The 288,358-nt window shown below is 40.2% G+C and overlaps 1 protein-coding gene across 4 annotated transcripts; it reads left to right on the plus strand.

Moving 5' to 3' along the window:
* The first annotated feature begins 8,022 nt into the window (after positions 1-8,022).
* On the plus strand, positions 8,023-205,873 carry PPP3CA (protein phosphatase 3 catalytic subunit alpha). Of its 4 annotated transcripts, XM_074905517.1 has the most exons (15): positions 8,023-8,656; positions 91,951-92,151; positions 145,818-145,942; positions 155,588-155,699; positions 156,987-157,132; positions 159,372-159,511; positions 170,040-170,117; positions 171,938-172,032; positions 181,726-181,851; positions 184,538-184,612; positions 189,509-189,535; positions 193,408-193,492; positions 198,004-198,101; positions 200,794-200,823; positions 204,117-205,873. In XM_074905517.1, the coding sequence occupies exons 1-15, from the start codon at positions 8,599-8,601 to the stop codon at positions 204,308-204,310; spliced, it is 1,590 nt and encodes a 529-aa protein (XP_074761618.1). In that variant the 5' UTR covers positions 8,023-8,598; the 3' UTR covers positions 204,311-205,873. The 4 variants fall into 4 exon arrangements, with proteins under 4 accessions (XP_074761618.1, XP_074761619.1, XP_074761617.1 ...); XM_074905518.1 differs by lacking the exon at positions 189,509-189,535 and having other exon boundaries at positions 193,411-193,492; XM_074905516.1 differs by lacking the exon at positions 189,509-189,535 and having other exon boundaries at positions 8,024-8,656.
* The last annotated feature ends 82,485 nt before the right edge of the window (positions 205,874-288,358 follow it).

Raw genomic sequence — 288,358 nt, forward strand, 5'->3', positions numbered from 1 at the left:
ATGATCTTGGCCTGGCCTCGGCACAAGGGTTATTTTCACCCGAAATGAACTACTGAGGGGCTGACAACATCCTTTGGAAGACAACCAGCAAGAAGTCATTACTCTTGGGATAGCTGTGAACTCCAGGAGAGTTAGAGAAATATTTCCTTCTTAGGCAGAAAGCAGTGTCATATAAAGCAACTAGCACAAGTGCCAGGCTTATTGGCAGTGCTCAGATAGCAAGAATAACCGAAAAATATTTACTTACACTCAATAAACAACATCTTCATAGTTTTGAATAATGTTAATATCTGTTCCTTGCTTATGGTTTAAATTATTTTCACAAACCATTAAAGTCAAGATGATGAAATTGCCCCATCCGGTAGAGCACATCTATTTATAGAATGGATGTGCCCTGTACCAATAAGGATCTTTTAAAAGGAAAATATATTATCTGAGTGCTTTTCAACTGCATTCTCCAGTCCTGTGCACTTGATTGTCATCATCTAGAGCCATACCAGCCTCTGGGTAGCACTTTTTTAGCAATTCAGAAGATTTATGTGTCTGTTGCTGTGCTGAATGCCATTCTTTGAGTAAGCACTGAGCGCTGAAACATTTTTTTTGAGGAGTGAGGGAGGAGGAGGAAAGATTAAAGCAGCTCATGTGCTTCTTACATAAAACTTGAGAAGCTGAAAAGTGATTTGATTAAAATATGATTGAAAGGATGTTCTGTGGCATGCCTGAGGCTGATGGTTTTAAATGACATAGGTACATGGGGGAGAAGGAGGGAGCTTGCTTGTTGATATTTCTGTTGTATTTTTAAGGGTATTAATACCTAATCTTGCAAGCTGTCCTGCAGGAAAGCCCTGTGGGACTAGTAGGCCACTGCTACAGTCAAGGAGTCCCTTTGCAGCATTTGGTTAAAATGGCAGCCCTGAATTTGCATCCTTGGTTGAGAATGTTTGTGTCAATTAGAAACCTGGCTCTGCCTTACATTAGGGCTGCTTTTCATCACTCCGGGAATATAAAATGGATTTTAAGTGAGTGTAAGTGTAACTTATAACCATTATAAAGCAGCTTTGCATCTTACAGAGTTTAAAGCCTTGGGATAAGTGAGAATCTGGATTCCCAATGTATAAATTATGGCCAGCCTGACTGAAAATTAATTGAAGATTTTTATATTTTGTAATGCTACCACTAAACCAACTTGAGCAAGTTAGTTACATTTAATTCAATATAACAACTGTATTCATTAGAGCTCCTTAAACTGTATGGTAACCTCCAGGTTTCTGTGTTTTGCTTTGTAAATATTTGGGAATTTTACAGACACACATTCAGAGATCAGGTTGTTCTGTCCTTTTTTTTCATTCCAAAGTTCCTAGGAAAAGACATAGCAGAGGAGGTCAGTATGGAAAAAACATTCTAGTCCATTGTTCCTTTTCATATTCACTATGTTTCTTTAAATAATACATCACAAGACACTTTATATTCTGAGAGTTTTTGGCAAATGAATTAAAGTTTTCAGTGTTTGTTCCTTGGGTATTAACTTATTGTGATTAATTATATCACCCCTAACACCAGTTATGGTCTGTTTGTTACCACTGAGCCCTCAGTTGGCACTGATGGCATTTGAATAAATCATTTACTCCAGGATGTGTTCCATGCATGTTACCTTTAAAGTAGCAGGGATTTAATCTATACTGTTTTCTGGCCATAAAGGCAGCAAAAATAAATAATAAATCAGGGCATCTTTATGAAAAAAAATAAGGCTCTACTCTTGCAAAAACAATTATGCACGTTCCTCTTTGTTCTTGTGTCTCTGACAACAGCATTGCTCCTGAAAAAGGAGACAGAAAAGCATCCTGGGTATTAAACATACTGAGTATCACGTCTTACTTCAGGATCTCTTCAGCTGCTCCTGCCATTAGTAGTTTTTAATAACACACCAGAGTTAAATTAGCTATATATTAGATACTTATAATACAAAATGAACATCTACTTGTTATTTTGCTGTTTCCATTTCCTTCAAATACTGTTCCTTTCTTTCTAAACAGGCATTGGTCTGTCATGACATTTGCTACTGCAAGAACATCTTAAAAAAGCTTTCCTTCCATTCCTTTCTTAATTTATATTTTCTGGAAGATTTTTATATTTGCTGGGATAACATCCTAAGGCCCGTTGCGAAATCTGTATTCTGTAGACTCCCATTAAAAGCAATGTCTAATTAAGAACCAAAGCCTGCAGGATGAACTCTCTGGGAGAAAATGACTAATTCTTGATAGCAGGACTGTGGTTTAAAGCTGTTGCCAGCATCTTGAGAACAGTTCGATGCTGGAAGCTGCTCCCGAGGGCCCTTTCTTTCATTTTTCACGAAGTCCTGGCATAGACGAAGCAGAGGAGGTAGATGCTCCTGTCACTCTGCGGAGAGGCTCGGGGATGTGCACACCAGCAGGGGGAGATGAGGGGATGTCTTTCCACCTCTGGGAACCTTGGCACTGTTGCCTGCCTTCAGAATCGTCTATTTCTTCTACACTAAGGCATTTCTACTGCACAAACTAGCAGTGCTTAATTAGAGCTATAATTTTAAGCACATTTAGGCAAATCGGTGCAGTCTCTACTGGATACATAAGTTGAATTAAATCTGCTGCTTGCACCAGTAAATTCATAGGGACAAGCTACTCCTGCAGGTCAAGTTTTAAACTGATGCACATTTATTCACTGTTAGGCTATGCCTGGGCTACTGGCCCTGCATCTGGATGCAATAGGGCAACTGGGACTGTGGCCCAGCTGTGCAGGAGTTAAGGTTTGGCTAATTTCCTCTAATAGCAGATGTGTCAGGCAACTCCACCAGTTGCTCTTGGCAGTCTGCAATGCCATTTGGCTGTAGCTTTGCTTCTGACTCTCTTGCTTTTCGTTCTTGTTTGCTTAGTCTTGATCCCTGGTTACTGTCTCCTTTGTGTTGTGCTCCTACACCTCACCTTGTTCCAGCCCTGACTTATAATAGGGACTCTTTGGTTTTCAAACTTCTGGCTCTATGACATTCTGACTGTGCTCTTCAGTTTGGCATGACTCTTTGCATCTCTGGTGTCTTGATTTATTCTTATGCTGGCTTCAGTACTTGTCTCCAAACTTAATTCTAACCTGGTCTTCACCTTTGGGCTTACTAGAGTAGCCTGATGAAAGTACATGCCTCTTAAGAAATCTGAAACTGCAGCAGAGGAAACTTGCATTAGCTTGCTTCTCAGCAGTATTGGAAAAGGGACAGATGTGGGAGTCCCTTGCATGATTTCTTTTGAGTCTGCATGCTGCTAGGGATTACAGGCATGACTTCTGGTTCAGTTTTGCACCAGAGGCTTAATCTGAATGCAAATATTCATTTGCAGCCTTAGAAGACCAGTTATGCTTCTTTTGTATTGAAACCTGTTGTAAGCAGGCCAGTTTTGGCAGGGGGTATAACTATTTCCAGGGTTCAAGGTTATTTTCTTCCACTTGTGTTCTTTTCTTTTACTATCTGTTGACTTTTCAAATGTCAGTCAAGCTCTGTATAATTGCTCATGGCACCATTTGTTACTGTGTTCCATGTTGATTCAGCATCTTGGAATCTGGAGCTAACCTGCTTTTCCTCTCCAGTATTCTGGATGCCATTGCTTGCATTTTATTCCAACACAATTCATTTCGGTATCATCCGTTCTATGACTCTGTGTAGAATTATCTATTTTGCTTTGCTTTATAAACCAGGCACAGTATCACTAACAGTGTGTATAAATTCTGCTAAAAGCTTCAGGACTAAATCCAGAAACTGTATAAACATCTGAGCCAAAAGCCTGACAGATGTATGGAAGGGGAATACATGCAAAGCTCCAGAGAGGCTGACAGTGCAACAGGTTAAATGCCCACAGTGGATGCATGAAGACCATGTGTGGGGAAAAGAGAGGATACATTTGGTGATGGATTATGTGGCTATGTTTTGCCATCTGAACTTCCCATCCCTTTGCAAACATAACCAGAAAACGTTTGGATGATACAAAGAATTGTTACCTGCTACAGGCCCTTTATCTAGCTCCCTCTTGTGTACTGAGGTAGAAGAAGAGTGGGAAACCAGTTGTCAAGAGAATGGTCAGGCAATGCCCCTTGATGGAGATCTAATTGTCTAGGTGCTGTACACTGAGGTGAATTTCCTCTCTTGGATATGATGGAACCAAACAGCATGTGAAGTACTGATAAATTGTATCTGCTTTCGAAGGCTAGTGTGCAGCACTTACTATGAAATTTATTTTGGTCAGATGCAGACAAACATAGTTCTATTGGAAGTTTTAGGTGCTTGTATAATAGTCAGTGCAGTGTGCAGGGGCTGTAACAGAACACTGATTCCACTGTGGAGCATCTCCTGAAGACGCACTGTCAACACAGACTAGTACGTAGTGGTTTTAATCTTGTAGACAACTGTGTTATAGAGGTGATGGCCCAGGCAATAGCCTTAGATACACAGATGTTAAGAATTCCCATTACTTTTTATATTGAAGGGAAGTAAACAAACAATTACAAGTCTGTCTTAAAAGCAAAATCAGGAAAACAATCAGATAAGGCAGCACAAATATCCAGACTAACCTTGTTGCACATATTTTCCAATGCAGCATTCACAGTACTCGAGAACACTCTCTAACTCCCCTTTACTTCCAAGATACTGTCAAACTTGCATTTATTACATGTGAAGCCAGAACTTCCAGGGGCTAAAAGCTAATGTGTGAAGGACAGACTCCCTGTAGCTAGAACAGTTTTTCTCTAATAATAATGATTAAAATTTTAAATGCTATCTTTTACAATCAATAGTGTAAAACAGTATCTTAATTGGTTGAGTCAGTGTGCAACATATGGTTACATTTGTAGAAGATAATCTTCATCTTGCTGTTGAAATAAAGTCCAGGCAACTCGATTGCTAATTTTTCATGGGACCTATGACAAATTTTGGAATGCGTTAGTCTGTATGTCTTTATGAAACTCTGGCTTAAAATTACTGCCTTCTCATTGTATGGGCATTTATTCCTCCTTCCACCTTACCTGGATGCTGCTGCTTTCTGAAGCTGCTGTGTGCTTAAAAGAATTGTCATGTCTCAGCTAAAATGGAAAAGAATCACTCATCTGAGGCAAAGAGGTGGGGACTGACTTATTTCAGACTTGAAAAAATTCTCTCTCCCCTGGCTCTCACAGATGTTGTCTCCGAAATCTGTGATCAGAAGTGAATACTCTTCAGAAGATCAGAGCCTCCAATGTATCATGCTGGGCTTCTAGTCTACTAAGGGATGAAATGACTAACGATGCTACTAGAGATTGGTGATACAAGAGGTCAAGTGGTTAGAGTTTTCCTAGAATCCATGGCCTGTGTTCTTTCCATTCAAAGATGTGATCTTCATGGTCTCCTCCTATTGTTGTACGAGAAAAAGGAATCTAATAGGACTCTGATCCCATGAAAAAGAAATCCGTCTATGGTAAAGGAGATCTTTGTGAGAAAAAACTAAAGGACCACCTGTGTAGATGGAGGAAAAAGGACAGATTTCAGTAATAAGGAATAGTTTTACAACCTTTACTACTAACATAGATCTGAAATACAGAATTTTTCTCCTCTGTTATCATTATGGGAGAACAAAAATGATGTTCGGTGATTTCTCTGTCTTCCTTTCCCTCCCTCACAGCAAAGATGAGGCTTTTGCAAATGCTCCTGAAACAAGTCATGGGGTTAGGATTGCACCACACCATGACAGAGTAGTCATGAGGTCTTATACTTGTGATCTGAATCTTGGCTGTATCATACCTTGCAGAAGTGGTATGATACGTGGTATTTGGCAGTGGTACTCACGTTTGTCTTATGACAGCTTGTTTGAAAACTCTTCTTTAGAAGAAATTACCTGAAATGGGAATTCTACCTTGGAAAGGAAGGCTAAATGCATTCAACAGATGGATAATCAAGACCCTCCACAAGATAAAATGAACGAACTTAGCGTGAATGGCATAATTGAAAGCTTAGAAGCAAAGGAAAACTGTTTATAAAAAAGTTGTTGATAGCTTTCAGAATTAATATAAACATGCAGGAGCTGTGACACTAAATGTCTTTATATAGCAGCAACAACAATCATACTTTCTTGTTAAAAAATCAGAGCTGAAGTCTTGTCCCGTGACTAATGGGGGAGCGAGTGTAAGCTGGAGAGACCCAGAGTCTCTGTTACTGCAGCCTATCAAGAAGAATCCAGATGACTCATGCAAACAGCCCGCAGTCACAGAAGAACGGATCCAAACTGGTCCTCCGCGTCTCATGAAGCTGTGGCCCACAAGGTGTAGGCAATACCTGAATTGACTGGCCGTACTGCATTCCTAACATGCTGCTTCTCCTTCTGTGTCCAAGCACCGAGTGCCGCTAAGCAGCGCTCCCCAGCAGTGGGGATGAAGATGTAGGGTTTCTTCTGCCCAGATTCTTCCATGCATTTGGTGCTTCATGAACTATGCCTAACATATGGGGAGCCTTCTGCAGACTTGTCATGGGCTTCAGGATTTGTTTGGGCATATATAAAATGCCCTTGCTAGAGCGGTAGCTCCGTTTCTTTTTCTTGTGTTACCATCACGATAGGAATCTCAGATGGCAACTTCATTACTCAGCGAGTTTGTGCTCGTGGGACAAAAGGATGGTCCCACCACATGGAGCTCACCACGGTTGTCGGAACAAGCTGAGAACTCATGCTGTTGTACTGAATGTCAGTTACATACAATGTCTTCCCGTGTTCGTGAAAATACCACAAGGACAGCCAACAAAATGTCCCCTAAAAATGTCAGGAAAATCAAGGCAGAGAACATGTGTCATAACTGCCATCTCCTTTTCTTTGTGGCTTTCTAAGCAATAGTATCTGCTAAGCAAGCAACTTGTACATCACCCTGGAGGGAAATGGGAAGCTGGGTTAGGTGTCTGTTGATTCTTGGCTCATCTACACATAAGTTATTCAACAACTCTGTAAACATCCCTCTTCCAGAATAGGTGTGCCCTATTTTCCTCTTTAATTAAAACTCACAGTGTTAAACTAAACCGGAACAGCTCAGCCTTATTCTGGAAATTAGTCATGAAATTAGTCAGGAATAGCTCCTCCTGAACATCTACATGTATAAACAAGCCATAAACAACATTTATGTCGTCTGGAGCCATGGGGGACACTGTCACAAATGTAAATTACGTTCCAGTCCCCCAGAAACATGAGGAGTTGTGGTTTTCCAACCGGGGACAACGAACACTTTTACACCCCGTGTTTGAGCATTGCGTTTGTCCTCGCTGGGGCAGTCTGAGCAGACGGCGAGGCAGGACGGGCCCCAGCAGCAAGGCCGAGCCCTGCAACCCGCGCCAGCCCGCCCCGCAAGTTGACCTGCGCCAGGTGCGCCGAGCACGGGGCACGCCTGGGGAGATGGGCGTATTTTTACTTTTATCTGTAACGGAGAGTCTCGTCCCGGGGGGATGGATTAGCAAACCCCCAGACTGGAGGACGTCACGCAAGCCGTTTCCCTTCCGCGCAGGCCGGCCCCGGCTGTGCCTGTGCCTGCGCGTGACCGCGCCGGGGACGCCTCCCCGGGGGCCGGCACCCCCTTGGGGCAGGCACCCCCCCGGGGTGGGCGGCTGGAGCCGCCGATGCTCGGCGGCTGCCCGCGCCCCCCCGCACCGGCGCGGGCGGGCCCGGCACGCAGGCGCGGCCCCCGGGCGCGGTTCCCCGGCGTGCGGCTGCCGCCGTGAGCGAGTGACAAGAGGCGGCCGCTCCCGCGGCCACACGCGGGCTCCTCCGCCCCGCCTGCGGCCCCTCCACGCCCACCGAGCCGCGGCCCCACGGCGGAGCGCGGCGCGCCATGGCCCCGCCGGTCCCCACGGCGCGGGTGGGCGCAGGCGGCGCACCTGGGCGGGGCTACCTGACAGTGATTGGCAGCTCGGCGGCAGCCAATGGCGGCGCGGGGAAGCGGGAGCCGGGAGGGCGGGGCCGGGCGGCGCGGAGCGGGGGGGGAGGGGGGCTGCGCCGCGGAGCGTGTGCAGCGCCGCGGGGCCGCGGCCGGTGTCGGTGCGAGTGAGGGGAGAGACCCTGCGGGGGGCGGGGGAGACGGGTCCGGATCCCGGTCCGGTGCGGCGGCCGGTGGCGGCGGGAGGAGCCGGAGCAGCCGGCGGCGCGCCGCGGAGGAAGGAAGCGCAGGGCTGGCCGCTGCGTGTGCAACCTGGCTGTTCCTGCTGTCCGCGTCCACTCGCGGCTTTTCCTGCCGGCGCTGCCTGACAGCCGCCCGCCGCGGGTGTTGTCGCCGGGGGCTTTGGCGGGGGGGGGGGAAGAGCCAGCCGTCCTAACCGACCCGGAGGCGTGATTGAAAGCGAGCAATAATTAACTGGAGGAGGAAGAGGAGGAGGAGGAGGACGGGGACGGGGGTGGAGGAAGACGAAGGAGGAAGGCACCGCGCGGCAGAGCCCAGCCGAGCCAGCGAGCGGCGGCGGGACGCGGCAACTTCGGCCGCAGCGGAGAAGCCGGAGCCCTGACCGCAGCGGCGGCCGCCGCCTCAGCCCGCGCCTGCCCTGCCCGAGGGGGGAGAGCCCCGCCGCCTCCCCGGCCGCCGGACATGTCGGAGCATAAGGCCGTTGATCCCAAGTTATCGACGACGGACAGGGTGGTCAAAGGTGGGTGCTGCGACCCCCGCACCCCCCCCCCCCTTCCCTTCCCCGCCGCCCTTTCGGCCGGGTTGTCCCGCCGTGGCCCCGGCTGGGGTCGCGTCTGCCCACCCCTTCCCCGCCCCGGGCAGGTACCGCGGGGCTGCCGGCGGCACCGCCGCTGGAAGCGTCAGGCTCGGCCCGGGGACTTGCGCCGGGCCCCGGTGGAGGGTTTGCGTTTTCCCTCGCCTGCCCGCCCGGCGCTACATTGCAGCATTTCCCCCCCTTCCCCCCCCCCGCCGCCTCCCCCTCTCCGCCTTGAAGGCGCTGCACAGGGCTGGCGTGAGAGAGAGGGGGAGCCCCAGCTTCCTCGCCCGCCCCAGTGCCTGGGGGAGAGGGGGGCAGGGCTCGGCCCCCTCCCCCAGCCCGCCTGCTCCTCCGGGCATCCCCCCTTTCCTCCTCCTCCTCCTCCGGACTGCGCTCCCCAGAGCCCCCCCCGCAGGCTGCGCCGCCGCTTGTCACTGCCGTTCGGCTCCCCGCATGCAGCAAGGATGTCTGGAAACCTCCCCGCGCCGACAGCCGGGGCTCCGCTCTCCCCAAACCACCCCCCCGCTCCTGCAGGGCCGCCCCCGCGGCACCCGCGGCGGGGATGCCGGGCGGGGGTGAGGGGCCGTGGGCGCAGGGGGGCGATGGGCCGCGGGCGCTGTGGGAGGCGGCGAAGGCAGCTTCTTCCTCCTCCTCCTCCTCCTCCTCCTCCTCCATCGCCGTCTCTTACTGACGGCCCGGCCTGCGTGGATGTGAAGTTATCCAGCAGGCGTACCGTGTCCGTGCACCCGCGTGTGCGTACAGATGTGCGTGGGGGTGCTCGGCGCAAACACCTATCGGCTCCATGATTTTTGCTCGGTTTCGAAGGTATGCGTGTGCTGCGAGCCTCGGCCATATAAACAAACGAGGGTTTGGATGAACAACACATTGTGCCCTGCAGTACAGACCAAGATCTTATTTACCGGGGCAGTGCCTGATATAAATTGCACACGTGCGTTTCTCGGTACGTGCGGAGTGCGTGTGTATTTAGGCGTTTGGTGTTTCGGTTTGGTTGGTTTCGTGTTCCCCCTCCCACCCCCGGCCGCACAGCTGGGTGCACTTGGATACAGGGTATTCCATCTGGTTAGGTTCTAACCCCTGCACCCGTACAGGTAGTGGTGGAGAGCACAGGTCCTAGATGCAGTATCCATCCTTCCAGAACCCAGGAGTCTGGAAACTGAAATGGCCTGGGAATACATACACTTTTGTATTTACATGAGTGTACGCCAAAACTAAACACTCAACCTAAATATTATTTGGAAAGGCATATTATTTATATTTTTGTGTTTATATTTACACTAACCTTCTCATGCCTTTTCCCCCTCTTAATTTTTTTTTCCCTCCAAATGAAATTGTAGATCTTCAGATGTTGCAACAAACGTAATTACTAGCAGGATAAATATTTTTTTAAAATTACTTGAATTCACCTTTATCTTCTAATATCCGGAATATTTACTGCTTGTTTAAGTAGTCAGTCTGTTATATCACACTAAGAGTAGGCTTTAGAAGCCTGGAATGTTTAGCTGATGCTTGTCTTCTGTAGAAACAACAAATGACCATCCCATTGGGAAGACTTTTTCGTGATTATGGGATGCCTAACTTTTTTTTCTTTTTAAAATCTGCCTTGGTCGTAACACATGACCAAATGTCCTGATCTTCTCTGTGACAGAACTTCCTTTGGCTTAAGTTGATGTTCATCATGAATAGGAATTACGTCTGTATTTACGAAACCCTCAATGGTTTCAGTACTTCTCAATCTATTTTGTCCGTAATCGCTTTTTGCATTTTTCACACATGTAGTATCTCAAACATCTGAATTTACCATTTCTAAGAAAACTTGGAAGTATGTATGGTTCCATGTTTTTATAGTGCGACTAAAACAGAAATCAACTTTTAGCTGAGTTAAACTATTGAATAAAAAGAACAGAACATACGTGCTGCTTAGGTGTCCATCTCACCTGGTAAATGTTGTCTCACAGTGTCAGTGCTTCGTTGGAAGATTTAACTGGTTTAGTCCTTTATTAAATATTGAAATCTCTTTAAAGTTTTAAATTAGCATCCAAAGAGAGTAGTACACAGTAAACTGATTCATAATAGGATCATTCTTTGCTGTATCATAGGCACTTCACACTGCCTTCATATACACTGTAAGGAAACTGAGTAAGAAAATAATTGGTGGTAGTAATAGAGACAGGAAAATATTATTTTGTTGTTTCTTTCCTATAGGACATGATTTGTACCTTCTGGAGATGAACAACTGAAATAGGCTTGCAGTGTTAAATGGATAAGGAATAATTAAAAAAAAATAAAAAGGCATCTTGTAAACACTATGCAAGTAGTTGGAGAGCCTTGGTATTTTAGAGAGAAAAAACAGATAATCTGATGTTAGTGGGATATAACCTGTGAAAACAGCTTTTTATTTTTTAAAGTTAGAGTATCATATGAAAGCTTACTTGGAAAGGCAATGTCTTTACCCTCTGGATGTAGGCTCTGGTTTAAACTCTTCTCTTTCCTTGTGTGGGGTTTTTTGCTTGTTTTTATTGAGTTTGGTGGTTTTTTTTAAACCCTTTCTGTTTGCTGGTGTGTGACAGGAGAGGTCTCCTCCTAACAACAATTCTGGGCTGACTGGTGAAAATCCTGGCTGGGCATGTTATGTAATGGCGAGGTGGGTTTGGAGAGGTTATGGTTCTGGCAGCTTCATGCAGACTGCTTGTGGCTGAGGGCTGACTCTTTGGGGAGTTGCTGTGGGATTTTTGTTTTCTCACGCTTAAAAAACTCAAATATACTGAGAAGTGGGGTATTTCCATAGGTGAGGACTTAATCTCGAACTCATTTTGCTTTGTGTTGAATTGCCTGAACTGTTCTTAGTGATTTGAATCAAAAATGAAACGTGCTTTTGGAGAAGGGGAAAAAGCCTTAGGAGACCCTAGTGCTTATAAGGTCCTGGTCTTCTCCAACCTTTGTTATGCAGCTAATGCACAATTACATTTGGTGGTTGGAGTGAAATTTTTGGATCTGATACTGTTGTGCAATGAGCAGTGTATAAAAGAAATTCAAGTCTGTGTATTTTTAAGTTTTCAGAAGCAAACTAACTTACGTTGAAGTTGGCAAAAGTCTGTTCTGTGGAGCTAAAGGAAAAGTGTGTGAATCCAGAGGATGCAGTTACGGTTTGAGAAGTACTTTTTTTGATTTACTCTTGTGCTCTCCTTGAGATGGTACGTATGTTACGTTGCAAATTAGATAATTCACCTTTGCTCTCTGGATTTTGTGATCCTGTGAAGGAGCAATACTTTGGTTTGTTGGCTGCAAATACAATAAATAACCTGTACATTCAGAAGCTTGCAGAATCAAGGCTCAGGACCACATACTGTTGCAGTAGATGCTGACTTGACATATGTATTAATTGAAATTTCTTCCTTTTTGGTAAGAGGTATGATGCAGTCTTCAGCTGGTCAGAGCTGTCTTTAAGTTCTTGTTCCTTCGGGACTGAGAAAGCTACTCGTTATACACGCTGCTTTTAACTCCTGGGACTTGACAGCCAGTGTGGGCTTGGTTGTTCTTGTGAAGGTAGGAATACCTGTCCAGGAAAAACTGGATTGAGGATACTAGCTCATTCCTCATGGGTCACATAACAGCTGTCTGATGTCAACAGCTTTTGGTCACTACTGACATTAGTAAGATTTGAACCCCACTGACCTGGAGGGAAAAATCTGTGTATCGTGTTACTTGACCTCTTCAAAATATTCAGTGTTGCATTACTGCCTTCTAGAAATACTGATCTAAAGCAGAGTAATCCTAAATAAAAACTGAAAGTGAACTGGAGTGGTCATACAAAGAAGTAAAGTCAGTATTTCTTGGAAATCTTGCTCTTCGCTAGGTACAACGATTGTTTTGATTCTTCTGGGCAGGTCAGATGGTTATGCACGTTTTGAGTGGTTTTGTTTTTTCTCATTTTCTTTCTTTTTTTTTTTTTTCCTTTCCTTTCTTTGAAGGAAAATGGAGTTTTAAGGAAATCCTTTCATCTTGGCTGTTTAGATGGGCTCCTGCCATGGCTTGTGAACCTTGGTGTTGGCAATCTCCTTTTTCCTCTGTGCGTTGCATATGGAGGTATACACAGTTATATCAACAATTGACAATACCCAAAAAAACTAGGTCTCTGCTGTCCCTGGATTTTAAACTGTGTCATTGTTAATGGTCTTCTAATGTTCAGGCTGTTGGCTGTTTGTAATATAATATGAATGCCAGCTCATGATCAGTATGTCAGCCATCAGTGTTAATTTCAGATTTGTGAAAGGTGAAATGCTGTCAATAATGGGAATTAGCAATGAAGTTTAGAGTTTCCATTAGTCCAGGGAGACTTGTGTGTACTTGCCAAAGGCTTTTGCTCCAGGCTGGAATCCAGTATTGGTGTATTGCAGAAGCCTGTCTCGGTCTTGGTCTGAATCAAGTGCAATTTTTCCAGCATAGATGTATTCTGCAAGTGCTGGGCTGCCCTTCTGTGGGTTTGGTTTTTTTTTTTTTTGAGTAACTGTGTGATGACCTGAATGTCAGTTGCATTGGTGAAATTGATATATGTTTTGATGTAAATTTGAGTGTTAGGAAATGTATTATAAGGATCAGTGTTACTGGGATAGTTATAGCTGTCTAATGACAGTAAATGGCTATGTGCCCCTCTTCTGAGGGTGCTGAAGATTCAGAATCTGCCTGATTCTCATAAGGGAAAGGAAGGAGTTGCTCTGGCATAGGAAAGCTGGCTCTATTTTTCTGGAATGTGCTTGCTTGCTCTGAGGAAGCCTGCATCTGGGTTTAAGGAGTGTTATTTAACTAGAGAATCCATGTTCAGCTCTTGTCAGAAAGGTGGCACTGGTACAGCTGGGCATTATCTGATCTCCTCCATCCACTTTTACCTTCATTTGAAGGAATGGGTGTTCCTCCACCTCAGCTTTGGTAAGTCTGTAATTGCAGATTCCCTGGTACCTTGGTGAAGCAAGCGATATGAGATGCAGCTGAGAGCAGAAAACAACTCAATATACTTGCATAGGCTTATGGTTACTTAAGAAAAAAAAAAATAGGTTGGCTTGTTATTTTCTTATATGTAACTACTTTGTTCTTATCTCATGGTCAAAACTAAGTTAATACTTGTAAGACCAGTGGGTTCTGTCAGTTGGATGCTGCTTGGATACTGCAGTCTTTGTGTATTTTACACTGTGTAAACCTGTATATATGTGTGACGGGTATGTGACACTTCTAAAGGATTGTGAATGTAGTAATGAGAAACTGAAACAAAACTAAAGTACTGTGCTTGACAGTTATGCTTGTGTAATAAAGCTGATGATTTATTTTGATTTGTGAACTCACGGAACCTCTTAGTCATTAAGATCATTTTGTAAATAAGCCCTTTAGCAAAACAAGTCTTTTGCTCTATGGGTGTAGGGGAAGAATTGTGCTCACACTGAAGGGTGCCTTTCTTGTGTAGTTCTTGCTGTACTGCATAGGTGGGAGGCTTTTCTCATGGTCTATATTATGAGAGTGGCTCACTGAGTGTGCTGTCTCAGACTGATATGAGGTGAGGGATGAAGTTGCTTTTGTTTCTCTGGCTAAAGCAGTCTTCTGTTACCTGATCTTTTTGGCTGAGCCTATCAAGAGAGCTGGTGCTTTTGATACCACTGGTGGTGGTGAGAAACTTGAAAGAGAAGTTCATGATGGATGTTATCAGCATTTAACTTAATCGGAAAATATGAGACAGTTGAGGTCATTTTCCATAGAGGGATGTTGTACGGAACAGTTGTTTCCTCTCTGCTCTCCATTCCCAAATTGAATGGTATCTACTTCCATTGCATGCATCCCACTTAAAGATGATAAGTATTGCATGGTTATTCTTGCTTTTCTATGCAGGTTGTGGCAGGGAGATCAAATGCAAAATATATTTGCCTTTGATTACGTAACTTGATATTTTAAACTATTTTTTGTAGCTCCATGACTTCCAGAACTTGTCACATTCTTTCCTGTCTGGTATTCTGAAGGGATTTTCTGTCAAAAGTAATTTTGGGTAATGTCAATAAATAAGTACCTGTAGCTTGGATACTCCAAACTCATCTTGGTTTTCAGCTTACTCTATTTTGCTGAGTGGCTCCTACTTAAAGTACAAAAGCAGGACTATAATTTAAATTCAGTACTTCATTTTAAATATGAATGTTAATTCACCCAAGGCTTCCCAGTAACGTTGAAGCAGCATGTAGTGGGGTAGTTCCCTCTTTGGACCTTTAAAGAATGTGGAGAAAAGTACTTCCTTAAGAGTATTTTAAGATACAGAGATACTGTTTAACACTTCTCAAGCGTGCCATAAAAGAAGCCACAAGTTTCTGAAGTAAAAGCCACTTCAAATCATCTTCATGAAAAGGTGCCTTCTTATATTCTTTTGTATGTGGTTTCACAAGTCAAATGCAAGTTACTATTGCATAATGGTTTTTCAGCTGAACACTTAAATAACTTCCTGTTCTGATTATCAGTCATTTACCTTGACTTTCTCCCATAAAAGATCATTTTATGGCTACTCAATCAATAATGGTGGAAAGTATCATCCCAGTTCTGAAAAATATATAGCTTATGTGCAGCCTAGTTCATGTAAGTGCGTGGCTCATTGAGTGATCTGTCACTCAGGTTGTAGATTAAGATGTGTTATTGCTGAAGGTTGTACCCCAGGTACATTCTTGTTGTTTTCCTTCAATTATTGAATGAAGGGAGAGATAGAAGTGTGTGTGTGGAGAAACAGGGAGACAATAAGTGCTATGATGGTAAATTTTTCGTTTGAAGATAAAAACCTGAACTACTTATTCCTACCCTACTTACTCCTCTACCAGAAAGCCACTACTGTTGAAATAACACCTCCAGAGTAGTACCTCCTTGACAGTCATTTACGTGCATTTTAAAGTGACTATGATATCTATATTTATAAGCGAAGTTAGTCATGTTAACGTTGACATGGCAACGCTGCTGTATGAGGAGAACATGACTGTCTTATCTAAGATTGAATTAGGATGTCAACACAATCTCCAACTAATTTCCAACTAATACCATTTATGTTTGGAGCTGGAGAGGGAAGGAGCAGAGTGGAAGGTCACTAGAGTTCAAAAATGGTGTTTTTAGTTAGAATTTCTGGGTGTCTGGGGGTTGGATGTGCTTAACGTGTAGATGAATGACATTATGTCCTTTTAGGGTGTACTTAATGAAGTTTTTGAAAAAAATTTAGTTTGAGGATTATCTACCACTCAGACTTCTTTCTACTTAGAAATAAATAAAGCTGTGCTGTACTCCTGTTGCAGTTTCCTTTTGGTTTTGGTGAGTTGGCTTTGTGTTTCAATATGTCCTTTCTTTTCCTGTCTATTCCTTTCCTACAAACTTTTTTCTCCCTATTGTTCTCATACTTACTGTTGAGTATGTTGAGCAGTGTAAGTGCTGCCTTGTAGTTGTGATTTGGGTGTGAGTACCTAATGCAAGAGATTGACTGAACATGGTGTCTTTCCTTTGGTGCATCTATAGGCATTTGAAGGTGCCTGGGGAAGCATGTGAGAATAGGGGAAGTATATTCTGCCCCTTCCTCAGGCTTCTGTTGTAATTCTGCAGCCAGCTGCTGACTCTAGCTTTCTTTTCAGTGAATATCCACTATCAGTGTGCTGCTCAAGCTCTACCCAACTTGTCACAGAAGGATGTCTCTACTTTGCAGTTCAGCTGCTGCTTGCAGGTTGCTTAGCAGTAATGTTAAAAACTCACAGCGTGACTGTTAGTTTTAACTTGTGTAGTTTGCAAAAATCTCTGAGGGCTAGCATAGACAGTGGTGTGTTTTCATTAACTTGGAGAGACAGTATAAGCACTCGTGCTTTGGTGTCTTTGCAATCAGACACAGAAGTTATTATAGCTAGCAACAGAAGGCTGGATTTGGTGAAGTTGGTAATACTTGATAAAAACCCCTGAAGCTCATCACAGATGAGTGAGCTTTAAAACCTCCAGCTTAAACTTTAAGCATAAAAGGTGCAGAACCTAGTCTGTGTAGAGATTCTGCAAAATCTTTATGGTAAAGAAAGAAAACTATGCTAAAATGTGGTTGTGTTAAGTCTTCCAATACTAATAGCTATTTTTTCATCTTTCAGGTAGGCACATATGACAATAAAATAATTGAAGTCTCCTGCATTACAGGACTTTCAAAATTGAGAAGTGCTGTAATGGGATTAAACATGTACTGATGGAGACAGGTATTGGTATAACAATACGAGTATTCTACACCATATTGTTTTTCTACATCCCATCTTTTAGAGGCATATGCAGTTTAGGCATTTTATTGCATTGGATTTGCATTGGCCAAAAAATACTTTCCTTGAGTCGTCCTGACTGTTGTATGATAGAGAACAGATGGAGTGGAGTGAAAAAGTATAACTAACCTGCTATGGAGCAAATTCTGCTATAATGTTGGCTCTGATACTTGCTAATTATACAGAAATACCAAGCCTGCATAGTGTTGCCACAAGAAAGGAAGTGCACTTTGAACTTCTGATTGGAATGGTGGAAATAACATGTGTTAATAATGGGTTATGCAGATGTGATGCTGCAGACAGTCTTTAACACTCATTCTGGGCATTGTTCAATAGGCTTAATTAATAGAATCCAAACTACAGGTTTTTGGCCTAATTTAGTGTGTGTTTAGTTTTTAATTTTTAATTTAAGCTTTTGTGAGTGTCTTTGAAGGTAGCTTGTGTGACTTCTTAAATTATTTTTTTTTTAACTTGCTGATAGTGACAGCTCAGTAATTGTGTGGCTGCATAAAGCAAAGTTCCTGAGTTGTTCATGTTTTGAAGTAACCATTATTTGGAAAGAAATCCTTTTCAATCTAGATAGATGGCCCAAAGCGAGAAAAAGAGGCCTGGCTTCTGACATGTTTTCCGTTGCTGTGTTTGGTTATGAGTACGTGTTTAACAATTATTTCTCTCTTTCTTTGGATAAGGTTGCTTCTTTTCTACTCTTCTTTTGCTGAGACTATTTGTTACTTGTTATTGAGTCCCAGATTGGTTCCTATGAAAATGGGTGTATGCTGTGTATGATTAGTCTTTCTGAAGTGTCTGGAATTCTTCTGGAAGTGCTTTTCTGTCCTGAAGTGGAGAAACTGGTAACATGAATGCTAGTTTTCTTAATAGATTAGTGATTTCATTGTTAACTAGGGAAGAAAAAAAAAATCCGTGCAAGTTGGTGACTTCTTTGTGGTCTATAGTTCTGTATGGGTGAGTTTTGAGGGAAAGGCACATGGCTGGAGGGGAACACATAATCTATTTTCTCTAGAAGTGACACAAAATTACCTAAAATAGTATGTCTCAGGTGCTGTGGGGACTTGATGTAGGAATATATACTTTGCCTTAGCTTTTTCTTCATCTGTTAAGGAGTAATGCTCCAGTAGAGAGAGTTGAATCTGAAAATTCTTTCTGTGTCTATATGTGTGAGTTTTTTTCTATTTTAACCTTTTCTTTTTGTATTTGAATTCTTATAAAAAATCTGATTTGGTTCACATATAGTACAGTAAACAAAACAATTAAAATTGTCTCGATAGGGAAGCTCACCCTGTTGTTGGTTCCAGAGAAAAGATGTTTTATCAGCCACTTTGGCCTTGAGATAGTTTTATTCAGCACACTTCTTTTCAATAACAAATTCAGGATTTCTTGGCTGAATTCTGCTTTTATTACTGGAAAAGACAATTTTAATAACTTAATACCATTTATTTACCATCATTTTTTAAGCAGTTTAACATAATTCGCAATTTGAATGCAGAACCATTCATACAACATCCCTTCCTATCCCCCCAAATACAAAAAGCAACCCATGAACAGAAAGTTTTAAAAAACCCCAAAACAAACAATTTAAATAATTTTTTAGTCTCTTTTCCATCGTGCTTGCCAAGTGTTGGTTTGATGTAGATTACAATGGTCATACTGTGTTACAATCTTTGAAAAAGTGCAACTGGTCATTAGCTGCAATGACACGAACAGCTGTAGTATTTTATGATAACAGCTGGGAACAATCTAGTTCTCTTCAATAACTTTCTTTTGTTGTTCCTTTCATGCCATTTTTAAAATGAGAAAGCAAGATTATTGTATTTGTTCTCTGTTTTACACCAGGGATTTCTTCATAGGCAGTGGTGGCAGTTAGGTATCAAAATATGCCATGCTGTTTGTGACTTGGAACATTTCCCTCTGCAGGACCTGTTTCATAACCCACTGAAATCTGCAGGAGTTGGAGTCTTGTCATTAACTTGAGTAAACTGTGAATCAAGTCATCATCTGAGGACTTAGAATTTTGGCCTTACTTTTTGGTGCATGATTTCTCTCTGGTTTAAACGGCTTTGTTATATCTGATCTTACACAGTTTAGGGCAGGACAGCATTAGCTCTTAACACTGAGTGAAGTACGCTTCTACTTTGCAGTGCTCTTATTTAGCAAGTGGAAAGGGACTTGTCTGTCTGTAGGTGGCTGGTTTCCCAAGAAATAGTTTGCTGGTTTGCTGTGTCTTCAGAAGTGTAGTCTAAAATGTTTTTCTTGTATGTGTGGTTGTGCTTTATCATTGCAAAAACAAGTAGGAGCCTTTCTCATGTATAAATTTTTTTGTGTCCCCTTACAAATATATTTTCTTCAGTAATGAACAGATCTGGCTTGCCTTAAGTAAAATCTTTGAAATCTACCTGTTTAACTTATTTTTCTGGTATAATAGAGTAAGTCTTAATATTAAAATCACACTGGTAGTACTGAAGATGTACATACCAGATCTGCATTGGAGCATTATTTTCTTCCCTGAGAGACCTGCTGTTCTGTGTCACAAGTGATGTCTGTGATTACTAGAGGAGCCTAATGGCATAACAAGGTACATTGGGCATAAAGCTGAGGAGTTTGAAAGGAAGAAATGAAGAGCACAGTGGGCAAGGGTATGTGTTTTCAGTGCAGTAAAGTGTTACTTAGGGAATCCTATCCAGTTTGGAAATCAAAAGCAGAGCGCTGTTTTAGGAGTGCTTTGCCTAATAAGTTATGTAGGCTCAGGTGAATATCTTAGTAGTGTCTGTGCAGCAGGGTGAGAAGCTATGTGGTAGCTACTAAGGAGCTTGACTATCAACAAGCAGAGAACTGGCAAAGGCAGTTGGTGAAACTTTTAGTTACTCATACACTCTGTGTGTATAGGGTTCTAAGTTTAGTTTGGATTAACAGTGAATGATCTTTTTGCATCTTTAAGAAGAGTTTCCTGAGATAAAGTGCTTATAGTTTCTGTTAACTGTAACAACTTTCAAGCTGTTTGTCCTTATGTTATTAGTAATAAGGAGGAGAAAATGACTTTGAGATGCTATCTTTTGAGCATACTGAGATGAGATGACTTTTGGTAGAGGGAGGGATGGAGGAGTGAACTCAAAAAGCCATATTTGTACTACAAAAGAGGATGAACCTGCATTCATTTTGAGAGATTAGTTTTAGCTTCTGGGCTGTTGACTACTTTAACAGATGTGGGTGTTTTTCTTTATTATTTAACTTTCTGCTCACCACTCCACTGGAGAAACTGTGTATCCTTAATTTTTATAAATTATGGGTCAGAATTGCTTTCTCAGTCACTCACAACTAAAAAGTATGATCTCTGACAACTTCACAGAAGCACAGATTGGTTGAGGTGGAAGGGACCTCTGGAGGTCATCTGATCCAGTCCTAGCTCTCAACCTTTCATCATAGGAGAGATCAGTCCCTTAAATAATCTTAGTGGCCCTTTGCTGGACTTTCTGCAGTTGCACTGTATCTCACAGTTTCTGTGTGAAATCTAAATGTAGATAAAAGTTAATTTATACATATAAAGAACTTGCACATTAGGGAGTAGCACACTCTTACTCTTTTTAACAAGGTACTGCTGCTTCCCTGGAGCATTGAATCTCAGGTGACAGCTACATCACATGTAAATACTATCTGTTTACCACACAGAAGATGAGGGATATTGCCGTCATCAACAAAAGTCTTAACTCTGTGTGAACTTTTTTTACAGTATTAACCTCACATCTTGTATCCTATTGTCACAGACAATACTTCACTGTAGGATAGTGTTTTCGTATAACCTAGGCTAATCTTAGAAGTACTACAGGAAGTTACTCTGCAGATAACCTTTTTTGATTATAATCCGATTGCTATGGTGTCTGAACATATATTAGACTTTTTTTTTTTCTCCCACCCTCCCAGATTTATGGGAGTTGGAGACACAGGTTTTTATATGTCATTTTAGAGGATTTTCCAACAGCGTCCTGGGCTGCATTAGGAGAATTGTTGCCAGCAGGTCGAGGGAGGTGTTCCTTCCCCTCTTCTCAGCACTGGTGAGGCTGCACCTGGAGTGCTCGATCCTGTTCTGGGCTCCACAGTATGAGAAAGACATGGACATACTAGAACAAGTCCAGTGCACGGCGACAGAAATCCTGTGGGACTGGAGCATCTTTCATATGAGGAGGGGCTCAGGAGGATCTCATCCTTGTGTATAAATATCTGGTGGGAGGAAATGAAGAAGCAGGAGTCAGGCTTTTCTCAGTAGTGTCCAGTGACAGGGCAAGAGGTAATGGGCACAAATTGACATCTCTTGCAGTAAGTGAATATTCTGGTTTTCAAACATTGGCACAGGTTGCCTAAGGAGGTTGTGGAGTCTCCATCTCTGGAGACATTCAAAAGCTATCTGGATGTGGCTGTGGAAGCTGGCTCTAGGTGGCCTTATTTGAGCAGGGATGTTGGACCAGATGACCTCTAGAGGTCCCTTCCAACCTCAACCATTCTGTGATCATTTACTGAACACTTCTAAATGGATAATTAAAACGCTGTTTATCAATTCACAGACCTTTTGACCAAACATGAAATACAGAAATCTGCCTTTAAAAATGAAAGGCTATGTCTGCTAATGAGGCATTCTACAAAAAGAATGCTTTGTATGATTATGAGGATCCACCACACATTCATATACTTTGAAATAGCAGCAAGATATGTTGCATTGGGAAATTGTATGGGGTTTTTTTAGTTGACGCATCTATATGTAGCTGGCAAACATTTGCACAAATCACTCTTGACAAGTTTCAGAACCTCCTGAGCATGTGTCGCTCTGGAGTTAGTGTACCTTGAAAACAGGGACAGATAGTATGTCCACTGTACTTTGCTTTGGGCAATTGTAAGAAAAATGGAAGAAAGCTTTTATATAAATATTTCATAGTTATTACCAGTGTTTCTGTTGTGACCATCAGAAAGGTCCATTTTCTAATTACTGAAAGGAAGTTGTTATCTTTTACTAGTCCTTGGTTCATCTGATTTTTCCATAGTGGCATGATGATTAAAACTGAGGGTGATAGCAATTGTCTTTCAGCTTTAATACTCTCTGACATATCTTTTTCTTCACTGCTTTCTCGTGCTTTTTTTTTTTTTTTCCCTCTGAGGATGCACATTACCCTGTAAAGCTGACTAGGAAATACCTGAGTATTGCAAGTACAAAAGTAAAATCAAACCTGTGATAAGGGAATCTCTTGATGTGGGTGACAGGGAATGAAAATAAGCATTTTAGAAGAGTGTGAGTGTGACAAAAGTGACAGCTTTAGAAAAGTTAGTAGAGCTACCACACCAGAAGTTTTGAGCAAGTACTCTAGGTGGAATCACCTTCATGGATAATTAATCTGGATAATGGAGTTTTTTGTTTTGGTTTTTTTTTTTTTAGTAAAAACGCAGCTTCCAGGGTTGCTCAGTGACTAGATACATTTGAGGATAATGATAGATACTGTAAAGTTTGAATTACCTCAGTGCTCATATAGATCATACTGTGTAATAAAAACTCGGGGCAGCGTGCATCCTTATGAAAGACATTTAAATGTGTTTAGTGTCTTTAAAACATACCGGACAACAACTGGGAAGTGGACGTACTAGTGCAGCTAAAAAATCTTTGGCCTAATTATTTGTAATTAGAAAAGTTATGTCAAAAGATCCCTTGTTCTGGTGAACTTCTGGCTGCAAAAAGGCAAGTAGAATGTCGAAGAGTTGCCTTAAATATACTTAAAGAAATGAAAAAACAAGTTGAACATAGATATCATGACCTGGAAGGATGATCCTGGCAACTGCATACACCAAAGGAGCTGAAGAGGTGATTTGAATAGATGGAAATGAAGAACAAATGAGAAACCTCAACAACCCACAGGTGCTGGTAATAGCATATGTTCACCTACCCAAAGTGTGAATGGCTATTCCAGGAATATCTCTTCTAGCTGTGCTGCAGGGCATTTCTTCCAAAAGGGCTCTGATGGTCATCACCTGCTCAGGTACAGGCCATGCACAGAGAAAGGTTTTTTAGCACAGTGAGCACCTGTCATAGTCACAAATAAATCACCAGAGGAAAATGTTTCTATGGATTATATTAGTGAAAAATTTTTTGAGAGTGACTGTGGAGGAAAAGTTACTGTATAGCTATTAAAATATGTTTTTATGAAGGAAGATGTATGATGTTGGGGTTTGTTGTTAACAACCTAGTGTATCCTGATGCTCTCATATATTGGGCAATATTAAAAGCTGACTTCAGTTGTGCTATGTTTTATCTGAACCAATGATGTAAGCTGCTTCTAATAAATAATTTTATCAGCAACTATTAACACAAAACCGTGGTTTCATAAGGCTTTTAAAATTTTTGCCTGCGGTCTTAATATAACAAAATTGGCAAAACTGAACACTGGTTCTATCATGATTCCCAGAAAATAAAGGGCTGTATGAGGGCAGTGGATTCTTTTCATGCCTTGATGCAGGGACAGACTTTTAGCCACCTCCCTAAAGAATTAGCAGAAACATTTTGGACTTCAAAAATGCTGGTTTTATCTTTGTTCAAAGATAACTGGTGGCAGTAATAACACTTTTTCTAATGTGCAGAGCAGCTGAATGAACTTGGAAGAGTCAGTGAGATCAGATGGCCTGTCTAGCCAGAGAATGCTACAGAATACTTGCTCAACTGTATTTTAACTACAGAGTGCATTACCTTTGCCTGAGTTTATGCTAATCCAGTACCATGGATTATTTTGGTGAAAACCATTCATTTCAAAGTGTTTCTCTTCCCTCCTGAGCATCAGTCTTTTAGAAAAGATGCCTTTTTTTTTTTTAAAAAAAAAGCATAACACCATTTACAAACAGTAGTCTGTAAACATGGGAATAATACATAGCAACAATTCCATTGGTGGAGTCCTTGTTGAAAGCAATGTTTGTTGGGTTTTTTCCTTCAACTTCTAGACATGTAAAATTGTATTTCTTTATGAGTATCTGCCAAGATTTTCAGATTTATTTTATATAAGTTGAGTCTTCTGAAAGTTTCAGGGTAGTAGGGACCTAAGGAGGAACAGGATGGGTTAGCTCAAACTTTCCATGCTGTAGGAGGCTGAGAACGTAGCAGGCTGAATTTACTACTGGTGCAGTACACAGCAGCAGTTAGAAGTGATGCTGCTCAGAGCTAGGGAAAAACACAAGTGAAGTTTGAATTACCTTTCCTTTTCTGCATCAGCATTTGTATGAAGCTTATCCTTATGCCTTCTGTCTTCTTTGCTACCATACTACTAACAATGTAAATGTTTTCTACAAACCTAGGAGGCCCTTTTTTTTTTGCGTTTTTGAGTTAAGAAAGTGATTTTGTACTATTTTGCCTTGGAACACTGCTTGGGTATTGTGCTATTTAGTGTAAACTTTACATTTAAGTAATTAAAAGGACAAATCCTATTTGGTATTAACTTTTGCTAGTGAGGAGTGCTGAGTATGGTAAATGGACCAAAGAGGGTAGTTATTTATTCATTCATGTTTATGTATCTGCTGCACTGTAGAAGTTTCCGTCAAGGGGCTGGTTTCTCTTGAAAGAAGCCACCAGAAGAAAACAGGTCCATGTAGGTGGTGTGTTTGTACATGGCAGGACTGTAACATCCTGCAAACCTCTTACTGAGATCAACAGGTACTTTGAACCTTTACTTCAGAACTGGAAATAGAAAAATGTTGGATGTTTTCTATTGAATGGTAAGTACTGGGCACACTACAAGTTTGTTTCTGATAGAACAGCATCCCTAGTCTGCGTACATGTACCTGTTTCTGGTTCACTGGCATTGCAGCAGTAGAGACAATATTCAAACCTGAACTGGTGTATAAAGGAAAGGTAAGTGTTAAAATCTGCTTGAAACCCCACCAATTCCCTCTTCAACCTTTAACTTCTCATTTAGATGGAGAAATGACTGTGGGTAGTTGTGTGGCCAGGTAGGTCTTGCAGAGGCAGTAGCATTAATTAATATTTGGTGCTATGTACTGTCTAGGTTTTGATGGTTTAGAAAATTCTGTGTTTTTTTACCACAGAAAATTCTTGGGTCCCAGATTTCTAAGTCTTAATGAAAGTAAATTTGTTCCTGAGTTAAGCCAAATGAATGCCTTTTGATTATTATTTTTTTTTTTAAAAGAACAAACATCTTAGAAAAATGTATGCCTGTGTACATGACTTTTTTTCTTTATATGCAAATTTGGACTATTGTTGAAAAGGAGGATGTTTTCTTGCTTTGGTGACCTCGCTGCTATGAAACGTGTTCATATGCCCTGTCTAATGTCATACCAAGAAACTGGTGATGACTGGAATGCATGTTGTCAACTTCTGTAATCGAGGTACTTGAAATATTTACAATACTGTGGTTACTGTAAAACTTCTTATATACATATACGTACACACAGAGTGTAACTGTCTTACATATTTTTACCTTTCAAGTTTACGTCCTGGTTAGTCTCCTGTTCTGTTTTTTTGATTTTTAACCTAAGGTGGTTGGCAAAAATGAATAAAATGCAAACTTATCTCCTGTCTGAGGTTTGCCATGTAGACACTTATAAAATATCCTAGTGAAATAAGAAGGAGAAAGGATCAATCATGCAATATATGAAGCTTTTTACAGGTGAAAACCAAACCTTCAGATGTCTACTGAACCTGCCAAATTCTGTTATCAGGGGGTTGTCTGTCAAGAGACTCAAACCTGTCCATGGATTCAGCAAATGGAATTGAGCAGCAAGGGTAAAAATCCTGGAAAAGATTATCTGGAAAGGCCCCTGTGTTTTTAGGGACACCTCAGATGACCAGGATCAGTCTATGAATAACTGCCCACGCATGTTACTTTAGTAGGTATGAGATGTGGAGGAGTTTCAGGGCAAGACTCAGCAGTCCAGTACATTTCTATTGTGTAGAAGAGCTGTGAACAGTTGATGCCCATCTTTGTTGAAAGAGCCAGTGCTTTGTGAAAGCAACTTCTACTTCATGTTTCAGATCCCAATAGTCCAGTGGGAAATAATAAGGTAGCCCAAAACTATTACAGCTGTAATGTTTCCTGTCTGATGGCCAGAGTTCACAGAAAACCTTCTAAACTCTGACTACAGACTCATTTAATTGAATCTCATACTTTAAACTGGGCATATCTTGGACTGACTCCAGGGCATGAAACTGGAGAGGATTTGGTGGCACTAATAGAAGATGTTCTCCTGTAACTGGATTGCCAGGCATCTGTTGTCTGCCCAGGAGGAGGCAGCATGAAAGAACGTGCCTACTCAGCAATAGGTGAAGAAACTTCCCTCTTAGATTACTTCTTGCTGGAGATCTTGTAGAATCTTTTATGCTGGATCTTAGGGCTCCAAAATGAGGCTTTTGTAAGTGATTTTGCTCCTCTGGCACAAGGGAAATACCCACAGCAAGAGGATATGGATTTTGCTTTATTGCTAGGCTGAAGTTGTGGAATCAAGTCTCTTTTTCTGCTGGGATGAAGGGTGGTCCTAGATCTTATGCTCTGTACACCTGTGTAAGATGTGTTATCTTTGACCTTTCCTTTTCTAGTGCAATCTATTACCTGTTTAAAATCTAGGTAGTTTGATGTAACTCCCACCAAAATAAAGCAATAAAGAAAGCTTTTTTTTTGCTTGCCCATCTCTCTGTGGAACGGCAAAGAATTCAGAGCTCGATTCAGATGCTGATTGTTGTTATAATTCGGTTCAGGTTCTCCAGCAAGAAGGACGATGTAAGAACAAGAAGTGAAGAGAAAACAAGTAGCGATAGAAACCAATCATGCCCATATATTTGGCTGTGTAGCTTTTGTCTTCCTTCAGAGCCAAGGACTTCTCAGTTTGTGCCCGGCTGACTCACCTGGCCTGCACTTCCAGGCTGTGCAGTCTGTCTTCCCGAACAGGTTTTGACAGGTTTTTTTTCACCTGTCTTGAGAATTTTCCATTTTGCAGGGTTTTTTGTGGGTTTGGGTTTTTTTTTTTAGGACTCCAGTCATCTCTCCCAAAGGTCATCTCATGTATGTTGATGTACATAAACTACCTCAAGATTTTCTTGAAGAATAGTGGAAGCAAGCCCACTAGTCCTCCCAGGAGGAAAGTGCAGTGAGGTCAGTGGTATTCCTTTTGCTTCCCTTTTGGTTTTGTTCACTCTTATACCTTGTAAAACGACCAGAAAGATTTGTTATGAATCACTTCTCATTTCCTCTTGTGTGGAATATGATCCAATATGGACTTTTTCTTATAGTAAATCTATAAGGAATTGTTTTGGTTTTTTAAAAACCTTAAAACACAGAACCAAAAAAACACCCCAAAAACCCACCTGGGTGTTACAGACATATCTTGGGCATAACTTCACTCAGACTATTTCATTATTGGTCTCTCATTTGTTTGATCCCCGTGTAGTTAATGGTTATTGACTCATGGGATGCATGACTAAGGTTCACCTTGCCTGTATAGCCTTTGGTTATTTTGACTTGTGTTTAAAAAAAAAATAAAAATTAAATGACTTGTGAAGAAAGATATTCGTATCTGTCTGTGGACTATTATTCAGGTTTTCAGATGTTGGAGGGTTTTACTGGGGGAGGTGACATCATGACATTAGCAGAAGTGCTTCAGGAGGGGATAATCTGCAGAAAGGGGGAAGAGTGGAAAGCAGGGGCAATACAATGTTTTGTTCTCTACCAACTTATTTTCTTTCCTGATAGTTTTCACTTGAGCCCAGGCTAAGAAAGGGGAATGTTCTGGGATTCTGGTTTTGTGTTGTTTTTTTTCTTCCTTCTGGTTACTGATGTGTTAGTATCCTCCTGCTCTTAATGTGAGTTACTGAATGGAATGGTTCAGGTGGCCCTGGTGGGACTTAATACGTGTGGTAAGACCCACCGCAAATTTTCTCTCTGAAAATACACTGTGAGTTACTGGAATTCATTGCATAATGTTGCACATCAAAGTAAATAACAATAAAAATGGTATTTTGCTGTGCTGGTACTCTTTTTAACATGCAAGCTGTGTGTTTTTTCCATTCTTTGAGAGACAGAATTTAACTGGCCTCTCTGAGCCCACAGCTGCTCGGTGACTTTCCCATGGTCTTGCAGGAAGCCAACAACAGAGTCAGTCATTTCAGTCTCCTGATTTGGAATCCAGTGCCCCAATCTGTTATATCAATATTGCTCTCAAAATTTGCTCTGTCATACAGAGCTGTGTTCTCCTTGTACTCCTTTGCCTTTTGCTTAAATTAGAGCATATATATTTCCCCCTACCATGTACATGATCCTTCGGTCCACAACTGGGATTCCAGAACATAAGCAAGGATTGATCTTTAAATGAGAATATGAATTGTTACTGTGAAGCCTGGACTTTAAAAACGGTCTGTTGTCCTTTTCTTTGCAGTAGCAAATCTTTTCTCTATCTTGTCTCATTTTTTAACTGGAATATCTGCAACCTTTTAAAAACTTCACTTGAATTGTTATAGATGGAGAGTAGCTGAGCTGTTCACAGCACAATATTTAAAGGTTTGCAGTATGTACTAAGAGTCTGTTGCTTTCACAGCACCTTTTGTTTTTGATTCCTCTCTCCAGTCTTACTTCATCAAAACCCAGAGTCTCTCTGGCACTGGAAAGTAGATGTGAAAGGCCAAAATATCTCATTCAGATGACGACTCAGGTGTGTAGTCACTTAACTTTCCAGAGGCTTTATTGTATCTTAAAACAGTATGTGCATCACTTTAGTATATCTTCAGACCTTGAGGATGTTCTTGGGCACTCAGCCAGATACAGATTATCACAACCCTTGAAAACTATACTGTGAGTTTGCAGTAATTTGTTTTTATATAGCAATGACTAATTAAGACAAATATCCTCTGAAAAGCCTCTTGAAATTTTAGGAAGAAAAGGTCTTATTTTCTCTAATATACACTTTCCTAAGGCAAAGGGATTGTTCTATAAAATCTGAATCTTCTGTGGTGATTTTTCTCCCCTCGGAAAATCTATGTGAACTTCATAAAGAGCTGTGTATAGAAAGTATATTGCTCTCAGCTTCTGAGAGGGAGAATATGTTGTAAATTTATTATTTTTTCAATTTGTAACAGCATTAAGGAGGGCAACTAAGAAATAATTTTTCATGTTTTTAACCTTGAGTGAGTAGCAACAATTAAAGTGGTTTTTCAGTTCAACCAAACCCTGACATTGCTATTCATAATGGTGTGTGACTTGTGCATTTAATGAAAAGAAGGACCATGAAGATTTGCCCTGTCTGCAGAACAGCTCATTCTGTGGGTTAGAGGTGCTGACTTGCAGGGAGGTGATATTGTCCGGGAAAGAAATTCTGCCCCATTTTATTTTCCCTTCCACTTTTGCAGCTTGCCTCTCTCTTTTCTTTTTTTGGGGGTGTGTGTGTGTCTTTTTCTGTCTAGCTGAACTGTGTAGATTTGTGATGTGATCCAAAAAACAATGAAAACAAAGTGTGGCGACAGATTGACGTTCTTTGAGATCTGGTGCCAGAAGGCTTTTGGAAAAATACCTAATTCTAACATGTACAGAAAGTCAGATCAAATATTAAATGTGAGACTGCTTTGCATTTTGGTCAAAAGAGGAACAAATTATATTGTTATAAGTGTTCTAGCTCAGGTGGGCTGTCAGGAGTATTGCCCTTCTGGGGACATTAGTTTACAAAAGTGAAAAAGGCAGTTTGCCTAGTTTTAGGATAGGATTCTTCTAAATTGCGGTTATTCTTATACATAACTGACTTTCCATCTAAACTCACAATTAGTGGAAAGTAAACTGAAGGGGATATTTGTGGATATTTGTCTAAATCACTTCTAGTCATATAGAAGTTTCTCAGTGTTCATACCAGGCTGTATTCCTGAGCTTCCACATTACTGGACTGGCCATGAGTAGAAGCAGACTACTCAGTTTGGTCTTGCCTAATCAAGTATTTGCTTTAGTTGTATGGAGACTATGTTTTGCCTTTAATTCAACTAATGTAATATCCATCTACCTGGTAGCTTTCATTGGCTGTTGCAAGAGGCGGTGATCCTGGCTGCTGAGCATGCAGTTGCTAGGTAGGATGGCTTAGCACAGCCCCAGTGCCTCACCCATGCTCCTTGCAAGAAAGTCCTTTCAGGGAAGGGTGACAATCTTAGTTGTGTCTTCTCAGTTCGCAGGCTTGTTGTCAAGCCAGCTTATTAAAGTGGCAAATGCAGCCTTTTTTCTGGTGGTTGTTTTGGTTTTGGTTTTGGTTTTTTTTGGGGGAAGGGGCGGGGTTGATTGGTTAGTTGGTTTTTTTTTTTTTTTGGTTATTCACTAACACTGGTTTGCAGTATGGGTGAAGAGCCAGTGCCTTATAATGCATGGCATGTGAGTTGGCTCCCTGTATCGGCAGTCAGTTCTGTCTTAATGTATCAGATAAGCATAACAGTTTATACAAGACTGAGGAAATTCACTTAAGGACTGGTAAATACTGTTTGCCTTATCTCTGTTAACCTAAACAGTTTCTCTAAATGGCTGGTGGTAAATGATCTTGGCTAAGTTATATGAAAATAAATTATTTAATTTAAAATTAGTTCAAGAGAACAGCCAGAGTTTACTTGTCTGTGATGGTAAATTTTCAAATAAAGCACAAAATCATGTATGGGTGGTTTTGAGACGGGCTAATGAAATATATTAGCAATCTTTAACTCAAATTGAAATACCATGATTTCCATAGTTTTTTGTTCTTAAAAGGTTAGTTACTTTTTCCAGAATTATGTAATCTGTTGCCTTACGGAAGTGGTTGCCAGAAATTGTAAAAGTTTCAGCATCCCCTCAGAATGATTAGAAAAACTATTTCTGTGTAGTCCTTTTGCAAACATCTGCAAGAGGCTGGAGTTTGTTACTTTGTCATTTTGTAGAAGCAGGGATGGATCAAAAGGTTTTTTTCCTGCTGACATCTCTTTTACTTCTCCATGGTCAGCTGAAAGGATAATGAAGAGGCACAGTGTCTTGGCTGTGAGGGAGATACAACCCTTGACATTTTCTTGCAAAGGCTAGATGACCTGTTTTCTCAGGGTCTTGCTTAAAGCCAAGTATGGAACACTTGTTCAGTAACTTAATGATGTATTTTTGATAGTGTTGCCAGGTCCTGTTCAGCTCATGATGTCTTACTGATTAATATAAAAGTGATGGTTTGTTTTAAACTTTGTCATCCTCTTGCTTTACCTTTGTGGTATAAAATGTTAGGAACATCTCTAATTTTATTTTCTCTTGCTTTGCTTGACCTGTGAAATCCTTTTGATTTTATAATTTGTAAAAAAGTATGTTTAAAACAAATTCTGCTGCCACCTATCCTTCTGAAGGGGATGGAGGGTGATGCCCAGGGTTTCTAAATTACTCAATACCAGTCACCTCTGCTTGCTGAAGATGTCTTGGTTGCTGTTGCCCTCCATGTGAGAGGATGAGGTGCTGCTGGCGGCCTGCTTTCTTCCACCACCATCCAGACAGAGCAACTTCAGCATTTCTGGTGCTGTTGGCACGATCCCTGTAACATAATGCAGGTCAGGGGACTTCTCGCTTATGAGTGAGGAGGGCCTGTGATCTTCTGTATGGTGTAGGATTCTTCAAAGCCTCTGTGCCAGTTTAAATTTTTTTTTTTTTTATGTAGGAGGAGGAAAGAAAAGAAGCTGGGAGTGTTCAGATCCTCCTTTTTTCTTTCCAACATGAAAAAGATCATTAGCTGATTTGCTAAAACTTACAGCAGTTTCATCTGTGATGCAAAGCAACAGTCACAATAACTAATTAACTTAACTAACTAACTGAAGTCACTGTTAAATAACTATTCTAAAATGTAGAATCATAAGACCATATTGTAGAACATCTGAGATCGTCTGGATGGCATAAAGTGTAGCTATGGATGTGCTTGTCCCTTAATTTCTTTAAAAGGTTTCTTTGAGTTGAACATTGCAGCTTTTTAAAGGACCATACACAGTATATGAACTACGATATTCTTCAAAGTTGAAGTATAAGAAAGAGATCTTCTAAAATCATAAAGGAGTAAGTAGACTTGCTGTAATCTAGAGTTGCCTTTGAAATCCAACATTCTGTATTTTTTGTATTTATACAGAAATCTCTTCCCTATTCAGGACAGTGCTGAAGTGATGCAGGGAAGCTCCCTTGCAGATCTCCTTACCGGTGTTGTTTTAGCAGAACTTTTCTCTAGCTGTGTGCAAAGCATAGGCTCTTGTGACTTTTAAAAACAATCCTTATTGAATGCAGTGGTGAGAGAGAATAGGGCTTCTGGAAATAAATCCAAATCCATATTTGTGGGTGGGAGTGTGTGAGTTTTTATGTTTGTTTTGGTTTTTTTTTTAAACTCATATCTTGAGTATCTTGAGACAAGCAGATGCAGTGCCTCTAGCATCGCTCAAAGGGCTGCAAAATTGAATTAACCAGACATGCTGCTTTTACTGATAATTAGAAACCAATGGCAACCCTGCCACTGTCCATGATCAGCTGAATTTCACCTAGTTGGAAATCCAAGTGCTGTTCTCTGTGGCAGAGAAAGCTGAGCTGCTGGCCAGACCATTGCCTGCTGACCTTCTGTGGTGGTTTCTACCTTTCCTGGGAAAGGCTCTCCTGGTTGTTGAGGGGTGAAGGATTTGGTACCTTTGTAGGAATTTTCTGAATTACGAACATCCTGACTTAGAGGTTAGTGTGGAAGAACATACACCTGGGCTTCCAGGCTGAGCTTTTTTGCATCTGTACCTCCTCTTTGGGACCCAGATAGTACGGGCTGTTACATTAGGCCTGATGATCTGTGCCTCATTCGAATTGTCATTTTTAAAATATAGAGTCTATACGTAATTCATACGTAACAAAGCAGCTGACCAACACTATTTTCTACAGGAATTACAATGTTAGGAAAACTTAATATAGTCTCTGTTTTTAGTCATGGACTTTGAAGTCCAGAAAAAATAATGACAGTACTTACATGTCTACAGGTGCAATATGAGTATGTTTCAGGTAGTATTTTAAAATCTGTTAGGCTTTCTGTGGTAACATGTTAGGTGGTTTTTTTGACACTGTATATAAAGACAATTAGAGAGTTGATCACTGAAGCTTAGTAGATGTGAATTTGATGGATAAAATACCTGTCTTACTACTACTTTATCTTATTGTCTAAGTATCCATTGGGGTGTGCTAACAGCAAAATAAAACAAATATAAACGTATCTCAGGCAAATGTAGCATCAGCTAAATATATTGTATATTTTAAACTTCCAAACTAACATGAAAAGTGCAAAACTCCTGAAAGGCTGGTGGAGACACTCAGGTGTGGGATGGCGGCCACATTCCTCTGCATCCCGGTGCTCCCTGCCAGTCCCGCAGTGGGGTGGGATGTTCCTTCAGGGACGGCACATTGGCAGTTGAGCACTGCTGAACTGCTCCCAGGCATCCCCTGCCCTTCTCTGGAGACCAGGGTGTGCTCTAGTGCCTGGCCAGATGTTAATTTTGTGTTCATGAAATCAGAAGATGCAGAGGCTTTTCCCACATCTGGGTGTGGTTGGTACCTCAGATTTCCTTACTCATTTTTCTTTTAAATGTGGAGATATGTGCCCTGGTCACAGAGTTGGAACTAGACCATGTCTCTTGGTGCATGGCCCTGTGTCTTCTTGAGCTGTGACTCTGGCTTTAATTATGGTATGGAAGCAAAAGGCAGGAAGAGTTGTTGCTCATGTGCAGTGTAACATAGCATACTGATCATGAAGCAGTGCCGCTAAGGTGGGTGTGTTTTGTCTTCGGTATTTATGCTAAGAGGTGTCACGCTGAAAGCTGTACCCCCTAGAGGAGGGAGCAGGACAGTGACAGTGGTGTATGGCTCTGCTAGCAGCAGAACAGAAGGCTCTTACTACTCTTGAGGATATTTTCAGTTACGTGATCTGCTGAATGATTTTTCTTTCAGCCTCTCAGATGAATGCAGATGCTAACCTGCTCTCAGAGCAGTTTTGGGTGTTAGTAGTTTCAGATTTGTGAAACCCTTCTGCTTGACAGATTTTTAGTATGTGCATTTCACAATTGGGGTGTAAAGGCCAGGTTCCAGTAGTGGTAGCCTGAAGGAGCCTTGGCTCGAAGCATGTAATGAATTAAAAATTTGGCTTGATCCATAAGGTGGGGTTTGCATTTCTTTTGGGATGACTCTTTTGTTGTTCAGTCTGCATAAATATCAGATCTCACCTTTACTACGCTCAATAAAACTTGAATAATTCATGCAATTCAGACTAGTGCTTGACAAGAAGAAGAAGCAGCAGCAGCAGTGCTCTTGCAATTTTTGTGATTGCTGAGATGGCTACTTATTAAGAATTATGATGAAGTTCCTAAAAACTGAGAGTAGAAAAATTATTTCAACTGAAAGCATGCTATGGAATTGCAAACCTTGTTAAACAGAAGCATAGCGATAAGAAATAGAAACTACTGAAAAGGAAGGCGGTATTCATGTGTTTCCTGTTTTATCATTATTTTGTGTTTAACTTAATCTGTCAGTGGCAAGGTTCACGTGACCTGAAACATCCTTTTGAAGCAAATTTGCCAACTTGTATGACTGTGCTTATTAGTTCTGCATTTTGAAGAAATCCTGAGTGCGTTCATGAAGAAGCTTACTTTCATTATGATACAATATACTGTGAATTATCAAATACTGCTTTATTTTATTTCACCTACAGGAAATGATGTATAGATGACATTATTTAGCTAGTAGTAGGTAGTCCTTGCATTTCTTGGTATTTCATTTATAGAAAAAACATGCATGAACTGAGTGTAGGAAGTATACACTTCTCTTTTTTTTTTTTTTTTTTTTTAAATGAATAAACAAGGTTTTAATTGCTACCCTAAGGAGTAGGATATATTTTATAAATGTATCCGTCCTTTTAGAATGTAACAGATATATTACTATTTTCTCTTGGTCACTCTTACATGAAACAGGAAAAAAGATGCAAAGCTTTCCTTCGAACTACATAATAGCTACAAGTATAAAAGCTGTCAGAAGCACCAATGTGACTTGTAAGTTGATGTTTCCTCTTGAGAACGTTTTCAGTGAGCAGTCTCTAAAACTACAGAGAAAATCTAGTCTAGTGATGAGTTGAAGAAGGAGATGAATTGTGCTGGGACTCCAAAGCAGTGCGATCAAGGCAGCTTCCCAGGCCCATCTACATGCCCCAGTTACACCATGACTCCATCTCAGAATGAAAGATGATGTCTAACGTCTTTTTGCTTTCCCCAGGCTCTCTTCTGCTGTATTTGCCAAGCACAAGGAAGCTTGAGTGGCATTTGGCAGGATGCCTGGGTGCTGTGCAGCCTTGCCCTGGCTTGGGGTGCTGAACCCCGGGTGGACTTTTGCAGAGAAGACACCTATGCTGGGCTTTCTCATGAGCTCTCAGCATAGAAGAAGAGCTGCCCAAGTGTGTCCCATGCAGGAAATTAAGGGTGTGAGGGAGTTTCCAGGTAATGTGCTGAACTAGCTGAAGGGATATTATTCATTGTCTTGTTTTAAACCCAGGAGCAAATCTAGGGGGTTGTAGAGTTAAGAAATGGTAACAATAATGGGCATTGCAAAGAAGAGCTAAGCAGTCGTGTGCAGAATGGAGCAACAGGAAGATATGTGTAGCTGCTGAAAAGGCTGGCACTTATCCTCCTGAAGTGATCTGTATAATGTTACAGTAGACTGCTGACACTACAGAATTTTGATAGATTAAACTGCAGTTTGTTTATATAGATTTTTCTCTAAGGTTCAGTAATTCCAATTGAAGATGTAAGTCTTAAATTATTTTCAGCTCTGTTTACAAAGCTTGCATGATGTTCAGGCTGAAGAGTAGTTGCTATTTTGGGACTTAAGCAGCAAGTTATTTTTTTGTATAACTTTGCAAACATGAAATATCTTCACAGTCAAGTGAATAGTCTTCTAATCTACAGAGATGTGTTCCTACTTTATTTGAAGTACATGGATCATTTACTCTAGTTTTATTACCTATGTCTTCTGTGTGCTTGGGAAGGGTGGGTGGATTTTGTTTTGATATGGTTTCTTTTTCCCCATTAAGGAGAGCACATGGTTTCGGGAGAGTTTCCTTATATCTGAAAACTTTGAGTCTGCAGCTTATATAGTTACTTCCATTCCTAGTGACTTCTTTTCCAGGTATCTTTTGGGTTTCTGCTTAATTACATACTTTTGGTGATGAGAATGTTTTTTAGGACAGTAAATAGGTATATGCGTATGAAAATAGGCCCTGCTCAAACTCTTGACTACCAAGCTAAATGTTAGTGTTTAAAAGTCTGTCAACGGTGAGGAAAGAAGCATTCGTAGTGATGAGGTGGGATTAGCTTGGTTAAAGCATGTGCTGAAGAAGTGATTTCTTTCCATTGCCTGGTTGATAATAGGCAAAGCTTCAGTCCACAGAGAAATTAGGCTGAAATGTTGAGCTAGACTCAGTTGTTTGCTGTCAGACTATTAAGTTAATTCCTGGAGGAGACTGGCTTAAGTTGTTTACTAGTCAATATGCTCAGTATTCATCATCCATTTGTTACTGTCAAAGAGGATAATTTGAGCATTTTTGGAAGACAAAGTGGGAAGGGATTATAAACAGTTAGGAGGACAGATGTAGAATTTCAGATGATGAATTGGAAAAACAGTCTGAAATCAATGAGGTGAAATTTAATAAAGACAACTGTAAAGTGTTACACTTAAGAGAAATCAAATGCACAAATATAAATGGGCTCGTCAGCATGCTGGCCAGGAAGGACCCAGGAATCACAGTGGATTGCAAACTAAATTTGTCAGGGGTGGTGTGCATAATGCTGAGATTTCATTGTATAAGTGATGAAATATGTCAGATAAATAGCAGAGGAGGTAATTATTCTTTTGTGCTTACCACTGTGCTTTTAGTCTCTGTTTTAGACTTGTTATTAAAGAAGGATGTGGTAGATAAAGCGGGCAGGGTCTCAATGGCACCAACAAAGCTAGGATGTGAGGTTTGAAAAACTCCAGCCTTTTGGGAAAATCTTAAGCCGTTGAGTTTCTTTAGCTTGGAAAACACAAAGATTGGGGATTGCCCAGATAATCAATTATATGAAAAGATGGTGTAAGGAAGATAGAGAACAATTCTTCATTTTTACTGAGGCTAAAATAAATTATTTTAATTTGCAGTGGTGGAGCTTTAGATTACACAGGGTGGAAATTTTCCAGTTACTGAACATGTTTTTAAGGGCTGAAAGAAATTCTCCAGAGACTTAAAAGAGATGAAGCATAGACACCATTGCAAAGATGCACAGATAAAAGCTGGCCTATGTGGGTAACCCCCTCAGTCCCCTAGCTGCAGTGTACAGCATGGGAAAGGACATCATAGCTGGACTCTGAAAGCAACAGAGCATTGAGTTAACCCCATTGAGAGCCTGTCAACTCAGCTTTAGAGCTGCACTGACGTAGCCAGGGATATCTTGTTCTGTTCATGTAGCTGCCTGGGATGCTTCTGCAGAGAAATTTTGCTGCATGTGGTAGAGATGGCCTGAAGATGCCAGAGTCTGTCCTGGAGGCAGGGACTGGTATTAGTCAACGCTTCTCAGCTTTTCCAGTCCATATCCAATTTTTTCTTTTAAAAATTCTTGTCTCATTACATTATGTGGTTCTTGGAGTGGGGAAGGTTTTCTTCATGCCCCACTTGTTTTCTACAGTGTTTCAACAGTGAGTTACACCTCACAAGTGGGGAAGAACAGGCATAGGTGATTGCCAGGGGCTATTTTTTGACATCTATTTTTCTGTCATTCACTATTAAAATGATCAGCTCTTTGTGTAATATAAGACTGCAGCTGATTGAGCCTGAAACCTTACATCTACCTTGTTCAGTTTCTTTTCTCTGTAAACTAGCTTCTTCCAGGACAGCATTGTTCATCTACAGAATATTGACACTAGTAATACTGCTTTTAAGATGTTGTTAACATTTACTTATACTCTTGTATACAAAGACTATACTTTTCACTTTTCTTTCCAGTACCATCTGAACTGAATTTGGTAAGCTAATGTGATGCGTGCTTTCATTGAGGTCAATCTTGTGTTGAAGTTACCCAGGAAAAATATGCTTCTTCATTTCTTTCTAATTATTCAGATGCTTTAGTCTTGGGATTTCAGGTTGTTGGGATTTGTGTCGTCTTTGTAGCTTTGGTAAAACTGCATGCAACTATGCAATGAATTGACGTTCTATAGCAAGTGGTAGTTGTATTGCTTCCCTTTTTATTTCTGAAAAGTACAGCATGTACTTCTGGATTCCCTCTGTGTGAATACTTTAATTGGATAGTTTTCATGTTCTCAAAATAGTACCAAGTGATTATTTCTTGGATGTTTTTCAGTTTTATCTAAAGGTGCATTTCAAAGTTGGGAAAATGAATATATGAGGATTAGCTTACAACTTTAGAACAAGTCTCAGATTCATAAGAAGCCTATAGTTCAGCAGGCTCAGAAGCAGGTAAAATAACAGAGCTGGCTATAGTCTACACATCTGAGTCAGTGTAGGGTTAGCTTCTCAGCCGGGTAAATTTGCCTACAAGAGACTCTTTGCTACAAGGGCTAAATTGGCTCTTGTACCTGAGCTAACGTGTTGAGGAGTGGCTTGGGAGCCTCTGCAGCACTGAGCTACCTGACCCTCAGGCATGTTCATCAACCCCATAGCTGTGGTACAGGGAAAAGCAGTCTCTCCTCTGCTCTGTATTTGGCAGGACTACTGATTTTGAGTCAGCCTATGTTAACTACTGCGTTTGGAGAATTATTAGGTGGTAGCTAAAGTCAAAAGGTTTTACTTTTCCTGTCCATATCTATCCAGCTGCACGGAGACCTGGACTCAGATAAATTGTTTACTTGCCTTTTGCTGTGACTTGTAGTAGGAGCTGCTTGCACTGCTGAATAAGAGGTGATTTTTTTTCTTTCTTTTTTTTTTTTTCCACTCCCCACTGGCCTTAAACAGTAGAGCAGTATATTGAAGGATTAGTTATGCTTGAACATCATGGGGGCAAAAAAAATCCCGATTACAGATCCTAATGACTTTTTTTCTTTTTAAATATGCTTGCTATTTTTGAAATTTATGTCTTAACTATTGCACACAAAAGCAGAGATGGGACAACTTCAGGGAAAAGGAAATTAACAGTTTTTATAGAAGTTATAGAGCTCTAGCTCAGGGGGTTTACTGGACACTGACTTTTGGGCTCAGTGAAGTCACTTTTTTTTACCTTAGGTGCTACTGCAAAGAGAGAATGCTTATTTTGGTAAGTTAAGGGGGGAAGATAATTCTGAGCCTTCTGTGAAATTATTTTATTCTTGAGAGTGGAGAGAAGTGCACAGAAGTTAAATGAATGTATTTATACTCACAACAAATTGTCTTTTTAACTCTATGTAATTTGCAGAGGCTAAAATTTTTAAACTTCATCTTTCATGCAAGTTCATCACTTTCTAAGGACCTGATTTTCAAAGTGCTACAAACATGAAAATTGTGCCTTTTGATATTATTTAGTCAAGTGAAAGCTTACAAAACCAAAACACTGGCATTCAGCACTGAGGCCATTGACCATTTATATCAGTCTCAGGGAAGTCGAGTTAAAATGTCACCTACAGAAGGAACGTGTGTTCGAGATGATTTACAAGAGAATACTATTATAATTTAGCACAGTGTAATTTCCAGGCTGCTGCTGTTAATTTCTCATTCAGGTACTTCTTGAGGAGAAGGGAGCATTTCATTTGGAAAACCTTGTTCTTTGGCCAACTGCACCTGGTGGTATTCAGACTTTCTGTCTTTGGCATGAAATGAAGACTAGTGTTAATCTCTACATTTTCTCTTTATTGGGTTCTCTGTATCTCAGCTGTAGAAATGATACAACACTTGATGCAGTTGCCTCCTCAGCTGATTCAAGGTTTATGCTGGAAGTCCCTCTTATTGCTCAAAGTAAAACTAATAGTGTAAAGATTTTCACAGATAGTCCTAGATCAGTTTTGTGGCAGTCACTGAGATGCAGATTCAGTGATAAAGTGACAGTCATCTTGTAATGAGCTCTTTCAGTGCTCTGTCAGGAGCAAGGCTGGTTTCCCTTGGACTCCTTCATTTAACAGCTTGCTTTAGCCTAGTTGTTTTAATTTATAAATTAAAAATAAATCCTTGAGAGGATACCTACCAAAGTGTCTGATGCAGTTTTTTTCAAGTGAAAATAGCTTTGTTAATTGGCTAACATCACTGTTAGGGTTCCCTTTGCTTCTGGTTAGTTCTTTTTTCTTCATTGTGTGAAAGCATTAGCTTTGCTGTTTGCCATAGTATAGTAATGTTTTTTCAGAAAAACTCAAATATTTAGACAGCTGTTTCCTTTATTCGGTACAGCACTAAAGAGGATATTTTTACTACCCTGACACTGTGCTCTTAAACTAACTCATTAATTCATTTGGCTTGTTGTTTTGCCTTCTCTCTGCTAAGACAATTGGTTTATGATAGTCTGTTCTCTTATTTCTCTGCGGCACTCTCACTGTATGAGGCACAGCTGGTATTTTATCAAGGGATTTGGCATGTGTAATATTGAATGGTATCTGGAATGGGACTCGACTTCCCTGAAAACCTGAAGCAATTTTCAGTGTGGTAAATTTAGGCTTCATAAATATTTTATACATATCCAACATAGGCTTGTTGCACTAAAATGAGACTAGTGTTCTCTTACCAGCCCAGGCAGTGCTCGGCATCGGTTTCCACACACCAGCACTTCTGAACCCCCCCCCCCCCCCCCCCCCCAAAAGCTCTGAGCTCTTTCCGCATTATTTGAAAGGCATTTATTATTTATCATCAGATAGGATTTTATGTACCAGCAGTACCTGCTACTTTTGCAGGATGTAAATATACTACTTAAATACACCACATGCTTTAATATACTGGTTTAAACTTAATACTTACTTGAGACACACTTAGTGTTTTCAGCTGGCACATCTTTGCGCATCCTAGAATCACAGATATCTGAGGCACCTCCTGGTAGAGGTTTGCTGAACTTCTGTGAGTGGTATTTACTGTCAGTCCTGCTTTGAACATCATGTACTTAGTGACAATTTGTAGTCAGAAAAGTGGTTGCATGTGAGGGCTTTTAAACTTGCAGTTCTAGGTAGGCTAAATAACTCTGCAGCATGTGTTCTAGACTTTCTGAATTACTAAAACTTTTCATATTTTGCAAGAAATTCCCTATGTTTACAATTCTATAGAATTTCCAAAATACTTTTTATGGCACACAGAGCTAGTATTTGAAATATATGCAGTGCTTGGAAAACAGTACAGTGCTCTCCAAAACAAGGCTTTTGCAGTCTACAGCTTTCTGTGTTGCGAGGTTATGAAGCATGGGGTGATGTTACTCAGCATGCAATGACTGTATTTGCCAGAGATTGTTCTGAATGGCAGATTTGTATGCCAGAAGCATGTTTATATGAATATAACCTTGTATACGTTCCTGTTCTTTTCCACTTCTCAGTTAATTTTATGAACAGTGGCAAATTTGGATAATGGGCTTTGTAGAGTTACTGCATGGCAAAAGTGTTCTCCCAGTGGTCCTGTCCTTTTTCTAAGAATAACAATTAATGTCCAAAGATGATGAAATAGTATCTTTTAAAATATTTTTAAAAAATTGTTCCTCATTTCTTGTTTTCCTCAGAATTCTTTAACTATCCTTGTTTTCCCCAGATAACTATTTATAGCCAGTATCTCTGTTACTGGGAGGACTCATCTGGCAGGGATTGGGGGGGATTCCTGGAGGTGACATCATCTTGTCTGCACAGCAGCCTCCTGCTGGCATGGCAAGGAGGGAACAACCCTTTAGTACAGATGAGATAAGAGAGCTTGCAAAATGCCTTTTATAGAGTATGTGCAAAGACGTAGTATCTTACCCACTTCTTGAAGAAATAATGGCTCAAGACTCCTGTTGCAGGCTTGCTCTTGAATTTTTAAACTGTCCACCCACTTTTTTCCATACTGAAGACTCCTTTGTATTTCTTTTCAAGTGGAACTTAAAAGCTTTTTGAAGCAAACAGAGAAGATATTTTAATTTCATTGTCTTCCAAGTGGTGGAACACAAATTGTATGAAACTTGAGGAGCCTCGTTCTGACAATAAAGGCGCTTTTTGCGGCAAGTGGGGCTACAGGGAAACATGTTTTATTGTCTCTTTGTTGTCTTGGACCCTCAGCATTCCTCCTCTTACATATCCAAGGATTGGACAATATCATTAGGAAAAGTCAATGTACGTGAGGCATATATATATGTAGCTTCTTTGCCACCTATGGGGTTTTTTTTATCTGAGGAAGAAAAAGGCTTTCTGTGGGAGAAAAAGGGAAATCAACATTTACTCCTATTCATGGTAAGCAATAAAATATTTTTTTGACAAGAGGTATGTATAGACCTTACCATCTGGGAAAGTCCAAGTACCTGAGGAGGAGGAGAAACCTTGTCCAGTCTTGTAGATAAGGAGTGGCCATGGACTGCTGCTTTTTTTTTTTTTTTTTTTTTTAGTTTTTGAAAAAAGAGTAATTCTAAAACCCCAAACAGCATGGGATCCAGCTTTCTGCATTTCAGGTTTGCCTTCACTGCAGCCCTGAGCCCAGGTAACAGAGTTAAGCAGAGAGACAGTGATCATCTAGCGAAGCAGCACTTGGGCTCCCCAGAATGATTTTTGATTTGCAGCATGGCAGAGCTGGAGCAGCAGCTGATGAGCTGTTGAAACTTAAGCAACTGTATCCCCACTTCACTTGCCGGAGTGACAGAACATTTGAACTGCTTCCCCTTCTTTGTCCCCCAGGGGTCCAGCAACCTCAAGTTTAAGGTAGTGCTTGCTCTAGAGATTTTAGTCATGGTGATTCAGATTAGGGATAAAGTTAGAGCTAAAATACAGAGGAAACCTTTTTAAAATAATATACCTACAGTGACCTGTACATCTCAGAAATGTTTGTGTGGGAAGAAAGTAGTTTGGGGGAGGTGCTTTTTAAAAACACCATTGATATGATTGATATTATGACAGTTATCTTGCTGTCAGGACCAGCAGAGTATAGATACATATCAAAAGGAGGTATTTAGGAAGTTGCTGAAAATGTTAAGTATGACTCCCTGGTTCCCTCCCCAGTTTAGTTCCATTTTGAGGCACAAAGTGATATGCTTAGCTAGGAAAAAAAAAAAAAAAAAAAAAAGTATTCAGGATGTGTTTCCAAACTTGAAAACACTGGGCATGTTAGTTTGTTTACTTTAAAATGATGGATTCTTGTGTTTTGATTCTTGTGCAAGTCTCCAGACAGCTAAAAGTGTGCAGGGGAAGAGGTGGTCAAAACAGCAGCTGGAGGGCTCCTCCTGCTCCTGTTTTTGCCTTACAAAATCAAGGAGGAGGAAGAAACTGATTTCTTGGCCGAAAAACATACTGGGGTTTTCTAAAGGCAAAAAGGTTTCAGCCTCAGCTGTCGACAACTGATCCTGAGATACTGCTGATAACTTCTGCTCTTCTGTGAGAAGCTTGAACCCTGTTGCAGGTGACAGCTGACCTACTTACTCAAGCCTGGCTGAGGAGCTGTGGCCAGCCCTGGTGCCCGTGAAGGATGGGGACGTGAGGCCGCCCCGCAGGGACCCTGCCCTGGCTGCCTGCCCTACAAGAAATCTTCTGTCTCCTCCATGTAATTAGTGGCAGTGGTTAAACCAGCACACTGAGAACAGTTTGGCGCTTTTAATAAAAGCCCATACCCAAGGGAGGAGAGATAAAAGGGACACGGTTTGTAAAATGCCTGCATGGTTTAAGCTTGTGTAAAAGGAAGGTGTCTGGTGGGTGAGAGGTTGTAGAAGGAAGGAAAGGTTACTGTGTAGACTATACCATTTAACACAATGACTTGCATGTCCTTTAAAAAACTTAAAACTAATATGTCTTTTAAAAAACTTAGTTTGTTCATCCCTTTTTAAGCTCTTCAAAATAAGATTTAGTTGCTTAAGGTAAAGTGTGTGTTCAGGCTCTCTTGTACTACCAGTCATGATTAACTCTCCTTTCTTACCTTGCTAATTGCTTCAAAGAATGTATTAATTCCCATCAAATGTTAGCAGAGACATAATCACTTTGGGATCCTAATTTACTTGTTTTCAGAATTGCAGTGGGAGAGAGGGAGAAGGACCAAGAAAGCACATCAGTAGGAGTTTCGTTATTGCTACTTGTATGCTGGTCATGTAAGTCAAGTGAAATTGGAAATGTATTGCATGCCTTGCACTCTCTCTGGCAGCCATCCTGAGGAAGGAAAACAATTAGTTCCTCTTCATATCACTGGGCCGTGAGTGTGTGCTTGGGGCTGAGTGCACGCTGGAGTGCTTTCTTCAGCTGAGACCATTAGTCATACCGTGCAGCCTAGTCATTTTCTCTGTGAAGAACTGATGTTTTTATGAACCTTAAAATAAAGGGAATAATGGCTGCATACAGTGCAGCTTAGAGGTTTTTTTTGGTTAGACTTTTATCCTGTTTCTGTGAGAAGAGGTAAAGAAGCAAAGAGAGAAGACACAAATACAACTGCCGAAAGCACAGCTTTTGCTGGTGCAAAGGCCAGCATTCCCTAGCCAGGGCTTGTGAATTTATGGGAACCGGGTAATATTGCTTCTTGTTAAAACAAAGATCGATCTCTATGCATCTCTCTATTTATTTTTAAAATAGACCCCATTGTGTATATGCTGATAGATCTGAAATCTTTGCTGCATTAAAAAATTCTGCTAGGGGTCCTTTTGTCCTTGATGGCAATTTTCTGAAATCAAAATTTTGTGGGTTTGACCAACTTGAAAACAGTATTAACATAAGGCAGGAGAGAAATGTATTTGTCAATTAGAAAAGGGAAAAGAAAGAGGCTAAGTATTTTCAGCACCCATTAACGCAGCTCTTCACTGTAGATGCTTGAATTAATGAAGACATTGTGTCATGTATAACAGCTTATGTTGTCCAGGTGCAGGCTTCTGGTCTGGACTTGTCCGAATTTGGTCCTGATATGGCATATTAATTTCTGACTGTTCAAAGGGTAGATCCCAATTTTGGAGACAGTACACAGGAGGATTTAAATTTCCCAGTTATTAAAGTAATGGTGTGAAGTTTTCTTTTTAGCTTTTTTTTAGCATGATGTTGGGGATTGAATGATGGTGGGAAAAACAGAATAAAACAGATAGTAATGGTCAGTTTACCTGAGAATTAAGGTTGCTTCTTCATTGCCGTATTAGTTTTGGTGTGAAAGTTCATATTTTCCTTTTATTTTAAAATACACATCTGCATGTTGCATCAGGACTTCAGGATCATATTTTGTGGACGAGAAGTACATCACAGGCAGTAGCTTAGATGTGATACTTGTTTGGTAGTACTGCTTCCTTTATTTTGGTTGACTTTCCTGTTTAGCTGCCAGGCTCTGACAACATGGGAATGAACTGAGAAATGTTCATGCTGTGGGTTAACTTAACGCTGGCAGCCTTCTGGTTCCCCGAGTTGCCATGACTGCAGTTAGGTGTCCTGAATGCTGAGATGCTCAAACATCCAACTCCATGTAGACAAAGCTACATCATTTTTCAACCTCCTTCTTCCCATCCTATTTATTTGAAAATAAGGGATGCTTTTTCTGAAGAGCTGTTGTTTATGGTTACCGAATCGTATAATGTGGACAAAAATAGTTAATAATACTAAGATTCTAAATATTATTCCAAAGTGTCACTGTACTATCTGTGATATTAAAGTACAGTAGCTAACTTCTGGCCCTCAGACATATTTGTGGAGTTGGAATTTTTTTGGTGTATGTGAGTCAAGCCTGCTTTTAGTCAAATAATAGCTATATTTGAAGTCATGTAGTCATTGTCAAGGCACTGGCTTCTAATTTTCCACATCCTGTATTGTTAGATCAACCTTGCAATTTGTGCTGGAAGGTGAAGAATCTACGTGAAGTTTCTGGTAATTATCAACCCACACATTTTGGGCCATCAGGAGTAGCCGTCCCTGCTTTCAAGAAGTATCTTAACTGCAGTTTTGAGCATATTGTTGAGCGAATACTAATCTGTAAAGATGATATTCTAATAAAGAATTTTTTTTAAAAAAATTATAATTGCAACTAAGCTACCTCTATTTTAGAAGTTTATTATTACTATGCTATAAGGAGTATTGGTTTTAGTGTCTTGTCAAATTCAATAGCAGTTGACAGTATCTTAAAGAGCAGAGAAATACATGTTAAGTATTTTCTCTCTAGTTGGGCAAAATTGGTCTTCTGAGTGCAGACAGGGAAGGTTGGGAGCACCTCTGTAGCAGTACGAGTGCATGTGGCCCTTCTGAGATCAGATTTTGGTATCTTGAGGACACTGACTTAATTGACAGTAAAAACAACTACAGGGAATGGTGGTGGAATTTTAGAGCAACTATTTTATATTTGAGGATTTGCAAATATAACACACTGTACCTCTACAATAATCAAGGACAAAAAAACCACTCTGTGGAATTTTTGCAAAGCACGAGGTTTCGTTTCCCCGAGGAGTGAGCGCTGTTTCAGAGTGCAGTGTAGTGGGAAAGGGGATTTAAGAGGGCAACGCTGCTGCTGCTTGCAACTGCATCCCCGAAAAACCCCCACAGCTGAACTACCGGCAGTTGAAAATTGGCAGAGGTGGCGGGGAGAGAAAGGATATTGCTTACCTTGGCAAGGACACGAACATTGTCTAACAGTGCCACCCAGTGATATCTGCCATAACAGCACGGGAGAGCAAGGCGCTCCGTGCCGGTGGGATGGGGGACAGGACGGTGGGATCCAAGCCCCGTGGACGTGAAGCACGAAGACACACGAAGGATCGGGTTTGCTTGTGCTTAAGCTGTCTTCCGTGAGTTGCATATTTGAAAGGAGGGAATAAAGCTCCCTGTTGAGAAAATACATCTGCCAGTTTGAGGGGGGCATCTTATTGAAGAGCACACATACGGGATTAAGCTTTGTAGCTAGGTCTTAGGAGAGGTGATTCTTGGAGGGTACAAAATGCATTTAGTTCAGTATGAGCCGTTCATATAGAGTAGTATTAAACTGTCAGTACAGTCCTGTTGATGTGTGGTAATAGCTCAGTCTAACTCTGGCACATTTCTAGTCCATATGTGCTAAGAACACAGTAATTTTGAGACTGGGTTCAGTGGCCAAATATATGGCAGCAGTTGAGCACAACCGGGCTGTTGAATCACATCCCCAATAAGTATTTCTTACTGTTCTGAACTATAAATCAGACTCTTGCAAGCACACTTTATCTTTCATGTTGAAAAAAACCCAAAACCCACGAGGTGATTTTATGAGAGAGACTTTATAATTTCATCTTTAACTGGTCTTCTGCTGTGTCTTCCCAGATAGGATGTTGGAGAACAAGCAAAATCTGGAACGTTCAAGTTCAACTTGCAAGTGCGGAGCCCAGAGTTGGAAGTAGGCAGAATTGTAATTTTTAAGCTCTGAAAGCCACCTGAAGAGGTGGAAAGGTGGCTGGGTTCTGCACGGGCAGGCTTAACGTTTTAAGATTGTACCAGCAGTTACTGTATTTTTTTAGGCAGGTAATACAGTCAAATCAGACCATTTTCCACAAACAAAACATTTGTATTCAGAACTGTAAGTGGAGATTACATGAGATAAAAGATTAATGTGTATTTAAAAGACTCTTACCAGTGTGGTTGTGGTCTGAAACTAAAAAAGGATGGGTTTTATTATTATTCAGCACTTCTTTAATGTCAAACCAGGTATTATCAATAAAAGTCACTGCAAGGCTACAGAAGATGAGCTCCTCCTCTTATGGTTTACGCTTTTTTAATAGTATCTGTCTTCAAAACATTCTGGAAAAAATGAAAGAAAGCATTCTGAGTTCTGATGATACCATTGGCTAACTTCTATTATTTTGCGTACTTAAAATAGGCAGTTAATGTGCTATTGCTTCAAACTGTAAAAGGTTAAAATTTTATTTTTAACATTCATCAAGCTTCCTGGGAATACTTTGAGGAAAGGAGGGATAAAATAGATATTTACCTTTCTCCAGAGGTCAGTGGTAAAGTTGACAGTAAGAATGTAAACTAGATGTGCTGTTTGATTTTTTTGGGGGGTGGGGGTGGGGGAGCCTGTGTTGATAATGTTAAAACAGATGAACAAACAAATGCTCTTGAAAAAGTGACCTCTTTTCCCCCTTTCTTCTTTCTTTTTGGTTTTATATGGCTTTATATATATAAGTTTTTAAAAACTTTGGAAACTGGAGTCTGAAGGCAGGTGCCTTTACATAGGCTTTTTTGCATGCAGTGAAAATATTGGCACTGGCACCTGGTCTGCAAAAACTGCTTCTTTATAAAACAGGACTAAATCTTCAATTTTGTTTTGTAAGTTGTGCAGAGTAAAAATAACAATTGCTTGTATTTTGGATTTCTGGGTGGTGGTAACGACTTAAATGGATGTATTTCCTGCTATTGTCTTTGAAAATCTGCAGGTAGAAGCTGAATTCGGCTTTTGTGCTGTCTGCTTGACATAGCTGAGTCCATTGATAAGTGGAGTGTTGCTCTACAATTTTATTATCCTACTTTGGGACTAATGTGGGGTTGGGGTGTGCATGTTTGTCAAATCCTCTTGCGTTCATAGTGATACCAGAGAGAAAAGTCCCCAGGTGAATAGGTTCAAAGTGTTACCTGAATGCAAGACTGCTTAATCTAGTGGAAGTGTGTGAGGAGACTGGCCCTGTTTGACTTCCGAGGAGTTGCTGTGAACCTTCGTGTACTCCAATAAGCAGAATTGGACCATTTTCATTTAGCACTCTTCTCTTGCTTGCAGTTGTGTTAGGGTGGAAGAGAAGGATGAACGTTAAAACTCCGTACTGCTTGGAAATCTAAATGGGTAACTTTCAAAAGAACCACGGCAGAGCCTTTTTGGGATGATGGGGTCTCCTTTGTACCATCACTGATTCCTCTTGATGTATGCATTCAGAATATAAATGAATGATAGTCAGTGTTGGATCTTTGGTGTATGGACATTCTGTGGCATTTTACATTTGTAAAGTCTGAAAAAATGTCATTTAGAACAAATTGGCGGTCTTCTCTTTCATGTCAAAATACTTGGACCTGTTGCTTGCAAGGAAGATGTACTGAGTCATCTGCATTTCGGGGCTGTTATAACTCCTGTTCCTTTGTGACAGTCAAGATCTAGTACTGGTTTCTCTGTAGCAGGGCTGTTACTCTCTAGGCTTTCTGGAGTCCAGTATTAATGTCTGTATACATGCAAACATAGTGAGTGCTTTTCTGGAGTAAAGGCAGTTGTTGTTCTGTTTCTTTTTAATAAAATGTGATGATAAATTTATTACAATTTAAAAATATTTAATACATATAATTTAAATTTTAAACTTAAAAATATTCCCCCAGCTCACAAATGATAGCTCTTTCTGCTGGAAGGAAAAAAATACAAATGATCTCTTGATAATGTATTTTCTCAGAGTAGTCTTTTACAGGATCAAATATCTACTTTACTTGATCTCATTGTCTGAATTCTGGTGCTTAGCTTTCTTTTGGCATTTGTTCTAATATGTTCTATAACTAAAGTTAACCAAATTTTTTCCTCTTGGTTTTTTAATGTCAGATTTGCAGTAACATGCTGTGCATGTACCAGGACATGAGTGTGTGTAGGTGTTTTGGTCTGTGTTAGTTCTTTACTCAGATAATAGTTAGCAGCATTTAAGTATTTGCTTTCCTAGCTTAGATTTGCTTGTTCCTGTTGGGTTTGAAAAAAGTCGTGTGGTGCCATCTGTTAGTTTCAGACTGCTGTATAGCTTGACCTTTGTAATCCTTGTCAGATGTAGTGCAGTGCTGCCTTTGCTGGAAAGTATTTCACAAGGGAGGCTGCTTCTCCTCCCTACCCATTTAAAAACAAACCTGGAAGATTTCACTGTTTTGTGGGGTGTAATTGTTATTGTATGTTTTGCAAAGGCTTTTCCCATAAAAGAGACTTGATCAGTGTATAGGCCCCAAAACTACATCTGCTTATATACTGTGTGCTGCTACATGCAGGCCATCATTTTGGTCTGTCATTTCTTGTAGTTTACAGGTCTGTTCTAAGTATGAGAATATATATGAAACTTATTCAGTTCTCCAGAAGTATCACTTGTTTTCTTTTCTTAAATTGGTAAACCACTAACCTTTTAACCCTCAACCCAAAACATAGAAAGTCTTTTACTAAACGTCTGTGTGCAATTTTGCTTCTGCAAAGGGAAGGGGGGAGAAAAAGGCACTAAGGAGGTATGTGAATTGTAATCACCAGATTTCTCCATTTTGAAAGATTTCTGCTTTCTTTATTGCCATCTTATTTAAGGGACTGATCTCAGTTTTATTGAAAGGTCTATCAAAATTTCAGTTTGGAAAGTGAACTCAAATCATAAGTCTGTGATGCAGTTTCAAATATATGCCACCATATAAAATTTAATAAGTTAAAATTAATTATGATATTTATGATGTCACTACAATAACTAAGAAAAATAACCAGTAGAAAAGTCCAGCAGAAGAAATGGAGTCTTAAGATGCCTGCATTTTCAAATATGATGTGTTTGGGAACTTAAAATGCTTATATATGGGAAAAAACTGCAGACATTCATAGTCTTTAAATACTTAATACTGCTGTTTCCTAAACCAAAGGTGTTCAACGTGCTTCAAACTCTTTAATGCATCTTAGTGATAAAAAAGGAAGATTGCAACAAAACAAAGCACACCAATGACACCCCAATCCTAAATCAACTACTCTCTCAGAAACAGGGCTCTATTTTTTCTGTCTTGTTATCTTTTCCAGTCAAATAGTAGAACACTGGATTTGGTTTTAGTTTATTAACATTTTTAAGCTCACATCTGTTAAAATGTTCTTTGTTTTCATAGCTAAGTTTTCTTTTTTTTTTTTTTTTTTCTCCCCAATATGTTTTAAATTATCACATTTCTTCCAGTAATTGAGCTGGGAATTAGCAAGACTCACAGTTAATTGTGCATTTCTAAGCAATTGTGTAAGTCTCTGACTCGTACTTAGTTCCTATACCATTAGTTAATTTTGGAGAAATTAGGTTGAGTAAAATGGTATAGTAATTTTTCTTACTCAGCTGATTTTCGGAAATCTGTTGACCTGTCTATTAGTTAATTTATTTGTTGGGCAAATGAATTGGAGAGTTAACTAATTAATAATTTAGAAAGTCTTATACATGAAGTGTTTGATGTCTTAATGACATTTGAGACATGTCTATATTCATTATGTTTCATATAGGCCTGAAGAATATCCCACATATGGGCATCATCCAAGGTGATGTGTAGATGTGACAAAAATATATATGGGTGGAAGAAGAGGGAATTTCCAAAATATAGACTTAAGTACAAATTGGAAGCAGTCTAGTTTTATAGATAAATATCTGTACAAAAATGCTGGTTTTAGGATGATGAAGCCTCCCTGTTATCTGCATGTTAAATCTCAGAAATAACCTGCATGATAAAAGTAGTAATAATTGTCCTCCTTTTAAGCCAAATGAGTTCTGTGAAGTGGAAGTGCCTAATACATAGCAGGGTTTCATAATGGAAACAGTTGCAAGAGTGTCTCTGAGGATAATAAACGATCAATTACAAAAAAAAACCAAAAAAGACAGTTATTAGGAAAACTATTCTGGCTTTTTGATTCAGAAGAGACCTGCTGGCTCAAATAGCAAGAGCCTCACTCAACAAAATGGATTCCTTTACAGGAAGCACTGTAAGGTAAGTGATGTGGAAAGGTACATGAGGCATAATGTTTTTTAAACCACATTGTAAAATTATCCATAATGTTATTCATACTTTTATACGTAATATTAGAAAACGTATATATTTTAAGTGAAACAGTATGTGAACAGTCTTCAGCCTTATATTTAGTAGAGGTTGCTGTGCAGTAATGTTTTCCTGAATATTTATCTGAAGTAACTTTTGGATAGGAATTATATATATTTATATATATATATATATATATATACATAAGTAAAGTCTATTGTGTGTGTATGCACACTGTAAAAATATTAAAATCATACATATGAAATACACATAAAATTATATCAAATACAAAGATATCTTTTATATAGTGGACACTGAGTAATGCTGGTAGTGACCATTACGGAAGTGTTGCCTGTGTTGGATGGTATTGGTAAAACCCAAACCATAACTGGGAATGTTGATCTCTGAAGAAATTCCTGCCTCCAAGTCAGGATCTGATATTCTCTCCCTGCTGTAGCAGTGCTGCCTTACTGCTATTAGGGCTCTTCCCTGTGTTTCTGTATATGTAAATACTTGTTTGATAACAAACTAGCAGTTGCTAGTCCTCTGGGAAGCTGCTTACATGAACTCTGTCTGTAAAAGCAGAGCACCATGTGCATGGTACCAGTGACAGAATGAGCAGAGCAGTAATGACAATGGATGGGGAGTCTGGAGGGGTTGTTTTAAAATTGCAAAAGGAGGAATTACAGGACCAGAACAGACCTCTCTTGGAGTACTGATTCCACTCATCTGTCACCTCCAGTGTTCTTGCAGCCCTTTCCAGAAGTGGTTCACACTCCACTTCAACACTGCTGAGATTTGTTTCTCTCTCTACTTGGATTCAAAGACTTGTGAGACCTTTTCAGCACTCATGTCTGGCAGGCTTATTTATGATCCAGTTTATACCCACTTGTTCTTTGGTCAGCCCTGTCCAGTGGTTCCTTGCCAGCCCATCTTTTCACTTTACCGCTCGGAAGTCCCTACAGCAGACAAACATCTCCCTCTCTTCCTCCCACTTTCATTTTGCCTAGCAGAAGGCGGCAAACTCGTTTAGCTTCTCAGAAAACAGACTCTGGGTTGCTGTGATCATCTTCAGAGCCCTGCTCTGCACCTGTTAGGGTATGAATTTATTTCTTGATTACAGGTGGTCAGAACTGTATATGGTGTTCCTGGCAACGGCTCACCACAGCCTTCCCAGTTACCGCATCTTAAACGTACCTCATATGTTCCAGGGTTACATTAAATCACTTGTGCTGTTTACTGCCTTTCTTTCCTCTGTCTTAAATGTATTTAGAAACAGAAAGACTATAAACGTGTGTAGCTAATTTAAGCAAGGAGTGACCTGATGGTGAGGATCTAGAACAAGGGCATGTTTTGAAGTTAGAAAGTTTGAGAAATAGAAATATAAAACTTATACTAATGAAATGAAAAATTTTAGTGGAGTCTTTGAGGAAGAAAACAGAGACCCTCAAACCTCTGCTGGTAAATAGATATCAGTGACAGGAATAGTTTAAAAAGTTATTGCTTGATATTTTTCAAGTTGGACTGTGCAAAACACCCTGAATTTACCAATGGGAATAAAATCCTGCCCTGTCAGGAGAATGCTCTGGGTGATGCCATCAGCATTTCCTTTTTTAATCTCAATATTTCTGTAATATACCATTGATACTTCAGGAAATTGTATACGGAGACAGCCAGAAATAAATAGACTTCAATGGAAACACAGCCTAAAAATGGTCTTGAATGTGATACATGAAGTCTCTAAGTGCAGTAACCAGCTTGAGGGGAATCATCAGCTGGTTCTTTGCACATGAAAAACTGCTGCGTTGCAATTTTGGTGTTCAGAATATAGTGCTGGGGAGTGTGAGTACTTGCCTTTCGTACTGTGGGAATACACACCTCTTACACCACCACCACCCTCCCACCCCCCCAAGCTTTTGTTGCCCTTTCTATCTTGGAGGGACGGGGGATGTATTTGGAAAGCAAACAAAACTTTCCATTTTTAATACTTGCTGTTGACATGAGAGAACAAGAAATCATGAAATTCAAGGTAATTCTTACCTGCTGAGTGCCCAGCCTAGCCAAGACTACAGAAATGTTACCTTTAGACTGTGTAATTGCTATCACTGTGGTGCATGTGACGCATTTACTTTCACATCAGACAAGATTTTTTTTTTTACCCTGTTTACCTAAAAACTACACATGACCTCTGCAGTAATGGTAGCATTAAGCATTGTTTACAAAAATCTTTTGAACATGTCATGAACTCTTAGAAGTAAGGTGGCGAAATTTAACAGCAATGCAGATGTTTGCAAAATTAGTGCTCGGAGTTACACAGGTAAGCATTAGATAGGGATTCCTAGCATGGGAATATGCTGAACCCTGGATGCTGAAACTTGGGGTGGGGACACTGGATTGCTCATGGATTATCGTAGAAGCCTGTGTAGGGATGGGACTATAAAAACCTGCTTCAAACCACGTGACTGGAAATGGTAATCTCAAACCTTGTAAGACTCTCATGCTGGTTGTGGGGACTGTGTATGTTGGGATCTGTGGCATGTGGCTCAGAGGGCTGAGTAATTCTCTGTGGTGAAACGGTAGAATGCAATAGTATCCTCCTACTCCATTTCTGAAGAAACACTTTAGATATACAAACTAGAAAATGACCGAATGGTTTTTGTTCATCTAAATTATCACACGTTTACCTTGTGGTTTCAACACAATTTAGAGTGGCAGGAGTTCTATTTCATATATGGTGACAAATCTCCTTTTAATTAATCTAGATATTTTTCTCTGAGGGTTAATAAGTAATTTCTAGATAGTCTCATAGAAAGTTTGCTTGACAGTTCTATTCTTTGCAGAATATTGTGCCCACAGCGAATACTTCACACAAACTTCTCTGGTGTAGCAGCCAAATGTAATGTACAGGACCAAAGATGGTACTGTATGTGTAAATTCAGTTCAGTTTTGCAGTTAGGAGCTATAAGCCCACAATTTGCTCATGTAATTGTCTATATTTTCAGCAGGTAATACTCTTCATCTAGGGAATATTTTTTAAAGAAATCGGGGAGATTATTGCAGTTTCTTTCAGGTTTTCATAATGAGTGAGTCATTCTGGTGGTGTGGTTCCTCTTTAACACAGGACCAGTGAAAACCTTGTTTTTTGCCTAAACTTGCAATGACATGTGTCAAGACAACTTCCTTCTTTTTCCTCTTCACTCTGGGAACTCTAAGCTCAACACCTAAGACAAACTGGGCAGAATTTCCAGTTGGTGCTTGTGAGAGAAAGTGCAATTCTAGAAACACTAAAATATTTCTGGATTCATTCTGATCTTAGGCCGTGGTTTATCTCTTGTGGAGAGGTGATATTTCAAAAGTTGAGGAGAACTTAATGTTGGTACTTAAATGTTTTCACATAAAATTTCCATTGGTTCAAGTTTTTTTCATCTAACCAAAATATTGTTTAACCCAAATCAGATTCCATAAATCTCTATTTGCCCTGTTTTCTATGTAACATTCTAATAAGAGGTAAGCTTCAGTGAAGTGCTGGTGAACCTGAGCTTGTTTGCTGCCATGATGCTTTCACAGCCAGTTCTGAAAATTTTTACTGCTGGGAAAATGAGCAGGAAAAAGCAAGAAGACTGATGTTTGATGGCATTTAATTAAAAAAAAAAAGAAAAAAAATATTTGGCAATCTACAGAAGTAATCTGTTTCTAGTATAATTACTTTTCAGTAATTATCTCTCAACCCATCACCAGTTTCTGTTTGATGGGGGGAGGACAGAGTTTGCCATTTTTCATCTCATAGCTCTCTCCTGCTCTTTCCTACAACATCCTTCAAGTTGGCTTCTCATCCTTGAATAACTTCCGTACCCGTGTGTCCTGCAGCCTTGCAGTCATGATGTTTCTATCAATCACTCTCCGGCTGGCTGAGGAGCCCTGAACAGCAGGCAGGGGCAGCTGGCAACCGATATCTCCGGGAGCTCAGTTCCACCAGTGTTGCTCTGATTGGCAGCCAGCCACTGTGTGCTGCTGTGCAGCAGCCTGGTGCAGCTTTTGGACTTGGCACAGCACAGATGCAGTCTCAGGTAGCAGAGGAAGCAGAGCAGTGCTTTCCAACCCATTGTGAAAGAGCAAACTCAGGTTGCTGCTCTTCAGAATTGAGCAGAAACCTTTGCTTCTTTGTACATCTGAATCAGCATTTTGGGAGGTCTTGTTGCACTCATTCCAGTTTTGCATCTTTCTGTTGTTTCTTCCCAGCCCTGAAAAAAGGTGTGGTATATGGGGAAGGCAGCTGAAGTAAGGCGTAGAGAAGAGGGGTCTGGGAGCCTGTGGGAGGGAGAGTGGTATTCAGACATGGGCTGGTTCTTGCAGAAGCAGTGTAGGAGATGTAGACTGGATGACTACATGACTACTGGTCTCAGGGTAGTAGTGAAAGGAAACTGTCAGGATCATCTCATTCTTCATTCACCTTTAATTACATATTGCTTACTTAAATATATATAATAGAAGGTGAAAGTTAAGCAAGCTGGCTAAAATTTTTTTTCTTCAGCTAGGATTTTCTGTAAGCCCTTCTACAAGAGGCTTTCAGTTATAATTTCTGTTCCTTACAGTGGTAGATGTTATACTGTTTTCCTGAATAGGGCTTTGTGGGTAGTCTGTTGTGATTGTGGCATTCTAATAAAGCTGATGTGATTATTAGTATCTTTTTGTCAATTAAAATAGAAGATGTACAGGTATATTACGAATGCAAGTTGTCATCCTTACGATGTTGCAGTTTTATGATTGTACTGGAGTGAGTGGGAACAAGCTTCCAAAATTATTTATTTATGGTCATAACAGGAAAGAAAATGGCTCTTTTGCTTCAACAGTATTGGTCCCTGTCTTTAATCTTTAATTAACTCTCTGAATTTGACTAGATCTGCAAATAGCAGATGGTGAAGTGTTGCCAAATTGCTGCTCATCATCTGCTTCTCACATACATAATTTGTATAAAGAAAATACATCAGAAGTCCTCAGTACGGTATTCCCTGATAGCAGGGAGTTGTGTTCGTTTTTCTTTTGGCAATTAACAGTGAGAAAGAGATTAAATAAAGCATTTGCACAAAAGAACGCTTTCATGATCAGGTTTTGAAAACAAGCAAATATGCAGCTACTCCAAAACTTTGCATTGTACTAAACCAAATTAATAATTCCTCTTTAACTGTGTGATGTTCAAATGAAATGGATAGTGACCTACAGATGAAGTATTTCAAATGCTAATAAATGATGCCTTTTCTTACTTGCAGAGGTCCTTCTAAATTCTGAGTGGGTTATAGTAGTTGAACACAAACAGGGGAAGAAATGCTTCTCAAATGCAAGAGTCCCTTTTTGGGGCTGGGGGGAACATGGTAACTCTAATTTTACCTAGTAGAAATACACATAATTTCTCCTGTCAGCACTGAGGGAGGCTGGAATTGTAGATTTGTCCTGACAGCATCTATAAAAGCTCTCCTTGGTTGCTGAATATCTGTTCTAACCTTTCAAAGAAAAAATATAAACACAAATTTAAAAGTAAAATTGAAATATTGAGAAAACTTGCTGCTTGGCCAGTCACTCATCTCCTGATTTAAAAGTCTTTCATATGCAAGTCTGGCTTTGCTTTATATTTTCAAGGCATTAGTCTGTAGATGGTACAATCCTCAACTTTAATATTACACTTGCTGTTATTCAAATGTGAGGTTACATCAGCAGATTTTTTTTTTTAAGGCAGTAATTTGAAGCTTAGCATTGTGGGCTTGACTGTATTGCTTCTAAAGGTGGCCTCACCCTCACCATCCTCTTAGGAGGGTCATTTAGAGTCCTGCAGCTGGAAGATTTGTGTGTGAAAACCTGTAGTGTGAGGGAGGAAATTGTTGCTGTCCTTTAAGAATTTATTTAGTTGTAGATGCCTTTTATACCAGAAGAAATTAGCCCAGATTTTTATCCCAGGAGCAGAGCCTTACAGCACTCAAACAGGTTAACAAATACATAAGTGAGCATAAGATGTCTGTAGAAGCAACAGACTTCAGGGAAAGACTTGGGGGAAGGAGGGGGGAGAAAACGAGTACGGTTTTTTAATCCATTATCTGTACTCTCTGGCAATATTTTATTAATGTTTTTTTATGGCTTCTTAACTTTTCAATTCTATTCTAATGAAGTTTGCATTTAGAGTGTACCTATTACCTTTAACTGATATTTGTCATACTGTCAGGGTTTTATACTTATTTTTGCTGTCTAGTAATAGACATGTGGAAAGCTACATCTTGAGTACATGGGTTGAAAACGAAGGCATTAATTTTGCATTCTTCACAGATCAGTCTGTCATGTCACTTGAAATCTGTTTCCAAAAGAGCTAGTCACTCTGAGCAATGTTCTAATGTGCTGGGGGGGAGGGATTCCTGAAAGGGTAAAAGTAAAATATGTTTTGCTGAGCGTGGTTCAGGAGGTTGGTTGACTTGAATCAGATTAAACCTCAGAGCTCAGATGGTGTCAGTTGTGTTGGTGGGAGGCTGGTGGAAGTTGACAGTTTCTCCTGCTGTAGGTATTATGTGCGTGGGTAGTGTGGTTGCCATCTTCTTCAAAAGAAATCCAGAGAAAGAGTGGTAGATAGGAGAAAAAGCTTCTCATTTCTGATTACTGTCATGTAAGCATTCAAACCAAATAGGTGGACAGCCCAGCTGTCCATATTTAGAGGTTCACATGTGCACCTATCACGATGTGTATAATTAGTGGGGTGTTTGTTTTATTTTGTTTTGCTCTACTGACTCAAATCTTTTGACTGACTATATTGCTAAAATTGTGTGGTGGTAGCAGCTAGAGGCCTTAGCTGAATAGGAGAGGCTTTTATATGAGGCTTGTATAGAGATTCAGGGCTGGATTCACCTTGCTCTGTGTCTCCACCTCAGCTAATTGCCTTCATCTTCTTTTCTAGGCAGTGGAGAGCAACATGTATGTGAGACACAAATCCAACCTATTTAAGATTCATCCTATGCAATGAACTCAATCAGGCTGTCAAAAATGCTGGTAAAGGAAGTCTAAAGATACTAGGTTATTCATGAACATCTGTAAGTAATCGTATGTTAGGGATGAGATTTACCTGGATGGTATTTCAGTCAAATTCTCTGCTCCGAGACAATGTTCCACTTTAAGATAGTGTCAGTGTTTGTTACGTCAATGGAAAATTAAAGGGGACTCAAAAAGTTGTGTAATGTAGTTTTGTCTGGGATGGTCACCAAGGTGGTTTCATGATCTGGATTCTGGTTTCTCTGGGTTCTCAGACAAATGCAGAGTAGGCAAGCAAAGAGTACAGGAAGGTGGTGAAGTTTGCTTGAAGTCATGGAGCAGGTTCATGGCAGAGACAGAATGTTCAGAGCATCTGAGAACCAGTCTTCTGGACCAAACCAACTTTTAGGTTCATCTAACAAATCATAAAGAAATAGGTTGGTCTAGGTTTTGATGTTCAGAATATTAGGTCATCTCTGGAAGTCTAAATAAGACCTGACTATAATTTCATAACTGGGTCAGGCAGAGCTAGAGTTGTTCTTTATTCCTGGTTTCAGTATTCTTGAATATAAAGAGGTCTTGAGTAAGATAAGGGAGGTCCAACATTTTGAGAAAAAACCCTGACAGCATCCCCCCTACTCTTTTCTAAGTAAAAGAATTCAGACCAAAACATGACTTCCTACGTTTTGTATTTTACTTGGAAATGAACATATCTGATACATTCATCTGCATTTCAGCTGCTTTCTCCTGAGTGCTGTGAAAAGGTGGTTATGCTTCTTATGCTAATCTATAGATTAGATAAATAATGTTCTATATTTTGTCTCCCAACAGAGAAAACAGACAACTCTTGCAACTGTTATACATAAACCAAAACTGGAAACCTGCTTTTGCAAGAAAATCATGGGGACAGCAACAAGCTAAATGGATTTACAGTGACAAAAGCGTGTTGAAACCAGTGTACAGCTGTAACTTTTAAAACCTGACATTTAACTTCTGCTTTGTAAATCTTTGTCCTTAATGGGGGATAACGAGATTTAAGAGGTAGGAAGACTTCTTGGTTGCAGATTCAGATGTAGTTGGGGTTTGCGCTAAAAACTCTAGCCTGCCTTTCCTCCCAGTCCCAAAAAATCTGACAAGGAAAAAAAGAAGCAGCAAAAAAAAGACAGCTGGAATTAACACTATGCAGATGATATACGTATGTTTGTTTGTGCTTTTGTGATTTGTTGCATGATCTAAAGCTGATTTTGAATTACAACATTTAGGAAGAGTTGCTGAGAGAAATGGGCTGTCATAATCCCTTGTATGTGGAAGCATTACAGGAGTACATAGGAGAGGAAGAGAGCCCCTGGCAATGTCAAGCCCTGATGTTAGGGTGCAGGAGGTAACAGACAGAATCACGTAAAGAACTGGAGATTATCCACTACTTTTTATCCCTTGCCTTCAAACCAGCACGAGTGTCTTTGCAGTATAATCTTACAGTGGCAGGAGAGATGGGTAGTAGTTTATTGCTGTTCCTGTTACCTTTTAAGTTTGCCGTTGCGCATTTGTAACCCTGCTGTGTTGCACACAATGGCTTTATCTTGGCAACTGCTTTGTTTTTTGTAAAGCAGATAAAACCCCTGTATAATCCTTGTGGCTGGCACTTGCATGAGATTTTTAACATAGATGTGAAGTTGCTGCCCAAGAGAGCGTTGCCATTGCATGGCAGTTGCCTAGGCAGCTCCTTCTCCCCTTCCCTGGCTGTTCTGGCCACAGGGGTAGGTGGACATGCCATGGCTCAGTCTTGCACTGATTTCTGATGGTGAAGGAATAAAGGGCACATGCAGGGATTCATTTTATTGATTGTGAATGAGCAATGTACTTGGAATTTGTTCTTCCTTCTTAATTCTTTTTCCAGTGGCTGTAATGTCAGTGCTCAAAGAATGAAGTTCCTCTTGGCTTCTTGAAGCTGTCCATTTAAAGAGTTGTTCACAGCATATGAATAGCAATATTAAATATGAATAGGAAGGACAGTGATGGTAACTGTTGAAGAACAAGGATATTAGAGGGACCAAGTATGTAAAGGCTAAGTATTCAAGTGGTAAAGCTCTTTCATTGTGTATGCATGCATTTGTGTTTCAATTTTGTGCATACAGTGTTGAAGAGAGAGGTTTTGGAAGACCACATCTTATTCTCTTGGTAACTCCCTAAAATCAAACTGTTAGGAAATTAGGGCAGCAGGGAACACAGCTCAATGAAATGGTCCCATTCATTTTTTTTGTTCTTGCTGCATCTGATTGCGAAGATATGTTAAAACAGAGAATGAGAAATGCTGACTGGCCTACTTATTCTGGAGTTAGCAGTATCATACCTGAATCCTCATTCGCTAAATTTCATTTCCAAGAACATGCTTGTGGGTTCCTTACTTTAAAAATATAGTCATTTTAAGAATAATACTCCCCTTACTCCATTCTTCTCTAGGTATATTTAAATAAAAACCTGTTTCTTTTTACAAGAGTAAAGGCAGTTTATCATGTTTCTAGGGAAGCCTAAAAATTTATTTCTCCCTCTATGTCATATAGTAGACATAAAAAGATACTGTAAGTATTGATAACGAACTGATCAATGTGCTGAGTGTGCCCTATCTAGTTTGGCTGTTGGTAATAATCTAGGGGTTTTGGTCCCCTTGGAATGAGAGCGTGGTAAACTTTAATCAAAATTTGCTGGCATTTAATTTTGTTGAGAGTTACTGAAGAATGGCACAGTCAAAACTGAGTCGCACAAACCGAGCACACGTTGGTAAGGTTTATTTAGGCAATAGTAGCCCTGTGTTGGTTAAATCCCAATAAAATGTCACATTTTCTCAAGTAGTACCATAAAATAGTTGCCTGGCTAGCTTCTGATAGGATCAGGCCTATGTGTCAGCTTTTGTGTAGCTGCACTACATGATGGGATAGGTAATTTCTTAGTTTCTGTTACTAGCAGATTAGTACTTTTTCTTTGGGTTTTGGTATTACTTTTCCTGCTTAAGATTGTTTCCTGTAGTCTAGTATACTGTGAGGACAAAGCAGTTCTAGGTTTTATTGTTAAGTTTGTGTGTGTGTTTAATGTTTTAACTGCATGCTGAGTGAAAATGACAACTGAGAGACTGATTCTCTCTTTGTTTAGCCCTTAGTGATTTTAAGTAATGTTTTTGGTTAAAAAAGAATTTTTGGAGCTTAGACTTTTTTTTTTTTTTCCTCACTAACATCAGAGAACTTTATTTGCAAAAGTACATAAATGGGTACTTTTTAAAGCATGAAAGAGTTACACTTTTCGTTTGAGACTCTCCAGAACAAACTTGCTCAGTCTGCAGGTAAAAATAAGCTTGATTCTGCAACCCTCCCCTCCCGCCCCCCCCGCTTGTAATTGCCAGGTTTTTGGTCATAGCCTAGAGCATGAAAAATGAAAAAAATATACATATACATTTGTATTTTCAGTACATATGTCATTTCTGTTACATAGAGATTCTGCAATGAAATCTAAAGAGCTCTTTTAATGATACATGATTCAGAAAAGAATCCAGCACCTACTCCTGTAGCTTTCAGCTGCTGGTTCTGCATTGTTACTAAGGGTAGTGGGACACAGGCTTGTCACAAAGCAGATGACATGAAGTCAGTACAAAACACTAGAGCTTACAAACTAAGCATTACTAAAGTGTGAATACCTGTTCAATTACTGTTTATGGTACCCCTGTCTGTTGTGTGATCACAAATGGGATCTCCCCTCCGAGAGCTTCCTTTTAATCTGCCATGGCCTTCTGGTTTCTAGTGTCCTTTGTGATAAGTTTTTCCTCTGCCTCTGAATTTTAGCTCCTGTTTCTGTGCCATTGAGTTCCTAGCTTTGAGTAAGGAAGGAATTGTTTTGCAGAGTAGACTTTCTTCTTGTGACTACTCTTTTTTTTTTTTTATTAAGGGAATATAAGTGTTCTTCATTGCCTGATTTTCTTTGGTGAGCAGTTCTCAGTGTCAGAATACCAGTATTTCTATGTGTCAGACACACACAAGTCTATGGGACCAGATGGGATACACCCGAGGGTACTGAAGGAGCTGGCTGGGGTGCTCACCAAACCACTTTCCAGCAGTCCTGGCTGACCAGGGAGGTCCCGACAGATTGGAAATCGGCCAGTGTGACGCCCATTTATAAGAAGGGTCAGAAGGATGATCTGGGAAATTACAGGCCTGTCAGCTTGACTTCGGTGCCTGGGAAGCTGATGGAGCTGCTCATCCTAAACACCATCATGCAACATCTGAGGGACAACCAGATGCTCAGGCCCAGTCAGCATGGGTTTATGAAAGGCAGGTCCTGCTTGACAAGCCTGATCTCCTTCTACGTCAGGGCAACCTGCTTATTGGATGAGGGAAAGGCTGTGGATGTAATTTACCTTGACATTAGCAAGGCTTTTGACACCATTTCCCATAGCATTCTCCTGGCAAAACTGGCTGCTCGAGGCTTGGATGATCACACGCTTCACTGGGTAAAAAACTGTCTGGATGGCAGGGCCCAGAGAGTTGTGGTGAAAGGAGTTAAATCCAGTTGGTGGCCGGTCACGAGTGGTGTCCCCCAGGGCTCGGTGTTGGGGCCACTCCTGTTCAACATCTTTATTGATGACCTAGACGAGGGGATCGAGTGCACCCTCAGTCAGTTTGCAGATGACACCAAGTTGTGTGGGAGTGTTGATCTGCTCGAGGGTAGGGAGGCTCTGCAGAGAGACCTGGACAGGCTGGAGCCATGGGCTGAGGCCAACTGGAGGAGTTTCAATCAGGCCAAATGCCGGGGGCTGCCCTTGGGCCACAACAACCCCCAGCAGCGCTACAGGCTTAGGGAGGAATGGCTGGAGAGCTGCCAGTCAGAGAGGGACCTGGGGGTGCTGATTGACAGCTGGCTGAACAGGAGCCAGCAGTGTGCCCAGGTGGCCAAGAAGGCCAATGGCATCCTGGCCTGTGTCAGCAATAGCGTGGCCAGCAGGGACAGGGAAGGGATCTGACCCCTGTACTCGGCACTGGTGAGGCCGCCCCTCGATTCCTGTGTTCAGTTTTGGGCCCCTCACTACACAAAGGACATTGAATGACTCGAGCGTGTCCAGAGAAGGGCAACGGAGCTGGTGCAGGGTCTGGAGCACAGGTCGTACGAGGAGCGGCTGAGGGAACTGGGGGTGTTTAGTCTGGAGAAGAGGAGGCTGAGGGGAGACCTCATCGCCCTCTACAGCTACCTGAAAGGAGGGTGCAGAGAGCTGGGGATGAGCCTCTTGAACCAAGGAACAAGTGATAAGACAAGAGGGAATGGCCTCAAGTTGCACCAGGGAAGGTTTAGACTAGATATTAGGAAGCATTTCTTTCCAGAAGGGGTTGTTGGGTGTTGGAATGGGCTGCCCAGGGAGGTGGTGGAGTCCCCACCCCTGGAGGTGTTTAAGAGTTGAGTCGACATAGCGCTGAGGGATATGGTGTATTTGGGAACTGTCAGTGTTAAGTTAATGTTTGGACTGGATGATCTTCAAGGTCTTTTCCAACCTAGACAATTCTGTGATTCTGTATTTCTATGTATCAGAATAAGAGTTGAGATATTCAGTTTAATCAGAATGCAAATGGATGCTCCGGTTAGCCAGAACATGGCTAATGCAAATTTAAATTCATGTTTGTAACTAATTTTTTTCATGATTTTGTCACTTTTTGACCAGTTCTGCTAACTTTTAAGTTGAAGTCTTAGTTCATTTCTCATCTTAGTTTGTGATGACACTATTCCATTAGAGTGATACTAAACTATAACGTTATCAGTGCATCGGATCACTCTGTGCTGTAGGACAGTCCACAGAAATATGGAACTGTGCTCATTATTAAATATCAATTGATGTCTTTTGTATGTGGTATGAAACCCTGATGGTTCTCCACCAGCACCTCAGAATGTGTTGGGATATCTTGGCACAAGCAGGAAGTACCTAGTTACAGGATCAACCTTACACAGCACTGGTGAGGCCACACCTGGAATGCTGGGTCCAGTTCTGGGCTCCGCAGTACAAGAGAGACACAGACATATTGGAAGTGAACCTAGTAAAGGACCATGAAGGTGACTTAGGGACTGGAGCATCTCTTACATGAGGGAAGTCTGAGAGACCTGGGGACGTTCAGCCCCTAGAAGAGAAAGGTCAGGGGGATCTTGCCGGAGTGTATAATATCGTAGGGGGAGGGGGAATAAAGGCAATACGGCCAGGCTCTTCTCAGTGGTGCCCACTGACAGGACAAGAGGCAGTGGGCACAAACTAAAATACAGAGGACTTTATTTAAACACATAAGAAGAAATTTACTGTGAAGGTTGTCAAACGCTGGCATAGGTTGCCCAGAGAGGTTGTAGAGTCTTCTTTCTTAGACATACTCAAAACCCAAATGGACACAGTCCTCAGCTTCAGCACTTTACACTTCTGTGAGAATCTAAAGATAAAAATGGAAAATAATGCAGGATTAATGAAAATGGTAAAGAGACTAAGGTTAAAAATTATTATAGTACAGCTTTTTGCTTTAGATGGAGTTGTTTAGTTGCATCAGTTCATGCTGTTGTGCTAGCTTTTCTGCAACATTTTATTTGGAGTGACAGGAGACTCTGGAACACGGGCTGCCGCCTCTTCTGGTTTTGTCTCTCCTTTTGTGTGACCTCCTTGCATCCTCCACTGCAGATTCCCTTAGCCAATCTTCCCCTTACTGCCAGACTGAAGTGACAGGTTTGTGTTGTTAGGGGCCGTCACAGTCCCTGTGCAAGCAAACCAGCATCACTGGATGACTGTCAGAAACCGTGTACTTTCAGAGCGAACAGGGAGAGAACTGTGCAGGCAGTGCACCTCTGACAAGCCAAGGTCCAGATACTGAGTGCTGCTTCTGTCCTTTGTGCCATGTGCTTGCAAGTTCTCAGATTTCTTCTCACCTCCTCCCAGTACTGAAGTGCTAAAAATATACTACCTAGGAGGATGCACTACCAGTGAAAGACTGTACAAGCATGATGTGTGAAGAGATTATTAATGATACCATGATGAACATGGTTTAATGGGTTGAAAATTCATTAAAATAAACATTTCGGCAGCCAGATGTTTTATGTAGGCCGCTGAAATGCTCATGAGTAGGAGTCTGAAGAGAAAGAGCAATTAGGCAAATGAAAAAGAGCATGCAGAGGTGCTCCTCTCTTTCTGTAACTAGGGAGGGGACAAAAGGAAAAAAAGTTACCTGTATGAAGAAGCCAGACCAAAACCAATCTACAACTCACAATACAGAGTTGGAAGAGAAAAAAGAAGTCTTCCCCAAATTCAGTCTTTGAATTTCTAATCGGGGTCTTTCACTCTGTCTCTTGCACTCTGCTATAAGCAGTAATTTTTGTAAAAAACAGAAAGGACAGATGAAACTGAAAAACCACTAAGCAAATAACAGAAGGAAAATATTTTTCAGGAAATATAAAAAAAACTTAGATTAACTTGTATCTCACACTGGTTGCTCATATTTGGTTGCCTCTACCTTTTATCCTGCATTACTGTTATCTTCCTGTTTAAGTATTTCAGGTAATCTATGCAAATGAATTATGTTCTATGGCTGCAATACAGAGATAGTATTATGAATAGAAATGCATGTGTCTGTGTTTAAGACAGTTTCTAGATACTGGACATGGTAAGTAGTGGTGAGGTGAACCCCAGCTCTCCAGCACTGGCCTTGCATATTTTCTTCTGAAATGATAATATTGTGTAGTGTGAAGAGACTTGTCTAACAGCAGTATCAGTTAGGGTACTTCACTGTATAGGGCAATAATCATTACCTTGATTGCCTGCCCCCCCTGGCTTTATAATCCTAGCATCTGGATTTATGCAGACACTTAGCAAGACACTTGCTGATTTGCCCAAAATTTACATTATCTCAGTTGACCTGAGAGCTCCTTTTCTTCTGACTTAGTTGCTACAGCATGTAATATGTACCTTTTTGCTTTTGTGCTTCAGGAAGACCCCTTACTGCTGCATGGATTTTCATTTCACATAATATTTTGATAATTTAACCCAGATTTTTGTTTGTACCTGTTCTTTAGTGTGTCAAAAAAGTATCAGCTTCTGAAAATGATGGGCAGAGATGAATCCATTGTTGTCTTTTACTGTAACTATGTATTGTATGATAGCAGGATATGCTGACTGGAAGTTTTATTCCTGACTTCCATGGCTCTTAATTTCATCTTCCATCTGTTAGGTCTTAGACATTAATCTAAAATTCAGCCATGTATTTTAAGCTTATGAGAAATTCCTACTTTATTAATCTTCCGTAACTTAATTGCAAGCCCTGCACTGTCTTCCTGTTAGGCACAAACTGCTAAGTTAGATTTCCTTTAAAGTGCAAGCACATGGCTGCTTCACCACTTTTCCTCTCCCCTCTTACGTACTACCTTGCTCAAATGCATGAAGTCTCACCAGGTCTGCCAGTCTGTGTTTTGTTAACTCTTTTCAAAATAAATCCCTGTGTGTTACAGGTCATCAGGGCAGAGGCCTACCGGATTATTAGTTCATCTTGTGGTGGGACTGCAATAGCTAGTAGACTTGAAATGTTATGAAGTGGGATGGAAGATCTGTTGGCAAAAGCCAAAATGTGTATTGTAGGCATGGAGAAAGCTTTTTCTTGTGCTGCAATGACTTTTAAACATTTCTTACTCCAGTTTTCTAAGTAACATGGCTCAGCAAAAGTTTGAGTAGAAATTTGAGTTCCTTATTTTGTATTCCCTTTGAGCCAAGTCCCTGGTAATAGATCAAATTGTCATTCTTAATGGAGTCAAGAGCAATAAAATAAGGACAAAGTGTGATGTGTTGTAATAGTGTGAAACTGGAATCAGGTCTGTTACTGTGAGAGACATAATGGCACATAGCTCATTCCTGCACACAGGCTGCATCATCTCAGGATAATGATCTCTGTGATGAGACAAAGTGTTTCTGAGAGAGATTGCCAAAAATGAAGAGTATGAGTAAGACAGAGGTTTTCGTTTTGTTTTTTTTTTTTACTTCTGCAGAAAAGCACTGTGTTCTGTAGCCCTAAATGTCAAACTAAACAGTAACTTCCAAGAATACCTTTGGAATAGACAGTATCAACTGTGGAAAGCTGGAAACCTTGTAATCTGTATGGGAAAATTAAGATTTCTGCTCCCTGTTGTGTTGGCTGTATAAATGATCTGGAAGAGCTGGTAAATAGTGAGGTAATGAAGTACTAATTTATTCAGGGTAGTTAAGGGCCAGCTCTAAAGAATCGTGCAACTATCTTACAATCCTGCTTAACTAAGCCACAAAATTGTAAATGGAGTTCAATGTAGAGAAATGTCAGTGCGCACATGGGAATGGGCAACACAACAAAATTACAGTTTTACCATGCTAGGCCCTGACCTGGTTCTTGTCACTTAGTTGTTGCTCCAGGATCATTTTTCCATGGGTAACTCTGGAAAGGCAGGAGCTTGATGCTCACTAGGGCTAAGTAGCACACAGTAAATTGAACAGCAGGTATCACTAGGGGAAAGATGAATAAGTTGTAAGACATCATTGTACAGTGGTGTGGCTAGGTTCTAGACTATCATGAAGCCTAGTTAAGCTATAGGACTGTCTACCACAAGCTGCTCTGAATGCTGTGGTAAACTAAGATGAAAGTTTGCAAGAATTCTGAAAATTAATTAAAAATTTGTGTGGACAAAATCCACTGAGAGCAAGTACAAAAAACATATCTGGTTTATAAAGTTCTTCAACTCTGGGTGTTCCCAGTCCTCTATTTTTATAAATAGGAGTTAATCCTAATCTAGCAAAAAGCTTGGTTATATTATGAAGCTGCTGCTTGTTTATGTAATCATAGTGAGATGTTAGATACCTGTTTTGATATAGTAGCCTTAAAAAACCCAACCAACTAAACAAAAAAACCCTCCCCCAAAAGTCCAAACAAAAATACCAAACCCCAAGTACCCCCATACCATGACAGTAACAAAGCCACGCAGACCGACATGCAATGCTGCAAATAGTTGTTCTAAGAGGATGAAAAGAATTCTAATTGGAAATCCTTATATTAGTGAGAAAAAAGTCTCTGAGGGTGAATGTTGCCTGACTTCTCTGGCAAACAGAGAGCTAAGCTAATGCAAGCAACCAGACGTTCAGGGTTTTTTTTTCAATTCTGGAAAAGAGTAAACCTTTCCTTGAGTCTAAGGCTTCACAAAATGAAAGTAAGGGAAGGAAAAGACATGAGTAGCATAGAGGCAAAGGCAGGCAATACAGCCCCCTGTTTGAAAGAAGGGCTTGCCTATGCGTTATATGTAAACTTGGAAGAGCTGCTGAGTATTTACACCAAAATAACTGTTGTCTGTTACTGCTGCAGGATAAGTTATTTGTTGTTTCTGGATGTAGCTTTATTTTGTCTTTTTTGTATTCTGAATTAACTATAACAGCCTGTTACTCAGAAAAATATGTGTGCCCCTGTTCTGTCCTTGCCTTACAGATGCATTTATTCTGTGCTTGTGGTTTGCCATTAGGGTTTTTTCAATACGTGTTTCCAAACACTGGAAGATGAGCAAGAAAATGTGTTTCAAGTATTGTTTTTAGAATGCCATTTTTCAAGTAACCAGGTAGAGTTAAATGGTGTGGATGGTAGACTTCATTTCTTAGTGCTGGAAAAAGAAAAAAAAAAAAAAGAAAAAGGCAGTGTAATTGCATGTCCTGGTTCATTTTGAATTCCAGAGGAGAGGATTTTAAGCTCTCTTCATTAACATACAAATATGTAAGTATATATTTTGCTTTTTCGCAGTTGCTTTTTTCCCTGCGGCAAGATTTTTGCAGTAAATAAATCTTAAGTATGCTTCTGTATTGTGTTTTACCGGGGAGCATATGAATTTAGTTCAAGTGTGTGAATTATAGAATGGTTTGAGTTGGAAGGGACCTTAAAGATGATCTAGTTCCAACTCTGCTGCCATGGTCAGGGACACCTTCCACTAGCCCAGGTTGCTTAAAGCCCCGTCCAGCCTGGCCTTGAACACTGCCAGGGAGGGGGCAGCCACAGCTTCTCTGGGCAACCTGTGCCAGTGCCTCACCACCCACACGATAAAGAATTTGTTCCTTAGATCTAATCTAAATTTACCCTCTTGCAGTATAGAACCATAACCTCTCATCCTATCCCTACACTCCCTGAGGCAGAGTCCCTCCCCACCTTTCCTGCAGCCCCCTTGCAGTACTGGAAGGCCGCTATAAGGTCTCCCCAGAGCCTTCTCTTCTCCAGGCTGAACAACCCCAACTGTCTCAGCCTGTCCTCACAGGGGAGGTGCTCCAGCCCCCTGATCATCTTTGTGGCCTCCTTCGGACCCACTTACGCAGGTCCATGTCCTTCATATGTTGGGACCCCAAAGCTAGACACAGCCCTCCAGGTGGAGTCTCACGAGAGCAGAGTAGAGGGGGAGAATCCCCTCCCTCGACCTGCTGGCCACACTTCTCTTGATGTAGCCCAGGACTCAGTTGGCTTTCTGGGCTGTGAGTGCACATTGCTGGCTCACAGTCAGTTTTCCATCCATGAATACCCCCAAGTCCTTCTCCACAGGGCTGCTCTCAATCCACTCCTCACCCAGCTTGTATTTGTGCTTGGGATTGCCCCGACCCATGTGCAGAACCTTGCACTTGGCCTTGCTGAATTTCATGAGGTTTGCACAGGCCCCACCTGTCAAGACTGTTAGTGTTTTACACAATCCAGCTCTTCCACACCCTATAAGTAATGTGTTATTACTAGTTCATAGACCTGGTGCACTGGGAAGCAGGCCTTTTGCTCTTGTGCTGAAATGTCTATTTGTAACACAAATCAATTTAACCAATTTTGAAGTTGCTGTATGTGAGCACTGCTGGAGTTGTGATTTCAGTATGTTCATCTCATTACTGGGGAATCCCACAGAGAAGAGCGAATTTGGACGCAGTCCAGTGTGCATCCCAACAACTTCAGGGTGAAGTTTGAGGAAAGAGGGATTGCTGTTGGAACTAGATCAGTTTTGTTTTGCAGGATCTTTGCCAAGGCCCTCCATTTGTAGAGGAAGGCATAATATGTTTTATCTATATTGTGGCATTATAAAACAAAGCGCTGTCCCTTGTATGGAAAAGGTGGAGGTGCAGTGTTTTCTTTCTGTTCTCTGGGACTCAGTGAATCAGAAAGGCCATTCATCATCTTCTGCCCTGCATTTGCTCTAAGGGGAAATGCTTTCTTCTTGCCTGCTGGATTAGCCCAAACCATTTTTTTTTTTTCCTTCTTGAAAAAGTAGCTTCATACATAGCTTCTAGCCAGGAAATGTTCTGAGATTCCATTTGGAACGTTTTAAGCATGGCAGGGTAGGGGTGGTGGGAATAGACAAACAACTTAACTTGCTGACATCTGCTGATGAAGTTGATGTGCCTAAATGTGTCAGATCACTTTGGCTGCCTGCAGAAGAGGGAAATACTAAAACCATAAATTCAGTACTGTTTGTCCTGTCAGTCAAGGTTTCTGATTCAAGTGATGATTACTGGTTAAGAGTCTGTGTTTTTCAATTTAACAGATCTCCCTGTGTATCTGCCCCTGACTATAGGCAGGATAGATTCTGACAGTGCTACTATCAGCATATGAAGTATAAGCATAGGACTTGAGTAATTTAGAAATAACGTTTTTGTAAGACTGCGAATTTAGTAAGTAGGGTTTTTTCCCCCAAAGGAATTAAATCAGAAGCTATTAAGTTTGACCATAAGGCTTTAAATAGGGAATTTATCCTTTTGAATTTTCCATTAAGTATTAATTTTAATATTTAAGTGTCTTTAAATGATTAGGGCAGTGACATGGCTTTTAAAATCTTCAGATAATGAAAAAAAGACTGGATATCCATGTACTGTGATTCTTTAATGCATCCCACAGGGCACAACTGTAAAACAGGTTTTAGTTTGAACTCAAAGGCCTTAAAAGTGTGATAACTGTCTTCATGCAGCTGAGTCTCTTGATTTTTCAGGTTGATGGGCTTTCTATAAGGTTAAGTCTATAAAAGATAACATCAATGCAGGGGTCTGAAGGAGCCTGATGATGATGCAGGCTTTGCCAAAGCACGTTGTGTGACAGTGCCTCAGGTAGAAAATGGCAGCAGTGCAAGAGTCAAAAATTAGTATTACTGAAAATTAATATGATTATTTAGCTTATAAGGTTTAATTCTGCCATGCTATACTGAACTACAGTGAGGAAGGGTGGAAACAATAATGTTACTTGCATCTAAGGGAGCAGGGGATAATTTGGGACAAATCTTTTAGACTCACATTACTGCTTTTTGGATGAGAGTGCAATTAGTCTAGCAGTCCTTGAGGTTATTGTTAGTCTAATCTTTAAACAAAGAAAAATGTGAAAGTTATTCTGTGACAACAGCATGATCAACCATGATAAAACTTGAGAAACTGGAGTTTGAGCTTGCTGACTTGCCTGCATCTGGATAAAGGATGAATTCTTTGCTGCTTTGGGAAATTCCCAGAGGCAGTCTTGGACTTTGTTAATACATGTTCAAGAAATTAAGCACAAAGGATTTTGTTTCTTGTATGCTAAATCCTACTTAGTAAACATTAGTATCTTTATGTTCTTAATGCTAAGATAATATTAATCTTAGAAAAGCCTTTGTATCATACAAATGTAATATATAATACATTTGTACTTGCCTTTCACTTACGTGACAGAAGGGCAAGATTTTCTACTCTTTATCAAGTTGCTGAGCAATTTGAAACTGCTTGATTCTGCAGAAAATGATTCAGTTGAAGTGCACTTCATTTAATCTCATCTGTTTCACTGAGTATTTGATAAAAGATAATTGAAAATGCCTCAACTTGTGCTTCAGAAAGTTGTATTTGTAGTTAAACCAGACTTTGGTTTGCGCTTTTTTTTTTCTGCTCCCTTTTAAAGGTCAGTGGATCTTATTTGTAATGTGAATTATGCTGGAAAGTAAGCCATTTATGGACTCAGTCCAGAGCTGATGGAGCAGACAGTTAAATGTGCATCTAAAATGTAGTTGTTATATTATTCTCTGCCCTACAAGTGGGAGTGCTGAAATGATAATCCAAGCAAGTTATTGCTGTCAATGAGGTGACCAATGGTATCTCCAATATCCAGTGAGTTCCAGATTTTTCTAACAATTATCTTTTCATTAATTCATGAAAGTAACCTGGAAAGGGTGAGGGGAACACATGAAAGGCTGGGATTAGTTTTACTGCTTATTTGCAGACTATAGTTCACTGGTCAGAATGCTGGTTCTGTGAGTTCCTTATTGGTTGTCATCCCAGTCATTACAATCACCTTGATAGTGACAAGAGTAAAAAATGCAATTCTGCCTCACTTGCATGTCCTCAGTTTTTCTTTTTAAATAAAGGGGAAAATGTTCCCCTCTTCTATTTTATTCTCAGTGCTTTTTTACTGTCTCTGTGTTGGGTGTTCTGTGTTTTTCCCCAGCAGACAACGTTAGAAATACTACCCTGTCTTCAACAGAGCAAATTTCCTCCCTGTCTTTCACCATCCTTTTTATTAGAAAATAAAGTTGACTCCTTCTTGTCTAACAAAATGGTGATGATTTTGTTAAAGATTGTTCTTTAAAGCTATTCAGGAAAACAAAATGTCTCTTAAAAAAGAAAGATCAGATACGGTTTATGAGCAGAGCAGTCAGATTAATAAAGTTTGAAGGAGACAGGGGAAGGAAAAACTTTTAAGCAAATAATGACTCTAATTAAATCTATTATTTTTTAGTTTAAATGAAATCTAAAATAACTTGCCAATTGTGAGGTGAAAGCTATTCTTTCCACAATCTGTGCAATATTGCTGCTGCCGTGCGTTACTTTTGGGGACATTAACAAAGAAGTAATATGGTAGATAATTGTAGGGTTTCACTTCATACCTTGAAAAGAGACAAGAGGGAAGTCTGTGGCTGCACAGCACAAACCCTTTTTAATTCAAGCACTCAATAAAATTATTTGCCAAATGGTTCAAGAAGCTGAAGCCTACCAGTTCTGGTAAGGAGCTTGAGATGGAATACACTGATGAGCTTGTGTGCCAGGGAGTTTCCACAGCTCTTGTCAGGTCTCTGGCAAAGCAAACCAAGTAGCAACTGTGTGGCTCAGGTAAGGCTGAAATCATTCCAACAGTAGCTTCTCTTCACCTGATGTACCAAGTCAGGAGATGACCTAGCAAAATCAGTGTATTTCATGAGAGTGACAGAGCAAGCACGTTGGAAAATGAACATGCATGGTTATATCAGGTAGACTGTTGACCAAGTTTTTGCCACAATTTGTAGTACCAAAAGATCTTCTTTTTAGCATAGTAACATTTTCTAGCAGGGAGGTAATATGAACAAAGACTTTGTGTGTGTGATGTGAGGCATTCATGGTTAAATGAGCTTCTTTGAGCTGAAATACACTGTACTGTGCCTTGTTTGCATTGATGGAGACATCCTTACGGGTTCTGCAGACAGTGATAGAAAGAAATCAGCTGTGCTGAAACAAAGAGCAAAAACCCAGACACTCTGGAGCTTGAATATACATTGAACTGAATTACAATACTCATGTACTCAAAGATGGATTAATTCTTGGATATGCTTCTCCAAACATGGAAAAAACCCAACCACCCACCCCCCCACCCCCCCCCAACTTTTTTTCAGAGACTTCAACAGAGTAGGTGGCCACCAATGAATGGTAGTCAGAAAGTATAGAACTAGTTACACTTGGAGTGCTACCTGGATTTTGGAGTGTAATAACTTCCCCCCCCCCCCCCTTGCCCCTCACCACAGTAGTTTATTGCACTGTAGTAAACAGATGTAAATTAGACTTCAGTGTTCAGAAGATACACAGTGACATGTTTTCAAAACCAAATTAGCTGAAAATCACTTAGGCCTTTGCAGCTCCCTTTGAGATTTTGCACATGTTGGATGACAAGCATTACTTAAGTTTTATGCAATACAGTATAAAATTGTAAAAAATACAACACTGTCTTATGGTAAAGTACGATTGAGATGGTTAATCATATTTTTAGTATGTTCTAGTGTGTGTTTCCCCCACAGAGTGGGGGAAAAACAGGGTAAGAGAGGCAGATTCTGCAGTCTTTTTGGACACATGCTGCTGGAAAACTGTCAAATGAGTAATAAGAGATATGCTTTCCTCCATGTCAGAACTGGAACCAGATTAATGGACTGGGAGCATTCTGTTCTGAAATAGTTAGTGTGGGGTTTTTGTTTGTTTGTTGTTTTTTCTGTGTGTGTTGGTTTTGTTGTTGTTGTTGTATCTACAACATAGTCTACAAGGAGCTGGTTTTAACAAGTATAGAAAAATGCTTTTGTGTATCCAGTCATAACATGTTCTAGGGGAAAAAACAAAGTTATTCCTAATGCAAAGGTGGTTATTGATCTGTATTGACTCAATTTATTTATCGTTAAGCTCTTTGCTTTTTATACTGGAATGTTTTCTCTTTTTGGTGATGAGTATACAATGTATTAATAATACAACTTTCAACTGCATTTACAAGGAATACTTCAGGCCATTCTGGTAGGCTGTAGTGAAGTCAGAAAAAGCAGCCATGCCACTCTGCTTAGTGTCTGTTGCGTTACAAATATGATAAGACTAAAAGAGTGGGAAGCAAGTTTAAATATTGTTTCACCTCTCCAGTAGTATTCCAGAGAAAGTTAGCAGAATGGGAGGACTGGGAACTGCTATCGTCTTTCTAATTGTTCTGTGCTGGAAAATTTATTTTTAAAAAATGGATTATTAAATTGGAAACCAAGGTGTTCTGTACCTTTCTGATTGTGTTTTGGAGACCTTCATAACAGAGCAAACATTTTATACCTGATCAAAAAGTACTCCTTAGGGTAAGGAGGAGACAAGCATCTGTCCCTAAGTTGAACAATTGCCTGCAATGTCTGCCTGGGTTTAATTTGTTTGTACAGGCACTTTTTGTGAAATGAGGAGGGCTTTTGAAAGGCTCACCTCTCCCTCTGGTTTTCTGCTGATGAAAGAGGGTACTTCAGTACTTCAAACGTGGAGCTACCCACTGGCTGCCCACAGAACATGAGAGAGTCTTTTGTGTTCTCAGAGCAATATTGCTTCTGGAGATAATGGCTTTGCTGAAGATACTCTTTGAACAGAGGCAAGGTTGCTGTAATGATTTGGGTCAAAATGAAGGTAGCCTGTACTGAGGAGTTTCTTTCGATATGCGCTTTGGGTAAAACACAGATCATTTTAGAAGGATCTGAAGGATCCAAATTGCCTGAGGTTACTCACAGCCCCAAGATGCATTTCTTTTTACCTGTTGCCTCAAAAACTTGTTCAAATGGAATAGATATTTTTGGTGGTAATGTGCTTTTGGAGGTTTGTGCTTGAATCTGTATTGATCGAGAGTTAGTATAGTTTAGAAGCCTTGCAGCTGTTTGATGTGTTTGCTAGATACGATCTTTGAGACTTTTGGGAGCATGTGGATTAGTGTCCATTATCCTTTGAATTCAGTTGGAGTCTCTCATTTGAGGTGCTGAGACTTTAAGACGTATACTTCCCCCAAACTTTTATGAAATTGGTTTGATTTCTTAGGGTGGCACTTTCAGAAGTGGCCGATTGTTCACATCTGCACAATGTAACGTTACCTGTTAGCAAACCTAGAGAAGCATTTTTAATTTCTTAGCTGTGTGTGATGTGGGGTTTTTTTGTGTGAGAAGGAAATAGAGGTCAGTACAAGCCTTTGGTATTTCTTTCTAGTTCTGTATAGCTTGAATAGATAAAATCATAATCTGTATAGGTTTTACTTGTGTGCATGAACATGCATGCAAACACAGGCACACGGATATATAAGTTCATTACAGTATCTGTAATGGTAATTCACTCCTTTATTATTAAACATGTAAGAGTGTGTAACAAGGGAGTCAGCAGTATGTATTGATACCACTATGGTGTCTCTTATTTCCTCAATAGATTGTCTATTAAATACCAGATATAGTGCAGTGTTTTGTTTAGAATAATTTTGCATATATAGGTATTATAAATACTTCATGTCCATGTGCAATCTCTGTCTACCTTACAGGTACTTCTGCATCTGCTCCAGATGGTGCAAGGTAACAGAAGTTAAAAATCACTTCAAAAAGCATAGTCATTGTAATATTTTCAATTATTTTTAATTGTGCAAAGCTGAAGGTATTTAAAAACAAACAAACAAAAACAACCAAAAATGAAACCACAAAACATCTTGGTTTTGAAAATGTGTAGAGCAAATTGCTCAGTTTTGAGATATCTCTGTACATTCTAAAGGGGCTTTCTTTCGTTACACTGCTCCCTGGAGTAACTTGGTCACAGCATATCCAGAGAAGTGATGAGGTACTGGCTGTGCAAATCTTTATGTACCTTTCAGGTCAGCAAGGCAATATACTTCCAACTCCCTCTTCCAATTAATGATATTATGTACCTTTTCTTAATGTCGTTCTCACGTGTGGTCAAAACTAGGCGAGCTTTGCCCTTCCTTTGAACAACAAACCACTTTGCAAAGACGTTCATCCTGCTGGAGTCTCAGCTGAGAGATATAGCAAATATTTTGCTCCTTCTGTGATGTCTTCACCCAGCCTAGTTGGTGTTGCATCAGGGCGTTAGCATACAGCATTACCTCACAGCATTACCTCAGAGATTTTGTTGCACTTATCAGTTCAACCTGTGATTTGATAATACAACACAGTCAGGCCATGTCAGGGGTTTTGAATCTATGGTACATCAGAAGTTTGCTTTTAAAACAGAGTCAAAGAAGGGACAATTCCAAAACCTAAATATTTCCAAATTTTGGATGCCTTTGGTATTACCAGGTTTTATGTTGGCATTTTTACTCCACTTGATTTTAGAGGCCAGCTTTGCACCAGAGGTCTTGGAGATTGTTTTGTGTAGGAGAAATAAAAAGTGTGTGAGGGGTAATTTTGTTGATTATAGTTTCCTAGGGCTTTATTAAAACTGCAGGAGTAAATACAAATGTGTGTTTCTTCTGTATGTAGTTAGAGATCTGTTTCAGGAGTTGCTGAGCACTCAAACTCTTTTACCTACTTTTATTTTTTTCCTGCTTGTTTTCCCACTGCTTGCTCAGGCTGTGAAGTTTCCTTTCCCCCTGAGCTTCTCTGACCTTCCTGCTGCCTCTCTTGCATTGGTGGAAAGATCTGCATGAAGCAAGAACCAGTGAATTCTCTGGCCTTGTGCCGCCTTGTGCTCCCTCATTTGAGTTGTGAAGTATGCCTTTTATCTGTGGGTCTTTATTATACGCTTAATGCAAACCCATTGTTCAGTATGAGAAGCAACTCAGTCTTGGAAAGATGCTTCTTTCATTTACGAGTAGCAGGAACTAGCTCCTTGATATTTGAACAAAAGCACTAACACTGCCATGTTTAACTTAAGTCAGAGTTGTTTTCCTTGAGTCAAGATGATACACAGAAATAAAGTAATGCATCTAACAAACAGCACAGCACTTGGAGGAAAAAAAATGAGTGGCATGTTCATGGATTGTATATGCTGGATGGCTTCGTGGTATAGGTTGTTGTTATCATTTGCTTCTCTACGTCCTGCTTTGGCTTATGCTGCTTTGCTTCATTACGGCAATAATGTAGTAGGCCAGCTATATTAGTTATATCAGTAATGTCAGTATAATGATATTTCAGATGGACAAATTCCTGTTTGTTACTAAGGTCATTTAATAAAAAAATTATGGTGAACCTTACAGATAAGCTCATCCCTTCATACCACAGTGAGCAAACGGTCTTGAGAGATTAATAACCGATGAAAATGTGTAGGCTAGTTTTATCATTTGCAATCCATTGGTAAATGGATCCGGTTTTATATTTCCATGAGAAATAGCATCTGTGGCTTCTCTGACTTCTCTTACTTTCATATATAAGCAGAAATCTTACAGAAAACCTGACTTGAGATCTTTGCTAGAGCACTCAAGTCCTGTTTTCCACTTTTGGTTTTTACTGTTCCTTATGTGGAAAACATCTTGATTTTATTTTTCTTCACATTCATTGCTAATAATAACTTCTATAAATGTATGCACATTGCAATCCTGCCATGCTGCAGCAATAACTTGCACAGTTGTCCTTCTATTCTTTTCCACCCTTAATTTTGTAACCATACCTGCATCCCAGGCTAATAAAACTTTTCAGTTCAAGGAGGAGTAAAATTTCTCACCTCTGGGAAGGTGCACTGAAACTCTATTACTACTTCTTGGAGGAAAAGACAATTTGCTCATCTTCTCTTGAAAATTTAACTGCTTAGCATAAAGAATTTTTTCAGGCTCCCAAGGACCAGAGGAAAGTTGCTCATGCAGGAGTGGAATGCTACCATCAAAGCTGTTCCTGACCTTAGGACAGATGAGGCCATCTTTTTATGCCCAGCAACCACTGAATGTCAAATGTGGAAGCAGTCTGTGGAGCAGAAGGCATGAGTTTAGTTTTCCTGCTACCTGGTGCCTGCATCTACCTAGGTTGCAGCATCACATTTCCTCTCCTCCTGTTTGATCCAGGGCTTCTGAGTCATCTATGGAAAAGCATTTCAGGCTTGGTCAGGGAGCAACCTCAACTTGGACATGTCTATAGCTGAGATGTTAACCAAGAGAAGAGGAGGTGGTATTGAGCTAAGGTCTCTCAGCCACAGCGCTTTACTGGGTGATTGAAGTCTCTTGATCCTGAAATGAATAAGTGACCTGTTCTGACTAAGGGATTTTGAGACCTGAGATGTGACTGAAAGGACCTCCCTCCACCTTGCCGTTAGCAGATGAGAGGGTTCTCTGTTTCTCTCTGGTAGCTGTGCTTGTCCGCTGGCTTTTTTGGAAAGGATGCTGGAAGTCCTGTTGTGCCGTGCTGATCTCCATGCAGACATCCTTCACAGAACCACCATGCCTAACATATGCCAGTAGATGACAACTGAGAGCTCCAGTGCTGAGTTCTCTCTGTGGGTGTAGTTATCAGCAAGTGAAGATTAAATTGCTTGCACACAAACAGATCTGAGAATAAAGCACAGGTCTCTGATTCTCTCATAGCCTCATAAAGCTGCTTTTTTAAACTCCAGTATTCTGCTTAAGAACAGGATGTTTCAGAGAGTATCAGCAAAATGGAAAATTTAGACAGATTTATTTTTATCCAACACGTTTATTACGCAGCAGTTGAGATTTGAGAGAAGATATGGTTTACAAAAAATATAAAAGCACCTTTAATCCAAATCCTCCTTTTATTTATTAAATATCCTTTTACATACAGGACTAGAAGCTTATACTGAGGGCTTTGAAACTCAATTGCTGCCATGTATACCCAGATAAAAACCAAAACAGGTTGTGTTTTTTTTTTTTTTTTAAAAAGGCAAGTCTATTTAAGTATGTAATGGTCCAAGCAATAAAAACTTGCCCTATAAAACTTGTTTTTTTTATGATCCTGCATGTGTTATTTTTAAAATAAAAACAACTTTCTACAGCAGTCCAGGTTAGTTGATGGAAATGCTTTAGAGATGAGTTGAAAGCAGAATTTCCATGAGGATGCTCTGTGGTGTACACGCTGGTAGACTTGAGCCATGAAAATCAAACAAAAATACCACAGCTGATTCACAGCCACATTACTTCAGATTTATGCCATTGTCACTGGGTTTGGTTTAGTAAGTTTTATTTAGACATTGAGAGCAGGCTGAACCCAGTTCAGAGCTCAGTGTGATCCGTTAATGCTGGATTAGAAAGAATGCGTTTAATGGCATTACAGCAGCATAGTGTGGTGGTGAATGTGGTCCATAATCTTTAGTATTGATCTATGTGAACTGTAATAATGTCATAAGAAAATTAGTTCTTCGAGTTTGTTGAAGTGAAGAGCAATTAGTTGTTGGAAATTGGTTCATACAATGTTCTGGAAGAGTTTCAATTCTTTTCATTGGGAGTGAAAGGCACTGTTTCTTATAGGGCCCATGGAGGGCTTTGCATATCCTTTGCCTTCTGCTTGTGACCTTTCTGAAAATGAAGGGCTGAATTTCCCTATTAAAAGTTCTAGTTTGTACTGGGGTATTAGTTTGAACAGGCATGAAGTATCTCTGATACAAGGCAAGGTGAAACTGATTGTGCTGAGCATGTGCTGAGTTGATTAAAAGTTCAGTTCCAGCAGAAGCCAGTTATTGAAACGGGATATTTAGTAAAGACTGTGGTGGTTTGTGGTTTGGTTTTTTTTTAATATGACTCTATGTAACATGATGTGTATGTCCCTAAATCCTAATCTAGACAAAGCCAAACTATGCTGTGATGACTGTTGGTATCTATAGCTGTTAAACTGCAGATAAAAAAGAATATATAAACTGACTAGTACCTCTTCATATTGGTGTTTTTCCAGGTATATGACCTGACCCCTAAACAAGAAAGAACTGTTAATGAGTTGGTATTAGGTATAATTTGCTACAAATTAATTTTCTTATATAATCAGGTACGTTTTTTCATGCCTATCCTGTGTTTCCTGTCTATTGATTATGTCTAAACAAGCAGAATTCCGTTTTAGTGTAATACTGAAATGATGTTTTTCACACTAGTTTGTGTATGGCTTGGCCAGTTATACAGCATAAACCTAGTATGAGTCAGTATAGATTTAGTTGTGCAGAAGTATGTTGATTTAAACCTTCTGTCAAAAGCAAAAATTCTACTAAAACAAGCAAAGCTGCTTGGAAGTATGAAGAAAAAACCAAACCGAAACCAAACAAAACCTAAACACCAAAAAAACCTGATCAACTGTTGTTTCCAACTACTTTTTAAGGTTAATTTGGCTCCTGATTCACTTAGTCCATATTATACATATTGACTACATATTTATATTTGTAAGGCTTTAATTTATACTGGTTTGGCCTTGTCTGATTGATTTATGAAGTGCTGGTGTAGATCTGCTACTTACTGCATGTCTCATGATCAGCAAAATAATAAACCATGTTAACATTTACAATCAGCATGATTTTTTGATTTAGTTCACATGGAATAGTTCAGAGTAATGTTTTAAATGATCTTCACATCCTGATATTTATTGGCTTAGGTAAGGTGTTGGAATTTTTTGTTTATTTTCCCCAAGGTTTCCCCAAGGTTTGCTTTTTTTAAAAAAATAAATAAACTAAAAATTAAACAATTCAGAGATGCTACTTGCAAGTCCTTTGGCCAAGTGTTAGCGGCTTAGACCCTGGAAAACACACGCAGTGAAGTACAATGCTCTATTAGTGTCCCTATCTTCTTGTCTTTGCCCTGTAGGCTGCAGGCTCTTTGGGCAAGGTATGGCTCGCTAGATGCCAAAATATCCTAAATTTGAGATGTAAGATTTTATTTTTTTTAAGGATTACTTTGTAACGCTGGCAGAAATTCCAGTTTTCTCTGCCTGGTGAATAGCTTGCTGACTTTCTGGTAATGGCAAGAGGTGAGCTGGTGCTTCTCGTTCAAGGAAGCAACTTCTGCAGGCTGGCATTTAAGCAGAGCAGCCTCTGTAACGTAACATTTAAGCAGTGTTAGAAAACAGAGTATCTGCAAATAGAGGATGCTTTACTTGTGCTTCCTCATCTCTCCTTCTAGGACTGGTTTTAACAAATTTGTGTGACTAATGCCAGACTCTGCATAGTGGTCAGTTTTTAGAAGTTAAGTCTTTGTTGTATTTAAACCTTGTTCTGATGGAGAAGGGAAGGAGAAGGGAAACCTCAACTAAGCTGATTTCTGACCAAACTTGGTAATGGTACTCCATTATGCTCAAAAGATGTGAGAGGGTCTTTGGTAAGACTTCAGTTTCTAGGTGAGGAATTGTCTGCAGTGCCCCTTTTAGCTACATTGCTGGATAAGAGACTGAAATTTGGTAGTGTCAAGTAGGTTGAACCAGAAAGTCAGAAGAAAATGGTGCCATAAGTCTGGATTGACACCTGAAGGTTATTCAGATCCTAGAATAGATTATTTTTTTCCCAAGAGATTGAATTAATTTCACATGCAATCGCTTCCTACTTTCTTCCAATTAGAACAATAGTGAAGTCTTACCATAGAAAAGAAACTATCCATCACTCAAGTGTTTTGGGAGATGGAGCAGTGTGCCTGATTCCTTATCTAAGCCTTGGAAGACCTTTGGTATTTTCCATTGTTACAGGGTTTTTTCACTGACTTTGTTTTCTCCAAATGAATTGTTCCTATAAAGGAATTTAAACTCTGGATAATTATTGTTCTCTGTTCCAAAAGCTAATAAAAACAAAGCTCAACAGTATGCAGTTGGAGGCCTATGGAAAACTGTGGGTGTAACACAAAAAGTAGAAAAACAAACTTTGCTGATGAGGCCAGGAAGCTACGATCACATTTTCCAGTTTTAACTGTATGTGTTGGTCCTAACTGGGAATGTTTCCTGTTAAACAGATTTTTTTCCTTTCTATTTTATTTCATAGTTATTTTTTTATCCATAAATTGTGGACAGGAGGGGATAATAAATGTCAAAGATACTTGCGTATGATCTCAAACACAGGGAAGGGATATATTTTTGTAATATTTTATAGGTGCACGTGTTGCTTTGTGCTCTATAAGACTGGTAGGATTTGTTTGCTTATTCTAGTAGTTGGCCAAAAGATACTCTGGGAATGCTGTTAGTAAATAACTACATACTCTACAATTTGATATTTCAAACAGACCCATTTTTTTTAATTAGTAGAGAAGAGGTTCCCCTGTATACCGTGGTGAAGCCCACGGTGAGGCAGGCTGTCCCCCTGCAGCCCATGGAGGTTAATGGTGGAGCAGATGCCCAACTGCAGCCTGTGGAGAACCCCGCACAGGAGCGGGGGAATGTGCCTGAAAGAGGCTGTGACCCCATGAGAAGGATTGTCTGGCAGGACCTGTGGCCCTGTAGAGCGAGGAGCCCACGCTGGAGCAGGTTTGCTCGTAGGACCTGTGGACCCTTAGGGGGACCCACGCTGGAGCAGCTTGTTCCTGAAGGACTGCACCCTGTGGAAGGGACCCACACTGGAGCAGTTTATGAAGGACTCGTGTTGCAAAATTTCATGGAGGACTGTCTCCCGTGGGGGAGACTCCACATTGGAGCAGAGGAAGTGTGTGACAAGTCTTTCCCCTGAGGAGGAGGGAGCAGCAGTAACAAGACATGATGAACTAACCACAACACCCATTCCCCATCCCCCTGTGCCACTCGAGGAGAGGAGGTAGAAAATTTGGGAGTAAAGTTTAGCCCGGGAAGAAGGGAGGGGTGGGAAGAAGGTGTTTTCAGATTTGGTTTTACTTCTCATTATCCTCCTCTGATTTCGACTGGTAATATTTAAATTCAACTAATTTCTCCAAGTGGAGTTTGTTTTGCCTGTGACAGTAATCGCCAAGTGATCTCCCTGTCCTTATCTTCACCCATGAGCCTTTCATTATATTTTCACTTCCCTGTCCAGCTGAGGATGGGGAATGTTAGATCGGCTTTGGTGGGCATCTGGCATCCAGTCAGGGTCAACCCAGCACACCTTAGATGGGTAATTCAACAGAAATTACAGGATATCATCCCTGTTCTGTGGTTCCAAGTTAATGTTGACTTTTGGTGCCATTCCTCTCTGCTGTGCCTCATCTGTTTACAAAAAGATCCTTGTATACTCACTGAAATGGCAGAGGTAGTTCAGACAACATCATCCTGTCAAAACTTACCTGCATCATTGAGAGGTAATGAAATAAATTCTGGCACAATGTGCAGTCCCAGCTTTGCAGCCAGTTGGATGCAGCCTTTTCCTGTGAAGTAACAAGGTGCTACAGGGGATGAGATTTAATTTTTCCTTCACAGGTTTGAGGCTCAGATCCTTCAAAAGAAGTTTTGTGTGAAGAATTTGCTTCCCTTAGATATCACAGAGTTATGCTACATGAGGACTGCTTGCAGTGTGCTCAAATGAGTTGGCTTAGGGTGGGGAATGTCACATGAGGAGTGGAAGGGTGAAGTGTACTGAGTAGAAGGCCATGTCAGGTAGGTGCCTTAGCTTCTGGAAACAACTTGGCAGTATGTTGGGAATGCTACACCATTGACATAGCCCTTCCTTTTACAAACGCTTTCCTAGCATAGCTTCTGTCCAGAGTTAGGTGAGCTTCTGTGAGGCAGTTCTGCCTTTCTGTTCTCCAGTTGGGACCGAAATATCAGAAGATATTAAAAATAGTAATCAGAGCTGGGATATTTGAAGAAATGGGCTTGTTATTTTTTTATTTTTTTATTTTGAGCCCTCATACATCAAGAAATTCCTTGCCAACCTGTAGTACCTTGTGGTGATAACACCAAGGACTAGAATTGGTTAATGGCTTCAACAGCTATTAAGCAGCTCTGTTATGGTGGGTTTTATTGCCCCCAACTGTTCTTTGAGAAAGATATCCCCCCCCATGTTACATGAAGAGGAGTCTGTCATCTTGGGTAAATACTGACCATTTTTACAAGTGACTGGCAAGTCTATTGATCATGGTTATTTCTGTATCACAGGTGTTAGTACCTCTTCTCAGGTGACCTGTTTTCCATGCTGTCAGCTGAGATATCTGTCAGAGGAACTTCTTTATATTTTCTCTCTAAATTTGGTATATGTGGGCTTTGTTGAGGAATGACCTTCTTGTCTGCTCCTAATTTGGTTTACATGCTGTTACACTAAGGTGACTTCATGCAACAGCACCTTTTTGATGGACTGTTTCTTTATGTAGTATTGACTAGCTCACCCAGTGGAACCCTCAGTTTTCTGTGAAGCAGCATACCGTGTTCTTGAGTGACACTGATTTAATGACATCTTTAAACAGATACAGCTGTGGGCACTTCTGATTGCACTGCAAGAACTTCTTGGCCATGGGTAAAAATTAATGCTAAATTTCTATAGGAATCCTCATAGTTTCTTGTTATTTTCTAGTTTATTTTTCAGATTTTATTTTCAAACACTTTCACCATTCAGTGAGCAGATTTAGTGAAAAACAGTCCTCAAATACATCATGTCTTAAAATGGTAGAAGGCGGCTTGATTTTTCAGAAAGGGGTTGCTAATTCTAGTGATGTTTTGGAGTCAGGAGTAGCTTCTAGGCAGGCTTTACATCGCATGTGCTTACTCTAATGACAGTAGCTAATGTAAAATGAAACTTGATAGTTTTTGTTAGAAAACATTAGAACAGGTTCCACTGAGAAAATTTTGGTTTGAGTCTTACGCTGTTACATAAATAGTTGTGGGTTGATTTTTTTTTTTTACCAGGTAGAGGCATGTTTTCCTGTCTAAAATTCAAGTGGACAAAAAACTAATAAGAACTTGAACATGTTATGAATGCTATAGTACAGATTTTTATATAGAAAAGAAATTTTGTTTCCTAAATAACTCAACCTTCTGTATGGTACTCCTAAAAAATACCTGCTAAGAAAAAATGTGTAGGTTAAAAAAAGATCCCAAGCATCCAATGTGTTTGCGTGGTGAATCTGTCGGCAGATAACTTGTTCATGGAGATGAAAGCATTGTCCACATGTTGCCTGAGGAAATCTGTGGAGGGGAATGTTTGTCACATGAGAATTTGGTGTCCTGTGTGGTTGAGTGTTTTTAGCAGCGCCCTTTCCCTTGCCTACCACTTTGAGCTCTGTGCTTGCAGAATCACAGAATCATCTAGTTTGGAAAAGACCTAGAAGGTCATCTAGTCCAACTGTTAACCTAACACTGTTCTCAACTCCACCATATCCCTCAGCGCTATGTCAACCTGAGTCTAGACACCTCCAGGGATGGGGACTCCACCACTGCCCTGGGCAGTCCATTACTACACCTAATAACCTCTTCTGTAAATAAATGCTTCCTAATATCTAGTCTAAACCTTCTGTGGTGCAACTTGAGGCCATTCCCTCTTGTCCTGTCACTTATTACTTGGTTCAAGAGGCTCATCCCCAGCTTTCTGCACCCTCCTTTCAGGTAGCTGTAGAGGGCGATGAGGTCTCCCCTCAGCCTCCTCTTCTCCAGACTAAACACCCCCAGTTCCCTCAGCCGCTCCCCGTACGACCTGTGCTCCAGACCCTGCACCAGCTTCGTTGCCCTTCTCTGGACACGCTCGAGTCATTCAATGTCCTTTTTGTAGTGAGGGGCCCAAAACTGAACACAGGAATCGAGGGGCGGCCTCACCAGTGCCGAGTACAGGGGTCAGATCCCTTCCCTGTCCCTGCTGGCCACGCTATTGCTGACACAAGCCAGGATGCCATTGGCCTTCTTGACCACCCGGGCACACTCCTGGCTCCTGTGCAGCCAGCTGTCAATCAGCACCCCCAGGTCCCTCTCTGACTGGCAGCTCTCCAGCCACTCCTCCCCAAGCCTGTAGCGCTGCTGGGGGTTGTTGTGGCCCAAGGGCAGCCCCCGGCATTTGGCCTGATTGAAACTCCTCCAGTTGGCCTCAGCCCATGGCTCCAGCCTGTCCAGGTCTCTCTGCAGAGCCTCCCTACCCTCGAGCAGATCAACACTCCCACCCAACTGGGTGTCATCTGCAAACTGACTGAGGGTGCACTCGATCCCCTCATCTAGATCATCAATAAACATGTTAAACTCTTATTATTAAGCTCCCTTTGTTCTGTTCTCCTTGGCAACTGTGGATGGCAGCGACCCTTGTTCCTGTCTGGCACCTGAAGGAAGTAGTGTTCTTGAAAAAAAAAATTCATCGTTCCTTCCCTTTTGATTCATAGTAGCCCTGTAAGCCAGAAATTTGTAGGCAACTGTACAGGAACATGCTCAGAATTATGAGGTGTTACTATTGCTATTAGGTGAAAAAGTTGTTTGCTGCCTGCTTCTTTATAGCCTGGACCATAGCTTTGGTCAGACAGGGCGTGGTACAGAAATGCAGAACTCTGATTAATTAGTAAATACTCTGGTACGGATGTTGTTCAGCAGGAATGGCCAAGAATATGTCATGTGTTGAACCATGTTGTAAAATAGGGGTAGATTTTCAAAGTCAACCTGCAGAAAGTGTTAGTTAGCTATTAAAAATATTCCTGGCTTAAAAAATACAGTTTTGTTGGAGTTTCTGAGATGATGAGAAAATTTTATGTATACCAAGTCTGAAGGTTATGAATAAGTAGATGTAAAAAAATAAAGCTGCAGTGTGACTTAACTTTTTTTGCACACATAGAGTAAATGTCGACCCATTTAATAACTTATGCTCTAACCACTGCTAAAGTGCAAATGTTTCTCAAAATGCAGAATTGCAAATTGTCATTGGACAAATGCAATGCATTGGGTTATTGAGATGGTGATAATTATTGTTGTGTTTTCCCTACAAATGAAGCAGAAAGCATTTATTTTTCATAAAAGTATGGTGTGATATAAATAGTTACATACAGACATATAGCAGAAGTTGTATAAAGTTACAGGATAAGGGTTAGAAGTGAGATAATTTGCAAGGAACTTGAATGTTGATGATAGTTTTTTTTTCTTATGGGCAGCCTCCTCTGAGAGTATTAATTTAGTGTACAGCTTCATTTTAAAATGAATAATATATAAACAATATAATGCTTGCTTTGTTGCATGCTTGTATTTTATTTATATGAGCACACATGGTCCACTCTAATTAAGCACAGCTCTTTATGGTTTATTTATTTGTTCTAGAGAGGCTGCTTAATATTTGAGAGAAACAGTAATGATGTGTCTGACCTTTGCAGTGGCTGTGTTAACGGCAAGATGGGTTTTGCTAGAGCCTGCAAGAGCAGTAAAAGAGCAGGTTGATCTTTTCTCCACTTGCTGGAACATGCTCAAGAGACCTGAAAGCACAAGAGAAAAAAAAAACCACAACAGTAAGTGGTTGAAGAATATTTTCTTGTGTTTTCAGATCTCGGGAGGATGCTACTGACAGAGGTAAAGAGTTTAAAGCTTTGTTTCTTTGATTTTTGTGTTTTATTACCAACCACCACAGTAGTACTTCATATGGTAAATAGTTGGTTGGGATTTTTTGTGGTTGGTTTTTTTTTAATGCAAATACAAAGAAATAAATGTAAATGGAGGTGTAGACCAGACCAGGTTTTAAGTTTTACAGAATACGGTTAACTGTGTATGACTTTCTTGTGTGGTGGTCTTGTAGTGGTGGTCTTGTAGTGGGATTTGTCACTAAACTTCCTAAAAATACATGTGGTATGTACATGCAGATTTTATTGCCTCTCCCTTTTTTTTATGTCCTTTGCTTAATACAGATTCCCACATATTTTTAAAAAAACCCAAACCATCCCCTGAGCCTGGGCAGTGGTGAGGAGCTTGCTGCTGGCAGTTCAACCTGCCAGTCCTTCCTCCTTCTGCTTCTCCCTGGTGGTCTCTTCTCCCATCTTCATGTTGTTCCCTGTTGTGTGTGCTGTGTGCACAGCTGCTGTCTGATGAGGCTCTCAGTTTTATTTCTGATGAAATAAAGAGAAGTGAGAGAGTTAATTTTTGAAAGTGCTAATAGCATGGGTTTAAAAAAGTGGAGAAAGAAAGCAGGTATGGAGAAGCTGATGCATACCTGTATATTCAGATGGTGATGTTGCTATATGTGTAAAGCAATGGAAATTGAATGTTTGTTATGTTTATAAAAGGATTTTGGTTGATCCAGGCATTTGTGGGTGAGACCAGTAAAAAATAATGCTTAACTGACCCCCGCATGAACATAACCATTTCTTATGTTGTTCTTCTGTGGAAGCTCTATGTATGTGTACATACAAAATTAATAATCTCATAATGGAAGATGCAGTTTGTGGTCTACTCAGTCACTCATGTTTTTGCTAATTAATCATTAATCATCTGCTATTGGAACAGTATCTTTTTTCTTTAATTAGTCAGTGGTACATTGGAAATCTGCCTGCAGAGCTCTTACCATGCAGCAGCATAGACCATATTTTTCTCTTAATTAGCAGGTAACACTTAATGGCGTTTGTTTTCTTGATTGTTTGTCTGGTTTGCTCTATCTTTCTAAAAGTAAAAATTTCTTTCAGCATACATGCATATATGGTAGTTACCTCAAAGTAATAGTATGCTGCATACACCGTGACACCTTTGGGGAAGAACAGAGACAGTTGTCTTGCAGAGTAATGCAAGCTAATGGTACATGCTTCTTCCAGCCAAACTGACTGGAGATAAGTAAGAACTTTTTGCTTTTCTCCTTCCTCCATGCAGGAAATACAGGACTATTAGGACTAGCTAGCTGTCTGGGTGGTTGTTTTTGGCTTTGTTTGTTTTTCCGGAAGGAGAATGGGGGCTTAGAGAACTGCAGAGTTGTCATTCACCTTCCTTTTCCTTGCAATGATGATTATTTTTCTGTGTTGCATAAAGATTTTTTTATAGCTCATGTATGTAGCCATCTTGCTTTTGATGATCTGCTGCAGGTATAGGTGAAAAATTGACAAAGCATGTAACCTCATTTTTGTGACTGTCATGGGGATAGGTTTAACTGCAGTAGCTGCAAAAAACAGGGTGAGGTTTTGGTCTTTAACAGCCTACCTCTTACGATAGAATTACCATTCAAAACATAAACTAATTGAAAGCAGTCAGGGAGTTCTTGTCGATTGAGAGAGATCATCACAGATCTGTGGCAGGGCTTTCCAGGGCCAAGGACTGTATTTTAACTTCACTTTGCTTATAGGTGTCATTGCTTCAGGAGGATCCTGGTGGTGTCAGGGACATCATAAACTTTCACCTTCTCTCCTTTTTGTCCCACTTTTAAGTCTGAGAGCACTTGGGCTTCAGTGTATTGCAGAGATGTTCATCCCCAACAGACTATTTTAGTGAGTGGACTGCTGGATCTGGGGCAGCAAAAAAACCCAAAATTGAGCCAAACCCCCCCATTTTCTGTAGATGTTTGTGTTTAAAGTCTCAGTGGAAAATAACTGCACAAGGTGAAATTGTTTATTATATGCTCTGTTACTTCTGGTAGTGTAAGTGAAGAGTTCTTGGCTTGGGCTTTAAAGGATGCGTGTGATTTGTGGCCTGTTCCTGAAGTATTCTGATTATGAAATGAGAAGAAAATTGAAGCTAACAGATATATTGATCTGCTGCATTAGGGTTTTGTGTCTCATGATGTGGCAGAGCTGCCAGTAAGACACTCCATGGGAGACAAGTCCCTTTGGCAGGGATGGGGTTGACCTGCAGATGCGGCCAGCTGAGACCAGCCCTGCAGCCACCTCCTCTCCCTGCTCAGAGCTCCTGAATAACCTGACCCTCCCGAAGCTGTGGTAGGGATCAGTATAATTACCCTGTGGCTGGCGAGGCAGGCGGTGCCTAATGCCACTCTGATTGAACTGCAAGGGAAAGGGGGTTAAGCTGGGATAATGCTCCAGCCTCATCCCGGCAGCTGACAGCATCACCTCTGAGCCTTCTCGCTCCAGCTGGCTCCACAAGAGCGAGAGCAGGAGCATCTGAAATTTGCTGTATGCCTCAGACCTTATGTGATGGCAGTACGCGGCTCACTAGTTGATGCCATGTTGCTAGGGCAACCCGCCTATTTATTCGTTTATTTCCAACTTCAGTCTGATACATCCTTTGCCCTGCCTTTGGTGGAGTGGTCTGTTTGGCATTCAGGCGCACTTTGATGAGCTTTATATGTATCTCACATAGCTAACTATTACTTGTACAGGGAAGACATCACCCACCCCCTACCCCGAGTCCTTAGAGAGGTGTCTGTCTTGGATTTTAGTATTTTAATTGGAGTGTATCTATGCACGTCCATGCACAGAAATCAAATACTGCACTTGTTTGTGCATTTTATGCTCTTAATGGAAGAGAACATTATATCAATGTTCTCTAGTACTACTAGAGCAGTTTAAGCTCTATTCCCTTATTTCCCTGATATTCCCGTGCATTTTAGGGGGCTTGTTTGAATGTATCTACTTGTAAACATGGCCTGAATTTACTCTGAATTATTTTATCAGCATGAATTAGTTGTTCTTGCATGTGTGAATAATGTAGCCTGCAAGATACATGTGCTTTAATGGTATCTTTGATAATCTATGTGCAATTTAAACCACAAATTATAAGAGGCAGTTGAAAATTCATGTTAACGTTGTTTTCCAGCAGAGATGTCTTTTGAAATGTGTCATTATCAGTAATAGAGGCTTTGCTGTAAGAAGTGACCTGATATTTTTGTGTGTTTTCCATTCAGCTGTCCCATTTCCTCCAAGTCACCGGCTCACAGCAAAGGAAGTGTTTGACAATGATGGAAAACCTCGTGTGGATATCTTAAAGGCACACCTTATGAAAGAAGGGAGACTGGAAGAGAGCGTTGCTTTGAGAATAATAACAGAGGGAGCTTCAATTCTCCGCCAGGAAAAAAATTTGTTGGACATAGATGCACCAGTCACAGGTTAGTATGAAGTTATGATGATGGAGGCAATGGTTGCTGGTTTGGGACATGTTAAGTAATGCATTAGTGTATGTGGCTTTCTAAAGAGCTGAAAGGCAGCTTGAAAATCGTTTGTTCTCTTCAATACTTGATTCTCAAATTGTCTGTTACCACTAGGATAATGGAGGCCATCAAGGCCTTGTAAATTAGAGGAAAGGATCTCATCCGCTGAACCCATTCTGTTTCTAAGGTAGAGAACATTTTTAGGGTTTAGGAGAAGATTAGAAGAACTTTCTTAAACTTGAAAAGTTTTTTGGCCTTTTACGCCAGGTATTAATTCCATAATTTTATTGATGTCATTTACCATAGTAGCGCCGTTCAGATATACAGACAGTATTGGGCTCTGAAGGAACAATAGTGTCAGAGTAAATGGAAATTTTAATTAATGCTAAGGAAAATAACGAGTACAGAAAAAAAAAAAAAAAAAAAAAAGGCAGAATCCCAGTTTGTGTTGCCTGGGGAATTTAATGAATTGTGCTGGTTCCAGAACCCATTCTGCCCTTGACTATCAAACACTACCGCCCACTCATTAATCCTCAGGAAATGCCTTATATTTGAATTTCCTTCTCTAATTGTCTCCTGCCTCTGACTGCATTCTGAATGTGTGAATGCATTTGCTTGCTTTAAAGTGCCTCCTCCCCTGTCTTGTTGTTGTTATTGAATATGAATACGTTTTTGGCCAGAAATCAATCTGTGGCATAGAAAGTTAGCTGTGGGGCAAAAGATAACTACTTCCAGGCGTCTTAAACTATGAAACCAAACTATAAAACTTTGTTTAAGAAAGCAGGTCCTTCTGTCACTTTTGTTTCTGGAGAACCCTGACAAATGTAAAAGAAATTAGTTTATCTGCTGCAGAAGTAGAGTTACCAGTCTTTATTATCAGTACTAGTAGCATTTGCCAAAAACTACAATAGAAGTAGCAGAGCCTTCATTTTCTGGAAACCTTCTCTGAAACTGAAGAGTACAGTGTCTGGACTAGAATGATGCACAAGTTATTAAAGCTTGTAACTTTAAAAATGACATCCAAATAGGGGTTTGTATCTTGACCTGGAGATGTAATGTGTATCATCTTTTACGTAGTAATTAGCTTGTCATGTTACCATACAATTGTGATGGAAAAGATGTCAATCATGTTGCAGCTCATGGATGAATAAAGGAAATAGGACAAATAACAGGATCCCCCAAGTTGACTGAGAGTAAAGTTCTACAGGCATTTTCACTGACACTTCAGTATAAATGGAAGAAGTTGTAGAGGTGCAATACCTTTGTCCATAACTGAGTGACAGACATGTGGAAATTCTACTTTTCTGTGGATGTTCTCTTTTTTTGGAGCATGAATTTTTTTTTAATCTACTGAGAAATGTGGACTGTAGGATGTGTCATGTCCCAACTGATTTCCATAAGTCCATGTTTAATGTGCTCTCTTTTAAACTCTTTTAAATTTTTCTCTTTAAAATTTTTTCTTAAATGCTTTTGAAGGTATCAGAATTATTCTGAATTATAGTTTGGAGATTAATCTCCTAAAGGTTACCCCATTGTATAACACTGGTATAATTTAAGTCTTTGATTCTTTTTTTGGTTGAACCCACATCTTGCTTTGTTCCTGCTTTTGAAATTATTCTCACGCAGTGATTGTGATACTGCAGCATTCTTCAGGGTGACTGGTAGCTACTCTCTTTTAAGCTAGTGTAGGAAAGCTGGGCTCTTAATGCTTCTTAGCAGGGTAGCTGAGAAGTGCTAATGTTCTGTATGAACAAACATGAAAGTTGGAGTTATGAAAGTGATCATCAAAAGAAGGAAAAAAATAAATTGTGAGGGGGAGGTTGGGAAAGCTTGTGAAGCATGTTGTTGTGGGCCTGACAATTTTCTTTATATGAGTAGTATGGCAGCAGGATAAAGAGAATATCAATTGACTGATGATGTGGTGAAAGTGCAAGGTATACAGGCAACCAAGAATAACTATGGAGTAGAGGAAAGCTTTTTTCAAGCTCAAGTAAAAACAAACTACTGATAGAGTCGAGAAGAAAATAATTTTTAGATTTTTAGACATGGCAAGCAGTCTTGTTTAAGAGTGACAGTCATAAATCATTAATATGGGATCCTTTGTGGGAGATGTATTCATCTTTTAGAAATATATCCCTGTAGCTGGTCAGTGAGATGGTGATCTTCAAAAAGAAGAGATAGAAGAGCGTAACTGTTAAAGTAAGAGAACTGTGGATTAGTACAGTGGTATACTTGATAAATGTTATGTTCAAGAACATAAAGTTTGAAAGCCTTGTGCAGCCATCCCTCAGTTTGAAGTTTCACTTTTTTTTTATTTTAAGGGGTGATATAATTGTCCTCAGAAAAAATGTCAGAGTTCTGTTTATGAGCAAGGTCATGTGAAACAAGGTGGTTATATGGAAGACCTGGATTTGAGGGAGAAGATGATTTGTGTAACAGGGAGAGGCATCCAAAGAGCCCTACTATGGAATGCACAGCCCATTATTTCGCATTTATTTATAAAACTTACTCTGTGGTTAGCTGGGAGCACCAATGTGATTGTCATTTTGGGTTAATACGTTTTGGTTTCAAATTTAGCAAGTGTTTTGAAGTATTGCTGATTAATTCATTTCCAACCTTAGCTCAAATTCCCATTGTTTGCTACATACATACCTACGTGCATGCATAATTTGCTGCAGTTTTGGTTTACAACCAAAGTGAACTATTCCTGCAGTTTTTACACAGGGCTGCTGTTCAGTGGGTATGAATCTAAACAGAGCTTAAACTATGAGACTTCAAGTCCTCTGCTATCTGGACTCCTCTTGCATCTGTGAAGTGTTGAGGCAGCTTTGTCTGGTGAATGTGAGTTGAAGAATGGAGAGAATTGGGTCAAAAAAAGTGAGTGTATTGAGGGGAAGGCTGAAAGTAGTCATGAAAAGTGGTGACAGATGACAAGGAGGTAGTTGAGGCTGGCCACTTGAAGACAAGAATGTTGTAGAGGTGAAAAGCTTGGAAGACAAGGAACTGGCCAAGAGGCTGAGTTGGAGGTTGACAGAGGATGACTGGGCAGGCAAATTAGAAAGATGAGCAACAGATTGACAGAGTATTGGGACTAGCTGGGCAAGGTATCTGGTGTGGGGGGCAAAGGGCCTCATGGTAGAGTGGTCAAGGCTGCAGAGTGACTGCTGTGGTAGAAGCAGTTACCAGTACAGACCTGTCTCATGACTGGCAGCAGCCGAGGGACTGGCACAAGGGTTGTGGGGTCATCTGTGCTTCCAGTGTGGAGAAAAAGTGAGCCAGGCACCCTGCAGCACCATGAGGAGTGTCCATGCCAACCTTCACTCAACAGGGAATGAGCAGACAACAAAGGGAGAGGGAGTCACCTTCAACAGATGGATTGTTGCCTGCTTCTTCATCTGTACCCTCTTCTCTTGGAGGCATGTGGTCTTTGTCTTAAGCCTGTGAGTTTTACAAGATTGGTGTACCACTAGACCACAGCTGTTTATAGTGTTCAAAGGAAAAATGTCTCTATGGCAGCTTTAGAATTTCCAGTCCTGTTTTATGTTCATAATAGTATAATGACACATGGAGAAATTGGCTCGTATGTAATTGTTTATTTTTCTAGCAGGTCAAGAAAGTATATCTCTGAACCTTCATGATGGCAATATTTACTGAAGTCACACTCCAAAGAATGGCTGGAAATGTGAGATTTTGAATTGCCAGGGTTGTTTTATGTGGCCTTAGTATATAGGCTCATTACTATACAGACCAATTCTGGGCAAGGGATTTACACTACCCTTCACGTGATGATTTATTAATTACCTTCTTGTTTTTATGGGCCCTCACTTCCAGATCTAAAACCTAGAGATTTTAAGTGCTCCACACTCTTAACTGCATGCCAAACACGTGTTCCTTCGACTTCAGCATATGGATATACACGTATACCTCTGTGTATTATAGAATGATCCATAAAATGATAAGTTTTGGGGTATTTTGAATGTGTTATGTCAGAAAAACAAATTTAGGTAAAAGCTTTAATGGTGATGTTGCCTTGCTTGGCTCCCAGTCTGTAGAATGGACCCTTTAGCTCACCTGTGTTTCAAAGACATAAATTCACACATGTGTTTTGAAGTGATGAGATACTGTTAATATGAGTGGTGTTGAAAGCATGTAAGCAAGCTGATCACATTGTCTTCAGAGTAAGGTTTGTAGACGTTTTGTAACTAAAGCATATTTCACACAAGTGAAGAGAACACAACTTGAAAGTTGCTCTCTGCGTGAGTATGGTTCATTCTGTCCACTGCATGGAGAAGAGCAGAAAGTGACTATATAATTAAGGAATTTGTAGCGTAATGCATATGCAAGAGAGGTTGTACTTGAAACCTCGATTCTGTCATATCATAAATATGGAGTTTGTTCTGTTGTTTGTTTTTTTTTTGCCAACATTTGTGGTGTTCCCTTCAATTACTAGGTATATGATTTATTGACATTAATGGGCCTCAGTTCAGTGGTCCTTTTCAAAGCAATCAGACCTGCACTTTTGGAATCTGATAAGTTGTTGTTTTCCAACATTTGCAAAAATTTCCAGCTACAAGAGGTTAAAAAGTGTTACTAATCAGGAGGGTCTGGAACTGAAATACAAGAATGCAAGGGTCATATTGCAGAATTTGATTTCAACAGCAAAGTAGCTGATGACAACAGCCAGTTCCAGCTTCAAAGCTAAATCTAATTTTGAAGTTGGCCCTATTTTAAGAGGAGCAGATTGTGCTAGATGACTGTTGTACCTTAACTTTTCTCTGATTTTAATTTCTACCTCCTTAAATGACATACTTAACTACAGGGTAGACCTAGAACTCTAAGTGGGATGCTTGTCTAATATCTATCATTGTGTCTTTTCTTGTGGCTTTTGGATTATTTTTCTTGAGGATATTATTAGATTTACAGATACTGAATGAAAATAGTGTGATATCTCTTGAACGTATGACTGCCCAAGTGAATAAGCTTGTAAGAGATGTGTGGTGTTTTTAAGGTAAGCCTTTTCTCCCTACTGTTATCTATTTTAAAAATAATTAACATCTGCTCTGTTTCATGTAACATTTGACATCTCTCTTTTTGTGTACTCAATGTGTACTTCGTGTACTCCTTTTGGTTAGGCTGCCCATGGTTACTAACAAGAGTTTTCTCTAGTAAACTAAGAACACAAAAACTTAAGTCATATGCATATTTTTAAACCTGTGCTTTTTTGCAAATGGAACGTACATGTAACATGAACGTTACCTAGGCAGCTGCCTGTGTACAGGTTCTCAATTCTTTTTGTGCAGGTGCCACCACCAGCAGTGGCAATGACAATGGTTTCTGGCCTGATGACAATAGCCAGGCCATGTGCAGGCACAAGGGGCAGCATCTGTCAGTCCCTCATTGTGAAAAAAAAGATGGAAAATAAGTAAAACAAGCATATATAATCTTGTTCTGAACCTTCACATGCTTCATTGAGAAAGCCCTGACTCTGCGCAATTCTGTGTTCAACTTTCTGGAACGCCCTGTGCATGCAGTTTGGTGTGTGAAGATAGGAGAGCATGGGATGAAGACAGAATAAAAGCTTATTGCTGCAGTGTATAAAGTGTCTCAGTCTCAGCAGGTCTTTTCCTTGGCCGTATTGTTTTCCTCTACTAGTTGTGGTTTTTGCAGCTCCCACATTTGTGGATGAGGTAGACACGAGGAAACCACTGTTGCTTGCAGAGCCTTCCTTGCTATTCCCTTTGCATCGCCTAATGTAAGGTAGGGTATGTATTCCAGTACATGTATAGATACTAACCTTGTGCATGCTAAGAGGGAATACACCCACTTGCAGTTTCATTGTAGTGTCTTTGGGTTAAAAATTCCCTTGGCTTGGTTGAATGTTGCAGCATGCAGCTATGGAAATACAACTTAAATACTTGAATTGCTTGTATTGTTTGTATTGTAGTGAGCACACTGAGAGTTTTTTCAATTTGGACTCTAAATTGATGGGAGGGGAGAGGTTGTATGCATCTGGGAATAGCTTGTGCGGGAACAACTGTGGCAACTCTGGTGACCTTTGGAAACCTTTGGTGCATTATAAGTTCATAAAAACTATAGAGGGAAAGCCCTTTCCTGCCAGCACGTGCCTTTATGATCTTTGAGGCTTCCAGATATTCTCTTAGGGTTTCCTGGGCCTGAATGTTTCTTCATATTCCACATGCACATTATAGTAAAAAGGCACTAATGTTTAAAATTGCATTGAACTGTAGCCCACATGTAAATTATCTGATGCAAGAGGAGAGTCAAACTAAAGCAGTTCTTCACGATTTTTACTTTTGAAGTAGTTTAAGATAGAATTCCAGCATGGAAAGTAAACAAGGTTGCTTATTAGGGGCCTACAAGTACTGTAAGATCTATCCATGTTAGCACAACATCAAAGTTTGTCTGAAACGAACATTTCAGTAAAAGCAATTTTAGTTAAAACTTCTCTATTTCACACGTAAGTAATTTGATTTATACTCTAAACCCAATGTACTGTGATTACTGTTGAGGAAACTTGAATTTCCAGGACACTGTTATAACTAAAATATTTACTTACATGTTGTGAAAAAAGCATTTATATGATCAAATTGTAAAACTTCATCCTGGGTGGCTGGTGTCTTCAGATTCCCAGCTTTAATGCTGGTTTGAGGTCTAGATAACTGCAGCTTCTGAGGGTAACTGTTAAACAGAAGAATTATTCTTTTCCCTTCTTTGTCATAATGTATTCATTAAAGTTATGTTTAAAAAGCATCTTTATTATTGTTTATGATGCTAAGAGTGAGTGATGGGGTCGGCCCTCCAAACAGGGTGCTGCTTACAGCACAAGACTTTTTCTGTGTCTGGTATCTTTCAATTGTGAGTAACTTATTCAGCTGCTTTAATTGTATTGCTAGTCATTCTGAAAACATGGTGGTATTTTGTTCATTCTAGCCTTAAAATGTGTGAGAGTTCCAAGTGTTCCTGATATAACTACATCAGTTTGAGTTTCTGCATTATACTGGTATACATTCCCTGTGTGGAACAGTAACACCTGAGAACCGGACGCATTTCAGCAGATTATTCTCACTTTCAAAATAAATTGTCTGCAGTTAATTCTCCTTCATCATAGGAGAATTAACTTTGTCTGCAGTGAGGTAAATGTTAGTTTGAAATAAACTTTGACTTGTTTATTAATATGAATTCATGATCTCATTTGCATATATAATGACATTTCAACAGAACAGGCTGAAACTATGGAAGAGGTGGAAGGGGAAAATATCAACAGCACCATCTACTCTTGCATCCTGTTTGAAAGCAAATGATAGTCCAATTCTTTTTACATGCCTGTATAAGGCAGATGTGTTCTCTGACTTAATAAATTAGACCTTATGAAGAAATATTTGCCATCATTTAAAAATGTTAGATATACTCTTCTCAGTGTACACATGAGCACAGTTTGCTGTTGCAACAATGATTTCACTTTACATATCACTGTTGAATATGTTATTAAAGTACAGAGAACCTGCATGTTAAACTGCTGTTAAAAATAATTTATTATATAAACATACTATTGAACAGCTAAAGTGAACTTGATTGGATCCTTTAATTGGATTGCTGATTAAAACTGACACTGCTCCAGCTATTTTGCAGGCTTTATTGAGAACTCATAATACATCAAATCACTTGTGGCTTAAAAACTGGGACTTCTGAAAGAAGGTGAAGATGTAAGGCTGTATGTATTCAAATTTTTTTTTTTGATCTGTTCCTTCCCTAAATGCTTCTGTTGGTTCCAGATATAGATTGAAATACGCTTGCCTGTATCCCTGGTAGAACAAAGTGATTGCATCTTGTAGCTTAATTGAGCTGCTTCAGACATTAGCATCTGACATTTTGGCAGAGCTGATGTTTTCTAGTAGCAGCTGCTTAAATCTATCATTAATGCCAAGGCAGTGGATACTACAGACAGTATTCTTTACAACTGCTTCACTTGTTCTTATAAATAATCCATCTATAGTTAACTTGCTTTGGTGCAAAAATCATAGTCAAATAAGCCAAAGTGAAATTGTGGAATCTGAGATGCCTTACAGATACGATGCTTAATTTGATGCTGTGAAATGAAGGATCAAATACTTATCAGGCTTCAAGTCAGAACAGAAATTGCATCGATTTAAAAAATAACCACCAGCAAAAATACAAAACCAACCGTTTGCAAATACCTAAGCCTTTAGGACTTTGTTTTTAACATCTTTTATTTAGCATGTGGGTGCTGCTTCAACATGTAAATACTGATGGCACGGTATAGCATGTTAGTATTTCTTCTAGGACTATTCCAAGAAGACATAGTACATCATAACAGTGGTGTTTATTGTAGCTTTTCAAAGATTTTTCTGAAACTTGTAAATCAGGTTTTTTATTTGCTTTGCAATTATGGAGTCAGTGGCACAACTTGAGTTATAACTGGGTAGTTCTGGGTCTTTGACATTTGGATTATTTTCTTGAAAATAACCATGATGTTTGCACTGTATAATCCTCATTAGAAAGAAAGAGATCCTTTGTTCTTGCCTTTCGTGTTCTCTTAGCTTTGCCTAGTTATTCTTCCTTTTGATTCTCGCCTCAGGTTAATTAAACTCAATCTTAGGTTGTAGTTTATATTGGCAAGGGGTGTGGGAATGCAGTGGGATTACTGCTGAAATTTCATCTGCCCATGTTTGTTCCTCCCCTGTTTGGAAGGAGGAGCTACTGAAATGAGTAAGACCTCGAAGGGGGCAGAGGGACATTCCAGCCTGTGTTTGCCTTTCCCCCAGCAAAAGAAAAATCTACCAGTCACGCATGAACTGGTGTTCCCCACTTTATCATGATCCTCTATTATTTCACACACACATAGTGTTCCCCACTTTATGTGTGTGTGAAATAATAGAAGATCATGATATATATGTGTGTGAGGCTGGAAGGGGGATTGATTCTGTCTTAATCACACCAAACCTGCAACAGCTGTAGAGCAGCTGTAGTGTAGAGATCAAGCTGGGAGCAGCTATGGGAGAGAAGAAAAGGGACTGGAGGAATGCAAGGGGGAAGACTAATAGCAAGACAGAGTTGAACAGTGTTTTGTGTCAGATGATCATTGCCACTTGGAGGTACCACAGTGTTCACCTGATTTGAGAGTTGCTGTACAGATGCAAGCACTTTTTAGAGTACAGTTATGCTTTCGGAGCCAACACCAGCCATCTCCTGTCGTCTTCTGTGATTTACGTTTGTGTGTCTAAACTTTCACCACAATCTGATTGTAAAACACTGGCAAGTGTAAAGGAGGTAACTAGCAGGTTTGTTCTTAAGAGATATTATAAACATTACCTGTCATCACTTAGGAAGAGGGTAACTCAGAGAGCATTAGAAGTTGGAAATGATGCTTATAGAAGGATGTTATTCTGGGATGGGTTGTGGTTCTACTTCTTCCTGACTTTAGATGCTTTTTCATTAGCATTTTAATTCTAAAAAAAATACTACTGGAGCTGAGACACATACTTTCTCTATTTGGTTTTCTGCAGTTTGTCTAGATAAAACATTTACAGAATAATTTGCAAGTGTATAAAATATCCTCTGTGAAGATACTGCCTTTTTAAATGAAAAAAAAATCTGCTACAGTTCAAAACATTTTAATTAGTTTAATAACTCGTATTTTAAAATTTTCTTTAAACCCTATAAAATCCATGCTTTCTAAATAAATGCACCAATTGTGAAGATTAAGTGTGCTGAACAGGAGCATGTTTTCAATCTGCAGTTGATGTTGGAAAGTCTTGGGAAGTGTCACAGGGAATTGTGGCAGCAGTGTATGTGATTTGTACCAGTAGTGTGTCAAGCAATAACATTTTCTTCTGACCCAGGGTTCATTATGTGCCTTTTTTAGGGCATCAAATCATTAAATGCTGAGTTTCAAGTTGTTCCTTGGTGCTGTTTCCAGAATGGCAGTGCTGGCTTCTGCTTCTCTCTTCTCTTAGTTTTGGACATCTAAATCTAGTTGAAATTAGTGTATTGATACCTCTTGGGGTGCTAATTACTTCCTGCATAAAATATTCTTGATAAGTGAGGAGGATCTTGCACCTCATCTTCTGATGAAGATTAGGCATGAATTAAATTTTCAAGAGGAATCTTAAGGCCTATGCCGTTTTGTCATTGCCTGCCTTTATTGTGTAAATAAATCCTTTGAGCTCAGCAGTTGTGTTGAACCTTGTGGATTGCTTGGTTTAAGTCAGTGTTGTTCCTTTTTGTGTGGTTTTTTGGACCCACTGATGTCATTGTCTTTCAAGCAGGCAACCCAGGGACACAATGGCAATGGATTAAACTCCAATTGAAGAGCTTGTGGCTAAGAATCAAAACCAGCCTTTTAGTGCTCAGGACAAGGGAAGGTGCTGTGGGGAATCCTTCTGGCTCATTAGGTGTATCAGCCTCATTGCTTTCAGATGTTACTTCTGACAGTTGACATGTTGAATATTTGACAGTCACTTTTATTCCGTGCTTCTTGCTCCAAATCTACCTCCACAAGAGATTCTACCTTTACAAGTGGAAAACACCACAGAAGTTTTGCTTCAATCAAAATAGGTTGAATTCAGAAATCAAAATGAGTTTGTTGTTACAGTTCACTGCAGGAGTTTATCCAGCCAGACCTAAAATATCTTTTTCTGAACAATCAAGGAGATAAACTTGAATGAATGGTGTCAGATTTATTCTTTATCAACTTGTACTAATACAGAACACTTTATCATTTTTAATCTATAACCTTAAAAAACAAACAACCCACAACACATTCCAGCTCATCTTTCATGCATGTTCTTTTCTGTGTTCAGTGCCCTCTGTACATACAGCCCGAGAGCTGCAGGGTGTCAGTATGGGTTGGGGGCATTGCCGGTGGCCACAGAAATCAAACCTGTGACTTCAGCCTTTGACAAAGTGGCAGCACAAGAACACTTTCCATTTTCTTTTTGCCTGACTTGCTTTCTGTGATGGGCAATATTTGGAGCTGTCTAGAACAATAAATTATGAAAGTTAATGTTGCTTCTTTGTTCCACTTCATTTATTTTGGCTCTTATTGGACTTAGAGGGGTAAAAGCTAGCCTCAGTTCAGATACACAGAGACATAGACCTAAGAGCTGTTTGTGAGATCAGCCTACATACTTAAAACTAGGTTATATTTTTTCCCCAAACAATCTCAAAAACTCTAGTTGAAAGGGTAAAACTCCTTTTGAGAAGAAAATCATCTTTAGATTCTAAACAAATACGAAAATATGTATCTCTAAACTGCAGTTAATTATTAGAGTCTATGACAGGTGATAGCCATTTCACCAAAATTGTACTTGAAATGAGATTACATGGTAAGCCAGAGTTGAAGTGAGACTAGGTTGCTCTACAAGTACAATAAAGCAATCATTGCTAAGGATTTGAGGGTGGTTGTATGCTATACTTATTATTTTCTTGATTAAAAATATGTTTAACTACTGATTCTCTTAAAATTACTTGGGGTTTGGAGGTGTTTGGTTTGGTGTTTTTTTTGGTTTGTTTTTGATAAGCAATCTGCTACTGCAAATAGACTTTCTCGTTATCATGGAAAAGCTTAATTTCCAAATACATGTATAGGTTCTTTATAACCAAAATCACCTCTTAATATAGAGGACCAGCATCAAATGTAATTAAATCCTGTATAAATTAGTAGGCCCTCTGTGGAAATCCAATGGCATTACACCTAGATTTCATTGTAAAATTAGTAGAAGAATCATTAAGGAGATGTGTGAGGACACCAAACATGGTGCAGAATACTTCTGTGGCTCACTGAATCCTTGTTGAGGGAACAAATGTATCCTCAGTAAACTGATTATTTCAGCAATACAGAATGACTTCCCAATCACTGGCACCAATGTAGGTGTTCAAAAGTGCTTCTGCTTTTTGTATACAAAGACTATATCAAATGTAAGATCTCCTTCTGAAGGCATGAGCTGTTTAAAATGTAACTGGTTGAAGATGCCATCTGGTGGTATGCATTTGGTATGTCTGGCTGCTTCTTGATGTGTTTGCCATCAAGGCCATGTATTCTTTAATGTGTGCAAGAGAGAAAGAATAACTGTTATGGTGAGGCCAGAATGCCGAGGTCTCTAGTTGTTGCTGTAGGCACAGGCTGGAAGACTACCACTGGTGTGGGAGAGAAGATAAGCGTAAGAGATTAATGCAGATCAGCCTTTCATTTTTAAGTCTGATTTTTCTAAATAAGCATTTGGGAAAAAAACACAGGTTATCTTACTTCGGTAGGCAGTGAAAAATAAACTGGATTTGTGTTGGATTGAGGTGGCAGTGAAACGGTGAAGATCTGCCACCTTTTCTTGATGCAGATTTTTCTGGCAGAAGTAAATGCGTTTCAATTGCATAAGCAAAAATTGTAAGTTTTTTACATTAGTTGATCAAACCTTATTCTGTGTATGTTCTAAAACCTCAAGGGCTGTATTTCTTTTTTTAATCTGGAAGAATATCAGGAATATGAATATCATCCTTCCTAGTTTTTATGTAAAGCTTTTTTCTTTGAGAAGAGCTTTTAAGGTCTAACATTAATGGAATGGGTAAAGGTTAAAACTTTGTAGCAATAGCAGTTATTCACTGTGCTATTGAAGCTAAATTACTCACTTTAGCTAGTTTAAACAACAGCAGACCATTAGTCTGCCAAAAGACATCTATCTTCTCTTTTGCAAGTTCTTCTGCTCTTATTTCATCATGTGCTTTCCCTAGGCATTAGTGACTTACTCTCCAAACTAGAGCTTTCACATTTCAGCATAGGGTTTAATTCAGTAATGGCGATAATATTTTTGTTATGTTCTTCGTACATTAAGACTTTTCCTTAAAACCACAGAGTAATTTAGGTTGGGCAGTACCTTTGAAGTCACACGTCCTGCCCCTTGTTCAAGCAGGGCCAACTTCAAAGATAGATCAGGGCTAAATTCTGCCACTTTTTTTGCTTAACTAATCCATCTTTCTCCTTCCAATTTGCACACATTCCTCCTTCCCTCTTAACACCATGTTTCTGAACAGACCTCCTACTGTTCCAGTGGTGTAGTGAGAGAGGGAGGTTCACTCCTCACAAGCCATCATATTCTTCAGTGTCAAGACTGTCCCTCTTAATGTCTGCCTTTATTTTATCAATTATCCACATTGCTTTGCTTCAAGAACCCCAGTGACTCATCTGAGCTTAGACTGTTTCATGCTAAGCATCTGAAACATTTTTTTGACTCTTCATAGCAGAACCATATGCAGTTCTTTTTCACTTTTTTTTTTTTTTTTTCCCCCTTGGTGACTTTATTCTTGAAAAATCTGTCCTTGAAAGAGTTATTCTTTGAGCACTGAGTTGCCTGTCTTTTCTCAAGACCAAGTCCTTTCACATTTGCTTTTGGGACAGGCAGTGTTGACATTTACCTTATCATTAAGAGCTATTACTCTGCAATGCCCCACTGATGATTGCTCCTCATTAAGCTTACCGAAGTGCATGGAGGAGAGCATGTACTGAATGCCTGCAGCTGTCTCATCTGTACCTTCTTTGACCATCTACCCTCTCTGTCTGCCTTTGGACTTGCAAAATATTACTTATGCAAGACTTTGAAGAAAGAGTAATAATGAAGAGGATCCATCCACCTGATGTGTCATTGTCCCAACTGAAACCTCAGTATCAGGAATAGATAATAAATAAAACATGATTTTTGTGTCCTTAGGAGTACCTGGGCACAGAATCTGACTTGCAAAAAATCCGACTGGTACCTTTATTTCATTCTGAGGTGGCCCAAATCTCTTCAAACTTTTAGAAGTGTCTGGTTCAAATCTGTTTTGGGGTATGGGAGTATAAAAAGGGACCTCCCAGAAGTATCTATCTACAAGGAAAGCATAGAGGAACATATTTCGGTAAGAAGGGTATGTTTGTAGTTGCAAGAAATTAATTCACCTTGACAAGGATTTTGTGGAAAATGCAGATACTAATGGTTAGAGTGGCTGATTTGGTATCCGTTCTGCTCCATTTTCCTTTTTTTTTTTTTTTTTGTGTGTGAACAAGAAACGTTTTCCAGTAAATAATTATTTATATCTACAGGGTATACAGTATGTGATCTCGAAGCACAATTGTTACAGCTGATAAATGTGCTGTGTGGGTGCTCTATCAGTTGTGAGGCCCCGGTATATTTGCATGCATGCAGGGAATCGTGTAATTAACCACATTAAACTGAATAACACAGCCTCCCCATTGTTTCTCTTTATGGGTGTAATTAGGTGCTGAGAGAACTGTAGCAGGAAATAGGTACAGTTTCCTCCTGCCACCCCTCAAACAAGTTTTCAGATCCAATTAAAATAAATTACATTTTCAACCAGAAGAGATTACTCACACGATAGCTATGTCATTTAGAAACAGGCATGGAAAGCCTGGTGTAAAGGTAAATATTAGAAAGGAGAAAGCAGAGGAGAATAGTTTAGAAATCCTAACCAGTAGGAATTCAAAAGCTGATTCTTTTGTATGGTTCAGTTACACTCCAATGAGAAATTTCTACTACAGGTTGTGTAACGGGTGGGAAGAAGCCTCCTCACAAGATTTTGGGCACTAGAGATGTCTTTAGTTAAACTGTATGATGTGTTTTGACACTTTGAGGAGTAAAGTTTTATACATTTGTTTAAAAAACCTTTATCTTAAGGAAGAAGTAATACATGACACTTTCTGCCCAACACTTTCCTATTTTGATCCATCAGATGTTCCAAGATTACATCCTTTCCTGCACTGATGTGGCATAGGACTTGTAAAACAAAGAAGAGAAGGTGACCCTTCATTATGATAGTTACATGGAAGGATAGGGGGGGTTTATTACTATTATATTTGCTGAAACACCATGTGTTTCATGTCACACACAGTTGTTTGGTTTTGAAAGTATCGATGAGAAATGAAAAGAAAAAACACATAGTGAAAATCACATGAAAAAGGAAAAGCATAGTCTTTTGGGCTATGATGAAGTTTAAAAGAAGATTATATTTGCATTCTTAATTAATGAACTATGTAAGGGAAAGAGGCAACCGGCAAGCTACTTAGTAAATGTTGTCAAGGATAGGAGGGTTTTATCCTCTTCCTGAGGATAAAATGATGGGTAAGGTGGTGTGACAAAGATTGAGAGATGAGAAATTCCTAATTCTGTATTATCATACACTTCCAGTGACTTTTAAATCTTTTGATAGACATTATGACAAATGATGGCTGTCCTTTTAGCTTAATCATGCAGAAAAACCTATGTTACACTGAAGGAAAAAATGCTGTCTCCTGTCCTTTCCTTAAGTACCGTGACTGTTTAAAATGGTTTAAACATAGTTGTGAAGAAACATATAATTAGTGTATTAATATCACTGCTTTCCATGTGTGGAAAGGTTTCATTTCAGTGGCTCCTTAATCTGCGTCTCCATGGTATCTGCTGCGTACATTACTTCAATACGCTAATCAAACTGTGAGGGGGATGTGGTCTGAGGAAGATACTTGGATCAAACAAAAGGGAGCAGATATATTTTTAAAATATCACGCAAGTTTATATTTTTCAGTAATTTCTTATTCTGCAGATGCAGTCAAGCTGTGTGAGTGTGTTTAGTGGAGGAAGCTTTTGACAGTGCCGGTGCCTGGTGGTCTTTGGGTTATCCCTCCTTGCTTTCTTCTTCTGCATTGCATAAAATTGCATGCATTTGAAGCCATTTGTATAATGTATCCTTGAGTCCAAATTCAGTAGTGTTTGATACTTCTTGCAGGAGAGAGAACTCCATCCTCCAAAAATAACATGTGACCTGCAGCCTGACAAGTAGGATTTCGAAGGTTATGGCTGGATATACTGAGTGTCTTAAATTAAGATACAGAAAAGTAAGAAATTTTAATGTAACCCAGTTTTTAGATAGAAAAAGCAGAGAGTTGGAGAAACTAACTGATCAAACCGTGCTTATTACATTGGGGTTTGGAGCAACGTCACGTTTCTGTGAGTTTTCAGAATGGCATATTTTGTGAAGTTTAGTATAAAGACGATAATGTAGTTCTGGACTGAAAGTCTGAACTGCATTTGGAAGATTTGATAGTGGTTTATGTCTCTGCAGTTGTGTGGTAAACTTTGAAGTAAAAGCATTGTGATGACAATTCAATTGGAAAATTAACTACACAATATAGAAGTTAACTCAGTCTCCTCCTACTTCTTCCCCATCCTTTCATCTACAAAAATAGTGTAATTCCTGACAGTCTTATTTTCTGTGCGGTTTTCCAGTGTCCTTGATGATATTGGAAAAAGTACAAATCTTAATTGCTTCCTTTTTTGAGATATATGAAGAGATTGCTCTTCATTTTATTTTTTATTTTTTTAAATATGCGCAGTTGGTTTTTTGGGTTTAAAGTTAAAATGCTGAGACCGTTTTGTAAAATTGGCTGTAACAGTAAATTTGGCTCATCACATAAGGAATTTAGAGCATGTTCTTGTACTGTCACTGCTGTTAGTTTGCCAGCCATGTAACTGCCAAATATCCTTTTTGGCCTGACACAATCACCAAATTATAATAATAATACCATTATACGTGTTGTTGATTGAAGAGAGCAAACAAGTCCTGGAGGAGATGTTTCCTCAGGTGAGCAGAGCTGGGCGTCTAGGTCCTCCGTTTTCCTTTCACCTCCTGAAATGCTGAGCCAGCGTAAGTGATCCTTTCCTCCAGCATGGCTGTTGACCTCTTGAGCTGCATTTGTGGTCAGCTTGGCTGGCTGGGGGCTGTTACGTGGCAGCAGCCTGACCTGCCCGCTGGCTGTTCTGTCCCCCTGGGCTCTGGAGCTCCCCTGGACCTGTGTTCAGCTGTTCCAGTGTGCTAAGCCCACTGAAATTTAACCTGGAAAAAACTAGGTAATTAAATATAGTGCTTGGCTTTTTGCTGGCTTAATGTGCTGAAGCAGTTCATTTTGCTTGAGGGTGTCTGAGACCAGGAGCTGGAGCAAGGCAGCAAGGGGGACTGCGGTGGCCAGGAGCATGATTAGCTGACACTGCCATGAACCCTCAGGCTGAAATTACATTTGCGTATTGGGGAAGCTGAAGGTACTCTGTCATTTCTTTGAAATAAAGTATTTTCCTGAATGCTTGGGAAAGAATAAATACCAGTACCTGGTAAAGTCAAATGTGTAATCTGGGCATGTTTAATATGCATAGCCAAAGCACGTCATGCTTTTTTCATTTTCTTATGGTATGATATTTAAACTATTGGAAAAATAACATTTCTTGAAAGGTAATCTGCTATAGTCCTTATATTGCTACTGTATGGAAAATCTGCTGAAAATTTTCTGAGTGTTTCAGAGTAATCCTAGACTCAGTATTTGAGTCATCCTTTGTCAAATGAGCTGTGATGCTTCTGTCATCAAGAAATTCAGTAGAGCATGATGCTGCTTCTCTGTGATTTCTATCTGGTAAATATGCCTAAATTATACTTGTGAAATGTGCTCAAAAGATGAAAAGGTTGTATTTGTTTTTGTTGAAATAGTTCTCTGTGGAACCAGAGTAAGGAAGGTCAACTATTCACTTGTAGACTTAAAAAAAAACCTGAAATTGGTATGTGTATATGAACACATGAGATAAAGCTTACACTTATTTTGAGTTGGGTTTCATGCACTTGTATGTATATGTGAGCACATACAGCATCCTATTCTGATGAAACATCAGACAGTGTATACATTTGACATCGTTTTTAAAGATATTTGAGGTGTTTACAGTAAATGAGCTAACATTATTCTTCAAAGTAACAACATTGCTTGTGCCAGTGCTCAAAATTACATCTTGGTTTGCAATCACATTTCTTGTATTCTGAATACTAGCTGATTGTATAGTAGATGTGTCACTTTATGAGGGATGCCTGTATTCTGTTCTGCTGCAGTCTTCCTAGGGTTTTGAATTCTATCTTTGCAAGTTACATTTTGTTGTACTCCAGGATATATCAGTTTAAAAGTATTTTCTGATGCCTTATCATGCATTTGCTACTTTTTCTCCTTTTCAGTCAGTAAGTCTGCTTATAGATTTTTTGTTTGGTTTTGGTGATAAATGATCTTCTCTTGCTCTTGGTTGTGTTCTCTTTATGCCATCTAACCGCATGTAAGGAATGCCAATGTGTGTTTAACTTTGTATTTAGTTCTGATGGGAAACTTTTAGCTGTATCTAGGCTGTGGACACCTGAAGTGGTGATTTTTTTTTTATTGTCTTCTCCCTCTGCATTTTCGTTTTGCAGAATCTTAAGTGGATAATGTGGTGTTTCCAGCCTTCCTAGGACAGGCACCCAACATTACGTCAGTTTGACTGCTTTAATACTGGGGCTGAGAACCGCTTAAGTCTGCTTATTTATTTATTTAAATCCCTTTTTTCCCACCAGAACCTCTTGCTGAAAGTAAGGTGGAGGGAGGGAAGTTAAAGTCATTCTGGGAAGAATTTAGCACCTGCTCTCAAGTGTTCTCTTAGATTAGAAAACACTCTCAAACAAGGAAATCAAAATCTCTCAGAAATTTCTGAGTCTTAAAGCATAATGCAGGAGCAGTTTGTATTGTGCTAAGTCACCTCATACTGAAAGCACAGCAGCACCTTTGCCTTGTCAAAAGCCCCGTGCAAGTTCTTGTTCAGTCATCTTCCTCCACATCTCTCCTGCATCAGCTTTCAAAGCTATCCATGACCTTCTGTTTGCTCCTCTCTTCTTTCTCAACACAACTGGCCTTTCCTCCTGTTGTTTCTCTTTGATCTATCTGGAGCTCCCTTCCTCTCTCAGTCCTTCCTTTCCTCAGAAACACATGGAATCAGTGTGAGTTTTTACTTTATCTTGGCTGTCCTTTAACTGCTGTCTAAGGGCTGATACACGGATAATGCAGAACTTCCTCTGAATTTTTTTTTTTAGATTGGTGAAACCGAGCTGCAGATTTTTGATACCAGTGTGCCAGTTCTTTATTGGCTGTTGTGGTTCATATATGAGATTTAAAACATCAGGGTCCTGGTACAAAAGGGTGATATCTTCCACCTACAGAGTAAGCTCAGAAATCTAAAGTCAGGAGCAAAGCAGTAACCCCTGATTATCCCCTGAAAGTCAGACTTCCCCTCTAGTTTCCTTCAGAAGTTTGGGGAATGTCTTGGAGGCAGGGTGGAGGCCAGATGGCTGGAGACCCCATTCTCTGGATGTAGGCAGTGTCTTGTGAAACCTCAAGGTGTATGATACCCTTCTGACTGCTGGAAAAAAGTTCCTGCCACAACCTGTGATTTGTTCATTCTTTTGCAAGGCTGCTAGTTATATCTGCAGCAATGCAAATTACTCTTTTTTGTCTTTACTTTTTTTGCATTATAGACAGAGTTGAAATTACTTGCATTTTAAAAAGAAAGAAGAAACCCATTTTAGTTCTGTATTTAGTCCAGGTCACTTCAATAGGCTGATTTACAGTGAATCTCACAGAGTTGCCTTAGCACCTGTTCAACATCCATCTGCATGAAGGAAACACAAAGTTTCAGTTTGAAACAAGATGTTTAAATTTTCTGAGGGTGTGAAGAAATGTGAAGATGCATTAGTTCATCTCAAGTATGTTTGTTGAAAGTTTTTAATAACTTCTGGAGAAAGATGCAGCATTGCTTTAATAAAAGGTAAAATCCTAATGTAAGGAAGAACGTCTGTCTCATCCCTCAAGAAAAACAGATTCTGCTTTAGATGTCTCTGAGTTGGGGGTGACTGGTTCTTTTTTAAAAAAAAAGTTCATTAAAAATACTTCTGTTCACAAAGAAACTTAAAATTATTATAGTTCTCATCTTAGACCTTTCTTATGAGTTGTGCAGCTTTGGAATTTAAACAGATAAACTACATGAGCCCCTGGCTGGACTTAAGTTTTAGGTCTTTTTTTGCTTCTCATATCTCATAGTATGAAATACAGTTTGCATTTGGTGTAATGCTAGTAGTAATACTACAGCAAGTGCTGGAATACTGCTATGTAGTCATTTCAGACACTACATCCACGGTAGACTGCCGTAATGGATATGACACTGCTGAAGTATCTAGTATAGTCTCTCATTTAAAGGGATATTAAATGGCCTTTTTTTTCCTCTGGAATTGGATATTAAAAGACCTTCTCTTGCTCTGGAATTGGGCATGTGTGTTCTCTGCTCCTGACTCAGGAAGAATCAACTTCTAATTCATTTATTGAGGATGGCTTTTTAAATAAGAATGGCAGTGAGCACTGTTTGCTGCAGTTCTCAAAGGAATCATAAAGCTTGGCTCTCTGTTTAACGGGTGACTGCTGCTAATCCTGAGTGACGATTCTCACTGTAGTTGATATTTCATAACCAGCCAGAGTGTTTGCTGAAGGAACTTTTAATATGGTGGGCTCTGATCTCAGAAACAGTTCAAGGGCTCTGTACCCATGTGTGCTCTGACAGAGTGGAGCAATAATCTTCTCTCCTCTGTATCACTGCTCATGTTTACAGAGCTTTCAGCTGTGCTTTTATTTGTTTAATAATGTTTTGTTCCAGATGTTTTCTCCTGTAAGCACCTTTCAGGTGTCTCCTAATTTTGTAACAGCATATGTGCAAGTAAGGTTGAAGTAGGTATTCTTTAGGTTACTTATCCCAAGTTACTGTACAGCCTTCCTGCTTTAGTGTTTCTAGAAGTCAAAGGTATACAGAGTTCTGTTTAATCTTTTATTCCAAAGTAGCTACAGTATGTAGCAATAAATATCACAGAGAACTAGTCGTTAACACTGTTTTGGTTCCTTGCATTAGTAGCAACTTTTTCTGGAATCTAATGTGCCTTTCCAATTCCTTATTTTATTTGTTAGCTCATTATATACAGCTTGGGCAGACCTATTGTTCTTGGCAGCTGTTTGCTGTTCTTAGCATAAACAGCTCAGACAGCCACTTTTTTTTTTTTGCTTTCCAGCAATATCAGTTATGGAAGTGACCACTTGTATTGGTCTATAACACAGTTTGGGGTGGCTGTAGTTCTGTGGTACTAAACATCTTGCTTGTAATTATATTTGTCACTGTATTGTCTCCAAGAAGCAAAGAAAACAGTTATTTCTGCTAGGTTGAGTTAAGCCTGTGGTAGCTTGATTGAGCTGTTAGCCATGAGCTCCAGAGGTTGTAGGGGGTACGATGGGTGATCACGGTTGCAATTGTGCCTGTGACACTGTGTCTTCACACAGTAGTTTCTGGGGAAGGGTGAAAGTGTGGGTACATAGTAATCACTGGTAAACTTAAGGAAAGCCAAAGAGCCAAACATTATTTTCTTTGTGCAGTTGACCTAGGAAGAACATGGGTCAATGTGGTTATTCTTTAGTCTAAACATGCCTGGTCATACTGCTTTTGGACGTGTTGCTGTTATCCTTCCTTAACATTGGGGTCAAGCACAGTCAGAAATTGCAAATGCTGTTTTACTGTGTTCAGTATAGTCACTTAAGAACAGATGAGCCCTCAGTGCTATTTAACGACTATTTTTTTATTGTGTTTGTTATAGTACGTATGGAGATACAGATATAAAAATAGATAGATACATTTTATTAGTTCTGTTTGTTTGGGCTGTTGTTTCTTACTAGCAGAGATGAGGAAGAGCTAAAGAGTGACCTGTGATGAAAATGAATTTGGAAGAAACACAGACTTCTGGAAACAGCAGGACATATTTGCTCTGTAGAGTGGCTAATCTTCATGTCGAAGACTTAAAAACCTCTATATTTAAAAAAAACCTGCATGGTATGGCCTTTTGTATTCTCTTGGAGCATGTGGTAGTTTGGTGCTTTATTATTTGGAAAGGTATTTTAATTTGATATTTGTCAGATTTTGGCAGTAGCTGGTTCACATGGAGTATGCTGTGAAGGTGTAATGGGAACAGGACACGGATGAAACGTGTAGTTTGCTTATTTACTATTCAGAGGATCACAGTGTCAAACAAGTGATGCAAATAATAATGGTAATGTTCCAGAAAACAGAGTGTTTCAGAGGTTAAAAAGGGAAATTGGAATGGATTATGAACTTCCAGGAAACAACACCCAAGCAAATGGTAGGATTTGAAGACTGAGTTAATTTCCTTGTATACCCCCCACCCCTGTGGATTTGTGTATAATGATGTATGCAGCGGACTGTCTGTAGCCAAAGGCTTTTAGAAAGTACTCTGCCTAGGTCTTTGTTTCATCCTACTGAAATGGAAAAGGATTTCCAAGGGACAGAATCAGGCAGATGTTAAAAGGTTTTGAAAAGCTCCCCATTCATACATGCTGACTGGATTAATGAGGCACTTCCTAGCTTAGAGCAGAATTTTTACATGCTCTTTATGTTTTTCAACTGAAAAAACCCATGTTAGTTCCCATTTTAATTCTTCCTCTTTGATATAACTATTTCGTTTACCTGTTCAAACTTCACTATTGGCTATTCCTTATGAATTTTAAATTAATGTAGATCCTTCATATATATTTTCTAGGTATCTGCTCCAATGAGAAATCAGTGGTACTCATGTGAAATGAACCATCAGATTTCTGCAGAAGTTTAAGGCACTGCAGAAAAAAGATGCTAAATTGAAACAAAATAATAAAACCAAGAACTTCTGGATTGCTGGGTACAGTAGTATCTAGGAAGTATATATGTATTAATGTATTTTTAAAAATACAGAATATTTTTGTTATACATGTACATCCTTTGTAAGTGGAAATACTGTGCAAAAGCACTTAATTTTTTTTAATTTTATTTTTAATGAAGTTGCTTCCTCCTAGGTGGTCAGCTTCTAAAACCTGTAGAGCAGATGGTTCTCTCCAGGAGAGTGAAATGCAGAATTGCAGAGTGCGATCTAATGGTGCCAGAACAGGCAGGACAATCTGCTGCCTGAGCTTGCCTTAAAAGCAGAAAAGCAACAACCCAGAATTCACAAATGAAAAATAGTCACAGGTCAAAGTGGGGCAGAATGTAATTCACTGGATTATTTCTTGGGGAACACAAAGAAATACTTGAATAGCGGCAGGTGAGAATGGATTTCAGATATATAATTGTGCTTGAAGTTTAATTCCCTTTTACCTATGGAGTTGCTAAACAGTACAGTGAGGAAAGACAACCACTTTTAAAAGCCATGGCCCATTTTCTGTGATAAACCCATAAATACATATTTTGTTGAGTACCTGGCATGTGAATAGATATAGAAGGAATGCTTCTGTTCCTGGCCTTACAGCAAGCCCTGTAAATTTAATGTTCTCCACTTTGTCCCCTTCTCTGAAGGCAGCATCCAGTCATTTTTAGAGTCATACATTTGTGTGTTTTTGAGGGATTTCTTTCCTTTCCTTTCTGTTGTGCTCTTTAAACTGCAGAATTTCCTGCAGATAACGTAGCTGTACCTTGTATCAAAATGGTGGTGGTTCCCTTCTCAGCATGAAAGCATCTTTTTCTTTGGCCTTCTAGGAAAATTCCTGTCTCTTTAGCAGACATACAAACACAACTTGAAGGCCTCTACATAAGAAATATGGACTTGCTTTCATGAGCTGCTGGTTTTATCTCCTTTTAGCACATCTGCAGCTTGCTTACCCTTGGGAGGCTTTGATTGTCCTGTTCAAGAGGAAGGATGAGTTTGCATCTCAGAGAATAGGCAACAAAGGCAGGCAAGTGTTAATGTAATATGTCTGTAGCAAGTAGCTAGGTTTGAGGAAAGTCTGGCAGCAGATGGAAACTCAACTATGAATGAAAGCAAGAAGGAATGTGTCTTGCAGCATCCCTGGCTGGAGAGGATTCTTGAAGGGGTGTATCACATCAGTTCTTTACATGATTAATGGCTATTATTCCATCCTAAAATTTGAGTGACGTGGTTTTTCTTTTGAATTAATTCTGTTTGCAGCAATAAAAATTCTGGTGTGTAACAGAGTGCTTTGATCTATGCAGTTGTCCTTTTCAAGCAGGCGATGGTTGAAAGAATATAATTAATTTATAAGCACAAGTTACCTTCTCCTTGGAGCATTTTTTCATGTTTTGCTTTTATGGTTCCTTTTGCTTGTGTACGTGTGAGACTGTGAAAGAGAAATCTAAGTTTTTATTGTCTTGTTTAGAATAGGACTTTTCCCTTGCTCCTATGCTGAAATGTCTGAGAGAGCAGGTACTGTTATATTTTCTTCCAGGGTTGAATCTGGGGCTCTCTCCACTGTCTGTCAGTGTTATGTGGGACTCGTCAAAGCTTTGCTGATGGTGTCCTGTTCATCTGACTGTAGATGACTTTGGCAAAAGGCAGGTGGTTGCGGGGCTAAACACAATGCTGGAACACAAGCCTCTTCCTTGGGAGGTTCTGTGCATGCACTGAGATGACCGGTTTCTCCTTTTGAAAAGACCTTTAACTTCTGCACTGTAGTGGTGCTCCACATTTCACAGCCTCCCTGGCTGCATGTGAAGGAGAGGAGGGCTTGGGCTGATGAGTGGGCTTCATTTTGTCTGTATATCCACTGCAGAGGAAGGTTGTTGCTATGTGTTTGGATGAGTCACTATGTCAGTGAGACAGCAGAAAAGGAGATGAAGTGACAGGGGTTAGTGTCCCTGATGTGATGTGTACACACAGCTGACATGGAACAGTTAATTCGGAGTGGGGTCCTGATGATCAGTTAACATATATGCTCTTCTAAGAATTAAATTTGGTCATGTATTTAGTACCACCTGAATTTACTGTAATATTGCATTATTTTAATCTCTATCATCTGGGGTTTGTTATTGTAAATTATTATTTAATAAAAGAAGCAATGAGCCATGCTAATCAGGTTGCAGTACTGTTACACCAAGCTCTCTGCAGTCATCTAGTAGAAGAGTTTCTACTTTGCAAATCAGTCTGTCCCCCTAGTTATTTTCCCCTTTTTTGGTGTAGGTTTTTGGTGGTGGTGGTGTGGTTTTGATTATGTGTAATAACTGATGCTGAATAATTAATGTAAGGATTTGAGCTAAACAGCATTTGGGGCAAAATTCTTTTTGTACATTACCCATCAAATTTTGGTGCAGGTGCATTGGACAAAAGGAAATTATAGTGTTTATATATTGCAGGTTTTGTTACCAGCTTGGATTGAAGATACCAATTTCTTAATCCGAACAATGTTTAATCCTGCTAAATAAAGGATTATAATATCTTTTATTTTACTTTGTGTTGCTCTTGCTCTTGGATGTGTTTTTTAAAGTGGCTTCGGCCTTTGCTTTGAACTTTTGATTGTGTGGGCATTGGGGAAGTAAGTTGTATGGTCTGGATTTGGTCGTTCCAAAGGACAGTAAGTGTCATTTCATATGACTTGACATCTTTTCTCAGGGTATAAAAAGAGGGAGAGAGGAGGAGAATGGAAGACAGGAAGAGGTAGCACACGTACTTATACACAGTCTGTCAACATTTCTTGAGAAGCAACAGAAATTGTGCTTTGAAAGTCACAAAGGACAAGAAAAGGGGGTTCAAGCCTTCATGTTTTCTGTGTCTTTCATTTGTGTTAAATAACAGCTGTTGGTGATGCTGCATAAAGTCAATGTGTCACTTAATGAGTCCAGTCTTAGGAAGACCCTTGACCCTGTCTCCCACCCCCTCTGAAAGAGTGTCCCTTGTGTGTCACCTGAGTCCTCTGAACTTTGAGTTTCTACCTGAGTTGGGATGTTAATGTTCAGATGTTCAGACAGAACAGTGAGGTCAAAGAACTACATATGGAGATTTTAGAAGTCTTAAAAATGGAATTAAAGGAGAAATTAGTTCCAGCTTTTTATCTCCAGACACATACTGTAGTAGGAAGCTACGGGAATGACTGACAGTGCATATTTGAGCCTCCCAGTTTTAATGTGTATCTTCAAACAAGCATTGTAGAGGCCATTACTGAAGATGGTGGTTTTTACTTGCATCTAAATAGGTTACATTTCTGTAGGGAAAATGAGCATCTGCAAATTAGGTTGACACACACAAAAGAATAGAGCAAGTTTAGTTTTATTTCTTATAAAATGTAGTGTAAAATGAAGTGTATGTGAAGAAAAAGGGATGAGAATATGTTGGTTTTTTTTTTAAATTCCAGTTTTCGTTATCTAAAATGGGATTCTTGTTATAAACTCGAGTGGTTTTTTTTTAAAAGGAAGGGGGGAGTGGGAAATCTAACAACAATCTCAACAAAATGCATGTATTTAAAATTGACTTGAAGGATTTCTGAATGTGATGGAAAAATAGGCTTGCTCTTAGAGTATTGGTTTACATTGTGTTTTCATCCTAATTGCTAGTGCACACTGTTATTGCGTTAGGATATGTATGCCAAATATTTGTGATTAGTCTCTTGAAACGGAAACAACAAAACCTGCTGCTTCTTAGAAAACTATCAAAGGAGCATACAGGTGGTTGATTGGCCATTGCTAACACGTGCTTTGAAGAGTATGATTTAGATCCTAGATGTCTGGTTGAGATTGCAGGGATGCCCCAGAATGTTATCAGTAGCTTGTTGCTAGGGCAGGATGCCCGTTTAGCTGATACAGCTGTAGGTGAGAGGTTTTTTGAGAGAGACAGTCATGATAATTACTGAAAACAGTAACTGAAATACTAGGAAAAGAATCCTTTGTCAACAACTTTTACCTGTGGTAAAGGGCCACTGTGCCTAATTGCACGTTCCCCAGCAAGTCTAACCAAACAATGGTGTTTAAAATAGCATTGTGTTACCTACAGTAAGTGTTCTGGTTTTTTGACAAGAGTATTGCAGCAGCTTTGTACTAAATGGTATGGAGCAAGCGCTTCTCTCAAATTCTGTATTTCAGTGCAAACTTATTTCTAGAAGGGTTAAACTTCTTTTAAGGTGTGAGCTCAGTGGTGTGGGTGGATGGTCCATGCTGCTTACCGCTGCTGAGAGATTGTCTGCGCTGTGGGGTGATGCTCGCTGCAGAGCGGAGGTGAAGAGGGAGTTTGCAATTCCTTGCCTGGGTGTCGATGTCAAGAAAAACAAACCAATCCATAATTCCTCTCTTGAGTCACCTATGGAGGTGTCTGACTCACGTTGTGTATCTAGTGCTTTTGTCAAATAGGTAAGGGATCGTTGCTGTGAAATGGTACTCTCCCTTGCCAGGCTAATCATGGGTAGTACTTGGCTGTCGTGCAGATGATTGCCCTGTTTTTGTGTGATGGCCATGTCATGCCGGACAGCTGATGTGCCGCTAAGGAACTTGACATTCAGCTTTGACAGTAATGTCTGCAGCAGTGTCTCTTGTCTGAAGTTGCACCAAAAAGAAAATAAGGTTAAAAAGAGCAACCAGTTGTCGAGAGTTCTGGTCATCTTCCCAGACAAAGCCTCTCCCCTGTGATAAGTGCTGATTGGCAGGATCAGAGTATGCATCAAACCTGGGATGATCTGGAGCACATGGGTTACAAACATTTGGGACCACCAGGGACTTTGCTCTGCAGATATTAAAAGAACCTGCCCTGAGACATTGCAGTAGTATGCAAACAGGAGACCACCTTGCAGGGTGTTTGGAAAAAGTATGTGGCTTTTCCTTTCCATCTGGGCTTTTGCCAGCTGAACTTTGGCCATCCTAATGAAGCATTAGCTGATGAACCATTAGCAACCAACAGGCATATTGACTCTTTGGGTAGGAGCTTTGCCCTGCTGCTAAGAGGGTACTGTCAGTGTACCTTTGAGACCTTGCCAGTGATTTTGCCTGTGGTTTGTAACAGTGAAACTGAGATAAAACAAGCCGTTAGTATTTTCTGGGAGCATGTACATGTATAATTCATGCGAGGCATATAAGAAGAAAGAGGAACTTCTTTATTGTGCTTCAGTGTAGCTGCTGTGGTTCACCGGAATTAATACATGGTGCTAAAGTTCTCCTGAGGCTTACTTTGGTTTTTATTTTTTTATTTTTTTCTTGAATGTATGGTACTTAAACTATAGTACCATAGCTAGTAAAGCTTTCTATTGAGCCAAAGCTGTGATGACTGTAGCATGCTGTTTTCAGAGACAAAGGGAATGGATGGTCAGTAATTAGAAGGCTTGTGGCTGCCAGTTGTTATGCACCCGAGATATTACAGCTCTGTAATGTTTCTAGAGCAAATGGGAGAAGAGCTTTTCTAAGGACTTGAGAGGCAAAATTTTAGGGATTTCCAAGATGTTTAGAGCATCCTGTGAAAAATGCTTTCTCTTAAATGACACTCACCAAGGACATGTTATGTCAGAATGGTCAAGGTTGGAAGGGACTTCTGAAGGTTTTCTGGTCCAACCCCCCTGCTCAAGCAGGGTCATCTGGAGCCAGTTGCCCAGGGCCTTGTATGGACAACTTTAGAGTCTCAGAGATTGGAGACTCCACAGCCTCCCTGGGCAACCTGTGCCAGTGCTCAGTCACCCTCACAGGGAAAATGTGTTCCTTGATGTTCAGAGGGAACCTCCTCTTTTTCAGCTTGTGTCCATTGCCTTTGTTCTGTCATTGGGTACCACTGAAAAAAGCCTTCTGTTCTCCAGGCTGAAGAGTCCCAGCTCTTTCAGCCTTTCCTCACAGGAGAAATGCTCAGCCCCTTAATGACCTTTGCAGGCCTTTGTTGGACTGTTTCTGGTATGTCTCTGTCTATCTTCTGCTGGAGAGCCAGAACTGGACACAGCACTCCAGGTATGTCCTCACCAGTGCTGAGTAGAGGGGAAGGATCACCTCCCTTGACCAGCAAACTGTTAGCCTTTGTTGCAGCAAGGGCATGTTGCTGGCTTATGGCAGCCTCTGTGAGAGCGATTGAATCCTCTACTATTTTGGAAACTGTTTATTTGTGGTTTTAGTTTGTGTCATGGTATGTAGTTGTTCTTTGTGGTTCTATTCACATTTGTGGATCCAAGGCTGTAACCTAAGGCATGATGTTTGATTAGTAAAGGTATTGGCAGTTCTGCAGGCTGTGTCATTTTGACTCCTGCAGTCCTGACCTGCGGGACCAAACAGCATGTATGGAAGAAAGCTAAATGAAGCCAAGTTAAGCACAGCCACATAGCCATGGGCACAGTTGGCTGCATTGTTGTGTGACTAGGAGAGCCTTGGCACCTAAAAGGAATGAGGGAAAAGGCAAACCTATCTCTTAATGCCCTGTAAAAGCAATTTATGCATCTGCAATTCCATCTTCTGTTCTCTACAGAGTGTTTAAAGCTTGCTGCACATAGATGTGTTTTCATGATGACACTAGGTACTGTAGATTAACCACCTTTGTGGCTTGTAAATAGCTGTATGAATTACAGGTTTTTTCTTAGAATTTCAGAATTGATGCAATACTACCTCTTACAGGCTTTATCCTAATAGTAAGCCCTTGTTAAGGCATGTATTGAGGGGAGGATAACCTGGCAATTTTACACTGACTACTTGATTGTATTGTCTGCTTTCAGTGAACACATTTGTGTGATCTGATTTTTCTTTTGTTGTTTGGACACAGTTGGCATCTCATCCAAGAATAGAATGCTCAGGGGAATGTTGGTCACAAGTTGCAGAGTTCAAAAAGAAAGGTGTATAAGTAGGAGTTTGGCTGTTGGGTTTGGCTGTTACAAAGCTGGCTGCAGCATTCCTGCTAAATATTAAATGACTGCCCTTTCAACATGTAGTGAGGGAGATATACAAGGAGGTTGATCAGAAATAAGAGGGGAGCCAGGCAAGGAAAGTGAGCAGGTGTAGTGACTGATAGGTTACATTTTGCAAAATTGTGCACTCCGTTCTCTCCAGATGCAAGTACAGCTTCCAGTCTGAGTGTGCAGATGCTGGAGATGGGAGAAGCTCTGAGGAAAGGCAACAGCATTAGAAAAGGCTGCTAGGTCACATCTTTCCAAGCTGGAATTTAGCACTGGGGATAGCAGTTAATTTCAGGAGAATATTACAGGGTACCATAACTTAGGATAAAGATAATCTCTTTGTAATATTGCAGTCAGTTTGTTCTAGGGCTGACTGGCTTCATGAGAGCTTGGGTGTAGGCTGGGGCATCTAGGTAATCTGGTCATCACTGAGGCCACCAGGCCTGCGATTCTCACCAAAACTGTCAGCCTTATAATGCTAAGATGAGGTGGCCTGAGGGAAGAAAGTGTCGCTTTCCAGAAGGCTTGGAGGTTGATCAGGAGACAAATTGTGTATAATATTTTCATTAATTATCTTGGTATAAGAGAGTGGACATATGCTAATAAATTTTACTAATGCACTGTGGGAGGGACTATCAAATAGAGAAGGACTGGAAATGAGGGAAAAACTAGAATGTATTAAAGGTCACAGTAGTAGAAATGGGATGACATCCTTAGATTTATATGTGAACTCCAGAGTCTCTGTTGTGAGCAGGTTGCTTCTCAGCTTGTCTGTGGAAAAGAAAGTCCTGGCTTCGATAGTTAATTGCAGAATGTCTTTAAGTGTGAAAAAGACAAATTCCGTCCTGTCTGAAAAGGCATTTCTAACAAGCACAGAGAAGTGTTGGGCTGTTTTTCATTAGTGTGTGGTTCAAAGCTCTGCTGAAACTTGCCTGGAAAACAATTGTTTGTATTCAAGATGAAATTAAACAGAAGCCGGTATAGAGAAAATGCTCCAAGGATGAAGAGTGCACAAGTGGTAGAATGGGGTGGACTAAAAACAGAAGGTTGAGGGGAAAAAGCTAGAGGGAAGATCACCTATTTTTTAAAAAAGTCAGTGTTGGTACAAGAATGGATGGTTACTTAGTAATAAAGGTAAGTTAGCTGGGAGTTAGGAAAAAAAAAAGTTCATAATCTTCAGAGCAAAAATGTTCTGGAAGGGTTCCACTAGAATTAGTAAGGACAAAGAATGAATTTGCTTAAAATTGGACTGGGGTTTTCTGTGTTTTTTGTTTTTTTTAAGGATTCATGAGCAGAATTATCAGGATTTGAGGACTGTGGGCTTTGATCCCCTTCAATCCTATATTGCAGTGCCTCTAACAGTCATTGACTGAACTGTTGTTCTCAGTGCATGACTGAATTCTTTCCATAGTAGGATATTACTAGAAGGTCTTTACGTTTGTGTTTTTTTTTTTCTGAGGGCTTCAGAAAGCAATCTTAAAGCAAAAGCATCCACATGATTTTTTAAATTAACGCATGAGCCAGAATTCCAGTTGGTGGTTTCTTTTGAGATTTCATATTGCAGTATAAAAATGGAAGTGTATGAAGATCATGAAAAATAAATTCAAAAGCCCATCTTTAAAGTAGCTCTAAAACAGCTTTAGAGTAGGGTGGGGAAAGGACCTATTGAAGAACAATGGCAAATCTTGAAAGCAAAGAAAATTTGCTTCAGTATCTTGAAAATTTAGAAGCAAAAGTGTTCTTGTAAACGCTTCCAGTTGTAGGTGCTTGTGAGAGTTGGTGCTTCTGCCTGATTTACAGGGCTTCACTAGACATGGAGTAGAATTAAGGAAAACACAAGAGTCAAAGAGCTATCTATGTCATTAAATAGTATTTCCTTTTCAAAACACTGCTGGCATAAAGTTTGAAATTTTATTGTATTGTAAATTGTAGTTTAAGCCATTGGAGGTGTTACAGCAGAAGTCCAAAAGGAATTCTGTCAGGTTTTGCAGTATGGAGGCTGTAAATACCAGACCAGGTATCTTCTGCTACATTTACTCTGCGATACAGCACTGGTACAAGTGACAGGGTCATTAACTTATGACATCTGGGGTAACTTTAGCTGTAGAAACATATTTAGTCTTCATTCTCTCATTCCAATTTCACTTGTGTGGTATGAACTAGGAACCCCCCATTAATGCTGTTAAAATAACGGTGTGGACAAGGTACACATCTGTGACTGAGTTTCTAATTGTAAGAACTGTGATTTAAAGTTAGATAACGCAAAAAAAGGACACAAGCACACAAACTAAGTGTGAATTTAGAGTTCCTCTGCTGTTCCTGAAATCTTGCTGCCTGTCCAGGTCTCTCCCCCTGGCAGAGCCAGCAGCATAGCCTGCTTGTCAAGCGCAACCCAGACATTTTACAGCTGGCTCTTCATTAGGTTTGTCTCATTATATGAGCTCCTGAGTTGAACCCCTGGATTGTGATTTTGATGAATTGCTGATTACATAGGCCAGCACATGACGTTGCTGGGGACTGTGCTTGAATTCATCATATGCTGAATGTTTTGTTGTTTGTTTTTTTCCTTGAGAATTTTTATTAGCCTTGTGTATCTCAGATTGGTATGCAGAGCTGATAGGTATTTAACAGGAATCCAGCTCCTGTGAAAAGATTGTTATGATGTCCCACTTGAAGCCCCCCTGTGCCTGGTGCTGCATGCCTTGGAACCCTCAGGGAAAGTTAGAGGTTCTGTGTTTGAATATTGGTGTGAGAAAGAAAGAGTGCAAGGCTTCAGCATGGAACCATATGGTGAAGCAGCAGAAAACCAGAACATTAGTCTTTGAAAATCTCTCCAGTCCATCATGTGGCAAGGTTCCTGGGGAGAAAGGAGATGATACTTTGGTCTCTAATTGAAGATGATGATGACACATATGGAAAGAAGACTGAATTCTGATACTGAATACTTGACTTTAATGTTGCAAATTTTACCATGCCTACAATTTAGTACTATTGTTTGGGTTCATGTAGACAAGTATAGATTTTTTTTTTTTTTTTTTACTTTAATGAGGTAAAAAAAATCATTAAGTTCTACATTTTCACTTCAAAAGGAGGGGGAAGAGCTAATACTAAAAGATGAGGTAAATTTCATTATTTTTATTTACTCTTGTATCTTTTGGTGGTACGTATCCAGTGAAGGAATAGTAATGCATTGTCAGCAGAAAAGGAGAGCAATCTGTACATCGTAATTCACCAATATTTGGCACCTGTGACATGGCTGAGCAGGCCAAATAGCTGAAGTGGGCACTCTGCAAATTGAGCACATGGGTAGTGCTGGCAGCTAAACCTCTATCCCATCACTTAAGAATATCAAGTATGCTGGGAAGAAGAGGCCGGACTGGGGGGGGACAGGAGACTCTGTTGGAAATGTCCATCTGTTCTCCCTGCTGCTGAGGTTACATGTCTGTAATTTCTTGGCCGGAGAAACTTGAGTGAATTATAAACAAACAAACAAAAAAGCTTCTGTGACTAATAACAACTTGTGCTAGAAGAGAATGCTGTCAATTTGGGAGTTAAAAAAAAAAAAGAAGATGTCTTTCCTGTGGATCACTCAACATCTGCGTGAAACGATTTTTTGCTTTTTCCCATTAAGATCTTTTAACACTTTGGTATCTTATTCAAACCAATAATTGTATGTTTTGGATCTGATAATGCACTTGTTCTTACAGCTACTCTTCCCATGTGGGAGATGCAGTGCTATTAACATAACCTCCTGCTGAGGATATAAACCTTGCTATTACGTGTTGGAGGACTGAATTGCAGGGAGCTGATCTGAGGGAGGTAGAGATTCATTTCTGCAAAACTGTGATGTGCTTTTTTTTTTTTTTAGCACCACATTTGTCATGAACCAGAAAGATGCAGAGTTGTCATAGCTAGAAAGGTAGTCAGCTTTCTGCTACCCATGAAGTAATATGTACAGAGTAAATTACAGTTCCGGTAGCTAATTTGGTTAAGTGAGTTTGGTAAGATGGAAAATAGAGGAGAAATTCCATTATAAGATTGCTTACTTTTAATTAACAGTAATTACTTTTCATTAATAGTAGTAAGAAGATGGACACCAATATTTCTGAAACATTTTCATTAGTTTTATAAGGTTTCCAAAGTCAATGCATGTTTCTAGACTGGAAGTTAATGAAAACAGATTTAAGTTACTTTATCCTCTTGTGATGCTCAGCATCATAAGGTCATGGGGACTTTTTTTTTTTTACACTAATATTAGTGAAGGCGAAGAAATGTTTTCTTTGGTACTTAAACCTTTTTTGTTACTTAAGGTGGCCTGCCTAGTCATCTGTTTGGAGTCATGAGGCAACATGCTGTCTCTTGTGACTTCTTGTTGAATCTTCTGGCTTTTGTTCTGGAAAGCCATCATGGCCTACCCATCCCTCTTTGCAAGTTGGTCCAGAAGTGATTTGTTACATGAAGACATGGGTTAAGTCATACAAGTGAACAAGGAATTGCTGAGATTTCTTTACACTTCTGGGGATTCCTCCTTCAGGTGAGGAATAGCTCTTTGTATTTACAGCTCTTTTTCCTTAATGTAGGAGTATAATTTCTGTTGTGTGAATGTCTTTATGTTTTGACATGATCCTGATGATGGAGAAATGTCATTATCTGTTGCAGCTGGTGACTTAATAATTTTCTTTCCTGAGGAAGTACATAAGAAATACTCTTGAAGAAAAAACTCTTCCACAGCATACCAAACGGTTATGTTACTGGTATGTAAGTGCAAAGAAATTAATGCCTCCAGAAACATGTGGAGGCATTTAATTATCAGAACCATTTGTTATTACTATTTTATTTGCTGTTGAGGAAAATAGGAAGAAAAAAAAAAAAGCGCCAAAACCCTCCTGGGAAACCAAAAGCTTTTTAGATGTGTTTTGTGGTTGATGTTTCACGCTTGTTAACTCCAGGATTTGGTTTCAAAACCCTTTTAATAGAGATGCTAATGTGATTCTTCTTCATTTTACAGAATGTGCGATATTTTTGTGCGAGAGCAACGTGAGCTGGAAAGGGCTATGTACCGTTGAGTAACACTGTCCAGGTTTCCATAAAGATGGTGTTATTGGTGTAGTATTTCATAAGACAGGGGAAAGGATTCTTCTTCAGGCATCACTTACATGCTTGTTTGGTGCTTGCCAGTTTGCTGGCAGTCTGCTATGGACCATGTGCTTAAACTTGTGTTTGTTCTTTAAAAGCCAAAGTATGGGTTGGAATGAAACCAGAACATCCCCCCTCATTGAACTCTCCAGCTAGATGCCTCTCTCAGCATGAACCTCCTCACCTGTTGAGTGAAAGCTCGCACCTGGAAACCTTTTTCTTCGTACCTGCAGTTGCAGTGATCTGCTCTTGAGAAACCAGAAGTCATTTGCTAAACAGATTAGCATGGACACCTGCATTAGCTTGACTGCAGAGCCTAGCGCTTCATGTGGGCTAATTTGCCTTGTTTTCCAGGGAGTTTCTCTATTCCTTCAGGTCAACTGCTGTTAATCTCTAATATCACTTGGATGTCCATCAGTGGACTAGGTGTCTGAGGCACAATGGCCAGACAAAGGAGATTTAAGGAGAAGTAAATTATTCTCTATAAAATCTCCATTTAGTTGTAAAGTCTCCTGGTCCATCTTGTTTGTAACAGCTCATCTTGGTTAGTACTTAATCCACACACTTAATCCTATGTGGATTATGCCGCTGACAGTGTTAAGGCTTTACTTTATGAAAATAAAGTCTTACCTTATGTTTTTTAAATTTCCTTTATTTCAGATCTATAGATGATGTTTCTTAGAGCATCTCAGATCCTTCTGGAAATTTTAGTCATCCCCAGTGTAATTGTTACTATTCCAAGTAATATTGCTGTTCTAAAGTTAGTTTATAATGCCATGCCATAGATTTTATTTTAAGCTGTGGACTTCTGCTCTCTAAACAAAAGTTGACTTAAGTGACTACAGGTTTGGATTTGGTGGACTTTTTTCTCTTCGTTTTGTTCTCTTTAGCTGTCACCCTGACAAAGGTAAACCCTTGAGATGAACAGGTGAGGTGAAGGATAAAGATCCAATGACACTTCTTGGAAATTAGTTGTAAAATTAGGTTGTACTCTGGATGTCTTCATTCTTGTTCATGCCCAGGGAGCTTGAAAACAGGTTGTGTTTAGATTTTGTGATTTCTGGTTTACATTGTTTCAACTGGGAATGCTATAAATCCTTTTCAAATCAGGCATCTGACTATCAGATGTGTTCCCAAGCCTCTAGTATTAATGTCAGGCACACCCTCTCTACACCTAATACAGCAGGAGCTGTTTCCCCCAAAGGTGCAGAGGAATAGAATTAGGTTTGAATGGACAAATCAAGTAAAGCTGAATTGAAAAGGAGGTAGAAAGAACTGGTGTAAGTTTGAGGTGAGGGTTGAGCATATTGTATTGTAGGCTGTAAAACTGCTTAGTTTAGTGACTAATGTAACTGTGGCTACTTGGTATAGCATGGTGCCTATCCCTGCACTCTACTGACACCGTCCTTTACAGTCCTTAAAAACTAATTTGAAGTGCTGCCAGCAGATATTACCTTACTTTATTGCAGAATATCCACCTAATGTTTGACAGCTGTTCTGTGTTGTGAGTACTCTGCATTGAGAAACTAACAGCACATCAAGGAGATTTTATTTTTTAAAACAAAAAGTGAAGGAGGTACAGATAGTTCCTAGGAAAGAATACCTCCTACTGTAAGCTGTCAGCCATTCTTCAGCGCTACCTGAACCTACTGATGGTCTGTTCTGGTCCTTGCTCAGCCCAGTAGCACAAGGCAGGATGACTTGGCTCCACACCAGTTGGTGCAGTGCCATCATCAGTGTGTTGCCTGTGATGGTACCATTGCAGAAGCAGGCTGCGGTGTAAGTCCAGTGAAAGTGGGAATGATACCTTCATGGTGATAAGGCCTTCATGCTGACTCTTACACAGGACACGTGATTCGTACCAAATCAGAGTCCGAGCTGATGCAGCTGCTCTTGACAAGTACAAAAATTGGAGGACCGCAGCACAGTTTAAAGGTTTGGAGAGATGATTAAACTTTAATGATGTTTTGCAGCCTTATATTTATTTTTTCGTGTTGTAGAGCTGCTATTTTCCACTTCATTTTCTTGATGTTTTTCAATGGAAACAATGACATGCTTCTCTTCTGTTTTGTTTTCTGTTGAAATAAACTTCTCTCTAATAAGATGAAGAAAGTGATGAGGAAGATTTTTTTTTATATGGAATGCAAAATCTCTACATGACTCATGCTTATGGGTAACATTAGACTGATGATTACAGAGGATGTGTTTTCTATGAAAAATGCATTAAACTAAACATGAAACTTGATTCTAACTTTGAATATACACTGGATTTACTTACTCATTCCTTTCAGAATGGCAGATTTTTTTTCTGGCTTACATCATTTAAAAAAGAAAGCACAGTAGTGGATTATTAGATGATGGCTATTGTCTCAGAATCTTTCTCTTTAGCAGTTAATTTTTTAACATCTGTACTTCATTTATTCTTGGCCTGTCACTTAAGTATGGACCTGTTCCTGCCTTGAGCCTGAGGATTAGTTCTGGGTGTCCCAGGTTTTTAGGTAGTCCAAGTTTCAGGACAAGCAGGCACCTTGAAAGCCATCTCCCTTTCTTCCCTCTTGCTGTAGCTCTGCCATCTTTGTCCTGATGTATTGAAATGAAGCACAAGAGAAAGAGCAAACTAAAAGTAGGAATTAAAGCAGTTGTAAAGCATGCAATTAGGGCAATTTTAACAGCGTGTCTGTACTTAATTTCAGAAGTCTATCAATACTTTTGTATGATCATATTTTTTTTCCTTGGTGTTGCTTTTCCTGTAATTTCTCACAAAGTTTGCCACGCTGAACCCCTCACTGTCTCCAGTCCTGAACAGTCAGGTCAAGAACAGACAGCTAAACTGTGAATAAATATATTTTCCCTTCACTGTATTTAGGCACCCCTTTTCCTCCTGTAATGATTACTTGAGTAGCAGAAGAAAACCTTTTTGGTTGCATTATATGTGTTTTGCTCAGGATACACATGGCCCTGGAAGAAAAATAGTCTTTTTCTTCTCCCGAATGCAGAAAATTACCATTCTGTGTGCAGAATGATCACTCTGTGACAGAAGTTTGGGGCACAGGTAAAGTGACACCCTCCAGGTCATAAGGTGCTCCTGTTGTACCTTGCACTTTCTTTTCTTCTCCCACCACTTGAGGAATTGTATCCTTCAGCAATTCCAAAATGTGAATATTTATTTTCTAGAGGTTTACTGAGTTAAAATGTATTTTAAAAAACAAGATGCACTGTTGTATGAAATAGCTTTCTGTTTTCTACTAATGCTAAGAAAATTACTTTGTTCTGCTTAGCAACTTAAGAACTCCATCAGCCAATAATGAATATTAGAATACTGTACATAAGAATGATGAAAAACTACAGTGAGGGTGCAGAGAATAGAAATGGCCTTTTAAGTTATAAACTCTTTTACTGTTGCAGTTTACAACAAAGAAATATTTCCTGATTTCCTGATGTTGCAGTCTGTTTCCTGCTGTAATAATGATTTATATCTTTCTAGTTAACAAGCCTAGATCATTAGAGAACCCCTGTTCAAGGGCTTCCTTGAAAAGCACAAGCAGTCCTGCAGTCCACTGGAAATTTATCTCAAGAGATGTTTTTTTACCCTTTTACTTAAAAAGGAACTTCCCAGCAATACTGTTTTTATAGGTGGCAAATAAAAATCTCTGTCAGAGACAAAACCTCAATCTGAAAAAGTATTTTGGCTAGTCAGTTATGAAATAATCCCACAAATCATTAATATGAATAATCTACAGAAAGAAGACAGGGTTAGTCCATTTCTTCATGACTGTATCTTGTAATACCTCTTCAGGGGTGTGAGACTCTCCTGACATTTCACAACATCATCATCTGTGCCTGAAAGGACACCGTAATTAAATAAAGGCAAGAAAGATAATCATATTTACTAACTTTGAGTACCAGACCCACCCAGAAAACAAGCACTAAGTGTTTATTTGGGTATTTTTTTCTCTTTTACAAGTATTTCTGGAGGTGTGTTTTTCTGAAGGGAGACAGTAGTCGGTAAATGAGATCTATGTGACTCAGTTTGTAAGTGGATAAAGGTTTTATTGTGAAGGGACTGCAGAATGCTAATAAGTTTCTTGGGTATAAACGGCCCACCAATTTCTTTAAATGGCAAAAAATATGTTCTTTAGTTGAGATAATTTTATATAAGGTAGTTATTTGTATTCAGTTATATCCAACAAGCCAGCCAAGGAACAATCTTGAGATGAGACAAGGAGTACAGTGAATATTAAGAATCACTGATCCAATGCAAATCACACCTGATTCTCATCGTTTACCCATGCTACTGATGGCTCACTAGGAATGGCAATTTAGATTGTTTTTAACAGAGATATGAATACCTGCAGTGGAACTTTATTGTAACAGTCTTTACAGGGAAGAAAATTAAAACTGCTATACTGCAGAAGTCAGTGGTGGCTTTGTTATTTTGATTGCCTTATTGCTGCTGTTCATAAGGGCGGGTAAACGAGAGGGGCTCAGAGAAAGTCCCAAGTCCTTCCCTGCTGAAGCTCAGGACTGGCAGCTGCTCCTTGCTCAGCTTAGGAGGGACAGTTCAGACTCTCCGTACATTGGAGGAGGATCTTCTAGACCCTGCCCAGATCCTGGGATCCCTTGTAGCTGTGTACTTGGTTTGTCAGTCCTTGACGGAATAGATGACAGTCATTTTGTCCATGGTGAGTTTCTAATCCTCAGTCCTCTAAAAGAAATTGTCAAAACAGCTCCAGCATTTTGTATCTTTTTTTTATGTGGTCCAGTTTCAGTAAGTCTTTTAAATAAGACTTTAATCAAAGCTGAACAGGTGTTTGAAATGAACCAAGATGACTTTTTTTAAAATGTATTTAGTTCTTAAAACAGCCTTTTAGACTTTAATAATTCTTAAACAAAGTACCAACATTTATGAAAGGTGACACTGTGCTTCTTAGGAACAGTTGTAGAGATTAATTTAATCTTTTGAGGTCTCGATAAGAGGCTATTCCAGAGAATGTATACTTATCCTCCACATCAGTATTTTCATACCAGTTTGTTGTTATATAGCTTTTTTACTTTCTTTGGTGGAAAACCTCAACTATTTCCTAGCTCTACATGCATTTTTTTGAGTTAAGAAAATTAGTATTTTTTGGATTGTATTTTAGAACTGTGTGTTGTCTGAGACTGCATAAGAAAATTAATATTTTTTTGATTGTATTTTAGAACTGTATGTTGTCCGAGACTGCATGAAAAAGGAGAAAAATGGGTTGAAAGCCCATTCTTCTTGACTTGTGTTTTTTCATAGCAGATTCATCATCACTACTTCCTGTGATATATAGTTATCCCTGCTTCTCCTGGACACCAAAAAGACAGACCCACAATTACTTTCCTTTATGGGTGATGATCTTCTGAAACCTGATTATCTTACTTGTATGTTTTTTGAAGATAAGATCCTATCTGCACTGACTCATATTTTTTGTCATGATGATGTGTCTTGCTTTTTTATAAGAAACTTCTGTTGATTTTTTTTTTTCTTTTAGTCACATGCTTTTCAGCTTTCTAACAGGCTATTTATGGTAGATAGACCATTGTCAGTTGAAGGTTTTTAATTTTCTCTACAAAGTTCAGTAACATAAATATTTCAATTTGAAAAAAATATATACACACAGGAAAATAATATAAAATTTTCAATTAAAATATAGGTTATAAAACTTTTAGAGTACATGAAAACTTCTGGGTGTAGTAAATACAGGTTTATGATTTTTTTTTTTTATTACTTGGCCACATACAAGAGGCTAGAAAAGAGACTGCCAAGCGATTTTTTTTACAGTTTCAGTTAAGCAAAGACAAGCTTTAACAAACACGTGAATACATTAGAATTTTGTTATTTTTATGTGCCTGAAGGGTTTCTGCCTTGCAATCACTTCAAATAATCATGCTATTGCAAACCAGAGGGAGTAGCAAGAAGCCTGAAAAGTCACTGAAGTGCAATGATTTTTTTTTTTTCTTTTTTCTTTCACTTAACAGTAACAAATTCATGAGAACTGTTTCCCTTGAATTGCCGGACTGCTGAGAGCCAAATTTAACTGATCAGTTGTGCTACCAATACAAGGAAAAAGCAGCAGCAGCAATCTGTTCTTCGTAAAGGAATCTGCAACAAGGGCAAAAGATTTTGTTTCATAAAATCAAGGCAGCATGTTCTTGGGAATAAGACTTCTTACAGTTTGAAAGGAATAGAATAGTCAGAAATACGCATAAAAGAAATAATATAAATTCCATCATGAAAATGCAACTTCAGTGTAGAAGATAGCAGGTCAGCTATGCTTCTCTTGTAAAGGAGCTAGTTAGTTACGCTACCTACACATTCTAGAAAATAAACAGAACTAGACATTAATAAAGGAATGAATGAAAGAAATAGTAAATATGGTAAATAAAGGAAAGCTGGGTGGACCCACTTTTTTGTAGTGAAGGTCTGTTGAATTGAGGCTGGAGTTACGATTTCTTGCCAGGTTCTGGGGTCCAAACTTTCTGGCTTGACACCAAGTGAATGGTGGTAGCATCAGCTCTCCATCAATACCTACCAATTTTAACTCTCCTGAAAATGTCTCTTAATGTTTGTTGGTTTGGGTTTTTTTGTGTTTGGATTGTTTTTTGTTTTTTTTTTTAAATTAGCAACAATGTAAAATTTAAGTATCTTGAAGTATCAATCGACCCATAAATACTTATAAACCCAGGGTAGATGCATACAAAAACATTGTTGCTTGAAAAAGACAATGGAGTTGTCTGGGTTTAGTGCATTTGTCCTGATTGTGTGAGAAAGTTGACTCTTCATTTGGCATTTGTTTTTTGGGGGGTTTGGTTTTCTTTTTGTAGTACTAGTTTTTGTTTTATTTTAATGAATGTTCAGCTCCCTGATGATTCCCTCTTTAGTCAATTATTTCATTGTTCTAGTGAAGTATTATGGTCAGAGTGACTCTCGTAGTTGCCTTGATAAGGGCCTGTGGTTTTGAGTGCTTCCTTGCATTTTTTCTTGATTTTGACCAGAGATTGCACAACTTTGCTGAACAGAAGCATGTGCTGTGGACACCACCTTGTCACTAGCCTACATGGGATGGAACCTCAGTCTGTAGAAAGTGGCATTTCCCTCTGAAATTTAGTGGTAATGAGGAGTCACAAACACCCCACGAATTAATAATACTCTAGATAGTTTCAAGTAAAAGAAGTACTCTGTAGCTGTGAGCATTTCCATGTGTTTCCTTTTGCCAAATAACTTTTCATCGTAAATGTTTTCGTGGTCCTTGTTTTCTACAGCTGTAAGATGAATTCAGAGCTGCAGGAAGTGCATGCTAAAGAAGTGGAGAGGTGAGAAAAATGCAGTTGTTTTAATATCATGAAAAGGATTTTTTTTGCGTGTGTGTGTGTGCAGGACAAAGGTAAACTATAGCTGCATTTTGGGTTAGTATTGTAATAGTTGCAGTTGGAAAGAACATTTTCTTGAATGAATTAAACTGATAATGTATTTGGTCTTAGCCAAAAACAGACAATCTTCTTTCTGAAAAATTAGTCATTTTGCAGAGCAAGAGAGTTAAAAAGAAAAGTTGTTCTGAAAGAAGGGCTTAACTTCTTCAGTCACCACATGAACATAGTGTTGTGTTGAAAAAAATATCACTAGTACCCAACTTGCATGGAATAGAAACAGGGAAATGGTCATCTTTTATTGTCCCATTAAAGCATTGTTTTGCTGTATGCTCTGACAGGATAGTGTTACTTCTCATATTCAAAGTAGTATATACATTGTAGCCTAAAATAATGATCACAGCTCTGGTTATCCCAATACATTGTGGAAGTACAGCTCATATTAGCCCACTAAGGCTCTGAACAATAGGCGTTTCCTGCTAAAATACAGATTTGCCTTTTTGCACTGGAAATAATAGTCACTTAGCAGTATTCTGCTCCTTAAATGCATAATGTTTTACAGAGCTTGAGAATTAGGCTTGTATCTAGTAGTAGTTCACACACCAGCCTCCCAAGAAGAGCAAGCACAAGGGACATTGTTTCAGAAGTGACTTCAGTTATTCAAAAAAAGAGAAAAGAAAAAAAGAAATTATTTTTTTCTTCTGTCACATTTTCTTAGTTTTAATAATGAGGTGACAGAAAAATAACAGATGTGTGAGATTGGACTTCCTCCCTGAACTAGGACTTGAATATTAGACTGTTTATACTGTCCCAATGATGAGAGAAGAGTATGAACTATGGCATTAATAAGACAGGTAAATCTGGAGAAAGAGTTCAGTAGGTATTTCCCAGTCTTTTGAGAATAGCCAGGAAACTTTGCTTGCAACCCAGGTGAAATACCGATTTACTTATCAAATAGCTTTTTCTTCATTGGTATGACTTCATAAAATGCAAATTTAGGAAGTAGCTTGTTTATCTACTTCATAGGAGATTGGAAATCCCTATAACAGAAGGTCTGTAACAACAGAAGACAAGGTTGTGTGAACTGTGTGGAACAGAACAAACTTTGGCCTAAGCAACTGATTGAAGTCAATGGTAGTAGTTACCCAGTGAAGCTGTGTATCTTCAGATCTTTGAAGTCAAGGACTAAGTAAACAGGAAGAAAATGAACATTGCATAGCAGTAAGTTGGCCCAAACACATTCTAGTTTGATTATTACAGCAGTCAGCAGAGCAGTAGCATGCAAAGCCAGGTGCTTATCTTTGAATTTACATCAGGTACAAAGCTATTTCATACTGTTATGGCAGTCTTTTGGTACAGTCATACAGGTATGGCTACTCTGCCATCAGTAATGCACACCTACAGCTGCAGTAGTGTATTTTGAACAAACCTATATTTGAGGGGTTTTATGCAATTCTTTTGTCAGACACTTTGCATGGTAATTGTTTCTTCTGGTGTGTGGCACCATTGCTTCCTGCTAATGGGATTTGCTCCTTTTATGTTTAGGGTTGAAATTGCTCTCTCAAAAAAGATGTGGTGTTTGAGAGAATCAGTTGCTGGTCTGACCTCTTGTATTTTCTGTTAAAAACACATCCTTATTATTGTTGCTTTAAGAGGAAACACATTGTATACTACTTTTACTATACGTGCTGCATTTAAATGGATGTACATTTATATTTTAAACCAAAATTTCATAAGGTCACATAAACACTGTTTCGCATTTAGATAATGTATATGTCCAGGATTATGGTATTCCATATTCTTTGAAACCAGATAATCTGGAAAGTGCTATGAAAGAAGTAATGACATAGTTCCCATCAGAATTCATGAACTCTGTAGCTAGATCCTCTGAACTTCTGAAAATCTTGTCCTTGCAATATAAAAAGCTCACTCAGATGTTTATTTTATATCTGTACATATAACTTTAAATTAAAAATAGAAATTTGTGAGATTATTTTTCTCATCTGGAACTGTAGCTGGGGGTGTTTTCAGGCTGTGTATATTCTGATTGCATGATTTGCATTTGTGTATTTTGTTCAGCTGAGGCTAATTCAGATAGTGGAGGTCTCTATCCAGCAAGTGCAGAAAGTAAGGTGGTAGAAGTCCATGGATGAAGGTACTGAATTCACACACTTAATTCTCACAACAAATTTAACCTAATCAAATGCCAGTGAAATCAGTTTGGCTGATTGGTAAGATATTAAACATTTATTTAGCTCCTCTTGGAATGTGTTATCTGTAGTTAATAGAAATTTATCTGATAAGTTTATATTGGAAACCTAAAAGGATGTCATATTTGAGATTACTGATACAGACTAGAAGAGGGCCATAAAATGCTAATTCAGTATAATAGATTTTTTCCATTTTTTTTCACCTGATATTCTCTTTTCAAACTATTTTTTGATGGTGACCTTTTCTTCTTACCTCTGTTTCTGAACAGCAGTACTCTGTTACTTAGTGCATATGGTATGGCTGGCTGTCCCTTTCTCTGACTTTGTTTTTGGGGTTTTTCCCTCCTCAACCAGCCGTTGGGAAAACAAATCTCATTACAGTGGGAGAGTCTGTTTAGTTTGCTTGAGTAACATGGTGCAGGAGCTAGCCCATATCTGCCTGGGTGCTACCCCTAACGCTACCCAGAGACCTCTTAAATTGTGTGCACTTCTTATGTGCCTAATAGCAAGGTTATACAAAGAAACATTATTAAGGCTTTTCATCAGTGTGACTTCTTTGTGTTCACTTTCATACTTGTCATTAAGTGACAGCAGGTTTTTTACTGGAACTAGATGATCTTTAAGATCCCTTCCAACCCAAACCATTCTGTGATTCATGTTGACTTAAGATCCTGAATTTAACCACCTATTCAAGATCATGTTTAAGTATATGTTTTCAGCAAGAGGAAGTTAATGTGGTCAACTCCTTCTTGCACTGTCTTCCCTAACTAATTGTCATATAAGTTTTTTTACCAGGACTTAAATTACTATGGAGAGCTTTCTCTTAAAAGCACTTTCCTCAAATGTTAATCATTTTTCACCAAGAATTAGCTTTGTGTAAGATTTTGGTTATGGAATTTAGATTCTGTAATTTTAAAAAGTCATCTTATGTGGCTTGAGCTAGAATTGCGAAACCTGCATGTTATTTGCTTTCCTTAACCCTATACCCATACAATAGCCTGTGGGTAATAGCTCAGGCCCATTAAACACATGGGTGCAAAAGTTGAGGTTAAAGCTCAGTAGGTCTTCACTGCTGGTTCTTTTTGCTCATGGCTCTGAATATAGAACATTAAGCCTAAATGCTGAATTTCACAGAATTTGTTGGAAGCTGATTATATTGGCTGCTTCCACTCAGGTATGCAAGTATTCGTGTCGATACTGTCAGTTGCTTATTAAGAGCCCAGGAATTTGAGAAATAGTATTTTTATTTTCCTTCAACATCTGTTTCTGGGAAATATAGGCAGAGTGCTATAGATCCAAAGGTAATGAACAAATGCATTTGTCTGTGTCGAGCAAATGTTTGTTTCCTGCCAGTAAGACATATTGTTGTGCTGAAGGAAGGAGAATCGTTTTTGTCATAGAGTAATGCTTCTGATTCTTAATAAAACACGAAGTGGGGGTGGGCTTGTGCATACAGCAGGTCTGTAATGGCACAGAATGAGGAAACCGTGATAACAAATGTTACCCTCTGGTGAAAATGGAAAATATATGTTAGAAGCCAACATGAACGTCCAGGTTTTGTGGTTAGTCTTTTAGATTCTATTCATGTACTGAAACTTAGCATGCTAATGCTGCTAACCATAAAATCTTGTCAATTGTTGGGTGCTTGGAAGGTAATTGGATTGCAGTCTGTTAGGGTAATACTGCTCTAATATTCTACAGTAAGAAGAGCAAACAAGGATACTTATCCATCAAGCCCTTGTAAATACTGAGGGCTTCTTTGAGCTTTATATAACTATCGCTGTATCCATATAATACCAGTGCCTTTGTTTTAACTTTACTGAGGCTGAGACTTGTGCTGCTGAGAGAAATACTTACCGTAAAGAAAAAATGATCTTAAGAGCTGAATTAAATCATAAAAAGGGGGAAAAAAGTAGCACATTAAATCATGAAGGACCAGTGACAGACTACTTCTAACAGCAAATTATTGACTCTGGGTAAATATTGTATAGCAAAAAACTAGTGGAGGCCTATTCAACAAGATTAGTGAGAAAGATGTAACACTGAGTAATTCTAATAACAAACTTGTATGTTGTAGATGGACAATATTATGGTCCAGTCTATGCAAATAAAAGCTACTCCCAGAATAAAACAGCATTGAATTTTATGCTTCTTTTTTCTACAGAGCTGAGCGTGTTTGAACTTCTCTTCAAAAGCCATTTTCTCACTTTTCTCATTTTGCCTTGTTTCACCTTTCCTAAATTTCATTTGGAGCATTGTGTGTAAAGCCAGGATCTGCCTACTTCTTGTGCAGGGTGTTCCTTTCTCGTTGAAAGGGCTCTCTTCTTCAGGTGCTTTGAATTGGATGGAGCAATATGAGGATGTGTTTTTCCCTCTCTGGCTATCCCTGCTCTCCCACTGACCGAACTTGTGACCTTAGAAATTGTTCAACTTACCCAGGCCTTTGTGTTTTATGTCTGTAAAACTGAGGATAAAAGAATTTCCCTATTGGTAAAATAGTATTGATCTAAGGATATGAGCTGAAAATCCTGACCCATACACCAGTGAAGTATTTTCCTTGCAAGTAGTCCTTCTGATGACATTATCTGTAGAGTAAGCATTGCTCCCAGATACTGAGGGTGCATTAACAGGGGATAATGACAGCACATTTGCTTTTCCATTTGCTACGGAGGATGCTTAGAGGTGGTTCTGACCTTGGAGTGTGGCAGGCGAAGAGCTGGTTGTTTCTTTCATGTGTCTGGGAGTGAATACTGTTTTATTCCTCTCCTGGTTTGTTGCTGTTCTCGTGATCTAATTCAGCATCTTTTGGTACATGGGATGAGAGCGCATTTCCCTGTTGATCTTGGAAAAATTCTGTAAAATATTCATTAGATCACCATCCACTTTCTACTATGACTTTGCTATGTTGCTTTGACCAGGAATTGAAAGTTTTCATTTGGCACCCCACTGCTGTCATACCCACTTACTCTTCTGAAAAACTCAGCTATGGTAGGAGCATGGAGGGAGGTTGTTCTCTGCCAGTGTAGGTTTTACAGTACTAGATAGAGTTTCTTTCCTGAGACTCTGTTGGTTCTGGTATCTCTTATATATACAAAGGCCAGGTTTATGTACATGGCTTTTATTTTGTTTTGAACCACTGCAAATAATTTTGGGATACAAAAATTAATTTTGTGGAGCTATTTTTAAAAACTTCGTGCTGAAGATATTTTTGTAGCTTTAACATCTTGAAGGGCTTGCTGCCACGTGGTTTAGAGGTTTTTTGCTTCTTCCTTTCACCAGAGAATATTGATGACTGTTGTCCTGAAGGTCTTTTCTGATGTGATGTTTTCCCTTCCTCTCTCTCTTTCACTCTACCTCTTCAAAATCATGTCAATAATTTGTTCTAGCTTTCAGGGGTTGGTGGGAGAAAACTAACTCCTGTTACAAGGACTGAGCATGGGTTGATCTTTGCAGACACTAGCGTTTCAAGTGTTGGCAGAGCAGAACACAGTATAGTGTCCTCATGTGTTGCACAGAAAACAATTTTTCCCAAGATACTACTTTTTTTTTTTTCTCACTACAAAGAGGGAAAGTTGGCAACCAAGCATTGTCAAAAGTGATGGTCCACTTGAGGTTTTCTTTGCTGTACCTGTATGGCTAATGGTTTCTGGTTTTATCTTTGGTGAAGCAGGCCTCTCTATGAAAATATATAATTGCAGTTTTTTGTTAATTCAATCTGGTAGTATAAACTCATCAATTTGCATGCAGTGATCAAATGGAAAAGATAGATGAAAGCCTGTTATAATCGTGTTAGATAACCATATATGAATATGAATGAGATCATACCTCTTTTGGAAAAACAAAGCTGTGTTGTTCAATACATTTAGCATAACAAACATTCATATGAAAAACCATTATGTTAAGCCTAGTAGATGTTTTCTTAGGACGATAAGTTACCTCGTGAGCTGTCTAAATTATTCTGACTTTAATTTGAGTAAGTAATGAAGTCTGCAAGTTCTTTAAATGTCTTGTTTATAAACAGAAACAGAACTGCATGACTATAAAACAACGTATGTAACTTTACCCTGAGTTTCTGTCTTGAGCAATGCTTCAGTGGGCAGCTATGAATAAAAACTTCTGGAGTTTCTTCTTTTGTTTTGTACTACTTCTTCCTACTTGTTCTCCAAAAAGTAAGGAAGAAAATTGCTCAGTCTTCTGCGATTAAAATAAAATAAAAATGCATGGAACAAACCTGATATTTCAAACATTTTATACTGCTGTGGCAATATATAGTGTTCCTCAGAAACATGTACACTTCGAAACAAAGCTCATTCAAGCTCAAAGATTGTATAATCAAAGACATGTGACTTTGTTCTTAAATCTTGGGGAAAACGAGAGCCTTCTGGTTAATAGTTGAGCTCCTCAGGAGCAATGCAGTAGTTTTTCTTGAAGCACCTGAGAATTTCATGCATATAGCTCTTGGAGGTGTCTTCCCTCATATTTATCAGTTGGCTAAGGAAACTCAGTCTGACTCCTCAGCTACAGAAGGTCATCTACTTGTTCTTGCTTTGTCTTTGTGTGTCCACTGTTGCTTGTAATTACTCCTTCCTCACTTGACTTCTTCATTCAGCCACTGGTAACTTTTCATTGTGTCAAACTGCTTCCCTGGTAGAAATGGTTGGTGTATACTTCTCACTGGGGTATGCAGCCTCTTTACCATCTTATCCTGTGAACCTGGACAAATGAGCATCCATGAGTCAGCTCAGACACAGGTTTACATGGTGCACTTGTCCCTTTTTCAGTAAGTCTTTGCAAGTACCGGTGATTGTGGAAAATGGTAAGGTCTTGGAAGCATGTGTTAACTAGCGGAATGATAAGCAGCTAAACACTTACTAAACAAAGCAGAACCCATTTGTGATTTGTAGCCTGCATTTTGCAGTGTAACTCAAGAGGGTGTTTTTCTCCCTTAGGTTTTTCAGTATTGCATGCTGCTTTGATAAAGCACAAGCTCTTGGACCTCAGTGCAAAAACATCCCTAGCTCAGTGAATGTAAAGAACAAGTTGTCAAGTGATGGGTAATATTCCCTATACAGTGTTAGTTTCTCCTTTAAAAGGTGTCTGCTTAATTATTGTTAATTGTCATACATGTATGAGTTTGCAGATGTTGCTTCTGAAGCTGATGATGGAGTATTGCATATCTGCTCCTAATCCCTGATTACATTTGAAGATGGGGATATAATTTTTTGATACGTGGAATGTAAATTCGCTTGAAACATTAATGGTATTTTACTATCAGACTATAATGTTATACCAATTAAGTATATACATGATAAATGAGAAAATAAGTGCAGCATATCCAAACTGTTGCAGATAGAAAATTTTTGACTTGACAGTGTTTAATGTACTATGAATATAAATTTTGTTCTTAATATCCATCTAGAGTGGGAAACCACACGGAATAATCCCTGGACTGAGTTTGTATGTTGTGAAGAGCATTTAGTTATCTGAAGGAGTAATATAATAATATAATGGGCAGTCCTGTGAACTTGAATCTTTTGGAGGGGGACCTGTGTCTTACCTGAAAACTTCCTTGACAGACACAAATTTCTAAGGAGTCCACAAACAGCCAGTGTTTCTTAAACCTTCTGATTGCACCAATAAATTCAGTAGGAGATCAGTTTAAAACAGCTTAAAAAATTTCTTCACATAGTGTGTTGTGCGGTTCTGAAACTTGCTGCCCTGAGGGGTTAGGTCGATAAACACTACTGAGAGGCTCAGATAGACCAATTCATGGGCAACAAGTTTGGTGTCTGAACTGAATCCTGGAAATGGTTTCCCAAAAGTGCCATCAAGTCATGACCGGTGATAGAGGAAAATATGTGTATTTCTAACAGAAGACATAACACCTGGTGTTCCTCCTTTTGATAAATTTGCTTTATGTGAACACAACTGCTTTTAATGTTAATCCCACACACATACAAACTGTGTTTTATGTTCCCTGTGTTCATACTTTAAATTCATAAGTACGTGGAGATCATCGTTAAGAATTGAATTTCCTGCTGCACTGTGCTGGGTTTTGTTTTGTTGTTATTTGATGGGAAAATGTTCATATCTTGTTGAATGTGTTGTTCGATAGCAAGTGTTCTAGTACCAAAAAAGGGCCTGTACAAGTATAAAAAGGACATTTTTGACACAATTAAAAGATCCAGTGGTAATGCTTGTACAAAAGTAAACATGAACATATAATAATTAGTGTGCTTTCATTTTTTTTTTCTGTAACATGAAGGGGGATGGTATTGAACTTAAAGAGCTTTGTAGAGGCAGTGTGGAGTGGATGTGGACCTCTCCTGTGGGCTCTTGGCGGGACAGTGCTTCAAGGCTCTTTGTTAGTGACGGGAAGCTGCAAGACAAGACATGAAGGGTATGGCAGAGTTACTGGCTGATGGATGTTTCTGCCTTTATGAATGGAAATATGATGCTGGATCTCTTCTGCCTCTACCTGTTGGAAGATAAAACATTGATCTGGCAGCCTGGGAAATCTTCCAGATTTGAGATTACCTGAAAAGTATAAGATCCTTAAAGTATTCCGTGCCATTCCAGTGAAATACTGATTGGATTAACTGTACATAACATTGTGGTCTTTCAGTAGGAATTCAGGGATCTGACCATAATAAATTAAGTCTCAATGTTAACTCTTTCTTTTGAGCATTTTCTCTTCCTCCTACCTGCTGATTTTAAGCTTCTCCTTTGGAACTACTTTAACTGCTTGGCAAGGTTGGGTCTGAGGGCTTTTTAGCTTTCCATCTTTTTTTTCCTGGATATGTTTCTGCATCTGTTGTCAAGTATAAAAAGAGTAGGCTGCTGCATGAAGAGTGCCTGGAATATCCATTGAATATTGATTTTTCAAGTCAAGATTTTTCAAGTTCAGAATTTTGCAAGTCATGGGATAACAAGGCTCTGCACTTCCTATTCTGTCCTCATCACTAGTTTGCTCTCTGCTTTTCTGACTTGTGACAATGCATAGGCATATAGCTACTTGGAGAAAACTCTCTAACCTTCTTGGTTTCTCTGTAATGGCCTCTGTATTTACCTGATCACACATGTCTGTATAACAACAACAACAAAAAAATTATTTTGTTTCTTCCTACTTTAGTGAAAGAGCAAAAGTTAAATCCGTTTTAAAATCTTACAGTCTTGTTCAACTTCAGGTTTTTGCAGTTGGAGCAAATGGGGGCGGGCGATAATTGGTAGAGCTGTACAGTTATATAACTAAAAGCTTTTCTGCTGGAAGTTAGGAGAGCAGATTGCTTGGCCATCAATATGCGACACGTGTTCTTAATCTTCCCACAGTGTCCGTGCAGAGGAGTACAGTCAAGCAGTGTGTATTGGTTTGGTAGATTAATGTGTTCAAATAAAAATGCTATCAAAAAATTTCCTTTGGGCTACTTTTATTTTAGAGAAAGAGGGGTGGTGTTATACCACTTGAGGATTTAAATAGCATTTATTTTGCATAATTAATGACATATTATTCTTAGATAGAAATGATAACTGTTGATGGCTTTCAACATTAAGGTTGTCATCTAAAACTCTTGGGGGGAAATTAACTAGGGAAAAGAGATTATACAATGTAACTCAGCAGTGATAAGAGTACTGTATGCTATTTTATGGGGAAAATACCCTGTTACTATCATAGAAGAATGCTCAGCTAGCCAGCACGAGTGAATTTTGACACCAATTTCACAGAAATATTCATGAAAGCAGTGACTGGGACATCAGAGGGTTTTTTCTGTACCTGAGGGGGGTTTGTTTGGTTTTGGTTTATGTGGGAATTTTTTTGTTTTAGTTTTTGGACAGCATGACAATGTTATAGTGATCCTATTGTTAGTGTATGCATTTAGAAAAAAGTGATGCAAGCAAAAAATATATTGTGACACTGGGCTGAGATGAAAGAGTAATGTATGAACACTGTTTGCATTGCGAGTTTGTTGGATTTGGTGTTACAAGCTGTTCTGTATAGTCCTTTTTGTATCTACGTGGAGATGTGACTACAGCTTCTCTATGGCATGTGATAAATGTGAGGTTTGTTTATCTGTGGTAGAACAAGAGCTCTGTATCAACTTCCAGATAAAAGCTCAAATGAGAGCACTGCTTGAATACAAAAGCTTGAACCGTTACATCAGAGAGACCATCTGAAGTCTTCTGAATTTAGTGTTAGCAATAAATAAGAAGCTGTGCTGCTGCTGCAAGATAAGGTCTACTTTGGGCCATTAGTTTATTCAGTTTCTTCATAATCACTTTTCCAGTTTCCAAATTGCATTTTTTGGGGGTTACTGAAGGTAGAACCAGTCTAAACTGACCTCAGTAACAGTCAAGGCCATTAACATTTTCTTTGTCGGGGTTTGGCCCTAAACTGGGGGCTTCTCCCTTAGGTAGAGGAAGCAAAGCCAGGCAAAGGGAAGCAGGTTTTGGCACAGCACTGTTAGTTAAGCTTCCATAGGGGCTTCCAAAAGTAAAGCATTGCCTGCCTTCCTGCAGGTGCTTAAAATCACCCACCACAGAGTTTACAATTTCACAAGATAGCTGAGCCAATTTCTTAACTCTAAGGCACAAAAAGAGGCATCCTTACTTATTAGCCCCGATTGCACATCACTTGTGCTCTGTCATGTTTATTGGGAGCTGCTCTTTTTAGAGAAGCCGCTTGTTAGATTTATTTCATTGCAATGAAGTGAAATAAATCATAATTATACGAGGTTAAATAAAGTGGTAGAGGTTAAAGCATGAAAAATCAGTGTCCTCTCGTGAAAGACACGCTTTGGGAAAGCAGGCAGGCCATTTTTCTATACAGAAACTAGAAGTCAGAAATTTGTCAGTTTAACCAGTGGCATACACAGGACAGGCATGCTTTTGCGTTTTGTAGAAAGCCTGTTGGTGTTCGTCTGGGTTTAAGACTAGGAGAATCAGAGGAGTGATATTAAAAGAAAGATTAATGTTGCTTGAACATGTTCTCTTTTTCAGGAGGAATTTGGTTTGTCTTATTACTATTGTCAGTATTATATGCTCTGCTGGGCAGTAGGAGGAATGGACAGATAATTATGAAAATAGTAGGTTTTCATACTTACGAAAATTATAGGTCAGATTTGCCTGATGGCTCCTATTAATTAGTTGGTAGCCTTTTGCACACACATACATGGATACATGTCATAGAAAAACAGCTTCTGCTGAGCAGTTGCCAGCTCCCACAGGTCACTTAACTAGAGGATGATGCACAAAGTTGTAACACATTTCTTATAAGACAGTGAGTTCAGAACGCATGTGCCTAAGATGATCTTCACGTGGTGAATCTGAATATTGATCTTTTTCTCTTCTAGTTTGTGGAGACATCCATGGTCAGTTCTTTGACTTGATGAAACTGTTTGAAGTGGGAGGTTCTCCTGCCAACACACGGTATCTCTTCCTGGGGGACTACGTGGACAGAGGGTACTTCAGCATTGAAGTAAGTTTCTAATTTCTGGTTTTGGCTGTGAAACTGCTTGCAGCTTATTGTGTATATTTAGCATTGTAATTTAACCAGTTCAGGAATACTGAAACGCATTGCAGATACCATTTGTGAGCAAAAAAATTCCATGTTAATGTCACTGTTTGGTGTTTTCATAAAGGTTGCTTGGTATCCAGCCAAGTCCCACTACATCTGTGCCGGAAAGCTGACAGAGAACAGACCTTGGTGCTAACTAGTGGCCATCCAAATATAGCACCGAAGGCAGTCTGCTCTGCAGCTTGCGCAAGCTAAATAGGATGAATAGACGTGAGGTATTAGAAAAGAGACATAACAGAAAAACTAAATTAACAACTCGTAGTTTAGTTTGACTTTTAGGTTTACTTGATCTAAGTCTCTTGGATGTAAAGTTTCATGAAAATGGAAGGACTAGATAATTGAGTCAAAAAGCCAGCAGATACCATGCTGTGCTGGAGAAAATGAATGAGTTCTGTTTAGATATGGCATGCAGGACTGCATGATCTCTGGCTTTTGATGAACACTGGAATCCACACAGAAGTGATGCACATGTTCCCTGTTGAAGGTGCTGAGACATGGTGCAGACTCCAGTATCAGGTTGTAGTATGTGAAGGTCAAATGATAGCATCTTTAGCTGGCTTGCAAAGGAAACGGCATCGTATCCAGCCTGCCCACCTTTGACTAGAAGCAAGTCAAATACCAGGAACAAATCCTTTTTTCCAGTGCTCAAAAAACATGGGATTTTTTCTTCTATGTTGCTGCTTGATTATGCAAACTGACAGATCAGGTGCACAATTATCAACTAAAATCTAATCTGTATTTGTTCATCCAGGTCTTAGTTGATCTAGTCACTGAATGGTCAGCCAGAAACCCTTGCAGCAGCTTTTGAACTACAATTTGACTCCTTTCTCTGAAACATTCAGACTTTACCCCCCTCCGAGTCAAGGGAGAGTACCCATGATCTGTTAAAAGCAATACAGGTTCTGTGTTATGTGGCTGTGTGTCTGTGACTAGGTAAGATGGCAGCATGGAACAACACATACTGCTGTTTCATTCTACATACCACATCTTAGTACGCTATTGCCATATTGATATAAAAATATGTAATCCCAAACAGCCAAGTTACTTATGTGTTTGTAAAATGGATCATCTTGCCGGTTTTATATTTATAGTATGAAGTTTCTATAAAATAAAATTCTGTAAAACTACTTTTGCTTTATTAGTTCACTTTAAAACTTAATTTAAAATGTTAACAGAATCTTTGGGAGGTGGCACATTTTACGAACAGATATATGCTGTTCCAAGTGCAAATGCTCTAAAAACTTAAGAATTGCAAGGTTCTTTCACCCACCTGCCAAAAATCAATATAATTAGGATTTAGTCTCATACTGAAGTCAGCACTTTGATCATGATTTTTTTGAGCCACATGTGCCTGCTTCCTTCCTTCTCTAATCCACAGTGAGCTATGAGCTAAATCATCACTGTGTGGTTTACCATGATGGATCACTTGGGGAGGATTGGGAGTGTGGGTGGTGGCTTCACAGGCTTAAAGTATTGTGCAGTTCAGTCTTGAACTACCGTTTCTCAGTTGTGATCTAGTTTGCATCTCCTGTAGACTTTGACCAAGCCAAGTTGTATCTAGAAGAGGAGAGTTTTGTCTTCGTTTCTGTATAAGTTTATAATATAAGAAATAGAACAAGTGGGTTTGCTTCAGCTTTCAAGTGCTTGTCTGACGGTTTGCCAAAATTTACTCCAGGGCTATTACCTATTAAAGAGAATAGCAAACTGTATAACACAAAGCAAAATAACTTACGGGTGGGGAATAAGCCCCTTAAAATTACACATTTAGCAACTTGCACATATATATTTAGCAAATTATATTCTGAATTTAGATTTTCTATTCTGAAACACTGCTTTTTCACTGGAAGCAGTACTGGCTTCTGCCAGTGCCCAGGAAATATCTGAACTGTCATTAATACTATTCCTTTTTGTATGTAAGGTTCTCAAATTCCTGCTTTCTTGGTCACATAACTGATTTTCCTCACCTGTCACCTTGATTAAAGAATGCCTTTGAAAGGAAAGGCAGGTTTCTCTTTTGTACGTGTATTTGGATGTAGAGCTATGCATTCAGGCATGAACTCAGAACAATAAATAGTGACATGGAAAGGAAAATGGTGAAGAATGCAACTTGACCTTTGGGGGGGGGGGGGGTGTGTGCTTTTGGTGTCGAAGAGGCCCTGAGCACGTCTAGCAGGCACTAGCTCTTGCCAGTACTTGGTGCAGGAGAAGTCATGGTGGTAAACAGTCCTAGCCCAATCTCAATGCATATTTCTACTGCGCCAGTCACACTGTGATCTTTATTCCATTGATCTGTTGGTTCCCATTTCTGCTGTGTAGACGCGAGACTATTGCAGTTCTGGGGCCTTTCCAAAAGAATTAAGTAACTGGTCCAAGGCACTAATCACAAGTAATGTAAGCTTTAAAAAAAATCCCTTTGATTGCTGTGTGATATCTAGCGTAAAAGTGACACCATTGAGCCTAGACCTAGCTGAGTTCTGGTAGTGGGCGACATAATCCTTGTCTGTGGGCTGCAAAGCATTTGGGATTCTTCTGGATGAAAGGTACTATATAATGTAAGCTATTATCATTAAGAACAGAGGAAGAAATTACATAAGGTAGGTGGAAGGCATTTGATAACGCAGAGGGTAAAAGTATTTGTATAAGGCATTCAGCAGAAATAACAGTCCTTGCCCCACGGAGCTTTTGATCTAGGGGCTCAATCCTTCACATGTGTGCTCCTGTTTTTATCAGAGTTAGCTCCACTGTTTGAACAGGGGATGGTTTGTGTCTTTAAAATTAGTTCTAAGCAAGGCGTCACAGGATGAGAGACTAATAAAGGAATTACAACAGTTAAAACAAAAAATATCAAAATTGTAGGTAGGATGAGACGAAGTTTCTTGGCACAGACCAAATTTTTATCCTGTAGCTGCACTCTCTTCTCCATTTGATTTCTTGGCAGGGCCTGAGCATTTCTTCACTTGGAATAACAAATTTCTGCAAGTTGCAGTATCTGATATAGTGCACTTGTTTCCTTGGCTCCATAACTAGTAACATTTCCCTGTTGTGCTTGTGCACTGTTCCAGAGTTTTGACTCCAGAGTAGAAAACCCCTCAATTCTCACTTTTAAACAAGTTTATGGTCATGGGGAAAAGAAACCCAAATGATCAAAACAGAGGGCTATTTTAAAATTGAAATAATAGTTAGATCATAAGTGGTTCTGCAGAAATGGTCTGTAAGGAAGAATGACTAATCTCTACTTTAGTCTGAAAACTCTTTTGAAAGGCAGACATAAATGCCATGAGGTGTAGGGGCAAGTATACATACAAACTGCTTTTCATCAGAGTCTTGGAAAAATTACAATCAGAGTAAATACCAACTATAATGCATTAATAATATTATGTAAATGAACCGTTGGAATTATTTTCTTGCTCAATCCCACATAAAACATACAGGCTTAAATGTCAGTTGAATATCATAAGGTACAAACTGATCATTTTTGACAGAGCAGATAGTTAAGATATGGAGAATTTCATCAACGTTCAAAGTGAACAAAACCAGAGTTGTATTTAAAATTTCAAAACATTCATACATCTTAATTTCCTGAACACAGAGGCTAAAATTTCAGAAGGTGGAACTGGTTTTGTGATATTTCTAGCAAGAACAAAGTGAGGGGTTTGGAGTGAGTCTGGAATTTGACCATCGGACCTTGCATTGATTAAAAAAGCATCTGGCACTTGAGATGCTTCTGAACTCAGTGAACTGTTTGAAATTATTAACTGGTCTCTTCCAAGAAAAGAATTGCATATAAATAAATTAGTGTTAGTAAACAGTGGGTGAAGTGAATGTTGGTGAAGCGTTGTGTTTGTCATCTAGAAAGTGCACAGAATCTTAAGAGGACTTTATTGGAGGAATAAACACCTTTCAGTTTAATCCATTGCTCTAGTGTGTTAATGTTTCCCAATAAACAGCTTGATTTAAAATAGCTGTGACTGGTCAGGAATAGTTTACCAGTGAAGTAATTTTTTTTTTTTTAATTTCTTTCAGAGCAAAGAAAATACTAATACCTTAATTATCCTAAATTTCCTTCCCTTTTTTCTTCTGTGTAATGGTAGCAGATACGTTTTTCTCTAGCAGGAATTTGCATCCTGTAAGATCTCATTTTTGCTGGGCAGTGTTCCTGAGAGCCATGACTATTCAGTAATTCAGCAAATTCAGATTATTTTTGTTTATATTAGATTCCCAGACTAGAACATCTGTTTGTTTCAGGGCCATCCTCACTGCTTGCCTGGTCCTGTGCCAGCTAGTCCCAGAGCCAGTCACCAACATACCAAGAACCCTTCTGGCTGCAGGGAAACAACATGGGACAGTACCCTGGAGGTTGTTCATACCATTCTCCCTGCACTGCTTATTATAGAATCATTCAGGTTGGAAAAGACCCTTGGGATCATTGAGTCCAACCATCAGCCCTACTCTACAAAGTTCTGCCCTACACCATCTCCCCCAACATCTCATCTAAATGACCCTTAAATACACCTAGGGATGCTGACTCCACCACCTCCCTGGGCAGCCTATTCCACTGTCTGACCACTCTTTCTGTCAAAAATTTGTTCTATAATGTCCAGTCTAAACCTTCCCTGTTGCGCTTCCATCTCTCTGTGGGACCCATCTCCACAGAAACCAGCTGGGGCCAAGACATAAGGTCCAATGAGAATACCTAGGAGCCAGCACTTAGATACCTGTTTAGAAAGTACTAGGTACAAGAATTAGAGGAACATTTAAGAAAAAGAATTGTCTAGTCACTTTTTGGTGGAAAAAGAGGTCCTTCCTTTTTGGACATTTTGAGGTCCTTCCAAGGGCTGAAATAGGAGTAGTATAAAGGAAGTAGCAACGTTTTGCAGTTGATCACTTTTAATAAAATCACCTGGGAGTCTAGCTAGAAGAGGGTCTTGCAATAATTGAAGTCTAGACATGCTAAAGTACCATGCAGGTGTCAAAACAAGATCCCAAAACACCTTGGGAACATTCAACAGATTTTTCAATTGAAAAGTAAACAGAAGTTGAATGAGCAGAATGTGATTCTTGAACATTTAGAAACAGGTGAGAGCCTGACCAGAAGGAATCAATTCACTTTTATTCCAAAAGAAATCTATTTTCACAGCAGTAGCTTTTCTGATTTTTAAATACACAGCCTGTATGTACATGAGGAGTGGTTTTAGAAACACAAAAAACGGGTGAAATAAAAAAACATTGGCAAAAAAATTGGGGCAAAAACTATAAGTTGTTGCTGAAGATGTGGTTGATGCAAGTGTCTCTACCTTGTTGTCCCCATTCTGCAGCAGAGCGTTAAGAGAAGAGATCATCTTTTATGCCCTGAAAGTTGGGGGAAAAAAAAGAAATAAACCCTGGTTGTAGTGAAGACAGTACAATTTTTTTACTTTATTTTCAGTAGTGTTCAGAGTTTCCTTTCCCTGTGCTCAAGGAATGGTAGCGCAGAAATGACAATAGCTTGCATATCTTGTATTTTAGTTACAGATGCAATGTATCTATATTTGTCTCTGAAATAGAGCCCTAATAAATAGTCCTATCAGTACTGTGAATGCAGCTATGTGTGTACAAAGGTACATGGTTTCCATTGGGATAGTTATTCCATTTTAGAAAGCTGTACCTGTACTAGGTACTATGATGATGTAATTATTTTGATGCAGTTAAAGTAATGTAATTTTTGTATTTAAGTGAGTATGTGTTAGTTACAAATTGAAGGAGATATGTTAATATCCTGTTCCACAGCTCACAGAGCATCAGTGGAGACCTTAGCAATACGTGGCTCAACTTATCCTTTTGAGTATGAATTACCTTGCATTTATTCACATCTGATTAAATCTGCTGGGGGAGTGCCCAATGCCATCAGTCATTTGGAGGGAGAGGTACATCTTTTGTTACCCATACAAAGCCACACAGCCAACAGACCAATCAGCATCTCTTTCTTCCTGGCATAATCTGTACAAGAGCATCCAGAAGTGAGTGAGCTGAGTTACAGGTGTTGCTGTGGTTGCAATCTAGGGACAAGAGAGTAATGATTTTTCAAAGCTCCTTGTCTTGAGCACATAACTTGAAATGCATGCAAGAAGTCTGGGGCTTTTGGTTTTCCTTTTCAGGAGGTGCTGGTTATGTCAAATTGTGCAAAGGCTCAAATTCAGCATGAAACAGTGGAATTAAATCCCAAATCCATTTTGAAAATATGTGCCTTTGGCTTACACAGGGCTTAACTGCACAGACCTTTTCTTTCCTAATGCTGAGGCTGCCAGAGCCTCAGCAGGAAAACAGCTTGACTGTAGGAGCTGGGAGATAGGCAGATTACCTCTTTGTTATAAACTTAACATATCTGCAATTTCAACAGCTGAAAGACAGTAAGCAGATAAGCAGGGGTGCACTTGGAGGACTAGTATTTAGGAGACATAACCTTTTTTGTTGTTGTTGATAGTATGAAATGAGACAGGCCAAAAATATGTTAAGAGATGTCCAGATCACAAGGTTGTTGCTGTACCTTTGACACAGATTTACAGCAGAGCTGATGTGTAGTATGTTCTTGATGACAAAGTTGGAGGAAAAAAAAGTGATTTTAAAATTTTGATATTGGGAAGCAATATTACCAAATGATTAAAGATTGTACACTCATATTTTCAACAAGGGCAAATTATGAGAAATCGTTTGACTTCAGTAAGAATTACAATATGCAGGGTTAGAAAAAAAAAAACCCACAGAATGTTTGCTCATAATATGTTGTTTGAACATAAGTTTTTTGTATGTAAATGACTAAGTTGAAAAGCCATGAAAAATTGTCACCCTCATATTTGTTGTTTAGTTTGCATGGGGGAAAAAAATCTGCTAATTAGTTCTTGTTTACTGTTAACGATATTATATCACTGGACTACTGAGCAGGAAAGGGAGAAAATTAAAGGAATTATGTGAACAAAATAAGCCTTTGATATGGTACCACTGAAAAAAACACAAAATGTGAATGGTGGGCTTACATTATTTAAATAGTGGCAGGGAAACAGAACTTTCTGGACTGCATTGATTCTCTGTTATCTTCTCGGTCTGATTCTCATGAGTGGTTCAAAGGAAGCATAGAAAAAAGAAAAAACAAATCTGTGATAAGCCAATGTAAAGAGATCTACCCGTAAGCAAGTACTAAATGCCAAAAAGATAAAACTTCCAGCTTTCCTTATCTCCCTTGGATGATATTTTAAGTACCTAGTGTTCATTTCAATCTTGCCAAGTCTTTATGAAAATGAAAAACTTCATGAGGGAAATGTAAACCATTCTTTTTTTTTTTTTTTCTTTTTTTTTTGTTTGTTTGTTTGTTTTTTTGTGTTTTTTTTTTTGGTGTGGGGTTTTTTTTTGTTTGTTTTTTTGTTTTCATAAAGCACTTCATCTAAGCACTAATCATTGTGCTTTTCTAAATTATAAGGTGCTTTGGCAGGATTAGAAGCTCTAAGGTAACTTAGATACAACTTTAAAAGCAGGAACCTTTCTTGCATAGATGGAGGTGTCACTTTAAACTTCCCGTCTCAGAAAATTTACATCAAATTTTTGCATTAGCCAGTAAATTCAGAGAAGTGGAAGGTTCTGGGAATTGTTGGAGGAATGAAGAAGCCATCATCAAAGAGACTGAGAATTGTGCTGGTGATGCAGAGAAGTGCAGGCTTCCTTCCCCAGTGAAGTGAAATCCTCAAGCCCAAGTCTGCTGGAGTTTGCACAGAGGGAGAAGACTTTCCCCAGGCACACTCTTTGTGCTTGTTTTGGGCTACAGCAGATAATTTCTGTGACCTAACACCATAATTTGATGCTGGATTACGTCAGCACCATCTACCTGGCATTCTGATGTCTCTTCTTTCTTCCTGCAGTGGCAATAGCACATGGGAGGCAGAAGAGATGGTGTGAGCTGGGAGACCTTCCATGTGTTTCCAAGGGGGAGAATTAATTTTGCAAGTCCTGGAGGATGCTGTCTGTACTTTCTGTTCTTTTTACCTGGCTCTAAACCCTCTGAGTAGAAGAACAGAAATTATGGAGTGCAGGCAGAGCATCAGATGTTTACATGTAATAAATTCAAGACAAAGAGTAGTAGTATAAAACCCCTGCTGCTGTTGTAATTCTCTATGGATAGCATGAAGTTTAACACAAACATTAAAACGTTGCATCCTTTTTCTTTCTTTTTTTTTTTTTTTTTTTTTTAAGATGAGGACTGTGTAGCAAATGAGGGAGCAGAAATCAAAATGTTGAGCCATGATTAATATAATCTTTATGATGACATTCTTAATTGTAGAAGGGAATTAATACTGTACAAATTTAGAGACATTACAGGAAAACATGCTGATTTTGCTCTAAGCAGAAACTGTGGTTAGAAGTACATTCTGCATTTCCATCTATTGATTATCAAGATAAGGAAATTTTTGTCAACAGAATGAAGGGGAGTGTTAAGAGGTAGTTGCAAATGAAAGTGGAGGGAGGTTTGACACCTTTGGTTTCTCGTGCAACAGTTCTGCAGTTCATGGCTATTTAAGGAAGGAGGGATTGGAGGAGAAATTGTTCAGACCGTTTTCTAGCTCATGTCTTTTGAGAGTCTGTTGTGGTCTGTACAGCATTCTTGCAGACGGCGGGCTCATCTCACGGGATCAATGTGTCTTATTTTCATTAGCTTCCTTGGAGCTGTGAGTTTGTCCGCCATATACCTGAGCAGGGTCATCCTGCACAAATCTTCCATAAAGTTTGCAAGTTTACTCATTTTTCAAGAGTCTCATAATGCTTTGGTATCATTGCTGTGTCAGTTTTGTTTTCAAAACAACTGTTTTAATTGGATGGTTTTGAGAGGTATAAGTAGAGATTAGCCTCCCCAGCTCTTGGAGTTTTATCTTTGAAAATGTGTCTAGAAAAAATGTAATCTCAAATAGAAATCTTCTGGAAAGATAAAAGGCTTTATAAAAGCTTTGGAAAAGCTTTGTGGGGTTTTTTTTCTTTAGTTGTTTGTACAGAGCAATGTTAAGTGAAACATGAACAAGTGTTTATGTAAAAAGAACAAGCGTTCATGTAAAAACTGTGTAATACTGGAAGCTGAGGTATTTCCTGAAGTGTGGGTTAAATTGTTCTAGGGCAACTTTTTCTTAAACCAGGAAATGTGGATCTTCTGGTGAAATTGCTTCCAGGGCAGGTTTCTGCCTAATCTGCCAGGTGGAGAGTACGTTCTTAATTTTGGAGATGCACAGCAATTACTTCTTGATAGCTGGGGCCACTGAAGGCAATGCACAGCTGAGCAGGGAGATACCACTTAGTAAAAGTGTAAAACTTTATCAGAATATACTGATACTAGTTTCAGGCAGTCCATCTTGAAGTGCCAAGAAATGCTTGCATGTAATGTATGAAGAGTGAAGTTAGCCTGTTGAAAATATATGTTTCACACAGGATACTTTTTCTTCTGCTAGGTTTTTATTTTGGTGGAGGGGAACATAAGTGATTGAATTACATCATTAATTATGAATTATATTTTTCTTTCTTTTATTTGATTCACAGTGTGTGCTGTACTTGTGGGCCTTGAAAATCCTTTACCCCAAAACACTGTTTTTACTTCGTGGGAATCATGAATGTAGACATTTAACAGAGTATTTCACATTTAAGCAAGAATGTAAGTCTACCTTAACCTTTCTCCTCTTAACTTCCTTTTCAACAACTTGATTTATTATTTTGTGAGTATTTGAACAGGTTTGCCATCAGTAATTTTAAATGTACTTTTCATGTTAACTATCATTAATTTTAAATTGTTGTAATTACTGTTCGCTGAGAGGGCAGTCATCCTGCAGAGGCTGGAGAGGGTGTCTCAGTGGCGGAGAAAGGGAGGGGTTAGTTACCCCCTGCAGTGGGTAGTGACCGACTATACATACAAACACTTGATGCTGCAGGTATCAAGACACTTCAGCTTGCCAGCCTGGACTGGGAAGCAGCCCAGGGCTACTGTGGGGCAATCTAGGCCTGGATGCTCTCGGTAAATCCATGCTGCTGCTGCTTTTTGCAGCCTGTTTGCTGCCCCACGCAGCAGCCTGGCAGTCAGAACCTGCCAGCATGTCAGCTCTGGCACCTCTGCGACAGGTCCCTGATAGCTAGTGGAGGAGGTGGCATCTCACTGGGTCTCATCTGCAGCAGGAGAAAAATGTAAGGAATTTTTATGTTGGGTTTTTTTTCCTTTAAGTATAGCATTTTCACATTTACCTTGTAAGTAGGCTTAAACTTTTTGGTATGCTCTTTTTATAGGAATTCCTTTCTGTGTTGCAAGAAAGGATACAGTGACACATGAAAGCTCATTAGATGTAGACCTTCACCTGCACAATGAAGCTTTTTTTTTTCCTGTGGCACTGTAAGCTGAAGTTATTGCCATAAGTCTGTGTCCCCTTTTTAGCATCGGGGATAAAGGAAATGTTAATTGGCATAAAGGCTTCATGGTTTACTGAGTTTAATATGCATATTGGTAAATTAACATTTCAGCTTCATTGTATCATGTCATTCATTTCATAATGGCATTTCTGTAGATAGTTAATTATAAGGGACTGGGCTAAACTTCTGAGTACTTCATAGTGTATTGAGTCATAACGTAATAATAACAATTCAGCAAACGTTTTAAGGTTTGCTATATAGACTTCATGGCAGACTAAAATGCTATATTAAATTGTTTATTTACAGATTTTTAGAAAAATATAATAAACTTGGCAGAACTTTTATTAGTTTCACCTCAGAATCTGAAGAATTTTTCCAGCAACAAATAACAATAATCCTAAAGAATTTTTTGCATGAGGCAAGCTTTGATACAGTCCTCAATGCAAGAGAGAGCAGTGAGAGCAAAATTGAGAGCAGCACCCTAATTCTTTTTTTTCTCTTAAATATTGATGGCACTTTCTGATACCATATTAATCTTTAAAAGGTAAAATCAAATATTCAGAACGCGTATATGATGCCTGCATGGATGCCTTCGACTGCCTTCCCTTGGCTGCTCTGATGAACCAACAATTCCTGTGTGTACATGGTGGCCTGTCTCCAGAGATCAACACTTTAGATGACATCAGAAAAGTAAGTCTGATTAGTGCTCAGGTCTAATAAGTGAACAGTTCATTACCAGCAACTAAAACTTGAATCCTTTCTCGCTGTCATTCATTTGTGTAAGGTTCCTGTATGTCATTTTGACATTCATGATGACATTATTGCCTTTTAAAGGTCTTTCTGAATAGAACATAAAAGGAATTGCTGCAATTAGTCGTATTTTATTGAGGTGAGAAAATCACCTGCATCCAGTAGAGCAAAAAAATTAGAATTTTTGTGTTCTAAAAAAAATGTTAGGCATGTAAGTATTTAGGTGCAAATGAATCCATGGCATTGATTTCTTTTAAGTATTATCTACTAGCACAATGTAAGCACACCATCTGATGACTGCTTGCGCCTTCTTAGGCATTCTGCACTTTCTTGAAGAAGAGATAAAAATAGGTCTAGCAAAACCTCACAACATTTAAAACGTAGAAAAGTGTGGTATGATTGCAATGAATATAGTCAAAACAACATTATTATTTTTAAAAGAGTCGAAAAGCTTCATTCTCAGTAGGTCCTGCCACATTTTTAATAGTACTGCACTTGAGTGCCTAGCAAATTGTGTGAGGGTTAGTAAATTGATGCTGGTGTGATACTCTTGAGTTTTGAGAAGTTCCTTGTAAATCTCATGAAAGTTCAGAGAACAATGTCAAACAGTTTCTTCACATAATCCAGTCTTGTTGCACGTTGCCAAGGTTTACCTTTTTTGGGGTATTTTGTAAGAAAGATCTCAGTTGATATTTCTAAAAGGAGATATCTGTTCATTCTTACAGTATCCAGCAGAAAATATTTTCTTCTTGCTTGCAGTTTGAGACTTGCAAACATGGATATATACTTCTGAGCTTTAAAGTTACTAAAAGATAAATTATATTCTGAGGTTAATTTGTAGCCTAAGAAATTAATATGGTCTAAAAAAGAAAATAAAACAAAACAAAACTTGAGCCAGTAATTACATGTTTTGGTTTAAAAGCAATTAGATTAAGATATTAACTGCACTTCTAAAAATCAGTGTATGTAAAGTTTTGTTTCTAAGGTAAAGGTTCACTACCTCATTAAGCAAAAAATACTCTCTGCCTGCAAATTAGCTGGCTTTGCAACAATATAATGGCAGAGTAAAGCTGTTAGTTCTCAGATTCTAGATTAGGGTATTAACATCTTCACTCCACCACCCCTACCCCACCCCCACTCCCCCCCTCCACTAGCAGGTTTATTCATCTTTGGCAATCAGCAGGAATTGGCTTTGCATATTTATGAGTTGTTATTTAAATGAATTATAGTTACAAAAGCATGAATTGGTAGAGGGCTGCAATAAGTTCAAAGTGTATGTATGCTATGAATATTTCATGACAAGGATGCAAATGTAAAATTGTAGAGGTATCTTATTAAAACTTTTCCAACACTCAGTTAAACATTTAAACCCAATTCTTTTTTTGGGAGGAAAAAATGGTATGTTAGGTATGCTGCTAAATCATTACTTGATCTTTCTGGTCAGATTAGAGAATGTTTTGGACAGCAAGCCTGATTCGTATGTCCATTGTAACAAGAAGTGTTGTTATATTAAAGCATTCTTGCAGAGGGATACTGATTTTTTATATTTCCCTATTTTGCTATACTCTGTCTTATTTGCAGTATGATTCTATATAATTTGAATTTTTTAATACCAATAGGCACAGAGAGAAGTTTTTAGCATCTTAATTAGGGTTAAGGTAGAGAGAGCAACAAGAGTGTCATGGCAAGATGCTGTAATGCAGAGATGTTGTCTTGGTATTTAAATACAATTTTTTTGTGAAAATTTATTTACATCAAAATGGGAACTTGCTTTGAAATAACTATTGTATTTTTTTTCTTGAGGTGCCTCATATAAATCAAGTGCCATGATGTTTGAAAAATCATGAAATACAAAAATACCATTGTCTCTCGTCAGTTGAAATGCTTTCAAAAAACATTAGAAAAAGCAAAAAAACCCATACACAAATATTCACATAGAATGGGAATCCACTGTATCTCTTAATTTTTGGTTATATCACTTCCTTCTCTTTGTTAGCGAGGAGTGTTTTACTGTTATTCAAAATCCAGTGCTTTAAAGCTGAGAGCAAGCCAAAGCAGAAAAATAGATTGCTTTGGGTCTTTGCCAACCCATGGAATGAAAAATAATAACTTTGCTTCAGTGTTTCTGTGATACATAGTTGAAAGAAGTTAGTATTTCTTTGTCTCCTATTTTTCTTAGTTAGATCGATTCAAGGAACCACCTGCATATGGACCTATGTGTGACATCCTGTGGTCAGACCCATTGGAGGACTTTGGAAACGAGAAGACTCAGGAACACTTTACTCACAACACAGTCAGGGGGTGCTCGTACTTCTACAGGTGACTGTTACTACTTTGAATGGGTTTCTGTATGTGAACTTGTTCTCGTTTTGCAGTATAAATGTTTGCTTGAAGTTTGTGGCACTACTTAGATAATTGGGCCTTTTTTTCTTCAGGCTTACCTTGTTCTCAGGTAAATTCATGTTTGGATTATTTGTATCTTGCTTTTACCCACAACTGGGAAACCCTTAAATGACAATTTTATTCACTAAAGCTTGTGTATTTTGCTTATTTCTGTTCTTGTAAGTTAGGGAATAAATGTATCACTTTTAAAAAAGGGGTAGGTAACTACATGTCTAATTTGAAAATTAGACTTAATTTTGAATGAAAGGTTCCAGCATTTGAAAACACACTACCTATTGCTCTGCAGGGTAAGTAAAAATTGTGATTTCCCTCACACAGGTACCTTTTTTCTTTTTTTTTTTTTAGTCTCAGTTTGATAAAGCTCTTCTGTTTGGGAATAGTTCTTCCAAAGAAATTCAAGATTTGAACAGCATTGGTTAAATGGGACTTGCTGAGAGCTGAAATGCAGACAAGTGTCTGTGACATGCTTACAGAAACATGTATGGACTTAAATGCAAAGATATAAAGTTGTAATTCATCTTTGAAATTATTTCTTTCTATTGATGTTTGTTAGTAAAACATAACTGTGAGAGTATTCTTGGAAAAAGTAACAGTAATGGGGATAGAAGACATCTAAAGCAAATCTGTGGGTTAGTTTGTGACTATTTAAAGAAAACTTTTCTTCTCTGTTTCTTTTCTGCTAAGTGGTAATTCTCCTTTACCCATAGGGTTTTCTCTCTCTCTCTCTCCCTCTCCTCTACATTAAAGGAATGGATTTCCTTGGGTGCTGGGGGATGACCCACTGTGCCCTCTTTGGCAATGTACAAGGAGACCAAAGCAAGCAATGAACTATTCTCTTTTCCCAGTTCTGCTTTTTGTAGTTTCCAGTGGTAGGTGACTTTATTTATAGACCAAGTCCTGTGGACACTAGGCAGAAGATAGCCTGTTAAGTTTGCTTGTGATGAAGAACCTCTCAAGCACTGCTTCCATTCTCTTTTCATCATAGGATGGGCTTGTGTCACCTCATGAACAGCTGTGGTGATTACATTGTACCTTCCTCTGACAGTGTGGGGATTTGGGCTTGCTTTTTTTTTTTGGTTACAGCAGTTAAGAACAACTCACAAGGACACCAGAGTAATTAAACAGGAGGGGAGGAGGTTAAGTGGCAAAATGAGCATTTTATACAGTGATATCGTAATTAAGAGGAATGTGAAGGTGCTATTGATATGTTAAAGATGTTGTTGAACCTTTTGGAGGGAGCAGTTCTATTTCAGTCCATGCAAGCGACGCACAAGTCCAAGTTTTCCCAACAAGCTCAGCAAGGTGAGGAATCCAGCTCTTCTAGTTATCTTTAAAATCTCACCTTGAACATAGCTGACCTGTAGCTGTTCAGTAACATGTCAAAAGTAAAGGGCTTGGTGTTGGGACCATTTCTATTCAACTTATTTATTGATGATATTGATAAGCACATAGAGTGTATCATCAGTAAATTTGCAGATGACACCAAGTTAAGCGGGAGTATCGATCTGCATGAGGACAGGGAGGCTCTGCAGAGAGACTTGGATAGATTGGATCGGTGGGCCAACGTTAACGGGATGAGCTTCAACAAGGCCAAGTGCCAGGTCCTGCACTTGGGCCACGACAACCCCAGGCATGGCTACAGGCTTGGGGAGGTGTGGCTGGAGAGTGGCTGGAAGAAAAGGATCTGGGGGTTCTAATAGACAAGCAGCTGAACATGAGCCAGCAGCATGTCCAGGTGGCCAAGAAAGCCAACGGCATCCTGGCTTGTATTAGAAATAGTGTGACCAGCAGAAGTAGGGAGGTGATAGTGCCCCTGTACTCTGCACTGGTGAGGCCACACCTGGAGTATTGTGTCCAGTTTGGGCACCTCAATACGAGAGAGATATCGAGGTGCTGGAGCGAGAGCAGAGGAGGGCAATGAAGCTGGTGAAAGGCCTGGAGAATAAATCCTGTGAGGAGAGACTGAAGGAGCTGGGAGTGTTTAGTTTGAGGAGGAGAAGGCGAAGGGGAGACCTCATCACTCTCTACAGCTACCTGAAAGGACATTGTAGAGAGGTTGGTGCTGGTCTCTTCTCACAGGTAATTAGTGACAGAACAGGAGGGAATGGCTTTAAACTGCAACAGGGGAGGTTTAGACTGGACAACAGGAAAAAATGTTTCACAGAAAGAGTGGTCAGACAGTGGAATAGGCTGCCCAGGGAGGTGGTGGAGTCACCACCCCTGGATGTGTTTAAGGGTGGTTTAGATGAGATGTTGGGGGATATGGTGTAGGGGAGAACTTTGTAGACTAGGCCTGATGGTCGGACTGGAGGATCCCAAGGGTCTTTTCCAACCTGAATGATTCTGTGATTCGAAATCAATCAAATCAAATCCACCAGTAATCAGGAGACAGAGCCACTAGAATCAACCTTCTTGTTGGTAATGTTACCAGGGAGGTAACAGATGGTTTGACTTCAGTTTTCCTAGTCCTTTGTTCGAGCTGTAATTGCTGCAGCGTGGGGATGGGCTGAGGACAAAGCAGTTTGCACTGCAGCCTGGGCTGCTGGCACGCACCTTTCATGGGCAAGTAATACTGCTGCCTTCAGATCAATAACATCTGGAAGGTGCTCAATAAGTGTGTTTGGTCTCATTATGAATGAAGGTGTCAAACTGTTGCAAACAATTGATCTGTGCAGAAAATGGGCTTATGATGGAAGGCTAAAATCATTCCTTTTCCTCTCAGCAGCACCAAACGCTGGAGCATGCCTGGGACTCCCAGGCACTGCAAACAGTGAGTAATAGCAGTTTCCCCTCATGAACCTCTCTTACAAAAGTGAAAAGCCTTGCAAACCTGCAATGTACTCAGATATGGGACTTGTTATATACTGGAACAACTTCTAGATTTTAGGCTTTCTTTTTCCCAGGTCACAGTTTTACCATAAAATTTCCGTAAAATATATATGTTTCCTCTTGAAAATATATCAGATCTAGTCTGTGTCCTGATTCATATTCAGAAAAATGTGCATTTCAGGAAAAATGGAAATATTTGAAAGATACCTAATTTTCAGGTCATGTGAAGGACATGTAACTGCTTAATAACACGAGCAGATGACTAGGTTGGAGTCACATTATCTGAGGTTACATAAGGGCAAGTGTTACTCTTAAAAGAAGCACCTAGTTGCTCTGTATGGTCAGTAATTACTTACCTAATGATAATCTCTTGTAAAAAAAGTATCCGTTGGTGTGCAGTATCTAATTTTGCTTGCCTTTTCTAATTACTGCCTGAAAAAAGGACATAATTTCCCTAAACAGCCAGCTCATCTGGTAAAAGAAGGACTGAATTATGCAGTCCTCCTTCAAGAATGTCTGTTAATAGGATGGACTTTGTTTATTCTTCAGTAAATAAAACTTCTCCGTTTCTTCAGTCATTTCCAGAAAGGAAAGTTAAAAGGTAGCAGTGGTAACTTTAATGGAAGGTCAGGAGCATTTCAGGCACACACATGAGCTAGGAAAGTGATTTATAGATGATTAAGATCTCTTAATTAATGGCAGAAAATAACTGTAATAACTTTCATTTTATCAGACATGTTCACTATAATGGCAAGTTTCAAGTCACTTTTCTCTAATTTAAAGTTATTTCCTATAACAAAATGCTATGAGGAAAATAACTGTAATGAGGCTTTCTAACTGTGTACATGCAACATGTTAACAGGACTTTCCAGCTCAGTAGTATGTAAAATCTTCTCCATTCAGCCAAAACTCATGTTGAGCCATTTGTATGAGGTAAATATACCTGAGAAAGTATAAAGATTGTAGCTTACAGCAGTCTGACAATCTTTTCTCACTGCATTTCTTAGGTGATCATTCGCGTACAGCCTATTGAATTTCAAACTGATCAAGTTTTCTTCAAGAAATTCCTTTTTTTGTAAGAGTTTTTGACACTGTTATGGGTAGCACTGTAAAATGTCAGATCTTGAAGCCACAGGCCTAACCTGTCATTTAGAGATGTAAAGAATAGTCAGCTTAGTTTTCAAGGGTGCTGAGTCAATGCTTAATGCATGCCTTTTGCATTCAGCAGCATCTCACAGAGTGAACTGTCAAAATTTATGGGTTCTTGGAAATAGCAATAGTACGATGCTACAGTGCAAAGTATCTGAAATTTAAGTAATTCTTGGAACTTTAATAAAGTTCTCTACCTTAAAGTGAACAAAGAGCAATAGTGATAAGATTTCATTTCCCCTTTCTGAAATTTAATGTTGTGTGTCCTTTGCTGTCATCGTCATGTTTGTTGCAATTTAATGAAAAAGTAGAAATAATTAATGGAGTACTAGTTGTGTAAATTGTTTTTTAATTATGAGTTGAGCGAAGCTTTTCTCTCATCCTTACCCAAAATAATTTCATATTCAGGGAAAGTTATCAACAAGAGGAATGAATTTGTCCCTTGAGTGGTTGCCCCCCCCCCCCCGCCCCCCCCCCTCCTTTCTATTTTTCACCTGGTCCAGCTAGTAAAGAAGTTTTCCTCTTTTTTAATCAGATTATCCCATTTTGCCTTGAATTTATTTAGTGAATATTTATTTGCACTTAGCTGGTTGTACTGATCATGCCAGTGACCTACTGCATTTATTTCATGGACTAGTGGTACAGTAACTCTCAGAGATTTCTGTAAGAAATGTAACTGACTTGGCAAGACATACTGCTACTTACCATCTTGAAAATGACTTCTTTCAGTCATCACAAAGCTTGAAGAAATCATCTGGACTTTTTTCCTCTCTGAAAATAATGGCTGTTTCTCTGTAAGTTAATAGTAAGTGGATTTAGGCAATTGTTGAGTTATGGGGAAAGCTCTCTCCTTTCTAAGCCATGGTAGGATAGGGAATGTCATCATTCCCATAAGATTTAATGGATGGATGAAGAATTAAAATGTTCGTTCATCACACTGAGACAAAGTTACTATGAGCATGCATGGTCCTAACTGTGGAAAAATTGCAATGAGATCCGCACCCAGTAAGTTTCATTTCCTTTGTGTCAAAGCTATGGTAAATAACATCAGGAGTTTGGTTCCACCACTGTGTTAATTAGCAGTGTCTTATCCTATGTAAAGTATATCAAGGGCTTCCTGTCACGGGTAAGCACATGTGCGAGCTTAACACGCACTTTCTGGGATCATTTATTTGTGAGACTTGGAGAAATACTGACTGTTAACAAGAGCATGAGTGTGGCATGAGCCTGGCCAAGGTCAGTGGATAGCCTCAGAAGTAGAGCAGATACTCAGAAGTTTTCTGCAGGCATGGTGCACCAGCCTCTTGGGGTTTCTTAGTGAGTTTAATATCAGTTCTTAAGGAATGTTGAGCTGTATAAAGCTGTTTGGCTGTTGACTACATTGTTATATTTTTCAAAACCAAAGGCAGAATTGGTTAGCAGTGGCAAGAGTGACTAGCATTGCAGACTCCTTGAAGAACTTCATTTGCTAGCCTTGGATAGCAGTGAAATGATTTGGCCTTACAGATGTTCTGGGCTAGAATAATAATTTTGGCCCTGCCAGCACATCATTTCAGTGGTTTACTTTACGTGCATGTTAAGTTTGTGAGTATGCAAGGACTAGAGAAGTGTCTGCTAAAAGATTTTGAAGACTGTAGTGTGTTCCACGTCAGGGTGTGAGGCACAGTTATATGAATTTTATTTTCTTCTTCAGTACCAGCATTTTAAACAGATCTTTTGCCCACTTTTCCACTCTTCCTTCTCCCAGACCAGAAGCTTTTTTGCTGCCCTCACATTATCTGCCCAGCTGTACTGGTAGAATTGCTCGTGTGCTCCATCAGACCTGGGAACACATCCAATTTTAAAAGAATGACTCTGCAAAAAAGAGATGTGTTTATTTGTTCTAATACCATTCAGTTCCCTGCTTCTCTTTGCAGTGCAGGTCTGCATACAGCACAGCTCAGGGCAAGAAAAAGCAGGTGGAAAGAGATGTGCTGGGAGCTGCCTAGGACAGCAGATAGCAAAAGCATTTGCCTTTGGCCTTTGGAGATTGTTGTGCGAGGCCAACACACTTTGCTGAAAACCTGTTTTTATATGTGCATGTAATCTTAGAGATGCTGTTGGGCTAAATTTAAATGTCCTCTTTTAAAGAAGCATTTACGCCTCCGCTTTAATGGTATGATGAAGGATATGAAAAAAAAAATCATTAAATCCATCCAGTTTTTCCAGTTATTGGTGGAAGAACAATTAGAAAACATCTGCCATTTTGGTTCATGTTTGCAAAGTGTTGCTTCTCTTCCAGAACTGTGTGATCAGGCAAAAGAGACCTCAGAACTGGTAAACTGCATGAGGCATTTTAATGAAAGAAGGATGCCGAAGTAGGGAATATCACATGCTCCATGGAGAATAACATCTCTCTAGCTTAGCAGTGTGGTATTTTGTTTTCTCCATGAGTCATGGCTCTTCCGTGATTCAGCATGACACATGAAGCACAGGCAGAAGGCTGGGTCATTCTGGAAAAGCCTGCTGCGTGGGGGGTTTCTGTTTGTTTGTTTTCCCTCTTGGCCAACTGCTTTATTTCTGGCTCCACTGAATTACAGTCTGGGCTCCGCAAAACAGGGCAAGGAGGAGAGTGTTTCTGGAAGGGTACCAATCAGAAAAACTAATAAGGAATTTAATTGCAAGATGATAATTTTCATTAGAAAGATTAGAAAAAAAATTTCCAAGCAGAGGTCTTTTCTGTAAAAGCTTGTTTCTGATAACTTTTGTCATAATCTCTGTTTTATTGGCATTTTGCAGGATTTACTGCTGTTTACCTGGAGGAGATGTATTTTTGTCTTGAAGAATATTGTTTAATATGAAACTACATTTGGACAGGAGCAAACTGATGTTAAGAAAGTGCTGTAAATTAAAGCCCTGTATTTATTGTTGCAACTGGTATAGCATATGTAATAGCTGTGTACGTTGAAAACTTGGCTTCTCCCCAGCCACCGCTTCAACAAGTAGCTGAAGAAAAATGCCTGAGAGTTGCTTTGCCTTTTTCAAAATAAAATACCCAGATAGCTTGCTCATGGGTTGTAGTGGTCTGGGTAATATGAGTGCTTCCTCATTACAGATGCAGTGCTATTCACTTCAGAGAAAAGATGTCAGCCAGAGTTTTTGTGTGTGTGCACAGAGCAGTATGTGGCATTTCTGCCTTACTAGGTGTGGGCCCTGTAGAATCTGCCAAATTCTGCTACTAGAAGTCTATTTTCCATGGATTTATGAAGAATAAGATAATTAAAAATTTTTAAAAGCCCACTTCTGTACTTTGAAATGGAAAGAACCACCTATCATGTCTATTTAGGAGCATTTTTTACCACTTCATTATATCTTCTTTAAAAGCAGTCCTTAACACTGGATGAAAAGAATACTATGGAAAAAAAAAAAAGAAGTAATAGGCTAGACATTTTGAGCAGCTGCACTGATAATGAACATAATCAACTGTCTATCAGATTTTTCATTATAGACCCCAGTTTTCAGAAGTTAATGTAAAAATTTCTAAACAAAATGTACCATAAGTCTACATTTAGTCACAATTAATTATGAAAAGAAATGTATGCAAATTAGTTCTCATTTGCCAGTGGTTTGAATGGCAGCCTGTCAGCATTTGAGATCACTGCAGTTGCCAAAACGATACCCCACGTAATTTGGGAATTGAAATTATTTTATAATGGCAATCTTTTTAGACAATTCCAAATACCAAACCTGCAAGTGAGAATATATGCTAGATGGGTCAAATCCAAATATACCATTCTACTGGGTTTGTAGCCTCTAGCTGCAAATGACATTTCAGCTTAAAAATATCCAGGAATGTTGGAAGCCAGAACTAGTGTTTCTCTTGGACAAACTGAAGGAAGCTGATACATTAGCTTCTGCTTTCCCCCCCCCCCCCCATAAATTTTCATTTCTTTCATGCATGAAGTTAGAAACTGATGGGGCTGTTATGTGATTACAAGGGTGCCCTGAAGGTGGTCCCTGAAATCATGGCTGGGACAGCGGGTCTTTTGAATAATGTTTAATTGAGATTATTTCTTTTTTTTTTACTTGCCTTGGTATGTTTAGCAACAGCTTTTACTTAAGCATTTTGCATAACAGTGTTACTGTATGACTGCACCTTCCCCTAAGGTATTGCAAAACAGTCTGCTCTTGACAGCGTCTTTCAGAATATGTACAGTCCTGTAACGTAATACCTGAATGTGAGTTATGCTTGGAGATTCAGAGTCTCTGCAGTCTTGTTTGTGTTGTTTACAGGCACACTGCGAGCCCGTGGTGCTGCAGAACCATGTGTGGTCATGAAGATGCCTTAGTGTCTTCCCCAACACCTTGTATTTCCTTCTTTAAGCCTTTTTGGCTGTTCTATTACTTGAACTGTGGGAGAGTTGAATGATTGAATTGCTAGTGGAAAATAAACATAGTGAATGGATGTTAATGCAGGGTCTATTTTGCTTTTTCTACAGCCATCAGGTGACATTTTAGAGCTGCTATGTGAGGTTTATACCTTTTGCTACCAGTTCTGATTTTTTTTTGATTGCTGCTCTCCAACTTGTCCATCAATGAGAACAAGGAGTTGTAACATCTGCATGTCACATCCTGGGCCGCAAATCCAGGAAAATCTGTGTCCTGGTCCCGGTCTCAGGTCAAGTGTTGCTCAGGGGCAGGCTGCACTTGGAAGGTTGCCCAACTCTCAACCCATGCCAGCCTGCCTCTCCACCACATCAGCTTTGGAGCTGGTCAGACTCTGTCAGACAGAGGGGCTTGGGAGAGTAACAGCTCAAACTCGGGTGCCTGGCCAGCTTGTCTTGCTGCTGATGTGCAGGCAACCTCAACTAAATTCAGATAGTGACAGGAGGTAGTAACACTTGGTTTCTCCCCAGGTTTAATGTTTTAAATGCAACTCCTTTAAGCTGCTAGCAAGAACAGAGCCAATACCATGCTGCATCCTTGCCAGTGAGCAACATTAAATTCAGAAGTGCCTTTCAGATGGTCACGGGACTCCAGGGGAGGATGAGGCCACCTGCTACCTTGCAGGGGTGCCCACTTCCCACCCTGATGAAAGGTCATGAAATACAAAGCAGTTAGCTGAATGATTGCTTGGTGTCAAGGGTGGGAAATAAATTTGGACAAGGCAAAATAAATTGTACAGGGCTGGCCCAAAGAAGGAGAAGAGGGGAGAGCTCTCAGTGTTATCTGAATAAAGACTCTTTCCCACCCCTTAGATATTATTTTTAAGTGGCCTGGTAAGGTTTTGCCAAATCTGTGAAGTCTTTTTTATTCCAACACCACTTCTCCCTTACTCTCTTGCATGCATTTTCTTTGTTCTGTTTTGCTCTTGCTACAGTTGGCCTTTGACAGGGGATGCCAGGAAGTTTTGGCTTTCTTGGGTTCTGTGTTAAATTACTAACGACAGCAGAGGAGAGGGTTTGCTTCCTGTCTTGAAGTGATAGAGGGTCATCATGCTTGTTATCCTTCAGTACAGGCATGGAGGCTCATCAGTGGTTTAAAAGCAAGAAGAAAAGAGTTATTACAGAAAAAAACAAAAGTTATTTTCAAAAGAAACAAAATTGAGTAATTTTAAGTTCTATAACACTTATTTAAGTATAATTTTAGTAGCTTTTCTCTGAAAACTTAGTATTTCACATATGTGCTGTCAAAACTGCATTCAGGTTATCTGTTTTGGTTTTCTTGTATGTGATTTCCATGTGTTTAGTGTCTTAAACAGCAAGAATGTTTTTCATGGTGCTGAGGTGGTAAGAAAGGGCTCCTCCATTTTCTATGAAAGCAACACCATCCACGTGCAGTGAAAAATAGATAGAGATTCCTCTATTGCCATTTTCACCTGATGATTCTGTTTTCACTCATACAGTAGAACATGTCTTGGAAAGATGTATTCAATGGGCACATTTTTGGTGTTTCAGAAGTCACAGAACTTAAGTTTTAAATTGTCAAGGGGAAAGATAATTCTTGTTTATCAGGGAGATGTAGTTAGGATGATCAAACGTTTCCAGTTTGGAGATTGATTTAACTTTCTTCTTTCTGTCTTACTCCTTTTCTTTCTGCACATCACCTTATCTGGTGTCCATAAACAGCCTGTGCATACTGTAGCTAGTGGGCGAGGAGGTTTTCTGTTTCAAGGAACCATTGTATCATATTTTTCTTTTTCAGAGTGCATTGAATCTTAAAGTATAATCAAATAAATTACTTACTTTCTGACAAGCAATAGGGAGATTGTTATGTAACGAATTGCAACTTTCCAGAGTTCCTCTCCACGCAGTTATGGGTGGGATTAAAAAAAAAGTGCTGCTGCTAGTGTTGTCTCTACTGAAATCTGCCTGCAGAGCAGGGGCTGATTTCATGAATGATGCATGTTGGATGAAACATTTTTTGAAAAGCTAAATGTGGTGCTTCTGATAATGTCATAACAGGTGTTATTATTTTCTTCCAACAGTTACCCTGCTGTATGTGAATTCCTACAGCACAATAACTTGTTATCTATACTCCGAGCTCATGAAGCCCAAGATGCTGGGTAAGTATCTGTGAAGAGGGGGCACTAATAATGAATAATGTCTTACCATTGTCAGAGCAAGGAAAGAAAGAACAACTGGGTGAAAATGAATGGAAAAACTTGAAATTAAGTTGCAAGAGCTATCACTTTTTATTAATGCTATAAAAACATACACTGGCATTAGAAAATCTTTTACAAGATTATTACTGAGTTACAGGACTTAATGAATCCTCATTATATTCCACTTACTTAGCCTTTGTGATTTTAAGTGGCATAAAATGGCTAAAAGTTATTTGAATTCCAGACTTGGGTTAGAAAACAAATTCAGGTCAGAAAAACAAGTTTTGCAAATGTGCCTGAGATTTCTGACACACTGATTGCCATAATGCTTGGGAAATTATTTGACTCATGAAGGCCAGAATTGTCATCTTAAGTCTTTCACACTTACCTGAAACTTCTGGGTGTACTGGTTTATCAAGAAGAATAACCTTATAGAACTCAATAGCCAAAAATTATTTTATTCAGGAGTATTATTAATGAATTCAAAGAGTTTGTTAAGACACTGTGTGCAAAAACAATCCACAAGCACCAAGTGGTGTTGATGGTTCCCTCGTGAAACTATTGCCAGTGTAAAGATAGAATTTTTTTTATGCCACTTCAAAAAAATATTAAAAATTATCTATTCATTGAAATGTACCATACTTGTGAGATTTTAATGAAGGATTGGTATCTGAATAAATAGCTTTGCATATCTTGCACAAATTATTAATGTGTTTATTTGGAGGTAGAAACTTTATCCAACCTGAATAGTAATAAAAGATAAAGTAGCAAGATTGTAGGAATGAGGTCAATATTTGCTATGCATATAAAAAGCTATTCTGCATGTTTGAATTATCACATACTTAAAACGTCAATGCAATTAAAAGCAAGCTATTACTCTGCCAAAAATAACTGGCACGAAATACCCAAGGGTAACAAAATTTCATTATTGTAGTATTGCTTTCTAATAAAGGGTGAAAAATAAAATTTTGTAGAAGGCATTGTATTGAAACTATACAATGACTTCAGTGCAACCATTGTGGATGATTGCCCGTTTCTTGTAGCTGAAGACTGAAGAGCAGTATTTGGTGTTACTTGTGTTTTAGTAAGACAAAAGTACAGGGTGGCTGGTTTCTTTCCAAGGTTTAATGCTTGATTGATTATACGTTGGCCCAATAAGCCTTTTATTTTTCATAAGGTAATGAAAACTTGCAAGCATTAAACTGGCTAATAGACTGGATGAGATTAGACACAGCACTAAAAATATTGGACGTTTTGTTTCCCATCCCCTTCTTATTCTTTCCATCTCCCCTGGCCTTGCCGTCACCTGCATGCCCAGAGAGGGCAGGCAGGGGGAGGGTCATGGAGGATATGCACTCCTGAAGGCAGTACCGTGCCCCTCCAAGGCAGATGGTGGTGCTCACCTTCACCCACAGTCCCATAGAGGGAAAGTCTGGGAATGTCCTGGGGTGCATGCGCATAGAGGCCACCTGGCTCCAGGGATGGGTACTGACCAAATTCATAATAAAAACCACCTCTGGATCACTAAATCTCAGGCAAAGACACAGCTTTCAAACATGTTGTGGATCCCTGGCCATCCCAAATTGATATAAGGAATAAGCCTAAGCCTGCAGGAAATCTTTTTTTCCATGGCTTTAAAAAGCCCATATGAATGTTTTTCTGTCTTGACATTTGTAAACAGTCAGTGCAGTAATGTAGTAGGTATTTTTGTGCTATATTTGGTCAGTGACAAATATACACATAACACTGGGCAATAATTAGTATCTTGTCTTTCCTTCTAGGTATCGTATGTACAGGAAAAGCCAAACAACAGGCTTCCCTTCATTAATCACAATTTTTTCAGCACCAAACTATCTAGATGTATACAATAACAAAGGTAAGACTTTAATTCCTGTTAATACAGAAAAGACTGTACATCTTTTTACTCAAATATATTACATTGGTTTTCTTTTTCACTCTTTTCTCTAAGTATCAGTTCATGCCCATTTTTTCCCTCTATTAGTTTATGCCCATTCTGTTTATTGCATAATACAAATCTAATTAAATTTATTACAGGCAGATGTATGCTAGTGAACATAACTGTAGATTCTAATATGCCTTAGGATATTTTGTATTTTGACTACAAGTTATTAAGTTATATAAGTTATTAAGTTATTAAGTAAATGTTACACAGGAAGCAAAACGGAAAACAGCTCTATTTAACTAAAAGTAGTATATTAAGAAATGCTGTGGGTGAGATGTTCAGAGCCCAGTGTTCCTTATAATTAATTATTTGTCCCTTTGCTCCGTTCCAATAAAATTAATAGAGTGTGTATATGCAAACACTCTAGCCAGCTAACAAACTTTGGCAGATCATCAGTGGATAAAGCATGGGATAGATATTGACTGAGTTCCTTTACGGTTTTGTTTTTTCAGTCACTTAAAAACCATTAAGTAGGAAATGAAATATCAGCTAAAAAAAAAAAGTTTCTGCACAAATAAGCAGTCACTGGTCAGTCTGTAAAGATTCCACTGAATACAAGTGTTTACAGCTTCTCCGAGTTTCTTAGTTTATTATATGCCCTGAAATCTCCTCTAATGAACTGTGGAAAAAAAAAAATGTTTCTAAAAATGATTCTAATAAACCTGTCCTCCTATATCCTGAAAGGAGCAGTAATGTTTACTTTCTCCCGTTCCCGGTAAAGCTAAAGTTATTTGTGTTCCTCTGTGAGCAAAACAAAATAATATTTTTCTCAGTGATATTCTTGAAAGATTGCTCCATTGCAAAGAGATCAATTTTTCTTGAGAAAAGATATTTTTAATTTGGATGCTTGCCTGTAAAGGAAGTAAGCACCTTTAATTTTTTTATTTTTTTTTTAAACTTGCAAAAGAAGGCTTCTTCAGGCATTATTTTTTTATTATAAAAGTTATAATCTAAAAGCTGTTATGCCATGAACTGTGTGCAAGGGGAGGAAACACTTCAGTGTTAGTTAGGTAATGGGGTTTGTACACTTTGGTGTTCTCAATGTGCATGTTAGCTTGTGGAGAGAGTAATAAAAGCATTCTGCAAAAAATGTGCAAGCAGAACTGTCAGTAGCTACTTCTTAAAAGTAAATAATATAGAGACTCTGCTAACAACCCAAAAAGCACAGGATGAAACAAGGAATGTGTTAATTTTCTCGGCAGCATTATTGCTGGTGGTGGGAAAAGTGTGTTTACTCTCTGGGTTGGCTGCTTTGGGTAGAAGGCAAACCGGTGACAAGTCTGTAGAAGCGAAGTGACAAAGTGTTCACCTTTTGTTTCTTAATGCATGGTGACGTTTCTGTGCACATGGAGGCAATGGGTGAACAATGTGAGGTTTTTGTCATGAAGGGAAATGTTAACTGTAAAGCAGTGATTTATAATATTCAGAATCTGGAATTTGAAAACACAGTTTGGGTGGTGAAAAGAAGTACCTCTCCATGATCTCTGTTTCAGAAGAGAGGGTCTTTTCCCTTGTTCCAGGATGCTTTGCTGTGGCAGGCAGGTCTTAAAACTGGTGGAAAGCCTTTTGTGATGAAGGGCTGTAGGCCAGCTGCTGAGGGGTGCTGGTTATCTGCAGTCACAGCTGAAGTTTGCGTGCACTGCAGGTGATGTCTGCTCGATGTGTGCTCTGAGTGAGCTCAGACAGATCAGCAGTGGGTGCGAGATCAACACCGGTATGCCACTCTTTAATATATGACTTGTTGTAAATTTAGAGGCTGACCTTTAGCAGCTTTGTAATGAATTTCTGTTGGGTTTAACTGCCTCTTTTTCTCTCATTAAAAGTTTTGACGCATTATTTCATGTGACTGATTGCACTGGCTCTTGGCATTTAAAGTACATCATGCATAGTTTTTCATGCTTCATTTGCTCATGCATCTTCATCTGGATAGCGTTTGGGTGCTTGCTTCCCTCTTCAAGAAAGGAAAACACCATCATCCTCAATCAGTCCAAAACATGGCTACTTGTTGGCTTCCTTGATTTGCAGCAAATGAGTTAACTAACAACACAGAGCTTCTGACTGACTGACTGATTTCAGGAGGTGAAGGAAGGCTTTTCCATCCGGAGGTGTTACAGGGCAGTTGCTCCAGCTGACTCACTGCACTGGTGCAGAACCTGATTGATTTTTACCGATCATTTAGGGGTTTGGTTACTTATCAGTCCTTGAGAAGGAGTTACTCTCCTACTAATAAGTGCCTTCCTTTCTAGTACGCGTTCTTAGTATGCTTCTGGTTGTCACTTAGCTAATAAAGTCACTCTAAATAATTTTCTGAGAGGCTCTATCTAAAATAAATACTTTTTTTTTTTTTTTTAAGCAGCAAGGGGCTAGGAGCATTCATTTTCTACCCGAGGTTGATAGTTCTCATGGCCATTAAAGCAGATGTACTTTCTTGTACTTCTTCAAAGCACTTCAGAAGGAGTGGGCTTGGTTGCCAGCTTTACCCAAGGGCTTATTCAGTCCCTGCTGTAGAGCAGCCCCTGGGATTAGATATGTCCTCAAAGAGCAGTAGGGACGCAGCATTCCCAGAGCAAAAGGAGGTTTGGCAGGAGTAGCTGAAGACAAGCTACCCAAGCGAGACCATGTTCAAACTAATCTGCTGTTAATAATGCTGCTGTGGACCCTCTGCATGGGCTGGCTCAAGGTACTGACCCACCATGGGAATCTCTTTTGGCTTTGCTCTGCTGGATTCTGGCACCAAAGAGAGTTTCCTGTATCCTTTTGGTTACTGGCCATTGCCTTATGAAGGCTGTGTGTGTAATTCATCCGGCATGTGGCTGCTGATCCTGTTGCAACCCCAGCCCACACACATGCACAATTTCAGGTGCCAAAGTTAGGTTTTTCAGTTAGGAGGCTCCTGTCAGGGATTCGCTGTGTAGTTAATGGAGGCAGAGAGATACACTTCCACGGGGTGATTCAGAAACTGCCTAGATATGGGGGGCCTAGTGTCCAAGTTCCGAGACTATCCTTCTCCATTATTGTCATTAATGCCTTCCATATTACAATGGAGAGCACTGGCAAAGGGAAGAAGTTTATACATCCTTTTTTAGGCAACTTCTGAGCTTCTGTTCAGTGTCTTCATAGCTTTCGCAAACATTTCTGCTCTCATTTATATAATTAAAAGGCAAAAAGAAAAAGATACTTTAAGATTATTATTAAAACTTGTTATAAGAAGTACCGGTGCATTGATGATTTTCTAAGGCTACTCCTTCTGGAAAGGATCAAAACTCCTCATGCAAGAAGATAAATGTTAATTGGATTGTGATAGTTACCTGTGACTTCAGGGCCTTGGAGGAAGGCTGTACTGATCAAGAAACTCTTGTGTTGTGTAAGTGCGGGTTTACCCCTGGATTCAAGGGTGCCCATCACCAGGAGAAATTCTCTATAGCAACAGAGTAAGAGGGTGCCGAAAATTACTGCATTGTGTTATTTGCTGGCCTTCTACCGTGTCTAAACTTTCATTCCCACATTTAATATTTCTTAATGCCTTAATTCGGGCTTGCTGTAATGCTGTTTGTGCTCCAACAACAACAACAAAAAAAAACCAACATTTTACAGAAGTTCTACAAATGTAAGCAATTTATTTGTAAATCATTGTCAATACTTCATATTTTAGTGTCTGTCTGTCACTTTAGTAAGTGCACACTTTTTGGCTGAGTGAACAATTTTAGCTATCTAAAGACAGACTATTACCTTTTGAACACTTAAAAGATTAGGTTTCGTAGTGGCAAGATAACCACCAGAGGATCCAAAGCTATCAAAAAAAATAACATGATGTCTCTTCCAACATGCTGCAATGTACACATGGTGTTGCTGAAAGAAAAAGCAGATGATGAAGGAAAGAAACAAAGAAAGTATGCAGGGGAGTTTGGGATACTAGAAAATCAAAACCAGCTGTATATCAGTATGCTTACTAACGTATCAGATAAGTAATACATCAATGAAACGTGTATAAAGTATCAGCATGTGGTATACCATAGATACACAGTAAGAAATGTACCTGATCCAAATGTATCTAACAGGAAAGCTTTTTTCATATTGGAAAAAGGCAGAGTAATATACCTGGAAGACAAGGAAGATCTTTGAGAAATAATAGCAGTTTGGGAGAAAGAAAAGCACTGTAACCTTCTGTTTGCCCTATCCGTTTTCTTTAATGCTTTATCTCTGCTGTTTTGATGAGGCCTTGTCATGGAAACAAAAGCTTTTATAGAGGAGCTGTCAGGGTATCTAGGCCATCTCATTGCTGATACAGAGAAGTTGCCAGAAGTGATTTTTGCAGTCTGTTGATAAGATCTTGAATTTTATTGCACTGTTTCTTTGGAAGAGGCAATTGCACATTTAAAATAAACAACTTCAGAATTCTGTAATGGAAGATTTTCCCAACTGCAATTAGCCTCACTTCTCTACTAGATTATTTACATCATTACCATGTATAGTAAATAATTTTTTCCTTTGATAATGTTTAAACGGCTTAAGAATTTTACTAACCCTTATCCCTAACCTGTCTTGGGCAGAAAATGCTGTGGTTACTTAGCAACTGCTGGAAGAGAAGGCAGTGTTCTCAGTTGATGCTGAAGTTAATTTGGCATTAAATCAGAAATTGAAATACTTTCTTAGGTATGAAGAATTTTGAGAAAACTTTCACTGCATTTATTCTCTAAATGAAGGATGAGTTTTCTGAAAAAAATATGAGAAAATTAGTTAACTTGTTTGCTAAAATTATTTTGAGGTGGTTTGTCTAAAAACACATTCATTCTGAGCTAGTATTTCTGCCATGTTCATTATTTTTCTCCTCTGATGGAAGTGTTATAAAGTAATTTATTGATTCAGCAGATCTTGAAACAGGATGTGTAATGTCTTTGGGTGTTTATGAACTATTGGTCAGACGGTTTAATGTTGTTCATGTTGCTTAAGGCCTTAATCCACTGCTCAGCCTCTTTAGGCTTTTATAGAGCCATTTGAGATGGCCAGAGGGGTCTGACACGCACACCTGAGAGGTATGACACAGGAGACAGGAGCAATCCAGGTTCATCTTTAACTGAGAGAGACCAAGTTGCTACCGCAAGGGGTCTCAGATGGCATTTGGTGCTTATATTTGACCCTGAGAAGGTTAGAAGAGCTGTCTCCATTTTTAGCTGAAGGAAGGAGGTTTCTTACCTGCACATTTTTCACCACGCATATTTCTAGCCTTAGGCACCTATGTTAAATGCTTAAAGCTGAACGGTATGAATGCCCTTTGCTTGCTGCATTAGTGTTTCATTTCACTCTAATGTGATTTCAGCATCCCGTATCTTGGTTTACTAGCATTGGAAAGAAGTATAATGTCATTTGGGATATCTGCACATCTTCACTTTACAAAACATTAGCTTCTAAAACTCATTTACAACAGCAAGTACCAAAATTAGGTTAAAATGTGTGTGGCTGTTGAGAATAATAAAATAAGATTCTTGCTCTGGTTGGTGATTATACACAATAAAACTGTGGCTGGTGGCTTGGTCTGCTAGCATCTGTCTGAGTATACATTTGGAAAGAAAAGTATAGAGGTTGCAGCCTGGAATAATAAGCAAGTGTTGGAAAGAGTCAGGTTTTCCTCAGTCACAGGTTTCATAACCAAAAGAACCCATTCAACTTTCCTCTCCTCCATCAGCCACCATGTGGTCTGTAGTCATATAGCCTTCAAAAGATGCCTGCTCTGCCAGTGTAGCTGAGGTCTCCAATAGCTACTTCGGCATCAAGTTCATGTGGGCTAAGAAAAGAAGCAAAGGTGAAACCTCCCAGCCTTTTCTGAGCCAGCAGAGAGGAAGAGAAGAGCTATGACTGAAAGCAAGCAAGGGGCCAGAATAGCTCAGGAAAACTTCCTGCTATTATCTGAGAAGCATTTTCTACTTGATTGAGGTGAAGTTTTCGTCTTCTGACTACTAAACAGTAGTCAGAACTGCACAATCATAACAAGAGCCACTTTGTTTAATGTTAATTATCTTCATTAGTCACCTAATAAAAATATTTAATTTACATTGTGCTTGTAAGTGAAAGACTTTAAATTAAAAATTCAGAAAAGTATTTGTGATACTGGTAACTACCCTGATTTATTTTATTCTTTTAAGAGTAGGGTTATTTTAGAAGACTTCTGTCTCTGTTATTACCTGGCTCTGTTGTATAGTGGTGTTCTTCAAGTGGCCTTTGAAGTCATTTGTGGGGGAGCTGTACAGGTCATTTACAGAGGATAATAGTTTTTAACATACTGTTTAGAAAATTGCTGTTGTAAGATTTCAGGTACATAAATTAATAAGGTGGTGTGAAAAATTTTTACAGTAATCTCAAAACAATTTACCTTCCTTTAAAGAAAAAAAAAAAAACTAACCCAGCTTAAGCTATTTATATTTAATTTGATGTTTTCCAACTGTTTGCTCATGGTTCAAGCTTTTTTAGAGGGCAGTTTTAGAAGTTCCTTGTAAAAAAGATTTATTCAACTTTCACAGAATTTAGAAATAGACTTAATGGATAAAATTCAGAAATAATGGGAAGGGGAGCTACCTCAGCTCACTAAGATGATGAATTTGAAGTTTTAGTCCTTCTAAATGAATCTTCACAACCATTAAGTGGCCCTTTTTGTGTGGTTTTTGACTCATTTTTGCTGTAAAGCCACAAACTATTTATTTTTATTATGCAATTGTGTCACTGTAATAGAAGGAGAATGAATTTCGATCTGCCATATGTAATATCAGCCAAAAAGTAATGGAAATATGAAGAGCATTGACACTAGTTTTCTCATTTTTGCTAATAGCAGTATTAAGCCATTTTTATTCTACCGAGGAGCAGAATGGCTGCCAACTGTCAAACTAGGATGGGCAAGAGTCAAATGTGGTTTATTTAAATGGAGGGTGTCTGCCTGGCAAAAGTTCCTGTAAATGTTATGGAGCTGGTTTGTATGTCTATCAGTGAGTAGACTTCAGAAACTCCCAGGTGACTCTGCACGCTGTCATCAGCCACAAAATGGAAGACATTTAGCAACCTATTAAATTTTTGTGGGAAGCAATAATCTAGTGCATGAAAAAAATTTCTTATATGATTGCCACACACTTTAGTCAATGGAAGGAGATGAATAATCAGAAGAAATGTTCACCCCCTTCAGCTAACGTTGCAATATACTGCATTTCCTACAGTGCTGTGCCGTATTGCAGTCACATAACTTTATTGCTGGCTGTTAAGTGATAACCAGCCCCTGGAACTGTGTTCCTCCTTGGAAGCCAGAGGTGGGAAGGCTGGAGAAAAGGGGAAAACAAAGTGTGATATACCTCTTTCTCTACGTGTTTTTGGTGTGTTAGATTTCTGACATAATTGTGATTCATGCTGTTGCATCATTTATGAAGGCGTTATTCTGTGTTCCTTCCTTGATTCATTTTTCTTTGACTAAAGCTGAGGGGTACCATTATGAAGGTCACAGGTTACTAGATCTCACCAGGACTATTTAATTCCTGGCTTAAAAAGGCAGAAGATGAAGATGATTTATGTTGTTACATACATGTCCTCGAGGATGTGCAGTATATTGTCTCTAGTGTAAAAAGTATTTGATGACAGCTCATCTACAGCTACAGAACTAAAACTTCTACAAGATCAGATGATGACCACCAGGACATAGTGAAGTCAGCACTGTCTAATGAGAGTAAGCATCTGAGCAGCGATTGCGTTCAGAACTATGTGTAGATGCTAGTAGTGAGATGACCAGCAAACTTCATGTAAAGTTCACTGAACTGTCTTTTAAAATGTGAAACCCCACCCTTATTTTTCCAATAATAAAAATATAAAGTGCCAGCACCTGTTACAGTGGATGGAAGCTTCAGCTTCTGTTGACTGTTTCAGTCCCATGTTAATTAAAGATCCTGCCTGCAGCTCCTGTAACTGTATTGTTTAAAAACTTTTATGTCTTTGTGTTCAGGATAGTTATAAATCCCTTTGGTTTTAGGTGCTTATCTCAAAGTTCCCTTTTTCTTCATAAGGGAAGAAATACTTGATCTTTTCTGGCTCTGCTCACATCCAAGATCACATGCGTTCTGTGCTTGTGCAATTTAGAAATTACTGAATTTCAGGAAACAGATTCTGTAAATTAAAATATACCCTAATTAAGTTAGAGGTGCTGTCACCAGGTTGAGTAACTGCATTCTTAAGATTTTCATTGCATTTGCAAGAAGATGGAAAGAAAACAAGAAAAAAAGGAGAAGGAAAGGATGAGATTTAGTTTTACTGTTTGCCAAGCTGAAACAGTTGGCCCATAAAGTGAACAATAGAAATCCAGCACTGGATGATTTTAATTGAAAGTCCATATTATTTAAAGCTTTCCCTCAATACATTCTTTTAAAGCCAGCAAACAGACCTGCGTTACAAACAGCTGCTGAACTCATCCCCATTCTGTGTTCTTCCAGGTGGTCTCAATGAATGGCCTGAGGTTTGAGTAATCTACAGCATCCTAATAACCACATATAGCTATAAAAATTTTAGAAGTGCATGAAAGTCTAGATTTGGCATGGAACATAGTATTAGCATAGTGTTGGGCAAACTTCATGCTTTGGACAATATGTTTTGATAAGGGCAGTTACCTAGGTTTATTGTTGAGTTCATTTTATTTCATCTGCTGCATTTTCAGCATGGTTACTTTGCTCCTCCCTAACCAAATTGATGTTGCTCCTTTCTCTCCCGCTTGCACTCTCAGCCCTCACAGTTATACCCAAGCCACATTCAGCCTTTCCCTTTTTCATCTGACTTTTGACTGCACTGGGCCTGGCTACAGCTCTGGTCTCTTCTAGAAATAAAGAGCTGTTTCTTACCAATATGCTTTGTGATATTTTGATTTACTTTGTTCTGTGATTTTGCAAAACCTGGTTAAAGTTAATCAGATCCTGTTTCAGGTACCTGAAGTCCATTAACACAAGTTTAACAATGAACTTGTCATACTGCATTAAAAAGTGTCTATGGCATAAATATCTATATATCCACAAAAGTAGTCTTTGTGTGTCAAGAATGATAAAAATTTTAAATGGTGCAAGACAAATCATATTAGTATTTATTCATACTATATATACTATACAGTCTCTTGTGCCTAAAGTTTGAATAATATGAGAAGAAAGTATCATCTATTGCACAATACTATGAATTAAATATATTGAAAATGTTCATTGGCAGAGCAGTATTCAAACTCTGAGTGATGAAATTCTGTTATCTCCAATGTATAGTTGTGAGGAGCTCAGGTAACTGTGAAATGGATGCTTGTGGATACTCTGCCTTGTTCCTCGCTGGTGGCAGATCCCAGGGCCGATGTTCATGATTACTCAGAGTTATTAATTCACTTACCAACCCATCTTAGTGCCAGGGAAAGCTGGTGACACTGCTTTCAGACCGGAAATGGCTTGCAACTTCTTTGAGGCTGTACCCTGTTATAGATAGCAGTCAGGTCAGGTGGTTGAAAGCTGGTGAGCAGCTCTGCAGGCTGTGCATGCTGTGAGCATTACTGGTCTGGTAGCCAGTCACACGTGCATGGCTGACGTCTCTCTTGTTTCTTTCCTTTCTCCCTTCTAGCTGCAGTATTGAAATACGAGAACAACGTTATGAATATCAGACAGTTCAACTGCTCCCCTCATCCGTACTGGCTTCCAAACTTCATGGATGTGTTTACCTGGTCCTTGCCGTTTGTGGGTGAGAAAGGTATGTAAATTGGCTGTGTTCATAGAATGTGCAAAATGGTTTCTTAGTCACTGTGCATGTGGTCTCATTTATTTGAAATGGCTAGAATAATTTGAAGACAGATGACTTGCTTTTAAGGACAAATTTATAGAAAAAGGCCTTAGAGGGGCAAGCAAATACTAATGGTTAATCACACTTCTCATATGTTCTTATAATTTCCACTCTTGACAAGCTCTGATGCCATTATGTTTCTGCTGTAGAAAGAGATTTTATGGCATTGCAGACCAGAGGTGCGTTCACTGAATGAAATTCTTATTATTTGTTCCTTTATAAGCTCTCAGGCATTCCCTTGGGTATTGCTTACTGCTTGAGGGACATCACAACAGACTTCGCTACTACAGTTACATCCTTACCCAACTGACCTTTCTGATAAGATGATGATGGGTTGCTTTTTCACCAGCAAACACAGAGCTGGTGATGCTAAGACCCAGTCTAGTTAACTGTTCCTAGAGAGAGTAGAGAGATGGCAGGAAGAAGGAAAACCTGCTCTTCAGCCTCTTCTTTGCCCAGGGCATATGGTGCCTCATCGCTGTCGAGAAGACTGTAAAGAACATAAATCATGTTTTATTGAAACATGATGCTCTTGACGTTGCCTGAAGACAACTTCATGCTATGAATGGCAAGCACACAAAAGGCATGAAAACACTTTGGTCTAACATATTAAATGAGTACATAATGCAAACTGCTTAAACACCAAGTCATTTTATTCAGGACCTGAGATGAAGCTTGCTTTGATCCATCCATTATAGTATACTGCTGCAACAGCAATTACTGCCAGAAAACTGTAATAAACTCTTAAAAGCTGCTTGGAATAACAATTCTCTCTTAATAGGCAACTGAAAATACAACCAGCTGTGGCTCTTACCTGCAGTCATGACCAGCTTTGTTTTCAGCTACTCTTTTGTACAAGGAAAGCTGCTGGTTAGATGCCTGAGGTCTCTGCGAACAAAGCAGATAGACAATGAAGTAGGGATTAACAAAGAATAGACAGCCGTTTCCACTAACAGAGGCATTACATAATCCACCCTGACACGTGTTGCAGACTCTTGTGAAGCAGATAAAATGCTTTAATTTTCTTCAGCCATAAACTCAGCCAGGCTGTTTTTAGGATGGGCCTGTTCTTCATACATATTGCAGGTCCTGTAAGATGTTCTGTAAGGTCATTTTTTCAGAGGTTTACAACTGGTGGCCTCCTCAGGTGGGGCCGCAGGATGCATGGTCGGATTTGTTGATGTTCTGAAACCATGGACACTCCTCCTTCTTTTTTCTTGGGATTTTTTTTCTCCTTCATGTCTTCCCACTGGTCACTCTTACCAGTTGCTTGGAAATCTTAGAGCCCTGAGAAGTGAAATTAGTGCTTTTCCTTTCTCTGCAAAACAAAAACTCATGGATGTAAGAGTTGATGTTCTACACAGCTTTTATTTGCTTCCTTTTTTTTATAGATTTTTTTTTTTTCCTCAAAGGCCAACAAAGGTAGGAAGCTGTTAGTTTCACTAGTCGTTCTTAATGTGGAAAGTCTTTCCACTAATCCTGTCAAAGAGAAATATTAAATCCTTCACTAATGTAGGAAAAATATAGCTTTATCCCACCCTTCTAATGTTCCAAGTCATCATAGTTGTCATAGAAGAGGATTTTAATAACCACCTGATTAAAAAATTTAAAGTTTCAACCTGTGTAGCTAGTGCAAGCCTAGACATGCCTGGTAACCCTTTTAATGATGCTTACTACATGTAGATGTAGTGGAGTTTTTCCTCAATCTGCTAATGATTTCATATTTTACCTTGTACCTTTGGCTTTTTTGATCTCTAAATTGCATTTCCTTGGTTGTGATTTTTTGCTGGGGTGTTTTTTGGTGTTTTTTTGGTTGTTCTTACTCTGTGTACTCTCTGGTTAGTGTCTCACTATTGCTTTTCTAGAAGGAGCTGGGACCAGGTTAGGGGTAGCCTGAGGCTGACCCTTCCATGCCCAAGATGCAGAGTAAGCAAGCTGAATATGTTCTGAATTCACCGATAACTATGTTTCTATTGAATGTACAGTAGTTCCTTCTAGAAGGGACCTACAATGACCATCTAGTCTATTTGTCCTGGGTTTCAAGGGACACTGCCCCTTTGTGGACATCTTACAAGGGTTAATGTTTTCTTGAACTGAAAGTACAGTGCCCAAAACCTGGATAAATAAATAAATATTCTGTGATCCCTCTTGCTTTAACTTTTTCAATTGGAATGGCTTTCCATTTACTGAGTGAGGAAATCAGATGCTATTGCAATGTAGCAGCAAGAGGAAAGCGATCAGTGCTGCTGTCCAAGTTGAATGAAGGCAAAAATGTTTTGAAGGGGAGAAAACAGAAGTTACCTAGTTCATTGGCAATTGCAAAAATAGAGGCTGTAAACACTTTTTTTTTTTTTTAAGGTCTATTTGTGCTGGTGTTTGTTATATTTGTAACAATTTTTATGGTAACGTACTTTTTATTAACTACACAAAACACTTCAAGCTTATATTACTACATATATAAAACAAGGTCATGTTTTAAAAGTGGATGTCATTTCTGTACTGAATTTTCATTAACACTACTACAGCTAGAGTTTTCTTTTTGTGACAGACCATGGGAAGCTTAATATCAACATTTTGCATTTGTTTTCCATTTTAGTGACAGAGATGCTGGTAAATGTGCTGAACATCTGCTCAGATGATGAATTAGGGACAGAGGAAGATGGGTTTGATGGTAAGAGCCTCCTGCCCTTGGTTGAGATTGTTTGCCTTGAAACTACTTTCGAAGTTTATTTACTAACCCTGGGATAATTTTCTGAGCCCTGTTCAAATTCTGTGCCACCACTGAAAGCAACTGTTGTGCTAGACTCCAGTGGACTTGCTGTACTGCATGCGTTGGGAAGAATTAATGGACTTTCTGCCCTGCTTTAACCCTTTCCTTGGTCTCACTCTTTTGTTTAAAAAAAATGTATTTCTCTCCATGAAGTCTGTGTTGTGTTGTCACAAAGAGGTCAGATGTTGATTTCATGCATAAGATCCCAGGGATTCCTGTAGAAAGTTTAATTATGTCAGTGAAATTATCTTCCTACAATGAAATGAACTTCCTGAAGAGCTTCTTCCAAAACATCGGTACTGCAATTTTGGAAGATTGTACTTGAAATATTTCATTAGTTGCCTCTTTTCATGCGTTTTTGTATCTAAAAGGCTTTAAGAAGCATTAGAAACAACAAAAATAAATGTGCAAACACAGACAATGTTCTGACCTGATATTTCTGCTAAGAAGAGAGGAATGAACTGTCACTTCTGTTGTCATTTGGGTTGGAGATTATAAGAATGTAAGTTGCCTTGTACCTGTTAGTTTGACTGTAAATGATACTTTATGTCTTGCAATTCTTATAAGTCAATTTACTTTATTAGACATTATTTTCTGTTAGGCTGTGTAAGAGTAAATTGCAGCTTTGCTGAATGTCCCTTCTCAATTGAGTAAAACTGAAAAAAAATCCCATTCATTGCCAGTGATCTTACTGTCAATGCTTTCAGCGTTTAAAAAAAACAAAGTCTATGAGAAGAACAGAAATATTAAAAAATTTAAAAATAACCTGGAAAAATCTAGCACTACCAACTATTCTCAAGATGTTTGTAGGTAGAATGAATGAACAGGGAGAATGAAGAACTTTCAAGTAAGACAAATATTTAATGAGTTGTAATTAATAATTAAACTTCTCTCTCCAAGTCTTTATTTTTAATATTTGGAAGAGAAAGCCAGATCACAGGTTTTGACAAATGTTTCATTTGCAATGGAGAAGAACTGTATGTATGATAGTGCTTTGATTTCACTCTGAAAAGCCAGATGGAATTCCCTGTTCTGCAGCCTCCACGGAGTGTGGACGTGAACAATTATCTTGCAGGACTTGGGACAAAGACTGAATGTATTGAAACCAGTAATCAGTGGAGAGAAGAAAACACCTGTTTGAATATTGTGCCCAATTTTTTTCTCATGAAATTTAAATAAGTAGCTACTGTATAATTAAAGCAGCGTGTGAAACAGTATTGAGGCATACAATGAGTAAAAACTGTGTCAAATTAAATACAGTAGCAACAAAACCACGTGCTTAAAATCCTTGGCTCAAGAAAGCACTTAAGCGCAGGCTGAAATTCCACTGAATGCAATGCCAAAGCAAAAGCTTTATGGGAAGGATTTTTAAATTAATTCAGCATTGGCCTTGATATTTTTCTAAAAGCTGTACTATAACATTCCATTGAGGATAGATAGGCCAATGCCTGTAGTCCTTTTCTAAAATTTTAGTGTGTCAGCACTCCTATGCCTAAGTTACAGTTCAGGAGCACATTTTCAAAAGCAGAGTCAGAAATGACAAGGTGTTAGGGGTCTTTGGGGACAGCAGCATTCTCCAGCTGCAAGGGGTCTCTGCATCCTGCATCTACTGCGGAGTTTCTGGGAGGAGGGTGAACCTCCCCCCTGCCATCTCCCTGGTTTTTTTACCACAGTACTCCTCCAGACGTGGAGTTTGCAGCATTGCAGGTGTCTAAGCAGGGAGACAGGCTGAAATCCTTTGGGCTTGCATGTGTGTGTACTGCATAACGATATCTAACAGCGTTAAAGTTTCCAGATGAGGAATAATTAAACTGTTCCTGGTACTGCAATGCTAATACTGTTGTCTAAATCTGCTTTCAGTTTTTTCTGTATGAATGATTCCTCTGTGTAAAACATTATGTTAAGGAAGATATTAGAAATGGTGTCTTCTTTAGAAATGTTTAGCATGTATAGCTAAAACCAGAGCTGGCATATGTTCATGTCTGCTTTCCCAGATAATCCCCTTAGAGCTGTAAAATGGGATCTGTGGTGCTGGTGCTGCAGCTTGCTGTGGGTGCACGCTTGGAAGCAGTGGACTTGTGGGCATCGTACACATGGAAGAGACTGAAGGATTAGGGCATCAAAGTAAATTTGAGGGTTGATTTCAATTTAAATAGAGGCTGATATCTTTTATGATTTCCTGGTGGGTTCTGATTTATTATCTGTACACCAAAGGAAAATCCTCTTTCTCTCAGAGATAGTTGAGTTCTCTCCCCCCCCCCCCCTTAGAGCCTTGCATTTTTGGGGGAGAAATGTATTTCATTTGTGTTCTTGGTGAAACAGACAAATGTTTATCAGCATAAAACTGTTGCTGTATGGGCTGTGCATTAACAGTCTTGTAGTGGCTCAACATTCCATTATTCTTTTTCAATAATTTCTGTCTAGCTTCCTTGGAGGACGGCAGCAGTACAATCCTATTTACCCACTGACATTTTTCTTAACAGGCATTTCCTTCTATGGGAAATACTGCTAATCTGCAACAGCAGATGCATTTTGTTTGATGGAATGAGTCTTTAAAATGATTATTTATTTTTACATCATCAGTAGATTTCAGGGCTTGCTGCTGATTTCCTTTCTCTTCTTGCAGTTTGAACATGCCCTGACCTGGGTTCCCACATGTAATGAGTAATGAGAATGATCCATCAGTATGGTTTGCACTGATCAGTCATGTCATTCATTATCTTTTCTTACACTTTCTTGCCCTGTCTTCCTCTCTCACTTTCCCCTTCAAAACCAAACCCCATCAGTATTGTCTGACCTCACTGCATGGTGTTCTTGTGAGCCCCTTTTTTTTATTATTATTATTTTTGATTCTGAGTCATGCATGTTGCATCTAGCCATGAGCAGGATGCTCAACAGCATGTATTCCCTTTTTTTCCCTTCTTTTTTTTTTTTTTTTTTTTTTTTTTTTGCTTAAGGAAACATCATGGGGATTGGATCAATTTTTTGTAGGCAGTTTCTGTATACGTTTGGTGAGAAAAGCCTAAATAGCAATCATAGTGCCCTTTATCCCATATGTCCCTGCTGGCTTGTATTGGCCTTTTGGTTTCACTTACTTTAAAAATAAGACGATATGATAGGTCAAGTTTTCTTATCTCTGATAGTTTACTCTTGCTGAACTTTCTCTCCTATTTGCTATGGTGGTTGCAGTATAATCTGATCCAGCAAAGAATGTCTTGGGTGAAATTAGCTCCTGTGTTGTATGGTTTGTACATCGAACATATTGCTTAGCAATAGGAGCTGCAAATACATCTTACCTAGCCAGCATATAGTTGGAGTCCTGTTTTATTTTAAGTAGCAACATTTCTGGCCTCATGCATTTGATTGAAAAAACTAAACTGCTAATTAAAATGATACAATAATGTAATAGATGACACAAATGCACAGTCTTGCTTTGTATGCATCACTATCATGATTTGGCATAGACACTCCTAAATTACCTGCATTAATTTTTGTATTGCCTTCAACATTGTAGCTCACAGCCTTCTCACAGAAAAGCCTCTGTCACAGTGCTAGCTGCAGCATTTATTCCTCAGTTAGAATACCGCTTCCCCAGTACAGTGCTGTAGTCCAAGCCTAAAGAGAATTACAAAGTTAAATGTCTCTTGCTGATCAAAACCTGGTTCTGCTGTGAACAGTGGCATAAGAAATTTGCCACAGCTCTTCAGTGCAATAAACTGCACCTGGGGCAAGCTCTGCACCAACTTACACAGAGACTGATTGAGCAAAACCAAAGGCCTTGTCATTAGGTCTCAGTTACTTACCAGTGCCTTGGTAAGGGTGTTCATGATACTACCTGGACAAATGAGAGAGTCTTAGCTTTTCAATGACTTAATTTTTAACTGAGAAATAAATTGAGAGCTTTTCCCACTGGTTTATGTTTGTTCTTCCTTTAAACCAGCAACATTGGGCTACAATGTGTACCTACTCTCTGTGAGTTGGTGGCAGAGAGGCATTTTAATGTGAACTTTTATTTACGCATTCATTTATTTGACCAGGTATGATTGTTTCCATGACCAAAGCGTTTTTCGTGTGAGCTATAATACAGCACATTGGTGTTCTCTGCCTCTAGACCAACCTAGCAGTGTGCTCTAGATAACCAGCACCTCCAAAACGTGTGATGGAGCAGCTGTGCCTGGGCACCAACTGTTGCACTTCTCTTGCTCTCAAAAATAGTTGCAAAGCCTTGTACCATGGTCGTGTTTGGGTTTGATAATTGTAATCTGCTGGACCATTTGAACAAATGCATGGGTGTGGTAGATAGCACAGATTTTGGCAGAAGCAGCATCCATGTCTATGATAGTAAACTATTCTTTCAGCTATCAGATGTAAATAAACCGGGAAGAATTAGCTTGATTCCTCTAAGAAAAGAGGTGTCATCAGGCAGGCACACCCTACCTAAACTGGGGGGTAATTAAACCTTATGAAAACAGCTGCAGTGGTGTAGGAGAAGGTATGTGTTCAAGAGGTGGTAACACCAAGGCTAAGTTTTGCTGCTGATCTTCTGCCTGCATGTTGGTTTCCTGCAAAACCTAACAAAGCGTTAAGTTGAAAAGGTGTTTTCTTTTTTTCCCCATCATTCTCAATCTGTTACTTTCCTTCTAGATGTTCCCTGCCTAATTTGTTTCTTTTCTGTTTTTCAGACTTTACTTAAACATTGCGTTTCCATTGATGTTGTCAAATGTTCTGTATTATTTTTTATTTTAATTCTACAAACATCACTGATCTTTTTCTTTCCCCCCCTTTGGAATTCATAAGAAGATCCCATTTATGCACAGAAGAAAGGTATTCAATAAGTTGGAAGGCTTAAGTTTCATTAATTTTCCTAATGCTCAATTAGATAATATATAAGGATAACAGTGGGAGATTTGGGTCTGGCTTTTTTTACTCAGTATTATTTTCTATCTGTTCAATCCCACATCTACGTATAAGAGTTTATAGTCCTTTTTTTCCCTATTGTTCTGCTTCTTAATTTGAAGGCCTAAATTACTTTTCATGTAAGTCCTGCATATCCAGCTTGCAAGAGCTGTGTTTGAATGCTACAAAATATGAAATCCAACAGAACGTGTTAAATTACTGAAGTCAGATTCAGAGCTTTTATTCTACTTCCCAAATAATATTTCTACTCCAACTTTACATTTGACTGTGTCATGATTTATTTTTTCTTAAGTTCCTTCATGTTAACAGGGTTTGTTTAGATATTGAAGAAAAGTAAAACTTTAAAAGGATATCAGGCAATGTTTGCAAAGGCTAAAATTAACCCTTTTACCCATAGCCAGTTCTCGGGTTATGATCCATTTATTCTCACATCAATGTATGCTTAAATGTAGCTGAAGTAATTTATAAGGATTCTCATTAATAGTAAATTTCAGAATACTAAACTGTAGTATTCACATTTCAAATGTGAGTCTAAGATTTATGTATAAATATTTAGGGAATCCAAATATTATATCAGGTTAGTGGTATTCAGTTAAAACTAACAGGGCAATAAAACATTGTGAATATCAGGTGCATTATTTAGCAAATAACATTTTAAAAAAAGAAATAAGATAAAGAAGATCATTACATTTAGTAAACAGACTATTTTAAGTCATTTTCACAGATCTGTTACAAATTATGAAATTCAGTGGAGACCAAAATATTTCCAGTGTATTTTTTGGTAATCTTTTATGTGTATTGCTGAGAAACAAAATACTCCTTTTGAACCTGTTATGTTTTTTCCATTCTTATTTTATAATCTAGGGCATTGTATTTCATTTTGGCCATAAATTACTTTTCCAATTTTCAGTTCTCAAGTCTTCTGGAAGTTAAACAGTGACTGAAAAAGGTCAATTATATGATCAACTAGAATAGTGTGGGTTTGTGTGAAACAAGTAGGGATAGTGACACTCAAGGAAAAAAAAAAAAAGAAAAAGGCAAATGGTGTTTAAGTGCTTTCAGGGTAAAAAAGGCTGAAAACCATGTCTGGTGTATCTTGAGAGTACAATTCAGTGACATCATAATAACTGAGGCAGGAATGTACTCCCTCTATTTCCTGAAGAACCCAGCTGAATCATTGCTGTTTAATTTAAATTTTTCATTAAGCTGTTACAAATATATTTAATTCAGTTACAATTGAATTACATCTGATTCTCCCACTCTTTATTGTCTAGAATTAGACATTTATGCCTAAGACTTTTTATCTTTATGGTTTTTATATCTTTATATTTTTATCTCTATATGTGGGAGATTTGAAAGCTGTCATTCTGAGCATAGTTTCTTCCAGTTTGAACTTCAAGATACAGGCTCATGATTCTGACAGACGGGACGACAATTAGAAATGCCTGGAAATAATGCATTAATACGTGCCCCAAAAGACAGATGCATGCAAAAGTAGCATGCATGATAGTAAGACGTCTAGTTCATGCTCCCCAGCAGACGTATGAGCATATCCCAGTGCATAAATTATCAACATTTGAGCATGCAGACTGTGATAGCTGTGCACACATATGAGGTGGCTCATGTGGACCCGTTTGCACACAGGCTGGTCAGGGACACACAGCCCTGCCAGCAAGCTCTGCAGGATTCCCTGTGTGTGGCTATCGAGCTCCCACTTTTTCAAACTCTCGCACTGCTTGGGGTTAATCTTGACCACAATGTTAATAGTTGCAGTGAGATTCATCCTGAGTTTTTGTTCATTATCTGTGATATTTGCTCCTATGGTTACTTGGCTTTATTTTGAACAGCTCTAGAATTTGAGTTGAGTTTATTTTCAATTTTGAAAGTTTTTTGCAAGGGATGGCCATTTGTTTTGAAATCCAAGCACAGGAAAAAAGCGTACCTCCTTTTCACCTATTCTAAAATGCCAGGCCACCTAGTCATCTAGTAAATATCATGAAGCAAAGCTGCATCTCCAGCGGTAGTCTCAAACTGTTAGTTAAACTCAATAAATTAACTGAGAAATCTGCAGTAGAAAAGTGACAGTGCCTGATGGAAGAGCCTTGGGACTGCCATCAGCAGAGACCCATGGAGAAAACAGAAACTGTGAGAACTATTGCACAGTCAGCTCACAGAAGCTACCCAGAGAATATCCTCTGTGGCAGTGTTGGACCGCTCCAGCACTGTCCAGAGCAGTTGGGACCGCAGCACGGAGGTGCAGTGTGTGAAACACTGGCGCCCCAGAAGCAGATGGGACTTTTGCGATTGAGTTCAGCAGAGCCCGTGTTTCATTATGAGCCCATTGGGCTAAAGTCACTTTGCTCTCATAATATAGCAGTGGAAGGTCTGCATGACAAGGCCTCGTGGCTGCAGGTTTTCACTTGCATCCATCACAGACGTTCAGCAGTGCCTTGCTCCCCTGCCTGGTGCACGCAGGCAGCTGCCTCTGCTGCTGCCTCGGCTCCCTGGGACTGAACCCTCTGCTGCCATAACCGCCCCTCATCTTTGGCCCTTTCTGCTATTTTAGTTTGCACGATGGACTCCACTTTATAAAATTGATCAATTTGCTAGGAATTGAAAAATATAAATTTTCATTTTTGTCCTCGAATTCTGGAGCAGTGAAGAAAGAAGTGTTATTGTGATGTGTAGTGGTTTTCAGGTTGCGCTCTTGAACCTCTGAGGCAGGAACTGTCAGGCACAATCTATAAGAGCCGAGGTTACCTGTCAATCAGAGACCTTTGGGAGATATCTTCATGATATCTTATGATTGTGATAATTAAATGAAACTGGTTTACTTAGTATAACATAGCACTTTCTTGTGGACGTGGGGGGTTCTTATTAAAAGAAATTCCTCATTCTGGTAATTTATGACTATTTGTTTTTCCCATTCAGGTGGTTCTCTCTTGGATGCACAGATAATATTCTAGGTTTTGATGATATCCAAGTAACAATTACACATGCAGACTTAGCTGAACTGTAGTCTCTGTTCCAGCATACTTTTTTTTTTTTAAAGGTAGATTATTGTCTGAGTTCACAAATTTCAAAGTAATTGTAATTTTGAGCAGGCCATAGCAGTGATGACAAGGAAGTTGCTCTGTGGAACTCTCTTAACCACTGTCAGCCAATGCAATCCCTACCATTTCATGCTGGTTTTCAGGACTCTGCCTTTAGGTTTTATAACCATTTAGATATGTTTTTAACTAGGGATAGGACTAACTGTGGATCTTCCTGGCCTTAAGCTTAACCCAACCACGTTTTAGAAAATTAAGTGAAATGTGATTGTTTTTCACTTAAAATTATAAGATTATGAAACAGACTTTTAAAAGTTAAATACCTCCATTGTTGTTTAACTTTTAATTCTTTTTATGGTTTGGGTACTGTTCATGTTGAATATCTTTTTGGCATTTTGACTGTTTTCTAAGAAGCTTGTTTTCAAAAGAGTATGGTCTCTGAAAATGTTTTTGAAATGGAAAATTAGCTTACATTGATGAAAAAAACATGCACCTCTAATGTGCAGCAGGAAAAGGATTACATCTCTAAAGGTACTAATAACTAGATAATCCATAAGTGATCAGTCTTGAACTGTAAATAATAAAAAAATAATATTTTTAGTTTTGACTACAAATATAGCTTAGTTTGGTAAACCATGGCATTAATATGATGTTTGTTCTGTTTAGAGTTCAGAGTAGTGATGTATTGTTTACAAATCCCTATAACGGTTTTTAATGTGTTTTCCATAGGAGCAACAGCTGCTGCACGAAAGGAGGTTATAAGGAACAAGATAAGAGCAATAGGAAAAATGGCTAGAGTTTTCTCAGTGTTAAGGTAGGGTTTTGTGCTGTTTCATATTTTTTGAATGCTAAAGGATATCTTTGAATGATTACTTAGAGCACTGTACTGTTAATCAAACAGCAAATTTTGTATTTTAGTACACCACCCAACTGAGTTTTAACTGGAACCCTTTAAAGATTGTTTTGTTTATACAATACTGCTATTTATTATGACTCTGAATATTCTTCTACCTCGGGGCTTTTGCTGAATGTGAAACAGGCAAACAAACAAAATACATCAGCAAAGAAAATTGCAGTTACCCTTTTTTTTTTTTAAAGACTTTTGCTCACTAGGTATACTAATTAACAGCCACTGTGAGGCAAGAGTTACATGTGGAGAAAAGGGTATGTTCCACATCATCTCTCATTAAAAAGGAAGCCAACTGTCCTGCTTTGTCACCCACAGTTGTTGCTACAGCCATGAGTAAAGGTGATTAAAGATGAAGGCATTAGGGTCATTTAACTAAAAATCCAGGAAATTGTTGTGCGGACAACAGCAACTTGTTACATTGGGCTGCACTCCCCCAAACACATCAGCATAAGTAACTAATTGCAACCCAATGTTTAGAACCCTCCATCTGATGTCTCTGAGCAAAAGAGAAAACATGCTGTACTGTGCTGTGCTGAAGTCTAAATATAGAAAATACAGTTCTCCCTCACTTTCAGCAAAGGGATTTTTTTTCTCAGGAAATTGTATGTTGCTGTGCTCTAGTCAGTTTGTGGCTATTACCGTTAGTGCAAAATCAAGGCATTTTTTAAAAGTGTATTGGTACAATTGTATGATTGATATAAAAAGAGAAAGTAAAAATAGTTACCTGAAGAATACACTCATAATTTCAGATGGAACACTCAAATTTGCTTGATTTGAGACTCTTCAGCAGCATGCAAGCAGTGGGCAGGTTGTCAGTGGTGCTTCGCACGGACACAGCAGTTCGCCCACGCGTTGCAGATTGCAGCAGCACAGCTTTAAATAGCCTACTGAGATGGAGGACTTTGTACCTGGGGTTTCCAAAGTGTTATATATGGATTGCTAGTGATGCACAAGCTACTTCAAAGTGGTACCCATAAAAAAATGAAAAGTTGGCATCATGCCTTTTCCCTAAACAAGATGGGGGAGCAATCAAATGTTTCCACCTGCTTCTCTGTACCAAGTCTGGCAGAGAGCCTGGAGCTGACATTGCCACCACCTTCATAAAACAGCACGATTATTTTTCTCTGATAGTTGAACAAACAAAGTTTGGGAAACCTGGCTTTCTCCCACAACCTTGAACTGCAGCTTCTGGATCTGCTGTATTTTGTTGTGGAGCTTCTTTTGAAGTACAGGATGAATTCAACAGAAACGTGGACTTTCATATGTGGAAGGGCCTGAAATTGGATGCTCAGCTGATATATTTGGGTTTCGATAACTTGCAGATGATTGACATCACCTATATGACAAAGACTTTTTCAAAGGGAACTGTGGGGTTGAAGCTTTTCAATGGCTTCAGGGATGGAACAAGGGTACAGGTTAATTCTTACATGTGCCCTGTCTAAAGTGGTATGCATAAGTTTCACAGCTTAGGGCCTAAGCACCATTTGAAACTCTGAGCTCTTTTAAATTATTCCACAAAAATCAACATTTTAAGACACTGATGGAAATCAGTCTTGATCTTTCCCTGAAAAGCAGTCAAGTTCATCTCAGAGCTGTTCATGAGACATTTTTTTTTGCCCCTACCACATGCATCCCAACATTTCCAGAAGACCAGAATGGACTTTTATCTCATAGAGCGGAACGCCAGCGGTTCACTCACTGAAGCTGCTGAACCTTTTACAGTTCTTGTTTGCTGATGGACCTTAAAACTTTGCAGGGAGGACTGAAGATGAAGAGTATATTTGTTCTCCCTTAGCTTTAACCAGCAAATCCATCACATCCTTGCTGTGGTCAGAGGCCTAGTCAGCAAATAAACAGGTACCTCCAATGGGCAGTTTTGCTGACCAGGCTTCCAGAGGGATGAGTGATGTTTCATCCCAGCCACTATTGCCCCCCTGGGAGTACCTTTTCTCTTTTGCTGGGAAAGGTTGATTCTCCTCAGCTAGGTGCCAGCCTTGTAGACAGCAAAAATTACATGGCGTTATTCTTGCAAATACTGTTCCTATAGAAAAGCCTGGGTTATTTTTTCTGTCTTGTCAGTGTAATCCGCATGTAACACATGAGTGTCTGATAATTCTCTGTAACCCCACAAAAGCTGCGGTTGCACCATCACCTAAACCAGCCTATTTCAGAAACTTTTAAAGTTCCTGTTTGAATCATTGCTGGTTTATGAAATTTATTTCAGTAATTCTTGAAAAGAGTTTCTGAATGATCAGTATTTGTTGTAACGACCTTCAAATGACTAAGTTGAACGTCTCTTCTTTGAGCTGGAGTGGTCACCTTCCTGAAGGATGTAACCTGAATGTAAAAGTGAGATAATGTCAGCCATATTAGTCTCAAAATTAGATATCAAAATGGTGTTGTATTGTGTTTCAGAAGTTAGAAATGAGCTTTGTCAAGATTAGCCATCATAGAAAGATTGGCTTAAGCTCTGTGGAAGACCTCAGAATTCCTTGTCATTGCCTCTCTGCAACTTTGTTTCTCAAGTCTGACTTTTCTGTGGGTATATTTAGAAAGGAGGGAGACAAATAAAATATTTAATCAGTTTATTTTCCTTTTTTAAAAATTGAATTAAAGGGTATCAAGTAGAAAATAAGGAACACTGAAGGCTAAACAATCTCAAAATTTGTGATACAGAGGTTTCTTGGCAATATGCTGTTTAAAGTGAATAAACTTAACCTATGAAGGTGAAGCTAAAAGTGCCATTTCAGTTTAATTTAAAAAAAAGAGATGAAGTGGACTGAATTGAAAATGCTGATTACACATTTGTTTACAGAGGCAAATAATCAACAGAAAGCAAAAACTTTGGTGTATAATTAGTGATGAAAATACTGTGTTAGTTCTGGAAGTATTTGGCTGTTGCATTAGTTCTAATTGCTTAGGAAACGTGCAAGGAAAACAGTCACAATTTGATTTTGACTACTACACAAAGGAAAGCATGTACAAGGAGAATCGTTTTCAAACTAAAAATAGAACTTGAATACTATATCTAGTAGGTAAACAACAGTTGTGTAAAATACATTTAGGACACATAGGTCTAGAAAATTGTAAGTAGTAGAATTGCTGAGAGACAGTTTTGTTAGACAAAACCACATTATCCTCAAGTGAACTAAATTCTGTCTTTGCTTCTTCTATCTTAATGTCATTATATATTTCAAAGTAAAGCACTTCAAAATATGTTTCTCTTAAAGAATTTGGGTCAATTTTGCTGCTGAGAAAGTATGTCATCACAGACAGCTTTACAGTGCTGGTAGAAAGCTGCATTCAGCGTCTTGTCTGGATAGAGCTGTTGTGTTCCTCTTGCCATATATTAAAAACTGTATGTGCTTGAAGACTGGCAAAACATATTTAGGTTTCCTAAAACATTTTTCTTAATCCAGTATCATTTTTAGCATACAAAACTGTTAAGAACAGTGCTAGTAAGGGTAGAAGTGCTTATTAATTTTAATGAGTTCTTAGCTGCTTTTTTCTAAGTGGCTGATAATCATTAATAAATAATGCACCCAACTGCTGGTGTAGACAGAAGAAAAACAATAATTTAAGTTGATTTTTGGACCACACAGTGTAAGACTTTTAAATGTATTGTTGGCAATAACTGCTCCTTTGATCCTCCTTCTATCAAGTTTGTGTATATATATTCAAATATATGTTGTATGTTGTTTCATAGATGCAGGTTATAGTGTTAACTATAGTGGGAATCTGTGTATAAGGTTGTGCAAAGGTGAACCACTTACACAGCAGTGAGGGGCCCCTCACTACAAAAAGGACATAGAGTTACTCGAACATGTCCAGAGGAGGGCTGGTTCAGGGTCTGGAACACATGTCCTATGAGGAGCGGCTGAGGGAACTGGGATTGTTTAGTCTGGAGAAGAGGAGGCTGAGGGGAGACCTCATCGCCCTCTACAGCTACCTGAAAGGAGGGTGCAGAGAGCTGGGGATGAGCCTCTTTAGCGTAGTAGAAAGTGACAGCACAAGAGGGAATGGCCTCAAGTTGCGCCAGGGAAAGTTCAGACTAGATATTAGGAAGCATTTCTTTCCAGAAGGGGTTGTTGGGCGTTGGAATGGGCTGCCCAGGGAGGTGGTGGAGTCCCCATCCCTGGAGGTGTTCAAGAGTAGGGTCGATTTAGAGCTTAAGGATATGCTGTAGGTGGGAACTGTGCTAGGCGAACGGTGGGACAAGATGATCTCCAGGGTCCTTTCCAACCTAGATGATTCTGTGTGTGAGGGGAACTGCACTGGTGCTGACGTTATCACTGGATTCAGTCTATCCTGGTAAGGAGATAACCAGATCATTTCAGGGCAGGTGTAGCTTAAGGTGTCTAAAATGTGTTCCATGTTTAAAAAACAGACAATTTTTTTTTTTTTTCCTTCTGCAGAGAAGAGAGTGAAAGTGTGCTGACGCTGAAAGGTTTGACTCCGACAGGAATGCTGCCCAGTGGTGTGCTCTCTGGAGGAAAACAAACACTGCAAAGCGGTAAGCTGTGTGTGTCATTATGTGTAAAAGAAACAGTTGGTTTTCAACTGCAGAACCCAAGAAAAGTAACACCAGTCTTCTCAGAAAAAAATAAAGAACAGAAAATATCGGGTAGTTTGTACTGGAGCATTTGTGAGCAGTTCATGTAAGGCCACTTCTCAAGGCTTACTACATACCACTGATTTTCAAAGAAAGAGGGGGGGAAGAAAGTCCCTGAAAATCAACTGTTCAGAACAGTAGATCAGCATCGCATGCGAAGTGTGCTCTTTCCACAGTTTACAGCGTCTTTTTGGGTTTTTTTTTAAGAGCAGCCTTTGATACATGGTGTACATGAAGGTTCAGCTTTAGATAATGACACTCAAACTCTTGTTTTATCTGATTTGTTCTTCCTCATAGAGAACCACCAATGGAAAATATCTCTGGAATTAGATTTTCTCTCCTAGCAATTCTAGGTGACAACATAGGAACGATTTCACTCTGATTTAAGCCCAAGTGAAGGGAGGCATTTACAAACATCACGTTTGTCTTGTACACAAACACAATACAGATTGTCAGTTCAGTTTTATACCAAGTGGCTCTTGTTACAGGAAATCTGTAAGTCTCTAGTAGGGCTGCCTTTGATGAAATATTCCTTTTGGAATAAGGTGCTGCAAAGTATTTAATTTACTACTGTAAGCTTTCCTTTTTATGTGTGTGTATTGCTGTAGAGTATATTGTAGGCACACAAGAATGTCTCTTGCTTATTGAGGTTCTGTTGGCAGTAGATGTAGGAAATAGAAATGCTTTATAACTTTAACACAGTCTCAGCCTCTTGTTTTCCTGTTTCCTTCCTGGAGCTCTCTTTCTCTGTATTTTTCCCTTTACTGTCTCTTTTGCCTAGAAGATTCAGGTATACGGTGCTAAACCTTTTCCCGTTTTTTCCCTTCCCTTTTTTCTTTTTGATGACTTGTGTGTTACAGACATAGTAACGTTCTGCTTTGAAAATGCTGCAATATGATTCCACAGGATGCCTTTCTTAATGGGGTTGTGGTCTTTACCTAGGCTTTTCTCTGTACAGTTGCTTTACATTTGTCAGAAAATTTGATCCAAGGAAACTGCTACTGTTGCCCTGGCAAAATAGTAGGAATTGAATTGAATTTGAGAAAATTGCCTAAAGTTCTTTTACAATGGCTAAAAGGAATATCTCCTCATACTGCAGTATTCTGGCTTAGTAAAACATTACTATACACAAGCTTCTGCATTAGTTAACACATAGTACCCCATTCACCAAATAATCTCAAGTTTACATAGTTTCTGTTAAGCACACATTCATACTACCATATGTATTAACAGAAAATATGAGTAGTACGTTCTGTTGTGGAAGTATCCATTTTAGTTGTCTTTTTTTTTTCCTAATGTGTCAGTGCTGGTTTGGATCTGGTTATTAATTTTAATTTCTCATCCTAGTTATGTTTCCTTTTCATTTAAGTTTTTATTGGTTTCATTCCTTGGTTTTTGCATTCTCTCTTGCTCTGTAGCTTGAGAGGCATAGGCTTACCTTGGTGCATGCAGGTTAGCTCCTCTCATTTCCCCATGCAGCAAGACAATAGTATACATATTTTAGTATTGATCTCAATCCATATTTAACATCCTAGGTACAAAAAAAAAATTGTTTGGGTTTTATGGAGGATGAAAAAAGTTTTTACATAGAACAAAATAAGACAAAGAAGAGTGGCATTCCTAAAAACTTTACTTCTTGAGCTATTTGCTAAACCAGGGAAGTTCTTGAAAATCAAAATTTCTTTTTAAATATTTGAGCTGTACCGTTGCTATATTGGATTGCATTTCTGATTTGCATCAGCTTCTAAATCTCTGACTGTAGAAACAAATTAGTGTCAAAGCTGATGGGTAGAATTCAAATGAAATTATGTCTTTAGGAACAATGAATGAAAACAGTGGTAATGTGGTATTCATAACACTGTAGCAACCTCCTGACTACAACTTTTCTCTCTCTGACCAGGCTTTGCAGTTTTGGAGGTCCAACAGCTTTCAATCTTGTGTCTATATCCGTTGATTTGAATAAAATATTACAAGAATGCTGTTTTCAGAGACTGGGTTGACAAAAAGGATGGAGCAGGCTGGGCAAGATTGCAGACAAAGGCAAAGCTGCAAAGCTGTCTGAGCAAACTGTCCCATGCTGTGGGGAGGTTTCTTCAAGTCAGGAGAGAGAAAATCATTCTGAGAAGTTGTATATGTGGCTCTTCTGCCTTGTACTGGCAGCTAATACCTTTCAAGATGACATCATAAGTGGTACACATTTTATGTGATGGCTTTATGCCATTTTTTGTTCTCTTTTGACAGGGCAAATCAAACTGCTCCTATTCAAAGCTGGGAGAATTATACAATGACCTTTTCAGGTCAGATGTGCAATATGGAAGACATTTTCATTTCGTAGTTCTTTTGAGTCAAAAGAAAACTACTCAAATGTGTCTTTAGTTTGTGAAACTTCTGCTTCAAAACAAACTATAGCTTAATTCAATCTGCAAATTATTGTTTTTGTGTAAGCATTTCTGTGTGTGTCTGTTTTGCCAAAATCCAGCACTTACAGTAACATTAGTGTTGTAGCTCCTTTGCTATTCACTGACTTGTTCTTAGAGTTAAAATCCTCTGCTCATTTTTCTCATTCGTTTTGCTACCCCTTTCTTCTCTTCAGCTACTGTTGAGGCTATTGAGGCTGATGAAGGTAAATTGGCCAGTCCCCTTTCTGTTGGTGCCACAACAGATAAGGGCTCTGCTGGGTGTATTCATTTTGCTGTAGCTTGTACAGATTGTGTGGGTGTTGGGCTAACAATTGTGGCTCGGTATTAACCAAAATGTAATTGCTTTAAAGGGGAAAATGTTTTCTGGTTGTGGTTTTTTGTTGGTTTTTGTTTTTTTTTTTTTTTTCCCATTGCTGCTGTGGTGGTTTTTTTCTTTCTGAAAGTTACAATCACGTTGGAATTGCTGTATGTTGAACTAAGCATTGAGTAAGGCCACAGGAGGAGATCAGGGGACTTGGATTTCATGGGACATAACTCGGCAGCAGCTCGTAAATGCTCTGTGACACATAGCTCAAAATCTGTGCGCTGGAGGCTGGGTCTTGTCTCTGCCTCAAACCTTCCTCAGCACTCTCTGGTGAAGGAAAACACACAGCTTTTTATAAATATTCTCTCTTTCTGTTTAGTTTTTTTTTTTCTCTTTTTCTTTTTTGCTTCAGTTCGTTTCCTTTCTTTTAGGTCACTAATAAAAATTTTTTTATTTTGGTCTTTTGTTACAGTTCAGCATGTTTCTGTTTCTCTTTAAAAGTAAAACAACATGAGACATTTGTCTGCAAGATGTCTGCTTTCTCTGGTAGTGGCAGTTTACACACTGGATATTTACATTAGAGCAACCATTAACACCAGCACCATTTTAGTTGCAAATACAAAGTGACTGGCTGCCTGGGACGATTTCTGAATGTTTAGTATTGAAAACTGTGGTGCTTTATTGACAGACATCTAACTTAACCCTTAAGCAATTTTTAACACTATGGTTAAAACCGAAGTAATCACATATTGCGAAGTAGATGCACAACATTCATTCAGCATTATAAAGTTTTGGAAGAAGAATTTTCAAAATTCCCCTTTAAAACAAAATTCTTCAGTTGTATTTTGTTCTTGCCCCTCTCAAATTTTCTGTGGGTTTTTGTGGGGTTTTTTGGTGTTTTTTTTAGTTAACTAAAAAAAAACAATCTGATGATTGCTGTCCATTGATAAGATGTGCCCTTTTGGCCAGTTGAATCTGGTTTTGATTTTTGTTAAGCAGTGAATAAAATTACAGAACAAATAAGTAAGAGAAAATACAACTGCTTTCTAAATAGCAGTGAGTAAGCTGCTATTTATGTTGGAATTATCTATTCCTATTGGCAATCTCTAATCTGCAGTGTGCATACTCGTTGACAGTTTGGCTGTTTTCTGTGATTTTCTGTGACTATGTGTTGTGTTTTAGTAAACTCTCAATGTAAACTGCTAATACTCGTTGTCTGACCAGCAACTACAGCAGAGCACCTTCCTCAGTATTCCAGACAATAATGTGTCTGCTTGAAATACAATCGATTGAACCCGCCCCTATTCCAGCAATATGCACCCTTCAAGTTAATTCTTGATTTGCCATCCTTGCTAGTTAGACACCGTAACTGTAGTCGTAACGACTATGTAGACAAAGGTAACAATGGAGAAAATGTTTCACTCTTTACCAATTGTCCCTCTGCAGTTTGATTCAGGGCCTGATGACACCATCCGGGCTGTGCTACTGGCAAGCTCCAGGACACAGCAAGTGTTTCAGCTTCAACACGGCCATCCATTAAACTGTTGTTTTAAGGGATTGGCCTGGGTGCTTGTTAGACATCTTCATTTCTGTGGTAGAAGATAAAGTAAAGAAAAAAAAAAAAAAAAAGAAGAAGAAAAAAAAAACCTTGAAAAAATTCACTGTAGGGCCTGTTCTGTTTTCACTGCTCCATCCCTGCTCACTCGACTAATCACCATTATGTTGTTGTTGTTTTCTCTGAGTTGAAGTATAATACATGTTAAAACCCATGCACTTCACAAAGTTCCAATATAACATTTGTGAAACTGGCTAAGGAACTAAAATCCTGAGGCAAACAGGATCTATCCATTTTCACAGGAATGGTTGGCAAAAATATCAGCATGAAAACGCTTTTCTCGCTCCCCTCAAAGTGCAAGGAGTGGTAGATTGGTACCAGGGATGTTCTGGCGTTTGGGGTTTGTTTGCTTTGTTTTTTTAACAGAAGTTACCAACTTGTCCAGAATCGGGACTGCATATTGGATGGAGAGCAGGAGTACTTTGGGGTAAAGAGAAGATAAAGGGAGGGAAGGAATACTGAATTTGATCTTTGAAACTCCCCTACCATTTTCTCCCCAGGGAGTTTGCAGTTTCCTGGTACTAACACACCATTTCTGCTCTATGGCATGTTAAGATAGAGGCATAACAAAAGTGCCCGTTCTGGAATTGCAGTACATTGATTTGGTGCAGATAAGAGAAAAACACACAGAAGGCTATGACCAATTATCTACGGAGCTGTGGCCTGCTGTTTGCCTACAGTGCTTTTTTCTCTTTTGCTTTAAATCTAAAGATCTTCAACTCTTCAATTAAAGAGAGAAAAAAAGTAGTGAAAAATCCCACTCTGTAAATACATTCCCCAGCCTGTGGCTGCCTTCTGAGGTCAGTGTGGCCTCATCAGTGTCACTGCTGAAGGGCAGATCAAAAGTCCTCAGGTTCAGTTGGAACTTTGGTCCTTTGTCAGTGCATTTCCAAAATTAAATTGTACAAATGTGCCAAAATGATGATACCCCTGGTCCACGTCGCACAGCGTTACTGCTGGTTGACTCAAGCTGCTTTCTAGAAGTCCAGTGACGTGCTGGGGAGGGTAACTGCCCCAAGCGATCAACAAGCAGATTCGCTTGTGTTAAGAACATAAGGCAACCTGTCGTAGGGTCATCTCAGATCTTCCATAGCTTTAATGTATATCCTGCAAACTGGCCTCACCATGTCATCACCATCTGTAACTGGCCAGTGCTTTTTCCCCTTGGTCTTTGAAAGTCAAACGGGAGTTTTGCCTGATCAAGGATGTTACGGCGAGGCACAATGTCTTTGAGGCTGTAAGTGATAATGATAAATGCTAATTTGCTGGCTCACGGCTGTGCCCTAAGCACGGTCTTAATTGCAAACTATAGTTTCACATCAGCTTCTTAGCATTTTAAGATGCACCCTAGTGGACAACAAAATATTGGAAGTTGATCTTGTTGAAAAAAATGCTTGTGTTTCAAGAGGTGGGTTAACCACAGCTCTTTCTGAGTACGGTAAGGAGTTGGTCGTGTTGTCAGATCTTCTCATTGCCACCTTTACAAAGAAGGACTTTCGCACTCGTTGCTAAGTTGGGGGAAAAGCTGCGAAGAGTTTTATCTTGCTAATTTTACTTTTTAATAATCCTTTATTTAGCTATCAAAGGATTTTCACCCCAGCATAAGATCACTAGCTTCGAAGAGGCCAAAGGCTTAGATCGAATTAATGAGCGAATGCCTCCACGCAGAGACGTGCCATCCGATGCCAACCTTAACTCCATCAACAAGGCAATCTCCACAGAGACTAATGGCACGGACAGCAACGGCAGTAATAGCAGCAATATTCAGTGACCACTGTCTGGGAGGGGGGTTGAGCTGCAGGGCGTGATGGGGTTGCTGCACATCAGCAGTGGGATGTTCTTGCCTCTGATAATAGCTTACTTGCTCTGGGGGCCAGGTGTTGGATTCAGTTTACAAAAATCATCTACGAAGAGATCATCAACTTTATTTTGGTGGGAGGGGGGGTGGGGGAGAGACACCTCCTTTGGATATGCCTTTAAAATGCTTGTAGAAAATTGAAAGCTCATGCTGGTATATATTGCAAAGTTAGGGGAATGAACATGTTTTCCTACTGCTTTGGGAACGTCTAGATATGTTACTGAAAGGCCTTTTATTATGTTACTGGACATGAAAACTTTGTTTAATTTCTTACTAACTATTGTACGTTTACAGTTGCAGCACTAAACATGGACAACATCGAAACATTTTTAACAAAATGTACAAAATAAATAAGGACTATTTATTGATAATGTTTTGCTACTCTTGTCAGACAATGGCTATGAAATAAATTAGGCAGTCTTTAAAAATATAGAGAAAAAAAGAAAAAAAAAAAAGAATGTTGGAAATTTGTTTAAAATGCCAAAAAAAAAAAAAAAAAGAGAAAGAGAGAGTGAGAGAGAGAGAGAGAGAGAGAGAGACAGTTTAATTTTGTACAGATTATGCTTACCTCAGGTTTCTTTAGTGTGCTTCAATGCCCTTCTTTAAATATAACACTTATCTTACTAATTTGGCAGCAATTATCCTTTTCTTTGTTTTAAAAAAACTGGAATAATTATAACATTTATCTTTTTTTGCTGTTTATATTTAGGGGGGTTTGGTTTGGGGGGTTTTCTGGGGTTTTTTTGGTAAATCAAGTCTTGGTTGTGGCTTGCTGAATTTAAATATTTATGAGTGGTGCATTTTTAAGTATAGTGAACAAGACACCATATTAAGTGCAGTGAAAAGCATCTATATTCTGTAAAAATCTGCCTATGCATGTTTTTTAAGAAAAAATGGCTGTATAGGCCTGTATGGGACTGTAATGCGCTTAGTGGTCTGACTTATACTGGAAATGTATGTATACTGGCGTACTTTATATTCTCTAAAAAAAAATGCTTAATGCCTTTGAAATTTTGTAATCAAAAAAAAGCTTTGAAAAATCTAAGGGGAGAGTATTCTTAAAGTTTTTAACATAAGCTTGTCAGTGCACATATAGATGGGTAGCATGTTTAGCAAACCTTGTGAAATTTAAATAAGTTTGTAGTTACATGTGAAATTCTAAATGCATGATAACTGTTAATGTCATAATGGTTTAGTCATTTTGTTCTGTTCTGTCATGTGCCACAAAATGTGTAATTTTTTCACTTTTTTCCCTTTGTATATCAGTTACGGGTTTCAACTGGTTCATTCTAAAAAAAGAAAAAGAAACAAAACAGTCCATTGATATTTTTTAACAATTGTATAAGTGCCCAAGTAATTCACTACAGCCTACAGCCTTGCCTTTGTAATTTGACTTCGAAATGTTGGCAATCAAAGCATGCACTTGTAACAATGAAAGAAGCATTTTATATTACTACTCAATAAAAATGTGCATGAACTTAATTAAGCACTCTTCTCTTTCTTGCTGGTTTGGTTGCAGAAGTGCACGCAGGCACACACGTGTGTGTGCTTGTTGCTCTCTTTTACTTTGGACAGGAGAAGACCAACGGTGTAAGAGAAGAATGACTTGTTTCATGATTCAAGGTCAGTTCTTTACCAAGGAAAAAGTTCCTTTATTGCCCAACTGTTTTAGGCTACTGAACATCTGCAGACTTTCCCCAGGTTCTGGTTAGAAAGCTGGGGTTTCCCTAAAATGACTAGGACGTATCCCACAAGTAGAGTGCGGAAGAAAACACGTACCCTCTGTGTGCTTTCTCCCCCCTCGTCTGGAGTGTTTGAAAAGGTCGATTAGTATCATTTGCAATGTTCCTTTAAGAAAAAAAAATTCAACCATTTCAGATTTTAGATGCTCTCTCTTTTAGTCATAGGTGGACTGTCAAAGCTCTTCCTTGTTCTCATTTTCTCCCTGTGATCAGCATCCTTCCGCAGTCTGTCATCCTGTGAAGAACTGATGGAGGGTGTCACACAATGCAATGTTTTGGGTATTGCTTTAGTCCTCCTTTCAAGTGGCATTAAAAGTTGACTTGGTACCTGCTTTCTTATGTGGTTTTCCCACTTTAGCTCTTGTTAATTTTGGCAAAATATGGCAGGTGGCAAAAATAAAGAGAATTCATAATATACGGGACTAGGAAGATGGATCAATTTTAGATTTAAATTTTTATTTCAGATTGCATAGAAATATAGCACAGGGGAGGGACGCACAGGGGAGGGACGCACAGAGTCTATCTATTCATCTGATCAGTGAAGCTTTTAATGAGCATGGTCTCTGCAAAAAGTAATGGTGAAGGTTTGAGTGACCACTTTACTTGCCAGTTTGTGCTAGCTGAACAACTGTAGGTTACTTCAGGTAAGTTTTTCCGTAGAGACGTTTGAGCTAGAGCTCAGCAGGCACTCTGTGCAGCATGGAGCAGGGCTGTTGGGCAGTGCAACGTGTGCTGTCTGGTTTCATTTGACCTGGGCCCTGGCAGCTGCCCAAACCAATTTAACAGCAAGAAAGGGGGTTTTCCTCTCAGCAGTGACAGTGTAGCATAGACCCCTCAATTGGTAGACTTAACGCAAAAGACCCATGCTACAAATCAGTAGTGGCTTGGCAAATGCCTTCTGTAATTGCCAAAAAGCTTATGGGTAAGAAGGTAGTCCAGGGTAATACATTGGAAAATGTACAGTCTGTCTGGTCAGTAGGAAGATTTTTGAACTTTTTGTATCTTAGAAGAATGAAAGATGTCCTGAGAATGCAAAATAGCAGTGTCCCTTGTGTCCAGGTAAGATGGACTGGCTCTGAGGGATAGTCTAGGCTATACTCAGATGTTCCTAAAGGATGAAAAAAGTTTTCCAAAGGTTATCTCTTTTCAGGGCATCCCATCTCTTCCAGATGTCCTTCCTTCTTCCTGCTGCAGAAGAAGCTGTAGATGAATTTGAAGAAAAATCCTGGTGCCACTGAAGGCTGAGTTTTGGATTTCATGGCCTCACTCGGTGACATGCCATACACTGGAGTATGTCTCCCAGTACAGGTTTCTTCCTTCTTACCAAATATGCTACTTTAATGCCAAAAATAACCATTCATGCCTATACCAGGATTTACGGTATTTTTTTAACCACTTTATTCCCACTATGTGAGATAGTATATTGGGTTACATGTATTATATTTTCTGCACTGTCATAATTTTCCTTTTCAACAGCTATTAAACATGAAGTGTATTAGCTCTTAGCGTACATTTCTGAAGACAACAACATTCAAATTTTGTCCAGGGTTTCTCCCAGAAGTATGGTAGGTTTAACCCTCTTCAGCTTGTGCCAGAATTGCCAACTATCAGGCTCAGATATAAATTCTTTCAGCATTTTCCTCCTTGACACCTTTTTTTTTTTTTTTTTTTTTTTTTTTTTTTGCCAGAGGAGCATCGTCTGGAGCCTCTAGAGGAGTTTGGGTATAAGTTGGCTTTCTCCTGAGAATGTGGCCAGTGAAATTGAGGTCAGAAAGCAGGGCTTAAAACAGGCACCAAAAGATGCTTCTTGTTAGCACAGACCTGATCTCTGTCCTCTCTCACTTTAGCTTTGGTTTTTAGTGAAACAGGGGAGTTCAGAGTGTAAAAAATGAACATGTAGGGACACTTTCTAGGTTCAAACAATTTACAATTTAGTCCTTAGAAATCAGTTTCCCTTCTTTTTTCAAGGTACTGTTGCTCACATTAGTCAGATCCATGATTCTTCCCACTTCTTTCACAAAGAGAGGGATGTGAGAATCAGCTATTTCAAATGTTAAAAAACCACAGGCACCAAAGCAACAATTTGGAAAATAGTTTGCAGATCACTTTCTTAGTTGCTTTTGGGAGAATGTTCAATTCTGCTAAATATGGCCATTTGTGGCATGCAAAAGTGTGAACTTTCTGATTCTTCACTGATTTAGGAAAAAAATATATCCAAGTTCACATGCGTTCATGTGTAGATGTTCATATGTATGTGAAAACACGGAGGACTTGCAGACAGCTCCATGGGGGTCACAAAAAGGAGGAGTTGATGGAGCTAGAGGTAGCAGATTTTTTTTTTTTTTTTGTCTTGCTGAGTTGATTTTGCGGTATCAAGCCTGGTAAAAATTATAAAATGTATGGTTTATGAGGCTTTGATTTTTTTTATTTTTTAAATAACTTGAGGGCAGTTTCAGTTTTACATGCGACACCATGTTTCATCTAGCTGACAGATAGCTGTGTGCTTTGGGCGGTATTCTGCCATGGCACTCAGTTGCAAAGGGAAGGGCTGCCTTGGCTCCGTCATCCCTGTCAAAAGCTTGTTTTAGGTGAAGTAACTTGTCAAAGAATGTGCCAAAGGGCTGATTTTGCTGCAGTGGGAAGCCTGCAGGCATGGTGGCAGACATGACAGTGTCTGCTCGTTTGTGGAGTCCACTAGTGACCATTGCTACTTGCTCTGGGGTTCACCAAGGCCCCCTCTCCCTTTTGGGTGGAGCCTTGCATGGTTGTTTGCTGGAGGTTTTGGTCTGGGTGCCCAGTTAGGCGATTCTTACAGCAGCAGGACTTGAGCAAGTGGTAGGTTTTTTCATACTTTAGCTGTTACATCCCCGAGTCAGTTGATGTAGACAGCCACAGTGAAATCGAGCAAGCCCGTTTCACTCACCATCTGGGTGTTTATTAATCTCTTTTGCTTTAAATGAGTGTTGAACACTGACTTGGACTAATTTCACAGCATTTTAGGCCAGAGGAGCCTGTTAGCTTATAGAATCGAGACTCACTGAGGCCAGCAGGCACCAGGTCCTCCAACCCAACTGCTCACTCAGGGTCAGCTGGAACACGTTGCTCGGGAATTTGTCCAGTCAGGTTGTGAGTATCTGCAAAGATGGGAACTCTGCAACCTCTCTGGGCAACCTGTGCCTGTGCTTGGCAGCTCTTACAGTAAAAAAGATATTTTTTTTTTTTTTTTTTACATTTAAAAATTTCCTGTATTTTAGTTTGTGCCCACTGCCTTTTGTCCTGTCACCAGGCCTCAACGAGAAGAGACTGACTTCATGTTATAAATCCAGTATTTATACACCTTTTCTCCAGGTTGAGCAGTCTTAGTTCTCTCCATCTCTCCCCATAGGTCAGATGTTCCGGCCCCTTATCACCCTCATGGTCCTTTGCTGAACTCCATTAAGTCCATGTCTGTCTTGTGCTGGGGAGCCCAGACCTGGACACTGGTGTGTCTCACCAGTGCTGAGCAGGGGGGGAGTGGGGTGGTTGAATTACCTGCCCTGGTTTCCTGGATATGCCATTATATTTCTACAACATATATTGATGACAATGATTTAAGACAAGTGAAGACATTTCTAGCCTTGTTAGTCGAAGAGATGGGAGCCATACCTCAGAAAACAGAAGCAGCAGAGGTATGTTGCAGTCACAGAACTGAGATGTACTAAGATACAGATCCATGAAGGTAAGAGAAAATTAATGCCTCACCAGTCTGAGAGGACAGTGGAAGACTGGAATAATATTTATTGCCAAATTTGGTAATAAATTTGATCAACAAATTATTGAGGTGGGTATCAGTTGCCAGAGGGAGGACCTTCACCGTCTGTCCTGTACTCTGTCCCACCTAATGCTGATCCTCGGTGCTTCAGAAGAAGGCAAAGAAGACATCAGAAAAATCTGGCCAATCTTGTACTGAGGGAAATAGTCCCTTCTTGGATTCAGCAGGCAAGTGGCTGAAGCCCTGAATTCAGCATGTGATTTGTATACAGTCATTACTGTAGTGCGGATCTGCACGTGTTACCAGGTTATCACATGAACGAGAGATCTTGTGCCTCCCTGGGGAGGCAGAAGTAACCTTCCAAGGAGGTTGCCTGAGGAGAAGCTAATTTGTTTATCTGTCACTTAGCAGTTTATTGTTTTCAGTACATATTTAATAAGATTTGCACTTGATCTGCATTTTTCTAGAACGAGAAGAAAGTGCACTCTGAAGGGAATATGAGGCTGACGCTGTGGCGGAGTTTAAACAAGGCTGCAGATCTGATGTTTAGGCAAAAGACTGAGGAAACCCTGCAGCCATGGACCAGGGCACCAGAGAAAGGAAAGGAATGAGGACTGGGGCTGGCAGGACAGCTTGGCATATTTATTTCATTTTTTTCTCAAGGTAGATAGCAGAAGAGGTGGTGGTGGCAGTGCTGGAAGAGACTTGAGCACTCTGTGCTGCAAGGCTGAGATGAGAAGATACAGAAGCTGTATGATGTACTTTGCTTTGGTAGGCAATGACAGAAACTATTTAGGCTGATAAAATTCACCTTAGACCAGATGTGCACTTAAAGATGATGGTAGAGTTCAGGCTGTGACCTGAAGACAGTGGTGCATAAAAGGAGAGTAGGGAACAGCATGGAAAATAAAATTTTGGAGGGCAGACCTGTGATAAGGAGCAGGCTGAGGCTCACAGTCCTGGCAGAAGCAATAGCACAGATTGCAGGATTGCTGTACTGCATGCTGAAGAGTTGAATCAGTTCAGCTTAAAGGCAAGGATGCCTGTAACTAAGGGGTTTGGACCTGATACAAGGAATTTGCCATGAAGTCAGCTGGGGTGACTGGACAACACCTGGGCTCTCTACAGGATAAAAGGGCAGGGATTATGAGGACCTCAAATCTCAACTAAACTTGTAAGGCAGGGCTTGCAAGCTAACCAGGTAATGGTTAAACAAACAGAGAAAAATTAAAAGCTAACAAGGAATGGAAAAATGACCTGTCAGCCAAATAAGTCGAGGATGTCCAGTGAAGTGTAGGAATACAGTGAAAATCAGCACGAGTCCGCTAAGTTGTCTTTGCTGATTATGGTCAAAAAGCAGCAGAAACCTTTTCCAGACACTTGAATAGGAAGAGCAAGGTATAAAGAAGTGGGAAATGATGCAATGAGGACAAGGGAGAGATTTAAAGTAGATGTGCTGGCTAAAGGATTGTGGAAGGAGAGCCAAGAACGAGATTTAGGATATGGAAACAAGAACTACAGGAATTGAGACAGAAGCAAATTCTGTGTTTAATGCACTTATTCCAGGAAAATGCAATAGTTTCTTTCCTACAGTCACAATAGAAAATACCACATTTGCTTACTCATCAAATAGCAATGCTCTTTAGCAGCTCTCTAAATGGGTGGTATACTTTGAAAATACATTTGGAGAATATATAAGTACAGAAGTTATCTAAATAAGAAGCAACCACAGGGCCATTGGTCTGAGTGTAATCCTGCAGAGATTTAAAGTAAATTTTGAAGGAACCACTGACCAAAATATGTGTGAGTGGGACTGTTTGCTGCAGTACATTACAGAAACAAGTTACGGATGTCAGGAATCTGTACATGAAATTCAAGGTGGAAAGGAGTCAGCTGAAGGGAGGATCACAGATGTTGGTGTTGGAAAAGGAGGTTCTGAGTGCTGAGAGGGTTTCTCAGGGGTAGCAGATAGAAATTTAGCTAAGCAAGAAATGTTTGTGGCATCATAAATTGTTCCCCCCCCCTTTGTTTTTACATCCATCTCTCTGCACACCCTCACTAGCTTTCAGTGGGAGACTAAGATTACTGGGGTGGGATATTTCAGCTGGAGGGAGCTTCCTTCCACACATTTCTCTTCCTTTCCCTCTGCTTTCTTCCCTTTTTCTTCTCTCACCCTCGTTCTTTTGCTTTATCACGGCCACCATTTTGCCCCTGTCTCCTTTTCCCAGGTCCCCAAGGCACTGCCAGCTGCTGGCCTGCAGGCAGGCAAATGCCACTGCCAGCCCTGGCTCGTAGCACCCACCTCCACGTGTGAGGAGGGCACACACCGGCCAAGTCCCCACTGCAGCCTGGCTGCACCAGGAGCACACCTCCACGTGATCTCGGGGTGTCCTTGCCTCAGGTCCTCATGCTGCTGCCATTGCCTCCACTGTGCCTGGACCTAGATGCCTGTGTGTCTAGGCAGCTGCTCCTCACAAAAAAGACAGAATAAAACTTGATTAATTCCATGGAGACTGGTCCTGAGTGCAGGAGCATCACCAGCAGGTCACCAGCTCAAGCTTTTTGTTCCTGTTAACAGAGTTAGGAGTGTTCCTTGCAAATCAGTGGTGTTAGGAAAACATTGATATTCGCAGGGAGAGGGTGACTTGGCAAGAGAATAAGACTTTTTTTTTTTTTTTTTTTTTTAGGAGATGAGGAAATAATATCGGTAATAAAATCTCTTATATATGTAGTGAGAAGTGCTGACGTCGCCCCAGAAGTAAGTTGGCATCAGTGATAGCACTGATCCTTCCTGAGGAGCTGGTGGCAAAAAGCAGCAGAGGGCTCAGCTCTGGATGGGGGGAGAAGGGGAGTCTTCCCCTGGTCTTTTCCACCTCAGTGTGGCTATTAGTCACAGTGGAGAAAAAATTAATGGTCAGTTTTGCCTTCACTATCTCCTAGCAAAGAGTTTCTCTTGGCCCTTTCACCTCCACAGCTTTTTCTTATAAGGAGTGATTCATGTGTGTGCTTTCGTATGGAAATAGATCTGCAAGACTTGCCAAACAACGCACCTCTTAAAAGCACAGCTGGGTGCTGACACGGCAGTGTTTCCCTCAGTCCAGAAAGCTAAATCCAGAAATAACCTCCCGTCTCTAACAGCTCGATGACTCACACAGGCTTTGGGGAGGGCGTGGGGATTCCTGTCCCCAGAAAGCCTCGCTGCTGCCAGGGGGGCTTGGGGAGGCTCAGCTGCCCGGGAGGCAGCACTGAGCTGTCAGAGCTGCATGAGGGCATGTGCTCTGGCCCGAGTCAGAGCAATGGCTTCTGTGGGGGCTGAGAGTTAGAGACTGGGTCAGGGACCTGAGGACAGGGTCTGAGGCAGTGCGGTGGGGCTGTCTGCCCTGAGTGCTAAATGCTCCCTTTCAACCCCAAATCTGGAGGGAAATGCCCCAGCTGAGCCCGCGGAGCCAGCTTTCTGTCCCATGGATGAGGCTCACGTCCTGTGCCCAGGAGGGGCTGGGGCATGGTCCTGCAAAACTCCCAGCCAGACACACTGGGCGAGACCTGCACAGCCCTGCCAAAGGGGTGTAAGAGCAGGTGCACCCGCCTCGGGCTCCCCAGGGCTGTGCGTCTTCAGCTTCCAGGAGGGGAAAGAGGGGAATGATGTCTGTGATCGTAGTCCTGATTCACCCAGCTTCCCAGCCACAGTTCGTGCGATGGCTGGGCTGGTGGCTCCAAAATGATGAGTTTTCTGTTAAACCATCTGAACCATCATGTGGCTTGTCCAAAACTCAAGGGAGTTCATCCTTGTGAATGAGTACCTCTGTGGTGGTCTTCCGTAATGAGTGAAGATATGTGCTATGAGATCTACATTAAATTATGCTGACTATTAAGATACAGATAGCCATTAAGATAAAGATATGCAGTAGTGACTCTGCACCACCCAGGATTTCTTGTTGGTCTGGTCTTTGGCATCTTTGCTCCTGTGCCAGTGCTGGAGTATGAAGATTCAGGTAACACTATCTATGGAAATACTTTTATCTTTTTCCTCTTCCTATGGGTTGTGCTTTTATTGTTGGTATTAAACACAGTTAACTCAACCTTTGTATCAAGTGTGTTGAAATTACTCCCAGCTCTTCGCAGTTTCATCAGGAGCATGAATGTAGCATCAGCTACATATACATGTGTGTATATATACATGTATATATAAACATATATTAAAAACATGTACATGTTAACTAACACAGGTGTTTTTAGGAGGGAATGTGATCTTTTTTCAGCTTTTTAGATTGGATCTGCCTCATTACCCCACAGGCATGAAGAGACAAGATACAAAATTGGGACACTGCTATGTCTGCCTTTCCCCCTGCCCCCATATGTCCGCATGTCTAATCTAGCTCTTCCTTTGGGTTTCTTCACTGCTCTTTCCTAGAAAGACAGAGGGACTTTCTCCCGCCCTCTTTGGGAAAGCTGAAGCACACAGGGGACCCTGCTGTGGTTTATAACCAGCAGTGGAAACTTCTCAGCCTGTGTGCACAAGCATGAGCACCGGCAGCACCTGCAGCCTGTCCTGGCTGCTGGCACTGGTGGGTGCAAACCCTGTGGCACCAGGCCTGTGGGGACTGGGGCCAGGGGAGATAGCTGCGGCTCACAAAGCCAGAATCTCTTGGGAACCAGAACACAGCCCAGCAAACAGCACTTTTGAGCTGAAAAGCGTGTATCTGGGTAACATTATTGTTATTTTTCTTGCTGTTTCTGGCCTGGCAGCCTCGCCTGTCCATACCCCACTTCCTTTAGCTGAAGCAATAGGTTAGAGATGACTCTGTATAGGTGGAGATGTGCTACAGAGGGGCTGAGCTAGCTCGCCTGCTTGGAGCACAGTGCATGTATTTGCCGAAGATCTGGACCTGCAGGAGCCCAGCAAGGCTTGCCTGGTCAGTTGCTGGGATTTACATCAGGATGATGTGAGCACGTTTATTGTAAAAATATTTTACACAGTTCAGCATGCTTTCCCAAAGTGTTCTTAGGAGAAGAGAGCGATACGGCCTGGAGCAGCAGGATAAAAGGATATTTGGGCCATTTTAGAGCTGCTAGGGAGTTTGAGGTAATATTATTAACTGTGTAATGCTTTTTTAGTGAAGCTTGTGGAGCAAAACCATTGTATCTAATGGAATAACTGTCATTATTTCCTGGCTCAGAAATATTTCCAGTCTCCTGCAGTATCACATATACTGGAGAGGTCTCGGGCATTACCTGTCTGCAAGGGCAGCGAAAGGCCAAGGCTGGGGGGAGTGGAGGGAGAGAGAAATGGAAGAAAATATGATTTTAATAGCAGAAAATACATTTTTCCAAAACTCCATTTTATTTTTTTTTCTTATTATTGCCAAGATCAATTAAGGATAAAAATCCCTGAAATATGGATCATTTGAAAGAGATCAGCTGGGAATGAAGCTTTAGTAAAATTGTCAAAAGACTAAACACATCATTTATCTCTGTGCCACAGCTGAGGTGCAACAAAAAACATTTTCTGCTGAGCACTGAAAATTAAATTAAGCTACACTCGTGTGAGCATTTGTATGTTGTTAGAATAAACCCTGGGATTTTGTAATTGGCTTGGGTGCTAAACCTTTTGGGATGGCTGTTGCCCCGTTATAGTCAGGCTGCTGTTTCGTCAGTGGATCGTAGCAGATACACCCGTAACAGCTGCCAGGGACCGTGGGATGCGATGGCTTGAAAATTACAGATGAAAAGCTCAGTGGGAAGCTGCATGCAGCTATTACGCATGGCCCTTTCCTAGAGTCAGCAGCACACCTCGCTGCTTCCCCAGGGAGCTCTCCTGCCTCCCCTCCTTTCCTGAGGGCTCCCTAGCAGGACCCGAGTCCTCTCCAATGCAAAGAAAACAAAGGGGAAGACCCCAGCATGAAATATATGTGGCCTCTCTTCACGTGCTGTAAAAGCACTTGATGTTACACAGCATGGCACCGGCAGCCAGAAACAATGGGGGATGCAGGGAATAATTTATTTAAGTGATATAAGTGGTACTTTAAATTCAACCCTCTATGAAGTCTCTTTCTATCTTTCTTCCTTTCTTCTTTTCTATCCTCCCAGGCCATCGGTGAGGACCTTATCCTCTTCAAAAGCTGCCGCCATCCCTAGCAAAGTCGCAGGGTGATTTGTGGCTGCACAGCTGCCTGCTGCCTCCCTCAGCCCTCTCCCCTTTCCTTCCTGGAAAGCTGCAGTTTTGCAGACTGCAGCTCAGAACAACAGAACCTTGCAAGGTACACCCTTCAAGGGGTTCTTTGTGGACCACTTCCCTGAATTGAGTTGTACCACCTGGGAAGAAAGAGAGAATGGGGCACTCTTTTTTTTCTCCTCCATTTCTATGCCAGGTGATTCATTCAAAGGTCCAGCAAAAATATTCAGAAAGGCTGAACTAGCCCTGCTGCGTGGTGAGCAACGATGCAGCCCCACAGTGAGGAGCTCGCAGTGTCCTTGCCTTGCTCTGTGCGCAGTTTTGGAGCGCACGCGCCTGTGCATCACTATGTGTAAGCAAAACCTGTTGCCATGGTGACAGAGGGGATTTCTAAATATGGCCTGTGATACCCAAAATCATATGGGCACTAACCACTAAGGTGTGTGCAGGGTCCCTGGCGGCACTAAAAACCTGCTGTTGGGGCTACCCAGAAGAGAAAGCATTTGTACTGGTGGGTGAGCCCCCTGAACCAGTGGTGGGGTTAATTATGGGTTGCTGATTTTTGTCTTCCACGGCACTCCAGATGCTCCCTAGGATGTGCAGGCTGGCTCTGGGACCCTGTGCTGCAGCTGATAAGAGGCTGGACTGTATTTATCTTACAAGTGCAGGGAGGGATTTGCAGCGTTTTCACTACTTGGCATGTCTGGGTTCTTTCTTGCCTAAAGCGACATAGCTGTTCCAATGCTTATCTGTGCAGGGCTGAACGGAGGTGGGGCGAGATTACATCTGATACAATTATCAGTCTTGTAATGACATGTAACAGCCCCAGACACCCCACTGGGTTTAGCGTACAAATCTAAGAGTCAGGCACGGGAGCATTACAGGCTAAGGAAACCTGTGTTTGCCAGACCTTTGCCAGACTGCTTTTGGTGAGAGCTGCGGCATGAAATGCAGCAATGTGTGTGTCCATCAGTCTGTGTGAGGCTGTGTCCTGCTGAGGAGAGACGGGAGGTTCACACGCCTGCCACCCCATGGTCCCCGTGATGCTCATCCTTCCCGAGCATGGAGGCGGTGTTTGTTTGCAGGAGGTGAGAGCTTTTCTGCACCGCGCCACCCGCCCATAAGTATGGCCTCCACGCTGAGCTGAGGGTTGCTGGAGCAGTAGGAGGTGCAGCCATGGTTCTCCTGGCTCCCTGCAGCAGCCTGGGCTTTCCTGGCTCTGGTCCTGGCCATGCCATGCTGGGGAGAGCCACATGAGGACCACGAAACTGCTCTGCCCCATCAGTCTGTTCCAGCACTCCCAAAGAGACTTTGGTTTCAATGAGAATGAGGAAAATAACCACGACCTTTTGTTCCTAATGCTGTGAATCATAAAGATAGAAAAATATTATTCTGGACTGGTTGGTGAGACCCTTCTCCTTGGCACAGGCAGCTTCTGGGCTCCCCCACCTGAGTGATTTCAGTATGAGACTCCCTGCAGTTTGGGTCAGGATAAAGGGGTCCGGTCCCCACTGACAAAAAGCTCTCCTCAGGTTTTGGAGCCAGCAAGGCAGCTCAGCAGGAGCCAGAGGTGTGTCTTTGCAAGCTGTGGGACATGCACGTGGGATGAGTGCAGAGGGAGAGCATGTGAGGTGAGGGTCCCCCTCAGCCTCATAGCAGCAGGAGGAGAAGGAGAAGGGAATACAGAAAAGGTCACAGCTCCTGCTCAACCTGTATTCCAGAGCTTCCTGGCCTCTTAGAGCAGCTGCAACCTTCTTAATATCAGATTTCCTGAAAAAGAACAAATATCGCATACTTGAGTATGGAGCATGAAAAAAAGAGCAAGGGGGGAGAAACACAATGCCACAAAACTTCCAGAAGCCATTGCAACTAATACATAACAAACCTAGAAGCAAAGAAGGAGAGGGAGGAAGGAAGTCTGTGGGGCAGCCCTGCAATGGGCAGCTTCTCACTGGAAAAGCAGAGAGAGGAAAGGGAGGTCAAGCACACCAATTTTGCAGATGAAAAACCACATACATAAATAGAGAGGCCAGCAACAGGAATTATTCAGATGGTATAAGGCCATCAGGGACATCCTCCCTTGGCAGGTGCCCCTGTGGAGGATCTCCAGCTTCTGTGCTGGGTTTGATCTCTAGGTTGATCCAAGGCACGCAGCACATGGGGCTGGGGCTGAGCAGTATCTGGTGGCATCCAAGGGGGCAGAGAGGAATTTGGTGGGAGGGAGGGAGGGAGGGAGGGAGGCTGGAGGACGGGAACCACACATCGCCCTGGTTTCCATTTCACAATGGAGGCGAGGAGGTGTCTTTTGGAGCTCGGAGGTGGTTGTGCTTTTTAAATACTGAGTGAAATGTGAAAAATAAAATTGTTCCCAGTCCTACACCCTCGGAATGATTTATGTTGGTATTTAATCCCGCTTGTGTTTCCCTGCCCACCACGTTCTGGTTTTCTCTGCACTTTTGTAAGAGGTAGAAAAGCATCACGCTGCTAATTACAACCTAGAGCTGCTTGGACACAGAACTGGAGAGGGAGATGAAGAGAAATAAATAAATAAATGGAAAGTCCCATCATCACCATAAATCTGGGTCCCACTCTTTGCAAAGCCCACCAGTGTGTTTCCAGGGAGATTGCAAGTTATTGGTAGCGATCTGTCAAAGCCTGGCTGGCTCAGGGTTTGTCTGGCAGCAGTGCTTGCTCTCCGCCATTTGCAACGCTGAGACAAGCCAAAATCTGTCAACATCAGGGGTCTCACTGCCATGTTTTTTGGGGGACATCTGCCCCAGCTCCATGGGAACAAAAGGAGATTTTGGGGCTGGTGATGGCAGCAGGGCAGAGGCAGGACAGGTGGCTGCTGCCATGATGCCCAGGGAACCATAGTGTGCTGTGTGGTGTGTGCACCGGCAGAAACATTGTTTTTATGATGACCGTATCTTAAATGCTCTTTTTTAAACTTCTAGGTTCTCTTTGCATTCATGTGCTGATGGACTACAGAGTCGTATCCTTCATTAAAAACATACTAAGGCACCTGGGTTGCCTCTGGGCAGGGGTTGCAGTCCTTGATACCTGGGGGCATGAGGAGTGGTGAAGCAGTGGAGGACACGTGAATCGCCAGGACCCTCCTTTCCCCTCCACCCTGGGCACCTTGGCTGGTGGGGCCAGCAGGAAGGAGATGGCAACAGATGCAAACAGGGGTTGGTGCTGCTTGTGTGGTTCCCTTTGCCAGTTGATTAATTAATAAATCTTTCTGGTCCCTTCTCCAAAAAAACGATTCAGTCAGTTTAGGCTCACTGTGTCAAGTTGTCTGTGATTGGTTTTATTCACTTTTCTTTCTGGCTGAAGGTCCCTCAGCAGTCTGTCTCACCCTAATGAAAAATCATTCAAACTATAAACAAAACAGGGCCATGGTCTCTTTGCTCTGGCTTGTAAACCTGGCTGGCTGAGCCATCCGTGTCATCTCCTTGAGCCCATCGCCCTAGCATGGTCCAAAGTAATTGCATGGTGGCCAGCTGCTGACTGATTTTCTCCTCCTGAGGTAGGTTTTGCTTTAGTTCAGGTTTTGAGGGGTTTGGGGGGGGGGGGGAGGGTTGGTGGGTGGGTTGATTTGGTCTTTTGACAACCTGAAGGGCAGGAGGTGGTCTCAAATGAAAGCAAAGCTTTGCAGTGTGTCTCTTCGGGCAGAGGTGGGTAGCAGCAGGACAGCCTCCTGGGGGAAGAATTAGGAAAAGACTGCCTAGATGCAGGGAAGGCATGTATCCTTAATGTGCTCCTTCTGCAAGCTCCCTTGTCTTTCCTCAGGGGCCTCTGCTACGCTATGTAGACCAACTGAGTGTCTGCCTATCCTGCTGGGGATCTGCCCCTGGCCCCTCCACAGCCCTAGTCCCCCTGTGCCCTCCCTGCTGGGACACACAGGAGGGAGCTGATTTCATTTTGCACTTGAGCAGCTGGACCTCACACTGGTGAAATCCGTGAATTATTAATAAGAAAGCAGCATTTTATGAGGACCCCTGTTGCCACACTGCTGCAACCTCTCCCAGGCAGTGTTAATTGCAGCAAAGATTTATGTGGTGTTTTTTGGTTCCCTGCCTTCCATCATGCCAGACTTTCTTCTTTCGCTGTCAATGGCCTAACATAGTAACCAGAGAAATATCTAAGGATTAATTAATTCAATCCAACCTCTGTTGAGACAGAGCCCTGACGACTGCTCGCAGCACTTGTGTTAAAGGTCGCATGGGCATGAGTGGCCGGTGGATGACGGGAGAAGGTGCTTTCTGTGGGATGGCATCTGCTCCCTGCCCTGCTGTCAGGGAGCGCAGCCAGCCCTTCACAAGGTTTCTGGGGCTAATGGAGCTTCTTCCGCCCCCTACCCCATGCCTGGTAGCTCCTGTGGAAGTAGTTCATTTCTTCAGCAGGGAGATGCACAAAAGGTGTGCCACACAGTAGCTTTGGGAGCCAGCACACCTTAGAGGTGTGCTGGTGGTGTCTGTTTCCATTTCAGCTTCCATGCCAGCTTCAGAGGCAGTCTGGGAGTTGGTGCCTGGCTGCCTCTGGTGCCTCTGAGGCCTGATGTCTCCTAATGGCTGTATAAACTGATCTGCACAGGGATTAATTTAATCCCAAATGTTTTGACCGCAGTTCATGTAAATACCTGCTCTCATTTTAGTGATCACCAGGGACCTGCCACCATGCAGGGGCGTGAAGCTGATGCTTCCTTTCAGCTGTCTCAAAGTTTTCCCCGGGTGTGTTTCCCTGCAGGAACGTGGAGGAGCTGTGACACCTGCCAGTTACAGCCCTATGGCATCCTCTCCATTCCTCTGCATAGGAAAGGAAATCTGTTGCCTTCCACTCATCTGTTTGGTTCATAACAGCACTGTCTTCATCTCTGATCTCTCTTCATGTCGGCCTTTCCTCCCTGCAGCCACTCGCATGGTGCTGGGGGAGCTGCCACCCAAGCCCAGGCACCCAGGGCTGGCTGCTGCTGGGTCCCTGGGTCGGGAGTTGTGCTGCTGCCTTGACAGACAGAGGTGAAGCCAAAAGTAAAGTTTCTAAGTGCCATGCAATGAATAAAATATGAAAAGAAAAAAAAAAAACAAACCACAAACAAAAACAACCAAACAGCCTGCATTTGAAAACAAAGGTATTTCCTTGGTTTTGGTTTTTAATCTTCGGAAGAAAGACCATTGGGAAGTATTAAATAATTTATTCTTCATCAGCCTTTGTCTTTTCAGAGAAGAAGGGTTTTAGCAGAGAGAAAGGAAAATCAGTGCTTGAGTTTTTCAGATGGAGACAGAGGAGCAAAGGTCCAAATCCCTCCAGTCTTTGACATGTGCAGTTATCCTTTCCACAGTGGAAAATCTCGGAGGGCTGAAAATATAAACATTTATGGTCATTAATGTTGCTACTGATTACTTGTCTTCTCTTGGGTATTTAAAATGCACTCATGGCTCACCCTTCTGCAATGTTCGACAGAAGAAAATATCACTTCTAGCTTTCCATGCCCCCTCTTTTCCCACTGCCCAGCAGCATGGACAAGGTTGTCCTTGCCTCAGCTGTGCCACTACAGGACCAGGTTGGAAAGGTTTCCATGCTGTCACACGCACTGCAGACCAAACACCTCTTCTCCTGCTGCTTTCATTCTCCCTCCATCCTCTTCCTCATCTTCATCTGATCATTCGGTGCCACAGGTCTCCCCATACAGGACAGACCACACACACCCCTCCAGCAGTGTGATCTGGGCATTTCCAAGCAGCAAATTTTTCCTGGGTTTTACATTCAAGAGAGTATTAATATGACTTAAAAGAAAACAAATTTGTCTGGAAACCTGTAGATTTATATTCTAGGGCATATGACGAAACTCGGGGATTTAGCTAGCTTGCGTAAAAAAAAAAAAAAGAGAAAAATGAAAAAAACCCTGCTGCAAGCATGTATTAGCTGCCAAAACCATAATTGTGCGAAACTGGAAATCCCTTGCTCAGCTGAACCTAGCACATTGGTACAGCATCTTAAGTGAACTGGCTGGCATTGGAAAGCTAACGTTTCTTATAAATAATGAACCAAAGATTTTTTCAAGTCATCGTGACAGCTTTCTTGGAAATCTGCAAATACAGTGCTTATGTTAACCAGCTGTGTCATCTGGATAAGAATTTTAGTTTTCTAATGGGGAATTAGAAAATCTGTAAAGCGGTACAATTCATATAGTTTATAAAATACTGTCTCTAATGCAGAAATAGATCAGTTATAATTTAATAAACATTATCCTTGTAATTTATGGAAGCATTTATATTACATAATAATTTATTCCATTATTTTGCTGGTTTTCTTGTTGTTTGGTTTTTATTTTCCTGTGTTAGTCTTCTATGCACAGAAATGTTATTCAGTTGTGTGCCCAAGAGCCAGGATATTGGTGCACGCTGTGGGTGGGACTGCCTGGTCTGTGCTTTGGGATGATCCCAACTGCCCCCGTAGGCTTGAGCGCCTTCATAAATATTAAGACCAGACCAAAAAAAGGAGGCATCGCAGCATGATCACTGTGTTGACCAAAGGAAAGTTGTTTGGTATTCTTGTTCTTCTAAGTCTTTTTAGGCTGCAGTAGATAAGGAGCAAGGCTGTTTTGTTAGCATGACTTTCCTTAAGGGAGATCCTTCTACTTCTACCACCCAGACCTTTGGTACTCTCAGGTCCCTTCTGCAATCACTGGGGGTTTCAAATTTCAACGTGTTGGGTAGTGATAAACTTGTCTAAACCATTTCCTCTTGTTTGAGCCATCTGAAACCCAGAGAAGGGCTTTTGTGACAGACGCTGCTGGTGGTTTGATTCTCCTTCTTTGTCTGGTAGGATAAGTGTCCTCCAGGACATGCCCTGTCCTGAGTAACTCCATGAACCCATCTCTTGTTTCTACATGTCTCAAACCACAGATAACAGGGCTGAAGAAGGCAGCACAGAAGAAATACTTAAAAAGGCCCACAGCGTGGCTTGGTCAGGCTCACCATGTGGCTGCCTGATCTCTAATCTAAGCAAGAGCAGTCCCACAGCCAGATAAAGAGGTCCCAGGGCAATGTGTGGGTGACTGTGGTTTCCAGAGCCTAGCTAGAAGAACTTGTGAGGCTCAGGCACTGATCCACAAAAGTACATAAAATAAGGGATATGTAAAAGAAAACACCCAAGAAATCCTGAAAATGTTGATGCTTTGTCTGTCAGGTTTTTTTCCAAGGGGTGGCAGGTAACAGTGTGTTGTGGACCAGAGTATCCATAAGGGTGCCTGAGAAGATGTGGAAGCTCCTGTGGACCTCTAACGAACAATGTTGAGTCTGACAAAGCAATGAGATTATGACATCTCGAGGCATTTATCCCCTCAGATAACATTATAAAAAGTCAGTACACTTGGTGGCCATTTAACACAGATCTGAACACCAAATTCACACATGAGAAAATCTTTTGGGGTCTTAAAGTGGTTTCCAAGCACAGATGCTGAAGATGGGCATGTTTGCCCAACAAACTGGCCAGAAGCCTGGAACGGAAACAGAAACTTCAGTGATCTTCTTCACACAGATAAACCCAAGTGTTTTGTGTTACTGGAGGGATTCAGAGTATGGCTGTCACTTTTTACTGTTTTGATAAAGAAAAGGAAGGAAAAGCAAGGCTGTACATATTGAGGAAGCCAGCCATCAGAGGATCCTGAGGGCAGACCTGTTCAGCTGTCACTGCTGGCAAACAAAGCATCCCACTGAATTGCACAGGCTTGTGGAGGGAATAAGAAAATAAAATCAGTTCAGTGACAAGTAGTATTGGGTCTGTCTTAGCCTGCGTCAAGAGGGAAGTCAGTCTAGTGCTGGGATCTGCCTCAGCTCCTCTAGGAGACTGACATCCCCCATCGAAGAGATAACAGGTTACTTGACATGCTACTCTAAACCTTAAACCTAGCCATGACTCCCTTGTGTGATGCTGGAGAAGAAAATGAGAGGTAGAAGAAGTGGAGGAGCAGGTCTATGGCTGGAGATTGTACAGAGCCCTTTACTTTCCTAGTAGAGCTTAAAGATAGCTGTTAGTAACCATGAAAGATTTAAATTTAATTCCATACCCACGTACATTGTCACCACTCAAATTAGAACAGCTATCCCACAGTGACGTGAGAAATCACAGGTTTTTAAAAATACATGGTAATTAAAACTATTAGAAAAATTAAACATTTTTATAACCTGTTTCCCAGTTCTCCAGTGGGATTGTGGTATTGGTAATTTAAGATTGGGGTGGGGGGAAAGAAGATGCACATATCTTGGAAAGTTAGTTTAGGGCTTAAGTGAAGGAATCCATCCTGTGTTAAGAAAATTGCCAGCAGCTGCAGCTGAAGGAAGCAGGAGCATCTTTATCCCAATCGTCATACAACAGTCCATATGGAAACACTTATTTGGGAAGAAGTAATTGAGAGCCTTAATATGCAAATAATTTCAGACTTGCCTCTGAATCAAAAGGTCCTTCTCCTTCAAGATTAAAATTTTACAATAAATATTAACAAAAGAATGAAAGCCATTCCTGCTGCATGTTTATAGTGTGCTGGCAAAGCTGTCAGGAAAGTGTTTGCCAAGGTTTACCGTTGCGGGAGGGTGTGCGCAGGGCAGGAACTCCCGGCCTCGTAGGAGGCACTCAGGCCCTCGCAGCGCTGAGAGCTGATCCATGAAGTCAGGCTGGCTCCAATAATTTGAAAATGAAAAATCAGTTGCCAGAGCAAAGAACGAAAGAAGACTCTTTCGTTTGGCTTTTTGGAGGTTTGCAAATAAAACAAAGCATTTTGGGGTTGAGCTCTTTGCACTGCTGAAAACCTCTGTGCACAGGGTCACTGCAGAGTTATATCTGTGTCAGGATTCAAGGTCCTTTCATCCTTCTCCTACCACTTTGACAAATAGGCAATTGTAAATAATTTACGACCGTAAATTGTCCAAGACAGTCACTGCCTTTTAAGATAAAGAGCCTTTAAATGCACTAATGTAATCTGTACAGTAGTTTGAAGCTCTGAATTACAGATACCAGGTATGATTTTACTTCAGGGTGTTTCTGGCCAGAGTAGCCTGGCTACTGGAAAAAATTTAAATAGCCTATTTCCACCTATGCCTAATTTTAGGGATGGCTGGATCTAGATTCAGTCCATCTTCCTCCCTAGGTCCTCTTTGCCTGTGAAATGTTCCCGGTGCGAGGGTGTTCCACTGCCTTGTGGGTGCTGGAATGCTGCCCTGGGTGGTCCCACCATTTTCCCGCCTGCCCCCTCTCCCCTTAAACCCATGCGTAGGCAGGGAGGATGATGCACTCAAAAAACCAAAGCTAAGGGCAAAAAATCTGAACACTCCGTCTGCCTAACACCTGGAGCAGAGCCAGGATTTCGGGTATTTAGAGCAAGGGGTACAAGCAAGTATTTATTTATTGATTGAGAAACAACGCAGTGTTTCTCTGACTCGCTATCAGTTTCCAAATCTGATTTAAATAAACTCTTCCAGTGCATAAATCCAGACAAAATGTCATTCACCATATGTTTATTACTAAAACTTGGCGCTTGCTTGCATCAAAGTAGTTTTCACACGCAGGCTGTTTGTTACAAAACCTCGGTGAAGCAGGTATAATTAGCATTAGCGCTTGAGGGGAAAAGTGGGGCTGAGAACAGAAAAAAATAATTTCCTTGCTGCTGCAGAGGGAGTTGGCGTGGAGATTTGGATTAGAAACAGCCTTTCCTAGCTTCTCATTTTCTTCATGCAGATGACTAAATTTGCATCTTTTATTAATTTTTTTAACAATTAGACAAATAGTACCTTGCTCATTTCTTAAATAAAGTGCTTAAAATGTTTGTAAGACTAGTTTAGAAATACACATACAAATGGTCTTCCTACCTGAATGGTGATAACTATCTTTCAAGGAAGACGTATGATGAGTTGCTGTATGCTATTTTGCACACAATTAACGTTTAGCAACCAGAACACAAAGCACTTTCTGAATACATCATTTATATAAGATTTATAAATGATCCACACTTGTACTGCTGGCATAAGTCACTCTGATGAAGCCACGCAAAAAGCCTCAAAGGGATAAGCAACTAGCACAGGATGGTTTTGTACGAATCTTCTCCAACCCTTTACAGCCACTAGGATTATTATCAAGTACTCAGAGAGTTTGGACCGTTAAAGTTTGAGAGCTCTAAGGAGGCAAAGATAACAGATCTTCTTTTTTTTTACTTCAGTGTTTATACATGAGCAAATAAAATTATATGCAGATTTTGATATTTTCTTGGCCGCAAAACAGGCCTATCAAAAGACTAAATTCATGTGCAGGTATCCCCTTTTAGTTGAATTCTTAATAAATATGAACTTGAAATTTTGTCCAAAAGTGGCAGAAGTAAAAATTAAAAAACCCATGAGTTCTTTCTCTTTATGTCTGGAATTTGATTTTTCTTTCCTCTTAGAAAACTGGTTTATGCATGCTAATGGGCCTTTCTAGAAAATCCAAAGATCATAATTATGCACGCAAGGTCTTTGTCTTCATATTTCCTTAAATATTACTTTTAAATTTACTTTCTCCTATTGTAAAATCCTTCAAGTCATCCTGTAGTAGAAGTATGACAGAGAGAGGCTGGGTAAGAGATCATAGAAAAATACTTCCTGAGAACTGCACTGCCCCTCCTCTGAGAAGCTTCATTTGCTCTGGGTGTTTCATCTGTTGTTGCCACAAGTCTGTGTCATCCTGGTCTCCCAGCTCAGCTAGTCTCGCCAACCATTCTCTCCAAACCTCCAACTCCTGAATGCTGTATTTCTTACTATGAAAAAGTCTTTTCCCTCCCCAAAAGCTCACAACGTTCTCTGATATGAGAACTTCTCTGCCATCCTCCATGTTGTGTATCCAAAGCATCACCTAAATTAAAGATCTGCATTTCTGGATGTCTTGTAGGAGACACCAAATGGCCTAACTTCAAGGAGGCTCCTGCACTCTTAATTTCCAGATGAATTTCACAGGCTGTGCCAGCCACTCCACATAGCTGACTCCAGACCTCTTCATGCTGGGACCCTGACATGCCTGTTCATATCTCTGTTCACCCAGCCTGTAGGGACATCGGCTTCTTCCATGACCTCTCATGATCTCAAGTCCCCTTCCTTCAGCCACAGCTGACCCCTCCAGCCAGTTAATGTGATGGCTCCATCAAAGTGAGATGGGACTCAGTGAGTTGCTCCTCAATACTTTGTATTGTCACTTTCCCCATCCCCATTGGAAAAAGGCAATGGTTGACTACCAGGGATCTGTGCACCCTAGGGCAATGAGAAAGCAAAGTTTTCACGGTACACTGAGTAAACCGTATAGGAGGATGTTTAATTTCTAGGGACTTCAGTGGGATGGAAGGGAAATCAGTTAAAGGTGACTCTGTGAAAACAGAAACAGGAGTGGGAGCAACAGAAGGGTAAAAGGAAATGTTGGCCTCCTGGTGACTACATTTAATTTTACAAAGAAATGGTGTGGGTTTTGTAATTCACAAAGTAATTGGTTTTGAGGGAGCACGATGAGGCAAGATAAAATAGCATAATCCTCTGGCTATTGTATGTCCTGTTTAGAGGCACTCAAACAAGACATAAAATAAGCAGACATCATCTGCTGCACATACTGTAGCTGTCCTTCAGCATGTGTTCAGGGAATTAGAGCTCCAGGTCTTTAGTTTCAAAACACATACCTGTGTGATGCAGTGCCTACCTTGTGATATAATTTACGTCTTTCGATGTTACCATGGTTTATTGGCTGCTCCCACTGAAACTGGTGGGATGCCTCTTCAGACCATACTCAGATGGAGGAAAGGTATTGCAGCCTGGGGTTAATTGGTAGAGACTGCAAATGCAGAAGGATGATGCAGTTGGTGTGAAACATATGATGCACACAATGTCACTCAGTCAGACATTTCCCTGGGTCTTAGTTCAGTCTTAGAGACAAATTAAACCAATTTTTCCAGTCCTCAACTTGTGCTGGAAGCTGGAAGCTTATGGATAAATTTTAGGACTATTATACATCCTGCTACTGTAATTTGGTGACAGAGCATACTATTTTAAAAAACCTTATGGTACTAACTCTTTCACAAAAACATTTTTAGTGCATCCAAAGAGCTACTCATGCCTTCAAAGAAAGGATGTTATCAGTCTTATTTTCATCATCATGCAAAAAAAAGAAGAAATAAAAGCTGGATAAAGGATATTTTCATAATGTTTGTTTTCCCGTTATTTTGCATATGCCCTCTGGGGAATTTTCTGCAGCCTAGAACAAACATACCTGAAGGGCTAAAACTGAGCAGCCTTGTAAGGCTTACAGGGCAAATGGCTCTGGTGCTTTTAGACTTAGCCCATTGCTATGGCGTGTTGCCACACAGCACTTTCTAGGCTCAGATATCTTTGTTCTGGGCTGATTTTTCAATTGCAGGGAGAAGATCCTGGAACTGTCTCGTGAAGTGCACAGTGTTTGCCCCAGATATTTCACCAGATGGGGAAAACGGGTGCAGCTGGAGGTATCCTGCAGAGAGGAGGTTATGTCTGGGCCGTGTAGCTGGGCTCTCCCTCTGGGCAGCACAGCAGTGGCCAGGCAGCTGGCGCCTCTCTCTTCCTGCTCTGGATACACTTCTGCAGAGGCAGCTGAGGTTATTCGTCATCTCCATTCCCTTCTTTCCACCCTCGACTGGTGTTTTGTTTTGAGGTTTCAGTTTTTTCCCTTTGAGGTATTGAGCGTGGCAAAGCTTTCATCGGCACCTAAGTGCTGCTTCAGGTGAGTGGTTGTCGGGTAAAAAGAAGCCGCAGTGCATGGGTAGGCACATGGGAAGCCGGTTGTGCTGTCAGCACAGAGGCGGGTAATGGAAAATGGAAGGAAAAAGACAATTAACCACCTTCCTCTGCGTTGGGCCCTGCTGGGGGGAAAGGGCTCCTCCTCTTTGGCCTGCACAGCTGTCTCCTGCCCTGCTGCTTTGGTGTCTTTAGCAGGGGCAGCGTGTGGAGGCTACAGCTCCGGGGTGGGTTTTGCAGGGGGGTTTGTACCCTCCTACCCGCAGTTCTGATGCAGTGCTTGGGTCATCGCTCGCCCACCTGCAGCAAGGGTGGGGAAGGGGGGAAAGAGGGAATTTAGAAAATGCACAAACCCCTAAATTTTAAGAGGTATCAATTGAAATATTGTATCTTTTTGAATCATTTCAAAAATCACAGCTCAGAAATCAACCAGAGAATAAAACCCCAATCTAGAAAACAACTAGTTCCCCACATAACCCCACTGGGACTATTACAGGAGATGGGCTGATTTCAGGATGGCACTCTATGGAAATTAGAGTTTTATTCAGTTTAAAAGTGGAGGAATTGAAAGACATGGAGAATGTTTTTTAAAAGTGTGTCTTGTGATAAGAATTTGGAGTTTGGGACCAAGGCAATTGATTTTCTTGAGAAACTGGCCACTATTTTGGCAGATGTAGACTGAAACTGGTGAGAGGGTGCTGGACTGAGCCAGTGAGGGTGAGGCTGCAGTATGCCTGCAGTGTGCCCTCCCCAGCATGGCTTGCTTTTCTTTTCCTGGCTGCTGCCAGCATGGCTGATCTGATGGGTCATCCTCACTCAGGCTTTGCTCAGGTATTTTAGTCTCTTGGGAATGCTGTTTTGGTTATTCATGAAGATGGGGGGTGGGTGGGGTGGGGTGCATGTTAAGTAAATCCTCCCACCTTAGGATGCTTCCCCAAGCAACAAAATTGTTTAGAAAAGAAAATGAAATAAGACCAGGTTACAGATGATGCATTGAAATGCAAATCTCTGTTGACTCAAACATGCAGGGATGAAATAACAATTTTACATCATCAGGGTCAAAGAAAAGAAAGTTGAAAATAAAATAGAAACTAGATTGGGCAGGAGCAGGGTAAAGGCCATGAAAATAAGACCTAACAACAGCCCTGTAGTAAGCTTGAATGAATGGAGATGACGGCAAACTGAATGGGATTAATTAGACATGTAACTTTGCATACAATTAGGTTATTTGTTTGAAATGCTGGAATCACACATTTAAGCTTATTTCAGTTGCCATAACAACCCAATACAAGAATCATATAATCTTTTATTGCATTATTTTGGATATGATTACATTATTTTACAACTTTGGTTGCTAGGAGAGCACAGTACCTTTCTGCATGCTTCAAACAATTCTCACTTTGCAAAGACATCAGCTTCTCAGGCCTCTGAGATTGCTTATGGAATCATTAGCAAGGCAAGAAACTGAATTATACATGTAGAAGTGAGTTGCACTGGGAAAACTCTCTATGAGAGGATGGCTGGGATTTTTTCCTGCCATGGGGCTGGCAGAGGTGGCTCTTACCAGAGAATTGCTGGGAAGTGAGGAGGTGGCAGTCTGTGGGGCAGCCTTGGAGAGAGCTTTATTTGAGAGGTAGCTTGAGCTGGGGAGTTTCTTATGTGTTTTGATAAGTTCGTATTATAGAGTACAAGTTGCATTTCATGCTATCAAATTCCTTTGCTGGAAAGGCCAATAAATGTGAAGTTATAACTTGAAAGTCTTTTCCAACACAAGAGCGTAAGCCAATTCCCGGTCACTGACCCACACTTTTGCTCACAGAATAATCGAATATACCCAAAGCAAAGACAGCAGATAAGGTGTGGGACCGTTGGATGCCCTGTGTTTTACAGCACCAGGGCACTGCAGAAAAGGAGCAACTGCTATTCTAGATATAATGGCAGGCATTTCTTGGGGCACACCACTCAGCAGAAAGCAGTGGCAGACAAGGCTAAATGTGTTGGTTCATGTGTTGGAGATGGGTGTGCATCACACCGAGGAGGTAGCGTTCTGGCACGTGGCCTTACAGATGGATAAGAGGCCAGTGTCGATGGATTGCAATGACAACTCCGGACAGGGGGAATACAGGAGAGAATGTGATCTCCTGCAAATACCGAGTGCTGAAGAAGGCAGGGCTGGGAGAGAGGGAGCAAGGCTGGTAGGAGGTGTTCCTCTGCTTGCAAAAAGGACCAGCAGTACTTCCCTACCTCTGATATCTCTGGAGGCTTTGAAGCCTTGCAGCTTCTGGAGGGGAAGGCATTACAGGTTTGTGTGTGGATTGTGGTTACAATGGGTAATATGGAAGTCTGAAACGAATAGGAAAATGGGAAGAACACCGAACTATTTTCAAAGTGTGTTTAAAAGCCAGAAACTGTTAGTAGGAGCAGAGCTTTTCTTTTTCCTTTTGGACTTTTTTATGATTACAGGAGCTCTCTGGGAAGATTTTGTTCTTAAACCACACCCAATAGTTAGAAAGGGAATAAAATTTGTCTGGTTTTTTCCCTCCTCAATCTTCTTCCCTCCTGTGCCTTAAATTGAGACTGCAATTAAAACAAAAGCCCAGTTGCCCAAGAAACAAAACAGAAATTCACGGGACAGCCTAAATATCATCCTCATCTTGTTTTCCTTTACTCTTTTCCTTTGAGAGTTACAGCAACTAGACAATATGAGCAGCAGGGCCAAGCCGGGGATTTGAATAACAGCATGCATGTCTTACAAGGAAAACATGGAAGTGGCACGTTCATCGTTCCTTGTGACAGCTGTGCGTCTCCTTGGAGGTGTGGAGGGACAGAGATTAAGGGCATGGACCTGCAGGAAGAAGGATTTGATCTCCCAGACAGCGGTCCGCTTGATAAAGCTGCCAAACTAACATTTCTCAGCGTTAAGGGACCCTCCTTCCTCTGCTACAAAATGTCAGGCTTTGGCACCTGCGGAGTACCTCGCTGCCTTGAAATGACAGCCTGGCTCTCCAAAGTGTCACCAGCGATCCAGTCCCCAATTAACGGCGTGGGGTTTGTGGGTTTCTGACACTATTCTCGAAGCTCCTGTGGGCTGCTGCAGCCTACAAGCCAGGGATCATTTCTGCTTTGCAAGACTCAGAGGAGAGGAGGGGAAAAAAGCTAGGAAGGAAAAGCTACGGTTTCATTATTCCATGCTAGCAGGATAACAGAATACATTTCCTTTAATACTAAAATGTGTCATTTGAGAAAAGATCCTGCTGTCTGATCAAGCTCTCCATTAGTTATTTTTGCATGTGCATGCACAAATCCAGCAGCTAAGCCTACAGCACTGCTGTATATTGGAAACCAGAAAATGCTGCAGGGTGTTTCTAAAGAATAGCAATTTGGAGGTTGTGGGTGGTTTGTGGGTGTAATAAAAAAGGCTGCATACCGAGGCATCTGAATTAGGCTTCTCTTTAGGCTGCTTACAGTCTCTATCAAGATTGTTAAGAACCTGATTCTGCCATCCTTATCCTCACCTACTAGCATTTGCTCCTGTGAGCAATTTTATTTAAGTGCCACCCATTGTATCCAGGGCCCTAACAACAGAAGCTGAGCAACAGTGTGGATGAACGCAAGTGGAAAAACACTGAGCTTTACCGTATGTACCAATGCACCCCATATTTTTAGCAACTGCTGAAAGCTGAGATCTCTTGGTCACCAAAACACGGCACATGGGTAACACACCTCCTGCGTCATCCCTCCATGTTGTTGACTATCCCAAAGACTGCCAAGACCACCATGGTCTGCATCAGCAGAGGGTGCAAACCACAGAGTTGCTCCCCACGTGACACCAACTCACATCGGCCCCCTCCCCCTCACGCTGGAGCATCAGCTTGATGCCCTGTTGACCCCAGGGGCTTCCCCCTACTCCCACCCATGGCAGATTGGGTTTACCACCACAGCCACCACCACCTCAGGACCCTCAGTAGCTCTTATCTTCCAGGTTGAGTTTTTTTGTTTTGGTTTATTTTGAGGGTTTTCTTCATTGGGTTGGGGAGGTTGTTTTGCAAAACTCCCTCCTCTTCTACCTCAGGCTCCTTGTTCTTGCTCAGCTTGAGGGATGTTGCAGGACATCATCTGAGTTCCTTGCACCTCAGGGAGGCAGACTGCTGCCAGGCTGCCGGCTCATGACCCATGGGCAGCCAGCCCATGACACAGGCAGCTGACTCCAGCCTTGCTTAATCTGGTTGATCAGAGGAAAAAAAAAAACAGTCTTTGTGTTCCCTTGAGCTAAAGTTTTGCCTGGCTTTTAACTGCAGTAATAGCACGTTTTATAGCCTCCGTGCTCCCACTATGCATCAGTGCCGGAGCAGCGCAGAAGCCAGCTCAGCCTGAACCGTTATTTCAAGAGCACGCCTAGTAAGTTCCCCCACTCGTTTATAGCTTTAATTTGCTAATGGAAAGTTAATAATTGTCTTGAAACTGTGCAAAAATGTTAAGGGAAAGAATCACAAGATCACAGGAAGAACTCTAATGTGTTTCCTAGTACGTCCCTTTCATTTGCCTTCACAGATTGTGGCTCTAAATACCTCGGGGTGAAATGTGTCTGAGCATTTCAACACCTAGCAAATATTAACTACCTCAGAGCAGGCTCGAACAAGCAGGCTTGGGGGTTGCCTTTGTGCTGCAGCCTGCAAAGTCGGGAACCCGAGGTCTGTGGAAATAGACGCTTTTAAATTCTGCGCTTTGTTTCTGTAATTTTGTGAAAGACCAGCTCTGGACAGAGTAGCACCACAAAAGCACTCACAACACCCAAGGACCCTCCAGTGCTTGTCAAACATTACTTCATTAAGCTTTATGATGCCCTTCCAAGGTAATTATGGCATTGTTATCCCTTCCTGCTTTTAGAAATGGAGAAATTAGGGATTCTCAGAGAGTAATTCAGAGCCAACTGACTTGCGATCTCCATCAGTTCTCTGCAGATCCTCTCATAGTTCACCCAGCACTTCTGACCTGTGGTGCAGAGGAACCCACCTCTAGCTAAAAACGCTAAACACACTGCTAGTTGAGCTGTTTGTAAAAAGAGGGGAGAATCAATCAATCAATCAATCAATCAATCAATCTGTATTGAATAACACTGAAGACTTTGCTTTCCAAAATCTACTTTTCCTGCTCTGACACGATAATGCACTGACTGCCCATCAGAAGCAAACATGTGAATGGCAACTCCTACGTGAGGAAGCCGGACAGGTAGGATTACTGATTGGTATGCTTCCTTAATGTGCCTCCCTAGCATTCATTATTGTCCTTCCCAAGGGCATAGTGGATCACGGACTGGATGGACTTTATTAATATGTACTGATATTAGTGACCTATTTGGTCAAAGGAAATATGAAAACAAATCTGCAAAGACTTTAAATGTCCTTCTTGGTGGACTAAGGGGACTAGCTTTGTGGATAACACCTCATAATGTATTTATCCTTCAGTAAAAACTAAAGTCTCTTTGTACCTTCTTTTTTTCCAAGTGGTGTTTTCTAAAATGGGAATGTTATACAGCTAGTTAAAAACGCATGTGACAAAGGGAGAGAAAAATGAAATTCTGGTGTTTATGCAGAACAAGCAAGTGGAGAGTGTGGAAGTGCTACATGCCTGTTGGTAATTTATCTGTGAGGTTAGAGGGTTTTTGGGTGTTTTTTAGAGAATATAATCTGGCCACCCATAGAGAACAAACTCAAACCCTGGTGGGCGGGCTTGTTTGCCTCACAGCAATGCAGCTGTTCTCTTTAAGGAGCAGCATCCCATAGGAATATAGCCCACAAAGCAAAACAGGCTGGCATTTTTCTTTCTTCAGATTTGAACTGTTTGAACAAGCAAGGGGGGAAAATATGGAAAGAAGAAAGTGTACCAGAGACAGGGTATTTCACGCCGCCATTCGATGTCCAGAGCCCCAGGTCAGCATATGTCTCATACTATGGATGGTGCTGCTCCTGCCCACAGCATCCCTATGTCACCCCTAAAGCCCCTCTTCTGTAGTCATATCCCTGCCTGCAACTGCCCTTGGTATGTGTCCAGTGAGATGTTTGTCAGTGAAACAGCACAGCCTCAGCAGCCTCGCCAGCTCTCCCTCCATCAAGCAACCAGTTTTCTGTCTGCAGCAGCACGCAATGTGGAAGAGTAGCTTCACAATGTTTGCATTTCAGCTGTTTGCTTTACTTATTTAGTATAAATTACACTGATTTCTAGCAAACCAGAATGCTTAAAAAATTAATGAAGCAAGAGAAGAGCAGTATACGTAAATGCCAGGGAGCAACCTGTGCTTCTGTCATTTATAATTTTATTTTACTGTATTATGAAAGCTCCCATTGAGGAACAAACTTCTCCATGATGTACAAGTTTTAAGACCCTAATAAAAATAAGATTGAATACAATGGCCAAGAACTAGACACTTAAACAAACTGAAACCAGGCACGTACTCACAAAAGAGTAATTATCTTTCCTTTACCACTGTGCTCCTGTCTCTCTGGTGAGTCACACAAGGTGGCATGAGAGCAATCATCTTACTCTCTCGCTAGATTTCATGGCAGTTTCCTCAGATAGGACTTCAAAGAAACAATTAATGGGAAGCTTATCCCTGAGAAGGCTTTATCTGTGGCTAAGCACTGGGCACTGACACTGGTCTAAGTTGATGGTGCCTCTTCCAAAGCATGATGACATGGTTAGGTGTGGGCACATGGTCCACTGCCCATGTCCTGAGCCAGGTGGAACAGAGTCAGTTGCAGTTCAGAAGCTGCACTAACTTGGATCCCGGCCCTATAAAGTACCTGATTTGTTCACTAACTGTTTTTCAGGACCATGACTAGTTTTGTTACATGGTCTGGGGGTTTGGAGGTATCCTTTGTGCTTTAGAGCTCTGTATACCGCTGCAACAATTGTTGCTGGAGAACTTCAGTGTCTTTCTGCAACACATAGCCAACACAGTGTTCAATCCCATCTGCCTGTATAAAACACTCATAAACACGTTAAGTATCTGCTAGTTCTTTCCTGTCGGTTGCAGCCCCCTCCCTCTAGGGACCAGTCACTACATAACATGCACATACCAACACCATGTAACATATTCTTTCCATAGGTCATGAATAATTATGTTGAGGGAGCTTTTGTCTTAGACCTAAACAGCAAATCAGTCTTCTGATAAAACAGTAAATTAGCCTTCTCTCAATTCTAAGATCAGTACAAAGTCACAATCATGACACTAGAAGCCATTTCTCTGACTGAGATGTGCCAAAAGCTACAAGAGGTACAAATGCATGGCACCCTCTCATAAGAAGCCTCGCAGAAGTAGGCAGTCCAGATGTGCTGGCTCTGGGTGTGACCAGCCAAGAAGGAACAGCAGCATGGAAAAATATCTCCTGGTTCATAGTTTTATCTCATGGTTTTTTCCAGCTGCTGCAGTGCTGGCTGAAGAGGTTGCTGTCCCTCACACACTGTGACTGCCAGTGCAGGGGATCAGGTGGGTCCTCTTGAACCTCTTTCCATCCAAAGGAGCTGAAATTGCAACAGCTTCTGGGCAGAGTAATCAGCTGGTTGTAACTGGGATGTGGTGAGACACTGATGCTCTGGGAGGACTGTAGTCTCTGGCAGTGGTCGGTGAGGAATACAGCTGCTGTGACAGATCCCAGGCTATGTGGATTCATGAGATAAAACTCTGGTGTCTGTGGGGCTGGTTTTCAGCTAAGTGCTCCAGGCCCAAGGTAGCTCTTTATACACCGCTTCAGTGTTGGCAAAAAGACTTGGATCAAGTAAGACTTGGGTCTAAAGAAACCTAGTTTTGATAAACCATAGTTACATTTTAATTACGTCCTCCTCATCCCAACTTTCTAGAGATTTTTGTCTTTTATGGTAGGGTGTCAGCGTTACTGCACAGGTGGTGTACCTACCTCTGAATTAATTTGTTCTCATCTCATACTTGCATCCCAGAGGAAACACTGAGCATGCTACAGACAAACACAAGAGTACAGTCTCTCTTCCAGGTCTGTCGTGTGCTCTGGCAGAAAGAAGCCTCTGCGGGTGCTCAGTTACCCCCAGGGCCCAAATTGTTCGCTTCATCTGATCACAGTTCCCAGGCCTTCCACTTGAAGACATCTGACCATATTTCTGGTACACGCAACAAGCCCAGAGGGAGATGGGTGCTTTAGATTGAGACTAGGTAGTTAGACTACACAGATATATGAGCTGTTCAAATGCTGCCAGAAATTTCCTGCAGACTTGTCGCTGATGTCTGACCTGCTGCCCGCATTCAGCCAGGAGGAGATGTTTGCAAATGCGGGTGGTGGTTGCCGATTCAGGTCTCCTTGGAATTAGATGGTAAGCAGAGATGTTCAGCTCTTCTAGCAGACCTATGTCCAGGTGTCCTTCTGACCTGGAGAACCATTAATTGTTCAGCTAGGGAGGCGCTAATTGCCATGTTGTTACAGCTGCCTATTTCAGGCTGCAGGCAAACAGTCCCACCCTGCCTTCTGCCCCCAAAATGGTTCCATGCAGACTGCTACAATGCAGAAGTCTTTGCTATGGAAAAAAAACTATCAAAAGCACCAGTGGGACATATGGGGAGTGAAGGCCCCCTCAGGTTTGCTGGACTTGCTTTGGTAAGAGGTGGTTAACCAGCCACAAGGAAGGTGAGCCATGGGGGAGCAAGCTGCACTGGCACCAGCCGGGTCTGTGTAACAGCCTAAAGGACACATCTCTGATCTTTCCCAGTTATTTTTTAGCCTTGTTTAAAGATGTGATGCTTCCAATAATAAGCTTGGGGGGCCTCTGTGCTGTTAGGTGGGCAGGGGAGAGGACTAGAGCAGCGTGCATGCACAGGGCTGGCTGCTTGGGCCTGCTGCTGCGGCCCCAGCTGTCCTCTGGCCGCAAATTGACCTGCAAGTGCTGCTTTTGGTGTGTTTTCCTTTCCTCTCTGCTGCCACTGCAGAGCCATAATGAGCAGTGTGTATCTGAAGTGTTCGTTTTGGCCTAATGGTTTCTTAATCCTTAGCAGGCGGGTAGTTGGGGGGGGGGCAATGTGCTGACATATGAGCAGCAGACAGCTCTGTCCTCAATACCTCAAGGTACTCTAAATTAATGCTGATAAAGCTGGCAGCCTATGCTAATCCTCAACTAAATGCATGAAAAATGATTAATAAAACAAAGCTTCAAGCTCCAGCAGCTCCTGCATTCAGGTCACTGACCCTATTTTAAGAAACGGGCTTTTGTGCTTGTACATCGTTCCTGGGGTGGGGAGGCAGAAGTGACAACCAGGGCTGTGTGCTGGTGGTCTTTGGCATGGCATGGCATGGCATGGTTTTTCCTAAGTTCTTCTCTTCCAGACAGAAAAAAAAATGCCATTATATATTCTTTTTACTAAATCCTCCACTTATGTCCTATTAAATGTTTCCTGATGTTTCGTACTAATGTTCTCATTATTTAGTAGTGACAGAAGAATATATTTTGTTTCCAGGAGAGCAAAAGCCTTATTTTCTAACTGTGTTTATCTCACTTGGGAGTTTATTCTAAATGCAGTGCTATTAAGACTGCATAAATTTAAGCCAGGAGTGGTTTATGACATGCTTAAAGTGTATCTCCAATTTGTTTATACTGGTGAATTGGGCAGGAGGTAAAATGCATATTACTTCTTCTGGACACAATCTGAGGGTTTAGCTATATCTAATTCAGCTGAAGCTGATGAAGTATTTCAGTCCAAGAAGCAGAGACCTCTGCATTAAGGAACTGCCCTCAGTGGGAGGGCAATGGGAGTCCTTCTACTCTAATGCTTTCAGGGTGTTGGATTTGAGAAGCAGGGGCAGTGCTGTCTTGCTGCTGCTGCCATGGTCTTGCACCCCCAGAACATCCAGGAAATAATAAATAGCTGTAGGTTTGCTGTATTGCAAGACCAGCACGTTCGTCACAAACTCATGAGGAACTACCCTTGTGGTTGACTGATTTGCTGTGATTAAGCTGCAAAGAATTCAAAGATCCCACCAAGCTCAGTACTGCGATTTGCCTTTATCCTTTTAAGAGGGCTGTTATTATTATCATGTTCTTTTCCAGGACAAATTTGGTCAAAAGATTGCAGGCTGCTGTCCCATCATAAACAATTCAAGTTTGTAACCCATCAATGTGGGCTCCCTCCATCCACTCCTTGGGTCTCACCCACACCTGTGTCCTGCAGGGTCAACTGGAGCTTGCAAGCAGATGTGACATGGGGGGACTCTCCAAAGGTTAAACACAGGAATTTGCTGGCCAGAGCTTCTATCAGCTGAAGGCCAAGCCTGCCTTCCTGAGCTGTTGTCTTGGCAGAGATGCCCTACCTTCTCAAAATGTTTGAAGGCACGCATTACTCCTGAGCTGCTCGAGCATGGGAATTCACAGCCATTTTCTTCAGCCTTTGCAGGGAACTGTAAGCTGCAATTTGGATTCTCTGCAATGCCCTCTGAGCACAAAGCCTTGCACCCATGCCTAATGCTCGCTCCTGCTACAGTCCGAAGGATACATTTGCAAGCAACAAAGGCACAGAAAACATTAATCTCCTATGCAGTTTATAGATGCCACTTAGCATCCCAGGCTCTGACTTCCAAGTGCATTCTTGCTTCAGTGTGAAACCTGTGACAGAAAATTGGATTTCACTGAAGTATGAGGTGTTCAAAACACTCATTGCTTCTGTCTCACTTGAAAAATGGCTCCCTCTCAGCCCCAAGATATATTAATATCCTTCCCCTGTCACTTCCCCCAAGTTCAGCTACAATAAGAATGAAATTCAGTGGAAGTTGCAAGTACCAGATCATCTTTGTCAAGAGATGGCAACAAATCATTATGGAGCAAGTTACATTTAATCAGCATTTTGCAGACTCACAGGATGGTTCCCCCTCCACTCCACCCCACCCCCCTTCCCTGTAAAGTAGAATTAAGTTCATTTCAAAACTGGTTGAATCTTCTGTGTTTGCTTAGTCTGGTTTTGATGGGGAAGCTTGCGCTAAAATAAGGCTGTGCTGGTCCTGAGCTCGAACAAAGGAAATTGAGAGACCCGAGGGGTCTGTGCAAGGGAGGAAGAACATCTCTGTCTGATGCTTCATAGAGCTTGTCCCACGCTCTCCCCGGGCACTGGAGATTTCACTCTGTACTGCTGTTCATGGGGACAGCGTGCAGTCTCTTGAGGAAGCCGTGGTGCATCTCATGTTGCTCTGTCAGAAGTAAAATCTAAATTAAGATGGAGGAGGTGGTGAGTTTCTAGCTGAGGAGAGGAACAGAAAGACTTGCCTCTGAGAGGAACATAACCAGCAGGGCTCTGTAGAAAGATTGTAGGACTTGCTAGACATTTCTTTTTTAAACCTACAAAATCTGAAAAGCAAATTAATAGGCTCTTTGAGTCATTCTGTGAAACCCGTAGCAAGCTGTGAAATTTTACTCAACGGCTAAACTTCTGTGTAAGTTGTTTGGGCTATTTTTCCCCCATAGAGAGGGAAAAAGAGAGACCAGGAAGGTATGAACTGGGAAGGACTAATGTGGAAAGAGAGAGACTCTCTGCCAGAGTTGAATTTCATTCTGCTCCAGCATTTCAGTGGAAAACCCATGAATAGCTTCAGTCCCAGCAGGTTTAAGTGGGGGGCTGTACATGATGCAGCAGTTTTGCACTGGGCAGCTATACAGAGTGGTGAAGGGTCATCTTACAAAGTTGACACCTGGCACAAGGGATACAGTGACAAGGACATACATCTATGTGTGTGTGCTGCATCCTCTGGGGAAATCACGGCAGTGAAGAAAGGGGCTCTGGGTAGAGAGAAATGAACTGATTCATGAGTGGGTGTCTCTGTTTTATGCTACTTTACATCAAATCACCACTGTAATATTTGGGCTATTTCATCAGATCAGAATTTTGAGTGTCATATACCACAAATCATTTTGCTGATGTGATAGAACTTTTGCTAGAATGAGAAATAATGAGGCATGGTACTGAGTTCTGGTGAAGATCTCCTTGTATGTCCTTGGGATACCAAAACAGGGACAGGGACTAGCCCCTGTTCCTTTGCTGGTTTCTTACACCTTCTCTGTCTCCACACCCTTTTGTCTTTGAGGAAATCAGGCTTATCTGAGGGTCACTCAAGCATCCCCAGGTAGAGCTCTCATAACTGACAAGCTGCCCCCATTTTGTAATTTCTTTCCTTTCCCCAGACTCATCTTTCACTTAAATTCACTGCAGTACCAAAGAAACCTCATGTTATTCAGAAAGGCTTTGTGTGGTTGTTTTGGGGCTAGCACTGATAGCGAATCTGTGGTTTTCAAAACTTCCCAAGGGGCCTGGATGCTATTGCATGGGAAATCTGTATTACTCGGGCTCTGAAATATCCCAACCCCACCTCCACATTTTTTTTAGAAAGGAAACTGTTTTCAGAGGAAAAAAAAAAATCTCTTCTACTGAAGAGACAAAGTAACATCTTCTGTGCTCAGGGCAAATTTCTCCTGTCGGAGCAGCATGTCAGATTGTGTATTGGGTTGGGAACAGCTCAGACATATGGGGAGCGGGGTGGAGACCTGTTTTCCATGCAGCATACATGTAACCCTGCAACACTGGTGTTAGTGTGGCAAGACAGGAGTCATCCCCTTGAAGTTTAAGTTGAATAAGAATTCAGCAACTCCAGTGATTATTTGAAATGCTTGAACTGGCAAGATTAATATTTCAACCTCCAGACCCCCAAGTTCCTGCATGGGATTTCTAGTACTCATTATGTTCTATGCTGACTGAATGCAGTAAACAGGCAAAGCCCAGCCTTTCTGCTGTGACAAGGTCACAGAAATCTGAGACAAAACAAGATCCGTTCCACACTTTTATGTAAGTAAAATTCAAATTTATTGAAAGCAAAAGAAGAGCAAGGGTTGGAGAATGCCTCTGTTCTTTTTCTCTCTCTTGTTTGTCCTATTATACTTACTATTCTGCTTGCCTACATGACATCTGTAGGAGTCCAGTTCCTATCCCAGGGGGACAGCAAATCTTTCCTGGTATGATACAGAAACATAGTATTGGAGGATTCTTTAATCCAGATTGAACTAGTTCAGTTTTAAATAAGTCTGAGGAATAATGCTGTTCAGTTAACACAGAAAACGTTTATCCCCTGCTATCAATAGCTTTGTCCCTTTCACTTATATCATTACAGCATTTCTGTGCTGTACATAAGGCTTGCCCTTACATGTGGAAAAAAAAAAATCTTGTAAAAAAATTATTTTATTCCACTTATATCCTTCAACTTACTCTTATATCCTTCAACTTACTCTAATAAGGAGTATTAATGTCATGAACATTATGTACTGTGGAGTTCAAGCAGTCAGCATGAAATGCCACGTAAGTATAGGTAACTGTGTCCAGTGCACTGACAACCGTGTTGGTGTCTGCTGAGAACCTGAGGGTTAAAGGATGCTTTGCCCCTGACACTCACCCTTTCTGGAGGTCTCCTTGTGTCGCACAGGGGTGAGAAAGGACAAGGATTTCCCTTCCTTAAGGAGAACATGCAGCTGAGGGCTAGTACTTTCCACCTAAGGTTTTACCAGAATCTGTGGAAGATTTCCCTTCAGCACCTCCTGGGTGTCTGCCCCTACTTTGCCCTTCTACCAGGCCTGGGGGAAGAAAATGTACCTATATTTCAGCCACTGCCAACATAGTATAAAACCACCAATCACTGGTTTGCATCAGGACTGTGAACCAGGGTGGCTAAAGCATGGTCATGCAGCTTGGTCTGTTGCCTTTCTTGCAAGAGAAATAATGCTTACTAGGATGGCAGCTGGGGGAAGGAATACCTTTAAGCCTTGCATCTAAATCACTCAGACTTTGGCTTTAATCACTCCTCCAAGGGACTGAGTAGGAAGTTAAAACAGCTGGAGCCACAATTTCAGTGGTATTCCTGAAGGTGATTAGTCTCTCATTTGCAGGATTTTTTAAAGTGCCTAAGTATATCCTGTGATAATTCAAAAATGTTAGCCATGGTATCCATTACAGACAAGGGAAAACACTTTTTTTTTCCCCCCCAAAACCCAGCTGAGCCTTAAATCAGAGCAACTGATGTGACATGTTTACATTTGGGAGGAAAAAAATGTATAATTACTGCAAAAAAAATAGTGGCTTGGCACCACTGTCTACTGCTGGGAAACTCAGTACCTGAAAGGCCCCAGAACCTCTCTTGTGCGGGAGAGATGCTGCCATGTTGATGAGCTATGGCTTGTGGGGAAATAAGTCCAAGAGAGAAGTCTTCAAATTACCCTGAGTCTTGTGTTAAGAAAAACAAAAGCAGCCTCAGGTATTTCTGCAAAAAAAGGATGGAAATGTAGTTATAGGGAAGGTGGGAGTTGGGGGAGATGAGAGCTATGAAATGCATTTATTTCAGTCTTGTGAAGTACCATAGCATATCGAAGCACTTCAGTGAAAATCAGGAGAGATAGATTTTGACACAAATGTGTCTTCTGAATCAGCTAGATGCACGTCTCCCTGCCAACATTATTCATAGGTGAACTTTGAGAAGTGCTAGCCTCATCAAAATGAAAAACCAGATCGCTTCTTCCCGTCTCCAGACAAGTTAAGCTCTGAAGGAAAATATATCGTTAGGTGAAAGAATATGAACTTGGATGAGCATATAGGACTAGATGGACCTCCACAGATCAGCTACTTTTTTTTTTTTTTTTCTGAGAGTCTGGGTAAGTCTAAAAGGAAAATGTAATTTTATGTTACTGAAGTATAATAAATTTATAATTTCTTCCTATTTCACACAGGCCCTAACTTTACCAGCTAATGTTACAAAAATAACTGGTGTTCATAACTGAGAATTTAAATGGAATATGAGGTGCTATAATCCATCGGCACACTTAGCTTTTCTTGCATACTGTGCATGAGGCTTATCCAGAGTAGAGGCAGAACCTCTCTTCTAATGCCACAAGGATCCATTGTGCTGTTGTAAAGCTAAGGTAAAACAAACAAACTACTCAGTTTCTAGCAGTGTCAGGCAAAACTTCCAGCTTGTTATTTTTTCCTTTTCCAGCTTTCTAAATGGGTATTTTCTGAGGAATTACTACCAAATGTAACCTACAACCACACTGGTCAAAATGCTGTTGCGTTGCTCAAGTGGCACAGAAAGCTGTGTTGGTGGTGTGAAAGAAGATGAGGGGGGAACTGGGCAGGTGGATATCAAATCATCAGGAGCTTGAACACCATCTACAGCTACTCTGGCCTGAGAGGATTACCACCTAGATGAAAGGAAAATGTGCTCTATCTTCACCTTTCTGTATTATGTTGTGATGTTGGTGACATATGTGTCTGTCTGCACTTACAACGCTGTCACTTACTTTTTGGATGTTTCTGTGGCAGCATTATAATAGAAGGAGAAAAATAAGGAAATATAGGATTATCTTTTGAACTCAGTCCTCAGCTCAACAAAGGAATATATCTTATTATTTAGGTACATTTTCAGACTGCAAAATAACCTATTTTGCCAAGAAAAACACCATGTAGCATTCCCAGAATACTTAAATTTGATTCAAAACCCACAAAGTCATACTCTGATGTGGTGCAGAGGAAGGTTTTTAAGATTCTCTGCTCTGATACTCACATCCAGAGTGGACCCTTAAGTAGATAATGTTTACATGAACAACCAAGCTTCCTGGCTAGCTGTTGCCCATCGGGCACACTCTGGCTCTCTTGGCCGTCTGGCACACATCCTCCCAGTCAAGCCTCGACCCTAAGTCTGAAATTTAGTGAACTTCAGGCTCTTTCACTAAACCTAAAGAAAATCCATGGTAGTTGTCAGTACCAACAAACCTCTGTTCCTTCAAAACCACATCTAGGAGCAACGCCCCATCGCCCCTGCCTCTGCTGACGCTCGTGGTAAAGAAGAAAAACATTTTTCTGTTGACATCAGCAAGGCAAGGAGTGGGCCCAGCTTCATTCACACCCACACGGTATGTTTAATTAGAAACTATTTTCTTCTAAGAGCAGGCATTTGAATTTCTTGATATGTTGCAAAGAGCTTCAAGAAGGAGTTGCCGAAGGGTGGGGGTGTTTCAGGTAGGAGGAGGCAAATAATGGTTGGAGAAAAAAAAAACAAAACGGTCTCAGATCAGGGTAGTTTTGTAGTGATCCATAATCAAAGGCAGTTTGCATGTTTTTCAGACTTTTCAGAAGCGTTTTCCATCCCATTCAGGATAAATTTGACCATAATCTGGCTAAATCTGTTTTTTAACCAGAATTAACATGGGTCAGGATTCCTCTGTGCCAGGGAAGATACTGCAGCTATGAGGAACAACCACCTTGCACTGAAACTCTTTTTCCTTTAGATATCCCCTTCTAGCCTGCCATGGACCTCTTCCACTGTGTGCTTTCAGTCCCGTTCCCAGGGAAAGTAATTATTTATTAGTGTTGTAAAGAGAAGGTTTGTGCTCAACATAATTAGCAGGGTCTGTGTCCATAGTCTACTTACCACTTGGCCATCAGGATTTATGAAGCAGCCATTAACCGCTTGCCTTGTATGTGCAGTTAGATGGAATTACTGCAGATTACAGCCCATGTGAGACAGTTTAATGGCAGTGGTAAAACGCAGTTGAAGTCAAGAGATTTCACGAGAGCTGTCCTAATTCGTGCCCTAATGACGTGCTTGGAAGTTTGCATTTGCAAGTACCCTCGCAGCTTGCACAATGTGCAAAACACAGAACTGGGGGCTGAAAGTCAATCTCTGAACACAGGATGGTCCTAGGCATTAATGAAAACCCCCTCCTTACCGCAGCCAAAAATATCCAATCCCTCCATATTTGAAGGCTACAACTGAGATGGCCTTCGAGACCAAAGTCCTTTGAAAGCAGATAGTAATGTTTTGAGAAGTGTTTCTGAGGCTTCTCCTTTCCTGTGGTACATATAAAGAGAGCTACATATAGAGAAACTGCCTTTGGCCTTCCAAAGAAACCACATGTCCCTCTGTGTCCATTGCAGCTGGTGGAGCACAGGAGGGATCGGAAGCACTGACCAAGTGCAAATGTCAGTCTTGGTTGAAGGTGCAAGAGGGGTTTGTTGGGATTTAATAACAATCTCAAGCCCTCTTATTAGACTCTTCAAAGCAGATAAAGACAGGCAGGCATGCATGCACAGCTGTCCCATGGAGACAAGCTGTACTGACAGCTGTTTTCTGAAACCTGGTGATAGGTGGGGCAGGAGGAGCTGGTTTCCTGGTGGACTGGAGCTGCCTAGAAATGCTGTCCAATGGCAGCAGTGGGGGACCCAGGGGGATAATGAAAAGAGGGAGATGTGCAGTGACCCGCAGAAGCACTCCAGTGCCCACCACTTTATTGAATCCTGTCACAGTTCTTCCTCTGCTGCTTAATTAATTCTGATTACTCTATAGCTGACTAAAACTGAGTAAAGCTGTCACTACCAGCGGTGAAGATTAAGATGTGTTGTGCTACTCTTGTTTACTTTCTCTTCAAATTGGAGGATAGAGCAGTGCCGAGGCACAGCAGTGCTATGCCTGCATCTCAACCCCTTGTTTTTCTGTGGTGGTCCCTTGGCTCTGCTCAGCCGAGCGAGGAGGAGGAGGAACAGGTGGGGTGGCACAAGGCCCTTCTCTCTGAGCATCTCCATCTCGGGGGATGGGATGTTCAAACAAGCTGCTGTCGGCAATGCACTGTGTGCAACTCATAAAGTGGAAAAATATCACTTCAGTCTCCAGGGTGGAGGCTACCTTAGAAAAGATGATGGTGTTATTTAGCCTCAGCATGCTGGCTGCAAGGTCTTCTGTAAGAGCGATGCAGCACTGGGGGAGTAGGATGTCATTGGGGGTGTCTGGGAGAGCCAGGGAGGGTCTTAAGGACTATGAATATTTCAAGGGAAAGGGGTTCACCTGAAGGAAAAAAAAATAAATCTTTATTTTATGAAGGAGGGGCTGTGTAAGGAACTGTAAGCTGGTACCACCTTGCTCTGCTGTCAGCTATCAATTTAGTCATGTTGTACTTGATATTATAGTTCTGATTACAAAAAAATTGAGTAGCAGGGTCATGCAGTCTCATCATTTGCGCGTAAATACTGTTCATTAGGAATTTCATGTCAAAATGTAGTTCTTCCATGATCAAACTTTTACAAAGGAAGAGTTCTCTTTCTCCAGAAAGGAAAATGTAAAGGAAATCTTTCATTTGCCGTGGGGTTAGCACAGATTGAAATCTTCATGTTTGTAGCACAGAAACAAAATACTGTATTTTGAGTGAGTTCAGCATTGACCTGTACCACCCCCAAAATGCTTTCTGGGTGATGCATGTTGTGTGCCCAGTGCTCCCCCTACCAGTGCTCCCCAAACCATGCTATACCTGTCCATCTTGAATGAAAATGGTGCAAGTAATGGGCCGGTTTAGCTGTATCCTGCAGTCCCATGAGAACCCTCATTTTTTGGGGGGCTGGGCAGCCTCCTGGTGAGAACTAACCTACCATAAGTTTCTTTATCTGAGGCCTAAGCTGCACCGTACATTTTGCATGGGAAGCTCCACTGTGGGAGAGGATGCAGAGAACATGTAAAACACAACTCAGGAAGGCACTGTTAGGCCATACAGAAAAACTGTTCCACTTTGAAGGGAGCCAAAGCAACATATTTTGATTTGCCTCAACATACACAAATGAAACATTTTGTTTCAGTCAAAATTAACATGTTGAAAAAAATGTTGACTTTGCAATAGAATTTGTATTTTATAGAAATTTTAATCAAACATATGGAAATTCCCTTTTGCATATGAATTTGGATTTTTGCTCAGGTATGACTGTAATCATTGGCAATTAGTTTGAGATACTACATTCTGACAATTGCTATTTTTCCATATCAGTGGCTAATTGCAGTACATTTTACAAGCAGTAAAAAATTCACTTTCAGGGACATAACTTTTAAATGAGGAGATATTATTTAGTGCTATTTTCTGGTTGAAAACTGTGACTAGCATGGGAGCTAACTGTGGCTTTCTGGCCTGCTCTAATGTTTTCTTCTGGTTTGACTCAGAATTGTTCCTTTCCTGACGATGACTTATTAGACTGTATTTTTTCATTATGTTTTTGTATAACTACTACTTCAGAAAGAACACTATCCCTCCATTATATGGCTTCGGGCAGAAGGGGAAGCTGAGCGTGATTGCAGCTTCAATATGCAATCATATTATACTAAGGATTTTGTAATCAGGATCCCATTATAGATAGATATTTTTTCAAGATGCAGTTAAAAATGTTTTGGTTTCAAAGAAGCCTAAAAACAGCGTTAAGGTGATCTGCTAGAATTGTATCTTGGATAATATTAGTTTCCAAGATCCCACAGCCAAGATCTACAGGCTCTTTTCATTTTGGGGAACTATATAATAAAGGCTGTAGTAGCTCATGTGCTCTAGGAGTTATGTGTCTGCTGTGGTGGCAGCCTGTGATTAGGAGGAGCTAGGTTTCCGTATTGCACAACTAAGAGACCAGAAAAAAGCCATGCTCCTCACATGGAGAGACCCAGTTACTTGCCATGTAGCACATTCATGACTAAGTAACCACTTCTGCTGATGCTGCAGTCCCAGGGGCAACCGAAAATGAAACCCCAGTCAGCAATCAACGCATGAATCAACGTAGCTGATTTTCTTTTACCTTTTTTTTTTTTTTTTTTTTTTTTTCCCAGCAAAAAAAAATAGTTGGATGCCATGGACAGCTGCTTGATCCAAGGGCTATATTTTCCTCCTCCCAATAAAGATAACAGTGAATTCCCCCTCCCCTTTTTTTTTTTTTTTTTTTTAGCGGTTATTGAGCAGCTCAGTGGGAATCTCTGAATCCTTCATGCAGTAGTAGGGAATTTATTCTACTGGAAAATTTAACATTCCTAAGGACTGGGAACATAGCATTAGAAATCACTAAACCAGCACTTTACCCGAGTCAATGACAATAGTCAAGTTTTACCCTCTCTTGCTGATGAGCAAATTCATGCAGAGAAGATAAGGGGATTGCCTAGGGAGTTTTTGGTGGGGAGCAAAGCTCCATCGGCAACTCTGCTTTCCCAGAAATAATGATGCTTTCTAAAGATATTAATAAACAATGAAGAGTTGCTAATTCCATTGAGATTTACTCGATTTTGTTACTGATACTAATTGTGAAAAACCTCAATTCAAAGGTTTACTGCTATGCTAGACAAGGGAAAAAAAATCATGAATGTTTCTAAAGTGACTCAACATTTGGTTAAGGCCAACCTGTCAGTCTGATAGGTTATTATCAAGTTATTCTTAAACTGATTTATAGTCTTGGCTCCTCCAGTGCTTCAAGAACTGGAAAATTCACAAGTTGAAGCTTAGTGCTGAAGTTGGCCTGCTGAATTACTGAACTTTGAGGAAGATGGCAATGGGAGAGAATATTGTTTATCATCTTCTCACTCAAGGAGTTATGAAGGGGGTTTTATAACAGAAGACAAAATTACAAGTAGGAGTTTAAAATTAGGCATGAAAATGCAGTCATCCTCAAGTAGATTATAAAAATGTAAAATCCAGAGATAATAACCTGAGTGTAGGTTGGACAGATTCTTCAATTTAAAAAAATGAACATTTTTAGATTGATAAGGGGCCTTCAAAGTAAAATTTCTGAAAAAATAGTGGAAAGGACAAGGATGGGTCAGGAATGGAGGATGGCAGTAAAGCTCAGAGAAAAGGGCCATTTAAGCAGCATTTATGTTGTATATCAGATGAGGTAAAGAAGATTCATGACATGAAAATTGCTTCCTTCTATATGATTTTTCCAAATTCAGAAAACACAGATGAACATAGTAACTGTTCCACACAAGCAGCAGAGAACAGATGTCAGCCAGCTGTCCCAACTGAGGAACCCAACAACAGTGCAGTTCCAGACCAAGGAAGAAATGAGAAAGTAAGTCTGAGGCATTACAGAAAAGTTGTATCTGGTAGTTAATTCTTTCAAATGTTGCTCAAAAGCTGACTTTTCCATAGGACAATATCCCAGACATGAGAATTTCCAATGTATTTTGCTTTAAGTGGCAATGAGTTAGTCTATTGTGGGGACTCTGAAAATCTGTCTGTCAAAAGGCAGGTCTGATGATCATTGTATTCATATAGGTTGTGGATAATTATAAGTGCAGATGGGAGTATCTTGTGTCTTGGGTGAATGTCCTTCCAATTGGAAATTGCCAGCTCTGTGGTATGCCTCTTTCCTTCTTGAATTTCATGTAATTTCTGTTCTAGACATCAGCACTGCTGCCAATAAGAGTTTCATCAAAACCAATATGTTACTGCAGAAAGGGTCAGTTTTGATTCATCATACTTTTTTGATTGAAAAAGTAGTTAGAAAATTCTCAAACCAGCTCTCATTTCAAATGTCAATGTCATTCTTTCTGTAGAGGAAAAGCTTTATGGAAGAAGGATTAAAATTTTGGCTTACCTATGTCCTCCAAATGTGCATTTCCAGAGACAGATCCTTTCAAATGAGAACACTTATCCTGAGCCATCATAAGATTTAGCCTAGATTTTTTGGGCTGCCTTGTTGTAGAAACATGTGGCAATTGTTGGTAGTGACACACTGAAATTCAGTCTTTGGCATAGCTGGACCTTGAGTTTAAAGCCTTAACGACACACATGAAACAAAGAAGTAGAAGGGCTTGAGGACAAATCTCAAATATTCCTCTAGACACAGAGGAGGCAAGGAAGTGAGCATCACCGTACCCTATCCTAACTCGCACCCTAACATCCTTTTTGTATCCAGCATCAGGTAAAGAGGATGCTTGTAGATGAGTCACAAATATCAGGGTCACTGTGGGTAAATTCTCATATGAGAGTTGTGAGCAGGGTTTCAAGCCACAAACAATGCTACCTGGTCATCCAGGCTTAGCTTGATCAAATAGAAAGCACACATTGCAAGACTTGGGCACATAGAGGAGATAGGACAAGCGAGCATCTTCACTGGTTCTCCAGCTTTCTCCTGCTTCTTGCTTGCTTTTTGTCAAACTTATTTGAACCAAGTGGTCTTCGTTTAAAAGCTGATTTCTTGTAATCATTTTGACTTGTTAGGAATGGGGTGGGGCTTAAACTTACAGACATCTAAAAAGTTATTAAATATCTTTTATTCTGGCAGAAAGCCTTTGAATTGATAAGGAAAACAAACCTGAGAGTGACTCTACAAACACCTGCTTGCTTGGTATGCAAGCACTGTCACTGAGCTCTGTAATGATCATGACCTGCTGAGGAGAAGGGTGGGCAAAAAAGACTTTATTTAATACAGACAGCAGTAAAGATTGTTCTGTATGGCTATCACAGGTGGAAACCCGAGTTACCTTCCCAATGGATACTACAGAATCAGGTGGCTGATAGAGCAAAGGAAGGGGATCTCCACATAGTACTTACCTGAAAAACCCGCCATTAGTGTTGTCATGTTTTATTTAAAAAAACCCCAAACAACATGTGGACTTAGTATGTTGTAATTTAGAGCATGTCTAGACAACAGTTCTAGCAGTTTCCTATATTCAAAGTACTGTAGTTGTTCATTACAGGGAGTGCTTGGCTCATGGACACCGTTGCAGGTTCACTCTCACATATGAAGGTGCTAGTTGTATTTTAGGAACAGCTTGGGGAGAAATAGAAACCTGTTGTTGTGATCAGCACAGGTCTGTTAGTGGATGTTGAAGTTCTGAATGAAAAAACACAATGTTTTTGTCATATTTCCTCTTTCTGCTCCATCCTCTGCCTTAAGAATGGTGGCTCAGTTTAGCAGCCAGTGAGTAGGGGTTCATGAGCTCGTTTTTTTAGAATTGTAACATGGAGAATGGGAATATAAACCTTGGTAAATATTAAAGAATATACTGAAGAATGTTTAATTGCTTTGAATTATGAAGTGTATCAGTCACCAGGGGACACAACCAGTTGTTTAAACAGTACAAGGAGGCAGAATTAAGACTGCAAGGGGAGGGGAATAGATTAAAGAATATTTAGATAAGATGGATGTATTCCAGTCAGCAGGGCCTGATGGAATTCACCCCAGAGTACTAAAGACACTGTCTGAAGCAATCACTGAGCCATTAGTGATTATCTTTAAGAACTCACAGAGGAGGGAGGAGGTCCCTGAAGACAAGAGAAGGGCAAACACAGTGTATGATATTTTACAGAGGGGAAAAGGAGGACCCAGGGAATGACAGACCTGTCAATCTAATTTAGGTCCTTAAAAGATTCAGGAACAAATCATTGAACAATCAATTTGCAAGTAGCCAGATGATATGGTGATAGAAAAGAAAAAAAGAAAAAAAAAAGCGCTGAAAACACAGGCTTGTCAAGAACAGTTGATGCCAAATCAATCTAATTTCCTTCTTTTTCACAGTAGCATGTCTAGTGAATAAAGAGGAAGCAGCAAATGCAATAATGCTTGATTTTTAGTAGCACTCTGACATATATGACAGGCTAAAGAATATGGTATAGATTTAATTACAATGGGGTAGGTGCGTAGCCTGTTGAAAAATAGCTTCACAGCAACAGCTAGTGCTGGATCACTGTCAGGGAGATATTTCAAGTAGGTCATTCAGAAGTTTGTCTTATACGCAGTTCTATTAAAAAGTTTTTATTGTCAACTGAACAACAAGCATACAAACCCAACCTGTAGATGACACAATTAGGAGATGCTGCAAGTCCTAGGAGGCCAGGATCCGAATTTGAAATAATCTTCACAGCTTGGAGAAGTGACTCCCAAATATTTAAATGAAATTGCATCAGGAACAGTCCAAAGTGCTGTGCCTGGGAAAGAGAAATGCAGACACTTTATATGGGGGGCAAAAATAACCAGGCAGCAGCATGTTTGTAAAAGATTTGAGGATTGCAGGGAATCATGAATTAAATGTTCTGGGTTATATGAACAGGAGCATCATCGTTGAGACACAGTACACAATTATTTTCCTTTTGTGGCTTCACCCATGATACTGCATCCCGTTGCAGGTGTCACCTTTTTCTGCAGATGAAGAGAAAGCAAGAGAAAATCCATTGAAAGCAGTCAGAACATAGGGTGCTGGGAAGTATGAACTGTGAGGAGATGCCAAGGGAATTGGGTTTGTTCACTTTAGAAAAGCAAAGGCTGAGGGACTAAACATGGCAGCAGATGTCCAGTGTAGAGGTGGGAGCTGTGAATGAGACAGTGAGTAATTGTTTTCTTTGGTCGTGGAGAGGATAACAAGCAGAAATGATCTTGATTTACCACTTAATGTCAGAGGGAGAAGAGCTGGCACAGTCATGCAAGGCTGTTCCTTGCTGGTTTTTTGTTTTGGTTTGTTTTTTAACTTAAGACAAGTCAGAGGGTGCCTGTTGGGAACCCCTGGCTCCATGTCAGTGCAGAGAACTCATGCCATGAGGTTTCCTACAGCCTCACATTTCTACTAAGGAAAAAAAAAAAAAAAGGTAAAAATGGTCTTATCACTCGAGTTTCCATTTTAACGTTGCTTTGACTATAAGCCAGAAATTGTTTGATTTGATGGTCTTGCATTGCTCACCATGAAAATGTCAACATTTATTCTCCATTACCATCCTCTGTATTGAAGATACTGCCGTATTGTAGTTCATAATAAGCCAGCTGGTCCATTACACATACTCTCTTTGTGAGCATCAATTACTGCGTGCTTTAGACTCTCCTTCTTTCTCCATGGCAGCATCACTCCAAACCTTATTTCGTGGAAGATAAGAGACAAAACAGGCTTATATAAATATTAATTGAGAATGTTGTGAAAAGAGATTATCTGAGAATCTGTCCCTTGGAGAGAGCAGCAGAGCAGACTGTTGCATTAAAAACATCTTAATGCAGCTCTCCAGCAGAACACAGACACCCCTAAATACTCTGAATAATCAGATCCGACACAGGTGAAAACCTGAGGCTTTTTTGTTGTGTTGCTGGCAAGGGTGCAGCTCCTGATTTCAGTAGTTGGGGTCCTGCTGACCTCCATGTGAGTCTGAGGGGTCTGCAGGACTGAGCCAAAGCCGCTCTGGCAGAGGCAGCCAGGGGAGCACAGGGACAGCCCCGCCTCTGTCACAGCCATCCCACGCAGGGTTTCACAGCGCCCACGCAGCCTGTCCCATGTGTGAGCGCTCTCTTTGCTGTGAGGAAAGCACAAGCTGTGGAAACTTCACCTGTAGCACCTGGCATGTGTTCCCACACACTGTCCCTTTGAGGTGGCATCAGGCTGCAGCCAAAGATGCACTGCTGGAAGAGAAGGTTGCACGAGCATCTCCCCAAAATCAGTGGTGGCTTGGGCCCCAGACCCTACAACTGGGCCATGTTTGCACCAACACTGTTACCCCGCTGCCTGCTTAGGGGCATGTGGCTCAATCCACGAGTCAGTGACAATTTTTCCTAATGCCACCACCTATCGCAACCCAGCCAGTCCCTTCTTTAAATGATACATAGGCTACCCTGTCGCTGCAAGAAGTCATTGATTATAGGGTATGTTAGCAATAATCCCACAGTTAACGTCTGCTGGTTTGTTAGAGCTGTGAACACCCTCAGCTTTGCTTTCAGCTATTAATTAACCAACCGGTCATTAACTGCTGCTAACAATTGATTTACAGGGAATTATTGCTTAAATAGCGGGAGGTATTTAAGAGGAAAATAAATTAAAACAAAGGACTGCTGAATCCTTGGGCACAAAAAGGATTCCTTGTAATATAGAGCATGGCTGCTACAGCACTGTAATTACAGAGTGATAAACAGTCATTGGGAAGTACGTTCCTTTCCAGAGACAATGACATTATGTCTCTTGGAAAGAGCCCTTTTGTCTGCACTAATTGAATGATCTGAAATGAATGATGTTATCAGAAACCTAACCGAGGCAACTAATGTTATATTTATGGGTTATCAAAAATGTTTAATCACAGCTGTGGTCTCTCCAAGATGTGTCATGGACATTGCAGCATCCAAAAATATGATTGAGGGGCAGCGCAGCACATTATCTTAATTATAAAGGAGAATTACAAGTTCTTCCATTGGTTCTGTCTCTCTCCACACTGGCAGAACAAATGAGACCTATTAACCTAAGTGCAAGCGAACACCGCCTCCTAATGACATTTCTTCCTCTCCATGGACAGAAAGCTAGTGAGTAGTTGTCTGATTTTTTTCCTAAGAAGTAGTGACCCAAATCAATTTACGGAGCTTTTGATACATGAAACCCCACTCATGATTCCTCCTGTTGAATCTGCTTGGGTTTGTGCCTCCAAGATCAACGTTTGCATTGACTAAGCAGGGGTTTGCTGAGCAGGTCAAGGTGCCGTGTTTCACTGCCATCTCCTGGAGTGAGAGGCTGCCTGTTCTGCTGCCTTTTAGGCTCGTTTGATACCCCAGCAGTTGCAAGAATTTATTTAATATGGGAGCACTGGGAGAGGACTGTTGCTTTTTCAGACCTGAGGCTGTGATTTCATTTACTCTAAGGTGCTGCACAAGATGAACAGAGAAGAGATGGTAAGTTATCACTGAAAAAATAGATCCTGTGCTTCAACTTTTGACATTGTTTGCTTTCATTGGACACATGCCAGTTTTCCATCTCACTTGCATTTTTGGAAGTTGGTTTCTGTAAATAGGCTGGCAAAAATGTGACCCAGCCCAGGTGGCAAGCACTGCCCATGGGGGTCTCAACAATAACTGCTCGAGGGGGTTTTGCTTGAGGGTGATAAGTATACTGAAGTAGAAAGTAGCTGAGGACAACATCTATGGGGAGAAATGGCACATCTTTGGTCACTTTGAGAAAGAAAATTGGCAGAGCCCTGAGCAGACTCCTATTTTTCTGCCTCCTGCCAGCAGCTGTGTCTTAACATGTAGCCTTGCCTCTATCCCTTTCATTTTCCTGGATGAATTGTTCTAAATTGAATACCTGAGCTGTGGGGACATAGAAAACCCCCAGTTTCAAATCTTCGATTGAAATATTGGGGTTTCTATCCAAGGTCCATAAATGCTGCAAGAATAATTTTCTCAGTCCTGCAATGAGTGCAGACTGAATAAAACTTTAAACACCCAGGTTTTCTCTTGTTCAGCTTCAGCTGGTTTGATGAGCATATATCTGGTTTGGGTTTAGCTTTTTTATGGATATCCTGGAAAGTCAAATCCATAGTGACCTCTTGCCTTTGACAGCTCCTCTGCCCTTTCATTCACTTAGAGCTACAAGAATATTTAACTTCTTGATTATCTGTAACATAAATAGCTATTTATAAAAGGCTGCAGAGAACAGCAAAAACTGAGCAGGAAGGAAGGACTGGGATATTTTTCATTTCTTCATCATACCATTCTGCATGGATGGATCTCAGTATGTTTCTGTACCAGGAGGTGGCACTGATAATCTCAGGGATCTGCAGCAGACCCGAACAGAAAATCAGTTGGTAAAACCTCTTTGTTGATACAAGGTATGACTACAGCTGTGTGAGTCTTCACAAAGGTCTGCATGTCTGTTCTGGCTTTATTTAGCTGCCTGCAGAAGAATGGGAGACAGCCTGTCTCTAACCAAAACTCTCAATTCAGTCCAAAAAAGGCAGTGCAGGCGTTTTATAGGCTATTATAGAATATGAAAAAACGAGCTGCTGCTAGCAAGGAGAGCATTAATAGCGCAGTTCCCTAATGCATTTATAGTATTTCAGAACATCATCAAACTGTTATCAGGTCAGACATACTTAATCCTTCCAAAATATGCCTGAGAAAGTTCTGGTGCTTGCCTGGGGTAGGCAGAAGTAAGTAACACCAGCATGGTTTTTGAACTGAAAACTTGTGATGGTTGTAGAGCTAGAGCAAAGAAACAGCCTAAGTGCTTTCAGGCACTGCAGTGCTTGACTCCTAGATCCCAGAGAGAGAAACCTAGATTCCTGGGACAGGGTAGGTGCTTCATCTTGGGGTGAATCAATAGACATCAGAGTAGTGTAGCTTATTTGATGTGTTTCTCAGACTTTGGTCCATGGACTCTTGGTACTTTGTGAGATATCAGGAGATATCCTGTTTAAGAGCCACACAATTATTTTTAAACCCTTTGTATGCAAGGAAGGAAAGAAGCAAAATTGGAGAATAAAAGTAAGAAGTGAACAATCAAAAACCAGCCTGTCTGGGTTTTAGTTCTGATGTGAAATATTACAGTAACATTGCACAGCATAGTCCTTGGGAAAAATATTGTTTGGGTTTTTGTTTGGGTTTTTTTTTAACATATCTAGAATCACTCTTGTTTCCAGGGTGTCCTCTCAGGGCTGTGAGGAAGGCCAGCAGCTGCCCACCTCTCCTGAGGACAGGGCTTTTTTCCCCTCAGTCTTTCATAGAACAGAGAGGGCTGCAGTCTTGTCTTGGAAAATGTGAAGGGTACTTGTGGTAACTCTTGCTTGAAGGCATTTTGGAGGTACTGGAAGTATGTAATTCTCTCCCATTGGCCTAAGAAATTTTAAAGCCACATTTGTGATCTCCAAAGAGTTTTGTAATTGCCAAGCTATAAGAGCATGAAAAAGGGAAGTCTAACTCAAAGCTCACCCTGGAGCTTCCTGATTTCATTTTCTAAGCCCAGTGGAGACATAAGCAGGAGGTGCCAAAATATGGCAGCTGTGCCCATGCCCAGACATGGACCCTTCCTGCTTTAAAGTTGCTTCCAGTGCTTGGCTCAGCTCAGGCAGATTTAGCTGGGAATCTCAAGCACAGCCCTATTTAGGCTTACCCTGGCATGCCTGAGGAGGAAGATGTAGCAGGAAAACTAAATAAATTGTGGTCTATTGGAGGAAGCAATGTTTTTAGACAGTTGATGCGACCAGTTTTGGCGGGATATAAAGCCCAGTCCCTCTCATTAGACACAGCCCATCCAACTTGAGGTGTAAACCGCTTCAGGCCAGGGAGCAAGCAGACTCTCGGTTTTCCTATTTTAGCTCTGTGTGTGAGTGTGAAGGAGCCAATAAAACTAATAAAACAACAATTGATTTAGTTTGTCTAGTTGTGGTCACCTCTAGTTGTATCACCAGCTCCTCTCAAGACAGTTACCATAGTAATGAAAAATATCTGTAAGGATTTAGAGATTTTTAGGGACAACAAATGCAAAATTTAGTCCAAGGAATATCCAAGAAAGAAGTGATTTAGGAGGAGGTCATACTGGATTACTTCTCTGATGGTATCTTTCCATGAACACTAGGGCTTAACCACAGGGCCTATTCATTTGCACACCTCATCTTTGCTCTTATATCCATATCTCCCAAGATCAACAAGGATTGACTATTGAACAAATTTTCTTCCTTCTTTAACTAGTCTTTGACAAACTCAAAAGAAAATGCCTTGCCTAAACTCTCAGTGCAGTTCACTTTTTATGCATCAAGAACTGACCTGCCATTTACTTAATGTTACCCTTTTTCTCACATTTAATCAATCAGAATTGAACTCTATCATTCTTAATTCAACTTAATAAAGTATTGTATGTTTGAAACAATCATATAGCTGATGAGGCAGATATGACAACTACTTTCTTGTTTTTCTCTGTTATCTATTTCATTCATTTTTTTCTAATTTCAGCTTTACTTTGGAATTACAAATTCAAGGGACTTCATAGAGGGAGAATGATTACATTGCTATGACGTTAAACATTAGATATTAGACGTTCTAAATATTAGAAAAGCTGCTAAAATCCATGCCAGAGCATTAGTAGCAGCATTTGAAGTAAGCTTATTTTATGTTCTCTCTGGTCAAAAGAGGTTTTTTAGGTGACTATTAGAGAACTTAGGTCAAGCTACAGTAAAAAGAGACTCTGAATAGAACATATCAGTAATTTTAAGACCCTGATTATTTTGGGGGTTCCAGGTGCTTGGATGAGCTTTGTGTGAGGTGTTGCCTGAAGTAATGGATAATTCAGGCATTGTTCATTATATTATTCCTTCTTCTGTCTTGTTATTTATTCACCCTCTCAATTTTTCTTAGAAGTTTGACATGTCCTTAAATCCCTGTTTAAAAATTTAAATAAATGTTTCAAGGGTTGACTGCCTCCAGTAAAGACCAGGAGCAGGAAAGGTGTGCAGCAAGGGCTGTGAACGGCTCTGAAAATGCCTGCAAAGATTTTCTTCACTTGAAGCTATGCAAAATATTTGAGCAGAGGAGAGAAGAGAAGGCTGACATTTGGGTTAAGAGTTGTTGAGCACTAAGTGTTTTTGAGACTGAAGATCTGGCAGCAAATAAGGTGAACTGAAGTGTAGCTTATCGGTTTGGCTGGATTTCCAGGGCTAACAAGTCCCTTGTCCAGGAAGCAGACTGATTGCCAAGGGAGGAGTGGGGCTGGAAAAATATTTATTTACTGAGGATGCTTTCACAGGTGCTCTTCCCTTTTGCTGATTATTCCCAAACAGCTTTTTTCCTTCATCTGTGTGCAAGGCTCACCTACTGGCACCATCTGGATGCCAGCAATTTGCTCCTGAAGGGACACTTTTTGGTGAAATGTCAGGGCAGGGGCTTCACAGTAGTCTTGAGACTGCTCCATAGCTGTCTGGACTTCGTATTCAGCACCCCTCACCAGAAGTTAATTCCGTTTCACCAACAGGATTTTGTTCAAGCTGATTTTATCCAGTGGAACATTTAAGGTATTGACAAATAGTAAAGAGTAACAACAAAACACCAATAGAAAGAGCAAATCTTTCCCTCAGCTGGTTTTATTTGAATCAACTGAAATTACTTCTGCATAAGTGGAATTCCTCAATGAAAAAAAAAAAATGTTTCTTAAAGAAAAAGAAGCATCATGGGGGGTGAGAAGGAGCTTGCATCTTGAATTCATGCATAAATGAAGAAGGGCATAGATGAAAAGTACTAGTTGTTGTAAATTCTCTACAGAAAAGCGTTGTGTAATTTCCTGGGGATGGAATGAAAGACAGAGAGAAATTCAGCTCTTTTGAGGGTTTCATAGACTCCAAAATATTCACAGGAATTTTTTCAACCATCTTATGGTGTTCAGTTACAATGCTATGATGTTTAAATTCTATATGCAGAAAATACCACTCGGGAATGATAATATAATTTCTATGACTTATTTCCACAGGGGCTGGGCAGGTTCACTGTATGAACAATCCTGCCACAGCAGATCAATTTCCTATTTCAGCTTAAATGGCTCCAGGACCAGTGAAGGAAGAACACCCCCCAACACCTTGCTCTTTATCCAAAACCCGCTTGCATATAGAGGAATGATTCCTCGGAGATTTAACACTTGCTGTTAAATACATAGAGACGAGGGAGACCTTTTAAATACAATGCTCACATCTTTGTGTGCATTCTTTGCCCAAGATTAAGATCTTTTGGCCTTGAGTGCAGGAAGCTTCTCCTGTTACCTAATGAGCAAGCTTGAAGTATACATAAATGCAAATGTGCCCTAGGAATTAAAAAAAAAAATGCAAGCAACAGGATCCTGATTCAGGACAGTACCCAGCTACCTGCACTGGTGCTTGCCTGGAATTGCTTTGCTCTGCTATGAGGCACTAGCCTGGGTATTTGGATGGCCCCAGCGAAACTTGAAAGGCTTTGTTTTGAAGTGCTTCTGGCTTTTCCTACAGTTCAGTGTAAATCTTGTTAGGAAATGAAGGAGAGGAAACTGGGCAACCGTGCTGCTCAGCCATGAGGAAATGCACAATGAGAGGGATGAAGCCAGCAGCTGCAGGACAATGGGAACAGGCTGGGGCTATTTTTGTTAGATGTGAACAATCAGTTGAACATGTGAGACCTTATCATGTTCCCTCTCTGCCTTCTCCCCTCTTTCTTCAACACTGGAAACTTTCCCAAAGAGAAACAGCTTTCCTTTTCTCTTAGCGAAGTTGATTACCGTAATAATTTTCTCTTTCATCTCAGAGCAGGTTTCTTTTGGAAGTCTTTGATGGCTTCCTCTGAGCACAGTTATTGTCTTGCTGTGGCTGAGTGACTTGCAGCTGGGTCGTACTCAGCATCATGAAACCTGGAGCAGCATTTGCCAGTATTTACGAGAAGGTAACAGTCCCCTCATCTCTTGCTTGCTGGATGTGGAGGCTGGAAGCATTTCTCCCAGTGTTATCCTCACAGCAGAAATCTGAATTTGAACTGGGCATAGATTTCACAGATGGAAAATAAACAGCAAGCATTCGCATCCTATCAGATGTAATGAGAAGAAATACATAATTAAGATGGTAATCAGCACTCCAATAGATGCACTCCCCCTTATCTTTATGACTTTCTTCTCAGACAGTCCTTTTAAATGTCACAGCAATATTAGCTCCAACTTACAAATGGAAAAATGGAGGGACATAACCACATGATTTATGATGTTAAGTGAGAAAGACAGAAAAAACACATTTTGTGCTCTCTCTGAACAGAACTACCTTCTTCCTTTATGTTCAGATATGTGTATAACTCCCTCGATACAGTTATGTCTAATTTATATTGCTTCAATGTTCCATGTGCCAATAACAGATATACTACCCTAAATCCTCATACTTTATAAATATGAAAGGAATATTAATTTGTAAATGAGCTTTTCTAACATCTTGTGATATTTCAAGCATACACTGAAGCAGCACTTCAGGTTTGCTATTATTGTTTTTTATCTTCAGTTCTTCAATGTGTATGTCTTTCTCCCTTTATTAAGCAGCTTATTAGTCACATAAGATCAATACTTTCTGCACTTCTACCTATTCTCTTAATGTCACCGAAATCTGGCTAGAACTTCATACCACAGTTCTTGCTACTACTTTAATTTCATCACAATGACATGTTTACATTGGTAACAGTTCAATCAAAATTGGATGTGTTTATAACACTGCAGTTTAGATTAGCAGCTTACTTCTACTTTACTACAAGGAAACCACTAAATTGACTGCAATTCCTAATCAATATAGCTATAATTCTTAGAATTTAAATAGGTTTTTAAGTGGTCTTGCCTGTGCTGCTAAAGGTGACATGGCTGTCCTGTAATTTGTCATCCAGCTACTGCAGAATCCATTTCTAGTCGATTGTTTCATTCTACTTCCAGCTATCAAAACCAGCAAGATTTAATTACAGGCTCTTTTCCCCGTTTCTCACTGCCTTTCCTTCACCTGGATTTGGTTTAATGGGCAGTGACATTGTACCATGAAAGTAAATCTCAAAACATCTAATGACCAAATCCATCATTATAACACATCCATGCCTACTGTACGGGGGACATTGCTGGTGGGTACAGCTGGCTGACTCCTCCTTTAACGCCTGGCCCCGAGGGTCACTAACTATCTCTTACCATCCCATCTTATCATCCCATTTGGGTGAGTACAACTACTGACTCCTCTGTCCAGATATGCTTTTCTGTTCAGATTTGTTTCCACCAGTTCACCATCATTTTTCTCAAAATCAAACACAATTTCACTGGGAACAGCTGCAGCCCAAACTCAGCTCAGCACTGAAACTGAAGATCACAGTTTTCTCAGAGCGGCAAAATCAGTGCTATGACTTCACTGGTCATACCTGAAAAGCCTTAAACAGTGCTTCTGATCAGAGTTCACAATTTAGGAATTTATCCTCCATTTCAGGATGGACTACAATGCAATGACACAACCTGCAAGCATTGCAGTGTCATGGTGTTGCACTTTCAGTAACTATTTTTGTCAGTGTTTTGGCTACATTTCAGATAAGGACCCAAGCATGTTTCTAAGCCTGCCTCAGGCACACCCTGCTCTCATATCAGAGGGCACCTGTCCCTACCCAACACCTCCCTCTTTCCCCTCTTGTGGGAAGAAAACTCAGCCACAGGGGACCAGGACATTTGTTTTGACAGGTTGCTCATCTAAACAACTAGGTGCTTTCTGGGCATACCTTGGGACTCGGCCACTGCTCAGCTCAAATGCACCCCAAAGAGACTTGATCAACTTCTCTCCCTTTCACTAATGCTCCCCTCTGCCTTCATGGCCATCACATGAGTGGGAATTTGGCCTTGCATCCTTGAGCAAAACTTCGGATAGACAAACACTGATCCACTGATCAGATATAATATGGCGTCCTGATATAGACTGGCACGTTGTAGGCCAGGCAAAAGCTTTCACTGAAAATAGGTGCCTAATTCCCATAGAATTTGTTTCTGTGGCTGCTTGGCTCCAGTAGTGATGGAAGCTTTAAAGGAAGTGCTGGGTCAGGCCCTGACAGAGGTGTTTTCTTTATGGATGTGGCTTCAGTGGACCAAACTGCTAAAGACTAGGGAAAAAGAGCTTCCCGACAGGTAACCCACGTGTGTTACAGCACTATGCTTTTTGCTTGCATACCTTTTTTATACTTTTTTACAATTTTTTAACTGACTCTTTCTGAACAGAATAAAATGATATCCAGGAAAGCCTTTTAACAGCCTACATACATCCATAACTTGGTTTCCTAACAAAAAAGGAACTTCAAAACCTCTTCCCTGAAACAAGTGGAACTCAACTCATTTCTTGGCCCTGTAACTCTTCCTTGGAAAGATTGCTGCCCTCTGACTTTCATTCTGAATTGCACAGTGAAATACCTAGAAACTAGAGCTCTGTTTCGTCAGTGCTTCTGGGTATTTAAGAGCTATTTCATCTAAGACAGATGATAGCTTTCTTTTTAAATCAACTCACTTAGGAAAAGAAAAACCACAACAAACAAGAGGAAGGGGAAGGAAAAGCTCTCAGCTCATACAACACAAAGCTCATCTTTGATGTTGCTGGAGACAGACAATATTTTTAAACCATCTCTCACAAGTGAGTCTGAGTTCAGTAAACCTGGGATACCTTTCCACTGTCTCAGAGGTAGCAAACTGAAAGCAGGTTGCCAGAAAATCCTGAATATACTGGGGTCTCCATCATATTGGAGTAGGCAAGGCTGATGGGATCCCAGCTACCTTACTTTAATTAACATTGAACCTCCTTTGGGAGCTCCAGTGCAAGCAGACAGGTCCCTTGGTCCCTTCAAAGGCACCCACCTCTCTCCACTGCTCACTGCTTTCTTAGGCACTGACTGCATGGGTGCAAATGGTGCCCAAACTAGGCTGATCGGATCCCATCCCATCTTCTAAGCAGCTTTTCTGTATCTAACGATGGAAAAATTATTTCCCATTTCCAGTCCCTGTGCCTGAGACTGCAAATATGAGTCCTTTTCCAGTGAAGATGCTTGACAGGTTAGCAATGGCAGGTTGTTAATACTTATGATGTTTTCAAGTACAATATCAGATTTGTTGCCTGGCTTGGGGTTTGTCTAGACGGGTTGTTTTATTAGATAGCAGATGGTTTGGAAATTGTTTGCTGTGACAGGGCTGAGTGGAATTTGAATTCTCTGTTCCCAGACCAAAAAGGGGTGGGGTAGGAAAAGAGGAGAGCAAAACTCTCATGTTTCCCATTCAGATTGAAGAATGCGCATATATATATATGTGTGTGTATATATATATTATTGAGGGAAATGAGATTCACTGCGCTGATCACAGATCCATAAGCAACTCTGATCAATCACAGGATGAATTTCCTTAGTACACTCTCAGTGCCAATATCGGGAAAGTGAATTTACAATCTTTGAGTGTTTAAACTTTGCAATTCTGAGTGAGATAAATGAGCAACAGCAGGGTGTATTGGCTAGACCAAAAAAATTGTATCGATTCAGATTCTGGTATCAAGTAATTGGATCTACTCTGTTTATTCGGACCTGTGTGGGCAGAAGTTGAGGCTGCCTCCTTTGCAGAGAGGTCTGAGAATAAAGTCTTGCTGGCAAAGATTTTGGATTTCTCTTTCATTCTAGACCAATCTTCACGCACTCAAATGAATTCATTTGCAGGGGAGGCAGCAGCTCTCTCCCTTCAGAGATAGCACAAGGATCTGCAGATGGGCTTTGTATGTCAATATGGACTTAAGTGTGAAGTTTTAAACAATTTCTCCTCTGTCTTTCCTGACATAAAGGTCCTCTGGGAGGAACTGGTTACTGAGCCGAAAAACTGTAAATGCTGTGAAGCAATGCCTGTTCTCCGAAGAGATGCAAAGCTTTTGTTTCTGGCTGCACAGGAATGAAAAGCCATGTTTCTGAGCAGAAGCTGGGCCATCTGCGTTTTGAAGTATTTCAGTTCCCTGGAGCCAGAGTATGTGCTGATAGAAAAAAATCAACGACAGGTTAAAATTGACAGCCCACAGCTTCAGTTAGTATCACTGGGGTAGTGTACAACCACATTTTAGTCTTATGATTCAGGACTGAATGGTGCTTCTGGCTTCCTAAATCCTCTGATAGTGCACCTGTGGGAGAAAGTAGCTGTTTCAGGGGCAGGGAATTGAGGGATGAAGGCTTGGTGCTGTAATCTAGGGCAGCCAGCAGAGCACACAGCCTTGCTTATCAGGGTCTGGGGTAGGAAAACCCTCATACCACTTCCCTCACCACCTAGAGCAAAAGGAGAAGCAGCAGTTCTGAATGTGGCTGCCTCTTTCTTGGGGGAAGGCATAATTGCACACTAGCCTGTATTTATATCTGTGTGGGTAATTACATTTTTAAAGAGGATTATGCACTGCTTTGGCTATTTCTAACCTTGTTTAATGACTGCATCTGCTGAAATATAACTGAAATATAAAATGTCAGGGAACTCTCAGAGGTCACATCTGGCTCAGGTAGGCAAAAACTATCAGAGTTTTTGTGTCATCTTTTTAAACTAGACCTCAACCAACAAACCTGACACTTTTGCAGGATGCGTCCATCAGGAGGAAGAGGCACCTAACTGCAGGCCTCTACTTCTGTATTTGTGCACTATGGATTCCTTTTTCATCACGGGATGATCCTGGAGTGAAAGATTTTGGACTGGATTTTGTGCCAATGAGCTGTCTACTGTATTACCTTCACTCTGCAACCAGGTACTAGCAAACATTTTAATATAAAATAATGTATATCATTAATATAATTGGTGGTAATAATTCTTGTGCTTATTTTTCATGCAAAATCATGCCAGTGGCAAGCTGCTTTTTCAGGGAATAACAGATGCCAAATTTTGTGTTGATGTGCCAAGCAAAATATTTGCTGACACTGACTGATGCTTGCCCTGGTGCTGAGGGCACACAAACCATGTGTCTCTAAACAGTTTAAAGGAGAATATAGGCCTTGTGCTATTTGTTTCTATAAAGGCATGTGTTCATCTTGTCTGACATTGTTTCACCAGTTTATGGCTGCTACTCATCAAATAATTGACAAAACATCCAAATCTTGCAAGTGCCTTAGTTCCCAAATATTGGGCTGCATTTCCATTTCTGACTGGTGTTAGCTCTGGCATGAATGTATGTACATGATGAAGGGATTTAAGGTTTATCAGTCAATAATACAGTGGCATCAGGATGTCTGGAGTTAGTACTGTTAATTTATTTAGTGCAATTCCCTAGGATGAGTAAATGCATTTTTTTCTGCACACTAGAAGCTAATGCTTGATGATTGCCATAGAAACCAGGACAGGTTCAGCTGTAAGTCAAAGGTTAATTTATAATTATTTTTAAAATCATCTCACTCAGATGCATCAGTTTAGACAGAACTTGTCCAAAACCTGATTCCTTACCAAAAAATCTATCGTTCTGTTCTAGTTCTTCCAAAAATACATTAACACGGCTCCTGTTTGCTTAAGGCAGATTCTCCATAAGGTGTTATACAAGATAACTGTCTGGTTTTTAGTGTTTGTAGCTATGTTTGCAAATGACAGAGTGACTGACAGCACAAGCTCTCTGTGGGATGGCTGTGGACCAGAGCACGGATGACTCATTGTGTATGATGTTGTTTCACACCAAAGTGTTTGCTCTATATACCAAACATGTGTGCGAGTCAATAGCAAAAAGTTCAAGAGCAAACACAGCTTAGGTGGAAATAAATTCACAGTGACTGAAATCATTATGCCCAAGTCAGAAAGCTAATTTCATCGAAAGGTAGATGACAAGCGAAACATCCATTTAAATGCCTTTTTAAGGCAGGAGGTTTACTTTGGATGGTTCCTGTGTCCTCTGCAAATGCTTGAGGGTCAGGCAGTGCGAACAGAGGGTCTTGGCATTTCCTTGCAGCAACTGCTTTTTCATTTCAGGGATGGGCAGAAGTGGGTTTGAGTCCCTGCTCAGATCTCCCCCATACAGTGGCAATAACCAATAATTGGGTACTATTTTTCTCTTTGAAGCACAGACTTTTGCTGAAGACTGGCTTTCTCCCCCGCCTGTCTCCCCAACTGCCTTTTCAAAGTTCAGCAGGGATCTGAATAGCTGTTTTTGTATCGAGAGCTATTAATTTGCTTTGTTGCCAATTAACCCTCCCCTACAGCCTTTGCATGTCTATAAGGTATAATTAAAAACAAACTCTTTTTGATTTGATGATGCTGTTAATGTCCTCCTAGGAACAGCCCCAGTCTCAGGCTGGTTCAGTGGTGCGGAGGTGCCCCCCTCAGCTGGCTCCTGTCTCCCCAGCTGAAATAATAAGGATCTGAGAACAACACGACACTACCTCAGTCCCTCAGGGCTGTTTGACTGTACCTCTAGGCAACCCCTTCTTTCATTAAGAAAAAATATGTTGGAAGATTTCCAATCCTGTGGGATATTTTACTGAATATATAAAGGCAATTTCACCTATTCCTGTGCCCCCTCTGTGAATATGTGGTAAAGGGACACAGAAATATTCCTCTTCCCTGACTGGCAAATAACAAATTGCTTTTATGCTAGTGTGGGAGACTAAACTGTACAATTTACTTTTTAATCAGGTTTCTCATGGGGTGTGTGTATGAGTCCACAAAGTCTTCAAAAGTCTTTGCTGGGCTTTGAACTGTCTGCATAAGAACCTGTTGTAGGTGAGGGCCTGGTTCAGACAGTGCTGTTCCATAGAAAGCACTGGGGTGGACTACCCAGAAGTGCTTGCACAGAGGCTCTTGTGTGTGGTAATGTGTACAGGAAGCTGTGGGACAAAGCACATGTACCCAGAGGATACCTTTAGTCAGAAACCCTCATTCCCCCACAGGCTCTGGCAACGTCCCTTCTGCAAAAGCCTATTTCCACATCCTAGACCTTTTCTTGCAGCCGGTGTGTTTCTGGAGCCATGCAGCCAATGAAGCCAAGGGGATTGTACCCTCATAGAGTGACCTGAGACAAGGCCGAGCTTCGTCAGCTGCAAGGCTCCAGATGTGGTCAGGACAGGACAGAAGGTGAATTCCCATTTCCTCATGCCACAGACAGGCCACAAGGCTGCAGTACTGTCCCTCACTTTTCTTCGTGTGGAGAGGCTGAGCTTCAGCAATGGCAGCTTCACCCCAGGCAAGCACCTCCTGGGAAGCTGGGAAGAGCCTGAGGGACAAATTCAACCTTGAAAAACAGCCAGCAGAATGGCATGCAGATCAAAAGGGTATTGCAGAGCTCAACTAAAAGAGATCCCTTAGAGACTTTTTAAAGCATTTTAGCTCAACCTTAACTTCCTTAAAATGAAGCACAGGTTCTCTCTGAGAAGAGAGAAAAATAAAATAAAAGGCGGAGGTTGGGACATGCCTTGAAAAGCACAGGCACCTGAGGAGCATTGCCATCTTCTCCACCCCCATCTGCTCAGTGACTCCATGTTGCTTACAAGAGGTTTATTATTGCTGTCATACCTTTTGAAATATGACACTGCAAATCTCTAAGGCTGGAAAAACTGTTTTGTGATGACATTTAAACATTTTAAATGTGGCATGTATTTATCCAATTTCCCACGAGGTGTGAGCAGTCTGTAAGGGTGTGAAAGAGCCTTTTCAAGAGCAAGAGGTAGAGCAGTTATTTCAGCATTTCATGGGCCTTGGTCAATTTGTTTTTAATGAGGGAGAGTGGTTGTTTTTTTCTTCGGTTTCCATCCTCTAGTTTGATTTATCAGTCTGTCACTGGACACAGACACTCTAAGTGCATGAAAGTATTTGCATGTCAGTGAAGATTTCCAAAGGCATAGAAGCTACAGTGAGCCATACTATTTTGCAGTTAAGTTCCATGTCTCTGATGGATTTCCCCACACTGTTGCTAGGAGATGAAGGTACTGCCTAACAAAGGATATATTGACAAAAAATTTTCCAGAACAAATCTATCTTGTTATAGTAAATAGAGCCTCACATAAAATGGATATTGCAGGATTTATTTCCCCAGTGGTGGCACTGGCAAAATTACACACATCAAGTTAAGGTGAAATTTCTCCATCACAAATGTGTTTTTGTTTTGTTTTGTTGACATGAGGACTTTCGGCGTGTTTAATGCCGAAAGTGCTGTTGCCTTCCCGTGTTTTTTGTTGCTAGGCTAATAGGATGAACACATCCTACATTAGTGTTTTTCCCGCTTCCTTTCTCTGCTACTTCTCCCTTCCAGGAAGAAATGTGGCTTATTATAGCAGTCCTTTTCTTCATGATTCTTTTGAGAAACATGGATTCCTTTGCTTATTTTAAAGCAAGGAAGAAGTGTGCATGACTCTGAACATGTTGAGATTTGGCATAGAAGCAGCCAAATGCAATGGAAAAGCAGATCAGCCTCTTGCTTTACAGCTCTAGGCACAACTACATTAAAAAAGAGCAAAACACGAATTTGAATGGAAATCTAATAAAGAGAGGAACTTCAGGAATTTTCATGGAAAGATTACATTTCTAGAGAAAGGCAATTTTCTCCCTTTCTTGTGATGATGTAATGAACACACAACAAATGGATTTGAACAGCAAAAGCCAGCATGGCCTAAGTCACATAAAATAAAATTCTTTCTGGAAGAATAAGTTTAGCTCTGGTGTGGTGATTATATTCACTCATCCACTGCCATCCCAGCAGTTCCAATTGCTACTGTAAGCGTCTCTGGCTCTAAACACATGCAATTAAACAGCTCACTGTCCAGAAAGATATGAAGGCTCTAAATGAGACAGCTTCGTACCTTGCAGAGAGGAAAGGGTTCAGGGAGAAACACAGGCCCCTTCATTTTCCTACATGCATCATTGCACAAAGGGAACAGACAATCTGAACTTTTCCCTTCCTCCACAGCTGTGCAAATGTTGGGCTGGTTTCATCTTGGGTCTGAATCAGCTCACGCAGGTGAGACAGTCTGCACAGACCAGTGGCAGATGTGGTCCCCTCCTCCATTTTCAAATGAGTGGTTTGGAAGGGAATTAAAGCAGAAATTGTCACTTCTTATCATCTCACTCCTTAACCCATCACCTCCTGGGACACACCTTTACCTTCTGCCTCACAGGGCACAGAGGAGGTGAGCCCACCAGCTGAGCAGAAAAATGCAGGTGGGGAAGGAGGTGGCATGTCAAGCTTGGAGTTGCTCGATTGCCATCTGTCATGGCCATTCCCTGTTTGGTGGGGAGAGAGGGAAACACCGGTTTTGTGATGTTGATGTGAATGCCTTTGAGAAGCACTCTTTCCACCACAGTCCCGGATGTCTGCGCCAACTTTTGCAGCACTGACAATCGCAAACAAAACTTGTCAGAAGCCAGAAACCTGCATTTAATTTGTCTACAAACTTGCACAGGGTTTTAACTAGACATTCAGATATTATCTCTACTTGTTTTGATGGGTGAGGGAGAGTGGACAACTGTGAAGGGCCTTGCAGCTCCCACTGTTACTGCACTTACCTGGTTTTCTGCTGTAATATCCTGCTTTTAGATGCTTACAGTTTAGCCAAACATTAACCATTTAGGATGACACTGACCATGCTGGGATGGTGCAGACCAGCACCCGCAAAATAGAAGTAAAAATAAAGCCATGTATTTTTTCCTAGTTCAAAGCCAAGCGGGAGGAATATTTTATTCTATATTAAAAGATCACTGCAATCTCTTTGCTTTGAAATTTGGCATGGTGGTAGCAGTTAGGTCACAGTGCTGTTTGCTGAACATATGGCAAACCAAGCACATTTAGCCAAAATAAAAAATAGTAACAATAAGCCCTTAAAGCACAAGCAGATCACACTTGTATTCAGCAGAGACTTTGGTTCTCATGACTGCATTGCTTAAGGATTAGCTCCTGCCAGATGTACCCTGAGGGTTTCCCCCCACTTGCATCTCTGCAGGGTGTGGATCCCCTCCCCACAGACCTGTGTACCAAGTCCTGAGCACAGTGTAGGAGGCACCTCTCAACTATAAGCAGGGGTACAGCTAGAGGGTGGATAATGGAGCAGATCGGGGAGCTCAGGCAACCTCCACTGGAGCTAAAATAAAAATCCGGTCTCTGCTAAGTAGCAAAGTCTTCTCTGGGCTGGGGGCCGCCTGCAATAGGATGACATAATGCAAACAAAGCAACACAGCCAGTACATTACACCGGGCAACCTGGAGCGGGAGGTTTGGGCAACAATCTGTTTGATGGGAAAAGAAGGAGAGCCAAGGAAGGAGAAAAGATAGCCAAGGTGACAAAGGAGATTTTGGGAGGAGGGGAAATTTACTGGGTAAAATATGAAGGCAGATTGTGAAAACTGGGAGAGGTTACCTCTCTGAGGAGAGGTAACAAGTTGCGTATTAAGCAAGGACTGTGACAAAGAGCAGTGACTACCAGAAGACAGTGAAGCAACACAGAGAATTTAATAAAACGGGAAAGGGAAAACAGAGAAGAGAGAGTTTTTCCTCCTTCTTTTACATTTGTGCCAAGTGTTTATTTTCTTTATCCAGCATGGTGTAGTTCCTATTCAAGGGTGATACATGGGAGTGGTTAAAAATCAGTGTGGAGGTTTGTTTCTTTGGCTCTTTCCAGCTTTAGGTTGAGCACAAGGGTAACACTCTTTGCTGGACTCACTGGCCTCTGCCATCTTTGTCGCACTGGCAACTGCTTTTTGGAAATGTCAAGAGGGAGGTGGTTGTAAAGCTCCCATTTTCTACTGCCCATTGTACACCAGCAACTTGCAGCTGGTCCTGAAATCTGTACCCACACCACTACTCAGATGCAAAGAGTTCCCAGTGTTGTGAAGGGCAGTGCTCCAGACTCCTGCTCTCCACAGCTTTTGGGTGCCAGCCAAAGCTAGAGGACTTTCAAAGCACCTGAGTCTCTATTAGTTTAAATGGAGCTTAAAGCATCAGATGCGATGGCTACAAATTATTGTGAAAATGGTGGTGACTAGGGTGCATTCAAGATGGAAAATCTTTGCTTACCAAATAGTTCATCTGAAAGATGCTTGCATATAGCAGTGACTCTGCATCGCTACCGTTTGTCAGGTATTTGTTGAACTTCAACAAATTGTCTTCAGCAGGCTTGAATCAGCATGTGGTAAGTTGGTCAAATGTGGCTGAACTCTGTGGCCCCTTAACTGTGAGTTAAATATATTTTTTGTTCCACTGACTGTTTTTTGAACAAAGATATTTTCCAGTGTGTTCCCTGTAGGAGAGTGACTGCCATTGCCCACATATTTATTTAGCTCACGCATTGGCAAATTAAAGTGGAAGAAGCCTTTTCACAGAAGATGCAACTATAGAAGAAAATCCTAGTTATACACAAAATCCTATTTCTTCTGTGATCTTGTCCTTACAAGGAGTAACCACAATTCTTTTCCTTCCATACTAAATTAGATATTTTTTCAGTACTTGGAACATAGTATTCATCTGCCTTGAGAGGCTCCTGACTTTGTGAAGAACGGATGGCCTGTGATAGCAGTGGGCTGCTCCACTGAGTGCCTCAAAGCTCGTTACAAACTGACTTTAGTCTGCTTTAGTTTCTCCTGTGTTCTTAATGCTGCTCTTCTGATGTCTTAGTTTATTAAGCGTGCCTTGGGCTACAGTCTTGCCTCCTCTTCTATTTTTGCCCCCCTCCTTAGCTCACCCATAACTGTTACTAATTCAGTTTCGGATACCTCTGTTCGCTGAAACCAGTTTATAGTGCTCTTTACAGAAATGGTTGGAGATGACTTAAGTTTTTCACTCTGCTCTCAAAGAATCTATATTTATGAGATTTCTGTGATCTGTTCAGGTATGTTGACATAAGTGAAAGATTCCTTAAATTGTGTAAGATGGAGAAACTCCAGAAGCAGAAAGTATAGTTTATAGTTATCTGTAAACTATGGAATATCAGACCATTTCCTGATTCAAGATTAAGCACATACACACCATATGATAGTCTTCATTCAAACAACACTGAACACTTAGAAAGCATTACAATGTCCTAAAAGGGTTTTTGTTGAGAAAAAAAATCTCTATTAAGGTAACTTTTTTTTTCACTAATCAGCTAGTAAAGTTAATTGCATTGAAAAAAAAAAAAAACCCAAACTAGTTTTCCTGCTTCACTATGATGTGGGTTTTTTCAAAGAAAGTTTATTTATAAGGAAGTAATTAGTCATTAATTCTTCATTACAATTACCTCAGTCAATCTATTAGTGTGAACTTCAGCATGTATGAAACCAGCCTGTGCTGTTTTTAAAAGCCACACTATAAAATTCTCAAAGCACGTTTTGAAAGAAATGCTAGTTGTATTCCGTCACTCAAAAAGTTTCTTTATTGTTCCCTTTTCTGTATTCTGAATTACTTAGAAACTGCAATTGGACAATCTTCTATTTTCTAATAGCAGGACTGTAATGAAGATCTTCCAAGAGGATGCAAAATTAACCAGGTTGTGGGACTATGTATTCCAAGTAGCAGAATGGGATGTCAAATGTAGTTCCAAAATTTCTTTGAGAAGGAAAACTATTCAAAAGATTTTGCTACATACTTCCATGATCAAAAGATTACTTGTCTGTGACCAACTTAACATATCAATGGGTATGAACTCAGAATTAGCTGGGGGCAAATATTCATTCTTGTTTGGAGACATACTGGTCGCTACTAAAGTTAGCATTAGCATTATCAGCTGCAAGTCATTGTGCTTTTGTTGCTTTGCACTTCAAACATTTCCAGGGTTCTAAGTGTGATTTCACTTGCTCTTCATCAAAGTAATCAAGATGCCAATGGATTTTTGCCCTATCAGTTTTATACTAACAAACCTAATATATGTAATATGCTAATAAAAAACCCCCACTTTTCCATTAATTCAGGCATTAATGCCCATGACATACTTTGCCTTTGTAAGCAAATCTTTAAGGGGGACCAAGCGTATTACTGAGCTATACCTTTCTTCTTTTACTAGGAGTATCTCTATAGCTATAGATGAGTCCTTAGAAAGTACCATTTAACCTGTTACAAACAAGTGGCATATAAGTAGGACAACACTTTAATAGTTCTGCAGCAGTTGCCTTGGTGTTTTCTGGTTTTTTTTCCACTTTTCTTAGGACCAAAAATATTTCTAACAATATTTTGTTCTGAAACACTATATTTAAATCACTTGCTTGGTCCTCTCCATTTGCATGCTGTCTTATACCTGACAGTCCGTTACCATGAACAATGAAAAAATTTCTGCACTGACTACAGTAAACCTTTGGCAGTTGTTCCTGTTCTGACTGGTTCTGTGCAAAATCACTTCTCCCTTCACAAAAGACAAAATGTGGTCTTCCTTAGCAGAGTGTCTTGAACTCTTAATGGGACATGACTGTGATAGCACTGTTATGGTCTCATTCCAAAAGGAACATCATAATTAATTACAAGTTCACAAAGACTGTACTATTTATTATTATTAGACTGTATTTCTCTTTATTATTATTAGATCATGATCTTTCTTTCTGCCTTGCATTTGTGTCCTGATGATGAGGTTATCCTCCCATACAACTGCTGTTTAACTCATAAAAATATACAGGATCGTCTTTGAATACAAGTGTGGCATGCAGAGCAATCTAGTTGCAGTGCTTTTAATTAGACTACAGCTATTTTTGCATATCAAATGTATCTGTTTGAATTTCAGCAGGAGGTGATGTAATTTAGATACAAAGACTGTAAAGACATGCAGAGCCCTTAGTGTTTAAAGATACTGCTTTAAATGTAAACCACTGCTGTTTGATATCAAGTACACAAGGTTTGATCAACAAAGTGGCCCGGGGAACACCAGCAATTTTCAGCTGAGAAGAAGCCACTTGGGCCCTCACAGAGGGGGAAGCATCTCCTCTCCTTTCATCCCCAGGTCCCTGCTCAGAGGCCCCGGTTCAGATTCCTCAGCTCCAGAGGCAGCCTGGCAGAAGGACCTAAGGGAAGATGAGGTAATTTTTTAAAAATGAATTTTCTACCTTTGTTCCTTTCTCTACTTCCCACACAGCCTTTGCTGTAGTACAGAGAAAACTGGCGTTCTAGCACCCTTTCAAGTCCAGCACTGGACATAGAGTTTACTGAGCCCTTGCACAAAAATCATGCTGCTGCAGCTGTGTGGCAAACACTTACTGTTTACATAAACATTAACAATAAGAAGTTTTTCTTTCTCATTTGCCATTTCCTTGCCAGGTTTGCAAGTGCAAAGACAAAAGATCTGGGGATTAAGCTGGCAAAAGCTCAGAGGAGGAAGACACATCTATGATTTCAGGTGCACAGTTCAGTAAAGCAACACAAAGGGACATGTTTTCTCTTTCTCATTTGCTTTCAGTTTCTTTATTTTTTTCCAAATAGTTTAATTAGTTTAGGTGATTTAATTAACAGTTACACTCCTTGGGTTTGCTCTGAAAAGATTTGAGTGAATCAAGTCTTCCCCTTCCTTTTGCAGCAAATTAGTAACATAAAGACCACTCATTAAGCAAGAGTGAGCTAATCAATCTAGGCTTCATTTTCTCTTAATCTACTGCTTAAAATCAGAGTCTGGTAGCCACAACTAGCTGTTGGTTTTGGCTCCCTGCACATTTCAAGGGAAAACACAGCATGTAGTATAAAAACTAGAGGGTTTTTTCAAGTATTTTATTTTTTTATGATACATTCACTTCAGCAAAAAGGCCTCATCGTTCAGCTGAGCGACCCGTACCTCCTTGCCCACCACAAGCGGAAGAATCATGGCTGTTATCTTAACTAAATGTTGGTGCCATCTGGTGTGGGCTGGAGAAGTAGCAGGGATCTTCTCTCTGGCAGCACTTTTCCTCCGTGAGCTGCTGTGAGAAACCAGCTGGGTTGTTTTTTTTCTGAGAAGCAACACCCTAAAACTTGATAGTCATGGTGTTGTATCCGCCGAGGTGGGGGATCTCCTCTTCCCCACCTCGGCAGTTTGGGGCTGGGAGGAGCAGGCCCCAGCCAGGCCTGGCACAGCGTGGTGTTGGGCCCATGGGGCAGCTGGACAGTGAGGCCTGGGCATGCCTGGTTACAACTTCTACCACTGTTAAGGTATTCTTCAAAATCACTGGTATTTATTAACAAGACATATATTCAGTAATATAGTTATTTCATGGCTTTGTTTCACAAGAAGAGCCTGAAGGCACTGGGTGAATGAAGACCAGCCCTAGCAGGGCCTGTCAGCCAACCCCAGGCAGGGTTTCCACTCAGGGGTATGAAACCTTTAACTCTCCTCAGGAGAGCAGGCTCGCGCCATCCTGCCTTATGCTTGTCTCTTATCCCTCTTTACCCAGCTGCTCCTCGGTTCATGGAAAAAACACACCTGACAGAAAGAGCAAAAGCCTCAAAGACATGAAGCCTTGAAAAATTAAATGAAAACTGGTGGCTGGAGAGAGGATAGAGACCCCCCCTGAATTGTATCCCTCATGAGAGAAATCAGCAATGCTGACCCAATGCTTTGCCTTCTTCATTGCCTGCCCAGCATGTGCATTTTGGAGCTGGGCTGAGGGGTGCCCAGGCAGAAGGTAGTGCCAGTAAGAGGTGTTGGGCATGGTGTGGGCATGTGAGGAGGGACTGGAGTAGGGGAAGTAAAAGCATTGCAAGGGTTATGGAAGAGCATGAATGATGGAAAAATGAGAGGGGGGAGTGACCCAAACCCACAGAAGACCAGGCTTTGCTAACGCATCTGTTCACAACATGGCTGGTTGGCTCCTCAGAGATACATCACCCACCCTCCCCTCTTGCTTTCCTAAACAGAGCATGGCTAAATTCCTGCAGTTGCAAACATACGGTTATTAGTGAAGCTCCTTTTCCTCTTGACCTCTCTTTCTCTCCTGTCTGAAAGTTTACTGCCATATCCACATATTACAGATTTAAGTTTGTTTGTATTTAGGAATTATTTTTACCTTGCAGACAATTTGGGATGTACCAGGAAGGCAGGCAGTGGCATTGCTTTTATTTTGCCGACAGTTGTCATGATGGGTGGTGACAGCAGAGTTCCCATACACTGTGTAGATAGGTTAGTTATTTGAGTGTGACATGACCTTCAGATTAGATAATCATGGGCAGTTTTTATCAGATCTGCCAAGAAAAAAGATTACTTCCTTCAAAAACAAATTGGAATTTGTGATTTTTCCCAAGGAAATTGCATACTTTTAGGAAATGTTTTTATGACTAAAATCCGTCTTCTCTTATGTATATGACGGGAGTAGAGTAAAATTTGGCCTTGACATTTCTTAATGCAGCTGTGCACATGTGATGCTGTACAAGACAGTGGTTCCTGGGATCCTGGAGCTTTAGGTAATGTAGGCACAGGCTTGTACTTCTTTTGCTTTTTAATCCACTGGGCAATATTCTACAAGGAAGGACAGTATTTATTTCACAAGATAGCCAAAAGCCTGTGTTCATTCAGGAATTATTGCAGTTCGTTTGCACATGAAGAAAATATTCCAGTTGTTGCAGTCAGTGTTTTCAGAACAGTCCTCAGTCTGCTTGGGTTGTGTGCCTAAGCCTTCTTTCTTTTCTATTCCACATTTTGTGTAAGATTTGTTGAAAAATAAGAGCTTAGCCAGTGCATCTGAACATCGTAGACCCTTTCATGCTGTTCAAACTGTGCCATAGTTTTCTTTGGGGAGTATGTGTTAACTGCCAAATATCATATTGACATCAGGAAGCGATCTTTCCGCCACTGGAAAGATATGCTGCCAAGTATAGCATTCTTAAGTAAATATGGAAGCAGAGATCATTGTTTATGGTCCACCTATTCACGCATCTGAACCTCTGTACCCTGTTTCTTGTGTACTGTTTCAACAGTACACAAGACTACTTTTCTCCTCATATGACTTTGAGCCTGATCAGATTCCTCATGAAATCAATTGGCAGAGACTCTACCCCTCTACAGCAGAAACCTCTTCCAGAGGCTTCATTCCTCATTTGGAAGTGCGATGCAAATTAAGCAACCATCTCGGGGTGATTGACCTGAATAACAGACAATTTTCATCCTAACTCTGATTCCACCAGTTTGAAGCAGGCCAGGGTTGGCCACCTGAAAATCACGACTGTCATATTTTTTTGTGATAAGTCATCTGAATTTTAATGAAAGGTACTGATTTCATGGAAACAGGGACTGATACTGCAGCCCACACATTGCTTTATGCGGTAGTAATGGCTGCCTCACGAGCTTTCCTCCTGATGAACTGTGATGAAATGGCTTGCAATTTTTACATACGTTTGTGTGCATGTGTATGCAGTGTAGTATGTTATTAATATACATTTGATATAACATGTCTCTTAAAATGAACACTACCTGAAACAAATAAATGTTTAACTTAGCACTCAGCTCAGTTCTGGCCCGGGGAGAAACTCGCACTAGCTTTGCCTGAGTAAAGAATGAGAAAGAAAAAAAGAAAAAGGTTGTGGAAGGTAATACACCTCTGTAGTTATATAAATAACAGCTTTGCTGGACATAGTTCTAATCTGAGACTATGTATTCTAGATTTATTCAGGCTTTGGTCCACCTGCCTCAATAGCCATAAATGCTTCCATTAAAATATGGAAGGAGGTTAGTATAGAGAAACATACTGATTATATGCAGGGTAACGATTACACCCAGGTGGATGCTGTGGGATGCATTTGGTTCATTGGTCCAAATGGACCCAATCCTGGCTGTAACAGCCAAAGAGTCCTGCATTAGCATCTGATGAAGAGAAAGAGGCTTTCTTATATCCGGATGGTTTCTCACTGCTGTTCTGGCCCAGGAGGGCAGTGGGCATTGGGCATGGTGTAGACTAATGTCAGAATCACTCCAGCTGCTACCAGCCAGCTCTGAGAGAAGGAAACTGGGTTAGTGCCAGATTTGCCTGCTTTTCCTACTGTGATATGCACCCAGCACAGCTCAACCAGTCTAAAATATCCAGGATGTTATTTCAGTTTCTATCAGTCTCTTACAATTGCTAACTAAAATAATTTGTTTATTTGATGAGATAGAGCATTTCACTGTGGCTTCTATGTTGTTTATATCCTGTTTGGGGATGTTGCAGAATGTTCTTTAAACAAAAAACCTTGATCTTTTATTTTTTAAAGTCTTTGTGCAAAATAATCTGCTGTACATTTACACCTTGCGCTCACCCATGTTGCTCTTGCTTTCATGTATACGTAATGTTTCTGTAAAAAGTGTTTTTCATCCCATGCTTATTTAACATGTTTATATCGCAAGGTTTCTATTATATTTTTAATACATATATGCACTTATATACATAAAGCTATTAAAGCCCTTCTCCTTCAGGGACTATTACAGCCTGCATTTCAATAGACATTTAATACATTTTAAAGGTCCAATTAACCAGCTTTAAAAGTCCTGGAACTCCACAACTCAGTTATGCCACGCTTTCTGTATAAACCTTTGTGAGGGTAGCTATTACTGTGTTGTATGACTTGTTAAGTGTAGTTGAGTGCAGTGGGAGCCAGGGAGGCTGCATTTTGGTCATTGCATTTTAATAGTGTCTGCCTTTTTTATTTATGGAACTCACGTATATGCAGACCTTTCTATGATACATCATGTACCACTGTAGTCTGAGTTTTGGTTTAACATGTTTAAATCTCCAATCTGTGCTTAATGGCAGGATGAAGAATGATGTTTTTCTGTCTGTCCTAGGAAGAAAGTATATCAAAGGTATTACTTGTGGTGACAGCATGCTTACTATAGATTCTTCCTATCTTAGAAATTACTTGAGAGAATTATTAACTATGATTTATACTTGTATGACTGGAAAGAAAGAAAATCAATTAGTGCTGGCCATTACATAGCCCTGAGCAAGTAATATATAGGCAACAGATCCTACCAGTTCTTTTGGGACTGCCAATTATCCAGCTTGGACAATACTAATACTATTAGTATTTAGGACACAATGCTGCTAGGAAAATTCCTTCAGGACAAAGCTTGGCATCTCTGATTTCAGAAAGGAAGGGTTGCAGCAAGAAAAGAAAAAGGAAAGAATTAAGCTTAACCACTATTTTAACTAAAAAATGGCCTTTGAAACTGAAAAATTACAGTATTTTGTACTGAAATAGTAGTTTACTTAAAAAAAAAAATTAATATACACATTAACACAATAATATTCACATCCTGAGACACTTGCAGTGAAGGAAGTCAGTGGGATTTGGAAATGAGTAAGAGCTGAAGGGTGACAGGATTTTCACCTGTAGGATAGACAGTGTTGCTACTGGTACTTTGAACAAGTTTTTGGGACAGTGGTATCAGGAGCTCCTCACTCTGTTTAGAAGAACAAGTAGCCAATTTTCTCCTCTCTACAAAATATCCAAGTGTTGGAATTAGAGCAGACAAAAATTTTACCAGGTAATTTAATTCAAGTTGTGTGAGTATGAAATAAGAATAGAGCAAGGTATTCCTCCTTGGGAGTGAGGAGCTGCAAAATACAAAACCACATACAGTTACAGAGTGCATTCAGGCCTGTATGTCCCCTTCAACAACTCCAGTGGTATTGTCTTAATCCCTGCTGCTCTGCTGGACCTATGGTGAACAAGAAGGCAGTTGTGAGTCTTAGCAGTGGCTCCAGTGTGCTGTGACAGTTGTGTAAAACCCATGGGTATATGATTCTTCCTTGTGTCCTGCCCTCCTGTTCAGGCCAGGGCTATAGCTACCCTTCACTTTCACAATCATTAAAAAAAAAAAAAAAATTACTCTTGTGCATAGGTAATTCCAGTATCTCAGCTAGTGTTTTGGAGAAAAATATGTGGAAATAATGCTTGACAATTCTGTGATCTGTAATACACAGAATTACAGAGGACCAGAGGCACCACTCATCTATCCTGGTTTAGCAGTTCCTCTCTTATTCACAACATCACTCCCAAGACCTCTGTTTACAGAACATTATGCCAATTTTTTTTTTCATTCACTGTTTGGTCACTCTGTCTAAAGAACTTTGAAGAGCTGCAAGAGAAAAATAATTTTATCAGTTTTGTCATGAAAGCTTTGGAAGAAATATTATAGAAGGAATTCAGCTGCAGGAATCCAAGACTAAAAAGCAGAGGAGCCATGGAGGAAGGCTCACAGCTATGGATCTGTGTGTGGTTCACATTGCTGGGATCTCAGTGGAAATAGTTTTACTGATTTTGCTGATACTCCAGCCATGTCATTTTACTAGACAGGGTGACATTATGCCACTGCAAACTGGGCAATAAGACTCTGAAACTGAATATGTGGAACATTGGATACAGGGAAAAGTCTGAAAAAGAACAGGTGATGGGATCCTGATCAAGAGAGGAGAAATATAACAGGGTGGTTGGATCATTCTTGCAATTCAGATAAGGATGTAAGAACCTAAGAGCAGCTCTAGCTTCCATTAAACTCAGTAGCTGTTTTGCCATGACTCTTAACAGAGCAAGTGTTAAAGCCATTACAGGTTAGGTTTTGCCCCTTTTCACGTTACTGAGAAAACTCCAACTGACTTTAGATAGTGAGAAATTATGTCACTCATTTTGTAACACAGAAATAATGTTTAGCCTGTTTGTTTTGTGTAAAAACTGCTACAAGAGCAGAGCCAAAATATAAAAGGAACAATGAATTGAAAAAAGCAATTCAGTGAAACTGTGGAGCTGCTTTAATATTTATATGTTAAAACTTTCTTTTGAAATAGTCTCATTGAGCTTACATGGGTTGTTTGAAGATAAAAAGAAGACAAAGTGTGGCACTTTCAGCAGGGATTTCCTTCTCAAGTCAATTGGATTTCCACACTGTCAGGTCAGGGAAGTGCTGTATAGAGAAAGCATGATCTAAACCAAAGCCCATTTACAACCCCCAGTCCAGTGGGAGTCCCTCCCCAATGTCAATTGCTTTAGACAAAAATTTTAAAGGTCACCATTTCTATAATTTTTCTATGGCTGACTGCAGTGATATATCTAATTACTCTGACCAGTAATAAAAATGCATTGATAGTTACAGTTTAGTGCATAAGAAGCTTGGAAAAGTTATTTCAGACACCTTGAATGGTTCTTGATCTTATGTGTTAAAATTGTCCCATAAATAATCAAGGGCTTCCAAAGACAGGTCAAAAACCAATTCAGTTCCAGGTGCACAGATGGACTATCAGGCAACCCTTCAGCAGGGAGATGAGGATCCTGGTGTGTTTCGTGGTCATGAAATATATTGTGAACAATACCTTGCCTGATTTTTTTTTTTTTTTAAGCAGGCATTGGGGTACAGTTGGAGAAATCATCTTATTGCAGGACTTTTCCAGGCCAGTTTGGAATGCTGTTTCATTTATACCCTTGCAGACATCACAAGTTCATCTAAGCCACGTACACGTTTCAGTTTCCCTAGACTGATTTATTTAAATATTTTCTTCTTAAAAAAAAAAAAAAAAAAAAAAAAGGAGAAATCAGCACTCAAGAACTGCTTGGAAGATGAACTTCTACACAGTAACACGCTTCACCCTTATAGGTATCTCTGATCCAACTGGAATAGAGGAAACCTCTTTGGAAGCTAGAACTCGGTGGGAGGGTATTACTGAGTTTATCTGAATTAGGGCAGTGAAGAGAGGCCTTGGAAAAATCCAGCTCAGAGAACACTTTCAAATATATTTAAAACTTACATTTTCTCTTTTACAACTTGCTTTTGTAGTAGGTAATCTGAGCTGGTAGTCTACATCACCTTGTTTCTCAGGCACAGAGAACAGAGGTCTGTCAGGCCATGCAGGGTTCATTGGAGGGGAGTGCAGAGTACCACTTAGAATGAGAAGTATCGCTCAGAGAGCCAAGGTTCACCAGGAGGCACTGGGGGAGTTTGTGGAGGACAGTTACTGCTCTCCCATGGAAGGCATGTAACAGGCTGGTGGGTCTATCTTGCGCTGGGCATTACTTGACTGCAGTGCTATGCACACTACCATGCAGACTTGTCCAGTAAAGCTCTGTCTGGGGCTGGAAGGAAGGAAATCAATGAATCACCAAGAATCAGTGCACAGCCCTTCCTGCTTTCTTTTGAGATGTTTCGTTAAGCTTCTGACTAATGAAAGAACTGAAAAAACTCCTAAGTCCCTGGTAGTTACTATGGGGCTTTGCTTTTAAGCAAATCATAGGTGGGGTGTTTTCACAATTGTAATAATGTTTGCTGTTATAACTTCCTTACTTCCTTTGCTGCAATATTAAACCGCTCTTTCATCTCCACCAGATCAGCTACTTTATCAAAGAACAAACTGATCTTGCATTTCAGCTACTGCAGTTATCTTCCATTAAGTAGTTTTTATCGGTTTACTAACTTTATTTTACCAACAAGGATGGGGAAACTAAAGCCAGGATGTGGTCATCCCTGAATTTGTGATCTGAATTTTACACACATGACAATGCTTCAAGAGGAAGCCTTGAAAACTGATCTGCAAAGTTTCTTAACTTTGTACTTGGGCACAAGCGTGTACTAAAACCTTTGGAGCAACTGCATATGGGTGAGCTCTTGAAAATACAGCTTCAACAGCACATTGCATTTATTCAATTAATCTTTCTTTTCTCACACTATTTTCCTCATCTTCATTTCTTCATCACCCTGATAGTTCTGCTGCAGGAGATTTCAAAGGGTCAGCAGTTGCAGGAGATAAACCCAAAGCCATTCTACAAAGTAGGAGCTCCACTCCCCTCTGAAAATGTTTCACCTTTTATCTAAGGGATATTTAAGGGATTAAGCTCAAATCAGTTGTGTTTTAGTCTTTGTTTTGTGATCTTCCTCAGACCTGTCAGCAAAAACATTTTCCACTTTCCTCTACTCACTGAGTAGGGTGACTACAGTTTCAAGAAAGCTTCTTCCTCATGCTATTTTTAGTGCCCCTTTGGATTAATTCACTACCTCTCTATGACCAGTCAACATTATTATCCCACAGTCCATGTTGCAATCCTGCAGAGGGTGATTTATATTAATTCCTTTAGACATACAAGTCTTACACTAAATTCAATTAAGGAATTCAGAAAGATTCTTACTCTTTGTAAAATTATTCAAATGTAATCACTAAAAAAAATTCCAGACACAAAAATACATAGTGTGTTCACTCTGAGAACTCCAGAGACAAAAGCTGCTGTGGTCTGTAAGGAATGAATTAAGGCAAATCAGTGCAAGGTGTTCTGAGAATAATGAAAATAAAAATCAGCTTCTAAAAGGGGTTAGTAAAATGGTTACAGCTTTTGCATATAGGCGAGGCTTGAGAAAATAAGAGGGTAATTACATTTTTATTTGAAAAGAGGACTTTCTAGGAATAGAGTTACACATTTGGTTTTTATTTGTGCTTCTGGTTTGGCTTTGGCTATTGCTTAAGATTTAGCCTAAGCTTTGATTTCAAGCATAGCTGTACCCTGGAATTATTCTTTCTGTGTTCTAGAGGGTCTTGACAAGGAAAACAGAGTCTCTTTAAAAGTAGCCAATTAAAATAGTTTATTTTTATTTTTATCTTTCAATTCCCTGTAGGTCATCCTGTTACCAGTTACATAGTAGAAACAAATCCACTTCTTCAGCAGAGAAAAAGCAGGTAGTTGCAGCTGCTGGAGTGTATGAGGTCCCTGGTCAGGGGTCCCTTGTCTTGCAGGAGGTGGGAATGGTGCCACTGCATGGGCTAAAAGCTATGTGAGAGCCTGTAGAGCCCTACTGGAGGCTAAGCAGACAGATAGGCCCCAAGTGGCTTTTGCACAGAATTTGAGAGGGAAGGAAGGAAGCAATTTGTGAAATGCAGCAAGACCTGAGAAAATTTCACAAGAAGCTGAAAGGAGGAAAGGAAGCAAGGCTGTGGTCCTAGAGTTGTTCTGGTGTTTGGGACTCTGCCACTGGCCCTGCCATCCTTCTTCTCTTCCACCTACAGCAGTGGTGAAATTTGGGGCTTAATCTAAAATGGAACTAGAAAATTAGAGCCTTTCTGATTTGGTGTTTGACCTGGAAGTAAAACTCTAATAGTAACTGAAAAACCTGGTGCTCTTATTTATCCTCAGTTGAGAATGTATGGCTAAGATTTCAGACTTGAGAGACTAAATTAGGCTCCTAAACCCCACATTTATGTGCCTAAATAAGCCACTTTCCCAGAACCTGCAGGGTGATTACCAGTAGCAAAGATCAAGCTACTAATCTTGCCGGCTAAAAAGGATTTAGGAGCCTAACATTAGACACCCACTTTTGAAGCATGCTGACGTTAAATTTAGCTCATTCCTGATTTATGTATTTTTATTTTTGTGAAGTTTTTTCAAAATGCAAGCCTGAGACTCCTCTTGATGTCTTGTGTTAACAGTTAGTGTTTGCAAAATATTTGCCCTCGCCAATCCCATGGCCTGTTGTCAAACATTACAGGAGTTCAGACATATTGGCTGAATGCTGCCAGCAGTTCTCCCTGCTTTTACTGACCAAGGAAATGAATTTGGCAAAAGGTGTTAACTGCATGAAACTGAAGGAGGACTTCAGCAGTAGAATAGCCCCAGCTTTTTCACATCTGAAGTAATTTTCCATAGGAACTTGAGAAGGAATATCAGCCAGCTACAGAAGTGTGAGCACTATCTTCATTTTTCTCTCCTGGCCAATTATTTCTCTTGCCTTTATGATCTCCAAGAGAATAATTTGGCTAGTGAGACCTTAGATGTGTAGGGTTTGCCAGGTAGTCATACGGTCAGAACCCACTCCAGCTGAGTGTATACTGCACTGCCTGTTGTATAAATGAGGAAAAATATTACTTGTTACCAGCGCAGGTACAAAGGGGAGAAGTGAAATTTGGGTATGAGAAAATGCAACAGAGGGGGGAAAAACAAACAGAAGCAATGCTCGTTGCAGGGAAATGGAAGACATGTCAAAACCGTTAAGAACTGTGAAACAAAATGTTAGAAGTCTCGCAGTACTGAAAGCAAGACAAAAAGGAGTTGTTCAGCTGAGTCTTTAGCTCCATGGTGTTATGGGAGGTGCACAAATCAGGGAAAACTGGCCACATTAGTGGAAGTGCCTCCTCTGTTAATTACCATAACAAGTTTATATGCAGCAGGGTACTCTTGTTACTCCAACAGTTGGGCACTCAGGTATCTGCAGGTCACATTAGCAAGGTCATGTGTGGTTATAAGTGACAGCTGATTCCTGTATAGGAGCAGCTGAGTTGCAGAAGGGCAATATCAAGTGCTTTGGTTGACACCTAGATCACATCTGTCTTAGCTTTTAAAGTAAATGTGATGTGTGTTTCTTGTTCCATGCCCTGCAATTAGTATTGCCTATACTCATTTGTTTTCATGCACAGTTAATGTCACAGGCCAATGGTTCAGTGAGTACAAAACTAACTCAATCCTAGATATGATGTGATGGAAAATTCCTGTTGTTGGTAGTATTGTTTTGAACTTGCAGGTTCCGTTCTGTCTCATAAATTGGGCTAATGCCCAATGGAAATAAAGATAATCCCTATTCCACGTAGTTCCCACTCTGAGTGAGGTCAACCTACTAATACGTATGGAAATACAGCATGAGGCTGGAGTAGGATACAGGAGATTTGCAGAAAATAGAAATACAGGCCTTCTATTCACATGCTAGTTCCTTCTTCAGGGCCTATGAACACTTGCATGTATCACTTTGCATGTTAAGATGTCCAGCTGAATTAAGTAGGAATAATCATTATGCACTCAAAGTACAGATTCGTTAATCTGTTGCTAAAATAAATGTAGAATAGGTGTGAACAGCCCTAATTCTGCTCACTGAAATTGGTGAATTTGCATTTTTTAATTGACTTCATTGGGAGCACAATTAGGCCGATCTGGAAGGGTTTGAAGAATCTGTCCTGTAACTTTGGCTAGAGAGCAGGTCTGGCCTAGCTTGAGCACAGATCTGGTCTGGCTGAACAGTAGAAGATATTATTTTCAGTTATATTCCTCAGCAAATAGTGCTATTTACTCTCTAAAACATGTACTGAAAGGATATATATTGCCAGCTCTGAGAATGATCAAATGTTTAAAAAATTTTGTATCAAATAGATCTTTCGAAAAGAAGTAGAAAAACTTACTAAATAGTCAGCTTGATAAATAGTATTCCATCAGCTCTACAGTTTGAAAGATTTTGTGAAAAAAAAATAAAAATTTAGAAGAGGGAATGAAATAAAAATACCTGAAAGAAGCATATTTCCAATGCAATTGCAAATGTTGTCAGTAATCTAGCCTGGATAAGACACCTCCCAGTCATTGTTATTCTTGAAGAATTTTGTGACTCTTCCTGTTGTTTTGCTGAGGGTGGCTCAGTGACTCACCCCAGGGCCTCCCAGCCAAATGACAGGATCCCAGGGAAATGAAAGTCTTTTTAATACCTGTTGCTACCAAGGGATGGAAGTGCAGGATCACCCCCCTCCCACACCACCAAGAGCAAGGAGTGATTACCATCAACTACTTGCTCAAAGTAGGGAGACCACAGAGGAGGGGCTGGCTGTGGGGTGTCAGTGAGGTATTGCTCCACTTGCCCCTTGCTCATCGGTATTCTGCTGGAGCAGTACTAATGTCTAGATAATTACTTCCTGAAATATATGTGTACTTTCCGATGCTTTTTTCTTTCAAGTACTGAGCTGATCCAGTCTTAGTTGTACAGCAGATCAGGTTATATAGTTATTTCCAGCAGCTATAAGATATGCTGAAACAGCCTCTTGTAAAGCTCTGTTGTGCAATGAAGATGACAGAAAAGGGTCATTCTAATTAAATAAAAATCTTATGTTTCTTCAGTGAGTACTTGAACAATTGCCGACCCTTTAGATTTCTCTTAATGTGGATGAAGCTATTCTGCAAAACTGAATTTTCTGTCAGTACAGTAATACCTCTGAAAAAAAAAAGGAGTTTTGTGTTATTGTTACCTTTACTTCAGTAAATGTGATGATACAACATGTGACTTCACAGGTTTGGGCTATTTCTATCCATGTTTTGTTAGCTCATGAATTTGATAGTCTGTGTCTGAGGAATTTCCACCTCAGCTAGCCCTTGATAGACTTTACATTTCATCTTGTTACTCTGATGGACTAACCCACAGGCTCTTCAGCTGTGGTTTGTGCACTCAGGCTGAAAATGGGCCTCCGTATCTGTGGGTGATGACAGAAGTTAGGTAACCAATGGATTAATAAGTTGATAAATGATACATTTTTCAGTAATTCTACCTCATAGATAAATGATAAAATTTCCAGTAAATTCTACCTCATAGACTCTCAGGATAGCAAGGGCCCTACAGAAATGGGAGTCAGATCTCTGTCACAAACCATGGTGCATTATCTCTGACAGATACTTAACCTGTTTTTATATGCTGCTAGTGATGGTGATACTCCCTGTCTTCACCCAAACTATTCAAATAGTGCTTACTTCCTTCATGAATGTGGTTAGGGTACTCGGCCTGAAACTGTAGTTGTGTGGACTGTCTTGTCCCAGCCTTGCCATTGTTCCTCCTTTCTTTTCCCATCCCTCAAGAAACAAAAATAACTAGTTTGTAGAATCAATTGATGTTCCCCTCCTA

This window comes from Athene noctua, chromosome 4 (genome assembly GCF_965140245.1).
Source record: "Athene noctua chromosome 4, bAthNoc1.hap1.1, whole genome shotgun sequence".
NCBI classification, from domain to species: Eukaryota; Metazoa; Chordata; class Aves; order Strigiformes; family Strigidae; genus Athene; species Athene noctua.

Coding starts and splice junctions, on each gene's coding strand:
- PPP3CA (XM_074905517.1), top strand. CDS start 8,599: ATGTCGGAGCATAAGGCCGTTGATCCCAAGTTATCGACGACGGACAGG. Junction 8,657..91,950: donor GACGGACAGGGTGGTCAAAG/GTGGGTGCTGCG, acceptor TTTTCCATTCAG/CTGTCCCATTTCCTCCAAGT. Junction 159,512..170,039: donor GGGTGCTCGTACTTCTACAG/GTGACTGTTACT, acceptor TTCTTCCAACAG/TTACCCTGCTGTATGTGAAT.